The sequence below is a fragment of the Lingula anatina genome, chromosome 1 (assembly GCF_051362555.1).
Source record: "Lingula anatina isolate TDL-2025a chromosome 1, LinAna3.0, whole genome shotgun sequence".
Taxonomy (NCBI): domain Eukaryota; kingdom Metazoa; phylum Brachiopoda; class Lingulata; order Lingulida; family Lingulidae; genus Lingula; species Lingula anatina.
The window spans coordinates 21,994,809-22,280,123 of NC_141767.1; the positions used below are offsets into that span (position 1 = coordinate 21,994,809).

The window sequence follows — 285,315 nt, forward strand, 5'->3', positions numbered from 1 at the left end:
GTGCACAAATAAATATCTGGCATCTTTTAGTGAAAGTAAAATCAACATTCACAGGTCTAACGTTAAAAAAAAAGTTAAATAAAAAAAATTGAAAAAAAGAACTTGAATTAATTCTATGAGCGAAAGTAAAATTATTAACATTCATAGGTCTAACGTTTGGAAAATAAAAGGACGTTAAATAAAAAAAACTGACAAAAGCACTTGAATTAATTCGATGAGCTTTCTTTGAACTGCTACGGGGTTGAGCTCCCACGCCGAAAGTACGTTGAATACGGGAACCCAAGAGGACTGCCAGTACTGATAAAAACACAGCGGAGATCTTCAGCAAGGATGTGTTAGGTGCGACACATTGTTGTCAAGTATCATTGACGTCATTCCACAAACAACATGGCGGACGACGTGAGTGGTTTCTCTGGAATATCCAGAAATATTAACGTTGATAATCCATTTTTTAGCATTTGTTGTGATTAAGTAATCCGTTCAGTGGAAGTTTGAATGCCCATCTTTCAAATTATGTAATATGACATTATATCAAGACATTTGAATAATTATTGTGAGAGATAAAATTGACGGCTTCAAGAGCTGGGGTGAAATTGGTCAGAGAGCTTAAAAATTTACCGTAAAAACATTTAAAATTTAGTTGAGAAATTTCCAAACTAATTGTCTCAGATAGCAGAAGATTTTAATGAAAGTAGTTCTACAGTTTCACATTATATTTGTCAAAAGTATTTAAAATCTAAATGTCTTGATTTCATTTTGTATTATTAGTGAATTTAGGGTCAGTCTACATGTAAATACTCGGGTACAGGGGTAATCGTATAATGTTAAATTAAATGTACATGCATAGTGGAAATTTATTTATTTTAATCAGTGTAGCTTACCATAACTTTATTTTCAATTGATTGATTTTACTTTCCCACCAAATAGGTTTTTAAGACCTTCAAGAAAGAAAACTAGACAAAAGTCTTGTACCGAGTACATGTAGGCCTACGGATCAAGACAGCTAGGAGAATGCCGTACAAGGGAGAAATTGTCCCTCTGTTACCAGATACTGCTATGAAAGGAGGGGAGCATGGAAGTGCTGGCTTCACCACAACCATCAACATTCACAGTGATGATGAGATTTGGGAAGAAGAGGCAAACGAGGAAGATACTGTTCTCTTTGCTGATGGGAAACGGCGTGGAACATCTCTGATCTTGAATGATGCTGTGATAACATTGTTAGAATATGTGCAGATATTTGCCTTACTGCAGTCCTCAGCACTCAGGTGGGTGTGGCCAGAAACATGGCTGAAGTCAACATATTTTGTCTTCCTGTTCAATGGGGATATATGGGAGTTTATGAAGTTCCAAGGTAATGAAACCTACAAGAATGTGCAGGATTACTACACTCCTAGTGCCGACTTGACTATTGATTTCTGGAGCATCCTGCTAGGCTGGGGCTGTTTGATGTTTCTGCTCATTGTTACCTTCATTGTAATCTACATAGTACTGAACTGTAAGAAGCACCCTTATATGCTGGTCAGAGTGGCCAGGCTCCAGAGGGTCTATATCCTCATACTGCAAATACTAGCCATTCCAGTGGGGGTGACAATTGGCAAACTGTTCCACTACACTGACACATACAAAGTGGATGTGGACAACACACTGGATGCATTCAGTGGAATGCACTGGGCGTACATTGCCCCCGCAGCAGCATTTGCTCTAGTCTACTACCTGATCTTCCCTGCCTGGCTCATTCAGAAGACCAAGAGAGAGATTCTGACATCTAGTGCTGATCGCCATGAAGGTTATTTACAGTTGAAGGAGACAGAGTATGTTCAGGGCCTTGATGTGCTGTGGATGGTCAGTGGGTTTCACATCTTCTCATCCTTCAAGAGAGTTTCAGTATACTTCCGTCCTGCTCTCCATATCTGCAAGTTCATGTTGCTGGCTCTCTATGCTGGGCTGTACAGGTACCTGTTTTGGCAGGCTGTGGTTACTACATCAATTCTGTTTGGAATGCTGTTCTTCTTTGTGTTCTGGAGACCATACAGAGTGTCGGCATTTAATTTCATGCTTATCATGAGCTTCCTTTGCTTGATGTTTAACAGTCTGATAGGTGCCATGATTACATCCTTCACCCCAGCCACTCTCCAGTCGCCTTGGTTCACCCCCACCTATGTTCTTTACATGCTGATCATCATCAACGGACTGTGGCTACTTTGTGTTATCGGGTTCTTGTTGTACTTGGGACTGAAGCAGTGTGGCAAGTGCCCTTGCTGTGGACAGGAACCACTGTGGCCCACAATGACATCCCATGGGCTGGATAAACTAAGCCCACAAACTCGGAAATTCACCAGAGGAATCTTAACTGCTAGGCAGTTGATGGGTGAGTTCTGTAATACTGAATTTTATTGGAAAGGATGTTTTATATCATATTTCAGAAACTTTAAAAATGGCTGTTAAAGAATAAATTTAAGAAAATTTTGTTACATCGGATGAAGTTATTGCTATACTCTTTATAATGACTACAATGTATATGATAATTAAGATTTCTCCAAAGAAAAATAGTTGCAAATGTTAACTATTTTTAATATTTATTTTTCAGAAAAATGTTTGTCAATGCCTCCAATCTTTGCACCAGCCCATGAATTATCTCGTCAAATCCAGATCATCAATGCTTACTGCAGAGAGGCGGAGTACTTAAGAGACCCCATACATGCAACACTGTGGGACCTGCTGGATGAGTTGATAGAGGCACACTCCCAGGTGGCGCCTCATTCTGTGTTTGCTGGTATGTAAATGGAAGAACCTCATGATGAGAACTCAAAATATATTGACTGAGAAAAAATTTTGTGTAAAAAATTATTATTTTGTCTACTAGGTGATATCCAGTGAATTTAAATATAGGCCAGTTTTAAAGTTGTTAAAATACTTTTTTAAAATGTTCATTAATGATTGAAGATAATGTAACATTCTGAAAATGGTGCTTTCTTTTTTTGAATGTAGATAGTGTCAAGGGTTCCATTCGCCAGACAGCAGGAGAGCTGATGAAGATGATGCCAATGTTTGTACGGCGTTTGGCACAGAGAGAGTACGACTTCATCTTGTTGTCACCTCTGAAGAGGAGACTGCTGTTGAAGATGTATTGTCTTGGTAAGCTTAATGTTAAGAGATAAATTAAAATTATTTTAATCTCTTGTCTGATTAACTAAGTAGAATTAAGCTACAATTAGTATGCCTGTTTTTTAATGTCGAGCCCAATTAAAAGGATTTGAATTATAAAAGATTCCATGCAGTGTCGGGTTTAAATATAAAAATTAATGTGTTTTCTTTTCATTAGGATTATTTCTAAATGGCCGCCAAGAAAAGATACAGAAGGATAGGTTGACTAGTCATCAAGCAAAGAGAATTTGGACAGATGCATCTGAGAAGAAAGATGTGCAAGGTAGGGCTATATGTTGTGAAGCAAAAAGAGAAAAGATGACAACTTGTGGGGCTTGTGATCAACATACTTCTAATAACCATGAAAACAGAGAATTTCATGCATGATAAAAACACTTTTTCATCCAAATGTAGAGATATAAAATTCTGAGTTTGAAGTGACAAAGTTTGATAATGTTGATATATATTCTTCAATATGGTTTTATACAAGAAGGAAAAAAAATTAAAATGTAAAAAATGTTACAGAAATTTACTTATAATTTTTTCTTATTAAGTTGATGATGGTTACTACGAAGACATGTATCCAGAACGTCTCCTGGGCCCAGACAAAGAATATCGCCCTCAGACTGCCATATCCTTTGGTAACATGAGCCTAGCTGAGCAAAATGATGAGGACTACATGAATCAAGTAGATAGCTGGACCAAAGAACACCCACTGTCTCGGCAAGGAAATGTGAACAGGGGATTTGTAAGTATATAATTTGCTTATGGTTATAGAACTAACGGGCACATTTAATATGAGTATCTTTATTTTTGGCGAAAAAATTTAAGTAAAGGTACATGTACATAAGAAGTGAAACCACAGACAGCCTTGTTTTTATGTATATATATATATATCATATACATAACTTTCATAGAAAATAATATCACAAAATATTATATGATGATTGCATAAGAATATTAATTTATAGTAAATTTGACCTGTGGCTTTGTGTGTATATTTCAGCTGTCTGATAACTTGTCAGATATCCTTGGAGATGATGTTTCCTTGAATCTCTCTGAGATGTTAGATGGAGTCCCAAGCTTGTCCAGGTAGGTTTTGTCATATCAATCAGGCATGGAACTTGATATATTGAGAAATAGAGGTGTAAGTTAAATGTAAGTCATGCATTTGTAGATATAAGGCAAAATTTTAAAGACTTTAATATTACGGCATGTTCATTTTGTCTTCTATAATGTAAATGCATTGTGTATAATTTTTAATTTTTACAAGGCGATACATGTACAAAAAGAGGAAAGGCATAATCAAGTGAGATATGTTTGCTTAGTTTTTCTTTTTTATCAAAATATACATCTTGGTGTTTTGATTGTGTTCAGGGTTGCTCTTAAATCTGGCTGAATTAAGTTCATTTTATGGATGCAATTTTATACAGTGTATGCATTTCATACATGAAGTTAAAATTGCTTTGCTTGCACTTTATGTATTTGTTATTGTAGCAATACTTTTTTCTTTTCTGGCTTTACTTTTTTCTAAATATCACTTTCTTTATAAACCATTCAATGTTGATCAAAGACATTTTTACTATTAAAATTGCATTGTTTCACGAAAAAAGTTTTGGACAACACAAGAAAACAATACCATCTACAAGTGAGCATGTGCATTTGCAAAAGAGGTACCTCATATTTGATCATTTTTGTGCAGTGTATTTCACCCTGTCCTCAGTCATTTAAGTGGTTAGTAAACAAACTCTTCTTTATGACAGAGCAGGGACAGCTAACACCCAAAGTGGGTCTGGTAGTACAGGTTCCAGACCCGGTAGTGCAGTGTCCAGACCTGGCAGTGGAGGGTCCAGACCCAGTGCAGCATCCAGACCTGGCAGTGGAGGGTCCAGACCCAGTGCAGCATCCAGGCCTGGCAGTGGAGGGTCCAGACCCAGTGCAGCATCCAGACCTGGCAGTGCAGCGTCCAGGCCTGGCAGTGGAGGGTCCAGATCCAGCAGTGGGGTAACAGTAGGTGGGAGACCAGAGTTGGAAAGACAAGGCAGGCAAGGAGGCAGACCATCATCAGCCCAATCCAGACCAATGTCTCCCTTGGCCAGGCCAACATCAGCCCAATCAAGGCCGATATCTCCACTAGCAAGACCACCTTCAGACCAGTCTAAACCAGTATCTCCTTTAGCTGGGCCATCACCCCCACAGCCTGCTGAACATACGCAGCCAGTTCCCAGTGAGTCAACAAGTCCCACAGCAGAACAGCCAACTGACACCAGTGCAAAGTCTACGGAGAAAGACAGTCAAACTGCTCCTGACAGCAAATAAAGATTCTACAGTTACACCATCAAAGCAGCCAACCACAGAAAAATGGAAGCTGTATTCCAACATGTAGAAACATGAGATGATGTTTTGAACTATCATGCTTTTCTGTCTGCTAAACAAGCTGTGTAATTTGTACATGGAACATTTATTTGGAAAAGTGCTGTATTAAGATCATTGAAAAAGCTATCAGGTTTTTCTGTCAAGCTGTGTAATTTGTACATGGTACATTTATTTGGAAAAGTGCTGTATTCAGATTTTTGAAGATTTTTTAAACATTTTTTCTAATTAATTTCCTCCCTTTATATTATTATTATTACCTTTCTACGAATAGATTAAAATTTGTTTAAAAATATTCACATAATGATTGGATTAAGATGTACGTTGGTACTCTTTATTTTATTTGTCAGCTGGTCTGCAAATGAAGTAATCATATATTTTCACTCATATTAGTTTTTACAACTGTGTCTGAATGTCAAGCAGAGGTTATATCAGTAGTTTGAAATTGGATGCACATGGAAATACCATTGCCACAGAAACATTATTCCGTCCTTACATTTTTAACTAATATAGTTCATCTTGCTAAGATTAAAATGCAAATGACTATTTTAGATTTTGGTATATTTTTAATGTATGTTAATATTTACTATGTTAAATTGCTTTACATGGAATTCAACTTACCGAAAGAGGACTGTGATTTAAAAAATCTCTACTGTATAATATTGTCTAGCATATTAAAATATATCCAGCAAAATGACAACTTTGGATATCAAACAGCTGTTAAGTTCTCTAGTGTGCAGTTTTTATAACAGAATTCATTCTATTTACACACAGAGTCAAATATGCGTGTTATCTGTTACATTTTAATTAAAGTTTTATCAATTTATTCTTGTGATGTTAGAATTTTAAACCTCCGTCTGCTCATCACACATTTCATTCACTACATCAGCTAGACATCTTTAACGGAATCTAGACAAGTTTTACAACATTGTTATCTATAATAAAAACAAAATAATCAAGATTACAGTAATCCAGTGTTCTGTCAGTCCTTGCATGACAACCTAAAGTAAATGCATCATGATGGTTTGAACACATCTAAAATGGTGTATCTTTGGTGCAATTTTAGTAGTTTTTACAATTATTCCCTAGGCCAACAAATCTCTCATGATAGGACGAAGAATTGGAATGCTGATCTGGTAATAATAACAACACAGACATGGGTGCAATACCAGCATTTATTTCCAATTTTGGGCATTCACATATGCACATCATAATGAGCTATAATTTGGTTGCATGGAACTCAAACACAAATGATGGAATGGAGATTATCACAAGAAATTGGTGTGCCAGAAAGTAGCTAGCAACCAGCTTTTATCTCACATGCACTTGAATCCTTTTTATTATTTGATCAGCCTGGACTAGAATCCTACACATATCTCCAATTTTTGGTGATAATTCTCATTGCACATCTTGAACATTAAGTCGAAGTATACCATAAATTAACTGAATGCAATGTCCTATGCACTTTCCGATAAACAAGTACAAGTTGATCTATCTAGGATGCCATCACCTTAGTACATTCACACATTAAATGTTACGAAATATCTAGTAACTGTCTAACAAGTTTTTCTATTACCTATGAAGTATCTTTTTCATTAAAATCGACTTTGACTGTGCTTCATAAACGTACTGAGAGATGTTAATCTGAAGTTCAAGGGTGTACATTTCATAGTTCCCACTGGTCCTCTAGCAAAGGAAAAATTGTAAAACATAGCAAAAAAATCTAGCAAACAATACCATGCAATAAACTGGTTTAGTATGATGAACCATTAAACAATATCTGCACTTAAATATGGCAAAAATATCATGAAAAAGATACAAAATAAAAGACAGACTTACAAAAATTATAGCCGTTTTCCCCCATATTGTCTTGAACCCCCTTTGAGACATTTCCAATATACTTATTTAACAGTCAAGATTGACGTTTACAAATCCCCCCACCTTAGAGACAGCATTCTCTGTCCTGCTTCAGTGTCTAATAGGCCATAAAATAACACCATGGGGACTGGTTGGTGGGAGATAAGTGGTAAATGTGACTTTAAGGTTTGTAATTGTATTCTTTAAGTGGCAAGATGGAATGTGATTAGATTTCAGAAACTCAAGGAAGCGGTGAATCTTGAAGATCTTTCTAAATGCAATATTCATGTCTGGCTGTGTGGAAGATCAATAAGCTCACAAGCAATGCAAACGGATGTGGAGAATGCTGCAAGCTTAAGGAAATCAATACTCTCTTCACAGTATACTGGGATCTCCAGAAATCATACTTTGTAAAATTATCCTTGGCTATTTTTACAGAGAATTTATATATATCAGAAACCTTAATCAATATTTTTCTCCCATCAACATTATCATATAACAGGATTTCCATAACTCTCTTTAGTCTATAAATTAGTTAACTTATTAATAACACTGTTATCCGACACCTCCCTTTTTCTTCCAAAATGCAAAGCTTGGTCCAAAAACAGAAACCTCTGTCTTAAAAGTTTGTTTAAAGCTGTGGTGACATATTGACAAGATTATCTTCATCCTTTAAAAGAAAACTTCTACCTTAATTACATAAACTATAAACACTATTATTATTCTAACAGAATGCATTACACAAAATGTCATAAAACTTCTTAATATATAGTCAGCTGTTGAAATGCCGCTAACTGGTTAGTGAAATATCCAATTTCTTATTGTAAAACAACTGCAACTTGGGGATGCTCTAAAGGCATCTATTTATACCTACATGTAAAAATTGCACATATAAATCATTAAAGACTTTGCTTACTTATCCCTTCACATACATGTAAGTATTAAAGCACCACACTTCTGAATTAATTGAATCCTCTCCCCATTCATCTTTCCAAATTGTCATGCCCATGTATCATTTTGTGAATAGAACACAATGATCTAACAGGGAATATGACACAATGAACACAGCTGTATAATACAATTATTTCACCCCCACTTATACATTCTGTTAATGGTCATGTAGTTAAATGCAGCAAAATGTAGAAATGCAGCACAATTGAACAAAAGAGATACAATAAAGCCTCCTTACTTGACAGAAAAAAATCAATACTTCTGATTTAACAAATAATTTCATATCTCACCAAAGGGATACTCTAGCAGCTGTCTAAATGCAAACCCAACTAAGACAAATCAACTTTAAAAAACAACAATGCCTAAATTATATTTCACAACCATAACAGTAAGTTTAAAAGCTGTGTGGAATTCTTGGACCATTGTACCCCAAGGAATGACATATGCCAAGCATAGAAGAGTATGCCAAAAAGAGATTTATATAGATATAGATATAGTTATACTTAGATATATATATACAACAATGGGTGTACAAATAGTTTCAATATACTTGGTGGAATGTGCTTACTCTGGGGACAGGGATTTCTAACTCACGATACCTAGCATGGATTAATTTGCAAGTATGGTGTCCAATACATTTGAAAATAATAACACACACTACATTCTATAAAATTCTATCACCTGATATTCCACAAAACTAATGCTGATACAACATTTTAGGTACCAGAATAGCCAAGTAAATGAAGGGAGTTGTAATATGCCTCCGAATATTTGGGACAGGAATAAATTCACACGACCTGAAGACATAAGCACACTGGAATAATTGGTATTCATGTATTACGTTCATTTTCTTTTCTGAAAAAATTTACTGACAACACTATACTGGTTAACATGAAATGGTTCAAATTTTCCCTTTTGCGATTAAATGATAATGATTACAATTGTCAGAATTAAAGACATATATATTTTTACTTTGATTGCACTTAATTGTGGCTAGAGGTACATGTGAGGGCAAGTTAATTTTTCTCAAATATATACAACACTGATTCTCTACCCTTCCCCCCAACCCACCTCTTGTCAACTTGAACTGCATTATATATTCCCAATTTTCATGTTAGCCCAATGAGTGAATATAAATAGTTCTCTATCTGTACAACTGTCCGTCCCAGTATATGAGAATTCTATCAACATAATCCCCATGGAGGCCATTCCTCTCCCTCCCACTGTATCTGCCTCTGCCCTGACCATATAGTTATTCAGCACTGGCAATTGCTAGCCTGCTGGTTTGGTGTTTCTGTAAGTCTGGTGCCTCCTCTTTGGTTGCTGACAATTGTGGGGTCTGAATCCAGACTCTCAGACATTTTCTCGCAGATGATGTCTACTAGGCGCTCAAAGACTGCCTTCACATTTATGTTCTCCTTGGCAGATGTTTCAAAGAACTCCAGACCTAGAGGAAACAGAAGAAAAGTGTATCTTTATTGGAAATGATCATTCTTTCCAACCCAAAATGCTATGTAAAAACCAATGCTATGTAACAGCAAATCATGTTTATTCTCATAAAATTTAGGCTATCGGAACAATTTCTTTGATGGCACAAAGAATGATTTTACATCAAGAGCCTACATCGATATAGCTATAATGAATGTGAGATAGTTGTGTGAAATCGTTGAGACAGCAGTCCAACAAATTACATTAGTATTGACAAAGCAGACAAACATTCTCAAATGACAGCAGATGAGCATATTTGAAGGATTTAACATGGGCTGAGGTTCAATAAATTGTAGCAGCACAGCAGGAGTAGAAAAACCATTGTTACAACAAAGGGAAATATCACAAGAAAAATTGGAGTTTGATTGAACATTGCAGCTGTTAGGTAGTCATTTACATAATACCATTTAGATGGAACAGGCAGCCATTCTTTCCTAGGGATATGTATACAACATGCAAAAACATAAAGGAACAGTGTAGGGAATGAACAACACTGTGACTGTCAGTTAGGCAGCATCTCCAGTAACTGAAAATAAACTAGGTTATCATACACCACAACAGAATGGTTTGGGTTAGTAATAAAACAAGAAAGAACACTTACCATACAGTACATACAACCAGTTAGTCCAAGCAGGGGTTCATAACAGTCACTTAAGTACGTTCATACTTATGTGCAAACTAAGTCTAAAGCAGTGCGGTGCATACATGCTAAGCCAGGCTACAGAGAACTATGTAAAAGGAATACCATACACCTAAGTCCACTGGGATTATTACATTTCTAAGTAAAAAGGCAACATTTCTACACAGGCCCAGTGTAAGATATTTGTTTCCAAAGCACCCTAAAGTAGTGTAATAATGGAAACTTTAAATGTGGTTATCAAGGGAGATGTTGCCTTTCTTGTTGGTCATACACAACATAGTCCATTAAACTGTTACAATATATATCATCAGCACTGAACAGTCAAACCTGTCTGAATCGATTTAAATAACATCAACCTAAATGTCATGAGATTCTACCCAAAATAATTTGTTTACATAAATTGTGTGCTCTCAAAAAGGTTCAACAAGTGAAAAGTTACACCTCAAAAATTCAGACATTGTAACAGTTTAATGCATTGTCTGCATCCCATTGTTCCTGACCACTTTGGGATCCCAGTCACCTACCCAGCTGGTCAGCCAGCTGTTTGCCTCTCTCAGTGGACACTACCCTCTCATCCTCCAGGTCACATTTGTTGCCCACTAAGACCACCTGTGCATTATCCCAGGAATAGGTCTTGATTTGTGTCACCCTAGATTGAAGAGAGTTAAGATGTGAAACTAAAACAAAATCACACGCACGCCACACATGTGGGAGGAAAAGACCCTTGAAAATGCACCACACCAGCACACACTACATTGTCTGTATGCACTAACCACCTGTCTAGAGCCATACCTAGGCGGTGTGCGAGCTGCATTCCTCGCTCAGTTGTGACCACACGCTCCTCCTCTAGGTCGCTCTTATTGCCCACTAGGACAACTTGTGCGTTATCCCAAGAGTACATCTTTATTTGTGTGCACCTGGAATGAATAGTTGACAGCATATGCAGGAAGTTGGGTGCGTCATGACACTACGTCTATCAACCAAACCCAGAAGTGCAGGGGCAAGAGGAACAAAAATACATTTAGTTGCGCATAGGCAGCTATAGACTTAACTTGTTGACTTCCAATAATAAAAGGCAATAACATGAATTATATTTAAATCCACTTCCTGAATACACTTTGTGATATTCAATCTGTTTCCTTGCGAGAAAACCAATTTGGCTGTCAAGTAGTCTATGTGATTTATTGATGTGATTTTATTCCTCCCACTGCTGCTCACTGCTTCAAGTGCACTACTAACTCCACTACAGCATGCCGTGTGCTGCAGCTAGCAGGCTTGCAGAAGCCAGACTAACTATATGGGTAGAGTGGTGTGTTCATTCCTACCTAACTGGTCGGCAAGTTTTTGACCATGTTTTGTTGTGACATTGCGTTGGTCCTCAAGGTCACATTTGTTGCCAACCAAAATTACTGAAGTGTTAGGCCAGGCATGTGTTTTAATCTGTGTACACCTGTGTGTCCAACAAAGAAAGACATAATGAAACCAAGAACACAAAATCAAACTAACATAATGGGAATATTAAAGATGTAACACCTTGATAAAGTAAAGCTGTTAAAGTGTTTACTAACATAAATGATGTAAATGTACAAATTTCTCTTCAGAAAATGATGAAACAAGTAAAGCAATTGAAAAGCCACTGCAAAAGAAATAATTATATATAATACTGCAATACTAGTAAATTTGTAAAACTTTGGTGCCACACAATTAACTTCATTTAAATCACTCTTTTATTATCAAAAGTCAAATTTACTTAAATTTATTATTAAGAAGACTTCCTTTATCAAAATTCTGTTACGACATAATTCAAAAATTCATATCCACTTTGTCAACATTAGTATTACTAATATAATTAATTTTAAATACTGATAATTCATATCATAACTGCCATAGTCTATCTTACCAGTCTTGCACAGCATTAAAAGACTCCTCATTGGTGACATCATACATGAGGATGAAGCCCATAGCACCTCTGTAGTATGCTGTGGTGATTGTCCTGTATCTCTCCTGGCCTGCTGTGTCCTAAAATGATAGGGGAAGGGGTATGAATCAGGATAAAATTACAAGCACAAATTTGCATGCCTTTTCTTTAAACCTGATTCTCTCATGATCTGACACAAAAAATGGTTAGTATGAAATATCTTCATCATCATCATCATCACCATCATTCGCCTTTGGATGGAATGGCAGCAGCAACAAGTTCATAAAATGCAAAAATTAAAATAACTTAGTTGAAAAACAAACATAATTAAAGGGATAATAACTCTTCGTATGAGATCTATATTTCACAATAAAAACATTGTGAATAACTCAAAGAAATATAATATATTCTGTTTTACGACAAAAACAGCAGTTATAGCTATTATTCTGATATCTGAGCTTGTCTTCAGACAACGTGACCTCCATTGATGGCTATACTCTGTTATAATCTCTTAAGAGATTTTAACAAAAAAATCAAACTTTTTAGAAAAAAACCAGGGACTAACTTTGAATGTAAAAATGGCTTTTTTAACCATTGGTAAGTATGGGAAAATTGCTGTTAACTTCAGGAAAATTCATTTTTGGCCAAAACGAAGAGTTATTATCCCTTTAACATAATAAATCAAAGTTATTTTTTTGGGATTTCTTGGTGTGTCTCTTGGCCTGACAGAGTCTGAAATGCAGGGGTTATAAATATAGTTCTCACATATCTAGTCATTACACTTATGAACTATTTATAACATTGAGTTCACATGGGGAGTTCCTAAATAATGATCTCAAGTCATTACTTAATTCATGATCATCCTAGCAGTTTGACTACAAAAGTTTGAAGTAATTACAGAAGTTTAATGTAATAGGTTACAGCATGAGGTAATGCAGCCAACTTGCAATGTAACACAACACTCTACCCAAATGTAATGTTTTACAGCTCAGTTCCGAAAAAAAGTCAAAGGGTCACCAGTCTGAGAGTGGGGAAAAAACACCTACTTGTAGATAATAACTGGTGCTATTAAACGGGCACCATGTCAAACGTTTGTTTATCATTAGTGCAAAATAGTCCATCAAAGACAGCTTTGTTACTAAGAAACAGCTATGTCTTTTTATATCTTTCTGCTTCAATTTTCCTTTCAACCAAATATATGAGGATGTAATTATTTTCATAAAAAGTTTTCCTTTAATAGTTAGCATCAATGGTAACCGTACCGTTCATATAGCCCCTTCAATTTATGTCCTATTTTAATACAACTTCTTTTAATGTCAAATTATTTTAAATATGTCTGATCTGTATCTTTCTCAAACAAAAACTAGCAACTATTCCACTGTCAATTATATCTTCCAGATTTTTATCATGATTTGAAACACACTATAATGACAGCTAGGATAATTTAACACGTTTATCTTTAAATCAAGTCTGGATAACATCAGAAAGCCATATGACAACTCTATGATTGCTGGTTTTCATAGACTGTAACCTTAAAATGTGAAGACATTATCTAGACTGTGTGCATTAAGCGCCTCTTTAAATGAAGAAGCTTCATGATGCAACCATGGCAACTGTGTTAAATGTGATATTCAAATTCTTAATTGCACTTAAGACATCAATTTAGGATCTCCTTAAATAATTAAGAAACTCAATGTACATCACTTCTGAAGGAAATGCAGACTTGGAAGGAGAAAACCATGCTCCAGTAAAACAAGGACATATTTTAACTACAGAGAAAATCACTTGTTTCACAAAGGAAACTGATATGTATAGATGCATATTTAATACGCTTAAAAAATCAATATATAGGTAAAATAGAATTCTTGAAGAGATTACACCTTTTTGCATCATTATGAGAGAATACTTCATTTTTTTGTGGTGAAACAAGATAGACCCTACATTTTAAAGGACAGGAGGTGAAGCAGAACACTAATGGGTAGATCCAGATAACTTCAGCAAACCAGGGACACCAAATTAGGATGTCACTCACCCATTGTGTATTACAGGCTTTTTCTCCTATCTGATTAACCCAGGGGAAGATGAAGACTACAGACAAGATTTATTACACCCCTCAAAACCATGCTTCTATAATATAGTGGGTGATAAAAACCTCTGGGGCTACTTTCACAGCATCATTCATGTGACAACACAAAGATAGTCACATGGAGAAGAATACCATTGGACATACTTTAGTTACTACTTTTCATTTAAGAAAACCACCAAGAAAGAGGAATCTCAGCAACAGGAGTGAGTAAATACTGGATCAATTGAACTAAAATGATAAGGAATCTTAATATCTTGTGAGAGCTAAATTTAAATGTGGTTGTCCATGCTGCACAATATTCACATGGAAGAACTCACTGGAAAATGACTTGAGACTGAATGACCTTACCAGTTTCTGTTTCTCTATACTATGAAACCAAGCCACAAAAGTCACATGCTGTGACTTTTCAAGACAAAAATGCGCTTCCACTTGAAGAAAGTTGTGAGGTTTGTCAGCCTGATTATTCTTCTATTTGTGCTGACCCAGCTGCTAAGTTATCAGGAGGAGGTTCTGTCACAGATTAATCCAACGATAAATAAAAAAGAAAAAACACAATCCATTTCTGCAGAAAATCTAAACAATAATGACATTATCAATGCTAAGGAGAGATCACACTGCAAAGAACTTGAACCAATTAATCCTATGATAAGAGAGAGATTTATCTTCCAAAAGGTAAGCTCAAAACCAGACTACTTAGCTTTTTCTGCATTCTACAGTGATCAGCCAGGAGATGCATACTTTCTAAGGATCATTGGAATAGGACGATATTTAAACAACAGGTTGGACAAGTCTGTGCCTTACCCACAGTACTGTCAACTGTGGTTCCAGAAGAAAGATGGAAACACCGTGAAGGTCTACAATGAAGTGGTGCCCACTGTGGTACAAATTATGCCAGAACAGAAGTCAAAAAAGTAAGTAAATTTTCTATTTGAACATCTTAGTCCAAACTTTTATATCAATGTCAGTTTCCATTTTACACTTATAGCCAATGTAAAATGAACCAAATTTCAATGCGTGTGTTTCCAATTAAATTGTACTAAGACTCTCTACATCTATATTGGACTTTATAGTTACCTATAACATAATGAAATAACATGATTTCAGTGCATGCTTATTAGCTGAAAAAGACCAATTTACACATGATATGAGATACATAACTAAAATGCAGCACTACTAAATTATAATTAAAAATATTGCAACCCTTTATTATCATCCAGATACCCAAAAATGAGGTTTTTCCTGCATCTAATTATTTCATAATCCATCTATCTTTGTGCTGATTTAAAACAATAAAAATATAAAATATTGGCATTTATATTTGTCATTGCAATGTATAAGCATAGGCAACTAAAAGCTTTAAACTCAATTTAACATATGTCTATTTTGAGGTGAGATATCAATCGGTATGGGGCGTAACTTCCTCCCTGGACAAGATTTTATCACGAAAATTGGCAGAGTTGACCAGAAGTGTATAAGTTACAATCTCGTGCTGTTATTTTGGTTTAAATGTTTTTGTTAAGCCTCTAATTACAGATTTTCATCAAACAAAGGCTTTATTTTGCTTTATCAATGATAAAATGTGAACTAAGAATTTCAACAAAAATCAATGGCAGAGTTTAAGACTGCATTCCCACATATTTTAGATCAATCTATCTCCGTGGGAACTCACTACATTACTGTCAGCTTAGCCGGCTTAAATGTCTGTCTCCCCTACTAAAATCTGTAAGGGGGTAATTAACTTCCGTGTGCACTCAGCTGACATCAATTTAGCTTGAACCCCCAGGGAGTTAGGTTGATCCAGATGGATTGATCTAAATCTGTGGGAATGCAGTCTTAGAGTACTTAATGGTATCATTAAATTGGCGTTAAAACAGTGATCGTGCTGCATAGGTAAAAGAGAAATATGAGAAACCAATTTTTCAGTCTTTATCCCAAAATCAAAAATATGACATCACCCTTAAGTTGACATATGTGCGAATGTTAATTAATTTAGTCACTGAACACTGAAGATTTATTTATTGCCCAAAAGAATGTATGTAAGGTAGTAAATAAGGAGTTTTGGGTGAAGGATGACAGTATCCTTAATTAATTTAGTCACTGAACACTGAAGATATATCTTTTACCCTAAAGAATGTATGTAAGGCAGTAAATAAGAAGTTTTGGGCAAAGGGTGACAATATCCTTAAAAATCATTTTATGAAATGTTTTTTCTAATCATGTGGTAAGTATTATATATATAAAATATAGACCAGGCTTTGACCACAGCTAGTTCATCTGTTAAATTGCCTCCTCAGAATAATGCAATTTCCTTCCACTAACATTAATCAACTCTGTTGGCAGCAGTTTTTAGATGAGGAAATGTTAACATCACAAATATCTGGAGTGAAACAAAAAGGAAATATTAACATCACAAGTATTTGGAGTGAAACAAAAATTTAAACCTAAAACCTGTTCACAAATTATCTAATGAGTTACATGTAGTGTTCATTTTGTAGATTTTCCAAAAAATCCAACTGATGACAATACATCTGAAAATAATTTCTGTATATTTTTCAGGTACCATCCCGTTCTTTACTTATGCTATGGCCCAAAGAATTACAAACTGAAAACAGTTCCATATGCTGTGTCTCTTGTGGACAGTAAATGCAAGAAGCCACTCAATTTCCTTAAGGTTGTCAATACCAAAGAAGAAGCAAAAGGAAAAACACAACTAGATTTCGGGGTTTGTGTCACACCATTTAATTTCAACTACAATAAAACACTGAGTTTTGTAGAAAATCTTGAAATACAGAAAATGTTTGGAGCACAACATTTCACTTTCTACAATTTCAGTCTCAGTGATAAAATGAAGCCAGTGCTGAACTCTTATGCATCAGAAGGAAACATAAGTGTCATTCCTTGGCCTCTCCCTCCACACTTAAAGGTAGACATTTGGCCTCCCAATAAAAAACATGTACCTAATATATTCTATTTTGCCCAATTGGGAGCCCTAAATGACTGCCTTTACAGGAACATGTACAGATTCAAGTACTTGCTCTTCTTGGATTTAGATGAAATTGTTGTCCCTAGAAAAGATAAAACCTGGAAAGAGATGATTGAATCAGCTGCAAAAGTCAAAGGGTTTACTAAGAATGCAACTAGTTATATGTTCAGAAATACTTTTTTCCGATTAGACTGGGGACTGCTGAGTGATGACAGCCTTTCTGACAAGAGGATACAATTATATCACCCTTATTCCTTGCTGTCTGTCAACAGGGAGAAAAGAATATGGAATGCTGGCTCTAGATCAAAATACATGATAGTTGATGCCCAATGTGTCTCTGTGGTTGGTGTTCACCAAATATGGGGATATATAAGTGGAAAGCGTTGCTACAAACACAAATCAATGATAATGCCTATCAACATAGGACTACTTCATCACTACCGCAACTGGAAAAAGCCAGAGCAGAAAAAACATGATGCTATGATTAAAGACAACAATATCTTCAGGTTTAAAGATAGTATAATCAGTAGGATAGAAGACAGGTTCAAGAAAATAACATCACAAGGACAAATAGAATTTATCCAATGAATGTGAATAAAGAAACAATATTTTTATGTTATTGCCAAAACTGTAAAAAACATTCCCAGAAATTTAGATCAATCCATCTGGATCGACCTAACTCCCTGGGGGTTCACGCTAAATTGCTGTCAGCCGAGTGCACAGGACAGTTAATTACCCCCTTACAGCTTTTAGTAGGCGGGACAGACACTTAAGCTGGTTAAGCTGACACCAATCTAGTGAGACTCCCCAGGGGGATAGATCGATCTAAATATCAATGGGAATGGAACCTAAGTTTGAAGATAGTATGTCACACATTTTCAATGTATTGTGTTCACAGTTAAAAGTTCATGTCAATGGCGATGACAACAAAACAGGTGATGACTATATGTACAGACACAGCATGTATGTACATAAAAAAGTCTTTTTTTATTCAAATGCAATAAATGACATTGTATTAAATTCAAACACCATTTTCAACTCAAGTCTCAGAAATAAATTTATATTATCAAATTTGAAGAACCAGGAGTAAAATATTATTTCTTAAATTAACAAGAGCATCAGAGACGATACCGCCTCCGGATATTGTACCACCAGCTGGGGTAAGTGCATTCAGAAAATTTGAATGGTTCAGTTCATGGTGAAAAGTAGGTCTAAAGTCAATTTCAAGGTCACAGTGAGATTGCCAGTATATGACTTCCTATTCAAGTTCAATAGTAACAATGGGCATGTCTCTGCTAATTTTGGAGTAATTCACATTTTGTTTTCACCACTGAATATTGCGATGTTGTACTTTTTATATAGCGCAACGCCTAAACCATATCAAAAACAAAAAAACTGACAACACCTCCAGTATTGCACTTGACAAGTTCTACAAATTGCAAAAAACAAAAGGTCTCTAGCATCTACGGTTCCAGAATTAGAGATAGTTATCAGTTTTGGAATCTAATGGCTGCTTCTCCCATGCAAAAAGCATCGATTGACCCCAAGCTCCCAAAGATGGAAGGAGTCCCTGATTGTAACCCCTCACTATAATAATGAGAGCTTAGGTCTGTGTAGTTTCTGAAAATTGGTACAAACAAATATTTTTTTTGCAGAAAATTCCCATTTTTTGAAAATTGTGGCCCGTTTGACCTTGAAATAAAGGTCGAAAGTCAAATCCAAGGGCATATATGGAATCTCCACATATGACTTTCGGTCAGACTTCTGTAGTAATTTTCCCATAATACCTTCAGTTTAAGAGAAATAAAAATAGCATTGAATTTTCAAAAATTTTGACAAGGGTGCATTTCAACGAGTGTCACGCCCACGTCAATGCACCGGCTGAGACATAAATACCAGGGGGTTCAAGTTGAGATTATATGTGACCTAAATCCAAGAGATGGGGACACAGGTCCTTGCGGTCTAGGAGGAGAAGAAGGGGTAATGGTAAATTGTATCCGACGACACCCTGCGGAGCCAATGAAGCCGGCGGAGCTGTAGGAGACAGGTCGGGACTAAAACCATGAGTACTGCCAGTGTACACCCTGGTGGTACTAATAATACATTGTTAGCACCAATGGCTACAGCCTAGGTCAAATCCTTTTCATTGACCACAGTCACAGATCATTAAGCTCTCCTGATATTCATATATCAGGAGAGCTTAATGATCTCCTGATATTCATATATTCAGTAGATATAGGTCAGCATTCTATTTCACGTATAGCTACTTTTGTAATTTTCACTGCAAGTAAAACTGGGTTCCCATACCTAGATCGATCTAACAGGATCTACAGTTAGTATGATAGGGTCTGGGAACAGTCCCTTACACTCAGTAGCATTCTGTGTACTATAATAAGACAACGAGGCCACCTGTGAGAAAATATTTTAAATGAATTAAGATCCTCCTCCACAACCCATTAGGAAAAGTAAATACTGCTGTAGGAGGAAATATTAAAAACACATCAGTCATCTACTTAAAAGTTGTGGGTGCTTCAATGGGTTGTACCAATAATAAGTTGTAATTCTTGATAACAGAAGGATTCCACAGATATTGTGATGAGATAAATATGTTGACCTTCTACACTTTCTTGCAAGCAACTGGAAGAAACAAAGTCAATTTAAGTAATGGGTACAAAATTGCTCTGCTGTGTTTCACCCCATTTCCATAGATAAGATCGACCTACTTTAGATCGACCTAACTCCCTGGGGGTTCACGCTAAATAGCTGTCAGCCGGGTGGACACTAAAGTTAAATACCCTCTTAAAGCTTGTAGTAGGCGGGACGGACATTTAAGTCGGATTATCTGAAAGTAATCTAGTGAGACTCCCCGCGGGGATAGATCGATCTAAAATCTATGGGAATAGAGCCTTTGGGGTGGTTATGTCCATCTTCTTATGCTTAGCAATAAAAATTTCCATGATCACATTCAGAAGTTATATAACTTCCAATGTTTTTTTTAAAGTTGCCTAGATAACATTTTAGAAATTTTACAACATGCTTAGTAAAAGACTACTAATAATTCCTTGAAAAAAATCTTATTCCTTAGCAACCTCATGCTTTTGAAGCACTGTCAAGTATGAAAACACTGATAGTAGTGTTATTATCACAAAACTCTGACAACAGCAGCTTGTGCCCTGTTAGGATTCCCCATCATTAAATTATTGTTTCAGTACTCAGAGCCACAGCAGTTCCTGCTGAATATTCCCAGGCTATCCAATCTCCTGGATTTATACTAATCAAGAAATAAGGGTTATAAGGGATGGTGGTGGACTAATCAATCAATGGGATTCCTTTTCTCTTCCTGCCACAATTTAACTGCCTAAAGATCAATTGAACACACTGGGAGAGTTAAATTTTCAGAAATGCAATAGTGTTGTTGCCAGGAGACTGCTGTAGAAATACCCTGTATTGATATTCAACAACAACAGTATCAGCATAATATAACACAACTTTTGTAATCTCCCAAAATGGAGGAGAGAGACAATTAACTGGTACATAGACTGAAAATGTTCATTTAATAGCACATTATATCAAACAGTGTTTCTGGAATAGTTGTACTTACCCTATTGGCTACAGAAGCATAAATGAAATGAAAATTGTCATTTCAAACACAAAAACATAAGTGCATAAACTTAATGAGGGACCTTTTTTTGGTTGCCATGATTATTGGGATATAATGTTGGTGTCTCAAAATGTATGCATGTGCAACAATGGTCATAGTAATACTTACCCATATTTGTAATTTCACACGTTTGTCTTGACGAAATACTGTTTTAACTTTGAAATCTATTCCCACTGTGCTGACAAATGCTGATGTGAAGGAATCATCTGCGTATCTAAAGAGAAACGAGGTCTTGCCTACACTGCTATTGCCAATGATCAGAAGCTTGAACATATAGTCGAAATTCTGGTCTGCTGCATCTTTCTGCCATTTTGAATCATTTGCAGACGCCATCTAGAAGGACAAAAAGCATATCTTAAAATAAAACATTCACCTTTTTTTCCTCAATGAAAATAAATATTGTTGCAAGAATGGGAATCATCAAAGATAGCCCAATCTTAATTCTGCAGGATTTGGAGGAGAGTGGGGTCAGTGAAAAATGGAGTGAATGCCATGCAACAATGTGTGAAGGCAATAGAATTTATCTATGGATGTTTTTCTAGTTGGTTTTCCTTTAAGTTCTGGCAAAATTAGGCTTTTGCAGATCAGAATGTGTTCACCATGTATTAGCAAGTTACTTCTGTATTGCTTTCTGTTTTTAAGACAACATTCTCAGCATACATTTTCTTGTTTATTATGGTGTCACACAGTCCCAATAGCCCGTTTGTTTTATTATTATTATTTTACCATCTATTTATTTATTTTTTTGCTATTTTGGATGATTTCCATTACAATCAATCACAGGCACCAAGGTAATGTTAAATATGACTTTTTGTCTTCACTATAATGCTGACAGCCCTTCTTGTATTTTTGTCCTTCCATCTGATATACTCAGGTATATTTGTGTAGTAAGTTAAATGGCATCTTTCCTTCTTCTGCACTTCACTCAGCTGCTAAAAGCATGACCAAACCACAAAAACACAGTTTGAGTAAAATTCTTTGTTCATCTCTCCCATGGCATTAGTATCATAAGACCAAGAACTTTCCAAACTTTCCGAGTATTAGTGAACTTTTTACCATGATAACTGCTCCAGCCATGCCTCTGCCACCTGCTGTACTCCTACTATGCAATGGACGACTTCCAGTTTAAGCCATACCAATGGTATACTTGATATATATAAAATATCAAGAACTAGGGCACACAATTTCTATTCAATGATGATACTTAATGGGAGGGTTCACCAACCTATATTACCCTTAGGATGGTGTGTTGATGGACACATTACATTATTTATGATATCATGCAAACTGAAATATAAATTGGACATTTATATGTTTCTCCTGTATATTATTAATTGTTAAATAAATAGACTTAAAAGCATGAATTTACTATTTTGATAATAAAAGCAGTAAGTTGTTGTCCAAATATTAAATCATATATGAAAGAGAGTAGGGAATACCTTTTGCGTTCTGCGTGATTTTCCTTTTTTTTCGAGCATGATCGTTATTTGAGCCCAATATTCTGCTTGAAACGTGATTCAGGAAATCTTGGTGATTGACCTGAATATATCTTCGTGATTGGTGATTGAGCTTCATGATTGGTGATTAAGGGGGGGGGGGGGGATATTCACTACCCTCATGGTCTTGTTGTAAAATGTGAATATACTGGAGTATTACTTCAGTAATAGCACAGCTGTGTTTCATGCAGCTGGCTTCATGGCAAGATATTAATATAAGTTACAGACAAAATACCTTACATTTCTAGCCACCTAATATATCAAAGTGAAAAATACTTAAACCAGAACAATACATTGTCTTTTTTTAACCTAGATAAGACATATCTTAAATAGTTACAGCAAATTCATTTGCATTCAAGCGGTACTTGGGAATAGACATGGGATATATCTCAGCATTATTTCACATTCCATATAGAGAGTGCTTTACATATTGGTATGTATTCAATCTGAAACCAGTAGACCTCCATTGCTGATATAATACTATTAGAAAGACACACAAGAGGTTTTGCAAAATTAGCTTATTGCAAGTGGAAATATCCTGTTGTAAAATTATTAAATACAAATGTTATATAATTTATCATGTACTTGTGCATTTCATCTGCACTCATCACCATATGTTATCACAATGTACCCAAGAGGTGTATGATACATTTACTTTAACAAAAGAATCTACACACAGTTATATAGTATAAATTCATGCTAGAGATAGCAGGCATTGCCTTTCTGTGAGATCAGGTATGACTATATTTTTATATATAAAGCTGCATGACTGGTTTAATTTGATGAATCACTTTAATTTCATCATTCCACTTGTGCATTATGTTCAGCAAGTTCACTTTGTTTAATATCCCATGGGAAGAACTACATTGATTTCATGGTCTCTGTTTCCTCTCTCTTTGAAACTCCTTTAAGATACAACCATGATGACTTTGCACTCATCTCAGTCTTCACCTCCCTTCCCTCAAACCCATACCCACTAACCAAGTACGAAAATTATGTACATATTACAAACTTTCAGTGCTTCTACGGATATCAAGAAATATCAATACTACACGAATTATTATGAATGTGATATACAATTAAAATGTTACCTGTACTTAACATGGCAAAAAACATAACATTTTTCAAATATGTTTGACAAAATTAGTCTCAATCTATAAATCCCCAACACAATTTCTAATTGTGACCTGTATATGCAATGCATGTCAATTATTCATAGAGGGATATATAGCAACATCATGGTTAGCTAGAGCTACATTTTAAAGACCCTCCTTCATTGATTCAATATATATTTGTTCTTGGCAGCATTGATCTTCATATCCTCATGATAAGTGTACATTTAACACCACACATAGATTTTCTTTGTGCTGTCAGCAAGGGGAACACATTCGCTACACAACATACCATATGCCAGTTTTTGTGTATGAAATACTAATTATAAAATAATCCATACACCTTCTATCACACGGAACCATTGTAATCAATACAGCAGCTGTGCAATTACAAAGTCATATATTCCAGTAGTGGTCTACATGCAGTAAGAAACCTTAACAGCAAACCACAGGGGTAAAATTTCATGAAATTGACAAAGCAAGTCGTTTGATCCATATCAGTTACTTTCAAATGATCTTCTTATTCTAATGTAAAAGTAGAAAACGCTGAGAAAATAAAAAACTTTTGAAGTGCTGACATTCGTCTTTTAATCATGCTAATATATTCAAAAATACCTACCTTGCCAACCAAACTGCTATCTATACTTTGGGCTTTCCCAGATGACTTTAAAAAACCAAAAAATTAACTTGTAATGTGTAAATTATGTCCTTCTGTGTTAGGTTTCCTGAGAGCTTCAAATGTGACTGCCTCCTGTATGGTCAAGTACACATGCAAGTATTAAGCAGTGATCAATAAACTTACCATGAATGTAGAATTTTGAAGCCAGTGGGAAAGGGAATGACGTCAATACTGATCCAGAAAACAAATGGGATGCTCCTACACAAACGCATTCTAAAATTGCTATAGTAACCACACACATTCGATCCCATTTTTAGAACTTGGGTATTAAATGTTGCTGTACTCAGCATTAAATATAGTCTAAAATAAACAGTTCAACTTGGTAAAACTGATATTAAGTATGGTTTTGCCTAAAGTGCTTTGATTGCTGTTAACTTCCTGCTAAAAAGACCCCTTTCTTCTACTTCTTCTAATGGTAATGGACAAACTATTACTGTAGTGTGCAAACTTAAAATTTAAATTATATGCAGTATCTTTTTCATGCATTTTACTAACCTTATAAGTCATTCTTCTTTAGTACGAACTAAATGCACTTAAGTTTACAAGACTTCCAGTAATTGCTTTTTGGGTGGAAAATCAATAATATACATGTATAAGACTATCAAACAACCAACATCAGTTCTCATACCTTTCGATAAAAGTCCTTAGTTGCTTGTGTCTCCATTCTAGTCTTAAATAGCACACATACTATCAGGCCACCATGCATTTATTGCAAGCAATAAACACCAGCATCGTAGTAGTGTTCTGAAAAATCCTTCAATTAGTAACTGAGGAATCCAGTTCTCTGCAATGCTGTTTTGAAGAAACTAGAAGCTTAACTGAGCTCATAGTTTAACTTTCACCAACCTGATGCATGTCAGTTACTGCATTTCAAGTAGCTCAGTGGTTGGTGAATGTGTAAGAATCTAAAGACTACAACTTTCCAACCAACATGTATGATTCATAAATATCTACAAATCAATAGAAAAACAGGTCAACGTAATTTGCATAAATAATTCAGACCCTGTAAGTGACCACAAAAAAAGGGTCATAGCACATTCACAGCTTTATCAAATTAACGAGAAAATAAACCATAACATTTTACCAGACATATACTTTGTAACAACAAAAACATTCTGAATTCAAGTAATGTATGCTTTTTTTTAGAAATAGAGAGACGCTGGTTCAAGGAGAATCTATTACCAAAGGAGAGGCTTTTCTAATTTTTATTTAACCCTTTACAGTTGATCAAATTTGAGAAATGGAGAAAGGGTTTAGAATCAAGAGCAAATTTTGTTACAGTATAGACCTTTTCAGGCCCAAAAAAGCTGTTCTCTCCCCCCCCCCCCCCCCCCCCCCCCCCCCCCCCCCAAACACACATACACACACACACACACACAAGCCCGACTATTGATCTATACATTACGGGTTTAAAATCTTTCCATTAGTTAATTATGGTAATCAACTGCACCAAGAACATGTAACTTCACATAATGGGGTCAAATTAATCATAATTTGGAGGCTATTGCTAATTCTGGCTTTTGTTCAATGTTCTGTTTGGAATATCTGATGGAATTCTACTCCATCTTAATGATATAAGATCATCAAAAAATAATCTGCACTGTTATGTATGGGGACATTCAGAATGAGAAGATCTGAGTGCTAATTGGTCCACGGCCTTAATATGGCAGTCCTACATGAAAGGAAGACTGCTTAATCCTGTAATGGTCTCCCCACCCCTTTCACACCTCCCCACGCGTCGCCCCTGCAGGGGCACAGTAGACCATCACAGAGAGACCATTAGAGGATTAAGCGGTCTTCCTTTCATGTAAGTACACCATATTTAGGCCGTGGACCAATTAGCACTCGGATCTTCTCAATCTGAATGGCCCCTATATCTTACCAAACCAGATCAACAATACAGTATGAAAGCAATACTTAATCTACTTTTTTATATTTTGCAACATAACCTACTAGCAGAACAGCAAAAAGATTTTTTTCTCTTTCTGTCTCAAAACTTGTATGTCACTGATGTGTGTTTCAATATAGTACTTATATTTTAATCATAGGCTGGTTTGTCATGTGCCCTATGCTAATCACCACAAAATTATGGTCTACAGGAATGTATTGGCAAAATCTACAATGCGACAACACTGGTTTTATTGACATTCTTGCAGGCTGTGACATGCACTACTTATGAAAGCATAATAATAATATAATTATCCTTATATTTTCCCCCCCCCCCCAAAAAAAAAAATCTGATGGGAAAAATGATAAGGCTATCAATTTGATCATTTGATGTTAATTAGCATCTCCTAATATAAAAAGGCCCATATTTTTAATATAAGACTTAAAAGCAGACCAAACTGCTGCCTCAATACTGGTTGTGATGTTTGACAATTACACTACCTTTTAAATTTGCAGGTATTGACAAAGTATTTACATATTTAGCTCAAGGAAAATTTGGGATAAAAAGCCATTTAATAACAATAATAATGCACAACTGCTAACTTTGTGCACTGCAATCCCAAAAGGCTGAAGTTAAGGCTTCTGATACATGTAGGTTGATCTTTTACTTCAAGGTCACCACTAGGAGCTTATAGGACACATGTATATATTTAATTCCTTTACCTTTATGTAGTTACAACTTCTTACTTTTGAAATTGACATATTACAGTGAGTATGAGCATGAAAAGTTGTTCACTTTTATAATCCTATCTGGCGTTTGAAAATGTTCTGAAATTCATGATATATATTTAAAAAAACTCCAGTGACATGCACTTTATGATATTTTGGTCTTTTGGCTAAAGATGGCAGTCCTACAATCCCTCCATAAGAAACCACTAGCAACTACAAAAGGTTGACTGACCACTGAAGACCACTGAAACCACAGATACAAGCTAAGAGATGCACATGGAAAAGGTTATGTGAGATATGTATATAGCTAGTACATGTACATTGTACTGCACCAGTACATGTAATACTCAAGCATCTCCAACGTATTTCGTAGTTATTGTGTAGTTACATCAAATAAATTATAAATTATGAAAAATAATATATATGGAAAGTGGGATACCTGTACCATCCCGTCTTGCCTCATGCTAGTCGTGTGTACTGCTACCACCTGTTTAAGATGGAGTTGCCAAAAACAAACGGAAGCAAAAATGTGGAGCGGTGCGGTCTTATGATAATATAACAGTTGATGCACTCTCTTGTGTCTAAATATTCCACAAGTATTTCCGATCACAATATATTTTATAACTCGACTTCTACATGAAACTAGCGAGATGACGGTCACGGCGACTCCGTTGATTTGATTGCAAATTACAGTCGATGCCGAATCGGCGAATGTACAAATCGCCTTGATGGGAAAAGCACATCATTTAAATGATTTTGATATTTTCTTCATTGTTCCTACGACATCAAAGAATACAAAGGACATGATGTATGCACGCATAAAAGTGAGATATTGCAAATATCATTCTTACCTTCGTTAACCTGTGCGCTCTATATTGATTTCACAGCAGATGATCAATAATGCGAAAAAATACCCGTATGTATAGCGAATGTGCTGCCTGCAATGTGTTAGGTGTCCTAAGAACTGCGCTTACATACCGTCCCAAAGATTTTAGACCTTGTCCTCTTTGTCCACTTTTATCCAAGATAAATTAGTTTTAAGACAATTAAATGAATTATTCTGCCTGATTTATAACCAAGGCTTATGTTTTAGACCGAACTCGAAATGAAGTAAACCAAATTTAAGATAAAAAAGTCACAATTAAATTAAATGCCCTTTTTAAATACTAGATAAATTGTACATTTTATTATATGCCTCTTTGCCCTTTTTGCATTCATTAAATTACATTGTGAAGAGAATATTGACAGCATCAAAAATTATTACAGACGTTAAGTGAAATAATCTTTTAATTTAAGTTGACCATCAACTTAGCATGGACATGCATGTTTGCAAACATTTTTATTAGCTGTTGCAGGGTACTTTCTTAACAGGTCAGACACCCACATCTCCAATGTACTTATCACACATTTTTATGCATATCACTTTTGTCCTCACTCATTCATACAAATACCATACCTACCAACATTCTTAGGACTGAGGTGTACACATTATACAAATACATGTACATGTAGCTATAGGGCTTAATTACACAAAGCATTTTGAGCACAGTTACTGTATTTTGTGGTCAGTCGGATTTGGAATTGAAGAAAATGCATTTCCCTGTACAGACAAAATGACATACAAACTGGACTTAAGAATGTTACTCCTGTATATTGTTTATTCTTAATGCATTTTAAGGTACAATGTCTATTTACCTTTTTTGTATTAATTAGATTACATTGTGAGGAGGAGATTGACAGCATCAAAACTATTACAGATGTTGTAAATGAAATATTTTTTAATCACTTTAAATTGCAAGTTAACCTTCCACCTTGCATGGACATGCATCATTTGAAAACAATTTTATTTGTAAGGTGCTTTAACAGGTCAGAAACCCATATCACCAAATGACCTTTAATAAATTTTCTTGCATACCACTCTTGTCCTCACTCATACATATAAATACCATACCTGACAACATTCCTACAATCCAGGACCGAGAGGTACATGTTATATAAATGCAGAACCTCTGTTCACATTCCAAAAGTGTTGGATGTTATCAAGGACCAGTACAAAAGGATGTTATTTCTATTAGCTTATATTATTTACCATACCTATATATCTAGATTTCTCTCACATGGCATCTTTTTCAACATTACCCTAATAATCACTTTTCCTTTAACCTACTAGTATCAGCATGCAGCCACCACATCACAAAGCATCCATCAGAATAATTGCACACTTACGTATAACTAGACCTCTCATTATCACTACCCAGGGTTGCTGTATTGTATATAATCTTTATTTCTTTTTTACTGTTTGAACTGGTAAATGTTTCATGTTCTGTATTTTCACATGCTTTGCAAGCCATACATGGTGTTTATGAAAGCATTCTCTTCTTTTACTTTATTAGGCAATGAGAGCTTTTTAAAATTTCAAAAAGTTCAATTTTTTTTTAGTTATTAATTATCCTGTGGCAGGAAACATGTCCAGAATGTAATACATTCTTGGACAAATTGATAGTGGATTTAAAAAGTGCCACATCCCCTTCTTGATATTCTGGAATTACCAACTACTTATGTACCATGTGTTTTCTGTCAAATAGAATAGTGGAACCTTCAGGTTAGTTTTTCAGGACCACTGCCCTGAAAATGAAGACTAAAACTGTTCTCCTTCAAATATTAGATTACAGTAACTGATGTAAATGACAACTGTAGCATTTCTTTTTCTGGATTTTCATTTTTTAAAATGTTTGTTTCCAAAACCCTGAAGTATTTGCAGTGACACTGACAAGAGCAAATATGACAAACATGGGCTGATCATGCCATTCCAGTATACAACAATTTGTTCATGTCCCCATCTGCTGAAGTTTTCTCAAATCTGTCTTTTCTAGATGAACAAGTCTTGTGCAAAGTCAAGGAGGGATAACAGATATTATCATGAAATAACATTTTGTTTATAAATAGATGCAGAAAATTTACATAGCAAATGTACTGGGTATCATTCACATATGTAAGATTGAATGCTTCTTCTAAATAAGCTTCTTATTGAAATCAAAATATAGGAATGACATCAAATCATCCCTATCGTATATACATAGCTTATCTGGGAGTTGGTTATTAGCTGAGTAAAATGTGGCCAATAGAAACAAATTTGCATGACTTTAAATTTTCTTGATATTTTGGATAACTGAACTATAATGACAGTGCTAAATGTCAAGGATACGGTTTTAGATGTTCAGCAAAGTTCTTCATTTCTTCTTGCACTTGGTCCTAAAAACATTTTTGCAAAATTTGCATTTATTATATAGTAACGCACATTTAAACATACAAAGTCAATGTTTCTTATTTAAATTCACTTGAAATTTTTTTCTAATATCACATAAAACTAGAGGATCAGAGAGGCGATACCGCCTCCGAATATTGTACCACCAGCTGGAGTAAGCGCATTCGTATGGACCCCCCCCCCCAAAAAAAAGGGACACTATCACCAGTCTTGTGCTTGACAAGCTTTATAAAATGCAATCAACAAGAGTTCTCAAAATATGCAAAAAAATATAACTAAAAATGGTACAATCAAGCAGATTTTCGAATTGACCTGCATTTTCCTACCATTGATCACTCATGTGATTCTCTAGACAAAAAGCCTATTGGTTTTTCTTGAAATGTGTTGTCAGTGGTGCATATATGCTGACAAAAGAGAAAACCTAGGGGCAACACCAAGCACATCTCTCCTAGTTTTGAAGATATGAGGGGCAAGAAAATATACAAAGCTCAGTTCATGGTGAAAAAGTAGGTCAAAGGTAAATTTCAATATCATTGTATATAAATTTCTATTCAAGTTCAATAGTAACCATGGGCATTTCTTTGCCAATTTTGCAGATTTAAAAGCCAGAAAAAATGCAAAAAGCAGTTCATCATAAAAAGAAGGTCAAAGGTCAATTTCAAGGTCACAGTAAAATTACCAGTATAAAACTTCCTATTCAACTTCGATAGTAACTATGGACCTATCTCTGCCAGTTTTGAAGATAAAAGGGAACGGACATTTGCAAAGTTCAGTTAATGGTGAAAAGTAGGTCAAAGGTCAATTTTAAGGTCATAGTAAATTGCCTCTAATGACTTTCTATTCAAATTCAATAGTAACGATGGGCGTAGCTTTGCCAGTTTTGAAAGTATAAGCATTAAAAAAGTTGCAAAGTTCAGTTTATGGTGTAAAGTAGGTCAAAGGTCAATTTCAAGGTCACAGTAAGATTACCAGTATAAGACTTCCTATTCAACTTCAACAGTAACTATGGACCTATCTCTGCCAGTTTTGGAGATAAAAGGGAACCAAAATTTGAAAGTTCATTTCATGATGAAAAGTAGGTCAAAGGTCAATTTCAAGGTCACACTTAGATTGCCTGGATATGACTTCCTATTCAAGTTCAATAGTAAGTATGGACCTATCTCAGCCAGTTTTGGTGATAAAAGGGAACGGACATTTGCAAAGTTCAGTTAATGGTGAAAAGTAGGTCAAAGGTCAATTTTAAGGTCATAGTAAATTGCCTCTAAAGACTTTCTATTCAAATTCAATAGTAACTATGGACGTATCTTTGCCAGTTTTGAAAGTATAAGCATTAAAAAAGTTGCAAAGTTCAGTTTATGGTGTTAAAGTAGGTCAAAGGTCAATTTCAAGGATACAGTAAGATTACCAGTATATGACTTCCTATTCAACTTCAATAGTAACTATGGGACTATCTCTGCCAGGTTTGGCATTAAAAGGGAAAGAAATTAGCAAAGTTCAGTTCATGATAAAAAGTAGGTCAAAGGTCAATTTCAAGGTCACACTTAGATTCCCAGACAGCCTCAGTGATCTGGCGCACGTCTGGCCCAGATCTGGCAACGTCTGGCAATGTCTGGCAAAAGGTATGGCCCACGTATGGCTTGCCACATGTGGGCCAGATGTGGCAATGTTTGGGCCAGATCTGGCCCAGACATTGCCACATCTGGCCCAGTCCACATTTGCTCATATGGCCAGATGTCGGCCCAGATCTGGCAATATCTGGCAAATGTATGGCATGCCAGATGTGGGCCAGATGTGGGCCAGATCATATTCAAATGGGCCAGATTAGGGCCAGACATGGACCACATATGGCCCAGAATGTTTTTTTTTTCTTTTTTTTAAATTATTTTTAATTATTCAATAAGATTACTATAAAAAAGACATACAAGATTCAAGATTCAAGTATTTATTCTGTGCTAAAACCCTAAACAAAATTATTACACATTATATAACCTTGCTGGCAACTAACATGTAACAAATTAAGGGTCACTCCTTGTCTTTTTGTACAAAACAATGTATATTTGAAAAAAAAAACTACACTGCAAAAAGGTAAATATACAGACACTTATCTGGCAAGTGTCTGGCAAAATGTGGCATAAATGCCAGACTTTGCCAGACTTGGCCCAGATCTGGCAAGTGTCTGGCAAAATCTGGCCCAGATATTGCCAGACGTTGCCAGATCTGGGCCAGACGTGGGCCAGATTACTGAGGCTGTCTGGGTTGTCAGTATGACTTCCTATTCAAATTCAATAGTAACTATGGACCTATCTCTGCCAGTTTCACTTACATACATGTAAAGAAAACAGTTATAACAATTTTTTTTCAACACAAAGCTGCTCATCGAATCTGAATTAACACAAATTACAAAAATTGTAATTAATTATGCATGTACATGGGGGAGGGGTTTGAGGGGGAAATATTTTTGCACACATTGTCATTTTAAAACTAATTCAAACATATCATTAATAATAATAATCACTAATGAATATAGTTTTGTAATGAATAAATCTTGAATAATGAATAAAAAACATTGTTTTTTTAGAAGATGGTGAGTTATAACAAAATTATAAATAACCATGCAGTAACTGTAATTCAACTTGCATGCTGGCTACAGTACTGTACATACATGTAAATTCTGAAAAAAAAAATATGTATACTCCAGCACAGATATAGATGTACAATTAAAAGAGAATTACATGTGCACAAAAACAAACCCCAGTATCAATGCTTTTGAATTAAATCACATCATGAATCAAATCACTCAATGAATTGAACCAGTTTGCAATGTTTGCGCTTTTTTCAAATCCATAACACTAAGAAATGATACATCTGGCTCCTTGACAAGCTTATAATTATTAATGGAATCAACAATATGGAACAAGTAACTCTACCAAGTTAACAACAGTTCATTCAAATGTCAAGTCAAAACACAACATCCCTTCCTTTCTTGGACAGAAACGGTCCTTTCAAAACATGTTTATTGACAGTTCAGTCTTTAAAATGTCCTTTCAAACATTTGCAGAATAGCATATGAAATCCAACTTTTATTCCTTAAACCACACTGAAAATTCTCAAAACTTATCAACTCATATCAAATCCCATGTCCTTTCACTACTACTGGTCTCTTCCTTTACGTCACATTCAAATGTTCCCTTCACTTTTAAAGGTTTCTCAGACGTGCATGAATAATACTGTTTGTTTTCTGGTCCTCCACAAGAGCCACATTTATTTTTCTTGGATTTCAGCATTCTCCATGTATTTTCATCAATGATATTACAATATGCACCTGAATCTGGTAATACACTGAGATTAACAACTCCTCTATTTCCTCCATGTCTTCTGTGTATATTGCATTGGTTCCCACACCAAATGTATATATGCACTCCTGGATTATCATGTTCAAATCTGTCATTTACATGAATAATAGTTTCAGTTTTGCAGACTTTTGCAAAGTGATCCAACGTTCCATGTTTTCTCAGTCAGGGAGTTTCTACTTCGTTTTTCATGTCTAAACTCGTAATGTTTAGACTGGCTTGGCTTGTCAAATGACTTCGGTTTCATCATACTCACAGTTTCTGGTGTTCCAATTTCATTCAAAGCGTTAACTGTCTTATGTATATTCATGTTTCTAACCTGTGTTTGGGAGAGTCCTGAAAATATCTTGTACACCTGTCCCTGCTGAATACAACATAAGCGCGCGTCTCCTCTGTCATGTATTTTTAATTTTCTATCTTTGTTCATTATTCATGCCGTCCGTTGGTTTTGAAAAGATCAATCTTTTCCGTCAGCGAAGAGGTTAAAACTGTCTAGCCATCGCGTCGAGCGTGACCCTAATGTCTCCGGACTTCTGTACGGTTCGAATTCCGTAATTTCACATTTTTCCTCCATTTTTTTCAAAGAAAGTTGGCTCACAGTTTTGCACTAGTGTTAATCCTCGTCGCCAGTGTTGATGCCTTCGAAATAAATCGCATCACGAATCAAATCACTCAACGAATTGTATCAGTTTGATACGCTTGTGCTTTTTTCATATCCATAACTCTAAGAAACGCTACATCCGGGTCCTTGACCGGCTTAGCATAAAAAGCGGAATCTTACAACAGCGGAACGAGTAGTTCAAAAAGTTTTAGAACAGTGAATTCATTCAAATGTCAAGTCAAATAAAACAAATAACACACTTATGTTGCCAGATCTGGGCCAGACGTGGGCCAGATTACTGAGGCTGTCTGGGTTGTCAGTATGACTTCCTATTCAAATTCAATAGTAACTATGGACCTATCTCTGCCAGTTTTGGAGATAAAAGGGAACGAAATTTGCAAAGTTCAGTTAATGGTGAAAAGTAGGTCAAAGGTCAATTTAAAGGTCACAGTTAGGTTGCCAGTATATGACTTCCTATTCAAGTTCAATAGAAAGTATGGACCTATCTCAGCCAGTTTTGGTGATAAAAGGGAACAGAAATTTGCAAAGTTCAGTTCATAGTGAAAAGTAGGTCAAAGGTCAATTTCAAGGTCACAGTTAGATTGCCAGTATGTGACTTCCTATTCAACTTTAATAGTAACTATGGACCTATCTCTGCCAGTTTTGGAGATATAAGGGACTAAATGTTTCAGTTTTGGAGTTACAATAATGTGCCATAAATTTTCTACAGAAAAAATTAATTAAAATAAAGAAAAGGTCATTTTCGTTGAAATTCTTGAAATGGGAGGTGCTCAGAAGTTCCAGATGTTCAAATTTCATGAAATAATGTCATTTTTGACCAGAAGTTGTCTGCCTCGCCAAGCCTTATGTTTTATTTTCCCGAAGTTCAAAATTTGTTATCCATTACCGTATTGCACATTTTGCTTTCACCACCACAATGTACTTTTTGATACAGCATAACTCGAAAACCGTATGGAATACATAAAAACGGAGACCACCTCCAGTGTTGGGCTTTACATGCTCTACAAAATGCAAAAAAGAATGGGTCTCTAGCATTAACGGTTCCCGAATTAGAGACAGTTTTCAGTTTCGTTATATTATGGCCGTTACTCCTGGGAAAATGCAGCGGTTGACCCCAAATTCACAGAGATGAAAGATGACCCGAAGGGTAGCACCTTCCAATAATATTATAGGTTAGGTCTGTGTAGTTTCTGAATATCAGCGCAAATAATTTTTTTTTTTGAAAAAAATTTCGTTTTTTTGAAAATTTTGGCTCGTTTGACCTTGAAATAAAGGTCAAAGGTCAAATCCAAGGGCATATTTGAAATCTCCACATATGACTTTTGGATAGCCGTCTGTAGAAATTTTTCCCATAATTCCTTCCGTAGGGTAGATAATTAGCATTTAATTTTGCCATTTTTGGACAAGGGTGTATTGCAATGAGTGCCACACCTAGACCCCAGCACCGACAAAGCCCAAATTTTACGTGGAACGAGTTGAGATTATAGGTGACCTAAATCCAAGAGATGGGTATTGAGGCCCTTACCGTCTAGGAGGAGAAGCGGTAACGGTGAGATGGCGGCGGAGCCAGAGGAGCCGGCGGAGCCGCAGGAGCCGGCGGAGCCGCAGGAGCCGGCGGAACATGCGGGTCGGGACTAAAACCATGTGTACCGCCAGCGCCTACGCTGGTGGTACAATGAATACACAATACCAAAATTTTACTATAAAAATAGGAGCATGAAGTAATTAATACTTGCAAAACATCACTGAAAAAATATTATTTCCAATGATGGATAGATTTTATTTGAACTTACCTGCCCTGACACTGTAACCACTCCTAATTCTACTAGGTATGACTTTGACAGAGCTTCCACTTTATCTGTGTCACCAGGTTGGAGCAACTATTGACCAATAAAATAGTAAGAAAATAGCTGTATAAATATTTCAGTGCTAAAAACAAAATCACTATTATTCTCTCTCTCTCTCTCTCTCTCTCTCTCATAAAAGGAGCTATGGCTAGACTTCAACAGACCAAAAAAAAAAAACAAGCAGTACAGATTGATGACCATAACATCCCAAGCATCATTATTTCAATCAATATTATTTTTTCCAACGGATGTAAATCTTTTTGAAGCAGAACAATGTGAGTCTATTGGATTAATTTTAACAGGAAAAGCATTATGATGTCAAACAAATACCCTGTATATCTTTGAAACAGTTATTTTCATTCTTCCTTTCCTAAAAAAATGGCCGCTTACTACAAACTCATGATCCAACCTGAAGTTAAAAAAAATATCATAACTGGTAATTTTCTCTTACTTTGAAATATATAAGATAATATTGAATAAGTAAGTTCTCCTTAAGCAATAGACAAAATGACTACTTTAAAAAAACTTCTGATAACCTCTACATAAAGTATTTTTCACTTGCCTAAAGCCCATTTCAGTGAGGAACTGCACCAAATTATCTGAGGTACCAACATCAATGCTACTTCTCACAAGTGTATGTTTGCTTCTGTCCCCAAAATCGGGCTCACCAACATATCGCAAAAGCCTGAAAATAAAAAAGATTATATACGATATCAGCAAATGACTTTCAAAATGTTTTTAAAATTCTGACAATAGTTGGTAAATGCTATATATATACTACCTGAAATATTAAGCCTCCAAAATAAGCTCCATTTACAAACTCTAAAAACTAGAATGATTTTTTCTGGCAACACTGTGACACTAACAAATACATGCTTTCTAGTATGTATCCTAAACAATGCATGTGACTGGTAAATGTAAAATCATTATTAAGACTGTATGTAAAAGACAGGGTATTTACCATGGTGCTTCTGGGTCATCAAGTGCCCGTCTGGCTCTGAGTTGTAACACATTATTTGCATTGGTGCCTGCAAAAAATAACTCAAAGTACTTTAAAGACATTATCCAATACTGTACAAATATTCTTTTGAAATTCAATTGTACTTCTTTTGGTTTCAGCTGTGAGATTGGACAGCATGATTGAGGAATGTTAATTTCATTGAGGCAGAAAGAGTTTGAGATCATAAAATATACCAGACTTAGAAGTACCAGGGAATTGTTAGTGAAGGCATTTTTACAACCGTTTCAGTTACCTATTGTGTAAACCATTTCATGGTCTTGGAACTTTTCAATTCCTCCAATATTATCGCAAATGCCTCTCAATCTATGGAGAAGAATGTCTCTGGATGCATCTAATACACTGCCTTGAAGGAAATATTCTTGTAACGGGACAATCTTCTTGTTCATGGCTGCTAACATGCTTTCCATCTTGAATGGTCTTGCTTTCAAAAAATTGATAAAGGATTTGATGGGTGGATCCAAAGCAGGTGTCACACATATAAATAATTTTTAAACAGTAAAGCAAGTATTGTAAGTACTGGGTGTAGAATGAAGTCGGGAGATAATACACTCTTCTAAGGTCTCGGTTAACCTTGCTAGGAATCCTCGTTTTCTCCCTGGTACAGCAGAGTCACGCACATTTCAAACTAACGTGGGTGCATTTTAAGGCTTAAGTCACATAGACTAATAATGCTGTAGGCTTCTATCAACAAACACTGTTTTAAGACACTTCAGGGTTAGTAGGTTCTTCTACTGTTGTAATAATGTGTCCTACTTTCAAGCTCCTCTTGCCTAAAATGATATAAGAAAGCGCCGATTAAACATCTGGAGCAATTGTTAATTGTGATCACAGTTTTATCAAAAATAATTAATAAATAAATTTGTATGGTTATTTCTACATTTTTATAAATGAAATTCTAAATAACTCGATTGATTTCCAGCTATTTATATCAAAATTAAGCTTTAAGGCAAAGACTGTAATAATGGTTTGGTACAAGATTACTGCTCCCGAGTGAAAACATTGATGATCAAAAGAGGGCGCCACGTATGACGTCACGATTAGCCAATTAGAAATTAGTATTCCAGTCACATGATATGGGAGCCGTTTGAATGTAAAGAACATTAAAACATACATTGAGGTGAACTGGAGTTAGTTATTATTTTCTGATCACACTTGTGGCAGACTGCTATTTATAAAGGTAGGGACATTTCCAAGTATTTTATAATCTACTGAACACCTTACACCTTCATAACGTTGCTGTCTTGTGTTTATTTTATGCTTTTGCATCCTCCTGTCAGTGCTGACATTACACTGACACTGACACAATATAGACAGGGCATCTGCATAATTTCCCATCTCTGATCTTAGTTTAATGACAGTTTCACAAGAAGTACTCAGATAATCAGAAATCAGTTATAAAATGTGTCAGTATACTTAATCAAACTATTTGCATTGCTTTGCTAATATGTCACCAAATGCTGCCTATTTAGTATGATAATTATGAAATGACTAAGTATTAATAATGATCAGACAGTATCAATGGTTAGTGATTAATACTATCGCAGACTGTTCTGTGAACATAGTGCATATGTTTTAAGAAAGTTTAATACTTGTATGTATCACAATAAATATGCTTACTGTCAAATATGCAAAAGTTAGTATGATACTACTGGTAGTTGACTGTATTGTTTAGGACTAGGGAGCAAGAGAGCAATGGATTGATAAACATGACATGAGTGTCGTTGTTACACTGGAATGTAATTAATGGTGAAAGGAGTTCACAGATTTATTTTCATAATACCACAGACCTCAAATTTGACTTATAGAAAGCCAAATGCTTAAGTGTGAATATAAACTGTCTGAATTTTCAAGATATCTCATTAATTTAGATAAAAATTAGACCCTTGTTTGCCAATTTTTCAAGATATCATTTTCAAAAATGAGTCAAAAATTGCCCAACTTGATTTTTAGATCCTAAATGTTGTCAATTATAATGGTCATATAATAATTATAGGATCTGACCATGAACACACAGCTTTAAATTTGGTTCTAGGGTTTTCCCAAGCAGGGAAATACAGTACTAGTATGTATATAAAATGGGCAAAGTGAAGGGATTTTGGTCAACAGGAACATGTAATATGAGAAAATACAAATTGATACAATGTATCTTCTAAAACATGAGCATCAAAACTTTATATCCAACATAGGCTTAATGGGGAAAACAGGAAGGGGATGACAAACAGATTAAAAAAAACACACACACACACATTTGAGTTGAACTAACCACAGATGAGTTATGAAGAGTGTCAGCAAAGGAGGATCAGGTTAGCCAGTTTTCTGTCTCCAGCATTCCTATTTGTATTTTTCATGTATACATGTATAATAGTAAACATGCTACAGGCAGAGAGGAAGTCATTATAACAAGGTGAACACAACACATACTTGAAACTTTGTTGTTGATTATGGGAATTGATAAGTGCAAGGATTAAATTGGATGAATCAGTTACCACAGCAAGTATTATACTTATGATAGGGTGCTAGTACATTTGTTAGGGACCATTCCCACAGATATTTTGACCAACCTCCCTGGCTAGTCTTACTAAATTGCTATCAATGTAACCGACTTAAATGTCTGTCGCACCTAGTAAAGCTGTTAGGGGATAATTATCTTTACCCCGAGCTGATTCGGTAGGCCTGATAGACTTTTAAGCAGGTTAGTTGATAGCTATTTAGTGAGAATCCCCAGGGAGTTAGACCGATCCAGATGGATCGATCTAGGCATGGGATCCCAGTCTTAGATATTTTTGGTTATGATGGGGTGCTAGTGCATTTGTTAGATGTTTCTGAAAATTAAAGATTGATGTCACCTTTATTTTACCTATATTTAAAAGATGTAGGCACAACATTCTATGAAAAAAATTATATAGTAATAGGGGTATACATTTGTACTATTGGCTATTTTAATCTCTCTCTCTCTCTCTCTCTCTCTCTCTCTCTCTCTCTCTCTCTCTCTCTCTCTCTCTCTCTCTCTCTCTCTCTCTCTCTCTCTCTCTCTCTCTCGCTCGCTCGCTCGCTCACTCACTCACTCACTCACTCACACACACACACACACACACACACACACACACACACACACACACACACACACACACTGTCACACACACAGTTTGAACTGAAGTAAGTCTTGTGTAGCACAGGTGCAGGTATTTACTTTCTACTTCAAACTGATAACATCTCAAATATTGACACATTTCTGTGTTAATAAGGTATGGATAGTGTTTCAGATTTGATACATTACCATGAATGTTATGTATCTGTTGAGTAATTACTGTCTACATTTATTATCAAACCATTCATCTCCTTTCGCTGACCGAATGTATGCATAGGTTTCAAGAGCATATCTTTTAGTTTTATTCAATGATATACATTTGTAAATGTCAGTTCAAGCAAGTTGGAATGTTCCAAGATTGATGGGTTGTTGTAAGTTCCAGTGTTTTTGTGTAGCTGATGTGACTCTACCCCCTCTAGAATGGTGCAGGACTCCAGCATACAGTTAGCTGCTTTCTTCCCATCAATCACACACTGATACTGTCTACAAAGATAATGTCACAGCCAGGGGGTCAGCAAGGGTCATCATCATTATTAGTATGAAGTATGTCTTATGGCTGAGTAGTTATTTTTCTGTGCATATGGACAGACCTCTGCATTAATTATTTGTTACGCTGGGGAAAACTACAAACACAGGGTTCAACATTTCAGCTTAAAGCCCATTAAGTGGGGTTACTTAACAGATAAAAACAATGGCTCAGGGGTCAACTTTACATGGTGAGGAGTAGTTATTCAGTTACACGCAGAAACAATTGGATTAAAAGAATTATGACAACTGAATCATTTAATCAAAAATGGAATTGAAAAGGCATTAGTTGTTGCCATACTGTACATACAGTTGCAGTAGAGGTGTCAGTGATGAAGATGATCTAAGTGTTGGGTATGAATTCAATTATAGTTCACTGTATTGTCTGTCAGGTCTATAGACATGTATTTAGATCTTGTCTGCCTAGGTTTCTAGGTTTCCAGCCAGATTTCTAATACTTTGAAAAAAAGAAAGTTTCGAGCAGAAAACTTAATTCAGCAGCTTTTTACTATTGAAAAAAAACATGATATTTGAATGGGCAGTTAGTATGATGGTTGTTCATTGGAGTTGGGGCTGATCTGAGCGTTTCTATTTACAGGTCCAGTAGGCAGATGCTGCAGTTAAAATGGGGGATGACAGTGAGTGGATGAAATTACCCACAGAGGACAAGGTCACACACAAGGTAAACTGGTACATGTCTTGCCATCAGAGAATTCCAATGTCTTTATTATGTAAAACCAGTCAAGGGTGCACATGTTATATAAATCCATTACACAAATATTATAAATGCAATTTGTTCTGTCTTGTGTACTACCTGATGTCAGAACACATTTTATGACCAGCCTAAAATGATTCGTCTCGAGTTCACGTGTTGACCAAAGAAAACAAAGAAGCCCTTAAGAAAATAATATGTATTGGTTTTTTTTATTCAAAACGAAACCAATTTCTTGCTTAAGTATGGATATATTCTGATATTATTATTGAACAGGTCACATATAAATATGATATTTAGTTCAGAGCCAGTATGTAAAGCCATTTACACCAGTATGTTTGATGATATCAGATTCTTGTATATACAAAGATTATCTGGTGTACATCTTATGCTTGCATGTAACATTTATTGAACTACGGATGCACTTGACTTCCAGCCTGGCGGTGACTCATGCTGGTTTTATATAGCCATACTTGTCATAGCACCTGGTTGCATGTGGAATAAACTGCCATATGCTCTGCACACAGTGTGTACTACTACTACAGACTGCCAAGTTTAATAATTATACCTTCACTACTAACCATTAGCTTAGATTTATCTCCCTCCTCTTATTCCTTCAGATTTTAACTTTGGATGTTTTTTTTTTTTTTTTTTTACATTGCTAGATTCTGAATTCATGTTATATTGAGATGAATTATAGCACTAATTTAGTGAAGAAACCATTTCTAGGACATTATCTTGATCCATACATGTCTGAATGGTAGCTACTGACCCAAACACAATGAATAGAAAGCTTCCTAGGGAATATAATCAATATAAGATTTACGGCCATTACAGTTGCTGCTCTCTTTGGTTTCCTATGTTTGCTTCCTCTGGACACAAAAATGGCACAGAAGCTAAATGTGTTCTGTTAGAGCTAGCTATAGTGTGTAATCATTTGTTACTTCTGCAAAGGATGACTCAGTTCTTGGGTGATTATTCTGATTACTGAAATCAGTTTCATACTAGACATAGGAAGTCAATCAGAATTGAGCTCTGTTTGATTAATATGTTTGAACTTTGTTTCAATTTTATCCCAAGATCTTGATAAACTAAACACTTTGCTGCTGAAAAGCAAAAAGACAAATGATGTTGAATCTGATGTGTATATGTGCAGACATTTCTGTCTTCCTTTGGTTAGTAATTTTGTGATATCAGCTCAGCTGCTGTCATGTTTTAACAGAATTTTTCTGAAAAGTTCTAGGTATGTGACCAATGGGCAGAGTAAAAATAAAATGTATGATCAGAAATACATGCCAAAAATATAAAGAATAACAATTTGTAGAAAATTACCTATAGTATTTCTTAAATATCCTTGTAATTGTTGGGAGTACAGGCATGTTATTGTATAGGTAATTATACTGGTACATAAATCTCTCTTTGAAAGGTATGGAAGGCCCGACTTGCAGGATATGAAGAAGCTGCTAAACAATTTCCAACTCTGGACGAGAAGAGTCCAGAATTTTCAAAGTACCTTGGACTCCTGAAGAAGTTTGTTATAGATAACAATGCCATAGCACAGGAGAAAGGCCTGGATGCTGTCCTAGCATTTGTAGAGAATGCAGCAGTTGCTGGAAAGTAAGGGCATTACAATTACAAATATTTATGTTTATAGATTTTTTGAAAATATCTACAGTTGATTCAGAAATCGAGAAAGTTTAAGCAAGATTTATTTTACACAACAAAAATTTCCTATTAACTTGATTGTGTTTATTTGGTTTAGTAAAAAAAACTGTAAAAGAATGAGACAATAGACGTTCAGGTGTCAGTAATCTTTATGGGTATTTATAATTTTTTTCAATATTCTTAATTTTCTATATATTCATGGAAGAAACTTGTAATGGTGCATTTTTTCTTATCAAACACCGTAAAAAGAATCATTGTTAACTTTATTTTTCACATTAAAATTTTAGAACTACTGGGGAGATTGTAAATGGCTTAGTCACAAAATGTTTCAATGCCAGTAGAGCCAAAACAAAGGAAAGGGCCTTTGAAATTGTCATGATGTACATAGAAATAGAGAAACAAGAAATAGTCATGGTAAGACGTTGATTGGTCATCATAATCAGTTGTCACTATTATTTATGTTTCGCTGTGACATTCAGTTTGTAGTTTGAAACTTAACTCTGGGGCCACCTTCGCATCTTTGTTATTATAATCATTCTATTGCCTGATGTGTAGAATATTTTGTTTTAACATTAAAACATGTTGGATATTTGATTTTTGCCAATGTAGCATTGTTTTTGTGAAAAAAGTACTTATTTGCCTTCAATGACAAACAGACTAAACAATGCTTAGCATCTACCTGTCTCTTACATACAAAGGAAAGAAATCCAGACAATTGAATTATGAGCTGTTTCTTTGATGCGTTCTCTTAACCTTGTTTTAGGAAGAGTTGATGAAGGGACTTGAGAACAAGCAGCCTAAGATAGTTGCAGCATCAGTACAGGCCATTAGAGATGCTGTCAGGTAAAACATACATATGAAGATTAAAAAGTTTATTACAAAAAAAGAGATTTGCAGAATAAGATGAAGAATTTCCACATGTTGACTATCAACCAGTAGATAAACTATTGCCTACATCACCTGAGATATGTTTGGTTTTAAGTATGCTTAAAAGTTTTTTTAATTTTATTTTATTAGAACAAGATTTGAGTTGACCCTTAGATTGACTGTACCATAATAACACACTTTCATCAAAAATTTCAGAGATTTTGGTGCTAAATGTTTCACACTGAAGCCAGTAGTAAAGATGATTCCCAAGCTGTTAGAGGACAGAGATAAGAATGTAAGAGAGATGACCAAGTCTTTGACAGTAGAGCTGTACCGCTGGATCGGTGCTGCACTCAAACCACAGCTGGCAAATCTTAAACCTGTACAGGTAAGAGGAGAATTGAGGTAGATAATTGATAATTGCTGTTTTGATATATATATATATATATATATATATATTAAAGGCAGAAAAATATTCGATATTTTTTAGATTGAGCAGATGAGATAAATTAGAGTGTGCAGATTATTATTATTATTATTAATTTAACAATATTTCAGGAACAAATTGTTTTGATAAATATCAGTTCATCAATATAAAGGCTGATCTGTAAAGAGAAAATACATTACTACTTGATAGTTTTGCTTCTGTTTGTTGTCGTTATAGATCACAGAATTGGAAACAGAGTTTGAAAATCTTGCTGGTGAGAAGCCAGTCCAGACCCGCTTCCTGCGTTCCCAAGCAGATCTTAAGGCTAAAATGGAGGCAAAAGCAGCTAGGGGAGGGGGAGAAGAAGAGGGGGAAGATGAGGATGGTATGTGCAAAAATGGTTGTCCACTAAACAAATATATATATTATGGAAATTGTGAGCTTACATACATGTAGCATCATGAAACCACACTCAAAAAAGCAAACTATTCAGTCTGGAATGAAGAATAAATGTTCAGTATATTGTTTTGTATGTCAAGAAGCATTTGATCATACCTATAGTGTCTTGATGTTTGTATTTTGTTTGTTTATAATCTAACATTTCAGATGAGGAGGCTGCAGAAGAAATTGATCCATATGAGCTGATGACAGCAGTAGACATATTGTCCAAGTTGCCAAAGGATTTTTATGAGAAGATTGTAAGTACATTTATTTAGATCATATCTATATCTTTTTCAAGTAGGCTGCTGTTTGCAGCACTTCAGGACTAAAAATCTGATTTCTTTCTGGTAGATAAAATTAATACCATATTCAAAAGATGTAAATTGCAATTTTTTTACACGTTTTCCCAACTAGGGATTATTGTGTCAACTTTTTTTCCCAGTATTCTTTTTCCACTGGTCTTTCTCATGACAGAAAGTAACCATTGCATTTCTTTTCACAGGAGGCCAAGAAATGGCAAGAGAGAAGAGAGGCCCTAGATGCTGTCCATAAGCTGCTAGAGAGCCCCAAGCTGGAGAATGGGGATTATAGGGACCTTGTGAGGGCACTGAGGAAGGTCGGCAGAGCACACTAACTTTTTGATAAAGCTGAATTCTTTTATGATTTTAAAGAAAGTAAGCCAAAAAGTGTTTTCAAAACAACTGAGAGGGCTGTCCACAGAAATGGAAAAGTTCTGATTAAAATTTATATTAAGATATATAGGCCTGTTGAATTGAAATAGAAGCAGTTGTTAAGCCTTGTATTTTTTTTCTTTTCTTGTTTTAGGTTGTGGCCAAGGACACTAATGTGCTTCTAGTAACAATAGCTGCACAGTGTTTGGCAAATTTGGGAAAAGGTCTGAGGAAAAAGTTCCAGCCGTTTGCACATGAGGTATACCATCTTGGTTTCTAGCTTTTGATGTGGAATTTTATTGAAGTATTTAAAAAATTCCATAAAAAAATAACACCTGATTTAAAATTGAAATTGTTAAAAGGTTATTAAGGTGTTTTATGTTTTAACTGTGATTTCAGGTCATTCAAACTGCCCTAGAGAAGTTCAAGGAGAAGAAAGTGACTGCAGTAGCTGCCTTGAGAGAAATGGTGGATGCAGCATCTGATGCAGTAAGTCCCTGTTGAATTCATTGTTGGTTTGTGATGTATCATGGCATCTGCTAAATATTAGATTAGTATCATCAATTCACATTACCTAAATGAAAGAAATTTATAAGACATGCATTTCATACATTTCATTCTCAGGCATACAGGTCATAACAAGCTGTTTCTTTCCAGACTACCCTTGAAGTGGTCAGCGAAGATTGTTTGACAGCCTTGGAAAACAAAAATCCCCAGATTAAGGCAGAGACAGCCCGGTTCATTGCCAGATGGTTTACAAAGTGCACTCCAACTACCCTGCCAAAGAAGATGTTAAAACTTTATTGTGCTACACTTTGTAAGGTAAGTTACTGCAGCTTCCATTAAAAGAGATCTCAAGGACTCCCCTTTAGGTCCAAGTATCAGTCTTATCAATAAAACATCAAAAGATGATCTTTACGTGTAGAAAAGAATGGCAGAAAGTAAATATCATTTGTATCTATATATCGCCAATTAGATGGGTTTGAAGTATTCTGGATTCACATTGCTCTCAATTCTTGATGTCAACTCTTACAAGCACAAGAAGACATGTATTACTGTCAGATCACTTCTATTTCTTCTATATTTGTAGACCATCAATGACACCACCCCAGATGTAAGAGAAGCGTCATTTGAAGCCCTGGGGACAGCCATGAGAGTGGTTGGAGAGAAGCCACTCACACCTTTCTTAGCAGATGTGGATCACATCAAGTTAGATAAGGTCTGGATTAGTTGCTTGTCCAAATAGAATGTGGGACATATTTTTGGCTCTTCTGTTCATATTAGTATATTTAACCCAGTCCTAATGCACTAATTTTCTATAGCCAATAACAATTGGAGCACAAAATTTAGTCAAGTTTCATTGTTTATGTTCTTCAGATCAAGGAGTGCTGCGAGAAGGCAGTGCTTGTGAACATGAAGGGTGGTGGTGCTAAACCTCCCAGCAAGGCTGTGCCACCAGCAGCAGCACCAGCCAGCAAGGCTTCTGCACCACCAGCAAAGGCAGCCAGCACCAGTAAACCTGCAGAAAAGGTTAGGGATTAAACTTGGCTTAAACATTTAAAAGCCACATTTTGTTTCTGTCTGATGAATATAGATATGTGTATCTGTGTGCGTCTATATTCTCTTCTGCATAGGAAAATCAGATATGAAGATAAAAAATTTTTATAAAAATTATTTTTTGTTTCAGGCTGCAAGCAAACCTACCAAAAAAGCTGCTGGAGGGGTAAGTAATGTTCATGTTGTAAGGTCTATGTAAAAGTGTTGTGAATAAGGATGGCATAATGATAGAAATGTATAATTCATAATGGAGATTACTAAGAAGAATAAAAATTTTGAGCAAATAGACTCTGTATGAACAACAGTTCTGTTTTGGAAAAACATTTGAAGATGCATGCTTTCTTATGCACTGTTTACTGTCAATTTATGTAGAGTAAATATTTATTTACCTGGCATTCTTTTAGCCTCCAAAAAGTGCCGCTGGTAAAAAGGGAGCAGCAAAGAAAGCAACTGGTGGAAAAGAAGGACCCACAGAACAAATGCTCTCTGTAAGCTTTAAATTACATAGGAAAAAAGCAAACATTACACTTTGTACAGCTAATTATGTTCTTTGCTGATTACTATGGCAATTGTGTACATAGATTTGATTCTATTTTAGTCTAATATTGATGTTAAGTTTCTAATATATGTATTAGTTTGACTCCCTACATAAAATATTTGAAATGACAAAACGCCTGTCACCATTTATGACTAGCAAGTTTATATTTAGGATGAAGCTGTGGAGGAGAAAGGCTCTGCACTGTTAACAGCAGAGTTACTCACCAACCTGGCCAGTTCTAATTGGAAGGAGAGGCTGGCTGCTACAGAGAAGATGAGAGATGTCATCACAGGCTTGACCAGAGATGATATCCCTACCCAGGTCTGTGTCAGGGTGCTGAGTAAAAAACCAGGACTCAAAGATACCAACTTTCAGGTGAGTCTTATTATGGACATAATGATACATTAATAACCTTATTCTTTAGTTTTTGAGAATAAAAAAGTGGAAAGTATTTTGACAATATAGAATCACACAGTGAGATATTTACATTAATGAGGAATAAAATAATGTTTGAAGATAAATTCAAATGTTTCAAGTCCAAGGTGTTGATATCACATCTGTTCACTTGTCCTCCAGGTCTTAGGAGTGAAACTGAATCTGGTCAGCCACCTGGCAATGAACTCCAAGTTCAGCCAGACCTCTGCCCAGTGTATCCTGGGAGACATGGTGGACAAGGTGGGGGATGTGAAGAATGGGGGCACCTGTCAGGAGGCTCTCAGCTGTATAGCAGAGGCCACATCACTGGAGTTTGTGGCACAGGAGGTGAGAGGATGTGACCACAGTATAAGTTGGCACTAAAGTAAATATCCACATAATGCAAAGCTATCACTGATCAGTGTCATTCTTTACCGCAAAATGTATTGAAACGTTAACGTCAGTCTGATAATTTTGTCAGAGCTTGAGAACCCACTTTTACATTCACTTAGTTCTCTTTTTAGGTAATGAAACTTTGCCTTTGCGTCTTTTTAGGTAATGAAACTAGCCTTTGCTCAAAAGAATCCCAAGAACCAATCTGAGGCACTGAACTGGCTTGCCAAGGCAGTCAAGGAGTTTGGATTTAAGTGAGGGCATTTGACTTTAGTTTCCATATGAATAATAAAATAATGTAATATATCTATTGCACTCTTCACAGCTATAATGTTATTGTAAATAGTGTGTATTGGTCTTTCAAAGCCAGTGTGTTGAGTATTTTCTTTATTTTTTTTAGAATCAATGTTAAACCTGTGATAGAAGTACTCAAGAAGGCCTTTGCAGCTACAAACCCAGTACGTACATTTTATACATAAAGTTTAGATTTAATTTTTTAGAGAAGTATATAACACTTTTGATACAAAAAAATGTAATGACTGGACAAATGAAGAGATGAAGGATAAACAATAACTGAAATTATATATGCTTTGGTGGTAGGGTGTTGGAGGTACCATGCTTTCTGCATTGCTAATAATGATTTTATTTTATAGTGACATTAATCTGGTATATGAGATATCTAGTGCTATAACTATGTGTCTTATTACTTAAAAACCACATCATGCTCTCCCTCAGGCTGTGAGAACCTCTGCTATCACCTTTGTGGCTGTGGCACACATGTATATGGGACCTACACTCAGGACTTTGTTTGAGGATGAGAAACCTGCTCTCTTACAACAGATTGATGACGAGATTGCCAAGGTGATAAGTCAACATCAGCTCAAAAATGTGAAAAATTACGGCTTCTAGAAGCCTTGGCAGGATAGATATGATATAAATGCATTTAAAATGTTGCTTTGGCTAAGATCTTAAATAATACACAAGTCTTTTCCGACTTTTCTCAGAATTCAGACTTTTTCAGGTTCATTTGGGTCATTCTTGTGAATCGTGTAAATCTGGTGAATCGTGTAAATCCTACTTTTTCAGTGAAGACAAGTCTCATGCCTGATAATAGTATTCTAGACATGAAATGTATCAGAGCTGAATTATGTTTCATATATTTGCAATGTGATATTTACTATTCCACCTTTGGTGTCTAGGTTCAAGGGGAGAAGCCTCCAGCACCTACCAGAGGCACCACTCCCAAAGACAAGGGTGGTGATGATGAGGAAGAGGATGAGGAAGAAGGAGAGGAGCAGGCTGATGTGGCAGATTTGGTCCCTAGGAATGACATCAGGTAAGAACGGGATACAGTGCAGATATTGACAGACTGTGAATATTTGTGATATGTGAGGAAGAATATGGCAGTGATAATTTGTGTAGTCTAGCTGGTCTCACAGTTTTAAATTTTGATTGTTCTGAAAAAGTTAAATGTGATTGCAAGGGAGGGAGATTAAATGTACGATGACTAAAAAGAATGGAATAGTTAATAATGATTGCAGAATTTACAAAATAATGTAGTCACCAAAATATGAATTCACTTTGTTTTTTTCCCCACAGTGATAAAATCACAGAGGAAATTGTGACAGAGATGGCAGACAAAAACTGGAAGATCAGAAATGAGGCTCTTCAGAAGGTTGCTGCCATACTCAACGAGGCCAAGTTCATTACTCCAAATTTGGGCAGTCTCCCAGAGGCCTTGAAGGCAAGGCTAGGAGATTCCAACAAGATCTTGGTGAGTGCACATGGCTATGTGTTGTTTCGGAGAGCTCACACAGGTTCAGAGGACTGGCAGAAATATGAAATTTCATTTTTAAAAGAGACAAAAAAAAAAAAAAGAAGCATTTTTGCTCATGTAGCAAGTGTTAAGTGCATCTTTTTAAAGAAATCGGGTTAATCAGTCGAATAGATAAAAGAGCATATCATTATGATAAACCTGTTTTATCCACTTGTCAGGTTTCCACTTGCCTTACTATCTGTCAAACTCTGGCCACTGCTATTGGTCCCAAAATCAAACAGCATGTGCGCATTATTGGGCCAGGGATGGTAGGATGCTTTGGAGATTCCAAGGTAAGAAAAGTAAAATGGAAAAATAAATGTTTATACAGACCTTTGGTCTGGCATTCAAATCCTGTTTCTCTGACACCTGGGTATACAGATGTAAAGAAATTGTAAATTTTTGTTGATGTGTGTTAGATTCTGTCACCAAGTAATATGCCAGAACTGTTCACTGGGAGTGATAGTGAGAAGTGTTCAAGGCATATCACGAAAGGGAAACGGTGTATTATTTGACATATGTACTGATAGAAAGTACTCACATTTCACTAAAAAACACCCCTAAAACCAAATAAAGTTTTATTGCCGTGGTCACATAACATCTCTATGTATATTTATTCCATCAATCGACTTGACGCTATATAGAACATTTTGATCCATATGTGTAGCCCCAGCTTAGAGCAGCCACAGGGACTGCCCTTGATGCCTGGGTGGAGCAATGCACATTGCTTCCTTTCTTGGAGGGAGAGATCTTCAGTGAGCATCTGAAGAAAGGAAATCCAAATCTCAAGACAGAGGTGAGTTTAGTGTTGTATTGTTTGGTAATGTTGTGAGTGATGTCCATGGAACTTTTTTCTGCTTTTTGTTTGTTATATACATGGAGAAGTATAAGTATCAGGAATTTTTTTCATATACTACTAAAATCTGTTTTGTCTATTTTTGTGCCTCTAACAATAATCATACTAATGTAACTTTTTACAAAACGGTGAAGGATTGCTGGAGCATATAATTGTTATTTATGAAAGTTCATGTGCCTTTGAACAGTTATTTTTGCATTGAGATATACTCTTATGAGTCTTCATGTTTCAAATATATATACTTTCTCATTGCACCGACTCCAGCTGCTTGGATGGCTGGCCACAAAGTTGCCCAGCTGCAAGAAGGTGCCCAAAGACAACAAGGAGGAGCTCCTGGCTTGCATCTCCTCCATTCTCACCTGTCTGGAGGACAGGAATGCTGGGGTGCGCACCAAGGCTCAGGAGGCCCTGGTCCCTTTCATGATCCACACAGGCTACGATGCCTTCCTCAAGGCCTGCAATTCATTGCCTGTAAGTTAAGTCCCCAGACTGATATTGTAGCATTACATTTGATTGCACAAAATTTGTGTAATTCTTAACGTAAATATCCTTGGTAGCTGATAACTTAATATTGCAAAGCTTTTTTGTGTGTGATGCAAAAGCTCTTGTCAACTGAAACCTTTCAGAATTTTAGAAAAGTGTAGTAGTTCTTCACAGTTTCAATTCAAGAAAAATAACTTATTTTCTATAACTTCTAAGGCATCTTCCAAAGAACCAGTAAAGGCTCAGTTAGATAAGGCTAGAGAAAACCTTCCTGCAAAACCGCCACCTAAAAGCAAGAGCACAACATCTGCAGCCCCTACACCAGTAGCAACGCCACCTGAGGATGATGAGCCGGAGCCTGCACCATCAGCACCCAAGGCAGCAGCCAAGTCTCCACCTAAAGCTGAAGGCAAGCCAAAGGCTGGAGGCAAGATTGTAGTCAGAGGAATGAAGGTGAATTTCATTGATTTCCCCATAAGCTGATACACTTTAGCCAATAACTGTGGTGCTTGTCACCCCTTTAAATTGCATCAGTGTAATGTATAAGAGTTTCTCTTGTTTTAGAATGAAATCTGTAATAAATTTGAGTAGTTGAAAAAAGATTTTGCAGAACAATCTATATATGTTTTCTAGACATTTGTCTTTTTGTGATTTTAGAAAGGACCAGCTGCTGGAAAGAGCAGTAAAAAAGACGTGGAAGTTGACCTGAGTCCACCCCTTACCATTGGCTCCTCCAAAGAGAAGAGAATGAAGGATGAGAAAAACTTGAAGGTATTGTTTTACTAAAATAATGCAAGATTTTTAATAATGAATGGGAAAGAAGTTGGTTTCAAACTTTATCACCTTGCACAGTTCTTAGATATCATATGTCAGGATTTGATTCTAAAATTACCATCAGTTTTTGAATTGTTATATAACATAATATTCTTATTAAGCCTAAGTTTCAGCACTGTTTCAGTATTAATGGAAATGCATGCTCACAGTGCAACTTGTGTTTTCAGACATTGAAATGGAACTTTACCTCTCCACTGCCTGAATTTGTTGAGCAGCTGAAGAAGGATATGGAACAAAACGTGAACAAGACATTGATGGATCAGATGTTTAACAAAGACTTTAAACAACATATCAAAGCTTTGGACACCTTAATAAAAGTATGGTTCCATTGGTTTTGTTGTCAGATACATTTACATGTTTTGTCCACATTTTCACTATCTCACTGAGATTATTACTCTTAAAGGCTTAACTGAACAAAGATCCCTGAGATATAAAGTCCATATAATTTGACTGCCATAAACAATAAAAAAATCCAATAAAAAATACAGGCACATGCTTTTCATAAAGATGAGCTCCTCCGTAATTTATATTTATGATTCAAAACAATGAAATGTTGATAGTTCACTTTAATCAATTTATTTTCAGGCAGTTGAAGAACATCGTGATGCCACTGTGGCCAACCTTGACCTAATCCTCCGCTGGATGACCTTGAGGTTCTTTGAGACTAATCCCACTGTCCACATCAAGGCCCTGGAGTACCTGGCCTCTGTGTTCAGTCTACTGGCAGAAGAGGACTACCACCTTCTGGAGTTTGAAGCCTATGCCTTTGTGCCATACTTGATTCTTAAGGTGAAATATTCTACTGCTTTCTCATTTGATATTTTTAAAATAATAATAATAATAATAATACGGTAATAATGAATTTTTAGTTGCTAATTGCTTCCCATTATACAAAGCAAATGTTGGCATTTACAGATAACTGTTCGGATGCATGCAAACAAATTTTACTGAATATAAATTAATTATTTACATTTTAAGTAATAAAGGAAGATGGAATCAAAGATTGTTAACAGATAAACATGTCTGTTTTTCTAGGTTGGAGATAAAAATGAAAACATAAGGCGAGGTGTGAGGAATATATTCAAGCTTATTTGTAAAATATACCCAGCCAGCAAAATGTTTAGTTTTATCCTGGATGGGTTAAAAAGCAAGAATTCTAAACAGAGAACAGGTACGTCAATTTCTTTCAAACATAAGCATTTAAAGTTGAATCTTTGAATCTATAAAATTGTTATATGCCGTCTTACTGTCCTTGACCCAGCTGAGAACTCCAGCTAATAACCTCTACAACCAATTGTGTTCCAGAGTGTCTAGAAGAACTGGGCAGTCTGATAGAAGTGTATGGCATCAATGTGTGTCAGCCGTCCCCAGCACAAGCCCTGAAGCTGATAGCAGGCCAGATCAGTGACAGGGACAACAGTGTCAGGTCTGCAGCCCTCAACACGGCAGTAGAGGCATATGTCATCCTGGGGGAAAGTGTGTTCAAGTATATTGGGAATGTAAGTTGACACCATGTTGCTATCAGAGAGGGTGATACTCAGATTTTTTTCATGTGTGTCAAAGTCAGTTCAGTTCAAAAGAGGCTAGCTTTGACAGCAAATTGGTGTGATTAGACTCATATCAAGACTGTATGGCATTTATGACACAAGATAAGATGCTTTTAGGTTCTAAAGTCTGGCCTTGAATATGGGATGGGCACTTGCTATTATGTAACTTCTGAAAGTAATATAGAATATGGTTTCCAGAGATGGACCATTGTATTCTATTTCATCACAGTACCGTTCTATTTCAGTTACCCGACAAAGAGCAGGCAATGCTGGAGGAGAGGATCAAAAGGTCCAACAAGAACAGACCTGCTACAGCACAGCAGCCACAGCCAGTGAAGACCTCTCCAGACAGGGAGAGACCCCAGACTGCACCTGCTGCTGCTGCCTCCAAGGCCAAGTAGGTCACACAGTTCAGCAGTATGATGTTGGGGGAGGGGGGGGTAGAATGTGTATAGTTCTCTTTTTATCTGTGCAAATGATAAAATATATCCTGGGTTGTTTGTTTGTATTTATATTTCTGATGGCTGCTCTGAAGTAAATTAAATAAAAAAAAATTGCATTGCACATTTATTTTCTTAATCTGGCTTTTATTGCTCTTTTGTATGTGCAGTTTTTCTAATGCAGAACTAAATAAAGGTGCAGTTTATAGCTTATCAGAGAATTTGAAATAACTTTTCAGAACGCAGGGAATTCCAGGCCCACGTGTTGCTACTCCTGTACGCCGCTCTGCCTCTGGTAATGTGAAGAGAGAGTTTGCCTTGGAGCTTGATGACCAAGATGAGCCAAACAAATATGAAATGCCAAAACTAGTGGATGTTGATGTAGATGAAATTTTGAATGATACAGTGCAGATTCCCAAGACCAGGTATAGGGTGATTTTGGCACATGTCCTCAGCATCAAATTGTACTGATGTACATTGCATGTGTATTATCCCTTGAATTATGCTAATGAATGTTAAATTGAAAAAATTATAAATAATAAGCGAAAGACAATTTTTTTAAAGTATGGAAAATTCTTTTTCTTGTCTAATTTATTTAACCAATTTGACACATTATTTCTTTTTTTCTCCAGAGCTCGGCCTCCTAGTCCATTATCTAAACTACTTCACCGTTCAGCTGATGCTAACACAGCTATAGACCTGGTTATATCTCAGATCACAAGTGGGGACATCAGTGTCTGCATACAGTCACTGGCACAGGTCAGAGCAACAATACACTGGTTTTGGTATTAATTTTTATGTAAGATCATGGGTTTGAAACATTGAGTGTAGCTATGGTTTAAATTACAGTGGATTGAAATATGTACAAAAAAACTGTAACCTACATTTAAGATATCATATTTTGAAAGTGTAAACTTGAAGAAAGGACAATGGTCTTGTAGCAAATTTGTAAGAAGGCAAATATACATAATGCCCCTGTATGCTGTATGATTTTGTTTAATCTCTCAATTCTGTTAAGTATTAAGTTAAAGTAAAAGAGGATGTTGCCAAACAACTAGCATTATTTATAGTCTTTAAATGTTCACTGTTAGATTGATGGCATGTTGAAGAAGGAGGACCGTGCAGAGCTGCTGACCAATCATGTAGACCAGCTCCTGGTGGCCATTACTGTCCAGTTGAAGATGGCCCACACCAAACACATGGGGGACCCCAACACTGACAGTGAAGATGTTATCACACTGTGTCGAGCACTGTTGGGGACACTGCTAGAGGTATCATATCCCATACTAGCATTTGCTTGAAATTATAATTATTCTGTTGTTATGTATAAGGCTCAAAAAATAAATCCAGTCAGGTAAATTTTTTTCATGCATCATAGAGCTAGGTTGAAATAAAGGAAAGTATACCATTCTTATTTTATAATGAATCTTTTATACATAAACGAACTTTAGCCCTAATGGAACATTTTTGCCCTAATACAACTGCAGAACGTGCTTTTGTGTAGCACATAAACATCACTTCATGTGTTATAAAAAGCATCATCACAAATAACATGTCTTGCTTAAATAAAGAAATATCTTGCCATTTATCAGCTGTTCCAGTCAAAAGTATTATCCAAAGTTGCCAGCCGCGATGTGTTGAAAGAGCTGATCTCCATGATGGTCACTATTCTGCTTGACCGTCGTCTGGAGGACTTCAGTGAGGGTCCACAGCTGATGCGGTCAGTCAATGTGATGGTGGTCAAGATTGTGGAAAAATCCAACAGCACAAATGTCATGAGGTAACAAAATGTTTTCAATTTTGGATATTATTCATATATTTTTGAGTTAAGTCTGATATAAAATTCAAATATTTTCTCTTGTTTTATTTTAGTCTTGTCAATATTTTACATTCCTTTGTCTTTTCAGTGCACTAATAAAACTATTCCATGAATGCATGGCCAGTGAAACGTGTTCTTACAAATTTATAGAACTTGTCATGAAGGTAAATACTTGTTCTTTCTTTTGGTAAAAAGGAAAACAAAAAGAAAAAGATATGTAAAGAACAGCAAGTAAAGAACAGCAAACTATAATAAGTAATGGTGATTTAAAAAGACTTGACTTTGTAAACTCACCAGTATCAGGGGCGGATCCAGAGTTATTTTCTGACAGTCTTCCAAATTATCTTTGTTGATCCATCCTCCATTTTCTGACTGTCTTCTGACAGAAAAAATTAGATACCTGTCCATGTAAACTTGAAAATCTGACCGTCTTCCGGAAGACCCAGAAGATGCCCTAAATCCGCCCCTGAGTATCTCCTTGAAAGAGGCTTCTAAATATACCTTTGCTCTTGAAAATTGTAGCAGTATGTGGTAGCACTAAGGCAATGTCAAGGTTACCTTTTATCATCTTTTTTTTCCAGTGTTTGTGGAAGATGATGCGGATGCTCCCAGACATTATCAATGATATTGATGTAGAGGTGATTCTCTATGACCTACATGCCTTCCTCAAACAATTCCCCACATACACATGGAAAGACAGAGCTGAGGGAGACACACCTCTGAGGACAGTCAAAACTATTATGCATTCTTTGGCAAAGATGAAAGGAAATAAAGTGAGTTTAGGACATATATTCTTCAGGTGGAATGAATGTGTTTGTGTGTGCACTAGTATATTTAAATCAAAAGAAATACAAATGTCTGTTAGAGTAAAATGATTATGTCTTATATTGGAATTTTATGTATATCCCTCTACTCAGAGTTATGAAGTATGTTACCTATGAATTACACTATTCATTTACCACCAGATCCTCAGTGATATAGGCAGAATAGAGAACCCGGCAGAGTCTGAGGTGGTCCAGTATTTGAACAAGGTGCTCAAGCATGGAGTGGGTGGGGGCACAGCTGTTGCTGTCTCAAATACCAAGAATGAGCAGAATGGCTCCTCTGAGGATTCTAAAACACCCAGGAGAGAGGTAATTATGGTCATTGATTAATTAAGATAAACATTTAACAAATTACCGCTTGCTCAATACTTAATTTCTAGTTCAGCATAGTTCTTATTTAGTATATGCATAAAGTATTGAATTGTTGTTTTTACATGGCAAAATAAGCTTTCTTATTCAGAGATGTTTTTTTCTGGAAAATTCAGTGCATTTGAAATTTGATGTCAGAGAATTTGGTAATCTGTGAAGAAATAAACTAGTGTTTAATGACAGGAGATTCAAATTTTACAGAGCACTGGCAAGTCTTCCAAAAGACTGAGTAAAAGTACACATGACACTCTGGCAGAGATATTCAAGAAGATTGGCTCCAAAGAAAATACAAGAGAGGTGGGAGATAACTATAAATATTGTGATAATTGATGTCATTTTCAAGTTTAAATATGTGACAAAAAGTGTTTCAAGGACATGATAACAAATTAAAGTTTTGTATTTGTCTGGTATGGTGGTTCCACATGTGGAACAGTACACAGTTACGGGAAGACCAGATATTTTATTTGACTTCTTGCTTTCAGGGTCTCAATGACCTGTATGACTTCAAGCAAAAGAACCCAGAAGCAGACCTTGAACCATTCCTCCGCAAGTCTTCCCAGTTCTTCCAGAATTACATAGAAAGGGGACTGAAGAACATTGAGCTTGAGAGACAGGCAGGAGAGAAGTTGCCCACTCCGTCATTTGGTTGTAAGTCGGCATTCTTTTACATATTAAAGAAATATAAGTGGAAGATTCCTACATATCTTAACATTGTTTCAGCATCCTTGTATATAAAGGTCAATTATCATTGAATTACTCTGTGCAGTTAACATTTTTATGTGACATTTGAGAAGAAAAAGAGCATTCCATGTATGTCTCTAACATATCTTCTTCTTCCCAGCCATGTCAAGCCAGCCAGAAGGTGTTCAACTAGGGGCGTCCCTGGACACAGCCAAAGGTGATGTGAACCCTGCCATGTACATGGAGAGACTGAAGATCCTGCGGGCCAGGTGTGGCTTAGATAATAACAGTCAGCAGGTGAGTGCATACACAGCTACTGGTTGTCGTTGTTGTTGTGTGTAGATAGGTATTCTATTGGATTGTGGACTGATGATTATAGTAATATCTAGCACTTTGTTGTTATCATTTGAAATTTTTTTAAAATTTATTTTATTATTATTATTTTTTATTTATTTATTTATTTTATTTATTTATTTTATTATTATTATTATTATTTTTTGTTGTTGTTGTTGTTGTTGAAAAGTCCTTTTTTGCAATGATTTTCATACCTTAACATTTTGTTGGAGAATATAATAAGGCTATGAATCCAAGAGACCAACAGCTTTTTTTTTATCCAAAGTGAGTGGGAAAGGGAGTAGTGCTAGATATTACCATTAGCTTACTTCTGTGTGTTGCACTGCAGTATTTCTTTCATAATTTCAATGGTAAAACTTTTTTTCTGTGAATAATATTAATTGTTTTTACGTGTAATACAATGGCCCTCAGTATTCTGTTGCATGCAAGCAATATGTTATTGTATATCTATGTATTGTGTTCAAAATTTTTTCTCAAGTGCTTTTGAGGTAAATTTCAATATCTTCAATATATTGTGTAAAGCTGGTCTTATGTCATTGTTATTGCTTTGGTTGTAGTCTACAGAAACTGTACAGAAACCTGTTAAAAGCAGTAGTGAGGAGACTTTAGCCAGTAATCTTGTGAGTACAATCACAGTGAAACAACCCATTGTATTTGTCCTTTTTCTACATGTCTTTAAAGCTTTTGTGCATGATTGATGTTGTAGCTTAAATAGTACACTTATTGTGTTTTTATAGATTAGACAGATAGATGTGTTGCTGTGCTAGTTTTCTTTCTTATAAGATAATTCATGATGAGTATTGAAAGGTATAATTGACACATGGTAGAATTGAAACAGAACCAAAGATTTGCTGGAAGAATTTTAAGGTATTGACATTGCCTGTATGGGAATCTATATTTCTAATTCCAGCCTACACTTTCAAGTAGTGGCACCAGTACTGCACAACCACAAGAGAGTGGAGATGATAATAGTGAAAATAAGCCTGCTGCCGCTCAAGTCAATGTGGCAGACTTGAAGAAAAGACTGGACCGAATCAAGAGACAAGCACAGATGGACAGTTAACATAACTTATCTTATGATATAAATGTGAAAGGCACATTTGAATAATGTCTAAAAATGTGTTAAACAAGTTGTTACTGAGGACAATAAGCTACTTTGGGGATTTTTATAAGCCTAGTATGCAGACAACAATAATATCTCTCTTTGAAGAGTACAGTAAAGAAACAAGGAATGCATATATTAAGGCAACCATGTTTGGAAGAGGAAGATTTAGAAAAAAAGGTCAGAAAAACTTTGAGTAAAAGTTTTTCAATCAAAAGATTAATATTAGTCAACCAGACTGCATTATGGAGAAGACATCTTCAGTATTGCCAAAATTTTACAATAAATGCCAGCATTGCTTGCATATGATCACAAAAATATTTGAGAATGCTTTGATAATTAATGTAAAGCCATTAGGTTTATGTACACCAGTATCATGTAATCTTTTCATTTAATTTATGGAATTCCTTATACATATTCAGCTGTCATTAATTGATGTAGTTTGCATATGTATACTTTGTAATTGCCAAAATGCAGGGGTTACTTGCAGAACTGTATTGAAATACAGATGATTTGTATGAGATGTGCACGAGTGAGAGTGAAGACACATGTGTTGCCATTATTATTGTTATTATTATTATTATATGTATTATAATAACAATTTTTTGTTGATAGATGAATAGTGTGTATATGTATATAAACCAATATTTAACAGATCAGAGTAATCATAAGAGCATGTTTTGATTGTATAGCTGCTCTATGCAAGGTACCTGGCACCAAGGTGGATCTGACCAAATTGTAATAAAGTCTCAAAAGAGTCATTTTTAATTTTGGTTTTCTGGTCAACCCTTCACTTAAAGGAACTACACTGCAAATCTTGCAAATATACAGGCTCCAAATGGCAAAAGAACATTGCAAGAATGTTTACAAACAAGGCAGTAAAGCTGATAAATAGGTGTGTTAGTATAAATGCCCAAACTGGTGAAAGCAGTGACCATAAAAAATGTAAATCTGAAAAAAATTTACCAAAAAAAAAAAAAAAAAAGGATTACAAAATAAAATCCTATGGGGCTGGTTTGACCAGTATTTTAGTCCTATAAATCATTTATACAAGTTTGAGAATAATTAGTAAAACTTCCTTTTATTGTGTTTGCTAACAAAAACTTGGAAAGGGCATGGAAACAACAGACAATGTCTGTCCAAAAATGAAATGCATTGTACAATCCTTATACCATTGTTACAGGAAATTTAGATAGGCACCTTCCCCTGAGGTCAACTCTTTACAAAAATGGCTACATTTTATTTTAGATTTCAGTTTAGGCTGTGTTTCTCTTATGCTGTAACAAGACTGCACTGATGCTACAGTTACAGTCTTCGGGACCATGGAAGTTCCAAGGCACTCAATTCAATAATTTCAAGTAAAACAAAAGTGTAGTTTGGCATTTATAGGGACTGAAGTGTGGGACAGTGATGGCATGGACAGACACTGATCATAATATATACAGACACATAGTGTCTTGATAAAAAAAAAACGTAAATGGTGCACTTCAGTTTTCATTAAAATTTCAATAAAAATTTATTCCACAAATTCAAAAATAAAGTTAGCATCCTCTGACTAAAACCTCTGGTTTATGTAATTTTTTAAAAATATCAAAATAGCTGAATGTTCAATTGAAAGTGGAGAATGCATGTCCATGTCAGTAATTTTGAATTTAAAAACAACTGAATCTCTGTCCAAGTTTCAACCAGTTTCATTGGTTACAGGGGTGACAATTGATATATACATAAAATTTTACAGTATATACAATTAACCATGGGACTATTTATAAAATATTCTGATGCCCTTGCCATAGTCCACAATGGTTTGGTATAAATAGTTCTATACAGTGTAATCTGTTTTCATAAACTGCTGTTAAAAAACTTGTTTCCCAGTGAAAGTTCCCAGCTTACAACCAGCTGAAAACAATCTTGTGTCCTTGGTAAATATTTCACCATTTTATGATTCGCTGGTTATAGGATGTACAAAGGGTTGCCACTTAAAGCATGCGAGATTCTTGAAGACTAAATCTGTTCAATCGTCACTACTCTTCTTAGCAGATTTTAGTGCCTCATGCCTGCATCACTGCTCCGTCAATTTTACCCTTCAGTTTTATTCCTGAACCTGCAAATCCTGTGGCTCCCTAGAATGGGATGTTAACATGAAACATGAATTTCGGACCTAAAAGTTTACTTTTGCCATAAATGGTCTGACAAAATGGTGTTTCATAATCAATATTTTGTCACCAATTAAAATAAACTTTACAAATAAACTTTTATTTAAAAAAAAACCTAACAGCCCCAATATTTGTCTTATGAAAAAATATTTCATACCAAATATAGTTAATCTTAAAGAACATTAACCCCTATGTCATCTGTGAATTTTGCCACATCCACATTGAACATATTTCACAGTGGTACATGATAAGCCTACCCTTTGGAACTGAATGATGTCCTTTTCTTTGAGAGGTTTTCCATTGGTTGGATCAATCATGTCTTTTTTAATTATCTTCTCCACACACTCCATTGTCACAACATTACCTCTGAAACAGAATATAGACAATAAGAATATGGAACAAAAAATAACTCCAATAAAAACTGACCCAAATAGATGACCTTGAACATTTGTGTGTTGCTATTCAGACATGTGGAAAGAGCAAAACGTCATTATCAACATTTCTGGATGGCTATAATTACACTCTTTAACATGGAATTCAAAACAGACCAAATTTTTCTTGGGCTTTTTTTCTCCTGAAATGCACTATTTTAATGTATAAATTCTTCCTTTTATAAATTTTGTAAAACTGAACCCAACTCAATATTCAAACATATAAAATAAACTACTTACGAAGTTCTCAGCAAAGCACATGGCACGGAATTCCCCAGTGCATCATTGGTGACAGCACACACATAACGGGCATCTCTCTTTACTATCAGTGATCTCTTGTCATCATCATCTTTCATCAACGTGAACTTGACAGGAATCAAATCTTTGAGTTTGAGAGGCCTGCCACTCATTGGACACCTAACTTTCTCATCCTGAAAATGAATGAAGATAATGGGTAAAAGCAATTTTGTTAACTTGGAGTTATGAATTTAAAACCATATAAGTAGTGCTTTACAGTACAGCAATTATATTTCTCAAAATACTTTTTAAACAATTAAATTTATATTATTTTATTACATACATTTAATAATATCATGATTATTTTATTCCCCTTAATCAAGAAAAAGATTATTAAAAGAATAATGGAATTACCGGTTTCTTCAGCTCAGTTTTTGTAGCCTGTGGGGTGAGAGAGGGAATCCAAAAACTGGGCAGTTCCTTCCCTTTATCTGCTGTCATGTTAGATACACTACTGGTGCTGGGCTGGGTAGAATCTGGAAAGAAACATATCTACCAGATATGGGTGTTGACAAAAAATTACCTTATTTTAAATTTTGTAAATAAACAAGCTAGAATAAAATATTCTTAATTTAATACGTCTTAATTCTACACTTGTTTAAGGAAACATGAATAAAAATGCTACAGAATGCGTATCACCACATGATTACTACACCACAAATGAACAAGTCTGGTTTAAATTGCAAACCTTCTTTCATGCCAGTAGCTCTGGTACTGTCATCAAACTTCTGGACCTTATCAGAGTGTTCCTTCAGATTTGTTTCTTTTACTTCATCCTAAAAAATCCATGTAACAGTGCTTGTAAACAGGCAAGTTAAACAAACAATGAAAGAATAGATAAATTAAATGTAAAAATTACACATGCAAAATATTTGAACAGATCATGCTTTTTTGCCCTGTTCTTCTTTGGCACAATAGTTGGATTTATTATTACCTCCTTTCCTTTCTTCTGTTTTTCAAATTGTTTCAATTTTCTTGCTATTTCTCGTTTTTGATGCAGTATGTATTCCAAAATTGCTTCCATCTGGAGATGCCCATCTGGACTGAGAATGAAAAAGAATATTTTAATTATATAAAATTAGCCAAAGTGCTAGTATCCAAATTCTGCTGAAAATATGCTGTGGATTGAAACATTAGCACAACATTACTTGAAACTCAATACATTTTAAATCTTTTAAAAAATGCCATGACTATAAAATGCTTTCTGCATGGAACCATAGGCTATTTTTAAGAATAAAAGTAATTAGAGCTAAACTTGTACAAGAATTTCTGCAAAACATAGTTGTAATATTACACATCATGTATTACTTGGAGAATAAAGTAAAACACCTTGTTGGAAAAAAGTTTTTGCCAAAGAGCAGTTTAATTGATAGATACCACTGGACTTGACTTACGTGATCACTGGATCTTTACAAGGTTGTAGAGTTAAGCTGCAACAATCAAAGTCCTGAAGGCAAAATAACAAGAAATGCTGACTTAAATTTGATTTCAACTCTTTACAGGGCTTAAAACATTTATAACTAGAAAAGCACTCCGAGAGCGCAGACCTCCGCCAAGGCAGCAAAGTCTCTACCCAATGCCATTTCACCTCTAAATTTCATTCTATAATGATTTAGTTTTTTTTTTTATTTCTGACTATTGATTGATTATTGATCTGGATCAACACCAAAAACTAATCGTGTTCCTTGGCCCACTTCTGACAGTTCCTGAAAATTTTATCAAAATCGGTCCATAACTTTTTGAGTTATGTTGATGACAGACAGATACATGTAGACAAACAAACAAACAAGGGTGAAAACATAACCTCCTTGGTGGAGGTAATTACTATGATCATATTATAAAATGTTAATTTTAAAATATAGATAAGGTCAATGATATGCAAAAATAATCTTTCAGAATAACTGAAAAAAATTCTTGAAACACATTGCAGTAAAATTTGTTTTTAAATATTTCTTTATTGACTTTAGAATACTGTCAGCCTGGATTTAGTCCATGAAACTGGTATTCTGTGTTCTTACTTTCAGGGAATCTTTTCCAAATCGAACTTCATTACTTCCATATCCAGAGGCTGCTGTGTCTCTTTTCTTCTCGTGATAAGTATACACAGATCCTGCAGTACAATTCTTTGAATGGCGAGTCATCTTACCAGCTCTGTAATACTAAAACATACATGAAGAATAAGCAAAAACATCACTAAATTACATAAAGCTTCAAAAATATTTTCTCCATTTACTTTATTTTTGACGCGAACCTTTTGACTCTTTGAGTTTTTTTCTGGTCAAAGTTATTTACTAGTACGCCGATTTTAAATAAAATTTGTATCAAGCCCACTTACCGGTATATATAGTAGCATCATAAAATTTATAGAACTTTTTATCTTACATTCCAAGATGCAAAGGAATATTTTACAGGTAGAAATTAATAAACTTATACACAATACTAATGTTACTGTAAGTCATCCAGTCGTTCTGGTAATTTTAGCATTTTATAAGTAAACTATTTATATACATTATTTTAAACTAATACACACTTTTAAAAGCCTTTTTACAATCTGATGCATTAGCCACCAGTCAAGGGATGACTAGTCAAAATTCAAAGAGGCTACGAAAATTTAAGACGATTATGAAAAACAATAAAAGGCCTTCCAATAATCTCACCTGTACTTGCTTGCTTTCTTGATTAGGATTCAATAGTAACAACACCGGTTTGCCAAGATAAGTCTCTGTGACACAATTTTAGTTTAGAAGCATATTTCCAACTAAAAAGAATTGTAATAAATCAAATAATGTATAAAAACAATTTCTAATATGTCAATTTAATAAGTAACCAGCATATATTTGTAATTCGTTTATTGTTGCTTTTAACTTTGGCTTATCTTGGCTACAGGTGCTCGCAGTTCTATGTTATTGCTGAACACCGAATGTTTACGGTAGTCCAGGGGAAATGGCAGCCGAATAAGGTTTCGGCTTAAGTACAAGCATGTAGCTAGTAGGGTAAGAATACAACTTATATTGCTTACTTTTATGAAAAACTATACACAGTGGCGTTTAATTGTGTTTGCAGTGCTCTTTTACTAAATTTTTAGACTTTTTTCATCGTTCTATCAAGGAGTTATAACATCTGTTATAACTCCTTGGTTCTATCAACTCGTTGTAAATATGAGTTTTCAAAATTATAATGCCAGGGACTTAAAATTTGGACACAGGTAGCCACATATGTTATTATTAATAAACTGCGTGCATTTTATGTTATCTCATATCCATATTCATATTTTAGTAAAACCATGTTTGCCAATTTTTCAGGAGATCATTTTTCAAATTACTAGTAAAATAAGCAAAAGTTGCCCAATTATACTGGGAATAGATGCACAGCATGTAATCCATGTGTTAGCACTCCTTTTAACAGTTTTTGTTGTGCTAACACAACGCACAATTTAAATTTTGGTTGTAGGATTTTCCAGCAGAGAAATATGTACCAATATGTGAAAGCAGCGTGAAGGATTTTTTGTCACATACTAGTATGTATGTGCAATATGAGGGAAAAATTCATTTTCATGCAATATCTTTCTTTTAAAGTCATTGTGTATGCTAGTTAAAAGCCTATAAGTCCTTGTTCATATCATCTATTATATACTCTTATATATATATATATATATATATTTTTGTTTATTGCCCTACCACCCTTTCCCAACTTAAAAAGGCATAATAAAGAACCATGTCATTTAAAAAATATTGACATTGACCTAAATCATTTAATGAAAAATTGTGCAAACCATCAAATTCACATGTGGGGCAGGTCAAGCAATGTTTTTTGAGTCAAAGAAAATTGTTTTATTTTCCTCAACAAAAATTGAATTTGGCTAAAAAATCGTGTATAGAATACCCTTAAACATATCTGTCATGGCATGAGTTTTAAATTGATGAAATTAGTCGTAATAAAAAAAATGATAGGGCAAGTAATTTTTGATGAGATCAAGTAAACTCCAGCCAATGCTGCCTTCAAGCAACAAAATTAGTTAGGTTTATGCTGTTTATAGTTTTTGAGTCCGATAGATGAAAAAATTCATATCACATAACAGTAACATTCAAGTTTTTCTTTCTTATGTATCTATTTAATATTATTAAAGGTGCTGTAGAAGGAAAATATCTGATATACTGCAGTACATGTGCTGCACTGTATTGTACTCTATGAAGATTTTATTCTCTCCAGTTAATCAGTAAAAAAAACTGTCAAGATGTCTCTGAAGACTCGCATCCATGGGTTCACAGCCTGGGTGAATCTAAGGCTGAAACCATATGATATCCTAATGAACAATGTTATCATGGACTTGCTGACTGGAACAAATCTCAAACTGCTGGTTGAAAGCATGACTGGAAGAGAGATGAAAAATGTCAAAAGTTTTGATGGGTAAGTTAAAGCTACATTTAATTGTACTTTGCAAATGTATTTTCTCTCTCTCTTTACTAAGTGGTATAAGTAATATACAGTAGATGATATTGATAAACAATTCTCTTTTTTCAGGTTGACTCAGCAACAGAAAATAACACGAGCTGAATGGGTTGTCAAGGAATTAAAAGCATGGTAAGTTAAACTTGATCAATATATTGGTAAAGAGTATTGTTATCTTAGTAATCAAAAGCAGTTTTATCCATTTTGACATTATTATTATAATATTAAGCAGTACGGGATTATATGCAGAATATGAACATGGACAACAAGAACCTCCAGCTTAGAGGCAGTTAAAGACTTGCATCTTTCTTGTAACAATAGATAGATGAATTTTAAAGCAAAATACACTTTGCATCCGTTTAAAGTTTGTTCTGTTATTACAGTAAACTAGTTCCTGAAGATGTCTATGTAGATGCCAGACTTTTTGCCATGAGAGGTGCTGATCAGGTGAGGGGATAATGGCAACATTAAATGTGTTTGATGAACAAAAAGCTTTTTTTACTACTCTAGACCATGTTTTACACTCTATGCACAAGTTTTGTCTAAGCAAGTGGTTTTAAACTTTGATAAACTTTGTGGAAGTTTCATATGTGTGACATATGTTTTTACTGTTGAATTTCTCTGAAATGTTAATTTAAGGACCAAAAAATTAATTTTTTTTATCTTCAGAGATATTTTAAAAGGTGTATCACTATGTAACATTGTATTCTAGGTTTTTGACTTACTCTGGCGCCTGGTCAGTCATGACATTTGGTTTGTTTGGGAGAGAGCAGAGTACCTGCAGCATGCAGAAGACCAGGTGTTGGTAGCTGTCCCTTTTAAGGTAAAAATGGATATGCTGTCAAAATTTTGTCATTTAACATTTACTTATAGCCTATTTACAGTGATTGCGAAAGAGATTGAAAACTTACCAGACATGTGGGCTGGAGCAAATTAAATTTTGGTCAGCCCACACCTTTTTTTACCGGCCCACAATAAAATAATCAAGCTGTATATTTTCACATCATTTTTGATTAATATTATTGTCTGGCATTTTAAATTGCTGCTATTTAATTTTTAGGCCAGATGTAATAGGATATTTAAAGGTTTAAGTTTAAACATCTTTCATTTTGGTTGCTTTCTGGCATTTAAGTTTTATCTTTTTTACATCTGGGTTGCTTATCTTAATTTTTAATTTTTTAACACAAGATCATGTATCCTTTGTGAATTTTATTCCAATTTTTGACTAAAATTAAAATATAAGTCATAGTGAAGTGGAGCTTCCAACTTTTCTAACTTTTTTTAGATTTCCCCTCTTGGAAAAATGCTTGTCTGTTAGGGGTTATCCTGGGTCAAAATCTGGTCAGGCCATTTTAGCCCACTTGGTCAAAAAAGTGGGCCATTTTTTTTTAAATGTATGCCGTGAATTATTTAAAGAAAATTCATTATATTTCAATATTTTTTATATCATTAAAAAAACAATGAAAAAGGCTTGATGCTACTACTCTGAAGTTGTAGTGTGTGGAAAAATCTTCCAAAGTAAATATACTGTCCGAAAAATTGTACTTAATGGAAAAATCTTCAGAATTAATAATTGCACTATGCCAAATAATTGCACTACATGGAAAAGGTAGACAATTCCCATTTTTATTGTAAAATAAAGCCATTGCTCTCATAGCAGGCCCGTAGCAAGCCATTTTAAAAGGGGGGGGTCTTTTTCCATAAAAACGTCATGTACCTAGATCAAATTTCACCAAGAGTGGACCTTTTTGTCAGCATTAGAGGCGGTTCTTTCGAACCCCCCGAACCATCCCTGGCTACGGCCCAGAGTCTGAAAAGAATTTTTATTCAATATCTAAGCTAGTTCGTTTAAATGAATATAATGGACAGTTTTGCATCCTGACTGTGCCATTGCGGATTTTCTGCATTGAAAATGATGTTGTCCCTCATTTTGACATATAGCGCCGCTAAAGATGCAATATTACTTAAAATATCCGTTAAAATTAGTTAAGAGCACCCCTCTAAAAAGCAAATGAATATTTCCCCTTTTCACTTATCGATTATTCAACATGCGGTCCGACGGGAGCCATACGTACTTGTTTACCCAGCACGTGTAGTTAGGTGTTCTCAGAGGTCCGCGCGTGGCCAGTCGTAAGCAGTTTGAGCGGCCTGTTGACAGAGTCTTGAGCAGTACGTTTTTTATTGACATGTAGTTGTTTCAGTTTCGATACATTTTTTGTGAAACGGGTCACATGTCAGCCCTCACACCATCGCTATGTGCACTTCGAGTGACATCATAATGTACGTAGACTTTTATTACAAAAATAGTGTTTGCTATTTGAACGCGGCAGTATGGCGTATAAGTTTTACTTGCGCCTAGTGCGTACTTGGAGCTTTACGATAAATTCAAATATGAGGCGAGGTGTCTGTTAAAAAAACCGACTTTAGTACGTCGGACATGTGGGCCGATGAGTTTGAAGGGTTTTCCAGCCCACAGAATTTTTGCCGGCATATGGCCGTGGTCCGACGGCTTTCGCAATCACTGTATTTATTACTCAACTGATGTGAAGTAACAAGCAACATATGTGATTCAAGTGCAAGGCATACATGCAAGTATACGTGATTAGTTGTTGCTGTAAACAGTCAACTGATAAAAATCGATTGACAAGTAAAATATGATGCTTAATTTTATTTGCAGTGGACACCTGAGCCTCCTCCTAAGAAAAGGAAGAAGACCAAAGTAAAGCAGTCATTATTGTCAGGATTTGGTGCAGCATCCTTGGTTCAGGAAGACCTCAATGATGATGTAAGAGATTTTTTTAAAGAAAGAAGTAGATGCAGTTCTAGAGTTACTGAATAATGCTTCTTATTTACAAAATTAAGTCAAATTTCAATTTGTTTAAGATTTTAGTTGTAATTTTCTACAAAAAGTAATTCAGTAGAAAAGACCTTGTTTTGCCAAGAATATTCATAATCTATTGTATCTAGGCACAACAAAGAAAGCAAGTAAGTGATTATTTCCAGTAATGTTGATATTTATTTTTCATACAGGCTCCTGATCCAAATGAATACTATGACCCCTTTCCTGGCTCAGACATCATGAAACAACTTAAACCTAAGAAGATTGATCCCAAAAACTACCCAGCACCTGATGACTGCATACTTGAAATGGTCAATGCACATCTCAATGTGAGTGTCAAGCTTTTGATTCAAATTGCTCCCAGAAAATTATTATTTTTGATACATTGTTCCAGCCTCAATGGTTTTTCAGTTTAGAATTTTTTTATATAGTAACCTATTCAGAATTGATACAAGTTGCAGTCTATATGTTTAACAGCTTTTGCTGGCTTGATAATTTAGCATTAAAATCTTATGTCTTTTCATCTTTTCCAGATGAGTAAGGATGGGAAGAAACTGAAGTGCATAGTGAGTTGATAAATTATATTTGAATAGATGATGTCTCTGATTTTAATAGTATTGATAAAAATGGTAATCTGTCTTTGTTTGAACCTTTTTCAACTACTTCTCAGTAATACCACAGGTATGAAAATAGTTTCATTGGATCTTAGTTTTGATAGTCAGAAAGGTTTCATTTATGCTAGATCCTGAAATTTGATTTACCTGTTGACTGTTTCGTCTGTTCACTCTGACAGACTTGGTCACAACTGAATTACCTGTTCAGGTGAAGGTGAAGCAATGTAATTACCCAATATGGACAATAAAGAAGGTGAAACATCAAATGGAAATGAAAAGATCAGGAAGTAAGATATCCAAAAATAAGAAAGACCAAAAAGTGGAAAAATCCAAAGGACAGGTTACAATCCCATACGTGAAAGGAATATCAGAGAAAATCATGAATGCAATGAGGAAGGAAAACATCGGAGTATCATTCAAACCACACGCAAAACTCAGAAACTTTCTTGTACATCCAAAAGATAAGATAGAAGACAACAAGAAGTGTGGAGTAGTATATCAAATCGGGTGTGGGAGCTGTGACAGAGTCTATGTTGGAGAGATGGGAAGAAAATTAGAAACAAGACTAGAGGAACACAAGAAAGATGTTAAGGAAAATGTAGGTGAGGGAGTTAACACCAGATCCAAATGCTCTATGTCGACAGGAGTTCTACACAAATCTGCCATCACAGATCATATGTCAGATAACAACCATGTGCCAAAATGGGACAATGTAAAGGTGCTAACCGGTGAAAATGACTACAGCAAACGCAAAGTTTTGGAATCGATCTGGATAAGAAGGAAGAAACACACCATGAACAGAGATGAAGGAGCACACAAGCTGTCCCATGTGTATGACGACATTCTCAAACCCACCCTGGGGGGAGGGGGCGAGAGGGGCTAACAAGTCATCATCAAGACTGAGATAATTACCTGTTCACCTTCACCTGAACAGGTAATTCAGTTGTGACCAAGTCTGTCAGAGTGAACAGACGAAACAGTCAACAGGTAAATCAAATTTCAGGATCTAGCATAAATGAAACCTTTCTGACTATACCACAGGTAATCAGAACCTTTTGCAACCCCACAAAATTTGCTTATGAATCACTGATTATCAGAAATTTTGGTCACACTTTAGTATTCTTATTAATTATTTGATAACCTTTAGGTGGAAGGTCAGTCAGTTACAAATAAAATTACTAAGTCTCATTTGACCTTTGGCTAAATATCAATCAACCAACATTTTGAGTTTTTCATTGATCTTGTACATGCCATCATACTACATGGGATGGATGATATAAAAATTACAAAAGTTCAGATATTTCTGGGCTGACAATCAAGTAAATATTTTAATAACAAATAAAAGAACTTCCACATGTCTTCAACTACTTCTCCCTTTTTATTCATTCACTCTCTTTATGTAAGTATAACTAAAAGCTATATGATGTATATCTTCAGAGTGTGGATGACCTCATGGACAGCCGTGTTCTTTGTGCACTGGTCAACTCTTTTGTACAGGATACATTTACACCAGAAGTTTTGCTCAATGACAGGTAAATTAATATTAATCTTTAGTTGATGTATATTTTCACATTACAGAAAAAATTGTAGCTATTATTATCTTGCTTTCAAAGAAGTGTTTTGTTAGATAAGTTTATTTCAGTTACTCACTCCAACATTTTATATATCATTTACGTTTATTTTATTTGTAAAGGTGGACTATGAACTTGTGCTTACGGACAGCAGAAAAGATGTTTTATACTGAAACTCCCTTTGATTCTGAAGACTTAGCTGAGGTGGGTATTTTCTAACAAATTTTCTTCAGGGTATTATTACAAAGAAAGCACTATTTCATTTTTTTACTGAAATGATAATAGGTGAAAATGAAGCAGTAGATGCACGTAAAATATTTGTAACGTGACAGGAAACTTAAAATGATTTTAGAAAGTAGTTTACATCCTTCCACTAACAGTTTTCATGTTTTTTAGGGAGATCCTATGGCTGTGTGTGCCTATTTTGCATTCTTCTTCATGGTTGGCTACAAATTCAGGCAGGCCAAGGCAGTTGTCAACAGAATAGTAAGGACACTTTTTTCTCTCTGTTATAACACTGTACTACAGTTTATATACACTTATATCTAGCCATTTGAAATCAGTTACTAAAGAGTATTTATACATGTAAATATATCTTATATAAAAACTGGACCATATTTAGATTTTATATAGATTAATTCAAAGTTTAAGATGCCCTGAGAAATCCATATTCAGTGTCCCATTTGTTAGAGAATCACTTTTCTCACTTTTAGAGTTTACAAATGGTCTTTTCAGAGACTTTTTTTTGTTACTATATCATAGATTAATTGTAATTGTGTCAACTCAATTTACAGGAGTGGCTGCATCGACTTATTCGTGAAAACAATCATGAAATGGATGAACTGGCCACTGTGGCTACCAACATACAGGAACTGAGGAGGAAGAAAGATCTGAAACAGAAATTACAGATGTACAATGATGGTAAGATTTTATTTTTGAATCAATTGTCAAACCTTCAAATTAATTTCTTTTAATAAAGATATTTTATTACTTGTAAGGGAGGTGTTTACTTCTGTGTTCTCTCTATGTATCTGAAATGGCTCTCTTGAATATGTTATTGTGTGACCCAGTAGCAATGTCTTAGTAACTGTCAATGCTCAGTGCTTGGTACACGTATAGAAATATGTTATGGTAGATTTACATTTCTATTGACTGGGCTTGTACATGTCCATTGCACATCTCCCAGTATATAATGCATACATTTTTCTGCAGAAATTGGAAGGATTCAAGACATGTTTGATCTAGAGTACTGCAGAAAATGGCTTGATCATGCCATAAAGGTTCAGAAAGAGGTACGTATTTTCATTCATTTATTATTTGCCATCATCATTAACTATGTCATATATGAACAATGATAAACTATTTTCTATAGCAAAACATAAATTAAAAAAAGTATTTACAAACAAGGAAGAAGACATATATTAACAAAAGCAAAAAAAAAGTTGAAAGTGATTTACCTGCATAAATACAGTGCAAAATACTTTTAATTTCAGACTCACAAGCTGATCTGGACCAAAATGAAGGAAAAATTTGAAACTTTGCCAGTTCCAAGAAACATTTCTATCAATGACCTTTGCTTGTCATTGTCTATCAATTTGGTAAGATTATCAAATTGATTGTGCTGTTTTGAAAACCCTAAATTTGTTATTATTTCTCAATTTCTCAATTTTGTACAATGTTTGAGCACAGTGTTTATGCTAATTGGATAGATATGCAAATCTTTAACATGAAAACAATAGAGCAACATGGTAACATAGGGCTATGTATAGTGTAAGCCTTTAAGTGTATCGATTAGATTGTTATTAATTTTGATAATTTCAGAGCCTGACTTTTGGCAGTGCATTTTATCTCAGTAACAACAAAGAACAAGTAAATGAGCTGAGAAAGATGATTTTAAGGAACAAAGAGACAGGAGAATACATTGAAGATTTCACTGCCAAGAATAAAGGTCAGTTTGAATTATATTTTATTGAAATTCTGAAATAAAGATATTTTGTTGTATGATTATTTTCATTATTGTTTTAAATATTGTGTAATTATTGTATTTTGGGGTGGTGTTTAAAATTGGATTTTCCTTTTTTCAGAGCCAATTCGAAAGATACTCAGACTTCATGCATATGAAACAGTAGAAGTGAATCCAGAAAAATATCCACAATATGATGTAAGTGATTTTTTAATAGTTTGAACAAAGCTTACAAAAATTCAATGGTCACCAGTTCAAGCAGTACTAAGACAGGTATCATGACAATTTTTCCATACTGAAAATACTGAAAATATTAAACATCCTGAAAATGACAATGAGATGTTACTTTTACAGTAGAAGTGACTTGGGAAGCAGAATATATACTACCTGTACATCACATATCAGCACATGTATTGATGATTTTTCAGATTTTCTTTGAAAGTCCATCAAGGAACAAAAGACTGGAGGCAGGCACTGAGTTTTTGTATCAGATTTTCCCAGGGACATTTGAACAGTGGCACAAACAAATGTTTAGGGCCATCAAGGAAAATGAAGTGGATTCTGTGAAAAAGATGGTGTTATTCTTCAGGAATACTCCTTCATTTATCAATGCAAGAGAGAAAACTACAGGCAACACTGCACTTCATATAGCTGCCAGATTTGGGCAATATGTGAGTTGTGTATTAAACAGGGACAATCTGTTATATATTCATTTACATTATGCAAGGTGGGCTTTAGAGGGACAGGGGAAGTGGTCGCCTTACTGTAGTCTCAAATACAAGATATACCTTTTAAAAAATAAATGCTCTTTGGGTCAATGTTGTTTCAACTTATGCAATATAGAATTTGAAATCATAAATATGCCTAAATGTGTATAGTGATCACTTGTTTGGTTTTTGAGAATTTTAATCATTACTAAAATTCTGAAAACCAAATAAGTGATCACTATATATTCAGGCATGTGAAAGTTAGAAAACTGTTAAAAAATCAATATTTGAATAGATCTTTACTTCATACAGATTTTATTATAATCTACAGTTATTTGGATTGCCTTGAAGGACATAAATTAAACAATTGTGTTACATTACTTTGCTAAAGAAATTGACATTTGGATGATTTATATGTCATATAAATCTTTCTTCGTTCTAGGAAATAGTGCAGTTTTTGCTGGAAAGCAATGCTAATATAGATGCCAGAAATGCTTACAAGTACACACCATTGTTCTCTGCTTTGGAGGGTGTACACAGGAGGGTGGGGCACGTAAGTATTGCTAGATGTTTTCAGTTGCATTGCTTAAAAAATGTAATAAAAATCAATAAACTTATTAATCAGGACCTTTGAAGTAAATGTTAAACTAAGATGTATTTATATGGCTTTTGCTGTTTAACATCATTTCACAGCTATTCTTTAAATTCTTGATAAATTCATGCAAAATTTGTGTGCACTTAATACATTGGCACATTTGTCATTCTAGCTACTTGTTGAATGTGGCTGTGATGTTAACAAGAGGAGCATTAAAGGTCTGACTGCCTTTGAAACTGTGAAAAATGACGAGTTGAAAGATTATCTCATAGGTAAGAACTTTTTTGTTTGTGGTGTACTTGACTCTCCAGATGTTTTATTTGTCAAGATATACTTTTGTCACAGGTGAAATTCTGATTTTCACAGAGCATAAGGCACCAATTCACAAACAGAATGTACTGAAGTAAAAAAAATATCCATTCCAGAGGCATATGAGCACTACTCTGATGTAGTTCCTAAGATAATGGCAGGTGACCTGGAGGTTCTGGAGGAAGTTGTCAAAGATCACATCACTGGAGTCAGGCAACTGAACAGTCTACGCAGCAGGTGAGATACAGGGTGTCCACATGGCACAGGTCATATGCCCCATATGCAGTTTTATAATGCATTCTCTTTTTTCCTAAATCTGAAATCCAGGAAACAATTGTTGAATTCACCAATTAATTTACAGCTGCATCAGGCAGCTGTTTGTAATGGTACTCAGTACAGTACCTGTAGTGAAGACTGCAGACCCTTTTATTATTATTATTAATATTATTTTTTAACTCTATTTACAGGTGTGTCAATGGTAGCACCCTGATTCACACAGCAGCTTACTTTGGTGCAGTATCTATAGTAAAGACCTTGCTCACCTTGAGAATGGATGTGGACCTTAGAGACTACAAAGGAGCCACACCACTTCACAGGTCACAGAATGTAGAGACAATGGAGGTCAGTTTCCTCTGAACAGTTTTAGGTCAAACTGTGGAAACCCCAAAATTATACATTTAGATAACTTGTATCAAAAAGAGTTAATAAAGATATGCTGGGATTGCCAATGGTTTGGAAAAAAAGTTCAACTGGGCATTTGCAAAATTTTAATATTGAAATTTTAAATGTTTAATTTTAGAATTGAAATTTTAGTTTTGATGGAAACTTGAAAAGAGCATAAGGTAGGTGCAATAATATTACTGTAAAATCTCTGTGTATTTCCAGGTTCTGCTAGAGGCAGGAGCTTCAGTGAATGCAGAGGATCTGGAAGGTAACACACCTCTTCATGTGAAATGCTATGGAGAGACTGGCAAGGAGACACAGCTTGGGTGTATAGAGCTGCTATGTCAGAGTGGGAGTAAACTGGTGTCTAGAAACAATAGGGTAGGGATCCCATTTATAACTCTGCAAAGGTTTGAAAGTGATGGTTGTTTTTAAATGTGGTTTCAACATTGTCAGTGAAGATTTTATAAAATAATTTTATCTGATATTAGAAAATTCTCCTACAAACCAAATATGGATTAAGTTTCAATTTAGAATTGTTCAAATTGCCTTGACTTTAATTTCATTTTAGAAAAATAATTTTAACATATATCAAAAGATTATTTGTAAAATCTGCATGAAAGTGATAAACATATCTGAAATTCTGCAGGGTTTGATGCCAATCCACTGCTGTGCCATGCAGGGAAGAATTGATGCCATTCAGTTGCTGCTGGCAGCAGACAAGAAAGAAGAAATCAAGAAAGATCTCTCCAAAGAGGACCCAAAACTTCCACCCAGCTTGCCACACCTAGCAGTGGCCAATGACTGCATGGAGTGTGCTGAATGGTAAAGTGTTACTATGATTTAACTCCAAAGTTTTCATTAATTTTTATCACAATATAAAAAATGCACATAATTCATGAAAATGGATTAGAATTCAAAAAAGATACTTATCTTTGTCTGAGATCAGTGGTAAAAAAATCAACGATCTATTTTACAGGTTGATTGAAAATGGATTTGAATTTAAAGAAGGAGAGCCAGACTTGCTAGTACAAAGAATTCTGGCTGAACAAGTGAAAGTGTGAGTAGAATTAGGAATTTTAAAATCCGATTACATTTTGATGTCATTCACTTTGTAGGATAAAGTATGTACTTAACAAGTCATCAATGTATTACGAGAAAGTGTAATATTTACTGACAGATTTTGATCATTATATTAAAACTTAATTGGAAATGAAATTTATTGTAAATATATAAGCATTGATATCCTTTGTTTTAATTTTTTTCCAGTATTCAACAAGGAGAAGCTATTAAGTTTTTATTAGATCATGGAGCCTCAGCCAATCCAGTCTATCCTGGGGGAAACACGTAAGTTAAATGTTGATACTTTCCACATTTTGTGACAAATACAACTTAATATCTCTACTGAAATCAGTGTGCACCCCTTCAGAGAGGTTGTTATATGTGAATATCAAATTTGAAGTTGTTCATTTGACTAAGAGAATGCTGGCCTTGGTTTGATATTTGAATATCTTTTTCCGTTCAATTTCAGTGCCCTGCACTATGCTGCCAGTATGAGTCACTCCACAGAGATCCTGGAGTTGCTAATGGGTTATGGTGCCGAGGTGGATGCCCCTAACGAGGACCAAGCCACGCCTTTGTTCTTCTCCACTCAGTGCAACAACCAGAGTGCAGCCAGTGTGCTCATTGAAAATGGAGCTAACTACCGGTGGAAAAATGCTCAAGGTACAGTGTTCAGTTATCACTTGAGAAAAAAGTGCAATTCTTATGGTTTGCCTTAATAGATTGTCTTTAACTGCAAAAAGGAATTAATACCTTGGCTGCAAAACGGTTATCATATTAAATCTGAAATATATGTCACTTTTATTATACATTTTTGCAGGACTGACAGCTTTTGATTGCATCCTGGACTTTGATGATTGGGTTGAGTGTGGCTACTTCAATGATGAGATAAGAGCTAGACTCAAAGGTAAATGATTAAAGTTAAACATTTAAATGCTATCAGTTTCCAATACCCCACACACAACATAATTCATATGCTTAGCTTGTTAACCTTGTCCAAGTCTATCAGCATGAAATCAGCCAATTGAATTTTTTTTACATGTGTAATTATACCGTTTTTTAATCCAGATAAAATATTTCCATCACATTTTAGTCAGTGCAATTTTGAAAAAATGATTTTACCAAAAGGAAAAAAAGATAAATTAATCTAACCATAATATGGATTTCTTTTCTACTTGTAGCTTACAGTTTAAAACACACCAGAGATCTCATCCGTGCAATCAGCAAAAAGGTAAAGCATTCCGGTCCTATACGCCAACCACCACGCACTCCTGACCTCACGCGGCAGGCTTCCAACCTGAGTGGGCAAACACTGCTCCCTATCAGCAGAGGTTCCAATGCCCTTTGGTCAGCCAAGACCAGTGCATCTGCCACTACCCCGGCTGCCTCCCCGCGCCAGATTACCTCCCAGCTCTCTCTGAGAAGCCAGTCCTCACCAGGTCTGCTGCCTCCTCTGAAGTCTGCAGGTTCAGCTGCTGTGAAGTCTGCAGGGTCCTGATGATATTCTGCGTGTGTTTTAGATAGAAGACTATAAGCAGCAAACAGTCCTACAAAATGCTGATGGGATCAAAGCAGAAAAGAAGTTGATTGCCTCATTTCTGTCTTGAAAAAAATTTGGACCTCTGTGAAATTGTTGCTCAGAGATCAGTACGAATTGAAAAGATCAATGTCATTATGAATGGATATTACAGTACAGGGGCTGTACATGTATTTTATACCAAGACTATCAAGATTAACTATTTATAAGTATTTATATTTTTCAGTAGTTTTGCTGCTTGAAGTTGGCATTGCATGCACAATTTTATTTACAACATATTGAATATTTTGACCATTTACTTATTCTGTGCCTTTTACAGTGAATGCCGATTGTGATATGCAACTTTTATGTCAAATTCATTGAACTGTTTTAGAATCATTTATTGTAAACATTACCCAGTAATGGCTCTGCGATATTGCAGGTTTTGTATACTATACCTTTCTTATAATATCTATTGTATATCTGCATTTTGCTTATTTGTAAATAAAATTTTTAATTTGGAGATGGATACATATTGTGAATTTTTAAAAAAGTGTAGTAAATATATTCCTATTGCATTATCTAAAAAAATTTTTTTTAATGGAGAAAGGGCTCATTCAAAGTTTGAACATTATTTTTGGATGTCAAATTTTCTTGTTTTATTAAGGAGAAAATATGAAATAGCTAACTGCCAACAGTGCTAAGAAAAACTTTCCAAAATGAAATTTATTTCTAAAAAATTGAAAACTGCCTGTAATACTTGTATTCTTAGCATGCAAAATCCATGTTTTACTTTAAATCACCAATTACTATTATTCAATGTTTATTACACAATTTATTTGGAGAAAGTATGTTAAAGTACTGAAAATGACTGATATTCTTTAAAAATGTTTATTTACATAATGCAAGGGTTGAAATTCTAGTTACTTTTACAAGAAGACTTGTTCCTGGAATGCAAGTATAATTCTACACAAACTGCCCATAAGACAATTAATTTTAAAATTTAATCATCAAGATTATGTTATTTAAAACTACGATCAAGAATAAAAACTATGACTAAAGGAAAACATCTTGTATAAAGCATATCAGTGGCTGAAATGCTTCCAAATGTGCATTTAATTTTACAGACATATGAGGTGAATGATAAGGTGTCATATCAAATTACACACCATTATCATTCAACTTAATCGTACAATATTTTAAAAGATCAACCAATAAGCAGGCATGACACATCATTACCTCTAGAGTTAAAAGGTAACCTGAAACCTACTTAAATGTGCAATGGTTGCATGGATAAATTTAGATGTTGGGTCATCCAAAAAGTTTTGAAAATGCATCGTGAATAAGAAATGCTCAGACCATTGTACAAATGCCTCCCCGTTTGGTCTTTTTTTAGCAGATGACCTGCATTTGATTGATACTGATGGCTTGTCCTTTTCTGGTGTCATTTCCTTCAATACCTCCCCCTCCAGTTTCTGTTCCTTCCTCCTCTCCCTCTGAAGCCACCCCTTCCACGACCTGAAAAGGAAAAATAAAGCTAAAATCATGCTTGGCTTCGATTAAAAAACTTTCTCATAAGTGAATGCTCAACTTGGTTCTTCAATCACAAGGGACAGCTTTATACATGCTATAACCAAATATTCAATGTCAGATGTGACAAGTCTTTGGTTCAACATTTCGTACCTCTGTTTTGTGTAAAGGTTCCTGCCTTCTCACTGAATTTCCCACCGGGTGGGTGATACAGCACCCTGTCTGTGTGGCTGTGAGACTTCTTGGCTGCAACATCACCATCACCCTGTGCTCCTCTCTTCTGGCTGAAAACAACAATGACATCATTTAGTTTAAAAAGAAATACAAGACTACTAATACACTGCATCAATGTCTTAGTTGTAATTATATAAAATCAACATTTTATTGACATTTAAAAAATACAACCCTGCCTTAAAATTATATGCTTGGACTAAGAAGTTAATTTTATATAATTAACAATATTCATAACCATCTATAAAAAAAAAAAACTTTCCACCTGGTACCAGTCATCAACTTACCCTGCTGGGGATGTAGGTATAGCAGTAGGAGCTTTTTGCTGCAACACAGAAGAAATATACCAAGGTTAAAAGGTTCCACTGAAAATTTACAATCAGTTTTTTTTTAAATCTGATCAGCCTTTAATAACTTGTTAAAGAGAAATGTGGACTGACTCACCACTGGCTTCCACGAGAGGGATATGACTGCCTTGTATGAGGGTGGATTGTGGAACAGGTCTTTGATCAGGACATTAATATTGTTGGTTATCTTGAGAGCAGTCACTTTTAGTTTGCTCTGAAAAATCACATAAAAAAACTTTAAAATACAATGATTTGAAAAAAATGAAAAAAGGATAATTAGAGGCTATTTTGAACAGTAATATTCTATGATTTCCATGCCATACAATAGCTATATTTTATGACAATTAAAACACACATTTGGAAGGCTTCCAATAGTATTGATATTTTACCTCCTCTGTCTTTAAAGCTTCTCCAGTTTTGCCTTGTAATGCCATTCTAAGCTGTTTTATATACACCTGGATACCCCTGGCAAAATACTGTAACCTGAAAATTGCATTCAACAGTGATGAAAACCAAAGCACACAATATAAGGTATTATCTTAAAACGTATTCAACCTCAGGAAATCTTAACCTAAACACCTCATCTCAAGAGACTTACTGAGAGCTAATTTCAAAAACATACTAATTTCTGTTCTGTTCGCTTGTGAAGATGTCATAGTAACTGTTTAAATATTTTTATCAACCTGAGTCTGAAATCTTTGAGTCTCTCTGCATTTTCTTCTCCAGTAAGAAACTGTGGCTCCTTTCTGGCTATCTGATGGAAGGCAAACATCAATGACTCCACATACGAGAACTCTAGCTTTGGTTGCTCACTTTCTGGTGTGTTCTCTCCATCTTCAGTCAAAGGGGGAAGAGGCATATATTCCTAGAATGAAATAAAAATCCAACATATAATTTGAGATTTAAATGGTAAACTAAATATCATAGTAAATTTCACAAAAATGTCATTTATAAATACAGATTTCTATACTGCTTGTTGTCTCCTTCCAATATCACCCTTCAGTATAAATAAATACTACAAAAGAAGTCCATTGCAATTAACAATAAGAATACCCTTTTTAACAATAACAATATTATTAACTCACCAAAAGACAGTCATATAACTTTTCCAATCGCTCTGATAAATTTTCCATGTCTCCACAAGTGGTTGACATTTCAGCAAACACTTTGACAAGCTCCAGGCGGTAGTCAGTGTCATCATCATCAGGGCTTGCTGTCTCAGATAACTTGGGGAGCACTTTATCACAGAAATAAGCAACAAATTTGGTGGAGTGAACATTTTTCTGCAAATAAACAAAAAACATATTTCAAACTTATATTCAACAAAATTTACTGAAAAGACTGAACTACTCAACTTGTTATTGGCAAGTGTTCTCTCTACTACAAATTGCCAATATTCCCAAATAATATAGTGAAACATGCATGTTTTTCTTATTGCACTATTCAACTTGATGAAGCACCTATCAGGACTTTTTTCATTTCAATTTTTCATTAATTTTGTTTCTTCTATGTAAATAAACTCTGATACCAATTGTTTGGTTTAAGTTACAATGTTTGGAATCTGAACTTCCATGTGCATAAATGGACCAACACAGCATCAATTATATCAGTAGTCAATAAGATTCCTTAACATGGGACCTGATGATGCCAAGTGGTCAATTGCCCATCTAAGTTAGTCCAGCATGTTCTTGGTCAAATTGTTTTAGAACAGTGGATACTCACAGAAAAGAATGGCAACCCTTGCTTTGTACACTGCAACAGTTTGTCCACACAGTCTACATCTGTGCTCTAAAATACAAGAATAATGAATAAACATGAATTACAATCTTAAAATATTTGAGTTTGTCAAAAATATCTTAATTCGAATTAATTTAACAATCAATTAACCAAGAAACAAATGTTTGTTTTTCACACTTACACTAAACTCTCCATCTACTGACTCCATATCTGCCTGTTCCGTAATCAATTCCACTAACTGCTGTCTCCCCAGCACTGTCTGGCAACATTTCAAGACGGACAACATTTGCATAAAAGCAAGAAACTCATCCCCAGTTACATCCACTAAAACCTACAAAATAATGATGTGAAAAGATGTAAAATCTGAAATCAACTCACCAACAACATAAAAATTAAATACTGAGATCTCTTTATAAGGAAAAAAGAAGCAAAAATTTACCTTTTTGCTTTCTTCTAAAACAAATTCTTCAACTTCTTTTGTCATGATTTCTTCGGGTATCTGCTTCACTTTATTCTGTAAAAACTTGATGGCTTTTTCCCGCAGCGTGTCTTCACCATTCAAGATCTGGGAGAATATGCCTTGGAAAGTACCTGGTAAATAAAATAAGGTATAATTATAGGTCGAGTTAAGAATTTGTTTGGACATTTTCCTTATTAAGAATTTAACCAGGTTTATGTAATATAAATCTTCTATAAACTGCTCCAGTTAATATCCAAATCTTCATAATGCACAATGACATGAATGGAATCAAAGACACAATTAAAGACTGGGCATAAAAATCCAAACACTTTAAAAACACCCAGTAAAAAATACAAGATCAATTCAATTACCTTTTGCATCAAAGCTGAAGAGATTCAATAGTGAAGAAGTCACTAGACTGAGTTCATTGGAATCTTCACTCTGTAGCAGCTGTGTGAGGACATCAGATATCCTGGGGACATGCTCTGGGTTACTCTTACACAGGGTAACCAGGTCCTTGATGGCTTGTTTTCTAATCTGAAATACAGAAAAAAACTAACACTTGCAGTTTGGTAACAGTCACTTTACAGATGGTATTATACTGAAGACATAAGTAAAATTTACAAAATAAAAAGCATTGTTGTAATTAATCAGAGATTGTCAATATATATTGGCCTCACAAATGCTTCACATAAATCAAATACAAAGGTTTAACATGGTACAAAGTTATTAAGATAAGCAAAATGTTCATACAGCTACATCCTCATCTTCACATAGATCCAGCTGTGCATCTATGGCCCTCTCAGACAGTTGTGGGAAGTACTTAAAGAATCTTGCCATGAACTGTGAAGCCAGACGCTTCTCACTGGAACCTCCATTCACCCCATTCAAGATAGAGAGATAGGCCTCTTCATGCTGAAAATGAAACATCAAATATCAATATTTTGTTTTTCGATTTCATCGAAATTTTCATAAATTCAACCAAAGTTACCAATTACTTTAATTTACTACGAGTAACCTGTATATTGCAAAATCGTAGTGTGAAGAATATAAATAGAACCAAAGATAGAACCAAAGCATGGTCATATATACATAATCATAAAATGCATTTCCATTCGCCCCTTTTCAATTTGTAAGTGAACATCAAATTCAGGGAAAGACAAGATCATTAAATTTAAACATGACAGTGACTTGGATTCGGAATCATTTTCAAGACAGATCTAAGGATCAGCATACAAATTAACTATTTCCAAACAAAGTTTTATATGACCCTACAAAATCGTTTAAAGGGCATTGTCAATAATACTGATGTTTTTATATAGTACTTGTCCTGATCAGAGAGACTAGATAATTTAATTCTCATGATACATGTGATTTACTTGTAAATGAAGATACCATGAAAGAAAGCGTGAAAGATGTGCGTTAGACGTATTAGGAACTTCAGAAATCCAATATTACCTCTCCCGCTTTATCTTTTGCATCTGCAAGCACTCCAAAGTCCTTGTAAAGTTGTTCTATCGAGGTCATGTTTTTCAGATTTTGTACCTGATTTTTCACCACGCCGGTCACAAAGCAAAAAGCCGGCTACTTGTGTGTACACACATGAAAGCAATATGGCGGCTCGGGTACAGGGAAAACAAGGATTTTAACTCTCTCCCGTTGGTTAGGTTAGGGTAGGGTAGGGGGTAGGTGACAGGGTAGATGGATCAAGGTGTTGTTTGGAGTTTTGATAAATAACATTTCCATAATTTGCAAAAAGAAAATAAAATAATAAGTTGGTTATAAAACATTTGCACATTAGCTTAACAGCAGTAACGTGTAGGCCCCATAGTTAACTAGGTTGCATGGAGAAAAATAAAATATTAGATTTTTACGTACACTGTAGTAACAGTAGATTTAAATGTACTAATTTGCTGTTATATTTTCGTTTCTAACATGAGGAGTTCGTGAAGAAGTCTCATTTTTTACAGCGCCGTCAAAAGGATAATTACTTATTCAATTCGACGTTATTCGTAAGGCCCTATGCTGACAGCCTTTTTTTTATTTTTCAAAGTGTTAAAAAGTACAGATACAAGTAGGCCTATTTTTCTATTATCTACAAAATATTTAGAAAATAAATATGTTTGTCTTTTTCTGTGTTTGTGTAACCTCGATGTTACTAAATACAGGCCTAATTTCCCAGTCCCAAATTTGAAATCTGAATAAGAAATTCTGTTAAGGGCATAAATAGCCTAAATAAACGCCCGCAAAAATTATTTGAAGTAACGATTCGTTCTGTTCATTAAAAGGTAATAAAAACAGCTTCATTCATGAGCATAAACACTTTTTGAAAGAAGTAAGAGCAAAAACAATTTTCCAGGTTAACGTTTATTTTCATTTGTTTCGCCTATTATCATTAGCATTGAATATATTGAGCGTTCCACACTGAATTTTAGGACAACGTCCCATCACGAAATCGATAGTAAATTCAATCACCTGAAAACTTTTTTTATCAAGAATTATTCATGAAAATAATTTAGTTGTGATTTTTAATTTAACCATAGTAGCATATAATGCAACCCACATCGTTGGTGTGGTGGACTGTTAATTGGTCTGATTAATCAGTAAAAATTCGTGGTGAGACGATCTGATTCCCTGAATATGACGGAAAAATATACAAACTCTGAAGCATCCTACAACATAAATCTACTAATAATGCGAGGTTAGTAGACCTACGTCCTAAAATCAGCGTGGCATTAGATAACCCTTATCATCCGATAACGTTTTTGCTGATCGCTACCCGGAGTCGCATCAAAATTTCACGTAGGCCCTATATCGGAGATAATACATGCATTGATTTATTCAACACCGGCCGGCACGAAATGCTTACGTGACGTCGACGTTCATCGAACGATCCAATACTATTTATCTGGGATCATTTTGTACTTTAAAAACGTGGCACGTTTTGCATGGATCCTTTAAAATTTCACTAAAATTTCAGCTAGAAATCTGATTAGATTTTGCGTATGAAGCATTTAACGGTCGTTTCCCCTCTCGTTCCACAAATAAATGTAGTGAGCGAAGAAAAAAATTCCATTCAAGCCGGGCTTACCTTTTAACAATGTTACTAGGGAAAACTTTCAATAAGATGTTGAATAAACTACAGAGCATGTAATAAGTTGCATTAATTTAGACAGGGTCGTCAAAACGAAGGTTTAACCAAACTGCCAGGGTATTTATGGCACATGAAACAATCATTTTTAAAAAGTTAATTGCAACAATTCTATTCTTGAATATATTCATTCTTTTCCTAAGCATTTATTACAAAAGGAAACAACCATATGTTTTTATATTTTATTTGAAAATGCATATTATATATTTGGTTACTTTTAGCAGAACAAGTTTGTAAAAAAACAACCAATATCACAAGTAACACATCCACACCTAACTCCACAATTTAAGTCAGGTGCTTCATAAACACTTTGATAATGGTACTTTTCTATACTTCTTCATGCCAAATCAACCAATTGATGAGCAATAAATATAGAGATGTAGAATGCCTTTAGCCTTGTTTGTTACTGCAATGTATTCAGTTAAATGTGAACTGTATTTTTTTTTTTTTTGCTGTACACATTCAATACAGGACATTTTTTATTCCGACTGCATCTTATCAATAATGTAAAACCTACTGCCTGCAGCACCGTGTCTGAAGAAAGAACGTTGAAAATACATTTATGCAACTTTTTCCTCCACTTCCAAAGCACTGTCCAAATAGTTATTTGCCAAGCATTTTAATTAGAATATAAAAAACTAGACAATTCTGGGATCCAATTATTCACCCATAATGTAGTCATTATCAGTATATCAGGAAAAGATTTCTACATCATGCATGGCTAGTCATGCTAAACTGACCTTACTAAGATAACCTGCTGATAGTAAAAATAACAGGATATGCACTATGAGCAGTAATTTGTAATTTGTAATTCTGGACCTTAAAAATTTTTCTTAAAAATAGAAAATTCAAAATGACTATGAAGCTCTGATTAGATTGAACCACTCCTTAAAAATAGGTATTGTAAAAGTCTCTTTTGTATTTGCACAGCTTTTTTTTTTTTTAATCTTTCTATAACTCCTCTTTAGGCAATTTATATGGGCCTTCTAAAAACTCTTCAGGAACATCTTCATCCTTGTCAGATTTTTTATAGAAGCCCAAGTCTATTAAAAGCTGATTGCACTCTTCCCTATTGTATTTGCTGAGGTCAATTCGCTGAAAAAAAAAAAGAAAAAGAAATTTCAATGGATGCATCGATTTGTGAACGACAAAAAAAAAAAAAACTATTTCTAATGAATATCTGATCTCTCATTGTCAACTAGAATAAAATTAGCTTTCTTTTCAGGTCAAAATTTTAACATCAATATAAAAATGCAAATTTATGCTGGTGCTGTGGTACATTAACATGCCTAAGGGTTCACATATTTACGTGGCAAGGAAGAACTACTAAAAATTGTGCTGGCAGACCAATTTCACAGAAAGATTTAGCGTTTCCCATTGAAATAAATTGTTATAATGCCTGTCCCAACTCCACTGTCAATGGTTTCAAATTCAAATCTTACCCTATACAGTAGTTAAATACCTACAAAAACTGATTTATTACTCAACCCAGCCTATTGTCACCCCTCACCTTGATGACTTCTCCTGCCTTGTTCAACAACAGTAGATCAGGTGGAGCACCTCCAACCTTCTTAAACTCTACATTATGGCTGCATGTTGTTAAGGAAAGCAGGGAAATTTCTTATTTTGAGGAAAAAATACTATCCAACCATTTATAAATTATATAATAAAAAAGAGCATTTTTAAAAATAACAGCATAGACATGCTGTTGTTTAAATTTGTCTGTAAGGATACAACAGAGGAATATCTTCAAAAATGAATTTCTTGACCTCTGGCAGTCTGTTCAATCGTCATCCAGCGCAGCTCTGAAACAAAACAAAAGCTTAGAACCAGCAGAAATAAATAAATAAACACATGACAGCAGGCAATTTTGATATAAACATATGTGCAGAACTAGATTTTTGTAAACAATTCAGACTAGAGGACTGTTACTCTGCATTAAATGGTAAGAGGGTTGTCGGTACGCATGACGACCTTCTGGGGAGGGGGGGAGAAGAGACATGGTAATGCGAACGTGTAACCTCCTATAAAGGCTTAGTGCACAAACATGTCATACAGAGAAAGCAGTTTTAAATTAGCAAAAGCTACCTCAACACGTGCACTGGCAACTTCTTTGTCCTCTACATCTTCGTCTTTTTCAGTTTCAGCAAATATTGCGACAACCAAGATAAACAAGAGACAAACTTCCCTCCGCATCTTCCTCTGCCACGTTCAGTCTCGCAAAATCTCGAACCACATGCTCCTTATTCTATTCAGGTCTAACAAATGTTTTGCAAAATTCACCCGCTAGAAGAAAGACTTGGTTTTTGAACAGTGATATTAATTGGAATAATCATCGAATTTGGACATACACCGAAAATAAATAGTTTGTGTTGGTCACGTGACATTCATGCTGCATTTCCAAAATGGCGCTAGTGTGTGCAAGTAAGTTATTTTCCGTTATTTTCTTGTTTTCATCAAATCAAGCTGATAATTGGTCATTTTAGTACGTTTTAAACAAATTGCATACTCTTACTTAGGCCAACAGCACGTGTTTAGTAATTTTGTTCATTAACATGCATTACTTTCCAGTACAGAAGTCTTTGTTGTGTGACCGGTTAAAGTCGCATGTGTTTCCATTACTCATTCGATGTAGCATTGTCAATGACAATGTCAGTACTACAGCTACAAATACTGTACGTGTGTCTGCCACTGAAAAAAAATTATCAACTTATCAAATTTGAGAGATAATGTTGACCCTGCTACTTTCATGATATCATTTTTGTGTTAAAAAATTGAACTTGAAATTTGCGTATCTCTTTATTCTCAACAGTCATACAAAATGTGCATCTAGTTGTGTTGTATTGTGTTTTATTGCGCATTTTATTATGATCCCATCTTCTTTACGAACAGTAACAACCCAAACATTGAAAAGCAATAAAGTACTTTTATCATGTCATCATATTTGTCTGGTAGTTTCAACAAATATTTTTCCTTGTCCTAAATCCTTTTTCGACCTTTCTGTTTCTGTTACTATGAATGGTCTAATAGAGTGTAATATGAAGATCTCTCTTCTGTTTCTTGTTGTTTTATTTTCTGCTTTCATTGGCTGTGTTTTACGGGCCTATTCCTTTTCATCTGATGTGTTAGCAGTGCTGATCATCTTGCTCCTTGTTTCTGGGCTTTTTAAAGCACTGTTTATATATAAAGCATTGCATTGGTAAATATATATTTAAATTTAGGACTTTCATTATACCTTCCCAAATGTTACCATTTCTTATATATTTTCAGTTAGTAATGAGGTTCCAGAACACCCAGTTGTGTCTCCAGTCTCTGGATGTATCTATGAGAGGAGGCTGATAGAAAAATACATTCATGAAAATGGTGTGGACCCAATGACTGAACAGAAGCTTACTGTGGACATGCTGATTGACATGAAAAGTGAGTATGCTCTGCCATGACAATTTACAGCACAGATGCACATAAATAAAATGGTGGACAATAAATTGCATTTGGCAAATTATTAAGATGGTTCAGTTTATAAGGTTTGTGTGTGCAAAATTCTAATTTGGGCAGTTGAAGATACAAAATACAAAATTTAATATCTATTTTAGTCATATCATTTTTTTTTTTTTTCAAATTATTTTCAGCATCTCCTTTGGTCAAACCAAGACCACCTTCAGCAACAAGTATCCCTGCTATCCTTAAAGCACTTCAGGATGAATGGGTATGGCTGTTATCTAATGAGAATGCACAACTAGTTTATCATTTTAATACAAATTTGTCCATTTTGTATGGGTATATTTGGGATAAGTGTCTATTAGAGACAATTGCCTTTGAAATATCTGGCCTTCTTTTTTGAATTATACATTTAGTGTCCTTTTCTCAAGTCAGAATTTTTTTCATTCTCTACAAGTCCAATTTCTGACTGGTTAACACCCTTCAGATTTTCACTAGAATGTATTCTGAATTCATTAAATGTACACAAACATTATATAGTAATGTACTCACTGTGCTGCCCAAGTTACATTTTACACTTTTTCCAGGATGCTACAATGCTGCACAGTTTTACATTGCGCCAACAACTACAAACAGCCAGACAAGGTAGGTTCTGATGTCGGGTCACTGATTGTACCAACAGTTGGGGGATAGTCAAAAAGGTTTCATTTATGCTAGATCCTGAAATTTGATTTACCTTTTGACTGTTTCGTCTGTTCACTCTGAGAGACTTGGTCACGTGACCAAGTCTGTCAGAGTGAACAGACGAAACAGTCAACAGGTAAATCAAATTTCAGGATTTAGCATAAATGAAACCTTTTTGACTATCAAAACTAAGATCCAATGAAACTATTTTCACAGTTGGGGGATGTTCTGCATTTGCAAAAAAAAAAGGGGGGGGTTCCTTGCACAAATTTAAAGCACACATATTGAGCTACTTTTAAGCATGTACACTGTGTAACACACGTAAACATACTTATTCTGGATGTGACCAATGTCATTTTGAACATATAGTTTAATGTGATATGAAATTGGGTATTTAACTTTTTTGCTTGATTTTATTTTAACCCTAGGTACATTTTGATTTTCAGAAAATTCAGTAAAAAATTTTTGAAGTTTGAAATGGTTTGATGGTATTGTTTTAAATTATCTGATTATTTCAGAGTTGTCTCACGCTTTGTATCAGCACGATGCAGCTTGCCGTGTCATAGCAAGGTTAACTAAGGAAGTGACAGCAGCCAGAGAGGGTGAGTTTCAACTGCAATCCTGGTTGTTGAATATATAATAACATCTGTTAAAGCATATGTTGTAATTACTTTCATAGAAGACGTTGTAAAAGTTTTAGTTGTGGTAGTTGAGATTCTGATAACAACATAGATCTGATTGACGGTGTAAATATTCAGACTTTGCTTTGATATAATATTTTTTTGTTGTTGTATGGGCGATTAGAAGTATGAAGCACCTGTATTGGGACTAAGTGTTTTTCTATTGCTGATGTATGTATCTTAATATTTTCATAGCTTTGGCCACACTGAAGCCCCAAGCTGGTATTGCTGCCCCAGGTTATTTGCCTCATCCTGTAAGTATGCAGTTTAGTACTATTAGTGCTGCAGTGATAATATACTATCTGCTAATATTTATTGCTTCAGGTGTTTTCAAGGGTTGCTGTTGTGAATACTATGTCAGAATGTCTTGTTACACTGGCCACATTTATGCATCAATTCCTGAGACACATGTATATCAGGTTAACTTGTTTGCGCTAATGTTTATTTCAAGCTTTTTAGTCCAAATTGAAGTGGGAAATGAAACTTAAAGGGTAACCTAACTGGTGTGCCTCATTCTTGTAGCTTTCATTACAGTCCCTAGTGTTTAAGCATAGTCTTAGATACAAGTAACTGACACAACCCTGACTACAAGTTGCTGACACAGTCCTTGCTGTTAGAAGGGCACATTTGTTTATGTTTACAAAAAATGTTTCCTGATATTTCAAAGCTTTTAAATTTTTTTTCTCAATCCCAGACATATGGAGCAGAGGCTGGTCCAGAAAGGGCTGAGGCACCCATGGAGGAGGCAGGCATGACTGAAGAAGTCTTACAGAAGGTAGGCATCTCACCCCATGTAACCTGTCTAATAATAAAGTTTCAGCATTGCTTTTAACATTTTGTTTGTAAACAAAATATCAGCACTAATATTAATGCATACAAACTGGAGTTAAAAGATGGGTTATGAATGTTTTAACTGATGCCAAATACCAATAGTTTGTAGTTTTTGTGAGATTTTTACAGCCCAAAATTGTAGACCTTGAAATATGCTCAAAAGTAATTATTTTAAAATGTTGTATTGTTTCAGCTGCAAGACAAAGCAACACTGTTGACTGCAGAGCGTAAGAAGGTAAGTTGTAGAGTTGGCAAAAAAGTATTCTTGTTGGTAACATTTCTAATAACCAGCTGTAACCCATAAAACAATGGTAAATTAAAACAATAGATCTGAAAAGCAGGATCTGGGAGGATATATGCTTTAATCTTCAGTAATTTTCCTCATTTAAAACTTTGTTACTGACAATTCCAGCGAGGAAAGACCGTTCCAGAGGGCTTGGCAACCGTCGATGATATCAGGAACTACAGGCAGCAGGCTTCCCATGTGGTAAGTGATTGGTACAATAAGGAAAATGCTAAGCACAAAGGAGTCAATATTCAAAGTATATAGATTTGATTTGGCAGTTGATAATTGTTACAGCTCCTCGCCATTTTAAGTTTTAAAGAAACCTAAAACATGGCCCCCCGATACTTTGGATATTTATGTAACCTGTGATCACCATTTCAATTTCTGTAGGGTCTGCATAGTGCCAGTATTCCAGGCATCCTGGCAATGGATATCTGTCTGAGGGATACATCTAGAGTGGTGACAGGTAAGACATTAAATGAAAAGTTGCTTACTGACTGTTATGAACTAATTAGGAAAAAGAGGTACAGAAACATGTATTTGGATAAGGAACATGCGATGTGTTCACGTGTTTGTGTATGTCTGTCTCTAGGTGGTAATGACAAGAATGCTGTAGTTTTCAACAAGGACACTGAGCAGGTGATGGCTATATTGAAGGGACATACCAAGAAAGTGACCAGTGTCATCTACCATCCCACAGAGGTATGTCCAGTATATTGTTAAAATGTTCATATTCCACTCTATCCAGTTAATGTTAGCCAGAAGGTCCAAAGAGGCTTAAGATCTGAAGCAACACATTTTAAATAGTATGGCCAGAGATAGTGATACACTATTTACTCTAAGTCTTTGGTCATGAATATGGACAAGGACAGTATCTTTAATGTCTCATTTCAGTATTGCAACAGTCCCATTAAACTGCTCTTGGAACTGAAAGTTATATCTGGCCTAGCTTATGTCTTTAACTTAGCCATATTTATGTTACTTTAGGAGCTGGTATTCAGTGCCTCTCCTGACCATAGTATTCGTGTGTGGGGAATCCAGACAGCACAGTGTGCACAGCTTGTGCGTGCTCATGAGGGCCCAGTGAGCGGTATCAGCTTGCATGCTACAGGAGACTACCTGCTCAGCTGTTCCACTGACACCGTGAGTTGACAGTTGTACAGTAGATTGTATAGTAAACCCTTAAGCTTAAAATCCAGAAAAACTTGATTAACATTGATTATTTGAAAATCATGAAGTTTGATTTAACTTTGTTTTAGTTGCACATCATTTTCATAATTAACATATTAAATAGCTTGTACATAATATTATACAATTTAAGAAGTGTTATTGATCTGTTTCAGAACTGGGCGTTTTCAGATGTTCGTACTGGAAGAGTGTTGACTAAAGTATCAGATGGTGCTGGAGGAGGTACTTACTTAAAACCTTTTTTTCAGAAGTTTTCAAGCAGTAATATAGCACAAATATAAATTGAAGATAAATTACAAATTACTGTTAATGAATTACAACCAGGAGAAAATATCTCAACCTAAAACATCTCTCCAAAGAGAATGGAAATTCATATTTATCAATTTAATTATTTGCTTACATGAGGCATTTGGGTATTCACTTTATTATGAATACAAACTTTCCCTGTTTCAGCTTTGACCTGTGCCCAGTTTCATCCTGATGGTCTCATCTTTGGCACCGGAACAGAGGACTCCATGATTAAAATTTGGGACTTGAAAGAGAGGGCCAATGTGGCCAATTTCCCAGGGCATTCTGGGCCCATCACTAGTATTTCTTTCTCAGAAAACGGTGAGTACAGAGAAAACTGTTATTGCAATTTATATGGTTTTGTTTTTAATAACTGTGGAAAATTGTGGAATGTGTTTGACCAAATTTTGTTTTATAATGGAATGACATTTGTCAACATGCTTGTAATGTTACATGATTTCAACATGCTATATTAACCAGTTCACAAAGACTAGCTTTAAATTGCTGAAATTGCAGCCAGCTGCATAAGTATGATCAAATTCTTGCTCTGGTGTTTTGACACAAATGTCATAATGAATTGTTTATTTCAGGTTACTACTTGGCTACTTCAGCAGATGATTCTGTTGTGAAACTTTGGGATTTGCGTAAACTGAAGAATTTCAAGACCTTAACTCTGGATGACAACTATGAGGTAATGTATTGGTCTGCTGTTGAAACACTTCTGTCATGTGTACACCGTTTTAGAAATTATAAACGTTATTTGTTAAATTTTACATCACTTTTAATACATTAAATGGAACTTCCCCTAGAAAGTCCATTTTAAATAAATTTATGGTAAAAGTAGCATGTTATATTTTGATTTTATTTATTTAACCATTATATTTGCTGATAACTTCAGGTGAAGAGTTTGTGCTTTGACCAGAGTGGAACCTACCTGACTGTTGCTGGAACAGATGTCAGGTAAGAATATACATCATGGTATTGTAGTTGGCTCTGAATTATAGTTTGTTTCAACCCATGATTATTGCTAATTTCAGAAAAACCCATTTAGTGACACACAAGAAGTTGCTTTTTAAAGACACAACATGATACACTGGTTTACCTTAAAATTCTAATAAGCTTTTGCTTTATTATTATTATTATTTGATAACAATTAACATCAGTGCAACTTTCTTTCAGGGTTTACCTGTGCAAGCAGTGGCAGGAGCTGAAAGTGTTCAATGACCACACGGCTCTGGCCACCAGTGTCCGCTTTGGACACAATGCTTCATTTGTGGTGTCTGCCAGCATGGATAGGTCACTCAAGTTCTTCAGCATGTAACCTCCACTGTGTCTGTACAGGGGAATATGGCTTGGGTTTAAAGGCAGGAGAAACCTTGAGACATTATAAATTTATGACGATGTTGAAAATTGTTTTAACTGTGACTCTTTCACTTTGTTTTAAAATTTAGTTATGCTATTCTATTTAAAAAATTCATTGAAAGGAACATCATGTATATATAACTACATATTGAATCGTGTTTATAAGAAAAATGTTTGTTGATATATCCTGACTGAAGATAGCAATCTCAGAAGGCCTACAAGAAGAGAGTACATTTGTTGAAATTATGAACTGTCATTGTAACTAAATCCATTGTAGCCCAAAAATATAATTTTTACTTTTTCTGTTGTCCTTAATGAGTAGTTTTTTTTTCTTTTTTTAATATTATTTCTTTCTATATAATGAATAAGTTTTCAGACATTTAGTAAGCACAGTGCTTCACGGAATATATTATGAAATCTTAACTGTACTACTACCTTAAAAGTACATCAGCCTAATATTTGACATAATAAATTGATTGCCAGTTGGGTAGGCGTACATCAGATTTGGAATTTTCCGGACAGAAAAACAGATAAAGGCTGAAGAAGTCACTTTGTTTTACAGTTGATAGAAATAAATATTTTTCATTTTATTATATTCAAGTGTTTTGACTTGTTATTAATTCACTGTACCACTCTGTAAGCACTTGGGTGACAGTTGACTTAATAGACTTCATTTTAAAATGGAAATGTTTAGTTTAAAATGTGAAATATCCAGCAGAAACAAGTAAGTGCAGATAAGTTTGAAGTCTATTCTCAGACTTCAATATTTTTGGGTCAACTTGCTTTGTATTTGCATGGCAAACCTAAAGTGGTTATTTTAAATGTTATCATCTAAATGCTAAAACTCCACACACCTTGCCAGATACTTTTCTGTAGAAAAGGTGATGTGTTTCATCAACTAAAACTGAAACTTCAAATATCAATTAAGCCTTGGGAGGTTTGGAAATTTTTGTTTAAAATTCATGGACTCTTCTAAGATGTTCTGCGCTTAAAGGTAAATTTAGTAATAAATATACAGCTAGTAAGGCTATACAGTTGAAAAATGGCCATTACATATTAAAGTCATCAGAATGCACAATCAATTATGTAACACAGAATTACGCACATTCATTCTCAACAAAAACGTTTCAACCTATCAGCCACTAATATAGCATCCTGGCCATTATCATTGTCCTGATATTTCTATGGTTTCATAATTTCATTTATGAAGTTGTGAGCTGCCTTGTGAAGTGGGGGTGGAATCAAAATTGTAAATCACATGTTAAACACAAAATGCTGCTGCTACAAATTCAGCAGGATTGTTATGAAATTAAATCTGAGCAAGATGATAAAATGTTCATAGAAACTAAAAGGCAAATACAGACAGCAGAGATAATATTTATTTATAATCAAAAAAAAATTTCAATAGTCATTATAAGTAATGTAAACTGCTTGCTAGATTTATCATGTGTATAAGAGCGAGTCTCCACGATAAGCAACATCATTTGCAAACCCTCACAAATATTAAAATTTTCACAAAATCATGAGCTTAGCTTGGACTATTGAAATTGAAAATCAACTCTACAAGAGCATGTGACCCTTAATAAATAGTTGAAATACATATTTCTGTCACCACTGAGAGTAAAAATCCATGTCAAAACAATCGTAATTTACTCTAAGGTTCCTTACTTAAATTTCAGTACAATTGTGAAACAGGCCCCACACATAATCCCAACTTTTACAGATCCAAATCTCTATCCTCATTTTATCTTAATGTTTTAAAAGTATGACATAACGGAAATGCCTACAATTGTGTACACATATTTCAGTACTTTAATAGGTGTTTGGGTGCCAAAGGAAACAGTTAACAACTTATGTGTTTACAATAAAGAAAATATTCAACTAACATAATAAAATAAAACAAAAAAAAATCAAAATCATTTGTTATGAGCTAGCAGCATTGAGTGCATTATTTCTGTTGCTGCCTTGATAAATATTCAAACTTTGGCATCATTGGTATGCAGGACTTCACACAGAAGAGTTGGAAAGAAAAACATTTCTCAGACAAAAAAAAAGCAAACTTGCTAGGTTTGTGCACTGTCACATTCGTCAACTTACAGTAGAAAGTACATTGCAACAAATAAATAATGTGTATTATTGTTTACATGATTGTTCAGCAACTAACTTTCTTCAAATGAAATACAAGAGATGTGATTTTTTATGTTTTTATAAGAACCAAAATAAAGTATACATATAAATATACATAATTATAATACATATATTCTGCCACTTAGGTTCATTGTCAAATTATTCTGATGTCTACTTAATTGGAACTCCCTTTAGTGACTTGCACTTCACAGGCCCTAGTTCTGTCATTAGTAAACTGCTTTGCCACTCCCCTATACACTCCTGATTGACCCTCATGTCCGCCTGGAAAACCACAAAATTGTAAAGTTTTTAAAGTTAAAACTATAGTAAAGCCTTTTCAGAAAGAGAGGGAGAAAGAAAGGCATCATACAGAAATCGATCATACTTTCATGTTTAGCATCGATCATTTATATATGAGGAAAAGTACACCTTGAGGAGAAAGTGCATATTTATCAATTTTATAGCAAAAAAAATTGAATGTCAATTAAAGACAAAGAAAGAGGGTGGATTACAAGAAATACAGTAATTTCAATAACCTGTAGCTTCTCCCAGATTTTCTTCTTGGGTTTAAGTTCCTCGTCAGGTTTACCAGATTTGTGCTCCTCAAAGAACACCCTGTTTCCTGGCACATCATTGCTTGAAGGATCTAAAGGCTCAACTACCTTGCTGTCTCCACTGCAAGAAAATACATTTATATATACACTATCAACATGACAATTCTCAAAAAGATGACACAGTTTCATGTATTGTAGAAGCAAATAAAAAACATAAAGATGAGTAGAATATAGACAAATGATAACCTGCTCACAATGTAAGGACATCACAAGCAGAAGGCCAAAGCATTATTACAAAGTTCAGGATGTTGGAGAAATCGGAAACTTTTTCATCATATGCTTCATTACTTTTGACCTTAACAGTAATGCCTGGCTAGTTTAAACCATAAAATTGACCAATGTTACATTCCTAGATAAGAAAAAACTACCAGTGAAAAGTCCATGTTTAACAGATGTTTGCAGATACCTTGACATAAGTACTCTAGAGCTTTATCTGGATGTTTTTTTTCTCTTTTTCTTTTTTTTTTTAAATTCTAGAGCACTACCCAATCAGCACTTACACTGTTTTTGATGCACACATCAGCATGGCCTGAGACTCCACACCTCTCATCTTCACTGGCTTGAGGTTACACAAGAACACCCCTAGCCTGCCTTGTAGTTCTTCCATTGGTACTAAACCAGCCAGCCCACTCACTACAGTCCTGGGCTTGTCTTCACCCACATCAACAGTCTGCACATACAGGGACTCTGCATCAGGGTGCTGAAAATAGTAAGAGGGCGTGCCATTAATACAAGTCCTTAGTATTTTTTATTAAAATTTAATAAAAGACATGTAACCACTCTCCTTACTGATATTAATTGATGTCATACAGAAAAGAGCAGATATTTCAACTGACCATCATCTGTGAGTGTATTTAAGGATGACTGACTAAAAAGGTCCATTTACATCAACAATCACTTTATATAAGAATACCAGTGTGTGACATGTTTCAGACAGTTGGAAAAGTAATGGTCTGCTGAGAATTTTTTTTTTTTTCATTTTTCAATAAAACCATTTTCCAGAGAACTAATTTGGAACATTGTAAGTGAAGCATTACTATAATTTTATTTTGCCAAATTAATTATTTCAACAATTTGTTTCAATATTTTAAAAAGCATATTGAGTATGGAAGCACATAGTAGAAAATTAATTCTAACAGACAAACTCTAAACCAATCCCAACAAAAAAGAAACAAAAAAGGATAATACTTGAAACCTGACTAAACTTCTGTAAAAGATCAAAACTTTTTTCAACTAAGAGCTCTAGTTTGACTCAACTGACAATCTGCCCTTAATAAGTCAACATTTTTTTTATTCAGAATACAAGCACAGCTTTTTCACTTAACATCTGTTTTTGCATCCCAAAAGTAACAAATCACTTGACCTGAAATAAGTTGCAAATTTCAGGCTAATCTGCCTCTGCAATCATCAGACAGCAACTGCCAAACCCATTTTAGTATTTAGGTTTCAAGTGGTTAGGATGGCTGCTGTCACTTCAGGTACTGCTTGGGTTGACTTAAGGAGCTAAACATCCTTCGTGGGGGTTACTACACTAATTGGAGCATTAATTAGACCAGCAAAGGAATTCACACAAGTTGCATATTCTGTGTAGTTGTAAAAGGAAACCAGTTGTCCTCAAGAGGCACTTGTCTGAAATGCATGCATCCACACGACTCGTGCGTGGGTATGCATGTCTCTAAGCATGTGTGTGAACTGCTGGTCTGTACTTTCCCTATTAAGTGATGTTTACAGAGGAAGGGGATGTGAGAGCCAAAATATCACCACAGATGGATGACAGGGAAAGGTGTTTTATTGCTCACGGGCATAAGATCTTGTCAACAGCAGATGCAAGAAATAAGAGTTTTTTATGATAGAACCTAGTGCTGAAAATTAATTATCACTGGCGCCTTCACCGATCCATTTGCTACGGTGATAAGTCATCCACAGCACATTAAAAAAAGCTATTCCTCATAAATTCTGAAAAAATATACTTATAACATTTCCCAATATCAGAAAAACTACTTCTGATAATGTAAAAAAAAACAAAAAAAACTTTGAATGAGGATGGGGAAAATAAGTGTTTTGTTCAATAATAATTATAATAATAATGAACCACATTATTGCACGTTCATTAAAATGTAAATGTATTATAATTTGTTATAGTCATCCAGATCTCTTTTCAAGTGATCTCACTGTAAAGATAAGATCAAATGGCATTATTTTCTTCATTTCAGAGGGAAAAAAATTAGCAAGTTGGATCATTAGGCGTAGCCTGAAAGCATATATATTGGTATAATTAATTATGAAACTCTTTTTAAGAAATATCAATAGTGAGTTAAATTATTTACTAAACTGACAAATTTTCAATTACCAATGTCTTTGTTTCTTTGCAGCTTATATGGCCCCATCTTTTCATACTACTTTAATTTTGTTCAGCTTCTAAGACAATTATCAAGACTTGTAACGAAAATTTGATCTCAATTTTTTTTCAAAAGAACTTCAGTGTTTTTCTTTAAAACACAGGCCAAATATTCAAACCTTATAGATTAAGTCTGATGAATGAAAAGAAAAAAGTGTAAAATTGTATTCACGCTAAGATGCAACGTATATTAACTCTGAAACTTCAGTAAAATTATTTCATATCAAAACTAATTACTACTTTCAATACCTATTTAATCAAGAAAAAATGCCACAAAAATGCCCCCCAGTGCACAGGAAAAACCTTTCCAATTAAACAGTGCACTTTCACTGCTGGTACGAATCTGTCCAACAAAGAGGGAGTTAATGCAATTAAAGATGAAAAAAATCTTGCACAAGTATTTAACTCTAAATTCAACTCCAGTTATGTTTAGCTATAAAATTAGCTATAAAATCTAAGATTAGCAAAACAAACAAAAAAAAGACACATGAATGGCCCTCGTCCATGCCTTTCACATCACCAATACCCTCAGGAAAGGACAGAAGTTCACGCTGAAAGAAACTATACTACCTGTGCCAACACTGTTAAGTTTGGCAGCAAGTGTCACAAACAAGTCCAGCCCTAACATACACCACTATTGGGTATCAAACTGCCATTCACTGACAATTCAACAATTCACTTTAAGATGGGTAAATATTGGGACCAGGCAGTGGCAGAGTTTGACAGTTTCAAGCCATCAAGTTTATTTTTTTTATATAAATCAGAATCAAATTTCTTGATATAAGTAATCATTCAAATTCAGTGAGAATTTACCATACCCTATATTTTAGCCATTGCACAATGTGACATCTATTTGTTTTTGGTAAATATGCACTGAAATTCAAATCTCAAGGCATTAGGTTCACAAAAGAATTTCTACTTGTGACTTGAATAAGAACAACCAAAGTTGTCCCCAGCAGCTGTTGTTGTTGAATATGCTGCCAAATGACACAGCTTGTAATCATAGACAACTCATACAAAGTCCCAGGCAGACATGGAACTGATCAGACTCTGCCTTGGGGCTCAACACAGTTCTAAACATGTTTAGACCCTTGCTGACTCCAAATGCTACAGTTGATACGGTCTGATTTAATGTCGAACATGGGTTTCCTGGGGTTAAACCTAATTGCTCAATTTACCAAATGACTTTTCCTAATAATGCTACACCCAAGGCTGATAAAAACAAACTAATAAGAAAATTTCCATCAAATGTATTGGTCTAGGATTGTTTTTTGTATGAAATAAATGATTGGTGGCATAAAAAACCTTAATATGTGGCTTTGATAGCAGTGTCTGCCTTACAACAAACTAAAAATACAGCAGGAGACTTGTTAAATGGACGGCATGGAGAGTAAATTGTGAACAGGAATGTGCTAACATAGCATCTTTACTATAACTGCTATAATTGTTATATGAAAACTGTTGGAAATTCTCTGTGATCTCCTATGCCATACGGTTTCTGTTAGCAGAGTCATTGAGGAGATGCCGAGGTTTGACAACTGTCTTATTAATTTCTGAGGGTGTTGAATGGTTCAGTTACCAAACAGAGGCATTTGCTTCCTCTCACATGATAAGGACACATCTCATTTGTCATTAAATTCACCTAAGCCCATTTCACAACTTTTTTTTTTTTTTTTTTTTTTTTTTTTTGCATGCCAAATTCACCACTGGCAACTGAGTTAATTTTCTGGGCCCTTGTAAACTGCAAATTTCACCATCATTGCAAAAAAATACTTTTCTTTTTGGTATAAGTAAAACTATTTCGTATATCATATGAGGAGACAATTTGTATTCTGCCAGAAAAGATATGTTTTATTTGAAGAGGCTGGCAGGTCTGATTTTAATGGTGTGGAATAACAAGATTGCTCTCCCAGTACAAGATGTCACGGCCTCTAGTCAAAGTGCTCTCATACATCGAATAAAGTTACCTTGATCCTACAACAGAGTATTTGAGTGCAAATGTGTATCTATTTCAAAATACTTGAACAGAATTCTACTACTTGAATTCACGATTAAATGCAGCAGATTAGTGTGTGTGTGTGTGTGTGTGTGTTGTGTTTAAGCTTAAAAAGTTGCATAAAAATATTTTTCATTTTCTGTAGCACAAGCTATACATTTTAGCAAGATCTTCATAGACCAATGTGAAATACCACCTGAAATACCAATATCAAGATAAAGAGTATTTTAACAACAATATTTGGTGACCATTGTAAAAAAAAAAAATCCAATCCCAAGAATCTCATTGACTTCAACAGACATACACATGTATAAATCATATAGCATTGCTTAAGTTCAATTATATGTAATCATACTATAGAAGGCAACTGTGGATTACAAGTTTTTAATCTTTTGCACAGCTACTGCAGAACATTAGCACTCACAGCCATATATTTGAAATTAATATGCTGGCCACAAATAAAGACCTTCAAAGTAAATTGTTCAAATAGTGTGTATATTCTGTATATTCTATGGCCTTTCCTGGTGGTAAAACAAAGCTTTTAATGGCTGTTCTCCACTGTCCTTGCTGAGAGGCCTTGGTAATTAAGTAAAAGAACATGCTCTGCCACCACTTTAACTGATACTGAAATGTGACTCTAACCAGCTAGGAGGCAAACAGTTAAAAAAAAAAACTCAACATGAATTAATTTAAGCATTTGATAATTCATATTGTCATCTATACCATTAAGAAAATTTAAGTAAATGTTTGTCTTTCAACTACCTATAGCTTAAAAGTATACACCATTACACAAACAACATAGGTTATATTCAATCCAATAACGTAGGCTAGAATCTGGAAACCTATAATATTATGCAAATCCAAACTGCCAATCAAAATGCAGAGGATGTATAAAAAGATTCTAAAGAGAATGACTGAACATTCTCCATGTTTAAGTCCTGTACAAGACATTAAGAAGAAAAATAGTTTCAATTTAAATTCTTAATTGCTCTTAGAAAACATTTTCAAAGAGAGAAGCAGTTCCAAAGATTTCAGAATATTTACATGGATTTTAGACCTGTCTGAAAGACCTTCATGAAAACTGGTGTGCCTTGTTGGGAAAGCTGGACAAAATTCAAAAGCTTCCACTGGAGAGAGGTATAGTGCCACTATTTGTAATTTAAATTCAAACAATGTTTTTCTCCCTTGTTTTTGTTTAGCTGTTCAGTTTGGTTTTAAATTTCTTCATTTGTCATTCCTTTCCACATGCGATATTCTCTGCTTTCATAACATTGTTATACCTGCATCAAACTGTTCAATCATGAAATGTCCTATTTTTCTTTTTACTTGAAGTGACCATTCAAAACTTTTCAAAAAGTAAAAAGAAAACATTCAAAGATAAAAACATGGGTTACTTAATCTTATCAACCTGTAGTACTTTTATAAATTTGAAGTCTCAAATAGAAATCTTTTTCGACACAAATTAATATCCAGTTAAGATGAAATGATAAAAGGAAAAAATTCAAGACTGCCAAATATAAATATATAAAAAAAATTTTGGTTACACCAAAGTGGATAAAATTCAGTATAAGTAAAAATTCCTTGATCACCAGTGCAGAGACAGATGAAAGAAGCAGTTCAGTGAGATGGCTGAATGGGTCACCATGCTTAGCCACTTTCAAAGAGATTGAGCTGAAGATAAACAGGAAAAACTGATTGCTGGAGCCCATATTTATAAAGCCTGAAAGGCATAGAGAATTTAATGCTCTATTCAGGCAGAGGAACTTTTATAGACATAGATATCAATGTCAAATGTAAGACGCCAGCTTACTCCATTCAATTCAATTTATTTCAAAAGTTTCTGCTCTCATCTTATACTTGATTCAACTATTAATGGGGTCAGCCCGGAAGAGGTTAATTCTTAAAGGATAATGTTTTTTTTTTCATTTCCTTATTCATTTTATTTCATTTTTTATTTTTGTGAATACTAAAGCCATTCAGACTGGCTGATGAAGGACATTATATAAGTCAAGCCGCTACCCCCTAAATATCTCAACAGCAAGACTGTATATGTGAGCACTTGTACTCTTTTTTAATGAACCAGCATTACAAAAGAGCACAGATCAATGTTCAAATCAATACAATTTTTCTAACACAAAGTTTTTAAAGTTGTTGCTTGCAAACCAATGCTTTAACCAATTAGTATTATACCAAATGCCACAATTTGACAAAGAAAAAGTTAATAATGACGAGGGCTGTTCTAAATTATTTTCTCAAAAAAAAAAAAAACAAAAAAAAAACTTGAATTCAGTACCAAAACTGGCTTACATAATTCAAAATAACTAGAGGTGTTATGGCCCCAGGCTGATGATTCTACTGCCAAGCCAGGGGCTCTTGAGATCTACAGGCTCAGATGGCTACTGAAAAAGTGTTTCTAATGTTATGCTGACACTAAAAAGCAAGGGATCTTTTAGTTTGTTTCTCTGATTAGATAGACCTTCACAAGAAAAGCCAAGATTTGGCACAAACAAAATTACAGATACTTTCAATGTAAATTGCAATGTGAGAGGAAAAAACTATTTCCCATGTCCTTTGATATTTTGGCTAAACACCAGACATTGGTATTGCCATCTTTACATAATAAACCATCAAGGACGACAATTTCAGATGTGCTGGCAAAAGTCAAACATTAAATGTCAAACAGGTTATATGGAATTCACATTCAATTTGTCAAGCTGTAAAAAAAAACTTTGCAAAAACTTCAACAAACCATTTCCTTGCACTTTTTTGGCCTTTTTCCAGCTGCTTAAGTGCCTGATTGAACCAGTAGCAGGATGTTCTCACTAGTGAGGAAACTAGCACAGATCACACTCCTGGTGCAACTACTGCAATGTGCACTGTTCACAATTGCCTTGGGACAACAAGGCATTCCCTACCCTAACACTATCCCACGAGGAGGCAATGAGGGGACATGTAACTGCCTCCAGGGTCCTTCTGGCCCACAGGGACAACCAGGCATACATGGACCACCCGGGATTCCAGGGAATCCAGGCATTCCAGGAAACCATGGAATGACAGGACAAAAAGGAGAAGCTGGGGACTGTGAGAAAATAGCTGGTCTCCCAGGAGAGAAGGGTGATAGAGGAGACCCAGGACCAAGGGGGTTTGAAGGACCCAGGGGACCAGAGGGGTTCCTTGGTAAGAAAGGCAACATGGGAGAGAAAGGAGAGCGTGGAGGATGGGGTAGACAAGGACAAAAAGGAGAGCAGGGACCAATAGGTAGATATTCCTAAAAAAGAGGGCATTTTGTAATGAATGAATAAGATTTTAGAAAATGTATTGGTCATCACTTTCTGCAGTCTTCTACAGTGAGAGTCTTAGTATATGACATATAATATGAAATATGCAAGACCAAAATACTGTTCTTAAAACATGTAACTCATCTTACAGAGAACTTCCTGTCTGACAATGAAGATCATTATTTGATATCATGTATCCTACAATAACTTTGTTTGTTTCATTGTGATTCATTCTAGGACTTCCAGGAATAAAGGGAGAGCCTGGAAACTCCAGGCCAATACAAAATGCACTACAGGTAGCCTTCTGTGCCAAGCTGGTCAACTCCATCCCTGGCCCAGGGAGTGGTCAGCCCTCTAACCCCGTCATTGTCCCCTTTGACCAAGTCTTGACCAACCTTGGGAAGGGTTATAACTCTCGCACAGGGATCTTCAGTGCACCAGTTAGTGGGACATATTTCTTTACCTTCTCTGGGTTAACCTACACAGGACAGACAATGTTTTTGTCTTTAATGAAGAACAAGGAGACAATGCTGACTGCATTTGGCACTGGATCCTGTGGGACATGCCAGCATGGAATGGGGACAAACTCTGGGATACTGCACTTGGTGAAGGGGGAAAAAGTCTGGATTGAACTGAATGGAGGACTGAGGAATGACATCAATGAGCATTACACATCATTCTCTGGATATCTGCTGTACCAAGATTTAGAGGGCACTGGCTACGACTACTTAGTCATTAATAATTAAGTGTGGCCGAAATAAGAAAATAAGCATAGAAGAACACTTCATTACAACTATTACATAATATGTACTACGTTACTGTTGAAATATTTCAACAACAGTATCAATTTTATATAAAATATTCAATTTGACAATATGGTGTTTTATAGTTGCTTCATAATTTGCTCAATCTGTTATTACATCCACTGTATTCATGCCTTTAAAACAAATAAATCTGAAACTGTTGTTTTTATATAGCACACACTGGCTGTTCTTATATATGAATGCAAGCTCTTCAGACAAATAAGCCATAGCAAGAGCACTGTACTCTTTATTTCATATAACATTAATACATTTGTCTCATTTCCTTTTTCCCAAACATACCAGCAATTTAAACCCCATAGGATAAAAAAAAAAAATTTATTATCTTAATCCAAAAAAACTGTTACCTTATCTACGGATAAGATCTTCCCTACTCTCATGTCCAGTCTGGAAGGAACTACCTCATCATCCCCTGAGGGTCCATTAGCTGCTGCTGCCCCCTTTTTGCCAGGTGCTGGGATGAACAATAAATCCATGTTAAATTTTTTTATCTAACAGAGACAGAAATCTGGGAAAAGAAGGGAGTATGATGGGAAAAAGAAGATAAAATATTTTGTCAAACACTGTTCCAAATAGTATGTTTTATAAAGACTGGTTTCAATCAAAGTGGGATAATAAGTGTCCAAATTGTTGTGAAATATTACTAGAAAAATGAATGCACTATGTTAAAATCTTACTGTTTTTCCCTGTTGGGTAAGCTTTGCTGACAAGTGCTTTCATTTCTGGACTTTCAAATTCCTTCCTGATTGGATCCATTAATTTGTTTAAGTACTTTTCTACAGCAAGTTTGAGATCACCAGGATGAAGTTCCTAAAAGAAAATTTTTATCTAATTTCTAAAAAACAATTGATTTGTGAACAGTTACCACTTCTGCAACTACAACCATCATGCATTACTCATAATATGCATGCATTCCCTCTCTGATATTATATGGCAGTGATAGGCATTGGCAAGTTTGGGATGACTTATGATGTGAAGTTTCAATTATTGAAAACTTATTAAGGCTACAGTTGACAATGGAATGCAGACAGGACTAGGAAAATTGAAACAATGATCTGGAAATGCATTCATTAGTGTTTTGAATGAATAAATTAAGGTGAAGTTGACATGATAATTTAATATAATGTAAATGTGACAAAACATGATCAAAACATTTTCAAAGATTATTTTGCACTAATCATAGTCCCCCTACACCTTTAAACATTTACTTTCATACTCTATCTGACACTGTATCTATATAAGTTAAGCTGACATCTTACCTCACTGGCAAATGCAGCTTCAATATCTTCATAATTTGTGAAGGTAACATTTCCACCAAACTCTGGCTTTCTTTCTATTGTGAATTCTAAATGAATAAAACAGTCATTAAAGTATAGCTATTTCTACTGTGAGTGTACCAGCTACTGAAGCTGAAGCCAATTTATCCATTTTCAAAGCTTAATTCTTTTACAACTTATTACAAATAGAACAACAAATTCAACTCTCTATGATGCCCTTTCTTACAGCAAAAAAAAAGAAAAAAAAAGCCTACCATTTGAGTGTGACAGTGGTAAAAGCACATGCTTGACAAAGGCCAACACTCCATTGTCTGTGACATTTCCTGGTTCACAAAAAGCCTTCTTCAGTTTCTTCTTCACCTGAGCTGCACTGTCCAGCAGGTCAATCTTAGAATCCTCCTCAGAGGAACTCATTTTACCTCCTGTTAATCCTGGCACTATATTTAGAGAAAACAATGTTAAAATGGATATTTGACTAAAACACCCTATCACAGGCAACCCATTTGATCATTTTGTAACTTACAGATTTACCTTTTTTTTTTTTTTTGGGGGGGGGGGGGGGGGGAACAACAAGTATTGAAGTAAGGTACCACGGAATTCCAGTACTTAACTAAACAGAGACAATTGAAAAATAGTGAAAACCATACCAGCTTGCAATGGTTCTTATATTTGGCAGAATCACTTATCATTATTCATCAAATTATTAGTATCAAATATAGAAATAAATGGAATACTTACCCATGGGGTTCATTAAATGTGTTCTTTTTTTATATCCCAGTTGAGGGAGGTACTGAAAGTAAAATGGAGAATAAGCACCAATAAAAACAGTGAAATATAGTTTTTAGGCAGACTGACCCAAGGCTAACATCATGTCAAATGTTCACTCAAATCTCTTGAAAATATGAAGTGAAATATGGCAACATTATCCCTCAGAAAAACAATGAAACAAAGCAAAACGAAAAATAGAACAGCAGTGTTAAATAACACCTGTAGACATTTGTAAAATTATACCTTTTCAGTAAATGTAAAAATCTTTCTTTGGTCTACGCCTCCAAACTGTGCATCTACTCCCAAATACTCTTCATCCAAGCCCTGTAATAAAGAAAAAGGGAATTTTTTAAAAGGAACACAGATATCAAAACATACATCTGACAGCCAAAAAACACTTGAAGCAGGTAAATAAAATTGCCATAATGATATAAAATTGTCCCCGTCTACATTTACCTATTTTCTGCTTATAAATATAGTTTGCACATTTGCCCACAGGCATCTTATACCTTGAAATTGCCCTTACTCCACCCTGGTCAAATCCTGTAACTAAACAAATTTTACTATTAAACCTACATTCAATTTTATTGGAATTTGGCATGAGGAAAGTGCTAAAAGTTTTTCTTTTTTTTTTTTTTTGCTGTAAGTTCCTTATTTATATTTCATTGTTTAAATCACTATTTCACGAACATTATGTAAATTGGCCATTACTCATGTCAGTAATTTTTTCAAAAGATCATTGGGTCACTTAAAATAAAAGTTTCAACACCTATTAACAAATGGCAATTTCAGTTTTGTGTGCAAGATTTACCTCAGTTTAATGGCAAATGATCTTGTACGCAAAATAAAAATAACTGCACTATCATTGCATGTTAAACAAAAATAACTGCATTATCATTGCAAGGCAATATCAATTACTGACATCTTTAATTTATTTATTTGCATGATATATCTAGTATAAAAGATAGCAAAACAAATCATAAATTTCATCAAACTAAACTGGAGTCAACAGGGCTCTAGATCTGTTCCTTCTCTGGCATCATCTTAATTCAGAAAAAAAAATAGGCCAAACACCTTCGAACCGCCCCCCCCCCCCCCCCCCCACCAAAAAAAAAAAAAAAAAAAAAAAAAAAAATTACATCAAATCCACAATAATCTCCAGAATGAAAATCCTCAACCAAAAAAAAAAAAAAAAAAAAAAATCTCTTCTGAACTAAAAAATGTAGCATTTTGGCGCTTTTATCGTTTAGAATAGAGCTTTTTAGGTAGGTTAATTTTCAACTGTGTTGCTAACACTCAGTAAGAATGTTCTCATTTGAAGAATTTCTTACTTAAAAATACAGGATCAGCAAAATTCACAATTTTCCCCGGTAGAAATGATTGAGCCATTACCGTAAATATGTTCCAAATTAATGATATGGAATTTCCAATTTGTATGTATGTATTATTATTATTCATTTGTATCAATAATGCTATTAATGTACGTGCAACAATAAGTAAAATCAAGTTAACTCAGGCACTATTTTGTTTTACTCGGATATTTTTGTTTAGGCCGATTAAAATAAATGTTAGATGGGGTCTAAAGACCATATTTTCATTGAGATAGAGCTTAGAGCAAGGACCTGTGCATGCTATAGTCCACAAGCACATATCATGACAAATGTGAACATTTTTTGTAGGCCATGATATTGAGTGTACTAACTATGAGAACATGACTGTCTTCTTTTGAAGTTGATGTTTTAAAAACTTTTTCAAGTCCTGGACAATACATTCCCCAAAACAACTGCTTACTCCAATATACATTCTGATTTAGTAAGAAAGCTAAAGCATTAAATCAAATAAAAAAAACATTAATTGTCAAAGAGGGAATAAATACTTCACTTTTTTTGCAAGTCAAACATTATTTTGCAAGCCAGCATGAAGCCAGTGTCCAGGTGTTAAGTGACCTACCTGTAGTCCTGGGTAGAGTAGGCCACTGAGGAGAGGGTGCTCAACCTGCTTCACCACCTCAGCTCCAGCTTTCTTGGCATCATGCTCTGTGACCAGAGAGGTCAATTTGTAAACGTCAAGTGTGTATTCCCTATTGAAGGCAAATTATAACACAATCACTGTTATGATCACACGACCAGATCTCACCTTAACACCAATATTGGGACTACTGTATACAGTGTTAAAGCCACGTATGAATGGCACAAATCACCATCAGCAAAAGTCTTTTTATAAATATTAAGTACAGATAATGAATCAATTCTTTATATCCAAAAGATCCAAAACCTTGTCACATTCCCGATTGGATTCAGAATAACTTACTTGCTTAACTGATACTCTGTCCCCTTGACAAACTTGAGGTTGTCCAATGGCACTCCTATGGACTTTAGCATTGCTTTGATGGCAGCCTCATAATATTTAGTCCTAAGTTGTAGTAAATCCCAGGGGGCCTTCATGTTGTCCAAGTATGCATGGAGGTCAGCAAATAGTATTGTTACCTTGAGAAATATAAAGGAATAGACATTTGTCATTTTTTGAAGATACTGCCTGAATCAATATTCTAATGGAAATAGATATCAAATAGTATCTACTGATGAAAAACCTGTTCACACAAAGTTACCTTCATTGCTGACAAAAAAAGTTGAAATTAAAACATAAATTCATTTAACATCCCCCTCCAAATGTATTATGAAGTGACCAGTGGCTTAATACCCACCTCACATCCAGCCTTGAGGAAATCAGCAATCTTAGACATAGGTACAAAGTAGGCAATATGGGGCTTTCCTGTTGTAGCTGTGCCCCAGTAAACTTTTAAGTTTCTTTCCTTCAGTACATCCCGCATTCGATCTTCTCCAAGGATTTCCTGTATTTCAAACATTAGACTTGGTTAAAATACCATCTTTATACTAGGAAATTTTTTTTTTTTCAGAAAACCAAAAGGGAAAAAAAAACAGAAAGACCGATTTTGATTTTTTTACAATTGTATTCAACATTTGGTTAATTTAAAGTACTTAGATACATGATTAATTTCAAAAGGAAGAGTTTCAAATCATTTTCACTTTGGATATGACACCTTAATAATATTCATGCATTATTTATTTACTTGTAAATTCCTTGAAATGAGTTCCACTTTGTCCTCCAAGGACAATGTCCCATTTTCCATGGTGGAATGATTTGTATAGCTACAAAGAAAAATCAAAACTATTCACAAAATTCATATTCAATATATAGCAAATTTTAGAAGTACAGATACATTACATTCATAATGGCACTTCCCCGTGAAGGGAGAAGATTTAAGTATACTTTTATTATGATAAATGCTCATATGCTTGACTGTCTAGACTTAATGACAAACCACACCTCAAAGAGATTGCCTTAATGAGGAGTGGACTTGAAATGCCCACTAAAGAATAACATAAAGGTCAAATAAACCTCTTCTCAGTTTATAAGGAAGTTCCATCTTGGCTGGCATTAATTAAATATATTGATCCCAAATCTATGAAGTTCCCATAGCCCAATTGTTTTTCACTGATTTAAGTTGGGGCAGCACAAGGTGTGTGTCATGCTGTGCTCAAGACTTGTTCCAAGAGTTTTTGTTTGTGGGTACTAGTACTGACGAAGAGTTGCTCTTCTGTATAGGCATCAGGTAATTATTGCAAAACCCCCTATTAAGGGAAGGAAGTGAGTTTGATGACAAAGCTGATTCTTAACAGAACTGAAACTTTATAAATACAATTAAGTTATGGAATATGGATATTTGTGGATGTTCATCACATCATTTATAAAACTACTTTATCCTTCTCAGAGATTGTTGCTCAACCCATCCCTATGATTCAATGGTTTAGTCTATTTTTAATCTGGTGATTTAGTTTAAAATGACTGCCCTTTCATTTAAAATGCAATTTCCTCCTAAAAAATTACCCTTCAAGCTACCCTTATGCCTGACTTATCTCTTGACTGGAACTTTTCACGCCCACAGTGATACATTAATTCTATATTAACACGCCCAACTGTATTTCAGAATAATATACACAACAGATACACTCTTTTCTAAGGAGATTCTTTAGCCTGATAGTGAACACCTTAAATCATAGGCATCAACAGTTGTTTAACATGTAACGGTATACTAATATGTCCACGGATGAAGATTTTCCATGGACATGAAATTTCAGGGACATTTTAATTTTAAAAATATCCCATTTGTATTCTATGTTGTAGTACCTAGTATATTCCACATTTAAAGTCTAGGTCGAAGGCATGGGCCAATAACTTCCAATTTCACAGTATCACAATGTCCAAATTAAGTTGTTCTTTGGTGCATTACATTTTATTCTTCATTCACATGCAGTCATGGACATAACACAGTGATAACGACTTGGTAAGTCCTATACTACAATGATTATCCCTGCTACATCTTAAGCTCATGATTATGTGCCACATGCAAAGGGTCAGTTAGTACATGTTTACTACAAAGAATATTTTTATATGAGCCTTCAAATGATATATTTAAAATAAAAAGTGCATGTACTACAACATAAAAAATGGGCTAAGGGGATCATTGTATGAAGTTTGACTAGTGCTTTCCAATTTGCTTCCTGGATAGTGCCATTAACCTCAAAAATGAAGTTATTATATTAGATATGAGATGCTTATCTATCATTCTCGACTGAATACGATTATGTGGATGATTTTTAACATGCTTATGAATATTCTAAATGCCATATATCAGAATGCTTCAGACAATTGAATAAGTCAGGTATTTAGAAGTTAGTCACCTTGCTGAAGGTGGACTAAAAATGTACCCAGGATTCTGAACATAAAACATTCCCAACTTTTTGCGAAATAAGATATATTAAAAGACTTTATTTCTAATTTACAAGAGAGAAACTAAAAGGTCAGAATTTCGAAAATGATACACAATTGTTGCAGTGTGTAGTATCTCACATATATATTATGGCAATGACCATGATACTAATAATATCAAAAGGTAATATAAAGTCCACCAGGCTTTAATTCAACAATCAATGGTAATTTATATTTGTTACAGCTGTTAAAGAGCATGAATACAGACAAACTGATATACTGTAGGTTGCTGTGTAAGGGATTTTGAATTTTTACCAACAGAGCTATGCACAGACTTCTGTCTGACTACCTTTGAAAAGCTGCTATATCTCTGGTAATTGTGGTCCACCTTAACCCTAATACTGTACATGCAATGATTTGACAACTGTTCATTCTTTGTTTCTTTAATCATCTTTATTGGTTGATAACTCTAAAAAAAACTAAAATTTTTAAACGTCAAACTGACTTCAAGTATCAATTCCTTCAAATATCTGAAAAAAAGTACAGCATCTCACTCTAGAGTCTTATCATAATTTTACCACTAATTTAATTCCATTTTTGATTTTCATAGGCCTTACTTCAGTTTCATATTCTGACCTTCCAAACAAACTACTCAAATGTATATATGTCAACAGATTTTTTGTATATAAATGGTTGTTTGGGGTGATATAATAAGCTCTGTTTTACGCGGATATTAGAATCATCAACCAATCAAGGTGACAGCCTAGAGCTCTCGTGTGTCAACAGTCAATAAATCAACTGTATGGGATCACAAATTACCGGGTAGTTTCCATTCGTGTTCAATTCTACATCTTAGTGAAAATGAAAATCGCAATTTTTGTAAGCATTCCCAGTTAACGTAATTAGTCTACAGATGTAGATCAGATCAGTTACAATCATCTATAAGGCCAAACGTGACATGTCATAAACAAAGAATGTAGCGGCATGACGGACAAGTTCACAACACTCCCGATTTGTTAAACGATAACTAAGTGGATCGTAAAGACATAATAGCAATACGACACAAGTATTCCTCTATATTAGACATGTGATACACATTCCTAAACACTCACCTGATATGGGTCTAGTTTTTCGTAACTTGTTCCCGTTTTTGAAAGAAAATCTGCTTAGGGACAGCCTTGCAATGTGATTACAGCAGACTACTTCATATCGAGACCGGAAATTGGAACGAGCCCCCAAACTGCTACCAACGGGTACTTGTTGTCGCACTAATGCTTGTGTTTCCTGCAGCTACAGATTCATTCAACAGCTACAACGCCCTGGTATATTACCGGTTTTATATGCTTGTTCTTTTGGTATTAAGCTACAAACCTCAAATAAGCAGTGTGAGTCTATTCTTTGATTTCTTCACATTCTGCTAAACGCAAACTTGCAATGGATGAAAAATTATCCGATGACTGCAGTGGTCACAGATTGGTCATTCTTTGGTCAACTTTAAGCCTAATAATCTGTATAAATTTTAATTTTTATGGATTAAAAGACGATTTTTTCACATTAAGGCGTAGTACCAAAACATTATGATGTTAAGTTTACATTCATCTGTTAGAAAATCATTTCTATAAATGATGATTGATTTTTAAGGACTTCCAAGTTCAAGGCATAAAATCAAGATGGGGATTTTTGCTTCCATAAAGACATGGTTTGTGCTACATCTCTTGATGGGATATATCTTCATTTTGTCTGGATTGATTGTGAACTGTATTATGTTTTGCACCCTCATCATCTGGCCATTTAGTAAAACGATATACCGAAAAGTTAACTGTTACCTAGCATACTGGATATGGTCACGTGAGTATGATCAATAAAATATATTGTAATAGTTTTTGTAATTATTTATTGAGTAAAACTAAAAAGATGCATAAATCATTTCAGTTAGGTGCATCTTTTCCAAATAAGCAGTTGCTTAGACGATCACATTTTTACCAAATAACAGGAAAAAAACGAGTTTGTCTGTTCATTTGCCTGAAGATTTTATTGATTATTCCATTCCATTAAACATTGGTCTATTAATGTGATTCACATTGTGAAAATCGGTTATCATACACATGCAAAAAGCAATTTTAGTATGTTTGAAGTGACCTTCTTCAAAACATATATTTTTTCCTTTTCAGAATACACATTTCTGGGTCAGTGGTGGTCTGGGTCTGATATTGTCCTGAAGACAAATCCAGAGGATGTGAAATACTATGGGAAAGAGCATGCAATCATTATTTTGAACCACAAATATGATATAGACTGGTTGTTGGGATATTTTTTAGCTGAGAGACTGGGAATACTGGGTGTAAGAGTACTTTAACAGTTTTTAAGATAAACCAGCAAAAATAAGAATACTAAAATGTTCTCAAAGATAAAACAGCAAAAAACTTTTTTTTACACTCATACATGTTAGGAGACAAAGGGTTCCAATGATTATGTTCCTTAAATTAATTTGATTTAATTTTTTTTAAATTCCCAGGGTTCTAAAGTATATGGCAAAGAAATGCTGAAGTTTGTCCCCATCCAGGGCTGGTCTTGGTATTTCACAGAGTCTGTCTTCCTTAAAAGAAACTGGGAACAAGACAGGAAGATCATCATTAGGGATATTAAAAACCTGGCAGAATTTCCAGTCAACTACTGGGTGACAGTGAGCAATCTGTTTACAATCATTATGTACTGTGCCTGCAAATTACTCTCAATATTGACCTTAAAGATGGAATTTAATGAGTGTCAACTGAAACTTTTTTCCTGATATATTTTTCTTTAAATTTCCAACCCACATATATTTTCCTTTTAACATGTCACCACTTAAGTTTTTTATGTTTGATTTCTGTGAAACTTTCAACATTCATAATTGATTCCATCATTTCATATATTTTGTTTGTTAATCTTAAGTTTATTAATTTTATCCCAGTGATTCTGTTTTTTGTTATTGCATGCACTGTAGATAAATGGTTATGTACATGTATGTGCCATGTTAGTAGCTTTTATTTGCAAACAGCATTTGAAAATGAGATTCAAAATCATCTCACTTTTGACACAACACCACAGACAATCCACCAATTGTGACAATTTGTTAAAGCAATGCTTGTGGATTTTGATTTTGAATATCTGTCAAATATATTAGGCTTTTTGAATTTCCTTTTTAATTGCTGCAATGACTTCAAATTTGATTTTAAATGTATGTTTACCGTTTTATAATTTTTAGACATAGTTCCATGCATTACAATGACAGTAGTGCATGGGCACTTTTAAAGACTGGATGCCAATGCTAGCATCATTTTGCTGTAGCACTGTTTTTGAGCTGATACATGATCATACCATGGATCTCATGCTTAGTACTGCAACAATGTGATATGTGGGCATGCAGAATGGGTATAGCAGTAAAGGACTGGCTGCTACTAAAACAGTGCTGACAGTGTTTGCATCTGGATTCAGGAAAACTGTAGTTTTATCGATTTAGACTGGCTTTAAAGACCTTAATTATGAATCAGTCATTTTAAAAAAACATCATTTTTCTGTAGGAGTAAACAAAATCATAAATTTTTATTAAATATGGAAATCAAAATGCAGACAATTTATTTAATAATCTTTTAAATTAATTTAATTCTTTACAGTTGAAAACATGTAACTTTGATATTTAAAATTTGCTGTGTCTTGCATCAGTATTATGTATGCTTCTCAGGTGTAATAATTTTGACCTAGTTTTGTTAATTTATTTGTTTAATTGATGCTTAGCTTTAACTGTATGCTTCTTAAATCTAATGACTTTGAGATTGTATTTATTTATCTGTAAATCAACATTTTAGTTGGAAATGTGCTTCAAATTACAAGTTTTATCATTCTGTATAACTTTTGATGTACCTTTTCTTTAGATCCTGATGTTCTGTGAAGGGACCAGGTTCACAGAGGCCAAGCACAAAGCAAGCATGAAGGTGGCCAAAGAGAAGGGTCTGCCTGAGCTGAAACACCACCTCCTGCCCAGGACCAAGGGGTTTGTACTCACTATGCAGGGACTCAAAGGAAAAAGTAAGATGGTGCTCATCTTTTATCCCCATCTCTCAATATGTATTTCGTTTGAGTTTCAAATGTCTTTTCAGTTTTCCTAAACTACTAACATCTCATTCTCTTGAATGCTAAGAAGGCAATTTTTTGACATGTAATGCTCACTCAGTGGATTTTTCCATATTTTCCCCTAATGCTCAATGTCAACTGTACTTTTTTCATTAGACATCCCCCTGTTAAAATGTGTCCAAATGTGGAAGTGAATTGTCTGTGTGGATTGTCTGCTTTTGTTACATATTTTATGCCTCGTTATAGTTCCAGCTATTTATGATTGCACAGTGGGAATCACAAAAAGTGAAAATGAGCCAACATTCATGAATGTTGTCAATGGAAAAACATTTAAAGCTGAACTCAAAGTGAGGTAAATATCGGAAAACAGCTGAAAATATTTTAAGGTGTTTATGTCCAACATGTATATTAGGCATTAGAAAGAAAAAAGAAATTGTATCATGTTATCATGTCAAAGAATTCAAAGATAAACTTAATTGGTTTGTTTATGACATTATATCTAGGGAAGGAATTAGAAATACTAGATTGTGAATTATTTAACAAATAGTGCACAGTCCTGAGGGGACTACGAAGAACTGTTTCCAGTAAGAGAAAATAAAACTCTGGCGTAAAGTCAATTGTCCACCACAGTATGAAGAAAGACAACTTAAAGTTTTTAAATAAGTACATGTCTACCGGTATCTCCCTGAAGTCATTTCCTATTTACCTTTGATGCCCTTCCCCATTGTTAACTTATCAATGTTGCAACCAACAATGCATGTGTAACAACTTAACATTGATGCAAAGTTGCATCATCCTGCAATATCTTTATTCAAACAACTGAGAAATCAGAGGGATAGAATTCTTTAACCTAGGTCAACTAATAGTCCGCAGTAATATATCACAGTCATGTCACTTACAGAACCATTGTACTTAACACAAGAATATTATTCAGAATATTTTGTGGTAACTGGCCAATCAAAGGCCTAAAATTCTACAAGAGGTATAACAATTTTTATTATTACAGGAGAATAACTCTTGAGGAAATCCCAACTGACACAGATGAAGAATGCTCAGCGTGGCTTCATAAGTTGTATCAGGAAAAGGTACAAAAATATTTTGTGAATTCAGAACTTCATATTGACAACAAGGTCATAAGTCATGGTTATGTTTTTGCATGCATGCCTTTCATAGGTATCCCTGTCCAAAATATCTTTCATCTCCTAGCATTTAACATTTCAGCAGATTCATTTGTTTGTTGCAGGATGAGTTCTATGATGGTTTCCTGAAAAAGGGCCACTTTGATGGTGCTTTGATAGAGATCCCCAAAAGACCCTGGGACCTGTTAGTGTGGTTGTTCTGGGCAGTAACATTGGGTGTTCCTCTAATCTACTACCTGATCCAAGTGCTGTGGTCAGGGTCCATCTATGTGTCAGGTTGTGTGGTGCTGGTGATTGTCTTTGGTATGTGTGTGTATGCAAACCGAGTCACTTGCCGTTAATCATTGCCATTCTTTAATCACTTTCACTATAACAGTTAGAAATTATTAATTTTAGGTTCCATAAATTATAAAAATAATTCATTCAGAACATTGGCAATAAGATGGATATTTTCACCCTAAATTTTTATTATAATATTTTTGTTTATTTTAATTTTCATTTACTTGTTTATTTTAAATTTTATTTTTTAAATTATATAAGTGAATTGTGCTCTATATCAGTCTTACATGCATACTTGAAGTGTATCTGTTTTTCATATACAAATATCTGTTCTGTATCTTCCTGTAGGCTCTGTGATGGTGAGGTGGATGATTGCAGTGACTGAAACTGAGAGGGGATCAAAATATGGGCACAGGCATGAAGAGAAGAAAGAGCAATGATGAATTACAGCTGTTTCTGTACTATAACATGATGCCGAATGCTCAGATATTTTTGTCATGTTTGAAGAGCTACTGTTCTTTTCATATACTCTTTGGGTATGTGACCCATTACCCAAATATACATGAACTAAAAAAAGAAAATATTTGATGTCAGTATAGTTTATGTAGAATAAAAAGGTTCTGGCATATCTTTTCGCCTACAGCAAATACTTCAGAGATAATTTTGCCATTTTTAAATATCAATTTGTATTGCCATAATTATTAAATATATTGTGTAGCCATTTATGGTAGGTTTTCTATGATTCCTTTATTTTTTTAAAAATAACAATGGCATCTTTAAAATACCCCAATGACATCCCTGCAGTTTTTTTTCCATTTGAGTAATGAACTTTTTAATGGACTTTTGGTGCCATTGGTAAGTTTTATGCTTAAGAAGTATATTTAGATGACCAATAGATCATGTAATTGATTTTTCTTTTTTAGCATAGAAAGATACAACCCTCAGTTTCAGATTCTTGTTGATGGTCTTTGCAACTGGCAGGCAAGTAGTCTGCTTTTTACATTTAGTCTTTTTAAAATATTGTTTTATTAGGTTAACTATGCCAAATAATGAATTATTACTCTATAATCTGGACACCAGGTTTCTACACAAAGTAATAGGCCAAGCACCTGTGCAATAAGAATAACCTAAACCTCTGCCAAAGACTTTCTGTAGTTAGTTTGAATAAGGAATTAGATATCAACTTCCTTAGTCTGAAAAAAGTTTTCATTATCAAATGTTTGGCTATTATTTCGTTATAAGATCTGTTATCTTATGCCTAACATAGGGTGAAAAAAATACAAATTATTATTACCTGGGTCATGTATATACCTTGATTTTATTTAGAGGTGGCACTTATTACAATAATAGATTCTTTTATTTCATCAAATACAACCAAGAGGAACTATTATGCATTGTCTTTGGGTATGCAGGCCAGTTAAAAGAAAACAGTGGGATTGTCTTTTTTTTTATAAAGTGGATAAATGGACATCATTAGGTTGGTTAAAGGTCATTGTATAAGTGAGTTAAGTGGTGACATTAAAAGACTACCAAAGTGACCACAGTGTACTCTGGAGCTTGGGCTAATGAATCCAGATATACACATGTAACTGATTATTGCTTTTTATGCCTGCTGGTTTGATTAACATATTTAGTGCTAAAATTTATTTATTTAGAATGAAATTGCATGTTGCATGGAGTTAAGAAAATAATACTTGTGAGAATATATACATGTATTTATCTGGGCAGAATGGATATGTTTGGCATCTACACTGTTATCAGTAAGGGCTATCACTGTTTGGTGCTATACTTGAATGTTTACTAGCTATGCCAGATAAGTTGATATCGCCTTTGATAAATAGAAATAGAAAAATAATTTGATGGCAAAGGTAAGATGGCAATCCTACAAATTGGCACACAGAAATATATCCAGCTGCACTGTATCACATTAAATGGATCTCATCTGCTGCATTCCATGGCAATCAGATTGGACTGATATCAAATCCAATGCAAAGAAAACAAACCCCACCAATCAAACAGAGAGGGTTTTCCCTCTCCCTAAATAGAGGTCTCTTGTTTTTCAAAAGTTGGTGAACCCTTAATCACCTCTGAATCCTATCCTGTGTTTTGAATACTAAGTGAATGTTTCTCTATTTTAAATGAAGAGGATATGATTATCTATGTTTAATGTGATCTCTAGGTTACTTCCAATGGCTTGCTTTGCATTGTACAGAGTTAACTAGACTGTAAGGCTGTCATAAATGCATAAAGAGTAAAAGCATATGTAATTGTAAACAGTTGCATACCTCATAGATACTAATGTTTATTATGTTGTCTGGTAGCAGGTGAAGCACAGCTGTGATATATGCACACTTCACAGTGGTAGCAGAGCTCAATATGTAAGCTTCCTGCATTTGGTGGTCTTAGTTTTATATTTTATAAAAGTTTTGAACTAAACTTTGGTATATTTTAAAAATGTTTTTTTAGTAGAAAAGCCAGTTGGTATTTTATCAGTGCATTAACTTCCAGTGCATTTTTAACTTGACAAACATTACAGTTATGTCATTTGATTCAAAGAATTTACTGTTGTAATTGGTCTGTTCTTTCAAAAGACAGGGTAACCAGAATGTTAGTTGAATAGTTTAAGTTTACATGCCAAAACATCCGAGTTTGCAGGACCAGAATAAGAGAACATGCTAGTTATAATCAAAGGAATAATCAAGGAAACTAATGTTGATGACACCAAACATGTCAACAAAATTGATTGACAACCTGTTTTTTGTTTTTTTTTTTTTTTTTTGTTTTGTTTTTTTTTAGGTGGAAAGCATCCTGATCATGTGATGTTCAATTAAACCAATTCTTATGTAGGAATAAAAAAAGAGCACCCAAAGTTACTGAACACTGAAAACTCACCTCTCTACCATCGGCCTCTGCTGTTCCCAGTAAGCTGATAGTAGAGACTTGAGTCCACAGTGTCTTCTGAAACTCTTGGAGGAAAAGAGAGAGACAGTTCTCATTGTGATTAAAAAATAATTTACAAGTGAGTGTGTTGCATGATCTGTATATCTGTTTTTCTCCTTAAATATGATAATGGATAGCATTTCTCAATAAAGAATTTATATTTTAACATTATTAACAATATTTACAGTTACCAGTGAAGTAAGGATATCAGTTGCCTCATTTAGTACCTTGTGTCTTGCATGCCACATACATGTATGTCCACTAATAATACCTGAAATGTTACATTTAGAGCTTAACATCAAAGTTAAATAAAATGCTCAAGCTATACACAACATTCCTTTTAAAGTATATTAACTTGTGGCTATATTAGATGCCCGAATTATGATATGAGTGTGCACATTGGTTACTTTGTACTGGTATATGCACTTCCTTTTAGTTCATGAGTGTGCGCTGATTATCATATTTGTTGTTTTAGTATTGTTTTAAATATGATAATGATAGACTAGACCAGTTTCGCAACTGCCGTTATATTTTCTTTATTGCCAAAGAGAAATGCCCAATTTATGGAATCTATTTACATTTTCTTTAGAAAAGTTTCAAGGTGAAGATGATTGTTGTTTTTCATGTCAGGGAGAGGATTATCATGTATTGAGAATTTCTTTCCAAGATGCTTTAAGTTCTAATTGGTGATTCCAGTAAAGTGAAGAAAGTGTAGTGTCATTTATATATATATATATATATATATATATATATATATATATATATATATATATATATATATATATCCACTGTAGGCAAAGTTTCACAACAATCTGAGTGAATAATTTATGTCAGTCTAGTAGGGGCAGCACATAAGCTCATTATGTGCTGTGTACTGTAGCAGATTTAACAAAAAATGGAAGACACTTGCAAAAAGATATTTCATATGCTAAACATGTTATAGAAGTGGTGCTTCCAATTCCTAATTGTTTATGAGTGCTTCGATTTATGTACAGCGTTATAGTGGAATAAACACGAAAAGGAAAAATCAAATCTTCTGCTCCAATTTTAGTTTACATTACTAATAAAACCAGAGCAAAAGTGTGAATATTTTGCATATGCGCTCAAAAAGGCATGGTGTGGGTTGTGCACGTTTAATGCTGAACGGATGAGAAATATTCTTTGCTGATCTTGTGTATTGTAGAGAATCAACTGCAGTGGTACTGAATATTTGATTTATTAGACAGGATTACCTCCCCATAACCGAGATTTAATACGGTAATAACATTCCTATCTCTATGAGTATCTTGCTTAACGAGTAAATTCACGAACAAACAATATATATATATATTATTCATCGCCCTTCAATCCTCTCTTATTCTCCGCTGTTATTAATTTTTTTTTTTTTTGATAAAATATAGTCTTTTCAATTGCCCAGTAACGTATAGCAGTCATTACATCCGACGCTAGCAAAATCGATTATCGTTTTACGTCTCACATTTCTCAACTGTGAAGTAAGTTTGTTAGATAATTCTTTACATAGAGTACAGCCATTCATTTGGCAGAAATGGAAATACGATTAACAAAACGTGAAATCCTGATTTGATAATTTACATACTACACTTTCTGATTTTTTAATGTACATGTAATTAGTACAAACTGTCACATTAATCGACAGGCATGATATTACATCATGAAAACATTTCAAATTATGCATTTATCGTCTTAGTTTAGGATAAATTATCAGGAATCTGCTAAATAACAGCAGGGACGGTAATAGTTATTTACAGTGAAAAGCTATCTACACGAAAATTCATGTATCACACATATACCATTAAAATGTTCTTTATTTTATTTCTTATTTTTACTATAGTAGCAATTCCATGAATTCTTTACAACTTAAACATAGTCATCCGCATCTGTTATGCCGTCAATATCAATTTTCACAGCTTTATCTTTTGATCTCCAAGCAGGTTTTCGCGTCTTGATAGGAGGAGGCTCTGGGGTAGGCTTTTTGGCTGGCTTTCCTCCGACTGAAGGCGCTCTGCGAGCTTGGGATGAATCGATTTCTGGGCTTATTCGTGTAGTAGCCATTCGAGAGCCTGGGACACTTCTGGAATCCCCTTTCATTCGTTTCAGCTCTGATTCCCTGCGTCTGTTTGGCTTGGCTTCCAGTGCACCACGGGCGACAGCTAGACTTGCTGTGCCCATTACCTTCGCCTTTGGAGCAGAAGATGGTTGCGATGATGTGGACTTGTTTATTTTGGAAGTACCAGAAGTACTGCTTGCTACTCGACTGATCAGCCCACTTTCATCGAGTGTCTTTGTTTGGGCAGAACTCTTACTTATCTCAGGCTCATCTTCCTCAGATTGTTTTATTTTCTGATCTGGCGTTCGTTTAGATTTTTGTAGATCTTCTGAAGGCACAGTATCCGACGCTATTTTAGTGGATTCTCTGAAAGTCATTTGGGTGGTAGGTTTACTTTCAATTTCGTCGTCAAATGCCATATTCAGCGTGATTTCGTCTATCAGCTCATGATCAAAATCATCGAGCTCGAACGGATTCTCGTCTGAAAATTTGTCTGTAAATCGGACGCGATCGCCGTACATTTCCACTGCTATGTTTTTAGTTTTTGTAGACTTCCACTTTGGAACAAAGCCTGCCTTGAATTCATAGTTAATAATTGGCGTGGATACTCTCTCAGGTCTCTTGCCGGCTGGTATCGGAGATACGGGCGGAGATGCAGGAGGGGAGTCCATTTTGTATCGCTTTTGTTGTGTTCGAGACTGTCTAGACTTATTTTCACTGTCTTCATCCCACGTGTTGCCAAAGATCTCGGCTATCTCATCGTCCAGAGTCAATTCAACACTTGTAACATTTCGCGTAACATCTTTATTGATTATTTCTTCGTCGTTATCATTTTCATCAAACACAGGATTGACAATTCCTTGTTTCCCCTTTTCGGTTTTCCACCGAGGACCATTCTCCTTCTTGGCAGGCGGAGGGGCTTTGGACTTGGTCCCCGTCACTTTTGACAGCAGTGCTTTTTTGTATTTCTCCGATTTCCACTTTGGGAGCTTCCCTTCCATTGCAACAGCCTTTCTCAACTCGTCTAAGCTCAAAACCACGATACCCCTTTTACGACGTTTGGATTTTTTGAAGTTTGGTGGTGGTTTTTTCAAGCAGTACGTTTCAATAAAGGAGCCTACAAGGTATACAACAGCGGCCCCGCCGTATATAAACAGAGTCAAAGGGACCATCAGGTAAATGGCTAAGTTGTCGTCTGTGTTGTAAAAATCAACAATCATGTTCCAGAATTCAATAAAACCCATTGCAGCCGCTCCTTCTGAAGAAGACGATGCCATGCTTGAATTTGACGAATTGTCAAAAGTTTGATTTAAAGATATAACAACAGTTAAGTCTGTACTGGACAAGGGTGCGGTGGAGGTTGTTGTCGTTGGAGTGGTCGTAGTTGGCGTTGTCGTAGTCGTTACTGTGGTTGTCGTAGTTGTGGGTGGTGTTGTTGTAATCACCTGTGTCGTTGTTTCGTTCCCGTCAGTCATGTTATAGTTTCCTACCGTTGTGGTCGTATTCCAATCTGTATTATTGTTAAAAGCTGTGGTCGTATTGTCCGGCATGGCTGTTGTTGAATTGTCCAGCATACCCGTTGTTGAATTGTCTGGCATAGCTGTTGTGGCATTGTCTGGCATTGGTGTGGTGCCGTCGAACATCGTTGTTGAAGGGTCGTCCGTCGTGGTTTGACAGTCAACTCCTGAGAAAAGTGCAAAAAAGTTAGGATTTAGTATTTCTTGCATTATTCTTTCCCCTTTCTTCTTTGGTAAGGCTCACATGAAAATGCCTTTCTCTATCAGATCCCAATAGATGATACAGACTCTAGATAACGACTACGGGATACAAGCTATGTAAAGACCGATTTAATGTACATTGGTTCAGTTAATTTCCATTTGTGCCACATCCTTATAACCCCACTCGTGCGTCACATAGGCCTACATATACATTGGACAGAGCTAAATCTGTAGATGGATAATCTTCAGGTGTATGAGACTCACAAGTCTGATGGATGCCATAACGTTATTTTCAGGACCAAAAACAAAGTTGTATGTAAGACGATTTTAATCATAATTCAAATAAGCTTCTAAAAAGTAATCGAATGTTCCCATTTCTGTAACCGAGTTCATGAAATCGGTATCTGCCTCAACATATAAAAGTGTTTTATACACTTACTAGTATAATAACATTGGATTGAAATAGATTGTAAAAATTGTACTGCTTTTTCTTTTTGAAAATCCTATCCAACGTATATCAAGTAATGACATAAGAACTATCGATTAATGAAAAGGATAGCACTTACCTTTTTTGCATATCAAAATGAGAATCGACACCGTGAAAACTGTAAAAGATTTTACAGAGCACCAAGTTTTACGTTTAGTGGCAGTTCGGTTCTCTTTTCCCATTTTTCTAACAGAACTTATCCAACTGTTATTTGCAAAGCGTTAAAACTTAAGGTAGAATGGCTGTATATGCCAAATTATCTCCGTTTTTGGAAGTCTTTCCATGGTGTAAATGTCAAGCAAATTGCTGACAAGGTCCCAAAGGATACTGAAATGTCAGCAACGATTCGGTCCTTTTCTCTCTGTAAGGCCTTCTTGCCCTTCCTTTTCACGCTTAACGCTAATACATCAACAGATCGATTGGCTCAGTTTTTAAGGGTGGGTGATGTTTTCGTTGTCGTTTCTCTCCAAAATATTAACCTTCTCCCAAATCCCTATTTACATCTAGTTTCTTTCTCATCGTAGGTAAATAGGACTGGTTTGGAAAAGTTGTAGCAAAATATTCTCCTACTTTTCTATGAACTGCAACTACGTTCGGGACGCCAATATATTGCGATTTCCCTATTTGTTTAAAAGTTTGAAATTCAATGACTCTATCGGAAAAGAGCGTTATGACGTATATGAACCCATTGATTCAGACAATTGGTATCAAAGGTGAATTTTTGAGCATGGTTGTCGATTTATAGGCGTCCATTGAACTTAAGTCGTTGACAGGTTTGCCTTACTTCAGATATTGATCCTGTGCAGTCAGTAACTGAATCATAAATGGACATCGTTTTAAAATTTACATTGATTAATTTAAATTACCAAAAGTGAAAATTAAAAAAAAAGTAGACATTTTGGTCGGATAGGGCGGGGGGTGTAATTTGTGAAAAATCAATAAATATATCTCTATTCAATAACTACTTCATCATCATTCATATGTCCTAACGAAAAAAATTGATCGATCATGTGCTAAAAATCATAATAGCTAGTGTGGTTGCTGAACCATTTTGGCAAAAAAGAGACGCTTCGTGGAGCTCAATCTTTACAATTATAATTCAGGCATCTTGTATCAGGTGTACTCATAATAGCTTTTGTCATGTATATATTGAGTACGAATCGGTTGGCTTTCCTTCCCGGCACTGTGAACTCTTCACTGTTTTTGACAACATTATTGATCGTCGTCATAATACAGACATGGCAAGACGACACTGTTTAATTGCAAGGATACTAAATCATTTATGCCCTGGAATCGATATACTGTTTGCGAAGTCAATAGGAAGGCCAATTAAGTGAAGTCACCAAGCCTGCTTGGATAATTTCGAAGTTCAGCGTTTACCACTCCAGAAAACTATAAAGTGTTGATAATGATTTATTCACAAAAATAAGTGTTTACATATATGATTTTGACAATAAGTCCATTTATTTCACTTTCATATGTATAATTCGCACTTACTCGTCAAGGATAAAGAAACAGTGAAAAATTGACACAAATTTCACTTAAATTTTATCGCATAATGTTAATTCGCATAAATACCACCTCGTGAGCAAATGACTCATTTAAACTGAAAAAGATACTTTTTTGCCTTTTAACAGAACTACGTTTTAAAAAATACCAAGGAATATTTGAATATGCCCCAAGGTAAAATACTCCGCGATACAACTAAAAAAAGTAAGTCCAGAAATTTTGTCAATATTTCCATTTTACGGGAAAGGCTTAATCAAACATATTCGATATCACACCATCTGTTTCACTAACATGGACTACTGAATATTCATACATTCTTTTTTTCTTTTTTAATCAAGTTTGTATATTTGATAAATGTCGTATATTAATTGTTACCACAGGAAGGCAAATACATCACAGCACCAATTAAGTTACATCACAAGTACGTTTCTTCACATGGAAAGTGAGCATTGATATCGACAAAGTGTCTAATTTTTAGGGCCTGAAAAAAATGATAAAACATGCTTACAAGATATCATTGTCTATGAAAATAACTAACAAAAATTTTTCTATGTTAGATTTAAAAGATACATTCAATATAACCATTAGTTAAGACAAAGTATTCCATATACAAAATAGACTATTAACATGTCAACATGGATGAATGTCAACCGCATTTTCTCCGGTTACAGATTCTCCAATATTTTCAGATAAGAGGCTTGATTTCTCTCGTCAGACAAATGCTATTTTCTAAAACTCATTAAATGTACATAACGAAATTTGCTAAAATTGATATTTGGTCGATGTGCGCCCTTAAGAAGAAAAAAATTAAGATGCCACTTTTATCAGTTCAGAAAGCGTGGACGGAATATTCTTTAAGGCCTATAATTTAGATGTAATAAAATATTAAGCCATGTTTTGATCCCAAAGCAAGCATCAAGGCACCGGATTGCACATGGGCTAAAATCATCATTAGGCAGAGTCGTGAACCGAGTTCGCATCTTAATAAATTTACTACCTCCCCATTTTATTTAAGCTTCGCTCTCAGAACCTCTGCTTTTGGGTTTTTTGATATCGTCGAACCTCAGATCAAACCTATTGAGCATTTGCCACTGCTTCTTAGGTTTACTCTCGGGTTCTTCTTGCTGCATCTCTTTCTTGTCCTTTTCTTGCACGCGGATGGTCCGTGCGTTGCTCCCATTTGAAAGTCCCGATGCTCTTCCCCCAGCGGCGCTCTTTGCACGTGAACGCTTAGCTTCCATCCGCGTGAGCTGTGCTAGAGTCCACAGATCCATCTCCATCAGGGACTGCTTGGTATCCTTCGAACCCTTGTTAAATTCCTCCTCTGAAGGAGTTGGAGAGGTCATAGATAAAAAGGTTCTGGCGTAGGCCTTTGCGATGGAATTGGACCAACCCGGAGCGATCTTAGTTTGTTCTTCCTTGATCATATCTGGCGAGGGCGGGCTGGCGGTGTCCCCTCTCGCTATCCCCATCAGCCTCTCCCTTTCTATGGTCGCAGCGTGGTATTTTCGTAGGTATGCTTTCCGTTCCTCAGCAGTCATCATTTTCGGCTTTGCATCCTCTATCTTCTGTCGTTCTTCTACCTTTTTCTTTATCTCCTCCTCCTTCTTCGCTTTTTTAACCTGTCGTTCTACCTCTTTCTTCTGGACTATTTCTTCTTGTTTTTTGACCACTCGCTGAAATATATCCGGCTTTTTCTTCACTTTCCTCTTGGGTGGCGGAAGCCCGAGTTTCTTTGCTCGTCTGACTTTTATCTTAAAACCAGTAAGCTCAATAATTTGTCCAATAGCGTACAAAATCACAGCCCCGCCATAAACAAAAAGCATCATCGGCGCAACGAACCAGTACGCAAAATTTTGCCAAATGGCGTAAAATTCCACAACGGGACGAAACCACTCGAACCAATCCGGGAGGAATATTCGTCCGTCGCCTGCGGCCGTGTCATTGGTGGCCAGTGTCGCCAATGTGGTGGTCCAGCCCGTAAGGTTCAACATGACAGTCACGTCTTCCGTGGTGGCCATTTTGATTTTTTACAGTAACAGTCTGGACGAAGTTTTGAGAGGCGACAGATACTGCGACGAAGACAAAGAATCCCAAAAATAATCAACCGTCTGGAATGTAAATAGTTTTTACGTTAGAGAATGTGAATAGCGATTAAAGGTGAACTGTTGTACATTCAGGGTACTCAATATTAATTTAGATCAAATCAAATGTTAAGTACATTCCGACATTTGTTAAGTTCTTTTCTTCTAATTCTTCTCAATATCAATCTGAATAACCTACCTATATTTCTTTAGGTAATTAGACCGCACAAAACCATTATTAGGAACGTATTCTATGTCTCACCATAATACATGTAGTACTCTCATTGTTAGGATTTACTATACTGTCTTTTTCCCATGGTGTTGAAATCGCACCACCATATTTGACAATAATCTTCTAGTCTTACAAATTACTTTTACCTTTCTAAATTTGATCACACAATCGATGGCTGGGTCAGCGCCTTTGAAAGGTCCGATTTAGCTTCAATGTCAAACGATTGATTTCCAAATCTATGGCAATAATCGAACGAGAAGAAAGCCGCTGTTTTGTGCGGTTCAGGTGCGTTACCGTCTCAACCCCTCGCAGAATGGCTCAGTATCGTGCGCAGAGGACCGCTCACGACAGCAGGTATCGATTTTCTGCTTCCCGTGTTTCATGATCGATGGCAACACAAAGACTGTGCCGTGGGGAATTGAATAAACATAGTCCGGTCATCAATTTCCTTCGCATGAACCATTTACATACATTTATTTGTTGGATATGACTGTTTGTATATAGTGTGAGTTTGTTTCAGAGAATTCGTGGCAAGGAATTGATCGTAGTGTACGATCATTTTATTCGTAGAACCAAAGCTTCCATTCTGCAAACCCATTTGAAAAAAAAAAGAGCGTACCATGTTTCAAAGTATCAATGATACATAGTCTACTGTATATGCAAAAAATTCTAAAACCGTCGGGCAAAAACGATTATTTTGAAATTGGTTGTCTGGTGCTTGCGATCTTCTAAATGGTTTCAGCTGCATTTGGGTTCGGGTTCCCTGACAAATTATATCATTGAGTGGTTTTGCTTACTCTGTTTAATTTTACGATTGTGAATTATTTGCTAAGCATTATCCCCCTCTTCGCATTTTATCCTGCAGACAATATTGCCGGTTGAATTAACCGCGAAAACAGCCGTTGACAAACTTGGAAAATGTAATTCATACTAAGGATAATCGTATTATTATATCTGCTACTCAAGTGATAAAAATGACACGGGACAACTCACGAAGTTTCATAATTTATTAACTTTTTTCTCGTTGTTTATGAATATTCATCAGGCATTCATCAACCAGCATTTCAGAGTGGTTCTTTCTGGAGAAAACGTGGACCTTTTTACCCGCTTAATTGGCCCAACTTGAGAAACGGCATGGAACATAATAAACCAATCTTTGATTTAGAGCGGATCTTTCCCAACCAAAAAATCGGTTCTTTCAATCACCCCTGCCTTTACTCAACCGTATATGGGCCTGCTCAACAGCAAGTTTCATCGAATTTTTATGGTATGTATAAATGTGCGTCGACTGCACTTGCCTGACATGTGGTGAACGATATTCTTCTCCAATAATACTGCCTGCTATATATTATTTAGCGATACAAAAATAACAAAAATTACGTATTCTTATTGATACCTGCATACATTCAATTCAATCAGCCATTTACACAAAAATATAGTCTGTGAATAAGATGATCTGATTAATATACTTTTTGGACTAGATAAACAATTGTCAGAAATTTTCATCATATTTTTGAGTATTACAACTTCTTTTCCGCCTTCTTTACAAATTACGTATTGCTTGACATCAAAGACAATAAAAGCACGCGTGTAAACAATTCAAGAACTAAAAAGGATTCATCGGCAAAATCACTAATCACTGAAAACCACTATTATTTCCTTTTCTATAATGTCACTGGAAATTATGTACTATACAAATGACTCCTGAGGATTGTCGTCTGCTACATCAACAGCTATGTTTACCTCCCCTCCCTCTTCTTCTTTCACGGCAGCCTGTGGTACTAATTCTGCACCATCGGCTTGTTTTGGCTTTTTCTTTTTAACTTTTTTGACAACCTTTACAACCTTTTTCACCTTCTTTATTTTAGAGATTGCAGCGTCTGTAGATTCTGAGGCCGGGGCGTTTCCGCTGCTGTCACTGTTTTTAGAAATCAGAGGGGCTTTCTCATTTTCTTCATCCACTACTACAAAACTCGGAACTGCAAGCTCTTTAGATTCTTTTCCATTTTTGTCTGCTGAGCTCTGTTTCTCTTTTTCCGATAACTTGCTATTGTTGTCCGTTTTATTTTCAGCCGCACTAGTGACATTTAATGGCTTTTTATGTTGGGTCTGTTCTCGCTTTTTTATGACTGTGGGTTGGTCGTAGCATTGATCTGGCACTTGAATAGGCGATAACGCACTCCTTTCTCCCTCCTCCGGACACAACTCGCTTTCTTCACCAGCAATATCAGGTGCTCCAGATTTACTCTCAGCCTCAGCCTCAGCCTCAGCCTTTAGTTTATCACTTTCAATCCTTGCCTGCTCTGCGGCCTCTTTTTCTTTTTGCAAACGGAGCTCTACGGCTGCTAACTTTTCTGCGGGAATTTCGATCAATGTTCGTTTCATAAATTTCTTCTCTGACAAAGTACGTTGATGACGCGATGTTTCCATGCACCTTTCGGATATCTGTAGAGGGCTCTCGTTTTTGCTTGTATCGACGGCGCGGCTTGTACGTCGATCTTTGCCGGCGTCTGCAAACTCCTCTTTCTTGCGATTTTGATCTTTGTAATGTAGTTTGATGATCCACCTGTATCGGTTGTCCTTGGCTTTCCTCTGGCGACGGGACATCTTGTAGCACTTTTCCGGAACTATCAGAGAGCGCGCGTTGGCGGGTACGAAGTCATCCTCGGCCTTGGTTTCCTTGTTTCGGATTTGCTGAACAGCATTCTGTACGAGTGCAAAATAGTTAAACTGAAGTTGCCAGCGTTTCTCCAGATTATCCTCTTGTTGTTTTTGAATGTTCTTTGCCTCTTCTTCTTGTGCATTTTTCATCATTTCTTCCATGGCCTGTTTTTTCTCTTGTTCGTTACCAAGCATACGGATGCGACGCCACTTATCATTTGGATTTTCTTTTTTCCTCTGCTTCTCTTTATTTTTATTCACGTTGACCAGTGTGGCAAATGATGTAATTTTGTAGGATACAACAGGTTTGTCAGAAGACTCGTTGCCTGATGACGTGGTATTTGCTCTAGACATAAGTCCTCTCAGCCTGCTTCGCAATTCCCTCTGTTCTTCCGTGCCCTCTGGTTCTTTGCCATCTGCGGCATTTTTCGCGTCTTCTTCACCCTTTTGCGCGTGTTTAAATATTAAGGATTTAAATCTCCCACCTAATGCTGGCTTCTTTGAGGTAGAGAGATCTGTCTTCTCGGCGCCTGGGTCTACTTCAACTCCTTCTGCCACCTTGCTTTTTAACATCATGTTTTTCATGTTCTTCTTTTCTTTGTTTTCCGCTTTTTGTTTTTCGTTCTCCATCTTTTTGATTTCCTCGTCCACAATTTGTACATCTGCCAGACTTATTTTTCTGCTGACGTCGGTGTTGGTTGGTGAGGCGCCAGGCTCCGTATTGGCCAGGTCTTCAGGAACGGGGGAATGGAGGGCGTGGTAGGAGGTTGTATCAACGGGAGCATCACCTTTTTTGGGCTCTTTGTCGAGTTCCTCAAACTGTCTTATCAAAGCTTTCCTCTGTATGTCCAAGATCTGCTCTTCTGTTGGAGTTATGAAACCGACGTGGTACCGGCTGAGATAAGCTATGCGCTCATCCATGGTCATGCGGTAAGCTCGGTTGCCGTAAAGACGCTTCCATTCTGCCTTTTTCTCCTTTATCTTATTTTGTTTTCTTTCTTCTTTTTTCTGAATGTCCTTTTTAACTTTCAATTCCTTTGCTTTCTCGAAGATATTTTTGGACCTTTTCCACTTCATGGGTAAACCCATCTTCTTTCTTTTCCTATGAAAACAAAATGTGCAATATTAATAAAGATTGGAATCTTTTTCATTTCTATGTCTGAATTGAAATGAAAAATGTTCTTAGAAATTGTAAAACACTTCTTTGTAACTCCACATATTTTTTAAACTTCATATCGCACTAGGAATTACTGAATGTATTGGGAAAATAAAGAATATTTTCGACGACACGAATATTGCATACACAGCTTACCTATATATTTTACAGGTCCGAATGCAGTTCCCTATTCCGTAGATTAGCGGTGCCACTACGCATATCAGAATGAAGAAGGGTATTACTATGTAGTAATATATGTTCATTATGTTTTCAAACCAGAGTTTTAAAGGTCTGAAAAATTCCGCCACTGGGTCAACCGTTGGCGACGGGGTGGTCATTTCCGTGGTCAGGTTGTAGTCCAACGTAGAGTTGGTGACGTTGTATATAGCCGTGGTTGTCATGGTGAAGCGTCAAAAATGACTGGAAATGAAAGATATAAAATGAAAATACTTTTTTATATTCAAGTCACACGTGAATATATTTCCATGATATATGTGACAAAAGTGACTCCATTATTATGTTCAAAGATGGCTGCCTTTGCATGTGCATCGTTACCTTCAACAAGTAGGTAAAACTCCCGTTTTCCTTTGCTTATCGATTCATTGAAAAAGGGCACATCAGAACAAGATAAAACCAACCTTTTGCTATCTCTCAGGTATCCAAAGAATGGCTTTTGTCCCCTCTTATGCTATAATTTGCAAGTTGCTGAAAACTATCTGCATCATTTTATTTCAGTGTCAACACAGTTACCAACAAATCTGCTATTAATTCAGCCGGGTAGAAATTGATTTACGATATTGAACTTCTATATTTGCTGTGGACACTGAAGAAATCTGCATAATTTCTTTGTTTTGAATCCATAAGTAGAACAAGTGCTGAAAAGAATACTCGACTGTGTGATCAATAGTACGAACATGGTTGCAAAGTTTGGTCCCACAGTAACTTAGTCATCTGTGTACCATTTGAACAACATATCGACAGCTTAACTCCCGCCAGGAGGGGGGGGGGGGGGGGGGGGGGGGGGGGGGGGGGCGGGAGACCCCTGTTGTGCCGGAGTCAAGACGAATTGAACGAAAAACTTGTCACTCTTATAATCATTATATTGATGAAATGAAATGACTCTGTGCCCTATTGTTACTGTTAAAACAGCGGCACAATTGTCACCCAAAGAGAAATACAATATCTTTTTTAATATGAAATATATTTTTAGCTTATATTTGATTTCTTATCAATAAACACTCATTTTGCACACACTCCCCATTTATGCAACCAGAGTCAAAGGATTAACCGATTTGCCATAATTAAATGAAAAAGTAAAAAAACATGAACACGTCTGTCAAAATACTTTTATACAGTTCAATTTGATTCAATCACACTCATTCGCACATAACATTTAACAATTTGAAAATTCAGGGGGGGGGGCGGGAGACCCCTGTTGTGCCGGAGTCAAGACGAATTGAACGAAAAACTTGTCACTCTTATAATCATTATATTGATGAAATGAAATGACTCTGTGCCCTATTGTTACTGTTAAAACAGCGGCACAATTGTCACCCAAAGAGAAATACAATATCTTTTTTAATATGAAATATATTTTTAGCTTATATTTGATTTCTTATCAATAAACACTCATTTTGCACACACTCCCCATTTATGCAACCAGAGTCAAAGGATTAACCGATTTGCCATAATTAAATGAAAAAGTAAAAAAACATGAACACGTCTGTCAAAATACTTTTATACAGTTCAATTTGATTCAATCACACTCATTCGCACATAACATTTAACAATTTGAAAATTCAGAATACTGAAAAAATATTTATGCTACATTTATTATGTGTAGCTCCAAATATACTGTTAAGTCATTTTTACAGCAAATAAATTCAGCAATTCTTGCACCATAATGATGTTGTGAACTTCTTTTGTATCAGGGTGAATAATCCATTCTGTTATATTTTCTAGTTCACTTAATTGTTTAAATGACATTCAAGTCCATACTTGTCAGACACTGTTTTATATCAAAGGTGCAATACTGAAATATAATGCAAAATAATTGATGTATATAAAAAGTGAATTTTACAACTGATAAGACATGCATTAGCTTGGGTTTTAATCAAGCAAGATATTAGTTTCATGCATGTTACCCATATTAACTAGGGCAACTTGATATCAGTTACTGTAGTGAATAAAGGCAATGCATCATTAATAAATACAATATCAGCTTGAGAAACTTGGTATACTGCAGTGTCAGTCATTGTTTCTATGGTAATGTATTCTTCTGGTGGGCTGCCCATATAGTTGATGTTGCAGTGTCAGTCACTGTCTCTATGGTAATGTATTCTTCTGGTGGGCTGCCCATATAGGTAATACTGCAGAGTCAGTCACTCTCTCTATGGTAATGTATTTTTCTGGTGGGCTGCCCATATAGTTGATGCTGCAGTGTCAGTCACTATCTCTATGGTAATGTATTTTTCTGGTGGGCTGCCCATATAGGTGCTGCTGCAGTGTCACTCACTCTCTCTATGGTAATGTGCTCATCACTGTTTTCCGAAGCTCTATAGTGAGCTAGCAATTCCTGGATGGCCTGTTCTTCCATCTAAAAAAAACCCAAAATCAACTGCCTTGTATTCCTTTTAGTTTGTGTCTTGAGTATAAAAAGACAGGCACATAGTATGATGTAAATGTCTAACAGTAATTTTTGTACATAACACATTAAATGCACATTTTTTCGTAAGTTCCTGCCAGACTAATCAATCACAGAAGTAAGCAAAACCATATTTGCACATGGAAAATTTGAAACCAATAACCAACTCACCTGAATGAGAGCCAGAGGTTTCTTTGTATTTTTATGCAAGGTCTCTCGCTGCTGTATTTCATCTTTCAAGATCTGACTAAAGCTGACAGTCTTGTGAAGTGGCCTGTCCTCCTCCTGGACACTGGGTTCTCCTGGCTGTTTCTTCTGCCAGGGGCTACTACTGGGGGAGGTGGGACTGGTGGGGCTCTGGGAGGGGTGCTTGTTGGAGGTACCTCTAGAGGTAGAACTCCCAGTCAGGCCCCAGCTGTGAGATAAAATGTATAGGGATTTATCAAAGTGCTGAGAAGTATGCTATGACCAGTAATGAAGGGTGTGGTATACAGACAATAAGTACTTATGCAGAGCTCTATACCAAATATTGTATCTCATAACACCCAAAGAACATAAGTGTCTAACAAAAAATAACTACTTTATTTTCAACATTGACTATTAACACTGATAAACATTAAGGAAAGAAGTGAATATAAAATCTTCTGAATATACCTGAAAGATATATCTCCTCCGCCTCTGTCAGTTAGCACCTTGGGTTTAGCACCTTTCCCAACATTTGCATCAACACCTGAACCGGTAGATTTGGATGGGGTTCCCCGAACGTCAGCTTGCATCAGATCTCTGAAGGATGGAACAGCTGTGCTCACAGAATTCCTGTAAGATTTGCAAATGGGATCAACAAATTAGACATAGCATATACAAATATGCAATATCTGCCAATTTATACAATTTACCTTACATTATACTTCAGATTATATTAAGGTCACCTATTTCTTATAAAACAAGCCATACATAGACATTTTGTTTACTCTTTCAGATCTGCTGCATCTCTGTACTAATATTAATGATGCGATGACTGTCAAAACTTTTATAAATTCTCATAGTTATTGACGTAGACCTCACCATGGGTTGGTCGGCTGTGATTTTTCTTTAGTAACTGATGAAGACAAATTATCCTGACCCTCAGATTCTGATGACTTCTGATGTTGCATCTGTCGCTTGCGTTCTTTCTGAGACAATTTTTTGGGAGTCTGTTTGGTTTGTCTTAAAAAAACAGTCGAAAAAAATGTTAAGCATTTAAATATGATCACAGAAAGAAGCAAACTTCAAATCAAGTTCTAAAATGGCTAAAACAATACATCTACTTTTTCTCAATGAATCCACCTGCTAAAAAAATAAATAAATAAAATAAATAAATAAAAAATCTTCAATGGTTTAACATTTAAAAAGGAAAATTAAAATATTTCTCACCCAACAGCTTTAACCACACCCATCGGCTGCACTTGTTGACTTTGCAACTCCATTGCAAGGATCTGTCTCATGTTGAAGACCTCTACCTGTGAAGTGGCGCCACCTGGTGAAATGAACTGTGGTGGAGAACTTGCAGCATCAGGATGCATTTCTTGGGACTCTGCATACAGATTAATAGAATCTGATATTATACAGACAGCTTGTTAAATTCAAATATACTTCTGTACTTTGCCCTAAATATAAATTTCATGTTTTCGCATATTACACTTTATTTAAATAAGATAAAACTTGCATATCTAAAGGTATAAGGGAAACTCTTTTTATTCCTGTTTGACTATATTTCTTATACCGTGTCATTAAACTGTACCTTTGCGAGGTGGGGACTGAAACACAGCCACATTTTCTACAGATCCTTTAGACCCCCATGCAGGCGATGACTGAGGACCCCAAACTGCACGGGGAGCCCTTTGGAATGGAATATCCATGGGCTGACTGCTCACAGCCTGCAGATGAAATCACAACACTATACATTTCCATCAAAATGTACTTTTACAGTTCCTTCAATGTTCTACTGGTTGTGTTCCTCTAGTATTATATCATCTATTACAAGCCATGTCCAAGCCAAATGATTTTTCTCTCAAGGGTAAAAAATATTGTAATACACTATGAAGGAAAACATTTAAAAATATTATTACCTTGGGTTTGGTTATCGTCTCCTCTTTTGAGGGTTCCTCCTGGATAAAACTGTCATCCAAGCTGGCATCTGAACAGATAGACAACCTGGTCTCCCTTCTGTCATTCTTCTGGGACTCTTCACCTAATTAAAAACAAAGATTTCTTTGTTCTACAACCAAATTGGTCAACTTAATGTTTCACCAAATTTTATTTATGTACGAAAACACTTAAATGGACTCCTTCCTGGAGCTCAAAATAGACTTTTCTTTGATCAATTTTAATAAGTTATAAATATCACCTACCAGAACTTTTAGTCCTCGTCCTTTTCCTTTTTGTTTTATTTTTCTTTGCTGAATTCTCTTCCTTCTGAAGTTGTAAGCCATCAAGCGACCCTTCCTCCTCCAGTGCCTCCAGCTCCTCAGAGCTTGGGCCAGTAGTATACGGTGTGATCACACGGTAACACATGCTGGGAACCTAAAATATGACATCAATATTATGTCCATTTAATACACCCCTTTTTAGATACTTTATTAAGAACATGCATGGCTGTCATTTAAAACCCACATGTAGAGCATTAACATAAAGTAAAGGGACAAGGATGGAGAAAATGCTGTTTATGTTGTGGTGATGTCATTTGGTTAGAACTGCAATGACAAGAAATGTCTATTAGAAAATGTATAGATCCATGCCCTTTAATGATTATAAAGGTTACTTTAATAATAAAAATATATATATATATTTTAGTAAAGAGTACAAGTAATGATGTCATGTTTTATATCCTGACTCAAAATACATGCATTCCTGTGAAGTCATACTCACTGTTCTTCTGTAATATTTTGTGAGTTCCTCCATTGTACTTTCACTGACTACATCAAGAGATCTATAGAAAGGAATGCATTACATATTAATGGTAAATGTTCTAATCAGTGACATGTATTTCAATAGAACAGAGCATAGCATTTTCAACTAGACTTGTTCATCAGATTAATTTCCAAGATTTTTTTTTTGCAGTAATGTTTATTAGCTTGGTAGTTGGATCATAAATGACAATTATCAAACACAAGCCAAAAAATTTTAATTGCCAACCTGCACATAGGCCTTCATCATATTGATGTGAGATGTTGACAGTCACTGACCACTAGGTGGTTTATTGTTGTTTATTAAAACCTATTTTGTGGAGAAAATGTTGGCGGTCACATACCTGGCTTCCAAGATGGCAGCAATATTTAGTGTGATGAATTGTTGGCATGTTAATTTTAACTGGCTGGCATTGTACACACTAGCAAACTCCAACAATTCAGCAGCATTCTTGAGTGAGACTGAAAAGAAACACAAGGTAAAAATATTATGTTTCTCTCCACTCCCCCCTTTCCTCTAAAATGATAACAAAATTTGACATTTGAATATCAGTAAAATACTTACTGGCTTTATATAGCATGTGTTTAATAAGAAAGAGGTGTTGATTTCTAATATTATATTTGTGCAATTTGAAAGGAGAGAAACCTTACTTAATTGTGCCAGTGCAACTTCACACATCTGCCTTAATCTGGTGATCAACAGTTGGTCAGCCACCACCAAGATGTTACATAGCAGCTCTGCGTTGTCTGTGTCTGAAATAACACGTAAAAATCATTAAATGCAGGGATAAGACTGCTCTTTATCGAAAAATCTGAAAATATGACTGGGGTCCAGGGGCCCTTCTGTATTGATCTCAAAAATGATATATTTGGCTTCCAAAAAGTTAGGAAAATCTCATTACTGTAAAATGGAATTTTTCTTTTCTGAAATGAAAAACTTTTACATCTTAAACTTGCAATGCAACTTAATCCTAATATAAAGCATTGCATTCTCTTAAGTTAATAATAATGGTCATCATCATGAGGTTTTTGAAACAAGAATAGCACCTTTACTTTTAATCTGCGTAACTGATTTATGTACAATGACAATTCAACTATATTATAAGAAGTCATTCACCTCACATGGCATTTAATAACGAAGTTTCTACATGAAATTCAATTGCTCACCAGAAATAATGGCAGACTCATCCGTGTAGAGGTAATCAATAATAACGCTGAGAATATCTCCCGGGACTGGCAAGGTCAGGGCTTCTGTATTGGAGGTCTGGAAATACCACATTAAATAAATCTTAAGAAAAAAATACTGGCTACTAAAATAATCAGAGGCCATTCAAGGAATAACGATAGGAGCACACTAAATATCTTTTACATGTAACATTGTGTTTATGAAATTACTCTATGGTAATTCAGGCACTGAAAACCTGAACATGGTCTTTGCTAGATAGAAAATCAGGCAGGCAGAGAGATAGAAACAGGTACACATATACTGTAAAAGTACCATGATTCACCCACCTCCACCCATCCACTAGCCAGCATGCTATGGAAATACTCCAGTCTGGCCACCAGGATACACTTGTGTGCCTGCACAGTGTGGCTGTCGTCTGCTTTGATACACACATCGCGCAGTATGGGACTGAAAATGTTGAGTGAATTTTTAAAAATTAACATTTAATTAATGGATTCTGATTCAATATGGCACTCTGGACAGAATCTTAAACCTATGGGGTGGGCAACCAGTACAGATGACAAAATATTTATCAATACATCACAATGTTTCAAAATTTGAGGTTTTGTATACTAAGATACCAATTTCTATTTAAAATCTGTATATAAAAATGCACTTACTATTTCTTCCTGTCAAACTTGGGTCTAGGTGGTGAAAGATACTTTCCACTGGACATAATTTTTCCTCCAACATACTTCACAGCATCTAGCCTGAATAATAATTATAGAAAATGATATTTCACCCTCAATACATACTATGACAATTGCCAATTATTTGACAGTTTTTACATGGGCAGTAAGTAAAAATTTGAATATTTTAAACTCGTGTAATTTCTGAGATAATCAGGTAACTCAAAATGATAAGAGTAGAGGCATACTAACTTTTTCATTAATGTATGGACTCCAAATCTTTTTGCCAACTCATGGAGCTGCTTCACTGGGTTATTACCACTTCCATCTACTGGGTGGTCTTTTTTGCCCTTTTCTTTATCTTTCCCCTTCCTCTTTTCTCTCATTTCATAAGCAGATATTTTCTTTTTAGAATTTGGCACTTGTATAAACCCTGAGTTAAAGTTTGTGTCTTCAACTGCAACATTTTCTTGATCATGCGCAGTTTGCAATTGAAAACTGTTCCCAATCTTCAACAGATCACAGTCATCAGTATAAATAAACTTTAATAAATGCATAAACAATTCAAAATCAACATCTTCAATGTGAACAGTTGGTGGAACATCATTCTCTTGTTCTGAGAGAAAAATCTTTCGGAAATAATCACTTCGGCTGGCTAATATAAATTTGTGAACTGGGACTTCATTGCTACCAATCTAGAAAATAAAATAATACTATGTAACATATTGATAAATATACAAATATCAAACTCATATGATTGTTATGCTAACAAGGAGACAACTTAAATTTATTTATGCAGACATTTTTTCCTTTTGTTTGAAAGTTATTAAAATTTTCAGTTTACCTTAGACACACTTTCTATACAAGGTATATCATAACACTTTAAATGAGAGCATTACTCAAAGAGTTACTGACTCGTAGAACAGCATCATGGATAAGATCACCAAGGTCTGCCTCATCTAGTAATGTCTGCAAGTGCTGGCCTATATCAGAGATATCAGAGTCTGGAAGCTCTGTTAAACTGAAAAAAAAAAATCAATGTAAATCTGGTTTACTGATACACATTTGAAAACAACATAACAACAAAGTTTGACAATGCATTTAAAAAAATTGGTTACATTATTTTAAAATGTTTGCTGGACATTTTTTCTTTTTTCCTAAATCTGCTTAAAATATTTAAGAAACTGAAAAGCCAATACTAACACAGAAATTATTCAAACATCCAACATACTTAGCATTTGGTAAGTTTTGAAGCACTGAAAAGTTTCTTCCTTTTTTGTCAGCAGTAATCTGTGTGGCCCTGTGGATGTTTGGCAGTCTTTTTAATGTGACATCTTCAGTGTCGTCTTTGTCTATCAAGTCCGACAGTGATAGCATTGAAAAATCATCTAAAAGTGGGACACTGGACTGCATGTCTAAAATGAGAAGTAAAAGAAACTGTTTATCTTCTGTGACTATTAAAACAATTATCAACAAATATCTGAGCCCTTATAAGTAATATTATCATTTATTGTGATCCAAATTCAATTTTAGCTACCTTTTGATATCTCTCGCTTTGAATCTTTTGCAGGCATCGCCTTCTTAGCACGTTGAGAAAAAGTCCCCAGAAAAGCCTCCCCATCACTGGTAACAATGGCAATATTGGAGGTTGTCAAGGTAACATCCACAACAGCCAATTGTCTTCCAGGAGACCAGATGCAGCGTTTCATAGTGGGACTGGAGGAACGCCACACAAACACCTGATGTAATACATAACATTTCAAAAAATCAAACACTTTTTTACATGAAAATAAATTATTTGAACAAATGTATTTTTTACACCCCGAGAGGTCACTGGTAACTCTCCTTTACTATCAGATGTTCTAGGCTGCTGGAAACAGCAAAGCAAGCTGATATAGGATAGTTTCTAGGTCTCTGAAATTCAGGCCCTTATCTTGAATGACCAAGTACTTAACAAATGTCAAATATCATGCTGGATCAGACTATAACATAAATAGGGGTAACAAAAAGCAATGCTGAAGTGACATTTAACCTGACAAAAATATCTGAAATATGTATAAAAGTCTCCTGTAATACACACCTTTTCTGAAGTAGTCCTAACCATGACAACTAGTTCATTTCCCCCTTTCTCTCTCAACATCTCTTGGGCAGTGCTGTAGTCAAGCTGACCTCCACTGACTACCACCTGGACTATGTCCAACCACCTGAAAGAGCATTCATTGAAAACAATTATATACTGATGAATCTTTAAAAAGTAATCCGCTTACCAGGAAGGATCGTCCCATCATACCAGATGTTGTACAGGTCCATCTTCATTCCCCGATTACTGTAGTATGGCAGATGATGGGACTGAAAGTTTTCACTTCCTCTGAATAGGATATTAGTCAGTTTTACCAGTATGTACTTATGTTGAGAACCAACTACCAAGAGGTGGTGTATCTCACATAAGTGACACATAAAACATGACATGTTACACCATGCCTACACCATAAATGTCAGCAATATATAAGTCAAAAACATCACTTCTCAGGAAAATGTATGTAATATCCACTCATGCTTTGCACTCATGTATATCACACACACTTCACCCACTTGTGGTGGATCGATTACACGATTTCCAAACCTCTGTGCCAGGAATTCTGCATGTTATCATAAATAAATACATGCACTAAGATCTTTGTTACAGTCACAAATATAAAATTGTACATCTCTATATTCTCTCATATTTCTAAAATCTAACATTTCATCCTTAAAGGGAATTTCAAAGAGGAATTTACTTTGAAGCTATTTTCCTGCATTGGTATTCATGTAGGGCATATATGTCTCCCTTTTTGGTGGCACATACTGTGGCTGCATCAGAACAGGCAACGTGGCTGATTACAAAGTCTTTGTGGTTCAATGGAGACACCTGGCGTGGCTGAGAACAAATTCTATCACCTTTACTGTGACCTGGAATTTTAACAATTTTGACTTAGAATCATGAAGAGCTGTGAAAAATGAATAACATATGCCTCTTTAGATATCTGGAATCATTTCTGACAGATCTTATTATATTATTTCTACTACCATTACGTGTGTATCTGATTGTATTTGTTTGTTAATTTTTAACTTCAGAAGGACAATTTTTACAAAACCACTCAGATTCATTTTCAATAAGATATACCTAGCTGTCCAGCATTGAGACCAAATGTAAAGACAGCATCCCTGGTATAAATCACAGTGTGAAAGCGACCTGTACAGATACCCTCTATCACTTTTCCTTTCAGCAGTTTATGGTTCATCTAGGGATTGACAATATATGTACTTTACTAATCAATTTATTGAAAAATCAACACAGTCTAAATTATAAAGTACTGACTTTTGCCATGTTTACAAGATATAGTCAATACCACTTAAATCATTCCAGGGTATAAAAGAATAAAAATGGAAATATTTTTAAACAGGCCATACTATCTTACTTTAAACTATATGTGGTTAGACCAACTATTTTTACCTGCTTTGGAAGAAGACTTTTATCTGGTGCTGGGTACTGTCCTAACTGATGGCTGTCATTCAGGCCACATGAATAAATAATGCCACTGAAACATAAACAAGATGGACATTACAACATATTCATATAATAATTTGAAAGTTTGAATGTCATAAGTTTAAGTTCTTCAATCCACAACAAGCCCGCAAAGACTGGCAAATTTACAGACCAGTATCAGTATCAAGAATGATGGTAAAAATACAGAGACACAGAGGGATGTTCTTTAAAATAAAACAGCCCGGAACAATTTTTGACTTACACTGCACTCAAAGTGACCCCAGACATATTTAGAGAACAGATTTTTTGTGTAAGATAGTACACAAGGGATGCAATACCCAGGTAAATATTTGCTAATATTCATATAAAGCAGCAGAATTTACCTGGTTTTAAACACATATTTCAGTCCTGTTTTAAGTAAAGCGGTGTCTGACTTATGTTATTGCAGTAGTACAAAGAAATAATACTGTACCAAAGCAGACAGACAGACACAAAATATATAACATGTATCTAATGTGTCATGCTTACCTTTCTGTCAACATGAGAGTGTGATCTCTGGCAGCTGCCACCAAGGTGACCACCTCAGTCTTCAGTGCCTCCACTAAGGTGGGCTGTAGACAAGTTTGTTCATGTCCCTGCCCCAGTCTGCCTCCTCTACCATGTCCACAAGTGTACACTTGGCCCCCATCAGACAGAAACACTGTGTGGTACTTACACATCACAACCTACAGACAAAGGAAATATTTTCAACACCCCTTGCGCTAAACTAGCAATGATGTATAATCCTAATAAGAGTTTACATTTATTCTTTACTGCTGAGTTTACTTATCATATCAAACAAAAGCATTTTAACTAATCTTTTCAACAAAAGGAATTTCTGTTCCATTATTACTGCACGTGCTATAGGCCCACTGCCCATGTCTAGGGTACCTGTTTGATGCTAATATTCCCTTTGTGGAATAGTTCTAGTAGCTCAGGGTTTCTTCTCTGCTCATTTCCATGACCAAGATTGAAGTTAGCATTATCTCCCCAACTGTACACATCACTGGGTTCTAATAAAACAAGAAATGTTTAGAAGTCTTCTGCAAAAACAGGACTGATCACTATTCCTTAAAATAAAAGTGACTGCTGCAATAAAATACCCCCCTGTGGTTTCCTTAAAATATATACATATATATTTTAAAACTTATAGCTTATCATATAGGAGTAAGACTCATATTACATATCTGTTGATTTTGAAGAAAATCAATATATATTATTGTACTTAACCGTTTCATTTAATGAACCGGAATAATAAAATCAGTAATGTAAAATTTACATAATAAAGGTCAACATGCAAGTTCCATAGGAAAATCACTGTGGGCATTCTCATCGAACAAAACCATCTGTTATTTCCCACCACATGTTCCTGACACTGACCTTTTGATGAGAACTGCACATGTGGCAGTCTGTCTTTCATGGCAAGGTCTAGAGCTGTTAGACTCTCATTATCACGGGACTGCATGGGAGAGTGGTGCTGAAAAGTTATCATACCACTATTACCAAATTTATAAAATACTTTTCACAAGTATTACCAATAAAATTAAACAAGGTGTTTTTTTGTAAAAAAGTTTTCATAAATTATTTACTGTCGCTTGCATGTCATTTCCAACTCATAAAACTATGCCAAACCCTCTAATATATCTATAGGAAAACAGTAATGGTTCAGACTATACTAGTAGTTATCTGTATAGGTAAATCAAGTTATTTTACCATGATAAGTATCCTTGCTGCTGCCAGCTGACCATAGAAAATAGCTCTGTGCAGGGCAGTCCATCCAGATTCTGTGTCTTTTATAGCTTTATCTGCAGTGGTTTCTTGTAGCAACCACTCAACAACCTCCCACTTCCCACAAGAAGCTGCCATGTGCAGTACTGTTCTTCCCCATATATCTCTTGCAGTGTGGAAGTTATAACACTGATGGCAGTATGCTTTAATTTGTTGTGTGTTCCCTCTAATAACTGCTGCCAACAGTTCCAATGCATGATTATAGGAAGAGCACTTTGGTCCACATGCTAATTCAATAGGCATTGTAAAAGTTACTTTTGTACATTTAATTATTTAAATCCAATTACAAAAAAAGGGATGACACTTGATCCCTGGGATAAAACAGAATTGATAATACTTGTGCTCTCTAATACTAGTAAGTGTCCTCTCACAAAACCAAAGCACCTTTAGGCCATCCTACAAGGGAGGCCAAAAAGTGGCCATTTTTGTATGGGTTTAGGCTTCCATAATTGTCAAAATTAACCTGAATAGAGAAAAAATACTTAGTATGAGTGTCAATGAATACAAATGATTTAAATTAATTTTCAAATTAATATGCTACCATTAGAAATACTGGGGTAGCGCTAGCAAAATTTTTGGCTTATCCAAATTACCACTTTTTGTCAATTTGTTATCAAAATGGTTATAATTTGACTAAAACAAGGTAAATCAGGCCCTTTTTCTTTAGCCAATTTAAGTCAGTTTCAGCATTTGGCTAAATTGGCGAGTGTTAGCGCTACCCCAGAAACAGAAACTACTCTCCCACCCACCCCACTCATGCAACCCATAAAAGAAAAATGAAAGCTATCCCGCTTCCTGTTGGGTATATTGACCATCGTGTGCAATATTACAATATTACATATTAATAACCCTCCAGCCCCGCTGGCGGGTTTTATGAGATAAGACTAATATTACTTAACGTTATCCATATCTTTCTAATCCATCTTTCTAATTCTATTGTACATAAGCAAGATATGAGTATTAAGGGATAAGTTATTAACACTGCAGGCGCCTTGAAGACAAAAAAGGCGTGCACATGATATGACTTTGTGCAACATTAACAGCAGCGGCAATATTAAGAATTCCTGCAGTGCCCAGCTGGTGCCTTCGGAACGAGTAGAGTCGTAAATTGTCAACACAAGCCGTGAGAGGTTACATATCTTGACATCTGAAAATTATATAATGATATGAAACCGACTTCACTTACCTATCTTACTTAACAATATACTCCAAGACAAGAGATGCAGACAGAAAAGGGATAGAAATGGGCGAGACTGCAAATATTTTGACTTCCATGGAGGCGGCCATATTTGATGCGTGTCGTATAGTCTTCAACCGCTACGATTAATACAAATAGATTAGTTAGCGAAATTCTTATAGGTGCGTGATACTAAAAAATAATATTTAACACTTGGGAAAAGGAATAATTCTTAAATACTTCAACGAATGATAATAAAAAGTATAAATTAATGTCTTCAGATGGTTTGAAGACTATAAATCAAAATAGCCAATCAAATTGCAAAATTGATTTTGAAGGAAAATGGCGACCTCTTTCATGCAGGTGGGTGCCTTTGTCGTGTGGAAGCAATTAGGTCTTGCGATGGTTTTCAGTTGTTGCAACCAAATTTTACGAGAGGTTTTAAAAATGTCTATGTATTGAGTTGCTTGGACGAAGTGATAAACGCATTTATCGGTTTTTACCTGTTGATCTGTCGTGTTGCTAATGTCAACTAACTCTCAGGCAGGTTATTATTATTAATGTCTTTCCGTATCATACCATTTGAGACTAACACTGTAACAGCTGCGCTAGAGGAGCTTTCTTTATTTGGAATTTACAGCAATATATATTAAGGATAGACAGGTAGATATTGTTTCAATTTTTTTCAAAATATGAATGTAACTGAAGAATTTTAGTGTCGCGCAGTAGACGTTTTCAATTTATTTCCTTTATCTGGTCAAGATTAAAGACAATGAAGTCATTTGAAATAGGAAGTAGGAAGTGCAGAGATTGAGAGTACTATTTTCTATTGCTAAAGTCATAGTCATAGTAATTACATGACTCAAAGTGTATGATGTTATAAGAAAAGTTCATTTCAGTATCTTAGCTGTGTTTGTTTAGATTCATGTACTGCAGTATGGATACGGTTGCTTCTGTATATTTATTGAGCATAAATGTATGCGTCAGTCATATCACAAGTGCCCTATTGAACTTTTGCACATAACTTCCCTCAACTGCCTCAGATACAACTACCTATAAATATCCTTGGTTATTAAAAAGAATCTAACTGTATGGGATACATGGAGTTTAATTTCAGCCCCTTTTCTGACAATATATCAACAAATAAATCTCCAAAAGGTGACAGAAATAATCATTTAAGTATACTTGGGTGTATTTCATTTCAGCACTCACACAAACCCTCAATGGAACTTGAAAATGTAAAAATAAGGGCTTTAAACATAGTCTGCTGGCTTTTCTTCCAGAATACATGATTCATGAATTTGTTGCAGGGTGTCTGACATATTCTCACTTCATTTCTTTAAAAAGAAAAACAAATAAAACAGTGTGCCCCAGCTCCAGGCTAGTTGGAATACATAGTGACACTTAATGTTGATATATATTCAGAGCTGTTGAGTAAATCTACACTCGAGTGGTCTGACCTTCCATGCAGTATAATTAACAGCTTTCTCTACAAACCACTCTTTCAATTATTAATCATTTTCTTTACTGTCCCTCAGAGCAGAAAACAATCAACTATTTGTACTTCATGCCTTCAACGGATTGAGTCCTGCAATATGATTGCATAAGTGCAAGTAAAATCAATTTACATCCTTGATTACATAGAGACTACTGTGAGGGCTGTGCTATAACTCAGATGTCATTTTGATCCTATAGCAGATTAGAAAGAAATGAAATTTGGTATTATTATGAAGAAAATTACAATTGTAATATCCATCATGAAACGTATAGGCTATGTGTGCCTGCATTTGTACTTTGTTCATTATATTTTTATTATTGTTTCGTAGAAAAAATGAAAGGAGCATGATTTTGTCTTTTTTGTAAGAGAAGGTATTTTTACATTAGTGTGAATATTTGTATTGTTGTGAACCTGAATTGAATAGTTATGTATCAAGTGAATTATTGAATAATACAGTGAGAAAATGAACAAATAGCATAGGATAAATCAATGATATTAATTGCTTTTATCATTCCTGCCACTCTCTGAAATTGTATAGAATAACCTTTTATATTTATATGAGGGCTATTTATATTTAATCTATTTCTGTGAAAAGTTCATCTCAAATAATCTTACACAGAAAAGAAGTGACACTGGAAACATGTGAGATCAGTTGATAAGCTGAGAATTTGAGGCTTGGCTATAAAAAAAACTATATAAGCACATGCTCTGTTTCACTTGGTTGCAATAAAGTCTTGCCAGTCTTTTGACTTTTACTGGGGCAGGTGTCATTGAGTGATCACCTGTGTTAATGGTGTTTACCTAACACCTAAAAGGTATTGTAATTTCAATGTAATATGCTAACTGCAACATGGCACCTTGCTGCAACACACAAGGGTAATTACAGATTGATATTCCGCAAAGTAATACATCTTAAGATTATGTCTTCATAAAGGATATAAATGACCAATTAGGGGTGCTATTTTTAGTCTGATGGATGAGTAATGATAAATTATAATTTCCTTCTATTAACCTCTCCACGCCATGTGGAATATATCAGAGAATACACATATTCTGCAAAAAGTGATCCTATTCTTACTATTACATTTAGAAATAGTGATTTCTGAACACCATTTGATTTTGCTCCTCATCTGGTAAGTCTGACTTGGAAATGGAAAATAGATGTGTTGCAATATTGAGTAAGTTTTATATAGATGCCATGATAAACAAAGGTTTTGTTAAGAGAAGACATTGATCAGTGGACATTTTAAAAAATGAAAAGGTCAATCATGGCTTATGGTTGGAAGAAGAAAAAGTTATCCATTTCTAAGACAAAAGTATATATATATATATATATATATCTGAAATATTTTCTGTTGGCTGCCACTTGTATAACTTTACAGCCGTTCATCACCATCATCATCTCTCTCTCTGTGTGTGTGTGTGTGTGTGTGTGTGTGTGTGTGTGTGTGTGTGTGTGTGTGTGTGTGTGTGTGTGTGTGTAGAGAGAGAGAGAGAGAGAGAGCAAATATGTTGGGCAAGGATACATGTAACCACTTTTTCATGGTGGAGTTAATTTAATCGTTGTATTGGCAGTTTCTTATCAATCTCTCTGCTCTACATGGACAGGCATGGGATCAATACCAAACACTGGTCCCCTCACAGAGCCTGCTTTCTTTCCAAACAAATTTATCAATTAGCATGCTTGATAGTGCTTGTCAGGAGCCCAATATTTTGATTAGGGCACATAATAGGAAGTAAATAATACTGATGAATTCAGTAACTAATAAAGGTATTTCCATTTATTATAGTCTTTGATGCATTTAATGTTGAAATTATCGAAGAACCTCTTATGCTTTTCATTGTTGTTGCTTTTGTTCATTATGCGTATTAAATAGGTTAGCTGTACAGGTTATGGTGAAACTGATCGAATGTGGACCATGTTAACACCTTCAAGTATGTTAAAGGTATTCCTTACAGTTAATAAATATATGATGATTTTATACCCCAACTCAATTTTCTTAAATACTCTCAGCCTCTCTATGTCTAACTTTTTATTGATTATTATTTTATTATTATCTTTTCAGATTTAAAAAAGAGTAACAGTCCTGACTATCAGTAGAGGTAAGACTGTAAGTGTATGGTTATATTAGTATAGGTATAAAACAGTTACTATTCAGATACCATTTGGACAAATATGATGACCTTATATTTTTAATTCTCTTTGTTATTTTTATTATTTAATTATATTTAATTAATTTTTGTAAAGATGGATTTGGACAATCAGTAAAACTAATTCAGCTATCTATTGTTTTACTCTTTTTGCCAAGACTACTTACCTATAGAGGTAGCGCATATGCCATAGATTTGAAATTGTAAAAACTCATTATTTTTGCTCAACAGATGGATAGACACTGCTGTAATTGCCAGTAATTTGTGGGTTTTCTGGATTGATTAGCATGAAGATAATGTTTCAGGGAACTTGGTCTTTGTATTTTCCCTGGAAAATTGAGATAAATGTATTGCAGAATTGACTTTTTTATGATGGAAAGGTGTGCTATTCATTGTGTAGGCTAAACCTTTCATGTCAAGTTGCATTTAGATGAAAATGTGTTGTTGTCATTGAATTACTCCTGATCTAGGGAGAGTTTGACTTTATTATGTCAGTTGTATCAAAAGTTTCTATTGCATAAGCTTCCCTGCAGCAAGCAATTATTATTAAATTTGGCATGCATGAAATCAGTTAAAAAACATGGAACCATGAAAATCATGTTTCAGGAAATGAACAGTTAGGAAATGAACTGAAAAATTTCAGTAATCTTTCGGATCTAAGAATATAAATCTAGTAATTACTGGTTGATAAAATCAGCTGTGCTTCCCACCAGCTTTAGGAACTGAATTAATTCACTGCCCAAAGATTAAAAAAATTATGTACAGATTAAAATTTAAAGCTGGGAAGTTCTTGGGAGGGGAGAAAGAAAAAAGTAAGATATGGAGATAAAACTGCTCAGACTGGGCCATTTTAATACAAGGGCTATTAATTGTGCGTCATGTGTAAACAGAACTTGACTATTGCACATTGCCATGGTAACACAGGCCAGACAGCACACTACATGTGTAGAGGATTCTCATTGGTTTCCATGCGGAAGGTCCATGATGCCAGAGAAGAGCAGTTATATTTGACCTGCAGTGCACCCAGTAGTACTGGGATATGTAGGAGGAATTATTATCAATTAGACAGGGGGCATGCAGACCACTGGGTGTAGCAAATGCTGTTACCATGCACTTAAAATGCAGACATGCAGTTCAGCAGCAGTGTGGGAGGAATAGTTACATGGGACTGAACATGCTTCTTTCTGCAGATGTGTTATCAATCTCTTGTACTCATATTGATTTTCTGTTCATGATTATGCTGCATTACTGACTCTCTTTCCCCATTTTTTTTTCTGATATCTTCTGTAACTGAGTTTCTGTGGTAATATTCAATGTATGGCAGGTTCTTGCTAGTTGGTTCTTCACCATGAACTGTGGTTTGATCAATGTCACACTTTAATCGTGTTAGCACCAGATGGTTTGGCCCAACCACTATGTTTTGGTCTCTTTATTTAACATTACTTGATTAATATCTAAAAGCAGGGTTAGTATCATATTGTTAGTATACATATGCAAATGATAGTCTGTGTTATGACGTGGATGTGATAATAAATGATATAGACAATTAAATTTTTCCATCCAAGTTTTTATAACTAAGTTTTGATACAGCATTGCATGTTGATATAAGTGCTGCTTCTCTAGGGCACCAACTAGACAGATAACGACTTTTTAAGCCTTAAAAAGGGATGAGATGTTTGTGAACTTAAGCCCCAGATTTGTGAATACGAATGCCCAAATTAACAACTTAAACCACAAATTAAGAACCCAAACATAAAATAAGTAGCCACAAGCACAGCGCTAGGAACTATGAGCCGTGAATCCACTGAACTACCCATTTGGTATGTTCTGTATAAGCCAGAAATAGTCGAGAGCACATTGCTGCCATATTAATATGCGGTACTGATAGTAGATTATATGAATTAGTTTGGTTTGTTTTGAGACTTTTTTTTGTATTTTTTTTTCTAAGATAAAAGGAATACATGAAAACAGATATTTGTGAGTTTGTGGAAACTATCATTAAATCAATTTTGCTTCTGTCCTTTTTGCCAAGTTCTAGCCACTTTTTGGGGCTTTGGTGTAGAAGTCCAAAGACTCCTTTTATTTTCATCAAAGAAGTTAAAAGAGGAAAAAATGTCACTCTTTTTCGACAAGGAATCTTTGAGAGCTCTGACGTGCTGTTTCATGTATCTTCCACCATATTGAAAATAGACCTGGGTTGAGGTAAAGAATCCATACGTGCACAGCCAGAGAACCTGATGAAAGCTGGTCAAATCAACTGTGTGCTCTGAAGCTGTGCTTGTGGCTACTTATTTTACGTTCCAGCACTTAAAACATGGCTCAAGTGGGTAATTTAGACATTCTTGCTCCCAAATCTAAGGTTCATAATAGCAAATGGCAATTATTGTTCATGAGGCCTGTTTTTGTAAGGTCAGTAGACTGGCAAAATCACTTTAATCACTGCAGAAAGGATTTATTTTAGTCAAGAGCATGGCTTTTTCAGTAGAGTCCTCCAGCTGTCATTTGGACAGCCTGTTCCTTCAGAAGACAACCATTATCTGTGAGAATTGTACAAAATTTTGAGGATATGATGGCTTGATTTGATGGGATGGGTGGATTGCCTAGAAATTCTTATAAGGTATTTTGATGTACCTAGATTGTTAAGTAAAAAAAAAAAAGATGTTTTACCAAGCCAGAGATGAGATATGTGTACTGTCCAAATAAACAGTAAAATCCACATTGGTCACAGAGCCCACATAACCACTTGCTATAAGGTAACCAGTTGAAACATCCCTTCTGGTTTCTACCGTAAACTTGATGCCACCAGTAGCTCAGATACCCAGGTAGGACTAGCTCTTTGGTACAGTCCTGGGTAAATTCTTGCCCAAGAGTCATTATCTACATGATCAATCATTAAAGAATATATCAAACTAAAGCTGATTGATGATTGGTGGCAAGGAACAAATTCCCATGCAATTAGAAATACAGTCTTTTAACAGACACAAATCAGAATGCATTTTCCATAGAGTGCTGACCAGTACAGTGCTCTAGGCTTTCTTCATGCATCCTCCTGTCCAGAGAGACCCATAATCAAGTGAATGCCTTTCAGAATTACTTTCTTTCAATATGAGAGAGAATTTTAAAAGAAATACATTAATGCCTCCATGTATCAGATGTGAGATCTATGTATATCAGATTGTTGGTAAAACCTTGTAGGTTTTCCCCAGCACTGAAGATGAATTCTGAAGGGAGTCTGTCCTGATGTATACATCATAATTGTTACCCATCAGGCAGTCTAGGGGATAAGAGGAGAAATGATAATTGATGGATGGGCCACATTTTTACAAGGGAAAATGTTTGTGTATATAAAGATTATTGCATGGCCATAATCTGCTTTATCATGATAAGATTAAAACCCGAGTCGCTTCCTACAGCTGCCGCTGTCCATAATGTTATGTAATACTTAACATACTTGCGCAACCATCCAATCGCGACGCGAAACTTAATCACGTGAGCAGAATTTCCAGAGATGACAACAACAACACATGCAGAAGGCATTCGTTAGATTGCAGCCGAGCAACTCGCACGAACCTCCAAATACGCCATCGCAGAATTTGCTTTCATAGCTATTGTTAGAAGTCAAGGGTAAGTTACTACCTGTTTACTTGCTTTTTTACAACCGCTTTCTACGGCCGCTATAGGGCACTAACTAGCGATTAGCGTAAGACTAAGAGTAATGAGATAGATAAAATATACCGAATTACTATGAGGCAGATTCTGTATGTACTAAGTGTACAGAGCGGTAGTACGGCAAAATATTTTGGTTCGAGGTTAGAAGATGACTCGATAGGTACACTCAGGCTAACTTTATATAGTGCACGCAATAATCTTAAGTTCTAAGCACTCGTATCTGAGCGGCATAACTTTCTCAACACGAGTAAGATTCAAGATGGCGGCTTCAAAAATAAGCGACGTAATATCCTCCACTTACAAACAAAGCGTAAGTTTAGTTAAGTTCAGATAAGGCATCAATGATTTTAACGTCATATGCATTGAGAGCGCTACTATTTATTGAAGCACTCGTATACAGCTGAGCGACATAACTTTCTCAACACGAGAAAAGATCCAAGATGGCGGCTCCAAAATATAAGCGTCGTAATATCTTCCACTCGAAAAGCGTAAGTTTAGTTAAGTTCCGATAAGGCAACAATGATTTTAATGTCATACGCATTGAGAAGCTACTATCTATCGATGACGGGAGAAGTAGTCAGCTTATTACATCGTACACCATCTACAGAATCCCCCCCGCTTGAACAAGACACAGGACCTTCAGGCTACACGGCGCCACTGGTCTCACTTAAATAATCGCTAATTATTTCCATATGTCTTAGGCTCATGCTGCATCTTTGATGACTTCACACTATCGGAAGCTGTTTATTATTCCACACTATAGATTTAGGGTACTTAAGTCAATGTCAACATGCGGGAGCGGTACGTTTTCCAATTAACTTATCCCCCCCCCCCTTCCCCCACACTCGTTTCTATATTATATTAAGCCATACCACATTTTACAGCTGATACAATGTTGGCTCTACCCTAGTGTATCATATTTCAGAGTCTTATATTGCCCCTACTTTTACCACCATGAAAATACTGATAGCTGGCCATAGTCTCATTAAGAGATTAGAGCATGAGTCCCCCAGCAACCTCAACCTAGATCCAGGCACCTTCCAGATTGAATTCTACGGCAAAGGCGGGGCCCAGCTGGACCACTTTCTGACCAAAGATGATTTCCTGGAGAGAACTCAGAATAAGGATCTCATCTTTTTCCAAGTGGGGGGCAACGACGTCAGAGGCTCTCCTTATGACATCAGCAGAATTGTGGACAAGGTTTCAATGCTGACCTTAAGGATACTAGAAGTCAACCCCAAGGCAGTTATCATATGGGGACAGCTCCTCTTCAGAGCCACTCCAAGCTGTGGCTACCTGCCAACCAAGACGGATGAGGACAGATACAATACATACATTATAAGAACCAACGAGGCCCTTAAAAAATTATCTAAGGAAGAGGGCAACATGTACTTCCTGCGTCATGTGGGGGCAACCAGAAACTGGAGAAGTATACTGAAGGGTGACGGAGTTCACATGAACGAGTCCGGTAATATTATGCTGTGGAGATCCATCAGAGGCGCTATTCTCACCACAAATAAGAGTAAGTAGGTAAAATCGAACCACCGCAAGGGGCTACTTACACATGCAGAGGCAACTAACTTTACTTTGGCTCTAGAGCAGGGTCGCAGTCAGCCAGACAGTAGTTTAGCATAGGGCCATAGCTTTGAGGCCGCTTTGAATTAGGAACACCACTTACATTGACTAGGGAGCATTTAGTATAACATAAGATATAAGCATTACGTAGCAACGGGTCTCACGATAAGCTACCTCCCTAACACGCTAATAACAAGGACTTGGGCTCCAGTTAATAGCCGCTTTCAGAAGGCCTTCATCACAGTAGTATTAGCTGCTAGGGCCAATTATTATTATTAATCATGGGCCACAAGCGTGAGCCGCTTTCTTAACCATGCATGTTGCAATGACTTGGGCTGCAGCGCGTAGCCGCATTCAAATAGGTCACTATCACATTAATATTTACAGTAGACACTAAAGCCAAGAATGATAGGCAAAAGGCCACGAGCGTGAGCCGCTGTATTAAACATGCCATTCTCAATGACTTGGGCTGCAGCATGTAGCCGCTTTCAAAACAGTCACTACCGCATTAGTATTATAGCAGCTATTGGGATTTCAATATTATAGGCAAAGGGCCACAAGAGTGTGCCGCAGTCTTATCCATGCAAAATTGCGACGAATTTTGGCTACAGCATGTTGCCGCTTTCAGTTTATGACTACAGCATAAATATCAGCCACTAGGGCCAACAGAATTATTGGCAAGAACCCTAGTTGAGTGATGCTATATGCACACATGCTAATTAAAATTTCTTAGGCTAAAGCTGATAGCCGCTCTCAGTCATTAAAAATTTATATTTAAAAAAAAAAAAAAAAAAAAAAAAAAAAAAAAAAAAAAAAAAATTAAGAATATTATAGCATGAATCTTAGAATTTCCTTCTTCTTCCTTTTGAGCTGGCAGGGCTCTTCTATTACTCTTATCTCTGCCATACGGAGTCTAGACTTTCTTTCCTTTATTTTAGAACTTGAGAATGGAACAACCTCCAGGCCTTCCGACTCTAGGGGAGGCAGTATACTGGGCCATGACACCAGGACCCAGCACCCCATACAACACTTGCCCACCTCAAACAGCACATGTAGGACCCAGCAGCACGAGGAGCGCACCCCCCAGCCTCTACACCATCAGTGCAACCCCACTTCAGACGGCAGGGCCCAGCACCACATCAGAGCTAAGCAGCACGGCGAATTTGACACCCAACCTCACCAGCGTGCTGTCCACAAGACCAACAGCCATGACGGCAGCTCCAACAACGCCAGGCAGTACAATCCAAAGCTCAACCGGGACACACGCAAGCCAGCAACTGCCTCGCCCTCCCCAACCCCTCTCCTCTCCATTAAATTCTCTGGGCCACCACTACTTTCATCAAACAGGAAGTACCCCAGCCCCCTATGCCCAAGCCCAGCAAACCACCCCATATGGAGCAAACCCACCTCACTATTATCCCTGCCATATCCCCCAAACAAATCCGCCTCCTCCCACTCAGCTGGTCCCGAACAATGGAAACCCCCATCCCTCCTCTCCCTTTCCATATCCAGGCCCACCTCCTTCCCAACATTTACTCAATCCAGAGCGGCCACACCAAAGCCTGCCCGCAAACTGCCCCATGTTACAGAACAACACCCCCCATCTCTCCTCACACTCCCATGCCCCCCAAAGTTTGCCCCACCAAAACATGCCCCTCCCAAACCAGACTTGTAGCCATTCATGGCCACAAGACGCCGGACAAGGAAATCATGCCCCAGGTAAGAAAATACCAAAATCCAGTATTGACCACCATGTGAGCACAAAATTAAGAAACAAAATTTGGGAAGATGAATTTGTAAATTTACGCGAACTCCTCCCCCCTGATACAAATTTATCAAACAACAGTTCAGAAACCTTCCTCCCCCAGGCCGAAAGAAACGACGAAGGTCATATAACCATGACCTTTTCCCCTTCTCCTAAAATTAGTGACCTGTCCCCATTGCAATGGTGCCGTGCTTGGCAGATTTTCACTGCAATATACCTACAAAGATTCCCCTCCCAAGCCATCCCCCTTTCCGTATATGCCCATAGGGTTATCACCCTTTTCACCAGCAAGGTAGCTAGCTGGAAATCGTATGATGAGAAATTTAGACTAAAACGGGCCAGTGAGTCCATAAAATGGGAGGAGGAAGACCCAGTTGTTTATGGGCACTCTTTGGGCACTCCAAAATTAGAAAATTTTCGTCCCCAACAGGAAACCTGCAACAACTACAACAGAGGAAAATGCTACCTCGCAAGGTGCAGATACCTGCACAAATGCCTCCTCTGTGGGAAGGACCACCCATTATCATCTTGCTGGTCAGCCCCCCGAAGTTCACCTCCATACCAAAGGAAACCCAACCACTTCCCCCCTAGCAAAGCAAAAATTTTCAGACCCAAATTCAACAAAAAATTCGCATAACCCCCTTCAGGCCATCATAAAAATCAACAAACCCTCCTGCCACGTTCCCCATGACATAGTAACCCCAGTCAACCACCTTGTTTTAAAAAAATTTGTTGACGGGGTATGACTCACATATTTCCAAATTTTTAGTTGAAGGATTTAAAGGAGGATTTATCATCCCCTTTCAAGGCGAATTACCCCATTCAACCACTCCCAAATTAAATAAACCTGAAAATTTCGAAAAATTATTGGAGAAAATAGATGCGGAAATTAAAGCAGGACGCATAGCAGGCCCTTTTTCAATACCTCCTTTCCCCTTCTTTGTCACGTCCCCCGTATATGTTGTTCCCAAAAAGACCCCAGGAAAATTCCGCTTCATCCACAACCTTTCTTCCCCAAAGCACTCCTCAGTTAATGATGGAATTGATGACACATTTGCAGCCGTTTCCTATGCTAATGTCTCAGACGCCATACAATTAGCAAAATCCATAGGGAAGAATGCATACCTGGCAAAAACAGATATTGAAAATGCTTTCAGAATTCTCCCAATCCACAAAGATTACCGTTTTCTATTGGGGTTCTCCCTTCAATCGAAATATTATTATGATAAAAATCTACCCATGGGACTCCGTTCAAGTTGTCAAAAATTTGAGACTTTCAGTACCGCCATAGAATGGATTGCAAAAAACAAATTTCACATCCCACATATCCTTCACTTACTGGATGATTTCCTCATTTTGGCCCCTACCAAAGAGGAATGCCAAAACCGATTGGACCGTTTCATTGGTCTTTGTCAATCCCTAGGGGTTCCCCTAGCCCCGGAAAAAACCACCAGACCAGCCACAATTATTTCATTTGCTGGCATAGAATTGGACACATCAATGCAAGAAGCCCGCTTACCGCCTGAAAAGATTCAGAATGCTTTAGATCTGGTCCGAGCCCACATATCCAAAAAGAAAATAACCCTTCATGACCTTCAGTCGATCATAGGCCTCCTAAATTTCTGCTGCTCCATTATCCCTGTCGGGAGGGCCTTTTTACGCCGCCTCATTAATTTAACAATCGGCACCACTCAACCCCACTTTAAAATACGCCTTAATAACGAAGCCCGGGCCGACCTCTCCATGTGGAAATTGTTTTTACAATCCTTCAATGGGCGAGGTTTTTTCTATGATGATGACTGGCCTAGGTCCCCAACAGACTGTGTCTTCACAGACTCATCTGGAACACATGGATTCGGAGCAATTTTGGACAAAAAATGGTTTTCTGGACTTTGGCCACACCAGCTTAAAGACCTCAACATTGCTATTTTAGAACTTTACCCTATAGTCCTGGCCTTCTTCATATGGGTAGAACAATTGAAAAACAAGAACATTACAATTTTTTCGGACAATGAAGCTCTAGTTTTTGTCCTTAACAAATGCACTTCCAAGGATAGGTGCATCATGATCTTACTCAGGAAACTCATTTTACATTGCTTAGAGAACAATATCAACTTCCGCGCCGCACATATACCAGGCGTGGAAAATTGCGCTGCTGATGCCCTATCTCGTTCTAATCCCCAGGAATTCAGAAGATTGTGCCCCCAAGCAGACCTTCACCCTGCCCACATACCTGCAACTTGGGGGCTAGAAAACTGGCTGAAGATTTAGATAGTACCTTGGAAGCTGCTCTCACCAAAAGCACCAGGAGGACTTACAGCAAAATCAATACCCTTTTGGATGAATTCACTCAAAAAACTGGACTCAAAGCCTTTCCCGCTGACCAAACCGTCACAGCATTGTTTACCCAATTCCTCAGTGAACGTTACAAGCCCTCATCCATCAGGACTCATCTCTCTGCTTTAAGCTATAAATACAAGATGGAAAACATAACGGATCCAACCTCGACCTTTCTAGTGAAACAAACAATCCAGGGCTTAGAGAGGAAAAACCCCTCCGGTGACACGAGGTCCCCAATAACATTATCCACTCTAAGCTCTTTAATCGCAAGTTTACAAGGATGTGCAGAATTCGAAAAATTCCTCATTGCAGCTATGTTCACACTTTCATTCTTTGGGCTATTGCGCATTAGCGAGATCGCGGCAAGCGACGCAAATCACGCTCTCCAACTTCACAATGTTAATATTAATCAGACTGAAGGCATTATAAATATAAGATTACCTTCTTTCAAACACTCGAGCCATAACTCTAATCACTGCGTTACAATTCGGAGACAAGCTGGAGATATATGCCCAGTAAAGTGGATTTCAAACTATGCCGCTGTGCGCCCAAAGACAGCAATCACACAGTTCTTTGTAAATCCGAATGGGTCGGCAGTCCGCTGCACGGACTTTAATAAATACTTAGAACGTTGCATCAGAGCGGCAAATCTCTCACATCTCCGCATCACTAGCCATAGCTTCAGAATAGGGGGAGCAACCCTCGCTGCCAGCATCGGCATGTCCGAAACTCAAATTAGACTATTAGGGAGATGGAAATCGGATGCCTACAAAAAATATCTAAGATTTTGAACTCTACTTGCATTTTATGACATTAGCGTATGGATATCTCAGAATATGAACTCTGCTTACATGCTATAGCACTATCATAATTTGACGGTCATGTTCCTCGAACCTCGGTCCAGGGGTCTGGGTTCAAGGAACCTTATGTTCAATGCAACTAACATGGGTTAAGTTTAAGTTGTTTGGATATAGTTAGGACACATCTGCTCATTCCTCCATGACCTTCGGTCCAGGGGTCTTAGGCTATGGGGGATCCTTCGTGTTTTAGAATTTCATCATACTACTTTAAAAATATGATATGTTTAGTTCTTTATTATCACTTGTGAGAGACTATGTTAACACACAAGAACATTATTAAAAGTACTTTGTTTTATAAAAAATTATTGACTCTTATTATTATATCGCTTATTAAATTTTTTGGGTGGGGCAGAAAACCTTTAAGTTTTCTTTGGCGGAAAATAAGCCCCACCTTTTATGATCTACAGAATTCAGATATATACTTAATTCAATTTAGCATAAGAGAAAATAATTGGCAGCTTAAAACCGCGATATGATGCGTAGGAAGTGACTCCGTTATCCCATCACACCATTAATCTTTAACTTTAAGATCATAAAATAGAACAAAAAATTTATTATAATACTAAGTAATCTTAGCTATCGATAAATAAAGATTATTGCATGGCCATAATCTGCTTTATCATGATAAGATTAAAACCCGAGTCGCTTCCTACAGCTGCCGCTGTCCATAATGTTATGTAATACTTAACATACTTGCGCAACCATCCAATCGCGACGCGAAACTTAATCACGTGAGCAGAATTTCCAGAGATGACAACAACAACACATGCAGAAGGCATTCGTTAGATTGCAGCCGAGCAACTCGCACGAACCTCCAAATACGCCATCGCAGAATTTGCTTTCATAGCTATTGTTAGAAGTCAAGGGTAAGTTACTACCTGTTTACTTGCTTTCCCGCCCATCCCTTTCCCATCATATTAACTTGGCTATAGAACACCTTATCTCAAGTTATATTCTCATGTACAAGATATAATATTAATCCTACAGTATGTGGCGGAAAATAAGCCCCACCTTTTATGATCTACAGAATTCAGATATATACTTAATTCAATTTAGCATAAGAGAAAATAATTGGCAGCTTAAAACCGCGATATGATGCGTAGGAAGTGACTCCGTTATCCCATCACACCATTAATCTTTAACTTTAAGATCATAAAATAGAACAAAAAATTTATTATAATACTAAGTAATCTTAGCTATCGATAAAATAGGTCATATTTTATCACCAATTTACTTACCAGTTTTGCAGCCTTGCAATGACTAAGATTTGTTTTTTGAAAATCTTTTGTAATAAAACTGACTTTCTCCTGAGTGAGTGCCAGCAGGGGTTATCTAGAAATTGATCATTCCTAAAAGAGATAAGGAGAAAAGTCAACCCAGAAATCATTACAGTGGACCTTTGCATTATGTGCTATGGCCAAATCAATTCTCTGAATAGATCCAAATTTCAGTTTTTGGGTGCATCTTATGGTGCTTAATGGGTCAATAAATCATTGTTAAAACTTTCCAAATTCTGTGCATTATGTTTTGGCTATATCATGCCAATCAATGTGAGAAAGATTTCTTTTCAATTTTTTTTATGTGAGATAAATTTCTTCAAAGAAACACAAGATCTCATGATTGATATGACTCAGAATTGACAAAGGTTGTCAGATATCTTATAGCTGATAATGTTGTAAGCATATATGTCCAATTAAGTTAATCAGGTTAAAGAAAAGAGAACACATTTTCTTGCACACAATTCCTTTATTAATCAGCATTAAAGTTATTCAATATCCATGTAAGCAGCAATGATCTTCTTCCATCTTTCATTTCCCCTTGTTGTTACAAGTGTCACTTTCCCAACTGTAATTTCCATTTACGCCTGCTGCTGCAATCTCTCTGGCAGCATCATTCTCCATTTCCGGACACACAGATAGAATTGATAGTGCCTCGTGCGTCATCTATTTTCATAAGGCAGCCTCCAGGAATTAATGACAAGATTCATTGATGAATTTGACAAGATATCACTTGATTAGCTTATGAACCCAGTATTGTTTTAAGGGATCTGGAAGTAAGGGGAAGGGGGGGGGGCTGTATCCATATCTGTGCAAAACTATTGATTTCTGTGAGGACCCTCTTCCCATAGATTTGTGTAGAATTCTCAGTAACATTCTAAAGGGAGACCATGTGGCTGTTGCCAGTGTTTACTTATATAGCCGGAAGCACACTGTTCATGTACCAGGAGCAATATACAGGCAAGATAAGATTTTTAGTTACTGTGAAGATGTGATATAATTTTGACAAACCTTTAGATCATTATTTATCTAGGTGTAAATGAATGAGACATGACAATGAAAGGAATATACACTTGGAGCTCTGGTTGGTTGGTTGCTTGTTTGTTTGGCATTACTGTAAGTTGGATTTCTACGTTTCAGTTGTGTTTCATTTGAAATATCCAGCTGAGAATACAGCAGTATTTTCATTTTACACTCTAATGGTTAAATTTCTGTCAGAAGACCTGTGCACTTTATTCAGTTTTGACCTGGCAGTGGATTAATGTGTATGCAGGTTTGTGGGGACATGCAGTATGATACAGAACGCTCCAATAAAAACCTCCTTACTGTTGAAAGGTGTCTATATTCCCGATACAGATAATTAACATGATATTGCAGTCAGTTCAGGTAGGAATTGCAAAAGGCACAGCATTAAATGTCGCCAAACTGGTTTTTCCGTTTAGAGCCCTCCTACGCAAATTAGTTTGCTTCTTATTTAATTTTTTTTTTCATTTTTTTAAAGTTATAACGTGGTAAGTTTAGTATGTGTAACAGTATATTTGTGTGTTTGTGTTGTGTGTGCATGAGTGTGTGCGATTTATCTTTTAGTTGTCTGAGCATTTCTTTATATGCTAGGTCTAAGCAGTGGTGATGTTTTTCATGCTGTTAAGCATCCCTGTGATATAATATACCATTAACATGTCTGACATAAGTGTGGCGGGGTCCCTTGGGAGTAATTAAGAAACTCTGAGGAGTTTATGTATGGTTTCACAAATGATATTTACAAGGTTAAAATATAGTGAGATCATTTCAACCATTCTTATAGATTTTGTTATTACTTCCATTCTTCTTTGTAAAACTTCACCCTCAGGAACCTTGCCTAAAATGATATAAATCTCGTAATTTTGATGGGCATTAATAAAAAAATTGTCTGAAAGCAGGCACATCACAAAGGCAAATCTTATATGCCAGGAAACAACTTAAGAGTTTTTTTTTATAAGAAGACATTGATAATATATATTTATGAAATATTGAACCAGTCATCGATCAATATTACTTGTTCTTAGTTGAAAGGAAAGTGACGTGGTAAGCTGTCATGTGTATTAAGTGAAAATGACAAGGTTAAAAGTTGCTGTAGGGAAGGTTTGTGGCAGCCTATAGCTAAGTGCTCTATATGTTTGTGCAGCATGAGTGTTCTATATAACACTATTCATATTAATGTTTTTCAGAATCATTTTATAAGAAATTAGAGAGCAACCCTATGGATATTATTATTATTCAACTATAAGCATACATATTTTTTTCTTACTTGAATTTATGTTCATTTTAGTTAGTACCACCAGCTTGAGCACTGGCGATACTCATGTTTTAGTCCTGACTCGTCTCATCTGCTGTTGGCTTAGTTTTATATTCTTTTTACATATTTTATGGAAGATAACGCTGGCTAATTTTTTTATGAATGTGCACACACATTCACACACACACACACACACACACACACACTCACACACACACAGAGAAAGAGAGAGAGAGAGAGAGAGAGAGAGAGAGAGAGAGATGTGTGGCAGAGCTTACAAATGTGACTGATGTATGCAGAAAAGATTACAGTCTTTATTGGTTGTACAGACACAGAATGGTGAGTGGTATATTGAAAAGTCTGCTTATCTCAAGTACTTCCCTGCCTCAATAACTATTGCCTGAGTATAGATTGAAAATTTACCATTGCAGTTGACCCTTTGAATCCATATCGTACCCTAGTAGTCATATTTCTTTTGTGCACTGTTTTAAAATTTTGGGGCACATTTTTAAAGTGTATATGGAATATTCTTTCTTTATGTGGACATAATTTTTGAATCTTACCAAAAATGGCTGTAAAATACCATTTTCCTACTAGTGTAAAAACAAGCAGGCTAGTCAAAGATTGATTTACAGTAGTGCCGTTCACTCCCATTTCCCTTTTTGTAGATAGGAATATGCAAATCATCAAAAAGCTGAAAACATGCTTGAAAATTAAGTAAGCTTTTCTGCCCGGTTTCCTTGAAAAAAGCCTACAAATGATATGATGAGAATGAAATTGATGCTTTTAGATCAGTAGCTCAGATAAGCCTACAGAACAATGATAATGTTTTCCAGGTTTTTGCAGGAAATTGAAGGTATTGGGTCATAAATAATTGCAAATGGAGATTGTATTAAGGGAGTATTGAGATTTTACCATCTGAGTGGGGACATGTGGCTATTTTACTGGCATGATTGACAAAACCAGTGGATATATAGATATACTACCAGCATTTAAGATGCTTTTTATACTGCTTGTTATATTTAATTGTGCACTTAGTTCCTGTAATGTAGAGCATTCTGGATGTTAACTTGACCTGGTCTGGTGAAGCAGCTAGGATGGGAGATCTGTTTTAAACACATGTATTGCTGTGTCTTTAAAGAAGGAAATTACGTGATCATTGTACAGTGGATAGAGAAAAGCTTATAAAGCTTTCTTGAAAGTATCACTGCTTCTCAACTTGAAAACTCCAGAGGTTCATAGATCAGACTGTTCCATAGTAAGAAAAATATATTTATAGAGAAATTGTTTGTTCTTATGGTCAGTAGCATTTTCTACTAGTGAAGAGGAACAGTTTCCACCTGATTAGAAACAGAGTGTCAAAACAGAGTGCCTCTTTCAGTAACTTTTGAACCACTGAACCCTTAGACTTACGTGGGTGATTTTTCCACATATTTGGATCAAGGACTCTTCTGTCCCTATGTGAACTGAAAACAAAGGACCATCCAACCAAGCTGTCAAGAATTGAGCTTTGTTTTTCTTTGAGGCAGTTGGATGATGTGAAGAAAAAGTTCAATGTATCATAATGAGAAATTATCCTATTTTAGAACACAAAGTCAGAGAGATGTTTTTGATGGACAAGAAATACTAATATCTCCTACCTTTGTTGTGGACTTTATGAAAATGAACAAAATACCTGGAAAAAAGATGGGGGAAATGTACCTTTTTTTCTCTTTACAGTTTTTGATTTGCTTTTGCTTTAAAATTTTCATTTCTTAACCTGTGAGCTGTGTCAGCAACCTAAGCAATAGTCTGTATATGTTTTCCAGTTCCAGTCCAGTCCATGATGTGATGCCCCTAGAGATGAAAGCATGGGGAACAAGCTGTGTGCCCCGCTCTGGAAGAAACATCCAAGGGATGGAGACTCACCGTTTAACACTAAGAAGGATGCTCATTTGCTAAGGTGAGATGTCCACCCATGTCTTGATGTATTATCTAATACTGAAAAAGATATAGGTAAATTTAGTTAATTTTGCTTTTGGTAAAAACAAATTGTTTTAGGTAGATATGGGTATAATAGGTAGGAAAAGTGGATGTGTCAAATATCATAATAGCATATTTCTTTTATATTCTCTCTCTGTCTCCTTCTCTCTTTATTATCTTATTTTTTAACACCTTTTTCACATAATCTCTAGCTTTTCACTTAATATGCAGTTAAGGGTTTGTTTTAAGGCTGTAATATATATTCCTCACATCAAATTTTTTTTTCATTATTACTTATGTATGTTTAAATTGTTTTGATGTAATCAGATACTCACTGAATATTAAATACTAATAAAGAATTTATTTCTTGAACTTCATTACTAGTTTTTAATTAAAATTTATATATGTATATTTATATATATATGAATTCTTTTACTTTTTAAGTTGCCCAAAATTAAATACACCAGGTATCTGTATTTGGTCCACCAAAATTCTCATTAGATTACAGTTGTTCTGTGCACTGTGCCTTACAGCCATACTGGTGTCTTATACTCATCTGACCTTGGGCAACCTGTGTCTAAGCAGGTCTGGCAACATTTGCTGGAGTGAATCTTGAAATTATATTTGTAGTTGAGTTAGTCAATTATCTTGAGAGCAGGAGAAAAGCACACAGACATGGAGATTGATCCATGCCACAGGCCCCCTATGGATGCGTTCACAACTAGGCTAAGTCAAACTTGATATAGTTTGACCGACACCACCAGACCAATGAACAACCATGAGTACATGTCACTCAAAAGTCGAAGACTGGGTTCCTATCCTTGGATTGATCTAACAGGATCGGTCCATCTCCATGGGGTTTCTCGCTTAATTGCTTTCAGCGCAAGTGGCTTAGATGTCCGGGCTGCCTACTAAACAATAGTTAATTACCCCCTATCAGCTTCAGTAGGCCTAACAGACATCTAAGCCGCTTAAGTTAATTGCAATTAAGCGATTATCCCCTTGGAGATAGTTCGATCCAGAGTTACTGCTAAGGTGCAGTGTGGTGCCAATGCATAATCTGAAGCATTAGGTAGTTTGCATTACTTCTTCTGTTTTAAATGCTAGGTAAATTTAGTTAATAACACTGTTAAGACAATGGTGAGCTTACAGTGGTTGAGTGGAATAGGCCCACAGTTGTCTTGTGATGTTATTTATCCTATTTCCAGTCTAAATTAGTTTAGTTGTGAACCCAGCCTATGAGGCTAAGTGGCTGGTCCTATGGCTGTTCTTTTGTCCCTTATTAAAGTCCCTTCTTAAAGTTATTTGCGTTATATTTGTGTTACAGTATACATTGAGGACATTAACAGCGAGTCTACAGTTTGTAGCTAAGGAGTCAACTTTTCTTTATTGCCTTCCATGATAAGATTCTCTAAAGACATGCCAATAGATATTGCAATTCAAATTGTGGTAAACAAATTGGATAGTCTTGTTGCTATGGAAAGAAAAATTTATTAATTAGCAGAAGGGCATTTGGTTTGATGAAAATTAGGGTCTGCAAAATTGAAATTGAACTGACCGTTCGGGCTACTACACTCTTTTATATCTATAATGTATTATTATAACCAGTATTTTTCTGTTTAAATTGTGACCATTGTGAATGACCCCAAAGCGAAACACTTGAAGATAGACCCGTAGGCTGTATGTAGCATTCACTGCCATGTGTCCTGTCCCTGGATACCCAGGATTCTTGTGCATACAGTCTTATCAATCAAATGGAAAATTAACTCCCAGTTAGGGAAATTGAATCTGAATCTCTGGTTAAAAAGGTTACAGAAAAAAAAAAGATGCATGGAAATGGAAAGTGTATTTGCCTAGATGGTAGGCATTCCTGCCATGAAATATATCTGTTGGTAGATTGAAGCAGATGAAACAAACACAGGCATCAATGCATATCCTGGTGTATAGAAGTGAAATTTTTGATTCATCCAGTTGTTTTAAACCAAGATAATGTTGGAAATGGTTGTAACTTTTATATTGGATCTTAAAGAGGTGGCAACGTTTTGACCTTATCACATAGCCTTCTTGGGGATAACTCATGTTTAGTTGTCAATGGTGTCACATGGGGACAGTCTGTAATGGTTGTCCCTGAGGGCTCAGACCCACAGTTGTGTTAGTATTACATTATACTGCTTGCAATATTAAAATATCCATAAAAATTCCATGTGTGTGTGTGTGTGTGTGTGTGTGTGTGTGTGTGTGTGTGTGTGTGTGTGTGTGTGTGTGTGTGTGTGTGTGTGTGTGTGTGTGTGTGTGTGTGTGAGAGAGAGAGAGAGAGAGAGATTTCAGTTAAAGTAAGTTGTGTCTTTGCAGACATGCTGAAAACTTTTGTAATGAAAAATTTGCCGGACCAAATAGATTTTTGTCGGACTGAAAATCACTATTCGTTTAAGACAGATACTACCAGTACGATTAGCGTAGCTTACTTTGTTTGTGAATGTGATAGTTTTGATATGGAAGAGAAAAAACGCTTTAGGTTTTATATAATTTTATTAGTGTGGTATGTGGAAAGATGACTGTAAATTCAGAATTGTGGTTCTTAAAACTCTTGTTGGTCCTTTGGACCGACCAAGTCCAATTTTCTACCGGTCCAGACAAATTTTCACGTTCATGACCAATCGGACTGACAGTTTCAGCATGTCTGCTTTGCATCTAACATAAGTTGCAATTTCAAAGAAAAGGGTTCTTTTTCTGGAAAAAGTGAACCAAATCACCATAATGGCACAGGACCTAGATCAAATATTGATTTAGTATGGGCCTTTTTATGGTCAAAATAGTTACTCCCCCCTCACTTACAGGCCTAAAGATGTGCAAATAGTTCTCTTACTACACTTGTTATGATGATGAATTTTTCATGTCCACTGTACACACAACTGGGTCTTATCAGTTAGAGTGAAATAGTGGAAGATGTGTCTAGAATGGCGATTTTACACTTGTAGATATCATCATAATGATTTGCTGTGCTGTGTACACAGTGAGCAACCTCTTCTTCTATTGATCATTTAACAGTGGTAAAGGGATTATACAGATTTAGGCAGGACTATTGATCACATGGTGGCTCATAAGATGTTGGTCAATTAATGCAGCTTCATTGGGGAAACCCCAGGATCTTTTTGAGAGGTTGAGAGATCAGACTGGTAGAATCTGCAGCCAGAGGATTCTCCCATTTTATTAGAATACTCTCTTTCATTTCTTTCATTCTCTCTCTCTGTGTGTGTGTGTGTGTGTGTGTGTGTGTGTGTGTGTGTGTGTGTGTGTGTGTGTGTGTGTGTGTGTGTGTGTGTGTGTGTGTGTGTGTGTGTGCGTGCATGCGTGCACATGCGCATAATGAGTAGGTTGGCAAGAAAGTTTTTAGAGAGAGGAAAAAACACTTCAATATACATATAAAAGGAGCATTGGATTACCAGTAAGGCATATAAACCACTTCTACTACACTGTAGTTTCTGATATGACTAAAATTAAGTTGATATGCCAAGTTAATCTCTCATTCAGACAAAAAATGGCTTTAAACCTGCACGTTTTTCATATTTTTGGTCATAAAAAGGCCTATTTATCAGTCCCTCATATATATACACGTAAATATGTATAAATATATATTAATAGGTGTAATGTTTTACCATGTTTAACTATTTGTAATTGTTATTTCTCACAGATTATGGGCAGAGATATATGAAGTTGCTGTGGATGATGAGGGGCCCAGATGGCAGAAGATTGTGGAGGACACTGTCCCAATCAATGTGATCATTCTGAAGGATGGGCCAGAGACTGTGTTCCAAGTGACAGCATACAACAGACATGTAGAGAGGGTGTTTGATGTCAAGATTAAGCAACCAGGTGGGTGATACAGACTCACATGTATTGTGTGATTTTACACTCTTGCCTTGGTTCAAAGAAAAGACAGAAAGATTTATGACTGAGATCATATGAAATCTGGCATCAAAGCTGGCAATATCAATATCTAAAACATTTCTTTTTTTTCTTTTTTTTTTGTCTTCAACTTTTAAACTCTACTTTAAGGAACTTAATGTCTTGGCTAATAATCTTTCAGATGTGCCACTATACAGTAACTGTTACATTTCTACATATATGATATACAGTGTTTTATGACTGTGGCATATCCTCTTTGAAGTTTAAATGATTCTATTAACACCACATCCTTAAACAAGCTCTAGATTATAATTGTGCCACTTATTATACACTCGTTACCAAGTTCAGCTCAATATTTTACCAAGGTTGTGTATCCTGTTTTACAATGTTTTGGTGAATGGTTTCTGATTATCTTTCCATCACTGCTTGGTAATGGCACTTGGGAACTATTGAGACTCCGATTTGGGGAATATTACAAGTGGAAATTGTTGATTGATCTTTACTTTATTACTAGGCATCAAACTCAACAGGGTTTCCTTAGTGCAACACTCTCTTAGTGCAGCATTCTCTTGGCCTTAAAACATAGTGAATACCCATACTAAAGAATCAATTTTGTGTATTTTCTAAACAGCGAATGACTGGATTGATGATAAACACGTAATTTTTATGAATGAGATTCCAATTATGTTGAAATATGGTACAAAACTAGAGGGCAGCTCTTGGTTCATACTCATCTTTTGATTATTGGTAGAGGTTGGTTCCAGGGCTGTTGATTATGGAGACAGAGCCTTTGATCTGCTGTCTGGGACATAACATCAATTTATAATACTGTCATGAATTGTGGCATGAGGCAGTCTGTCTAGACCTGTAATTGCCATTAATTTTTTGTATGTTGTTGAAGATTTTTACTGGAGGTTGATTTTTTTGTGAAAGTTTTTAAAATGAAACAAAAAATTTTACAAGTGTTTTGAAAAGCAGTTTGCTTTTACGTTTATTTCTTTGTAAGCAGAATTTTAATATGATAATGTTTTATTCTTTTTCTTCTGTCTTTAGTTACTTAGCACAGACTCGACTAACACTAGAAACACTTATTACTTCCCCATTCTAAAAAGCTAAGAACATTCTCTAATTGGATATTTACATTGATTAGTATGTTCAGTCCTAGTAAAACACACATCTCTACACTGCACTTGCTACTGAACCCCTTGCAAAATTGAATTAAACAGAAACACAATCCTCATGATATGGTTAGAATGACAAATGGAAAAGCTGCTGACAAGATTATTTGAAGAATTGATTTTTCCTTGAGGACCTGGCTTGCCATGGCTGTCATCAAATTAAGCACAGAATGGGGCACTTGTTTATCTGTATAACTTGCAATATGATAAAACAATATATAAAACAATGCAGTAGTTTTAGTGATCTGCCGAAATGTGAATGATGGACCATAAATGTAATGGGATGAGAGAGAGAGACCAATTTGTGAGACAGCAGAGAGAAACAGAGAGAGATTCTCACAAATTGGTCTCTCTCTCTCTCTCTCTCTCTCTCTCTCTCTCTCTGCATGCATACATGCACACACACATGCAAGTGTAAGCATTACCAAATGTTACGTAACTCTTTTAAATAACAATATTTCTGTACATTTCTTATTCCAGGGACTGTATTCAGCCAGTCCTCAGATTGCTTCCTCCACTGGAAGGATGGGCCATGTGAGTGGGGACTTAACTTTGCATCGGCTGGAGATGCCAAAAAATACAGGGACTGTTGCTCAGTAAGTCAATAAATGGTAGAGAAAGGTAAAATGTGACCCCTGATTACAGAAAAGGCTATATAGCTAGGTTTTTTAGTGCACAGGTTTTGAGATATAAGCCAGGTAAAGGCTAATTGCCCTGCAAGAAATGTCTTGTTTATAGTTCAGGTATTTTTAGTCTGAGGCATTTTTGGATGGAGTCAAGTGATGGGAACTGTACAAAATACATTAACTTAAAGTAAATAGCAGTTGGTTTAATTGTGATAAAAATGATCACCGTTAAGGGTAATATGATCAACAACTAGCAAATGTGTAGGCAAAAACCATTTTCCAGTTGTTTCGATGACTGTATAGTTTTTACTGAAGGTATTTTAAAATCTGCACAGTCTAGTCTTATTTGTTCTTTGCTCTTAGAGAATCTGTAGCAATTTCTTTTTTTATTCAGTCAGCAGAATTTTGCTTAATTGAGAAAATTGAGAAATTAAAGTGTGATGGCTTGGAAAGATATATACCAAGTGACATCACTTTCTGTGATATTTAAGGTTAATATTCAGTAAATCTTATTTCCTGGAATTCCTGCAAATTTTCATGTAATTTACTGGAAAAAAGATTTGGCAGTGGTTCATTGAGCATAAGACTGAAAATCCCAGTAGCTTATAAACCAATAACTTTCCTAAAATTTATCACACTACTGGGACTTTGATAGCTTAGCATGCAAACCAGTGAGCTCCATGGCCTGTTTCATGTTTTCTAGATAAAAAGTTCATTATGGAGCATAATCAGCTCAGTTAGATATCTTGAATGAAATGACATTTCATTAACAGATAGCACTAATGCTGAATCATCTTTTAAAGAACTCTAGTTTATCACAAATATCAACGGAAAGCAAGTGCCAGGGATATAGCTTCTTTTAATATTCAGCTCAAAGCTGAAACCCTAGATGTCTGTTTTCCATCCTGCAGAAGAGGCATTGTCCTTTCTTCTCTGAGGATGGAACTCATCACATTTACAGAGAGATCAAGAGAAGCAATATAGACCTTCATTACATAGATCACAGGATTGATATTGCTGAACTCCATACACTTGAGTATGATGCAGTGGAAAGTTTTATCACAGCACTATTTTTGGATAGGGTGTGACGTATTGGTCATTGATGTAAATTGACAATGTTTTTTTTTATCTTTGCCTCTATAAATTCCTTTTGTAAGTCCCCTTAGACTAGTTAAAAACATCTCTATATAAAATATTAGTAGGAGGGCTTTGGGGAGGTGATCGATCAGAGGTAACAGATTTGTGTTAATCTTAATGTAGGAAACAAAGTATGTTCTAGCTAGCTGTAGGTTTTTATATAATTTGCAAAATGCTTTGATTATATAATACCGTGTTTTTATCTGTGATGTTAAATAATATAGCTTTTTATATGTAATGATTTAAAGAAATTTTATTTTGAGAGTTTTCCACAGTACACATTTTTTATGTTGCTTGCTTGTGAGTGCAGCATGCTGTCAGGCACCCGGTACTAGACTGAATATTTACTTTTTTTAAAGTATTTTTATCTGTACCAACAAACTTCATGTAATTGCATGGTTGTCTGAACCTAGATCAAACTACCTCATTGGGTTCACTCTGTTTCCTGAAAAATAAATACTCATGCACATGTGTATGTGAGTGTGTGGGTGTGTGCCTGTGTGAATGTGTGAAGTTGAGGCAGAGGTTGGTGTTGTGGTGAAGTTCTCCTTCCAAAACACATATATCTTAATTCAGGCTGGTACTTGTTGGTTTCTGTATAACTGCACTGATGAAATTTTATGGAAAATGAATTTTGACACTATAAGGAAATATCAGCATGAAGGTGGTGTTTTCAGTAAACAGAGTGGACATTGTAATGGTTCAGTGTATCTTGCACCAGAATTATGGCATGTGTGATGTGAGAGTTTGAACTGTGGTCCTCTTTCTTACAGCACCCTATCCAGCAATGGTTCCGCAGGAAATCACCTTCTTCTAGTTCACTCAAACTCAGTCCTCCAAAGGTGAGCATGGTTTATGGTCTGGGGCCCACATTGCAAAGAATCCTTAGCCTTGGCCAAGTCATCTAAGAATTTTAACAAATTAAGTTGTATGTCTCCAAAGAATCTTGACGGTCATTTACTAAGGCTGAAAGTGTAAACCTTGGTCCAAAGTGTGCAATATGTGTCACCAAGAACTCCAGTGCTTCCAACTTCAAATTGTTAAAAATTGACTTCCCATAGCCTGTTAAATAGCTGGTTCAGCAGGCTATGCTGGGTTCACTAACTTGATATTTAATCTTGTGATGTGGGCCCCCTGTCCTTTTACTTAACTGCATTATTATTGTTATATGTTTTTCTACATCGTTCTGTATGTGTTCTGATGGAAGTTGATCTGTGTAGTGCTGTTGTTCATATTGAAAAAAAATTAAAAATGTCTTGTTGTAATTATTGTGAAATGAATATTGATTGAGACTTATGTTACTTTGAATCTAATGAAGGTGTATGTGTAACCATTTCATGTAATTGAGAATTTTTTTTTGTGATTTTGGCTCAGAATTTTGTGTTTGGCATATATTTACAGTTGCATCCACCCACAGGGTATTTTTATTTTAATAATTTCCTGGACAGAAAATACTTTTTTCTTTGGCATGTTTTTTGTCCCTTTTTGAGAACTATCTTCTTCAATAGCACAGTTTATTTCTTGCTCACAGTGAATTTTAAATCAAAATGAAGGCATTTTCTTTGGACATTTGCAATTATGATGAATCCAATGTCATAAAATGATGTAGCAATCATAAGATATAATGTATCAATAAATGAATGTTGTTATCACTACCTGGGTAGAATTTTTGTTGTTGTTCTATTTTAGCGTTGGCGCAGTAAACGAGGGAAGTCGGCACCAGGATCTCCAGTGTCCAAGCCAAAAAGATCGGTTTCTTCTCCTGAAGAGATAACACATGGGGGTTTTGAAGGTAGGCGAGAACATGCTGCTAGAACTCCACTTTCTTTAGTCCAAGATCATAGTCCATTTTGTCTGCCTAATTGTCCAATGATTAAAGCTACAAATTATGAATTGTGAAAAACTGCTGAATGGTAAGCTAATATGTATTGGTTTTACTTGCTATATGATTTATGTACTGAACTTTTATTTCAGATCTTGACCCAGATTTTGAAGAATATGGTGCCCCAGTTAGAGCAAAGAGTCGCAGTCTAGCACAGAGTGTGGCCACTATGCCTCGTGTGCGCCAGCGTAATGTGGCCGACTCACGGGACCTGTTTCCAGACAGTGACATGTACAGTGGTCCCTCCTCAGATCTCTCTATGTATGACAGTTACCACTCCTCACCAAAGAAAGGGGCCTATGACCCCAATAAAGGTGGCTCTTTGAGAGAGAGACAGGAAAGGAGGAGGCCACATGGAATACCTTTCCCTTCTAAAGTTAGCACATTAAATGAGGAGGACCTCAAGTCAATATTATATGAAGGAGGAGGGGGAGGGGGAGGGGGACTACACAGTGTGAGCAGTCATCAAGGAAGCACCAGTGGGGCAAGTGCCATGGCAGGTAGTGAACTGTCCTCACCAAACAGCGACAAGGGTATCCCGCCTCCTCTGCCACCAAAGCTGGAACCACTGAATTTGTCCCGTAACAGTCGAGAACAATCTGTGCCAAAATCTTCCTCCTCTGAGGACTGGCCCGCACCCCCTGACCCCATAGCCCCCATGACCCCCCAGACCCCTATCATGAATGCAGACTTTGACCCAGACTCTATAAAACGCATGCTGCAGGACTTCCCAGAAAACTCAAATAGTGACTTAAGCTACAATGAGCAACAACAACAACAGCAGCAGCAACAGCAGCAGCAGCAGCGAGGTACACATTATTCACGTACTGTAAGTCATGAGCCCACATCATCATCATCAATGTCTCAGCACAGGAATCATAATAATTCCCATCATGTAAATAGAGTTCAGAGCCTCACCATGTATGATCGTAATTATAATAATGGAGGGCATCAATCATCACACACTGCACAACTCCCCAAGTCTCCAACATCTCCAAGCATGAAGGAGGATGGTTCTTTCTTCTCTGACCGGGACTCGCAGAGGTCGGGGAAGGACAGGATGCTGATGGAGTATGAGCTGGCCCTCAGGAACGCCTGCGCCAAGGACAGTTATCCAGACAGTGGGATAGGGGGCACTGCATCAGAGGCTGCCGGGTCTGTGAGGTCAGGTGGTAGCTCAAAATCTGGATCCAAATCTTCATCCACTCTCACACCAGGTAAGAACTATATCCTAAGTAGCTGAGTCAGAGTGTCTGTTTTTAAGAATATTTTTTGCTTTTGAATAGTACTACCAAAGGTGCAATTTATTAGAAGGACAAGTTCACAATTTTATTTTGTTATGGCTTTCATCAGACATTAATTAACACAAATTAGGGAAAATTAATTCAGTTGCCTCATTTTTTTAATCTGTCCAAATACAAAAACAGAAAATATTAGGAAAGGAATAGGTAAAAGTAAAGTTCTAAGATTGGTAAACCTTTTAATGATGTGCTGTTGAGGTGACTTCAAGGGCAGTGACATGTATCAGTTACTGTATTAAATGGTCGACTGTATTCCCAGTCTTAACTGCTGGTTACAGTTCCGATTAGTGCTAATGATGGCAGTTCTCTATCGATCCTCCTGGTCCCCTGGCTCCAGTCTATGTGCTAAAGCCTTTCTGACTTGATTAACGTAAAAGAATGTAACCAACAGCTTACATTGAACATTATCATTTCTCCTTGAACTGTGATTGATTATGCATGGTGATGAGAGGTCTTTTAGTAATGGGATCTATCACTTGTGGGTCCACAAGGCTTTACCATAAAGGGGGGGGGGGGGGGGAGTAGGCACCAGAGTAGAAAAGGACATTCTTGTTTGCAAAGTTTTGGATTAACTAGATGGAAAAGTCATGATTATAATTGCAGTTCAGTATTGTAAAGCTGTAATAAACTTGTTACTTTGAAACATGATTAACAACTATTTTTTGACCATTTTATATGACATTGAAAGATTGGATTTTGGATGATTAAAAAAAAACTGTTTGCATGGTTCTTAGGTGCCAGTGTGAGCAGCAGCAGGACCAAGTCTAAGTCCAAGTCCAGTAGCAGTGGTGGCAGTGGAAAGGGGAGTCACTTCACACGTCAGGAGAGCACTGAAGTCACTCAGTTTGTGGCCTCTTCAGAGGTACAGGATTCTTAACACATCATAACTATTTTATACACCTCTTAATGACAATATGACATTCTTTACTAATGCAGCTCTTATTCCAGTTAAATTTTGATCTGTGATTGAGTGAATTAAAGGTCAATTCACTTTTGAACTCATTCATGAAGTAGAAGATATCTTTCTTCTTCTTCTTCTTCTGATTATTGCTATCAATATTATTATAATTATTATAAGTGCACTCAGCTGTGGCTAAGTAACTGTTGCAATGCTTGCCAACTTTTTTCATGGCTCATTTGATGAGAGTTATAGCATATGTTGCTCCCACTGGTATATTTAATGCCAGGGCCAGATAAGGCATGTGTTACTGCTGTAACTTGGATGTAAATTATTTCAGGGTTCTGATGATGAGGCAGAGGACAGTGATAGTGACAGCAGTATTCATACCATGCCTTCAGAGTCACAGGCTTCATTTGCTAGGCAGACAGGGGCAACCAGGAAAGCTGGGTATGTAATGAAACATCATCCAACCATATAAAACCTTGGTTTTCCAAGTTAAATTAATGTTTATTGCAATGACAATGTTTTAGAATTTTGATGTGATTTTTTTAATGTAAAGATAAACTGTTAACCAGCTGGGTGATATCAATTTTCTCAAAGTTTTATTAATTCAATCAAATTAGTACATGACTCAGAATAATAAACAAGAAACTAATAATCCTTTTGGAAAAGACTGTTAGACTTTCCTGTCAATCCTGCATTTCTTTTGTATGGCACAGGTGGCTTACTGTGAAGAACTGGCTGATCCACAAGAAAAGGAAGGTGGAGCTAGCTCCCAAGAGGAACTGGAAGAAGTACTGGGTGTGTCTGAAGGGGACCACGCTGCTCTTCTTTACCTGTGATGACCAGAACTCTATGAATGTGGCTGAGAATGCATTGCCAAGACATATGCTGGGTAGGGACAGTGTGTGAGATATTGGCAAATGGTACAAACTGTGAGAGCCAATCTGAAGTGCTGTTTTGATGGAAGTCTGAAGAATGTGTGAAGGTGTTTTATTCAACTGTCTTTTCTAATGTATATCTTATAGAGATGGTACGGAAAGCAGATTGCAGACATCGTGTTTCTTGTTTGTGTGGATGTATGTCTGTGTGAGTGCCCTATTTTGATTAGAATAGAGATGAAAATTTTCCAGTTGTCCGAATATTTGGGTGTTGTATTTATGACCTCATACCTGAGCATTACCTCCCCTCATAGAGCTGTGTGCCTTCGGTACTTGTATTTTCAGGATTACTTTAAAATGTTCACTTTCACCGCAGTTAGAATATATGATTAATTGAACAATGTTTTGAGATCTTTTTATGGTTTCGTTTAAAACCTCTGGAATTTCCCACATTATTGACCATAGACATGAGGGATATATCATTATCTATTTCTTCTCATAATTTTAAAAACAGTAGATATGGTAGGATGGCATTTTTTTTATCAAATCAAAGTACCAATCTTGTTATCAGCTAGTGTTAATGAAAAGTAAAGTAATGGAAAAATTCTGCTGCCTTATCAGAAGGACCTTGATATATATACAGAGTGACTAACAGAATTGGATTTGGTTCCCACCCCCCGTTATATGCTAACATTTTTATTCAGCATGAGAGAGTATAATAAAATATGAAGTAGAAATGAAATTTGATTAATTGATTAATCAAAAACAAAAAATTATCAAAAACAGTAGTTTTAAAAAATGAGGCAGTGAAAAAAGATAAAGACTGGAAGGTTAACATCATTTAAAAATACACTATTAGTTTGATTTGTATTCATTGGTAAAAAGTTTCATATCATAAGACAGCACCAATGTTTTAACTCCCTTATGGTTTAGAGGTTATCTTCCATTTAGTGCTCTAATTGAACGTCCCCAGTGACACATTAACCTTGTAATGCATTGATCTCTTTGTACTTTTTTTTGTTGTGAGATGATACTTGTCAGGCTCCAATGTAGCATTCCAATAAGGTACTAACATGTGTGCATAAATAGGAATGTAGTTTATAGTCACATTCAGACAAAAGCCATTTTAAATGGGAACTCTGCCAGAGTTGTGTCATAGGAAAATCAAATTACACAGAATTTGATTGTCTGGCAGTGTAGTTTAGACCAATTTTCAGTGTACAGTGTAATCCTGTCAGATAAGTATTTATTCCTCATTCAGATTTGAACAGTTTTTGAACCCCAACAGAAAATGCCTGGAGACCTGGGCTTCATATGTTGCCTGTGTGTCCCTGGTGAAAACTTAGTTTAGTTATTACTTGGCACTTTTGATGGGAAGCTGCCTGCTGAGCAGTGGCCCGTGTGTATGTATGTATGTGTGTGTGTGTGGGTATTGATTTGTATGTGGACATAAGGCATGAGGTTATATTACTGGGTCTATGGTCTTCTGAGAGTACTCTGGCTCAGACTTAATCAGCAGTATCTGGCCATGGGCACACAAAATAGTTTGCTGGCAGCTTTGGCACTTCTTGTTCAGAATGAAAGACCAGAATAAGTCCAGAAAAATGTGTGAATATGATAAAATTCTATCTCCTGTGTAGTCTTAAGTGCTCCATGCCTGCTTTTATTTGAAAATGGAATTCATAAACAGACTGTGATAAGAAATATTGTCTACTTAGACATAAATTTCATTATGAAAAGTGCAGATACAAATCCCTATGTGCCTAAGCTTCCTTTTCTTTTATCTGAAAATGACAAGTTGGATTATAGCAGACAAGTAAGTATATTCTCTGGTTATTATTTCAGTGATAGAAGGCGGAGTATCACAAGCTGTGCCAGAACATCCGAAGAGGGAAAACATCTTTGCACTCAGCACAGCCTTTGGGGATGCCTACTTGTTTGAGGTAATCTAGTTAAGGCTAAGAGCACCAGGGGGTCAGCCAAGCTGAGTAACCAACAAGGAAGCTGGCGTTACATTTGCATGGGTGAAAGTTTTCAGGATTATGCCTGATTACAGGATTTTCTGTCTTTATTTTGATCGTGTTTTTCATATTGTCTAAATGTGATGAGAAATTGAAAGCTACATTTTCAAAATTTGCAGTTTTTACAACTTTCACCCATGCATATGTGAATGTTGAATAATGTACTAATAGAATAAGGAAGAGAGCTGTCACATCCTCCCAAAGCAGTCATCCCTTGGCTTTAACATAAATGTGGTTCAAGTATGTTCCAATTAGTGCAGCAAAAACTTATCTATGATCTTAAGGGGTTGAAGGTAAATTATATTTAAAGGTATAATAACTCTTCGTTTTGGCCAAAAAATGAATTTTCCTGGAGTAAACAACAATTTTCCCATACTTACCAATGGTTAATGAATCCATTTTTACATTCAAAGTTAGTCCCTGGTTTTTTTCTAAAAAGTTTGTTTTTTTGTTAAAATCTCTTAAGAGATTATAACAGATTACAGCCATCAATGGAGGTCACGTGATCTGAAGACAAGTTCAGATATCAGAATAATAGCTATAATTGCCGTTTTTGTGGTAAAACAGAATTTATCATATTTCTATGAGTTGTTCACAATGTTTTTATTGTGAAATATAGATATCGTACGAAGAGTTATTATCCCTTTAATCATTTCTTCAAAAGTAGTATAAAAGTATTTACCTCTTTCGATATGTATTATAGCTGTCTTTTTGTTTTTAGGCTCCCTCACAGATAGAACAAGAGAATTGGATCTCTGGTATCCATTCAGCTTGTGCTTCATTATTTGCAAGGCAGCATGGAAAAGACAATACATTAAAACTTCTGAGAAGTGAAATACATAAACTAGACAACAGTATTGACATTGTGAGTTGTATAAATGATACTTCCTAATATATATTTTCATGTGTGCATGCCGGTGTGTGTGAATATGTGTGAAAAATAGGATTCATATTGGAAACTGAGCACAATAGAATGTATTGTTCAAATTTCATAATTTGTGATACGGACTGAGCTTTTTTCATCATTTATTATATCATTATCATTATAAATTTTAATGGGAGTGCTTGAGGATGAATTATGGTCTTTAGAGATTGACATTCAGTTACTGATGGTAGTAAGCCAAATTTTCTTTATTTTTTCTAGGATATCAAGATGAAGAAGATGGCTGATCTTCAGCTCACTGTGGTGTCTGACACCAAAAGTAAACATGCAATAAGTAAACAGATTGCTCAATGGGAGGAGAATTTGGAGAAACTGTACATAGAACAATACAGACTCAGGTGCTACATGGCCTCACTGCAAGGATCTGAATTACCAAATCCAAAGGTAAGAAACCTGTGTTAATAGTATGAAAGTTGTTCTTGTGTGATTTATTTGATGTGCTACAAGTTTTGATATTAGTTCATATTGAATAAGGGGATTTTTTTTTAACTCATACCTTATTTAAAAAAATATTTATCATTATTAATTACTTTTTATATCAAGTGAGTGCTTTGATGTTAAACTGCAATACCGGTAAAGCGTTCTCTGCCACTTTGTAGTATTTGACCCGCGCTTACCTAGTGTCCAATTTTCAGTTGTTCAGATATTACTGTTAATTTTATTGTAAAAATTTCCCAACACTTTTGTACATTTCAGACATTACTGACAAATGTGTCAAAGTCCACAAAGACGACCCTGGCCAGGCTAGGTGTGTTCACCGTCACCTCATTCCACGCTCTGGTGTGTGCACGGACACCCCTTACCATGGCAACGTTATATAACAAAGCCAGCAAGAAGAAAGGAAAGTTGTCCACTTTTATGGCAGAGGGGGGAAACAAGCTGAGATCAAAGACACCAACTGGGGCACTTAGTCCATCCAATGTGTAAGTATAGACATTATGCTGGTCACAGGGCATTTTGTTATATTTGGCATGTTTGTTGTTTAAGCTTGTTATTCTATAGATATGATAATGCATATACAACTAAAGCAACATATTATATTATTCTAAAGTGAAAGTGAAAGTATGACACATTTCCAAATTTTTTCTGAAATTTGTATCATCTGAAAGTCAAAATAGATTTTAAAAAGCATGGTACTAAAAGATAACAGTTAGGAAAGATGAGTAGCACCTTACAGTGGTGATATATGTATGTGGTTCATTCCAGGAAATCATTCAAAGAGATAGACATTAATGAGGAGGAGGAGAGCAGCTCTGAGTACATGTATGGTGGTGACACAGAGGAATCGTCCAGGCTGGGGACACTTACTGACACACTCAACTTTGGGGACAACCTTCACAAAGTCTTATTACCAAACAATCAGGTAAAGAATTCAGTGTAATGCAAGGGGGGTTATGTAGGTTTTGATCATTTGTTTTCATCAGAGTTGTTTGTTTGTTTGTTTGTTTGTTTGTTTGTTTGTTTGTTTGAAAGGATTTATAGATATACATTGTGCATTAGTTCTTAATGTAACAAAAATGAGAAACTTAGAACTCAAAAACATGTTTATAGATCATAGTTTTCTTTCATGTGGTATATTATTTACCATGGTGATTAAGGGGGGGGATGTTGAGATTGTCAGGAAAATTATGAAATTTGGTGCATAGAAGTCTGCTCTTCATTGTATGACTTTATGCACAGTCCATTTGGCAGGTCTTTGCAGTTGTTTATACATTTGACCTTTAACATATTGATTTGCTATGGCATCTGTGTACTAGCATTTCTAAGTCTTCACTGGTCATCTATATCTATGGCTCTTGTTTAACCACAGAACCTGGTGATAGCAGTTCAGGGCAGGATGACAGTACAGGAGGTCTTGGAGACCGTGTGCAATAAACGTCAGCTGAACCCAAATGACCACTTTGTGCGACTTAAACTGCCTGGACAGGAGGTGTACACCGTGCCTGACAAGATGTCCTTCATGGAGAGAGAGGTGATAGAAATTTGTTTTATATATTAGATATAGTGTTTGTCATGTAAGTGTATGCCACACCCTCCCACGCCTATCTTTGTTTGCTTAGTCATGTGTTTAAGTTTGAGGATGTGAATATGACAACCTATTATGAGCTTTCTACATGACTGTGATTTTGTACCCACAATGTCTACGTAAGTGAACTGAACTAGGAAGATCTTTCAAAAATAAAAGGTAAAAATTGATAAAAATGCCTTGAATTTTGACTAGTCTAAAAAAGGAGGAATATTTATATCAAAGATATCTAAATGAACTGATGTGCTCTCATTCCAGACCTATGAGAAGATAGAAGTATGTGCCAAGATCATCTTCCAGCTAGAACTGCGGCGGACACAGTATGATGCTGACTTTGGATTCAGTGTAGAGGCAGAGCTGGCTGAGGACTCAGAGAGAGATGACGAACTCTGTATCTTCATCAGTGAAGTCAGGAAAGGAGGACTGGCATACAGAAAGGGTTAGTGCTGTTTAATTATAATACCTGCTTTTTTTATCCTTCAGTGATTTACAGGTGTATTATGTTTACACCATGAATCATCACACTGTAATATAAAGCATGGATTTGTATGTAAAAAATATAGATCAGAATTGAAAGCACAAATGCACATTGCCTTATGTCAGGGCAGTTTAACCTGGCTCACAAACTCATAGACAATAGCAACAAGATGTGCCCTTCCTCACTGTCATCTTAATACTGATGTATTGTTTCCCCAGGACTGTATGTTGGAGATGAGTTACTGGTTATCAACAGTAAGGTGGTCTCAGACCTGGACATGGTGTTTGTAGAAACTCTCATTCAGGGCGCCAAGCTGCTTTGTCTCACCATTCGCTCATGTCGCACTGAGCGCCCACCGTCATCGCGGCAGATGGAGCACGTGGACATCCACATAGACAACATGGTGTGTCCTCCCCCGCCCTCGCAGTCCAGGATCAGTGACAAAGTGATAGATGAACTCATAGTGCCAGCACCTAACTGGGGTGAGTGTCTGCTTTATGTGGCCTTTCAAAGAAGTCTTGCAAAAAAAAAAAAGGCCTATTAAGTCTATTACCCCCTAAAGACACTTGGGTCCAAGAATTTATTGCTCAAAGCAGGACCAGTGAAAATTTACTTAACAGATTTAGAACATTTTACTGGCTTTGCTTTAGTTTTGCTGACATTTGGCATGGGGCCAGTAATTTGGATGAAAGGATATCTGTAGGCCAAATTCATCTATTTGTTTTGGATCTTTTATATTGTCCAGGTCTTTTATAACTGATCAGAAGTAGCAATATGTTATACCAATATTGATGGTTGGATCCTTATGGTTAACTGAAACATTTATACTCAACATGTGAAAGCCATCCAATCTTTTCTCAAAAGATGGAGCAAATGTTAAAGACTTGTCTTTAGTCTATCCAATGAGTACAGCATATTAAGTAATATGGACACTGTCATTTCAGTTCAAGAAGACCCTAACACAGGTGATGTTGTGATCCGACCCATGACCCCTCCCCGTATGATGCCAGGATATTCCACAGAGCAGATCCATCTTTTGCTACAGGTATATATGTATATGAATCTTGACACATCTAGCACTGTTCCATATAAAAAGAATAAACAACAGTTGAATATTAAAAAGCAAATTAAAATATCCTTAAATCATTTTGTTGTAATAACTATGCAAATTTGGAAATCTTTATGTGAATTTGTTTCTGTGTGAATGTTTTAGAAATCTGAGCAAGTCACCCAGCTTGTGCGTCAGTCATATGAGCGTGACTTTGTGGAGGGTCCTTCTGTCCCCCTGTCCTTGCCATCTAAGGAGTCCGAGTCCTCCTCTAAACCCATGTCACATGTACAGAAACTGAGGAAAGTGACCATGGAGCTCATAGACACTGAGAGGGCTTACGTCAAGGTAATGATTAGTTTGTGGAGCTATATTTTCAATATTATTTTGTCTTTGATGATTTGAAAACTGTTGTGTAAGTGATGAAATTCATTTTACCTATTTTATGCAATAATCTCCCTTAATTTTATTGGGTTAATTATGTTATTATTGCTTCAAACCTGATAAATAATAAAATATGTTTTATGGTTAATAAGGGTAAAACAATTTTCCAGTGAAATATTTAACATAATTCAAGAATATACTTATTATACTGTAGGATTTAAACTGCCTGATAGAACGTTACCTTGAGCCCCTGAAGGAGGAGACATTCCTGACCAGTGACGAGATTGAGGCATTGTTTGGCAACATCCAGGAAATTGTGCAGTTCCAGAAGCTGTTCTTACAGAGTCTAGAGGAGGCAGTGGACATGGAGCCAGATTTTCTCACTTTCTCTGACCCAAAACAGTTCAGGGTAATTGTCTTTGTTATTTATATGTTATCTCTGTATTATGTTTTTATCAAATTTAAAGAAAAAGGGCAGATTCATTTTCTACAGGATGTTCAAATAACATAAATATTATTGCAAAAGTATTCTTGTAAAATTTTTTCTTTAAAATGTATCTTTTTGACCATTCCAGAGGATATTGTTTTCTCTTGGAGGCTCATTTCTCTACTATGCCAATCACTTCAAGTTGTACAGTTCCTTCTGTGCTAGTCACTCCAAGGCACAGAAAGTCCTTCAGCCAGGTAACTAATGCTATAGTTTACTTTTAAGCCAGTCCAATTTATGACCATTTTATTTCAACAACTGATGTAGGACTGACTCTTTTAATGATTTTGTGTGAAACTGAACTTATTTTGAAGCAACTTACCCCCCCTCTTTTTCACTCACACACACACTCTCTTTCTCTCTCTTCTCTATCTCTCTCTCGTGGTCTTCAAAGCAAAAAGATTTAATAAAAAACATGTTACCTTCATAACTGCAGTAGTTATAGGATGCTTGGTATTAACATCAATTTTACAAGGTTTGATAATCATAAATCATTTTATTTGTATTAACTTTCCAGAGACCAATTCTCCACTGAGAGAGTTCTTGCGTGCCAGGAATCCCAAACAACAGCACTCAGCCACCCTGGAGTCCTTCCTTATCAAACCCATCCAGAGGATCCTCAAGTACCCCCTGTTACTGAACCAGCTGAGGAGCCTCACTGTGCCAGACACTGATGAGCATTATCACTTGTCTGGTGAGAGAGCTTACCACTGGCACTTATTTATACTGTTGTGATATTGTAAAAGTAGTACTTGAAGGTACCCTGAGTTTCAGAGGTCATTGGAAACTATTATACTTTCAGCAGGTCTGGATACTGTATGGTAGAGGTGAGTTTCTAGTGACCTCAGAAACTCAGGGATTTTTAAGATACTTCATATTTATTGATGATACACATTGTGAAGCTTTGTATTAATAAAAGAACCCCAGAGTCACATATTCCATGTAATATTTAGTATATGTAGGTACCACTTACTGTTTTATTATGTACTCCAGAGGCTCTGAAAGGCATGGAAGCAGTGGCAGAACATATCAACGAGATGCAGAAGATTTATGAAGAATATGGCAGCGTGTTTGATGACCTTGTTAGATGTTACAAAGAGGCGCACTCATTGGAGAAGGTAGCACAATACTTAACAGCCTCTCTCTTAACACTTTCTTGCATTGCGTGAATCCATAAGTCTGATACTGGAACTTACATTTAGCAACTGACCGACGTTGAGTTATTCATATTTCTCACTTTCCAGCATTATTAAATGATTAAGCGAAATCATACTGGATAACCTAGTATATAAAAATGATATTGCAGATTCTTTCTACATAACAGGTCTAAAGAAAATCTGGTTTCAGATGAAAAGTGTATAATGTATTTTAGCCTTTACTGAGTACTCTTTTAATGACTTATTAGATTGAATACATTTTCCTTTTTTTATTTTTCATGAAAATTTTTACTTTTATTATTTACTAATGAAAACATATTTACCAAGTGACACAGTGCAACTGTCAGTGATCTAAGAAAACAATTTTGATTTCAGGAAACAATAGAGCTGAATGTAGGTGACTTACACATGTATGGCGCTGTGGAATGGCTGAATGCCTCTGATAAGGTTGGCCGTCTGAAGAAGGGTAATGAGCTGGTCACCATCCTCTTTGTCTTCAAGTCTGGGGTGGTGCTGTTATGTAAAGAGAGACCAAAGGCAAAGAAGAGAAATAGGGTAAGTCTCATCAAGCAGCTTTCTTCGTGACATTTCTTCAGTTGTTAACTTGTCTGAATTTGCCAAATTATTGCTTGTTTTGAAAGGCATTATCTGCTTCTAGTCATTTGTTGTAAAATATTAGGTCTGGAATAACTTTTGACTCATCTCTGAACCACTTCCAAATAAATAGTTTGATCTTGGATATTTTGCTGGTTTCACATTGCAGAAATTGATAGGTTTAAACTGATGATATATTGAAACAACAGCAATGACATTCTTCTCCCTTCTCCCTTTCAGCCAGCCTCTGTGCGTGGTTCAATTGTGGACCAGGAGATAACACGCTACCAGACAGTGATCCCAGTGAATGCAGTGCAGGTCCGCAGCCACTCGAATAACGATGCTCACACACAACTCTACTGGGAGCTGCTGCACATGAAGTCTGAGAAGGAAGGGAGACCAGAAAAGGTCTATCAGATGGCCAACAGGTAAGCAGACTCCACAGTTGGAGTGAGAAGTATGTGGGTGTAAGATCAATAATTCATTACAAGAAATGTCAACTAAATAGGCCTCCAGAGACCAATTATCATCGACTTCTTCAGATTTCATACTGAGATTAATCATAAGGTATTATGTTGATTTCAGCACGTTAGAAGCCAAGAATGACTTTATGCGCACCATACGCCAGATCATACGTGACAGTGTGCGACAGATGAGGCTGCCATTAAGTAGTACTCCAGGCAGAGGCAAGGGATACATTCCTTATGGAGGAAAGAGAATGGCAGCACTGACTGGAAGTAATCAGCGTAGCCTCAGCAAAAAACGTGGTCAGCGTGTACGCTCTGCTATAGAGCGCCACTCCATGGAATTTGATAATGATTTCAATGTTCTTGACCAAGATGATCTCAGGGCAAGGAGCATGACTTTCAGTGACCTGAACAACACAGATGCTGACAGCACCAGTGAGGGTGGGTACCCCACGTCTGCTCACTCCCAGGCCAGCATAGACAGCAGGAGTAGCACAGGATCAGCCAAACTGGTTCATTCCAGTCACAATCCATTGAATTATTCCCCTGCCTCATCATCTATGGGGATAACAGTGGAACTGGGGTCACCTATATGGAAGCCAAGAGACACCCTGGAAGAGGAGTTAAAGACCCCAGTTCCATTTGAGGATGAGGATGACTCAGCAACTTTGATACTGACTTCCCCATACAGTGATTATTCTAGTACAGTTTATGTAGAGGATAACAAGGCATTGTTGATTGCCCCACCCTCCGCTTATGTTGAACAGGGTGACACAGAGTGCTAGCATTTCATGACACTAGGTTGTGTACTGTTTGTTGTATTGACCCTTAGATCTAACTGAATGAAGTTTGCTTAATTTTCATGGAGAAGACCTCTATGAATTTTATTGTACTGTTTTATTCTATTTTCTCTTTTGATATTTTTTATATTTAAAAAGAAAATACTCAGCAAACAGGTTAGAATTGATACATTTATTTGGCAGGGTTGATATATATATACATGTACCTTGTCTGTAGGATGGAACAGGGTGAAGATTTTAAGACAGGTTTTTTTAGGAATTGTCTGAGTATGGGATTCCTTTGGAGTGCTTTTAATTTTCAACTCCAAGATTTAATGTGTAGTTATGAGCATTATTCAAAGATTTCTTTGTACAAATGAAGTATATCACCAGGTTGTATTAGGTATTGTCTTTGCACACAGCTATATAAAGCAGCTGTTTAGTCATGCACACATGGACACATGATGTGGATACCTCATGGTTGTGGTTAATGCTGGTGGAATACATTTTACACTGACACATTCCGTTATAGGCTAGGGGCAGTCTGGCTTTTCAGGCTTCTTATATTTTATTTAGTATTTTATGTTTATTACACAACTAGAACAAACTAGGTGATAAAAAGGCAAATTGGTGTGAATTCTATAATTGTTTTGTGAAGTATTTTATTTTTATACTATTACCCTTCATTACATATAGAGTTAAAACATTCCTAGTCGTAGAGTCAATTGCTAAATGTTTGGACCAGGACAATCTAAATGTTTGAAATGACATCTTGTTTTAATGCTTCTGCTGCTTCTTAAATGGTTTCTTTAATCCTTTTCCTTTTATATATCCAAATAATTTACATTGTTTGCTGTATGAAGTTTATCTGTAACACATTTCTCAAGCAATTTTTCAAATTGCATTTAATGGAGAATTTTATCTATGAATTAATATGATATGTATATATGTATTTACCACTTTTTGGTGGTGCAGAAGTTTTCTTGCATCAGATTAATAATTTCATTGTATATTAATATACATATAGTTATTGTCCTTAATTCCTTAGTGTTAATATATTATTATTAAGCGCAGAACTTATATTATTCCTGCAGGCACAGGTTAAAACTTTCCACAGGAGTTTGGTGAAACAAATATACAGTATTCTAGATATATATACAGTAATACGTGTGCAGTTTCTCAGTTGTTGCCTTCAGGAAAAAAGTCCCAAGAAATAAGTGATCCCTTGCTTTATGCCTTCAAACGAAAATTTAAATTTAGACATAACTTAAAACTCTGGAATGTGCCTGTGAAATTTTTGACATGAAAGATGCTTGCCTGATATGTATCCAGTTAAGCTTAGTTGACCTTGACCTCAATTGCTGTGTCATGGAGTGGGTTGGCATATGGTAATTAGACTTGCCAAGATAGGTGGCACTGAGATGGATCAACCCATCTTTACTAGAAACACGAAATTAGACAAAGGTATTGGCAAGGGGTACTGCTGTCGCAATGGTATTGATACTCTTTGATACATAGTCTGTAGCTTTTTACTACTCTTATTGGCACACACTTTAATCAAGCATGTCCATGTTAAAGCAATATCAAGCATTTGATATACAGCCATATATACATACAGTCACTTTGGCGGTGTTTCACATAGGTTCAGTTTATATTATACCATTTTTAATGCATCCTTGAGATTAGGTTATTTTGAAAAGGTTTCCAAAGGTATAGGGGGATTTTTTTAAATCAGGCATCATAATTTGTAACCATGATATGTCTTAAATATGTCATTTAAATATTTTATTATTAAAAAGTGTAAAATAGAGGTTTATCATTGCCGTAGGTGGTAATGCATTACTGATAAGACCAAATTTAGGGAGAAAAATTGGAAATGCTGATGGCTGCAGTGTTTCCAGGTGAAATTGACATTGTAAAGAAAAACGAGTATTTAAATTATGATGGATATTTTGCCCCAGCAGTTCATCCATATGCCTTTGAGGTCTTTTTCAAACAGCTTACAATATAATTATTAAAGTCAGAGGTGGAAGATATTCTCTTTAAGATAATTAAGGAATTGCTAAATTCTATGTAAAGTTGAACTGAAATATTGAGTTTTTTTTTATGCTCCTGTCCATGATTAATCCGTTGATGGGAATGAGCAGGTTATATCATACAATGATAAGTTATCCTAATCATTTAATTCTTCACCTGGCTTGAAGTGGTGTAATAGGTTACATTATCAGGAATGTAGTTCAGTGTAGATGTAGGTAAATTATGTTCCAGCAACTTTTGGAAATAATCAACATTTACTGATTAGTTCTTTGCTGAAATATTATAAGTTATAGTTTTCTGGAAAAGTACTATTGTGACGTTAAGTATAGATCTGTGGTTGTCTTTAGTCTCTCTTCAATTTGACTGTGATCTTTATAGGATTGGATTATTTTATCAGAATTTACAGAAATTCTTTCCTTTTTGAAAATTGTACAAAGCTTAGGAAAATAGATCAAATGAAATTCCATCTGTCTTGTTGTTTGAAAATTTGAGCTTAATAACAATGATCCAAGCCCGTGTATGAAAGGGAAAAGTGTTTTTAATCTTTCTGGAAATTGAAAATATCCTTACTGCTTAATTGTACAGGTTTCACAATATAAAGATCTAAATTCTAAAAGCTAATTACCTCTGCTGATTATCAAAAAGAGATAATAATTGTTTTTATGGCTTAATTTCATGTTAATATGTTAGAATATAACACAACTCCAAAACTTGCATACTACAGCAAAGACAAATGAAAAATCCACTGAAAATAATATGCTTTTCACTATCTTGTGAAGTATCGGTCATTTTTAAATTTTTGAACAGTAATCCCAAAAAAATTGATTGATTTCAAAATTGTACAATTACAATCTGGCATAGAAGTAAAGGGGTTGGTCCAAACCTTCACTCAGGGTATAATAACCATTTCCACTGGGACTCCAGCAGATAGCTTCTCCCTGCGGTTCGCGGGTGTACGGCAACGACTGGGGCGTTTGCCTCATCGTGTTCTCGTAGGTGTCGCCATCTTGCTTGCGCCAGTAATACACGGCCTCTCTGGTTTTCACCAAAATCTCACTCCCGTCTGGTGAGATATCCCCGCCCAAAGGCCCATTCTTGACAGAGGTGATTGGAAGCGTGACGCCGTTGGACAAACGGACAGGGTTCGGGCTTCCCCAGCCGATCTTTGGGACGTTGTAAACTTTGGGGCGCTGTCCGGCGTCTACTTTAGTGACAAGGTACATTTCTCCCTGAGGATCTGTCAACAGTGACTCGGACTCGTCTTCGTTCCATCTGTATAAAGATATCAAAATCTATATACTCCGAGTTTTATTTATATGGGTTTTGCATGTAAAGGAAAACAATTTCCTCCTTTTCATTCATTCACAAGTTTTGTCACATTCAGTCACAAATACAAAATAAATAAATAAATAAACAAATAAATAATAATAATAATAATATAAAAATAAATAAAATAAAATAAAATAATACGAAAGCGATTAGCCTAAAAAATAATGAGAGAGATTGTGCAGGGTCTGCGTATTCTATTTACTGTATTCAATGACAGACAAGTACTTGTTTTGCTTGGGTCTGAAAACTGAAATCTGAACTTACGAATATTTCAAAGAAGCGTCAACGTTGAGTGTTTCTGTCCTGATCACATCGGGTTCCTTAATGCGGTAAATTGTGTTGGTTCCTTGGTCTCCAATGTCGCCAATAAGAAGACACCATCCGTTGTCAGGGCAGGGAACCATGGCCAAATCCTCCCAGTCCTCATTCTGTACTCCCCGGATTGTCCAAGTGGCCAGACGTTTCCCGGTAGTGGCATTGAGGACGATTACGTCTGGTTTCCCGCCATGGTCATTGTGTGTGTACAAGACGTTAGGGTGTCGTCTGCTGGCCGCAAGACCAGACGCCTCGTCGACTTGACTGCTGGTAACTATCCCTACCTCTCGTCTGGGTGCGAACAGTGAGTCTGCTGTTACAACTGGTGTAGAAAAACAGAAACTTGAAGGTTTTTTTTTTCAGTGAAAAAGTCGGTTTACTGAGATGCGATGTCCTTCGTTGCAATAAGTTGGATGGAAATGGCAACTGATAAAATTTTGTCTTTTACAACGGGGTTGGACGAAGTATCCTGACGTATTATATTTTTTACATATGTAAAGACAAGAAGAACTGTCAAAGTAAAATGCGTAGCTACGTTGTACATATCTGGCACGTCTTGTCTTTTCATAAGAAAAAAAAATGTCAGTTTCACCTACCACTCAGGGTACTTCGTTCACCAGACGTTTCCCTTGTTTCAGGTTTGTATCCACACACGTACACTTAAGTTTAATCAAGAGGGTCTTTCGAAATCATAACAACAGAAATGCAAATCCACCCATGTGTACCTTTTCCAGCTGCTGCTGCTGAAATGCATACAGCAGATAGACAGACAAACAAACCCCACTGCACCATCATCACGACCTCAACCGAAAGCATTCCCGACAATAATGACCAATTACAACCAGGCAGGTGGTTTAATAATCTTGGGACTGAGGCTCACAGAAGGGTTCTCCTGAAGTTCCAGATGTTTTTAAAAAACATGGTAACTGTTAACATAAATTTTGTCTGCCTTGATATCACAACGAGATAGAAAAATGAAGAATGAAACAAAAGACACAGGCGCATGCTCCGCTAGTATTTCTTGACATAAAAACTCACTCTTTTTCCAGATGGAGAACAAAAGAATATTCTACAATTCATGAACTCAGGCGATATATTGATTTTCCAACAAGATTTGACAGATATACGTTGTGACCTGGTGAAAGGCTGCGTTAAGTTCACATTGTATTGTACTCCCGTCTTAAAAGACGGACATATCAACCTCTTGAAATGTTACTTTTTCCCTTGAGGTGTCTATATTGCATAATGATGAATTAAATGGATTTTATTAATTGCACCTTCTATCCCTAGGCCACGTTGCTAAACCTGCTTTTAACTCTGTCCTCGGGAAATGGTGGGTGGGCCCACACCTGTCAGACATGGTCAGAAGCCCCTTTCTTCACCTGGAACACGTCTAGCTTAAAACATGCCCCACGTTATGAACCAGAAGAATATTGACCTTTGGAAGAAAAAAATGAACCCACTGTCTTGTGCTTTTTGCCTATGAACAAATCGGATCCTAAAGTACCCTGCCTGAAAGCGATTTGAACTTCGATATTCAAATCGAACTATAATTTAGTCTTACGCGTGTGCATGTACCTAAATATTTGATTCAGTTAAGAATAACATCAGTATTTTGTCCGAAATCTCCCTGTGTTCAGTTTTTAAAATTAAAAAAATATGTTGATCCAGTGTGTCCCGAAGAAATGGTCTGAAAAAAATATCCCCGCCCTTTTTTAAAATAAAATATTTACTGTATGAGAAACCAACAGTAATTCAGGACTTCAGTAACTTGACCAGACAAGTTTAAAAATGCACTTTTAGTCTAAAAAAGTGATTTGTTTGTAAATGGAATGTTGTCTGTAAGCAATGGAAAGTAATTGCTAGGAAACAATATGTACGTAAGTGCATGGAAACAATTTGATTTCTTTCTCAAATTTTACAAAAATTTGGCCATAAACTCCTTTAAGATATACTTTTTGACATGAATCACAAGTGTATGCACGTGAAAGATGCATGGATATTCAAGTTTTCTCGCCACGGAGATGAACTTTATCTATTTGAGGACACGCGTCTTTTAAGAAGTTTTATCGCCGCAGGTGTGCTGCGTCCCTGTACGATTTAACGCTTCCTTCTTTTCGAAGCAATTATCATGTAATGTTTTTAAAAACTCGCCGTCTCTGTTTTTTTTTCTGTTATAACACGCTAAGATTTGCTGGTCAGTGGGAAACTGTTTGCACTTACTGGGAAGCAACTCTTATGAAGGTCGAACAGGAATAAATGCTTTAGGGATTTGATTTCCTTCTCAACTTCCACGGCCTTTTCAGCATATTAGAAATCCTGCAACTGTACAGCAGAATTCAGGTGGAAATCACAAATATATATATATATATATATATATATATATATATATATATATATATATATATATATATATATATATGTTTGTGATGCATCTTTTAACATCACCTCTCATAATAAGAACCCTACTATTTTATATTTTATATAAATTGCGATTCCGAAATTCTTTGAATTAGAGTTAACATTGTCCCGTTATTGTATCTCCGATTGAAATTTTCTCTACACTGTTGGACAAAATAGACAAAATGTGTGTCGATTTCGTTATAAATGTTTTTTTCTTAGTGCACAGCTGTATCATTGCAGATACGAAATATTCAGCACTAGACATGCAAAAAGAAACAACAAATACAGTATTGCACACTTTTTGTCAAATTTAAAGGACATTACAATGTGGCCCCTGCAAATTAGTAAATTTGAATACAATTCTAATAAACAAACAGAAAAGTTACAATTCTACATGAAAGGTTACAATCAATCTCAAATTTCACACGCATTCGTCCAATATCAAGATTGATATATTGGTTGGTCTGGAGATTGCCCCCCCCCCCCCCCCCCCCCCCCCCCCCACACACACACACACACACACTTACACACACGTGCAGGTCTGCTGTCTAAGGCCACCAATCTTTGCTGGGTGGTTCTGTTCCACTCTTAGGTCAAAGCTTGCTTAAAAAGGGCTAAATGTGGGTTTTTCTCCTACACTTACTTCTCCCCCAAATTCGTCCGAGATGTTCAGTAGGGTCCATACATATCACACCGGTATCAGGGCTTTTGGCGTATTGCTCCTTTTGCAGAATGGTGTTTTGATAAAAGAAACTCACTATGCAGGCAGTATGAGGGGTAACATTCATAAGCATTGTAATGATTCAGACAAAAGTTTGCACGTGCAAATGGGATCAAATGATCTTGTAAGATGTCCCTGTGGGCCACGGTGTTGGCGTTTTCATCCAGAAAAAAACAACTGGCAAACACCAATGAAACAGAAAACATCCCATGATGTGAACAGAGCACCCCCAGGCCTGGATTCCTTGAATGCATGTATTTTGTAATACAACAACTGTTCTCCATTAAGATGACGCACTTTCAGGTGGCCATATAGTATCTCGGTCGTTGTCAACATGTGAAGCTACATATGTATGTTGTCGGCCGTGTTTTTCCGACTAATTCAGAAATTTTCTAAAGTATTTTCCGGTTACTGTCCGATTAAAGAAGTTCTGAGCAGGACCGTGGGAGTAGTGATCGAGACTAGCTTTGATACTAAATTTACGTTACTGAGCAGCTAGTTCTAATCAAGTTCTAATTACTTCTGGTGGATGTTGTGCATGATTTTGCTTAATAATATTAAGTGTTTCTTCTAGTTCGTGATTATTTGAAGATTATTTGAGTGAAATTTATATTTCACAATAAATACATTGTAAACAACTCATAGCATATAATGAATCCTATTTCACCACCAAAACGGCAGTTATTGCAATTATTCTGAATATGTGCTTGTCACTGGACCGCGTGACCTCCATAGATAGCTACCCTTAGTAGTAATCCCTTGAGAGATTATTACGAAAATAAATAAATAAATAAATAAAAATACAAACTTTTTAGAAAAAAAAACATGAACTTAATTACTTTGAATGTCGGAACAGATTCATTAACCATTGGTAAGTATGGGAAATTTGTCATTTACCCCATGAAAATCCATTTTTGGACAAAATGGCCAATTATCCTCCCTTTTCCTTCTTCCAGTCACAGACACGTTACAACAATTTCTTTAAATCTACCGGGGTAAATATGGTCAATCCATTCACACAATGGGTACATATTAGCAAAATAATATGTTCTATCCCCTTGGCCTCCTCTTGCGTCAGGCCAAATGACAAGCCGCCCTGAAGCCAGCGGACGTGAGTAGAGCCGTTGGCCCGACGTTGGCGTGCCTACTGTTAGCTACCCGTTACATGTAGCTCCCCGGATTCGTTTATTTTTAAAGTTAAAGTCCTGCCTGGAAGTCTTACGGGTTGTTGACAGAAGCAAAGGTATGTATTTTGCTTTATAATATTAACAGAAAAATGTGAATCAAATTTTCTGATAAAATGTGCATTGTTCATGACTAAACCAATTCGGTATTGTATTGGATACGCACACGATGACCGTGGGTAGGGCCTTTGCCAAGCAAAGCGCGTGTGCTTGTTTTGTCGTAGGTAGGTACGTGTTTTAACGACAAGGCTCCCCCTTCAGATGCCCTGGATATGTGTCTTTTTTCACATCATTTTATGATTATAAAATGTTTTGATACCTTGAAATTATTAATAGCGACAAATATTGTAGAAGAGTAAGGAAGAACAACGACTTGGATGGTTCACGACACACTTATTTCATGGTACTTCCGGTTATCACCAAACATCCGGTTTGTATCGGGATCAGCTGCGATATGTGATGTCGCAGTTCTCCAGGGATTTCCATTTGTTCTACCCCAGTGTACAGCTGTAGTCTCATGTAGTCAAAGACCTGGAATCTCAGACATATACTGAGTGGGGGAAATAACCAGGAAAAGCCAGCCTTCGTAGAAAAATGGACAGACCCACATTGTACAACAATCTCGTTAAGAGATTATATCAACGAGAGACACAGGTGAGAATAAATAATGTTCGACATCCGTCTCCGTTAAGTGAACACTATAAGTAAAGTTTGCTCTTAGCTGTTGGAAATTTAGGGAAGCATAAATAAAGATTGGCATCGAAATGGGACTAAACGTTTTTCAATTAATCTTATGATTCCACGATTCAACCTTGCTCGTACGTGTCGCTCATAGAAATACCAAGCACACAGAATTGCCAGACATGGGTTTATAGTTGTACATTTGGTATCTGCATGATCTTGGTATCTCCACCTCAACTCCCTCCTGACAGCATACAGTCAATCCTTTTATATACATAGGTCAATGGACTTTTGTCGTACAAATTAGATTTTAATTGGCAGCACCAACAAAGTTGTTCATTGCTGTAAATTAAATCATTAATTACTTTTTATTAGAGTTACAGGGATAACATCTAAATGTGCACATCACAATAAAATTCAACTGTTCATTTTATATATTCAAGTAGGTTAGCATTATATGATATTTATGTAACACAATCATTATGTATATTCAGCCATGTAGTACAGACTTTATATAATACACAGGGGCGGATTTAGGCCGTCTTCTGGGTCTTCCGGAAGATGGTCAGATTTTCAAGTTTACATTGACGGGTATCTATTTTTTTCTGTCGGAAGACGGTCAAAAATACAGGATGGATCAACAAAGATAATTTAGAAGACTGTCAGAAAATATCTTTGGATCCGCCCCTGATACATATTCTGATGATTCATGATTTGAACCCTGTATCTTTACTTAAGTGTTGCTTACAGACATGCCCAAACACAAAGAATATTCTTGGTATCAGCATGCTGTCAAATCTTTCCACCTCTTTACTACCCCACCTGTTGTCAGTCAGCCTACCTATATACACATGTTATTGGACTATTGTTATAAAATTTTAATATTGGGCAGGATATAAAAAGTTGTAAATGACTTTAAGTGAAATCATTAATTACTTTTAATTAGAGTTACACGCATTGGCAGCAAGGTCTCTAACACGGAAATTCATGTATTAGCACTTGTATTTCCAATTTCTGATATGCACTGTTGTGCTAAGTCATGAAAGCAAATGGCTTAAAAACCTGTAATATGACGACTAGCTAGCTAGCTTGCACATCCAGTGTGATGCGGGAGCTCTCAGATCTTTAAATCCTGTAAAGCCAACCAGTTTTCTTATTGACATAGCCATGAGTAAGGATTGTTTAAATAATAAAAAAGCAATAGAAATTTAATTTAAATAAAGCAATAGAAATTTAATTTAAATAAAATTTAAATTGTCTTTTTTTCATCAATGGAGGTTAGTCTTATAAAGTATTTAGCATATATCCTTGGTAGAAAAAAAATGAAGAAAAACAGTGAAGGAAGTCTGCTTTTTTTCAAAGGTTAAAAGAAATGTTATGTTTACAAATGGGTGAATTCAGAGTGTTATTCATCAGCACAAGTTTATATATATATCAGCTCTTGGACACAGTTTAAGCTGGCACCTAACACAGATCAGTCTTGATAATAAAACTTAAGTACTGTGTCCATTTGTCAATTAGCTGAATGATTTACTACTACCACAACTGACTGAGACAAATACTTCCAACCATTTTTTAGATGTTTCAGTTATTGTCACATTGTATAAAAATGTTGATAACCATTTTAATGTTATCTGTTGTGAATATTGATTTAACAACTCTATTTCCACCTCCACCCACTATTTAATTTATTAAATATATCCTGCTGGAATTTTAACCATCCTTCCTATTTTTGGTTTTCAGGACCGCTGCTGTGTAGGTTTCCAGAGGGCTCAGTACGTCACACCTGATCTTGTATCTAGGATAGGATTAGAGACAGAATTAGAGGTGAGAAGTAATTTTATGAAGCACATGAAAATAGTCCTTCTTATATTTAGTTCCTGTGTATGTTTTTATGTGTCATGTTAAGATTTAGCTCTGACACACTCAAGCACAAAGTGAAAGAAGGTAAAAAAAGAAAAGAAAAAGCATAAAATATGTGGAAATTATTTGAATTAAAAAAAAAACTTCATCTTCAAAATAACTTGGAAGTGTTGAATGTGTAAACATTGGGTAAATATTTTTAATGCAAAGGGCCAATTTCACATAATGTATTTAACCTGATTTCTCCATAAACCTGCTTTTCATTAGATTACTTGTAAAACCCCGTTAATTCCCAATGCTGACCATATGTTACATATGGGAGTTGATAACCAGGTAAAAAGACTAAAAGTGTAGATTTGAAATCAATCAAAACTGCTTGATTTAAAAAATGGCAGAAGGTCAAGTTAGATAAATTGATTGATGAAAACCAGTAATTTTGGTGCCTAATCCTGTTTGCTAAACAAAATGCAATGATAATCGTGGACTGCAGATCCACAAAACTGTAGCTGTCAGCTTGAAATGGAAAATGTACTTAGATATAAGCTGTGCTAATCTACAGTTTAATCACAAATCAATATATTTGTTGTAGTTGTTTTTGAAATGGGATTTAAATCAAGACATGATTATAGTGGTAGTGATATGTATTGTTAAGAGGTGTCTTTGAGCTGTACAGAATTCAGTGCCACTTGAGATTGTACTGGAGACCTTTACATTGATTTGACTGCATTATATATACTAGTAAACTATATTCCTTTCATTTGAGTGTCCTGATGATATCTAGAAAGCATACATGTTTTATCTTGTTGATATGACATGTTTTAAAGGCTTACATATGATTTAAAATGACATTTCCATACTCAAGAATTTGAAAAAACAAAAGGAAATATATAATGCTATTTTTCTAAAAATGAATATGATAAAAAACAGAAATTACACATAATAAGTTAAATGACACCAATATACATTCACAATGAAAGAAAATATTGTTTATTGTTACACAAGCTGATAAGTCTGCTATTTAACTGGAGGAAAATCATTTTGTTTGTAAGTTGATCATATGTAAATCTGTCTAAGACTGCTGTGAACATGATATAAGTTAATTATTTGTTTTCTTCTTATTCAGGGCCATGCTGGCTGTGTCAACTGTTTAGAGTGGAACCATAATGGAAGGTGGGTTAATCCTGTCTCAATAAGTACACTAGCATAATTGATAATTAGTTATTTTATTATTATATTATCTTGAAGAAGCAATTATAAGTGGTATTTTAAGTGTAACTGTATGTTTCATTTTGTTCAGTTTTTTAGCCTTAGGCTTTTACCTTAATTTATGATCATGGTTATATGATTCGGAATAAAGAGCAGAAAGGGTTAGCTTTCATTGGGTACAAATACAAGGAAAGAAAAGGCAATGGCATGACTTGTGTTCCATATATGTTTGCAGTATATTAGCCAGTGGTTCTGATGACTGTCAAGTAATACTGTGGGATCCTTTGAGACACAGAAAGTTAACAACCATTCAAACAAGACACCAGGGAAATATCTTCACTGTGAAGGTAATTGTGTTTCTGAAAGACTTTTTAAATGAAAAAATATGTATAACAATATTGCTATAAGCAAAATAATATGAAGGAAGGCAATCTCTGTAATTGATCTCCATTATTGCTATATTACAACTGACACCACAGATTGAACCTGTAAAGGAAAACCAGCAACTGATATAGCATATTGCATTCTTCTTATTTTCTTGAATCCCAACCCAACTTTTAACACAGATGTAATTGATTTTGAAAGAAAGAATACGTCATATTTGGAAAGTTAGTCTTTCAAATCACTTACCAGAGCAGAAATGACTAGTGTTGGCTAGTCAGCAAGTGCTTTATGTACAAAATCAAACAGATCTTAGGAATGAGAAAGGATGCAAGACAACTCACCCCTCTCCTCCCTCTAAATAAAAATGCAGTGCAGGACCATCTCAACACAAAAAATTGTCTACAAAAACCAGATTATATTACTAGAATTTTATTTTTCTTCTTTTTGACTTGATTGTCCTTTAATTCATTTCAGTTTTTACCAAGTTCCAATGATGGCACCATAGTGACTGGTGCTGCAGACTGTAAGATCCGTGTCCATGATGTAGCCAGTAAGGAGATCACACACGTATTCAGTTGCCATGCTGGGAGAGTGAAGCGTGTGGCAGTGGCACCTAATGTACCCTTTATGTTCTGGAGTGCGGCTGAAGATGGGACTATCATGTAGGCCATAAACAGATTTTCATTATAATGAGGTCATTAGTTGTAGAACTGATTTTCAGAGAGAGAATTTATTTTTTGGCACTAAATTTATTTTTTAAATGGACATGAGCACAGCTTTTACAGTTTCTTTTGTGTAGCTAGAATGTTACAATTTAGATTTGGAAAGAATGTAAACAACAGATATATAATGTGTTTTGGCTTATTAATTTAAAATGATTTGTACAGCCTACTCACTCCTTGTGTATTTCACTTGACTTGCAGGCAGTTTGACTTAAGAGAACCAGAGAGTGCATATGGTCCTAGTCCACATAATGTCCTCATCAACCTGAATGCTCACATGGGTCCTAATGCAGAGGCCAAATGTATCTCGATCAATCCATACCGACCTGAACTGTTGGCTGTGGGTGCTAATGACCCCTATGCTAGACTGTATGACAGACGAATGCTGTCATGTAAAAGTATACGGTTCCCCAATGAAAATACCCCTAGGTGAGAAAGATATGGGATGAAAAATGATGTAACATATGTAGTGAAGACAATGGGAGAAAGATATTGAATTATAAAACTTAGACACCAAATTGTCAAATTTATTTTTGTGCTGGGTTATTTTTTGTGATGAATCTGCTTTTTTCATCCTCTTGTGATAAAAAGTTTGTTACCTTTCCAAAGGGCTTTACCCCTCTTTTGTATCATAAAATGTGTTTTTATTAAGTTTATACCAAAAAAGAGAGAGTTTATGGTTTTTGTTAATTTTGAAACATTTAAGTTTAGCTGTCAATTAGTATGCCTTCTCACTTAAAATTTCAGATCTCCTTGGGATCGCCAGAATCTTATCTACACACTTTCATCTGAAGAAGAGTTTGACATGCCTAGAAAAAGTGCTACATATTTTGTTGGAGGTATAACTTGAATTTGAAATCTTATTGCTTTGAATGCATTGTTTAATTGTACTTTTTGGCTATAACTGGAAGTAAGATCAACCTTTAAGTAGCTTTAATACCCTCAGCTGACATTGAAGTTAGCGAATTTAGCATGTGGCTGACTTGTACATGTATATCACAAGTATTATCTTTATTAATATGTAGTAAAAAATGTTTTTGTGAATCATTATTGGACCTCATGAAAAATGAATATTTGTTTACAAGCTCAGATTATATCTGAATAAATAAGGTCCTTTCAAAACATGCTAATGATGATTTATTACAGGTCACTTACCTCAGAAATTAAAGGATTTCAAGAAGAGGTATCGTACCTTGGCCTCCACGTATGTCACATTTGGTCCTGATGGCACGGAGCTGCTGGTGAACCTGGGAGGAGAACAGATCTACTTGTTTGATATCAATAAACCAAGGAAGCCACAAAGGCTGGAGTTGCCCTTCCAGGATCTCCTGGGCAGTAATGGTGTAGTGAAAGGTTAGTGGGTGTTAGGGTAACAGTAAGAGACATTTATTTCTTTGGATTCATTTTGTTTTGGCTGTTTTACCATGTACAGTGGTTTCTTTAATGTACAATATTGTTATTTTTTGGAAAAGAAAAACATTCTTTGGTTTTGTACAGATCATGATATTTTTTAGCCATTTAGTTCAGTATGTTCATTCCAGTACATTCCCCTTTCCTTTTAATAAAAGTAAATTACCCAACTTGAAATTGCAATGAAAAATAAAGTGTATCATAACATTTTAAGTACATCATCATAATTATAGAAGCAGCCAGTTGTTCGTCCAGCTCTCCCGCCACCACCTCTACCAATGGCTACAGCCTCAATGGTACAACCAATGGAGTGAAAACCAATGGAATGAGCAAACACATAGCTTCCAAGCCACAAACTGGGGAATATAAGAGCATCAGGAAGTATGCATTTTTATGTGTGATTGTTTTCATTTTCATTCAGTTTTTTCCATTATTTATTAAGTAAAAAGCATATATTCTAGACCACTCTGCCAGCATGTATTTTTAAATTGATGCCATTTCATTGTTTTGAATTAGAATTGAATAAGATATCTTAATATCTCGTCAAGGTCTTAATTTTATGGTTGAAATTTTTATCCTTATAGTTGTAACAGAGGAGCTGCCTTCTGAATAACCCAAATGCATAATTGAAATGAGTAAATGACCAACTGAAAACTTGTCAGACATATACACTGAACAGCCTGTTCTCAAAGATTAACACTGACACTTATTTCCAGACACAAGTATGAGGGTAAGCCCCTCTCACCCTCAGTGGATCTCATCCGACAGAAAGCCAATATTGCCTTTGAGAAGCAGGAGTACACAGAGGCGGTGAGGTTATATAACAGAGCTCTGATCATAGCTCCAGAGGCAGCTGTACTGTATGGTAACCGAGCGGCAGCATTTATGAAGAGGGGATGGTAAGCTGTGCATCGAGATAAACCTAATAAGTTTTAGCATATTGTTATGTTATGATTTTTTTATATTAAGATAATATGTTTATTCAAAGTCTAAAATCCATTTAAAATGTTTGGTAGACTTAAAAGTACTTAAAAACAATTTTTTTTCAAGAATAAAATTTTTTTAGATATTTGACAGACCATGATTCTAGATAAAAAAACAGTCAAATTCTGTCATAAAGCCAATTATTAATAGGACAATCGTCTATGTTGTTATGTGAAAAACGGTGTACAAGACATGGAAATGTAGTCCTTTAATGATTAAGAGGAATGTTGGACAATTATTCTTTATAATTGCATTCTGTGTAGTCATAAAGACTGTGTTGTTTCAGGGATGGTGACCTCTATGCAGCATTACGTGACTGCCACACTGCCATACACCTGGATACCAATCATCTGAAGGCCCACTTCAGGCTGGCCAGGTGTCTGTATGAGCTCACCTGGACCAAGGAGGCCTTTGACTGTCTTACCTACTTCAAAAGTCGGTTCCCTGACCATGCCAGCAGTCATGCCTGTGAAGCTCTAGACAGAGATATCAAAGCTGCAATATTTTCTAAAACAGAGGGTAATGGGCTTAAAAATATAATTACTAATAAGAGGTCATTGTAAAGATTTAACTTTGAAATCTTAAGATATCGATGTAAATGACTCTCTGTGAATATCAAGTTTAATAAAGATAAATGAATTTTTATGTGATTTTTGTAATAATTGAAATGACACCTTTTAAGGAGATTTCTAAAGCATTGTATCAGCTTTTTATCATCTTCTTCTCTTGCACAGAAGATGGTGCCAGTGCAAGTAATAAGCCAGAGTCCTCCCCATCAAGGCGCAGAAGATCTACAGATCTTAGTGAACTGGAAAAATATTGGAGGGAGGAGGCTTATGACTACACACAGAGATTCTGTGGGCACTGTAATACTACCACAGACATAAAGGAAGCTAATTATTTTGGGTGGTATGTAATAATTGAGCAAATGGATATATATATATATATATATATATATATATATATATATATATATATATATATATATATATATATATATATATATATATATATATATATATATATATATATATATATATAATTTATGCCATGGAAAAGTTCCTTTGCACCTTTTTGTTGGGATCAGTGTAACATTATCATTATAGTTTTATGGACTGCATTATATGGTAAGATTAAATTCTCTTTAATAAAATATGCACAGGTTCTTTGATATTTAAAGGTAAATTTCAGTAGAAATCATAAAACAAAATCCACTGTCATAAGTTACCTTTTCCATTTCTGCACCAACTCTTTTCAGCAATGGCCAGTACATTGTGGCAGGGTCTGATGATGGTTCTTTCTTTGTGTGGGACAAAATAACCACAAACATGGTACGAGTACTGAGAGGAGATGACTCCATTGTGAACTGCCTTCAGCCCCACCCCAGTTTTTGTATGCTAGCCACCAGTGGAATAGATCCTGTTGTTAGGCTATGGAGTCCAAGGCCAGAGGTAGGGAAGCTGTTTATAACATTTGTTATCATTCACTGTAGAATCTTTAACTAGCTAGCCACCAGTGGAATAGATCCTGTTGTTAGGCTATGGAGTCCAAGGCCAGAGGTAGGGAAACTGTTGATAAGATTTGTTATCATTTGTTGTAGAATCTTTTAACTTTATGAAAAAAATTGACATGAGCCTGATAAAATGGTAAATGTTGTTTTTCTTTTTTTTTTCCATAGGATAGAGGCAAGGATGACAGAGAGGTGGTAAATTCTGAGGAAGCGGCCAGTGCCAATCAGCGCAGAATGAACACAGACCCACTGGAGGTGATGTTGATGAACATGGGTTACAGGATCACCAATGTGCTGGATGAAGAAGAAGAGGGGAGCAGGGAAGGTGCAGCTGTCCAGTGCAGGCCAAGCTGAAGCCTGTTCAAAGCTAGATACCAGTGTGTGTGTGTTGATAACCATCGTGCTAGCTATCTGGAGTGGCTGAGGCAGCTTGAAAAGAGAGGGGCAACCTTTACCGCAATTACTACCACAAAATTCCCAGACAGAAAATGCCCAGAACATCAGTTGTTTGTTTGCAGAGTGAGGTCAATACTGCACGCACCTTCACCAGTCAGGCTCTTATTTATGAGTCCCCTTAATGATGTTTTTAGAATTGTCAGCATGTCCATTTTCTCTCTCTCTTTTTTTTTTTTTTTTTTTTTTTAATTATTTCAAAAGATTAATCGTGCTTTGGTTTCTTACATTTTCTGCCTGTCTGATATTGATTGCAAACCATCTGGGATGTTATTCTCTTAACCTTATTTTTTTTATACTTTTTGCATTTCATGCAAATTCAAAGACCCAAAATAAAAAAAATTGATTAACAGGATTTGCATGTAAAACCATTGGTTTTGTATTCTAAAGTGGATTTCTGTTGTATATGAAGAATTTTAATTGCCATATGAAATTGAATGTCATATTTTTTCTCCTCATTTGTGATAGTGGAGTAAGCTGTGACCTGCATATTCTAATGTGTGCTATGATTATGATGATAGCTTGCTTAGGCATACTGTAAAGTCTTATATTGAGAAAGGCAGAACATTTTACCATATCAGCCTCAGCACATACAAATATAGTGTTGTTGTATAATTATATTTATATACCAAATGTGGAATTTCAATATATGGTTATGCCTTTTATGATTTACTGTTTACTGATATTATGCAGAAAGAAACAGTGAATTGCTTAAACATAACACTTGCCAAAATAATAATAAAAAGATTATTGGCATAAGTTGTTTTTTTCTGAATCATTCATTTCAGAATAATTCTTATAAGAAACTGGTAAGGCTTGCTGCTTAGTGTCTTCATCAGTATTTTGTAGGATGGACAGGTTGATAATTTATTTATACAAAAATGTCCAGACACAATTTTCATTCTTTCGACAAATTGAATAATATCACCATGAATATTTTTGACACTAAAGGAGATTTATTTAGCTTGCACTTACAACAAAGAAAGAAAGTGCTGTAGCCACGGGAGGGTTTGAATGAGACCCCCCCCCCCCCCCCCCCCCTTTTTTTTTGCTGGGAAAAGGTCTGGGTAAATTTTGATCTAGGTACACAAAGATTTCATAGTGAAAGGTTCCACTTTTTCAAGAAAAGAACCCCCTTTAAAATTGCTGCCTGTGGACCTGTAATTTATTTTCATTTTCCTAAAAACAGTATTTGAAGTTTGGTTCCTGACTATTTATATTAACTCTCAGTTTATGAGAGTATAAGACGCCTGTCTTTGAAACAAGTAACAACACCTTTGTAGTGATGTGTTGTAGCTTTATGTAAGACAAATGGTTTTCTGGGACATGAAGTTGGGCTGTTACTGCATTGCAGGGCTGGGGTTGGGGTTGGGGGGGGGGGGGGAGAATCTACCAATATTTACATGTACCGGGTTATTTGACTGGACGTTAAAGTGTCTCATAAATGGGAGAATCCTGTGACATGATTCACCTCATTCCAGATGTAACGTGTACGTAGAGTACCAGTAGCATGCAGATTTTACTTGGTATATGTTTGTACAACGCGGTTCCAACATCTGTCACCTTGTCACACGGTTTGCCAAGGGGTGTATTTATATCCTCCCACGATTCTGATAGTAAAATTATTGGCATAAAATTGTAAATTAAAAAGAAATTCATGTGATGTGAAATCGAATCAACAACCTTTTGATTGACATTTGTAGCTTGGGTGTATTCGTACCATCGCAGCCAGGTTGACAGCTAGTTGACCGAAAATTATCTCTGTTTCAAGGAATGAGAAAGAATAAGAAAACGGGCAAAGTTTCATCAGATTGATCAGTTCCAGTGCATGCATTGCGTATGAGATCTATATTTCACAATAAAAAGGCCTATATTGTAAACAACTCATAGAAACAACTTTTTAGAAAAAAAACTAACTTTGAATGTAGAAATGGATACATTAACCATTACCAAAGGATAACAACTGTTTATTTTGGCCAAAAAAAAAATAATTTTCTTGGGGTAAATGGCAATTTTCCCATGAAAATCTCATTGTCATATTTAGTAATGTTAAGTTTTTCTCTTCAAATGTCTTAATTCTGCGATAAAAATATCGATTATTGACATTTTTCACAATTCGTGCGGCGGCGCTCATTTGGGTGGGAAAATTACCAATTACTGCCCAAAGTTCCCAATTTTATTTTCAGTATTAATTGTTAAATTTATTTATTTATTAGTTTTTGCGTGCTGTTTCTTTTATGTTTTAAAGTTTTTAACATCTCAGATCATTCATGATTTTGTAAAGAATCAAATTAGAATTATTATATAGCTATGAACTTAAATTGGAACAGGTCGCTAAAGATGATTCTTTGTAGATAAGAAATATGGAAAAGTTAAGGTTAAGAAAATTAAATTAAATAGATTGATGTAGTAAGGAAGATGTTTTGAATCTAGGTGTTTTCTCTTTAAACCCCCTTTTTTACGGTGCCGTTTCTCGTTCATCGCTATTCAATATATTCTTATTAGGAATTCTATCACCGAAAAAACAAAACACGTTTTTAATTCAATTCACTTCATTTAATGAAATTAAATTGAAAATCATGCACAGAGAAACAAAAAAACCTAATCGAGGATTAAAGATAAAGTCGATATTTGTGCCAGTCCCATGTCATACATCTATGGTCGATGGGAGAAGCTCACAGTGTGAAGAGTCAAAAATTTCAGCGATTCGGCGAGCGCAATCAGTTAACACATTCCTTTATTAATACTTTCTCTCTTCAACCAATTCTTGGATCTTCTTCATGAGGTCTTCTTTGTCTTCCGATTCTGCGCTTCGGGCCGAGCGACCACCTTCACGTTCTTCCAGAAGTGATTCCAACAGCTTTTCCAGTTCTGCTGTGTCCATGGCGCCTACGTCGCGACAGTCCCTAGTATTTGTCTTGGCGCAGCTGACTGCTCCCTGTGGACACTTCCTGCATCCATCCGCGGTCTCCTCGCAGCATTGCTCCGGAACACACTTGCACTAGTCATAAAAGTTAAAAGATGAAAGTGAAGTGAACTATATGTTGTGCGTCTCTAAGTTTTTGCTGTCGGGATCACATTAAAACGAAATTAGATCCAGAGCATTGTAATGTAAAATAGTAAAAATAATAATGAAAAAATTAGGATTTATCTAAATAGGGTAAACGCTCATGTGAACCTTTAGGTATGATTCTTGGATATTTTGATATATTAGGGTGTACATTTCAAATTTTAAAAGATAAGCATATCTACTGACATGTGCCACTTAAATATAACTTTTAGCGAATCATTTAATTGGTTAATATTTTGTAAACATGATTGTAGCGTTTATACAGACGAACTATCACAATTGCAGGTCCGCTAATTGGAAACCTTCAACAGAAACGGGATCAACGAAATTATTATTATATTTAAAAATTGAAAAATAGATTATTTCAATTGAGTGCACTTACATGACAATCGTAACCTACCTCTTGCTTTGCAAGCCCTTCCAACACGCAGAACACCGCAAACACCAAGAAAGTGCTGGCAACGAATATCTTCATGGTTAATCTGAATAGATAGAAAACAAAGGCATTCAAAACGCTATTAGAAAATGGTAACGGTCCTTCAGTTCACGGTAAATTATTTTAACAGCTCAAAATCCTGATTCACAGTATAAAAACTCATAAGTAGAATTTACCTGATAGTTTTAGTCTACAAATCCGCCAACGATTATCGCCGTCTGTCAAACTTCAGGTATTTTGAAATATGACTACGTTTACCTAGCAGTGTGCAATTATATACAAGGACCAGCATAATGGTAATTACACCTTTGACCTTTCATCTAACATATCGGGATTTTGAATGAAAGTGAAGTGAAATGACAGTGGAATAAGATAATGTAAACGATCTCGTGAAATGCTTGTATTTTCACGAGGAAAGCATTTATTTTAAAAAATACAGACTCTCCTACAACGCTTTCATCTTCAGTGCTAAGATTTTTCTGGAACATCTTATCCCGACTCGCTTAATTTTACAACTTCACACTTTCTTTCCGCCTACGAATGTACGTAAATAAAATGCAATGTTAACTTTACATCTGCCCACTTTTCACCTTGACTTTAAGGTCAGAGGTTGCAAAAACCTTCTCCCCTCACACAGTACTGGGTTCTTCTGTTTTGAGCAAATGATCACCCTTAAAATATGATCTGATTTCATTGTGTCCAGAATGAGTAACCTACAGCCGGGGCTAGGCAATAAAAGGAGGGGGGGTGGGGATAGTCTACGCTCTACCGTGGCCACAAAGAGAATTTTGTTCATTAAATTAAAAAAATATAAATGTACAATGTATTTTATGCCTTTTCACTATCTGTGTACATATATTTTCTGGGAGAATTTTTGCACATCATCACTCAACTGACCTCTGGTGGAGACTAGGGGTCTGTAGGTAACGGGGTGGGCAGGGAATATTACTATGCTATGCATCATTCTGTTTCGAGCTGGTTATTTGTCTCAGTCGCAATATGGTTTGCCCTAATGAAAAAAAATCAGTTTAGTAAATTTTGAATTATATATAACATCCACCGGTGGATCCTAGGATCCAAGATATGCTCTGTCTTACAGTAGGTGGGTCCTAGCAAGGGTCATTTTCTCTTTTCGGTAGAGGAAGGGGTGGATGGCGCACCGTTTTCATTCTGAAAATGAAGGCTACCCCTGCACTCTGTCCTGAAATCCATGAAATCCATGACAGCTTATCCTGTTGTACCCAACACACTTATTCTAAAGAACTCTAAAAAAGCATATTGTGAGTAACGTTGACATTTACCAATGGGCGTCTTTAATGATTCTTTATTCCCCCCCCTCCTCCATTACACTGTGTCACATTCTAAGAAAATATTTGTAGCAGTGTTAATTCTTCATACGTGTTGTTAGTTTTGCGTTGTAGCAGTCTTCCAGCATAATTCATAAACCGTTGCTGCATGCATAATTTCCTCGCGGCTTATTTGCAAGAATGGTGATACATTTCGGCATGCTTCCAAATGAATGTTTAAAAAATAATATTCTTGCTGTTTAACAACTCCCGCTGCACTTTTGGTATTTTGTCGTCTACAAAATTTGGATTTTCAGTCACATCATAAATGGTTTAAACCGTTGTGAGCCCTGCAATGTTGGACATGTACCAGAAGGAAGGTCAGCGCTGATGGTTTAATCAAACAGTCAAAGGCTGCCATGGTCTTTATGTCAAAACAACAAGAATTGCGACAGTTGTCTGTGTCGGTTCAACTCGTTGAGCTCTAACAAAATGCCAGAATTAGTCAGCTGCAACTGGTGAGAATTCACTGAAATATTGATTGAATTTTACAACCCTTTTCAAAGTTTTACCACTGTATTCGCAAGGCACGAAATGATTCACTATGTTACTCTCAAGGACAATATTTAATTGTCAATTTAATAACAGCTTATTTAATGAAACGAGAGAAAAAAATTGGAATGATTTTATTACACAATGCTCGCCTTTATGCACATGGTCAATCAAGTTTGATCGTTTTTAAACAAATAAGATTCAGTAAAACTGCTAAAACCGGGTTCACGACAAGGGGTCTTTAATTTGCAGAAATAAAACAAAAAATGCGTTGTGTTGTATGGACAGGATCTAAAGCAAAATTGGCCTTTGGGGTGAACTGTAAATAAAAAAAATATATTGCCAATCGTAATGATCCTTACGAAAAGTAAATCAGTGATCCTAGGGCTACTACCAATATAAAAAATAATTTCAAATGGAAACTTCTAAAACTGTGGCCTCTAGCTCAGGACCAAAATTTGAACAAAAACACAAACGGGCAGACAAATGTAGTAGCAAAACATTTTCGTAAGTTAAAATACTACAAATACGAGTTCTTATTATTTACCTCTCCTACCCAAAATAAAGAAGACCTCAAAGGCAGTTGCCCATACGTTTCTAGTCTCCAGTTTACAAAATGAATACCACTTATGGCGCAGATTTTGTGATAAATTGAAATTTAAAAAGAAAGACACTGCGCTTTTTTGTTTACCTGATTGATCTTCAAAACTTGTCATTTGATAATCACTTTCTCAACTGATTTTTGTAATGCCCCTATTCCACACCGACAACGAATTCCACAAACCGCAAGAAACTGACAAATTTTAAAAATCGCGAGCAATCGTTGGATTTTGCACATTTTTGGTAGAAATTTTGTCCCTGTAGGATCCAGTTAAATTTGTTAAGGTAGACTTAAGAACATTCGTGGGATTTTGCCTGAACAGCACCAATGTTGTCAAAAAATAGTTACGATTTGCAAGAGTGACTTCAGAATACTTCTCAAATATTTGGATTCTGTTAAGAGAAAGCTAAGTATCTGCCAAATGCACCTACGTACGATTCAGGTACGATCATATAAATGTAATCTTGATTATTTTCTTGAAATTTCAAGGAATGTTTCCTCAAGATAGGCATAACCCCCCCCCTCACCCCTGCTTTACAGGTAGTCAAAATCGTGGTCAGACGAATGCTTCACAATTCCCATATTAAGGTATACGTAAAAATACAAAGGAATGGGTAAGAATGTACTAGGAATCAGTTACGATATCGAAAACTGTTCCACGGATTTGATAAGAATTAACCAAGATATTTTTCATTTGGGAGTTCGGGACCAACATTTTGAAAAGCTCAACATTTTTGACACGATTTTACGATCTCTCAAGAATTGCAAGAACTGACTGAGAATAAATAAGAACCAGTTAAGAACTCAAATAGTTTATCACGATTAAAATAAGAACCCTGGGGTTTATCAATTCCTGGAAGTTCGTGGAATTCGTGGTCGGCGTGAAATAGGCACATAAGGTATACCCACAGCTACCTTCCAATGTGCCAGGCCTTCCTGCCAACCTTATTACATCTCATTATTAATATTTTTCATTAGAATTCTTTCTCCATAATTATTATTTATCTTGTAGTTAGTTCTATATTTTTTCTAAAGGTGAGCATACTATAATAGTAGCATGTAATAATGATTACCACCTTAATATGTATATATCATTAATTTTTTTTGAAATAATAAAAATATTTTTTTTGTTGTATAACCGTCTAAATCTGTAAGAGCCACTTTAATAGAATGATTTTGTCCAACAATAAGCCCTTTCTGCCTTTAAATCTCCTTACCATTCTTTGACCAATGCTCAGTTAAAAACAAAACACAGCAATCATTATAGTTTAATCTTTAATTTACATTTATTTTCCCTTTAACAAAGCTGAAAAGACACAGTTAACATGAGATATTAAAAAGTAAATTAATCATCTCGTTACCAAAATTTATTCTCTTAAAATTGGGAGACGTAAAGAAGTACCCCACCCTTGACTAAACAATTTTTTCAACAGATCAAAGATGTGCTATTTTCTTGGACGGAGCTGGTAAATTGCTCAAAGTGATATCATGTTTACCTATACACATTTTAATGCTGTGGAAATTTTCTTAGTTCGAGCATCTAAGAAAAGTAGCTACCATTACATATGGTGAGCAACAGTAGTCAGATGCTGACCTGATATGGGGAGGATCCTGGGAAACTTGTTTTCATGAGGAAAAATACAAAATATAACAGATAACAGGGCTACAAAACACATAAACAGAACTGCAGTCTAACATCTGCAAGCACCAAGAGTAAACTATTGCTAATTGTTTCTAATATATATAGCGATGGCACCAGTTAAAGATAAATTTCAATAAAAAAATGTATTCCTTGCTGTAACACTAGCAAATCCTTAAGCATTAAAGACTGTTATCCAATCACCCTTGATGCCTAATTGATATTTTGCAAAGATCTCAGATCTTTTCAGTGGCCAGTACAATAATCTGAAGAATAAAACTATTAGCTTTATGCTATTAAATTGGCCTTTTAATGATTAAAATTTAAATTTTATGTCTGAAAAATTCCTAATTGGACACTTGGTATGTACATAAAAACAATATAACACAATATTTTACAATTTAAATATGGATTGCAATCTGATAACACTGTAACAGTATTTCCCATGAAAACATAATTATCAAGGGGACAATCACAAAGACTAAAACGGGATAAACTAGATATTCAGTTCATATCATAACCACCATAAAAGACAAATACAAACAAGCTAGATGTGTTCCTATGACACATCTTTGACTAATGTGCTGGAAGAAAGATATAAATATATTCATAACTTGACTAGATTTTGTCACACATAGTAACTACATGCAGAGACCAAGTTGAGACGTTGTTTGGTACCTGCCATTTCTTTGACCAAATACATTGGGAACATTGCACGGAAAAATTGTGACATTTTTTTTCATTTAAAATATCATCATAGAGCCTTTGATTGTTAAAAACTTGATTTACGTGGAGAGGTTCATTAATTATTCCCTTTCTGGAGGGAATTAAATAATAACCTAACAATGAGAGTCTTTATAAATACTAAATGTTGCCTGGTAATCTTGTCTTCATCACATGAATACAAAAAGTATCTTAAACTGAATGTCACATTCTTTTAATAGATCAGCTGAGAGCTAATACACAGCTAGTTGGCAAAAAGCAGTCTTGAAAAATATTTGCTAAAACTAATAATCAAATTTTCACAGGGTCCAGCCCTTGAAAAGTACACTAAAATTAGAATAACTTGCAGCAGTTCACTTATACATTTGAACATGTATACTCCTGTTATTAAAAAACAATGTGTTCTGTTAAATAATGCTTCTAAAATACCCAAAGAAATGGGTAAATGCCAAAGTATTTGATTTTACTCGCAATTTCCAAGTTTCTCCCACATAAATTATTTTGCTTTTCACAAATATTCCACTCACATTAAGCATAAGCAGGAAAAGAAAAACACCTATTTAAACTTTAACTTCACAAAAACAACACATCTTAATGGCACAGATGCTAATTTTGATTATGAACAGCAGTCGTGATGACTATGCAACTGCTTCTATTATTCTATTCTCCTGTACATAACTTAGAGATATTCTTCTCATCACAGATTATTGTCTGCTACCTCCTGTTGCCTGCTCGCTTGCTGGGATTGCCCTTTGTTTGCATGAGATTACGCAGTTTACGTAAATTAGTTCGAGTCAGTTCATCGTCTGGCTTGAGCTCTAGAGCCTGCAGATAACTGTTCTCTGCATCTCCTAGTTTGCCGTTGAAATGCAACATGGCACCAAGATTCATGTGCGCAGATGCACTCTGAAATGAAAATAAAAACAAGATATATGTAACATTTCAGATATATCAAGAAAACACACCAAGACTAACAAATGTCAATATTAACAAGGACTTGACAATTTTTGAAAGAGTTCTTTTCAATTAAGCAATTAATTGTTTTTAAAACTAAATGAAGCATATAGCATACCTTAGGTCGGAGGTGAGCAGCTTTTCTATAATATTGCTCTGCCTCTGTGTTTCTTTGTGCTTGTCTAAAATAGAAAATAAAGCATTACTTGTCGACTCATAAACAATTCTACCACATCATATTAGCTACATATACAAATTATAAATGTAATCTTGCAAGGATGTATAGAAGATGTTGGTCCATAAGGCACTTACCCGCCCCTTTCCCTTCACCCCCTCTTAATCTTTTTTTATTTATGCTCACAGAATCAGGGAAATCCTGAATTTTCTAGTAGTAAAGTGAACACTACTAACCTGAGTGCATTGGCTGCATTGAATACCAATTCAAAATCGTCTGGGGTCAATTCTGTTGCTTTCTTGTACATATCTGCAGCCTCACCATGGCGGCCAATGTCAGAAAGAAACTGACCTAAAAAAACAGCACAGACTTAAAATTTAACACAGTTTTGATACTAGTTTAAAAGTAATCTGCAAGAAACACTTTCAGCTCTAGGAGTCTTCCATGGATGAAAAAATTTACAAACAAGGAACTTTCAAGGCATCTTCAACAGTTTTTTAGTGCTTTCTGACCTTTACTCTTTAGAGTTCCAAATATTAAACACCCATACATATATGTTTGAATACAGTATTTTTTCCACTTGGATCAAGATGAATGCACAGTAACATGCAATCACTACATTCTCCCTGGGATGGAAAATGCAATTATTGTGCAAAAATATTAATCCATTATTTCAAGAGGATGTAACATGCACTTGGAATAAAAGCACAAGTGTTCCACAAAAGGGACAGGATGATTTAATAAAAACAGGTCTCCCGCGATTCTTCTATTTGTAGATGTTTTTAAAAACTGTAGGATTTCCTCAACATTGTAGAGATATGTTTTATAGTACTGACAAAAGTTTAAGAGGGGAATATTTACGAACATATGACACAAGACTAGCATGTAAGATCATTTCTCTTATCAGATCAAAGAAAATTAACTTGACTCACTGTAATGCTGATAAATTGATACGTCTTTGTGATCCAAAGCAAATGCTTTCTGAAACCATTTCTCTGCCTCTGATACTTGGTTCTGCAATTATTTAAAACAGTGTTCAATCTATTATCAAAAATTAAGTTACATACAAGATGTAGCATACACATTGCACACACACATATTCATCCAATTAAATACCAGTGAAAATAAATACTCTGAAACAATATACTGATCTTAACGACTTACAGGTTTAAACATCACAAAAACAGTTATATTTGTTCAGTCGAGTTATTGAGAACATAACAGCTTCAAAGATCAAACCAAGGAGTTACCCTCTTATGCCACAGTCTGGCCATGGTCAGGTGAGCAGGAATATGGTCAGGTTTGGATGCGAGTGCCTCCTGATACCAGTGTTCAGCCTGGGAGAAACTGCCCTGTTTCAGATAAGCCTCGCCTACAACAGAAAATAAAAACATGATAAATTAAAGAACGTGTTAAAAACACACACAGATGTGCTATGTGTGTGCCAGACCTCGTTATAAAGAAAAACATGTAACTCTGATTAGGTCAGAACTTGACTGCACCAGAAACAGACTGGTAACAATGAATGCAACTTATTACCACTAACCATACATGCTTCCCAATAGTGGATAGCTGAGGAGATAAAAGACACATTTTGCTTCCTCATATTCTCTTTTAAAGTTTTCTTCCCTCTTCCACCAATATATAGATACTTCATTACGAATTTAGTGAATCTATCATATATCAAATTATCTAATGAAATATCTGAATAATGGTATAAATAAAAGTGACCAAGTGAGATTATAAAATATAGTGACAAAGATTCATTTGCTAAATCATTTCACATTCACAGCAAATCCACTATCTCACCTAACATGTTGAAGAGACTCTGTGGTGCATAGTGACTAGGTCTCCTCCTAATGGCCTCCAGGTACACATCAATGGCCTCCTGGTACTTCTCCTGCTCTGCATACAGTCTGCCCAGGTTGTATAATGCTGAAATTTTTGTGCCTTCGTGGAGCTTGGGGTCTTTCAGGCCTGTGATGTCAAGCTCGGCACAGTGCCTGTAAACCTGAACATGACAAGACAATTTTGTTACCTCAGGTAAACTTTCATACAACATCTGCAAACCCTGAAGTGAGTTAACAGATATTTTTAATGAATACATAAGTGCTGTGTTTGAAACCAGTATTTTTGACACATCTTATTATCATGTATACAAACTTTACAGATGTTTATTCTCTTATAACCACTGATGCCCCAACCACATAAATATTAATGTCAGACTACAATGTAGCTTCTGAGCAATCTGTTGAATTCAAATCTTCCTGTTGTAGACACGATTTTGGATTGTAAGAAAAAAGTAAGAAGGAATGCCTTTGGAGCCTTATAACCATAGGGGCACTTCATTTGATCAGAAAACCACCAAGAAAAAAAAAACAGATTTCCATTTAAATCAAAGAAGAAAAAAAATCATATCTGATAAAAGTAGATCACATAAGTTTGCATGATGTTGGACCATAAACTCCTTACTGTTCCTCACAAAGAACTTCGGTATATTATCAATGTTCATGTGCTGTGCAAGTTTTCACTGACACTCCCGTAAATCTTTTTCTGAGGCTCATTACAACTCTCACATCATCAAAGGTAGTCTGTTGAGACAGTGACCAAATACTTGTTGGATGGTACCACCCACCTAAAGCACATAACTAAAATACTGACTAGCAGATGTTGCATGACTCACTTACTGTCATCCCAATGTTAAAGCTCAGACAAACTGTCCCCATTAATGTTGTTTCTTGTTTGAAAGAATGATTATCTTTATCTAATTCCATGGCATGTCAAGGCAGTTTTGCTGGTAAACAACTTTAACTTATTTCTGGACAATTTTTTTTGAAGATTAAATGCCCATGGATGTCATTTCTCTTCTAACTGATACCATGGAGTAATTCTCTTTGTATGAAGTTGTGTGACTAACATGAATCAAATTTATGCAGGCCTTTTTTCTGACTTTTTCTTTCTTTTTTTTCTAACATGCTTTTCTTTGCATTCAAGAATACCAAAATGAAAATTTCTCGTTGTAAACAACAGGACCTTTAACCTCTAAATGACGATTCTTATACAATGATAAAAATCTCACCTTAGCAGCATCATCATTTCTTCCAAGGATACCATATACAATTCCCAAGTTCAAATGAGCCACTAGAAAAAGAAAAATATAAAATAAACAATACATACAATTTCTTTTACTCTCTCTCTCTCTTACACCCTATCACCCACATACATCACATCTTGATAAAAAGAGAACACATTAAAAATATTAAGTGAAAGTATTTTCCATTTTTACAAAATGTGGATAACTGATGGTTTAGGGGTGTAAGTGGTAATTGATAGTATAACAGTATGAACCTTAATCAGAACTTTCATGTTACATTGGTGTTTATCAAATAATATTCATACCTAAATAAATTAAGAATAAACAAAATTCTAAAATCCTTCAACTATTTCAATCTTCTTTAATAAATTTTCTTCATCCCCCCTGCCTTTCTCTAACATTAAAGGTCAAATGCCAACCCAAGCATAGAGCTTTTCTTGCAATTTCAATTTGAAATACAAGGGCTCACTTGACCCCTATGTTTTGCCTACCCTCACAAATCTCTGGACATTTCTATTGACACAGTCTAAGTCATGGGGCTGGTATTGTCACATGTGTAAACTGGGGGTTTGACCAGCCTTTGTTCGGACAATGACATGTTAGATGAGGTCATTCCAGATGTCCATTTTCTATGACTGGGTCTACCATAAATAAATGGATGACAAAGAACTGCCAGAATTGGAGACGGCATTGATTTGTGTTTTTACCTTTGGGTTGGCTGTATTCAGTAACCGATTTGAGCTGCACAAACACTTGATATAATTTAAAGGGCAGGTGGGAGGGGTTCTGTATTTGTGTTACATACCAAATATTTTACAAAAGGAAACGTACTACTGCAAAGACATCCCAATGGTGAGGGCATATGCTCACTATCAAATACTAAATCTTCTGCACAAAAACGCAACATCCCAATATCACCCATTGAATAAAAACTAGGATTAACTTGACAGACAATCTGTTCAAATTTTTTCTCAAGAAAAAAATATTCATTATTTTCAACGAATAACAAAAACTGGCTTAACCCCCCTTCCCGACATGTACGCACGCGTAGGCTGCATAATCAAGCCGCCCAGCCTCAAAGGTATCAAGTGGTTCATCTGCAATTCAATCATCTTCCTTCTCAATCATTCATGGCAGTCATTAGCTAACTGTTGCATACATTCATACCATCAACATCACATACAGACGTATCACCTACTTGTCCTTTCAAAAAACATAGACAACAAGTACGCTATGTATATCATTGACTGAGAGACAAGGACACCCATAGAATTATTGATCATTTAAAGAGGGATTCCTTAAAATAAAAAAAAAAATGGTAAACATTGCAATATTCTTTTTTGAAATATATTTTTCTGTAAGTAATGTCCTGATTTATTCCAATCCTTAATTGCTGCATATACTTGAAATGCACACTTACATGAGAGCCTTGGGCGGAACTTTATTGCATTCTGATAACTTATGATGGCATCTTTGTAGCGCTTTTGCTCTTGTAACAAAATACCTCTGAAAATATCACAGAAAGAAGCAAAAAATAAGTTAATATGATGATATAGATAAATCAGCATATTTTGAATAAAACATGATATCCATGATAAGAGTTTCCAGAATCTGGCTTCACAGTGAAAGCTGAGAGGGGATCTAGCAAGTGTGATAACACCATTACAACAGGAAAGGTCCTGTTAAACTGTAAATTTGCATTTGCCCTAGCCTCTCTGATGCATGCATGGATTTTCCAGTCTACTGAGATGGCAGTGGAAATCAAATACCATGAGAACAAGAAGAGCAGGGACAAAAGTGTGACTTGCAATATTTTTTCTCATTAAGCAGACTGGATACAAAAGAAATGAGGACAGGATCAATGCAATATGATCAGTCAATTACACTAGTAGGGATAATGCGGATTGGATCTGAGCCCAGTTTCACAAAATGAAAGCTGAAATTTGGTCTTTACTTAAGAACTGAAAATTTGGGGTATGTTTCAACACAGGACAAATTTTAAGTAGTCCAATAATGTAGAGTAAACATTGGTCTATATCATAAAGTTTCTCACTTTTGTAGAATAGGTGTGATATATTCTCATTTTAGTATCAGCTAGACAACAACTACAAACTGAGTCAACCTGTATCAAAGTAGACTGAAATTTTACTTTTTTAAGCAAAAACCAAATTTTGACTTATGTTTTGCTATGAAATTAGACTCTTATTCTCAGGTCTCACAGAGCTTGACATTGGGAGCCATTTCAACATTTTTTCAACCATCAGAAAGAACTTTTTGCAAGATATATCTATTTCAGTTAATTTATTCATTTCATGCAATTTGCCAAGTCATACAATCCATTTTCCCCCCCGTTTCTTTGCTGCAGATTAGCACCAGAGTTATGACAATGACACATATGACCTACAAATCCAACCTTTTCAGAAATCAATATTACATGGAAAAAGATATAAAATACATGATCTATAAAACCCATTTAGTATTTATAAGCAAAAGCACATCTTATATGCAAATGCCAAGCATCATATATGTGCAAATGCAACATAGAGTTCATGGTAGAAAATTTAAAAGTGGCTGTATTTAAATGTATAACAGGCAGTTTTTCTTCTAACAGTGACGAAGTTCTTAACAGTCCAGGTGCTCCTTAATGGGCACAAATCAACCACAGCTTGTCCACCCTGGTCCGTAGTTACAACAACTTTAATCAAGTTACCATGGGAATGCCCCATGGAAAAGTCATAAAAAAAGTCAAACTTGTAAGGTAGCATATACAGGGCACATATATGTAAAGTTGGTGCCAGGAAAAGTTGTCTTAAGATAATCAAATTAAGTCAAGAGGAAATTTATCCACCCTTTGGGCGAAGTGATCAGAAGGGCATTCTATTCCCAATTTTCACTGGACCTAAACTGTAGGAGCAAAGGTGTGATGTAAATAATTGGTTAGTTGAGATGAGAACAGCAAAAACAAGCCTCCTTGCATAATTTAGTCTTTAAAAAATGCTGTTCACAGTAATCATGCTTTTAAGGAAAAAATAATTTGATGGCATGCTTGTTTTAAAGAATTCAATTGTCTTTCAACATTTAATATCCTACAGAAAGAGAACACACTTGTTTTTCAGGTTTTAATGTCATCATCAATATTCTAAACAAGGTTTTGAGCTATCACAGTAAGCGTTTATAAAAAGGTTTAACACCAATCAACAACAAAATAAACTATACATAAAAATCAGGAATGATCTGTGCATATCCCCGATTTTGAAATCAAACAACAATTGGCAAGCCTTTCTCATTTTTTACAACACAAAACTTAAATACTAAATTAAAAAATCAAGTTATTTGTTAATTCCTTTTCCTGCTATTTTAATGTAAATGTACTAAAAATTTGTTTTCCTAACTTACAGGTTATAGTGGACATCTGCCATATTGCCCCTATGTTGTAATGCTGCAGAATAAGCTTGTTCTGCTTCTTCCACTCTGTTTTGACTGTTGTAAATATTGGCCAAGTTACCCCATGCTGAAAAAAAAAAAATTAAACTACAAATGTTTTAATTCTTAAAAGATATAATTAAATGACAGCTTCTATTAGTTCACCAATAATTTTTGTTTTTAATCTCTATAAGTGAAAAGAAATTGAAAAAAAAAACAAAACATTAAAAAATTTTAAAAGACCATGCCAGCTAAATACTAAACATATTCATTTATATGCACATGATGAAAATTCATAAGCAGATACAAGACAAAAATAATATAAAGTTAACAGGTACCCAATTTTAACATAATTTGAAACAAACAAGGAGATTTTTGAATTTCTTCTCATTCTGAGAAAAGAAAAACACTTAAATGAGTTGTCCTTATATATGTAAAAACCTGCCGACATTCTTTAAAACCTTTCAGACCTTGGACCTTCTAAATCATTCTAATTACTAGTATTTGCGACCAATTTCAATACTGCAACTGCTGCATATACAATTATCATCAACGTGGTTAGTAGAAAACAAGGTTCTAAATCAACATTGGGCCTTGCTTGTCTGGTACTAAATTATCAATGAGGGTAATTTTCCAAGAAAAAAATACAGAAAGGCAATCAATTGAGTTAATTCATGGCTTGTTTTTTTTAGTTTTATTTCCATCTGTTTCTGTGAAATTGATTGCCATGTGAATTTTCCCTCAGGGAAAAAAAAACTTAATCTTGCATTCTCCATACCAATTTTATCCATGGGATTCCTCTGGGGACACTCATTTGCACAAATGAGATCAATGGAATCAGTCTGTTCCAACAAGCTTAGCAGAAATGTAACAAAACTTAACAACTGGTCATAATTCCACCTATATACAGGTCTTATTTTTTATCGAAACAAAAAACAAGTAACTTAACATACAAGTCATGCTATGTACTTACCTTTGGCAGGGTTCACGGAGATTCCAGACTTATATAGCCTCTCTTCCGTCTTCCAATCCTCATTGCGTAAAACAGTTCTTGCGCTAAATGCTAGCAACAAAACCACCAGTAATAAATGCATTGCCCTTCTTTGTCCTTTGTTTTTAATTTTTTTATGTAATAAATAAGCACCTTCTGCCACAAGCATACAAAACCCCATACTGGGAAGATAGAGAACCCTTTCTGCTATCACAAAACCAACATAGAAAAATATGTTTGTTGCTGGGATGAATGGGAAGATCATGGTTGCCATGGATATGATAAGAACATTTAACGTCCTATTTGTAGTAGTGGTTTTAATATTCTGATTATCGTCACTGCTATCTGTGGAGCTGGAGGAGTTTCTTCTGGCGAGTCTATGGCGTTTGTATGCCACTGTTTGTTTAGAATGACTTGTATAATGACTAGATGAACCCCAATGATGAGAAAACCCATTACCATTTGCAGCTGAGGGTTTAGCATCTTGCTTGCCTTGCTGATTTAAATTTTTGACAATTTGACTAGTTGTTACTGCAAGTGCTGCATAAAAGCCAGCAGTCAGTATATTACGGTGGTCTGCCAATGACTCAACCAACGGTATAGACTCCATTGACCAATCAAAACTCAGGATGCTTGGACAAATCAACAACCAGAGATTCACTACTGGCAGATAGAAAAATGTCAGTGTTCGCGTCAGAAAACTGTCTGAGTCTGACGCAGGGTTGTCTGCTGGAGCAAATTCAGGTGGTTTACTGCCCATAAGGTAGATACGAAAGCTAACCAAGCACCCTCCTATTGCTGTCAGTAATGCAAGGCCTTCAAGGAGACTCCTGTACTTTTTCTGCAAAATACAATAATAGATGTTTAGAATGATAAAAAATAATTTAATGCTAACATTTTGGTGTATGTGCATAAATCTTACATCAACATATAACAATATGCAAATTATGGGTAATTGTAAAATTAATTTAATGGCCACATTGCAATACAAAAAAAAAAAAATTTTAAATTAAAATCGATAACAAGAAATGAGCTTGAAAATAACTGGAGAAAATAACACTTTTCATTGGTCATCTTCACATACAGGTGTTGGTGTGGTCAGAAAAATATATAGAGCTATAATATTAAACAGTAAACTGGGCAGATGTTTATGGTTTTAGTGCTCTAAGGAGTTGCTAAATGATTCAAATTAAAGACACCTCAACAGAAAAAGAGTTAAACCAGGCATAAAGCTGCCATTTATTGTCAGAGATTTGTGTTCATCCGCCACAAATTCGGTTAGTGCTCCTATGCCTCTGGGTATAAACACAAAACAAAACTATCCCGGACTTAAACCATGTACATAATCAGCAGACGATTCTCTCCACTTGGTATGACAATTGGATAATGTAGACATCTCCCCACCAGAGAGTAAAATAAATGGTTTATTGAAGGTGCTGGGAAGTCGTGGCCAAACACATTATTGATATTCAACTAACCAAACTGAAATTGCATAACATCTTATTTTCATTCCTCTTGCCATATAGATCGCATTAATTCTCCGTTAGTTATTGCTGGAGAAGAGGCCCAACAAAGAGTGACCCATGAACAATAGGGGGTTAAACGTTTCCTTGCTCCTTGATTCTTACCTTCATGGACAATTTGACTCATTATCCAGAGTTCAGAAGCTGACAGTTAATTTGTAGCTTCTAAATAGTGGCAACATGACATGAATTAAAGTCACATATGTATGTATTAAAAGGTGTACACATTACCACATCAAACAAATACCGCCACTTAAACAGTACTTAGGACTAAGAATTTTATGCAACTGACTGTATAATGATCTATAATTCCCAAGTTGTGGTGAGTTTCTATGAATACTATTGCCTTTGTGATGAATTGTGACATGCTCACTGATCTAGAGAAGTATTCTAACATGATTCATGTGTTACTTTCATGAAACTGAATAATACATTAACAGTACTTAAAGGCACTTGAAAATCAGTCTTAACATAAAGCGTGTTGCATAATACATTTTGGCTGCATCTTGAGAAACACATAAATTAGCTGTGGAAACATCATCTTTGTTATGTTTTTGGAGAGTTACTAAGTTTGAAAGTTCCCAGTTTTATATTATACAGGTGGAGTTGCCTTTTCATCTTTAATATGATAAATGAATATTTTAAACATACATTTCAGATTTTGCCACTAATCTTCAGGATAAATCCGCCTTTTTTGGCATTCAGCAAGGGAACTTCATGAAATTTAGACCTTTCAACTTACAAACTGACATGTAGTGGCAGAACAATTGTTGGAAAATTTTTACATGGCTGTTAACCGCTCACATCAAAGACTAATGTGCTTTCTTTATTTCCTTCATAAAAAGATCCTTGCCTACTCACTCCCAATTGTCATTATATAAGTAACAATGGAAGCCGTGTGAGATAAGACTAAATGACAGATTCTCAACCTGAGCATGTGTGTTTATGTGTAACACTGCTCCTGTGCAAAGTAATGAAGAGGATGAACTGTGCAACAACAAAAAAATATTATTTAAAAAAAATTTCAGGAAAAAATTAAACTGTGCAACCATTATTCAGAAGTCTTACCATGAAAAATGACATATTACATAAAAGGTATTTCTTAAGAGCAAAATCCTTTTTTAAATTTGAGGTAGGGGGCCAGTGCAGAAAAGTCATGCATTTGAAAATTGAGCCGAAGTGATAGAACATGTAGGTTTATCCCCTTTGTAGACTTAGAATGACAGGGATATCACTAACATGCTTCAGGTGAATGATAAATGAGCAAGGGAATTAGAAAAAATTAATAAAAAAGTTTGCAATGGTTTATGTTGGCAACAAATCACTCTCAAACTTGTCAATGACGTGTTTACAAGGGCTGGGGATTACATGAAACACATCTCCACATTGATCTACTTAAACTTCAAGCAAACACCATAATTCTTGAATTATTTATATATAGCTTCACTCAGGAGGGATATGAGAATTGTATTGCATATAATTTATAACCATTTGTTGACAGCAGATCATATACTAATGCTTTATCTAAAACTCGGTGAAAACTTCCCCCTGTCTTCATCACAGACCTGTTTTCATGCTTCTCTTCCATCTGTTCACTTCAAAAATGGACAATCATGGTGGTGAAACAGCTTCTCAGAGTTGTGTCAATAAAAATCGCTTATAATTTATGAAGTTATTTGGAATGAACATAAAAGATTTTTTGACAACTGCACAGGTGTCGCGTAATTCTGACAACAGGTAAGACAAAACAATGGAGCAGGTTTCAGCCACAGGCCATAGAGCTATACATGCAACAAACCTTCCACAGAATAGAGCTGACGCATTTGCCCATCATCTCGTGATTAGTGTCAGGTTTGATGACAAATCACAACCATGGCACCATGCTCCTTCTTAGTGACCTCTCATAAAAACTTGTTTTTTCCTTTTTTAACACTACACTATAATGATGTGCCTTAAAATTCAGCAAAGTGTGAGATAAAGTAATGGGTAATGCAGAAAACCTTTCTTTAAACCAGAGACAAGTTTTCTACAGCAATTCATAAGACTCATTTAGATTAGGGTATTTCTCAAAAATTGATATCTTCAGATGAAAAAATTCACAAGTTCGTTTTATAGTTCAAAGTTCAAAAAGGGAAATGAAAAGAGACCCAACGTCTCAATCAATTTAGAAAAGTGCCATAGACCGCAGTTTCCAGGTGCCATGAAAAAAAAAAAACAAAGAAAAATTCTGGGCTGCAACTGGACAACATGCTGAGAAATCAATGGGGAAACAATGGGAACTAAATTTAATGCACAAGTCTCTATCATTGTTGTCTCATACACAGTCTTTTATACAATAAACTGACTTTTTAAAATCTCACTGTCAACTGGATATCATGGTATTGTATTCCCTATGAAATGGTTAGAACTTGTAAGGTGTTAAGTTATATAATTCACATAGTATCGTATGGTTATCAATAAATATACTGTCAAGTTTATACAGATTATCAATCAGGCAACACTTGAAAAAAATAAATAAAAGCAGAATATCTATCCATTTTTCATTTAGCAGAGGAGGGAGTTTTGACGTGAAGGAGAAATGCCTTTGTAGGCTAAGTACTTTGAACTCTCAAGAATTTGTTTTGTGATAATCTTCAAACAATTAAGCAACATGTACCTCACAGCCTCATCTTTATTGAATGATTTCAAGAGGCCACACTTACCACAGATAGGACTAGAGATAGATCACACACTCGCATACGATGCTGTATGAACATGTCATAAACTGCACAGACGGCCAGTACAGTGACTCCCTGCTCTTTAGTCAGCATACTGGAAGCAGTAAATATGGCCACTAGGAACATGGACAGCCATTTCCGTGACTGTGCGTCATCCTCAGGGTTGCAAAACTGCCATGACTTGTCCCTGTACTTGCAAAATCTTTGATAGCAAAGAAATGCCAGCAGGAAAAACAAACTGGCTCCCACATCTGCACGTCCCACAACACCAGCCACTGCCTCTGTGTGGATGGGGTGGGTTGCAAATAAAAGTCCTGCTAGAATTGTGGGAAACGTCCTTCGTAAGAAGCATTTTGCAAAGTATGTGTACAGTCCTGTAACAGCTACATGTAATAATACATTGCCTATGTGGTAACCCCTTGGATTCAGGCCGTCCAGGTAATAGTTAAGCCTGAAGGACAGGACACACAGGGGACGGTACGACTTGTGTGAACCACTGTGTGTGAGAGGAGTTCCCCAGAAGTCATCCAAGAACAGGTTCCACACAGGGGTCTGTGGTAACAGGTCCTGGTTCTTCTGGATGGCACGACTGCAATACAGAGAAAATGTTCAATAAAACATTATAGTTATAAATAGTTATATTTTCAAACATATCAATTAAAATTTTCTTATTTCGTGACATAATTATGTGGTGAACAAATCATGAATGAAAAATGCTGAAATTCAACTGAACTCATTATAAGCACAATGAATTCTATTAATCAGAAATCAAAATGAACTCGTATCAATAATAATGTAGTTAAGTCTTGGTTAAAATGAAAATACTTATTCTACAGGTTTTTAAAAGTAAATACTATATATAAAAAGACTAATTCCAATTTAATTGTTTTTCTTTGAATGATTGATTACAAAATATATTGAATTGTCAACTCATGGACTATGTGATAAAGTGGATCGGATTTCTTTAAATGCACTTTTAATTTAATTCTAAGACAACTTAACAATTGTAGGGTACACTTTTTGTAATGTTTGGCAGTTGAGAATGTTTTTTAAACACTTTTTTCTCACTTTCCAGATTCTTTTAATATTCCAGCAGAGTGCATGTTCTTACTTATCAAAAGTTAAACTTAATAAAAACTTAGAGGAAAAGTCAACATGTTATTAGTAGGCGAGAAGATCAGAGATATCTCTTAGTTTACCAGGTGAAAAAGGTTAGACTCATGGGGGTCCTGTGGTCTTTCTCAGACAGGATTAACTTCAATTCACCTAACAGTTGATCAAATATTTGTTACACTTATATTCCTCTTGCTGGAATGGAACTTTTAACTTTCTCTCTATTTTGATGTCTCTGTCATGATAATTCAGGTAAACAGTGGGCTGCCTGAGGCTTTGTGCTAGAATAAACCGACATAGGATGCTGCGTCTTAATTACATTTAGACAGCTCTCTACTTTCAACTTTTCCATTTGCTTAGGTTGCTAAGTCCTGTAAAGAGACCTTTTCTTTGTTGACATCCAGCCCTATACTCAGTCTCTCTACTTTATGCTAATGTTGGTTAAATATGTATTTGGGATCCATTTGCTCATGTAAGCTAACATATTTTCAGGTTTTTGTTTACTGGCATAATTACCACAAACCCGTCTTTATGGCCAAAACAAACAATGCAAAAAAGTTAAATGGTCCTGGGAGAAAGCTGTCAATTTAAGAACAGGAAGCTTGCTTGAAACACATAGTGAAACTGACGCAGCTTTTCTCAAACAATTGTTTCTAATGCACTTTGTTTCACAATATTCTATTTCTACTCTACTAACAACAAAATGTCAAAATCTATCTGTTAAAAACATAGCACAGCAGTACAGTAATCCCATAATCAAGTAAAATATATTTCTAGGATTTAGAAAAAGTTTTCTAGCAGAATCAACAGCATACATTTTATTTCATCTAACAAAAATAGGAAAAATATCAGCATGTGTTCCTTAAACTGGGTTGGTCAAGATTATACCTTTCTCTTATTAAACACGAGGATTAATAATCTGTACTTCTATCTTTCTTATCCCCCCATGCGACATCAATTCCATCGTCTTTGTTATGAAATAGCTGTTAAACCCTAACAGAGGATCCCGCATAGCGTAAAGTGAGGCTATAGACAGGTGAAGCACTAATCTCTACTGAGATAAACCCTGGGTTTGCAAACATTGTCCTAAGAGCTTTTGATATGGTATACGGAATTCAACAATAAAAATTTGATTGAAATGAATAAATTTTGAAAGTTATCAAAAGTAGTAGCAGTGGAGTTCAGGGATACAAAACGGCTGATGGGAAATAACACAAATCCGATTTATACTTTCTGGACTATTAGCAATTTTTGACAATCATACAATCTTAAATAGTCAAAATGGTTGCACAATAAGTAAGAAATAACGGTCACTCAATGCCTTCTTTAAAGCATTTCAAATTTAGGAACACAAGTTTGTAATCAACAACATATATTTAAAAGTAAAAATATATAAATGTACTAGTACCGGTATATACAGTGTAAAAAAATCATAAAAAAAGAAAACATAGTAGATTAGAAAAAGTGCCATTCTTTATTTTTGTGCTCTCACACTGTTATATCCAGATAGTGTGTAGTATTTGACAGACGCTGGTGTGATTCAAACTGATATACTCTGGGTATACGTACATGTACTTATGGTGAATAAAATGAATACTACTGAGCTAGCACTGAAATAATTCAAAAAGATGCAAAGAAGTGAAAAATACCAGACTTCCAATGATTAAAGAATAACAAGGAGAGCAGTAACATAATACAGAATAAGAACAAGACGAGTAAATCTATATTCTGTGTCTCTGCTGGAGATATTTCCAGCAGGATGGTCTCATGGAGCACCCAAGGTCTGGAAATGTGGGAACCAAGGATTTTTACCTGTCTATCCATAAGGACCCAACTTAATCTGTTGTATGATAGTCAAAAAAATATATAGAGAAGATCCCTCAACTGGGATTATATTTCTAATTGTATCATAGTTAGGTATGAAAAAAAAAAAGGAGAAAAAAGCGGCACTGTACGAGTGCCAGTTTCTTTGCAACAGTGCACATTAAAAGAAAGATGGCAATTTCAACTGACTATAGCCGTCAAATCAAGTTAGCATAATTATGTCAACGAATAATTGCTGATCGGGTCTTATTCCTGAATGTGCTGTCAAAATAACTCATCCATTTTTTACTCATTTTCCAAAATTAATGAGGCATTTTCCTTTCGTTCTGAGCCATCTGCTCAACAATAACTTCACCTCATTATTGGGGCATCAAGGCAATGGAGCAGACATATGGGATGTCTCTACACACTCAGCATCTAGACTGCCAGACTCGTACTTGTCAGAAGACAATCAAGCAATGGTGAAGAACATGCTTAAAAAGACGTGAAACAACTTTACTTCTGGATGAAAATGCGCGGTAATGGTCTGCAATACAGATTATTCATGCAGAATACCTGCCACTAACAACCAACATTATGTCTGTTCGTCCACTACTAAAAAGAGATTAACAAATGGTTGGTTTTCAAACTCAACTTTATAGCGTAAATCAGATGGTGGGTTGACAAACACGGGAATTGGTAATTTCAGCCAAAATTTTCAGCCAAGACTGCACATCCAAAACCCAATATTCAATGCTGCTGGGCAAACTTTGCTCTCAGTGTGTTGGATCACTGGACAATGGAAGGTGTTGGTATGGGAAATTGAAAATGAGGAGCAAATATTGAATCATAACTTGTTTATTCTGTGAGAAAGCCCCTATACATGAACCCATTGATCACAGCTGGCAAGAAAGGTGGGGGCCGTCAACCGTCCAAAAGGCAAACAGCAGTAAGAAGTGTTAGAAAATTGCATTTTTCTGCATCAAAAAAGTCAATCCCTTCACCTAGGTGGACCTTTGACCACTCAATGGCGCCACTTTAAGCTCAAACCAAACACAGCTCTTCAATTGAAAGTGCTTATTTTTCAATAGAGATATTGACTCAGGTACGAACCGAGTCTTCTCTTCACCTGTGCAAAAAAATAAGCCATCATTTGAACACCCCTTGAGGCATAGGTATTTATAGAGAAATTTCCCTTTGTTCAGCAGAATAACCCTGTGGTGTTGTTATGGCAGGGGAGGCATGTCTTGGAAGGAAAATTTTCTCCGCAAATTATCCTTTTTTGGCCTCTGGTGCTGTATCACTGTGTATTGTTCCTTGTCACGTTAAAAATACAAAGCTGCCCTTTTCACCCATCTACCGTGTCTCCAGTAGCTTTCTGGGCATACATATAGTTGGGAACTGGTAGACAGTCTTGATACGCACACCTGCCTGGAATGTGCGGCACCCTGAAGAAAAGTCAAAAGTGCTCTTGTGCACTTCAGCATGAGTCAATTTAGTATGAAAACAAGGTTTTGGATGTGATAATACAACTTTTAACCTTAGTGATGTATTGAGACTGGCTCAAAAACAAACTCTTCGCCACTAAACCTCTTTGCCTCCAAAATCATGTCTAAGTTGGTTTTGGAAAATAATCATACTTTTCACTGACTGTTAAGTGCATTAAGAATAAATTTCTGTGACCCAACAATTCTAAGATGGTTTTACACAAGTACACATATGTAAAAACTTTATCACAAATGCAGAATAATGTCACTGATAAATGTGTCAGGAAATAAATTAAGAACAAAAGAAAAATTTTATGCATGCAAAAAGATTTATATTGACCTACTGTGTCCTGAAACACAAAGTCAACTGTTGTCATTTCCTTTTTCAATCTTTTAAAAATCATCTTTTACCTCTTTGAAATGATTTAAATCATTTTGAAAAAAAAAAAAAACTACCAATGTTGTTATAAAAAGAGGTGATCCCTCACAGTCTCTAAAATTGTGAAACTGCAGCACAATGACATTGTCAGTATAACTCCCCACCACAAGAAAACAGGGCAATTTATCCCTCAAACTGCCACATTCAATTTCCACTTGGTGCAATACTGGACATACTGCTCACTGGTCAGACACGTTAATAGCACTCTGATGAGGGGGTAATGAATACTTAATAGCAGAGTAATCTCTACCTGGAAGGAAGCCTTTCAAATTCTGCTGGGCTCACTGGGAAAGGTGGTAAGATTGCCTGTCATGTGACATAACAAGTCTGTCTGAAGGCCACAAATAATTTCCCATGAGGATCGATTCCCTGTCCTTCAAATTATTCGACACTGTTTGATGTGTTAATCAATGAAAATCTGATATGCCCACCATTCACTCATGTTATGACATATTGGAGGTGTCTATCAACACCAATCTAAAACTACATATGGCCATTCTTGACTTAAACAGAAGTCATACATGGTTAGCTTTGTTTATTTTCATGGACATATTGCCTAGGAGACATTGAATGAAACACCACATTGGCTTTAAAACAAAAAACCTCAAGACCTACATCCAAAAAAGAATGGCATCAGTCATTGAGAGGGGGAGATAAAGTAAATCGGTCTACCAAGCTGGGCTGACAACACCCAAACAAAGCAGTCAAAGTTTCAATTTAAGTTTTCAACAGTGGATCAGTTACAAGTGACAATCACACAGGGGGGCTTCCAGCAGTACAGGGATCCCAAAAAGACAAGGCCATTGGCCATTGGGGAGGGGTTCAAATATCTTTGTAATAATGGCCAGCACAATGCCCCACCTCTATTGACTTCTCAGGTAATTTTTATACTTGCTTTCTCTGCTTGTGGAAGGACAAATACTGACTATACACACACCACAATCTGGGATTTCCACACCAGTGCCCAATCTGAGATGGGTCAAAAATGCTGTCTAACATCCCAGAATGTAGGCTGTGAACTCTGCCCCAGAGGTTACAGGGTTCTGACCCGTACCTACAGACACTATTAGACAAATTACTCAAGTATACTAAAGGACTCCTCAAGTCAAACCATTAAATATTGAGTTTTTACAAAAGGACTGGGGAACCAACATCCACAGCTGCCTTTTAAATAAATCTCATTTTAATTTGCTCATAAAACAAACTACCAGAAGAACATGCTACTGGAAACTAGAGTTAACACCTATTAATGTCAAATTAGCAGGAGTTATTTCTCAAAATGTGTGTTGCTACACAAGGCAACAACTTTCACAAAAAATCAAATCCTGGCAGATGCACTTGTGGACAAATTTTGAGAGAGAGAGAGAGAGAGAGAGAGAGAGAGGGCAGAATAAGCAGACTCCCACTACAAGTGTTATTAATTCAGAGAGTTTGATTTTTTTAAGCTAGAAAGTGACTCGGAATGTCATGCTGGTGTTGTTTGGTTTCACATGGCAAAAGCATTCAATTCAGAAGTTGACTTTTTTTTTAAATTCCACACACTCCTGTACTAAAACTCCCATTCCTGATTATACATAGGCACAAGGCAAGGACAGAGGAACTCTGCATGGTTCTTCCTCTACAGGACAACAGAGATGTCACTCCCTCTGGCACCACTTAAATTAATGACATTTTTAACCTCACAAATGACATTTTCAAACTGATCAAAATTCCATGAAAGAGCTAATTACAAAGTTAAAAATACATTTTATTCAGAACCAAAATATTTCTGTTCATTATGTTTATGTAAAAAAAATCCAATCTTTACAAAAAAAATCAGCCTACATTTATTCACTACAGAAGAAATTCCATTTTCAAATTTTTAATAAAAATGTTTTAAACAAGGATCAGTGCAGATTTAGTCAAGAATATACTTAGCAATAATATTGCTGGTATATCTGACTTTACTTAATAACTTAAAAGGAAACTTATTTTTGAGATAACTATATGCCAACTGGTGATGTAAAAAAATATGAAGAGGGCAATTTGTCTATTTCTTATTATATCTGGCAGAGTAAAAAAAAAAAAAAAAAAAAAAAAAAAAAAAAAAAAAAAATCAACATGTAAGTCCTGTACAGCAGCCTGTTTCGACCATCCAAAGCTTTTAGTAAGAGATGAGAATCCTCCCACGTTTTCTGACTCCAAGCCCCATACAACTCAATTTACAAATAAAACAAAAGTCTGTAGTCATGTGCAGTAACCTCTAGCAGGTTGAAAGTTTCAGTTCAAAATTGTATTATAGAGAGCCCACTCTGATTACTGACATCTGATGAAATAAACTCCACACAAAAAACAGATGGTGAGGTCTATGGACCACTAAAATCCATGATTAGAAACCTGAAAAGAGAAATCCCTAGATCCAAAATGAACCTACCCCAGGCAAAGAACTGTGACGTGGATTTCAAATAATCTTATCCAATAAAAGATGATTTCAAAAGAACAAAAATTTACAGGATCCACTGACATGAAATTTGAGAAAATAGTTATGATATTCTATCTGATAAAGACTTGCTCATAGGTCAGGCACTGCATCATCAAATGCCCTTTGATGAGGGTTGAAGTTCTCACTGCATACTAATGCAATACAAATCAATCACACCAGTGCAAGTCTGACTCTGCTTCAGAAATTTCAGGTTCATCTTATATATACAAGCAGACACCTTATTTGGATCTTTGGAATTTTACATTTTGTACAGCTAACAGCCTTGAACATGACAGCCAGCACGTTCAAAACGTATTCTCTTGTGAAAATAGTCTGTCTTTTAATATTGCATTTTGATTTATATATGAGCTTCTGCAAATGTCCCCAGCACATTTCTCTATGCAAACGAACTCTTTCTCATTAAATTTAACACACAGCAAAAGTTGAAAATAAATTTTGTTTTACATTTATTTTAAGATTTCAAAGGAAGAGGTATAATTTTTTTTTTTGCCAAAACAAAGCATTTTTGTGGCTGATTATCTTAAAATGGTTTTAGTATTTGTTATGCTTACAATATCGTATTTTCATGCATTGATAAAGGAAGATCCTGTTTGGAGACTTAAAAATGCCTAAGAGATTGCAGTGAATTCCATTCAGGACCGACAGAATTTTTGAACTAATACCTATTTAAAAATCTGGGTATTGTTTAATACAGTTGTTGGAGTATTTCTCAACACATCTTTGTCGGACACCTAGTGCTCCTAAAAAGTGATTCATGCAAACCTTTTTTTGCAGCTGCATAAACTTTAAAAAACAAAGATCATGATGAAATGATGGTATTTATTAGAGAGAATTGAATTGATCAAAGTTTTTGCTTAACCTCTGCCACTAAATGACGTGAATTTATAAAGTACACCACAAAAACAACACAGGATTATTATGCTAAAAAATGGTATATCTTTCTAATTGCTTGCCTTTCATTATGAGGAAATCTGGTTTGCAGCTGTGTTGTCTCTAATAGATTTTACGTGAGGAGAAGAACTGGTGCCTTCACAAAAAAGAACTTGAAAAAATAATTTTCTTAAGGGAAAACGTCCTTCGTGCAAATCCTCATGAACTTCTTCCTTTACTTCAGACATGTTTAGATATCTTTTTCTACTGAGATAACAACACAGTCAAAGAAAAATACATTTTGCACTCAAGGGAAAACTACCATATCCTGACGTGGTCCAGATGTCCCAGGCTTTCTGCCCTTTACATTTAGGTGCATGTGGAAACCCACGTCAGCAGTGCCAGAGAATCATTCACTTACACACGTAACACCCTTCATAACACTCTGTCAAACTGCACAACACTTGTACAGACCATGGTGTATATGTGAATTTGTTCTTGCAGCCTCATGAAAGTCAGATTAATTAATTCATTGATTTCTTTCTTCTAATGCTGTTATGATAAATTAGGTTATATCTGTGATGGTATAACACCACAGTATTAACTCCTGGTATTAACTTTAAAACCTTCCACAATGGTAAGATTCTTAAAGAGTTTTAACCAATATGTGATTCCCAACCTATCAATGTTTTGAACTGGCTATTGATAAAACACTAAATCTTTTATATCCCAAATATCTATAATGTATTTTAAATTTTATGACCAGGTCTAGATTCAATCTGAAATCTCACAGCATTATTAGATCTTATTACAATCGCAAATTTCTTTCTGATCTGACATATGAACCAACAGACTGGAGGGCAGAGATTTCAGTAATCTCCTAACAACCACCCTTGGAAGAACAATTGATCTGGGATATTGATTCTGTTGGCTGAAGTAATGGCCGAACAACTGATCTTAAAATCTAGTGTCTGTCCAGTAATGGCAGGTAGTGAAGGCCAGACTGGACTAGACTTACAACCTACACACTCAGTTCCATTCAGAGTTGATGTAATGGCACAAGTGGGTACTAATGTCTTCACACTTGAATGCTATGATAGCTACATTAGTTATCATAAACTCAGGTCTACTTCTTACAGGGATTATGGCACCAAATGAGACCAATACCTGGAGGGACTATTTTTTCCTATAAGGAAAGGTGTAGGGATCATCTTAGACAGTCTCTGGTGCCATACTGTACCAGATGACAAATTGCAGTCATTTTTGCTAATAGCCTCCTCTGTCTGATCTAGTAAGTTAAACGGCAATTATTCATCTAAAAAAATCACGCCCGTCTTCATTGCCACAATATATTAAAATATATGAAAAAGTCTACAAGTTATTCATCACTTCAATACAATACAATACTAATGAAATTTTAGAACCTATAAAACAAGTTAGTTTATGAAAAAAAAAAAGTGCTATTTGTGTCTCAAAATTGGTTTTGTATATGTGGGGGGAAATGCATACTATAAATTTAAGACAGAGGTATTTTTTATCCAACCAATGATAAACTGACAAAAAAAAAATTAATGAAATGTTGCAAATTGCTAAAAGCCAAAGTAAATTATCTTGAGCATTTGGTAAACACATTATATGATAAAAAAGAAGTCACATGCATTCAATCTATTTTCCTATAAAGAGAAGAAAGAAATCAGATGCAAAATTTATAAATCCTGCTGTTTATGTTGTGATTTTGAATACATTGCACATTGGCATCCATTATTCTGGCTTTCTGTTCATGATGTTGCATTTAAATAACTGCAATTTTCTGCTTTATTCTGCAATTTAATATACTGCATGAGAAATGCTAATTTAAAAATACATTGTATTCAAATGCAATTTTATAAGATACACAATGCTGACGTCTTTCCATTAGACACTGACACAGAAAAATACACAAAACCACTGTGTCTGTTTGTAAAAAAGTTAACATGCCAAACCAGGGTTTGAATGCAAGGAAATTTCCAACCTTGGTGTTCATCTTCTTTACTTATTTCAGTGGCCTCCTACCTGTAGTATTTATTATTTCAAGACTCAACTCACTTAAGATTTCCATTTCCTAAATGAGCTATCTAGTAATGATAGTAGCCAAGACCAGGGCTACCTAAGAGTTCACTTTACCTCCTGTGTTGGGTTAATCTCTGCCTTCTAGCCTGGCATCCATACAAACCTTGATAGGAAATATTTGCCACAGGATTAACTCCTTTTATTTCCTATCACCTCTGTTCACAGTATTGTTTCTGGATGACTGACATGTTTGGATAAACACAGGTTTCATGGACTCCCTATCATTTACTTCACTGGACAAAAAATAAACAAACCATAGACTGAAAGTTCATCTGCAATTATGTAATGCACTTTTTGTTCAAATAATTTTGTTCAAAAATATCAATTTTGGCTCCTTTTTATCACATTATCACAAACTAGGTCTCTCTTAGATAGAGAAAAAATTTAAATCCAACATCTTCTATTGTTCTATCAATGAAATTTCTCAAAGCTGTATTAATGGCAACGGCTAGGATTCTACATAATTTTTAATGCAGTGACATAATTTCACCTAAAATATCAAAGATTCTCCAACTTTACACTACATTCCAGCTCAGTAGCTTACAATGATTATTTTATATCAAGACAGGCAAACATCCCAGTAACAGGTTGTCACTGCTATCCGGACGGAGAAAGACAACACAACATGGTGGGGACTCAGCAAACCATCAAATTAAACTATTTATGATATGCATCTAGTATATTATTAGTTCTGCTAGGGTAAAGTAGAAGCACCTCCATGCAGTGGTTAAGATGGTGTGATAAAACCTAACAGAAGACTGTTGCATGGTAGAACTGATTACAGCTGTGACATAGCACACCTGTATCTTTTAAAGCATGATTTAACTACAGTTAAATGTTTAAAATAATTTTTGATTGTTCTCTGCAAAACAGACATCAAAAACAAAAAATGTGTGGTGAAAATATAAACCAGTACTAACTATATTATGTAACAATACCAGTACTTTTCTCCATTTGTTTTCCAGAAAAAGTGCTTCAAGGTATTTATAAAATAGATATATTTTAACCTATTAAAATCATTACAATATTCAGTTTTAGGAATTAATATATGGGAATGTCTTTTCAGCCGGAAAATTGAAATTGTCTTAACAAAAATTAATAACTTTGTCCTATATTGGTCCCTGGGGAGTAAAAGAGTACGAAATTCAATATGCTTCCAAATACATATCTCAGGCATAGTGGAAAGAGATTTTCAATGTATGCATATCTGCAATAGCAACACTTAAAATTAGAAATGTGATTCATTTCTTCATAAAAGGTTAAAGTATGTAGCCACTTTCTGGGTTCAATTTTTCAATTTGCTTCACTTAGAGGTGGCATGGCCTGACACATGGCAGGCAAAAGAGACTAAAGCCCTACCAGTAAAGGGTCAGTTGTTTTACAAATTAAAAAATTTGAGATAACACATGCATATCATTTTAACCAATCCAGGAAGGTCACCTTTTGATGACCTCTGCTTCAGCTGACCACTTCATGATACCAATGTATTAATTTTATTTTATTGGTGGCTCTTTAAAAAATAAAAAAAGGAAAAGGCTGAGTTAAAAAAACAAAAACATCATTCAACAAAATATTTTTGTTCCCTAAAAATAATAACAACCTTCAACATGGTTAAAAAGCTGCAATTTCAAATAGTTTCTGTTTTCTCCAACAATTACGCAGACAGTACTTAAATATACAATGACATACATGGAAATAACAAAGACAAATGGACTGAGCATGCCACTAAATCTGATGTAAAACAAAGAGGACCCATAATCTATTACAGGGTACCTTACAAAGCGAGCCCAGAGTTTCACCTCTCAGCTCTTTACCTCAGCATGACAGGTAAAAAATTTAATAGGGATATTGCATGTTAGGAAGAAATGAAGAGCAGAGAACAGGTCTGATGGATCCGCCGCCAGTCTTGGCAATGGTTATGTAGAACATGGCGGACTATACTCAATTATGTTTTACTGATAAAGGTCAAGCAGCTAGTGGCCTGGCATTAATGCTGTGATGGAATAAATTTTTAACCCAAGGCTCAAAGGTTGAAGAAAAAGGGTGGAAAGTGTGTGGTGTGTTGACAAATAACCTAAATATAAAAGTAATTTATCATCCAAAAACTAAATTAAAACTAAGGTAAAAGCAATGCATACAGGGAATGAATAATTTCATTTAAAATGTACACTTTCATCCATAAAAACATATTCCATAATTTCTAAAATTTCACTAAGTTAGTATGTGACTGTCAGCTAAATATATCCTCAAAGGAAGTGCAAATAGGTAGCTTTTTGTTAGATTTTTTTCTTCCAATATTTTTCTTTCAGGCTCCCATGATGTGAACTTTTCTATTTAGCAGGTGAAAGGGTCAGACTGAGACAGTCAACAGTCCACAGTCGCAGCCCAGCTCACGTCATCAGCCATGACACTAATCGACTCTTCTACACGTCAAAATGTTAAAATATATTGCTTCAATTTAATCTGGGGATGGTTGTTACTGATAAAATCGGGTACCCTTAACACCAATATTGATAAGGGTTTTGGGGAATGAAATGCAGGGAGGTCTAGTGAGCAAACAGCACTATTGTAATCTGGTCATTAGCATTATGTGTTATCGTGTAATTCAACCATATTGAAAATAACGTGAATCTAAATGAATAAAATGTTATATCAACAAGGATTTGCCACAGCATGGCGGATTATACTGCCTTACAGCATATTATCAAGACTGTTCATCAAAAGTATGATAAATCTCCAGAAAATCAGCCACAGACGCTGGTAGACTTATGCTTTGATAGTTTTAGCGCCTTGACAAAAGCATTTTACACAGCGTTTACTCAAGCAGAAGCCTGAACACAAACACACCAACAACAAATTATTCTAAACCATTTGGCACTGAAAGGAACACAAGGGACCCTTAAAAGTTGGTCACAATAAAGGTCTCCACAAATGTGGCTTCCTGTATAACCAGCCTGCCTCTGCAGTCACCAGTCACCAAACAGTTAATGCAATGTTTGTGAAGAAATATTTGACAAATTTTCAAACAAGTATTCCATTTACCTAAGACAAGGGAGACCTGGTTGGAGAAAAGACAACCAATCAAATTGTAACCCTGTTCAAACTCTGTCTGTATTTTTAATATTTCACCGTAATCCTGTGATGGTTTTCCACTGTAAGAAGAGAAGCCTCAGCAAACAGCCTTATGTGTGACATGTTTGCTTATTCCCTGGGGTGAAGATTTGGGCAGGGAAAAAGTATTGGTTACCTGTTCTTCTTTACATCTTCAGTTTGTTGGATATATTGAGGGATCTTGTGCACATTTAGGAGACAAATAAAATTGTTTATATCTTAAAGGTTAAAAACACATATCTGTGATAAAAATATTATAAAAAAATTATTTCGTGAATTGAAAGTGCCTTATAAAAATATCTTGTGGGTAAAACGGACTTGATTTTCCTTTCACATGTTTAATTAAAACTCTGATTTTGTACATTTATATTTTTCTTTTGTATTTTATATTCAACTTGTGACTGCCATTAATAGCACCTTAAGTGGTAACATGTTGCTATTCCGAATTAAACAAAATACATATGTAAAATGAAAACAAAGTAACCAGATTTTTTAATGCACTGAAAAATCTATAAAATTTTCCTTTGCTGTACTTTCAGTCGGATTAGAAATCCTCATCTTTTTACCCTCATTCAATGGGGAAGATCTTATCATTTCACTGTGGGGAAATCCCAAGCGCGAGTGCCGCTCAGTGTTTACAAGCGAGATAAATATTTCACCTAAACTCGATTAGCGCCAGGTAAACTTGGTCAAAGAGGCCAGGAATCAAACATGCATTATCAAGTAATACGATTTCGATCGCTGCGATATAGTTACCAACAGTAGTGGTAGTGACAGTTTCTTTTAACCTTTAAACTACATTAACACTGCGACAAAATGGGTCAAAACTCGCACTGCTTTTCTAGTACATTTCATGACTGACAATCTGAGAGAACGATCAAACAACTCCAACATACCTGTCATCATACGCAAAATCTGCGTCGAATGTGTTCAGGTACAGCAGCAAAGCCACTGCACATGGTAAAGCCAATTTCTTCTCCATCCTACCATTCTCGGCACTTTTCCAGTCAGTCCATCCTCTCCAACGTGCCTGCTCAATGAATGACCTACTACGCAGCCTCATACATGTTTTCATATGTAAATCCGGGCACTTGCAATCAATTACGCGTGCGCTGTCTCGGCGTGGATTTGTTTACATTCGGCTTTTGTCATGCTGAAGAAAATAAACTCCTCGCGCTAATAGCCTTGAAATTAGCTCTGTTGTAACTGTCGATATTTGACTACCACTGGCTTTATGAAGACGTTTGTGCAATATTTATTGACCACTCCACCATACAAGGTTTCCCGTCAGTCGATTTTTGTGAGTTTGTTAGTTGAGTTAACAGACGCACCTTAGTCGGTCACCGCTCTCTTGGAAATGACCCAAAATATGCGCCTTATCGTCAACTGGCCTACAGTGGAAGTAAAACAGTTTATACAAATTATTTCATTAATTAAGCGATAAATAAAATATTTTATCAACAAACAAATAAAAATATAATAAAACAATTTGCGAGGTTCACTGATCCATTAGCTTTCATTTTTCAATTATGAAAAAAAAAGCATGGGTGTTATAACGAAATAAAGGGAAAAACAATTTAAAGTAGTCTCCATGGATCAAGTGAAACATACATTTAAATAATTTAAAAAATCTACGAACGAACATGCTTATCTGACTGATTTTTAAACTCATGAGACTTATAAAAAATCAAAGTAGCTATAAAGCCGATGAAAAAGGACACCTTGTTGATGTTAAAATGCCGTAAGCAAGGGTCCTGTTATTGTCAGTTTCTTTGACTCTTGACTGCATTTGTCCTCCAGTTTCTTCGAGGTAAAATTGAACATAAAAGAAACTAGCTGGTGGCCGTTGGTACAGTGCTATTTGCCGCGCTTGACTGTTTCACTTGTGCCTCAAGAAGTGGAGTAATTCATTTATAAATGCCCATCCCCGCAGGTAAAGGTTTAAGTTCCCCGGCAAGCGTTTATTGTGGGACTTACGACGGTTATTTTTTGGCACATTCGTTCCGCTCCGCCTCCCTCATACTCAAGGTGTCAACAGACTGTGGACTGATTGGTGAAAATAGAGACGGGCTATTATTGCCATTATCTTCACAGCCACAAGCTATGCCCACCAATCATTTTTATTGTTCAAATACAAAGCTCGGTGAGATATGACTCGTCAACAGAAGGACGTGATTACATTTATTTCTGGGGGGAAATAGTTTTAATGAAACTTAAGAAACCATCCTCTCCGCATTTGTTATATCAAGTCGGCGACGACGCAAAAATCTTACCTTTGCGTTCGCTGAATATTTCACGAATAAAATGTATCTCAAACTACCGCTTGATACCATCATTTATCTTTTTTTCATATTCAGCCCTATGTGATGCACCTCAATAACTCGCCGTATGCGGTATATGCAGTTTTATGTCGCATATTTTTTCTTTCGTGATGCCAAAGTTTCTAAACGAATCGCTCTTCGTTTGTTTCATTTATTACTCGCAACAGCGTAATAATCGCGAAACAGGCGAAAGAAAAATAACACAAACTGCGTGAGAAAAGATCAGAAGTCGCCGTCATTGCCAATTTTTGAAGCTTCAACAAGACCCTAAATTGTTTGGAGATGATTAACAGGCCATCAGGCAGAAGTTAACGATTTATTTCCAAAAGAAACATGGTAGATGCATCCAGCTGAAAAGCATGTTAATCCATATGCAAAACAAAATCAGTAAGGGTAAACAGAAGTAGTGACCAAGAAGCTTCAAGCACCTAATTTGTGCACGCAAACAGAACTCTTGTAGATAACGTCTGGGAAAGAGTTAGTCGCTACTACAGGCTTCGAAGAATTTCTACTAGACACCGCTCATTTCCGACCAAATTCTTGAAAATTGTCTACGGATGTCCTCTTCTGAGAATGAAATTAATTTTAGATAGATCGAAACAAAGAGAATACGAGCAATTCAACAAATGTGTCCCAATGTTATTGTCATTTCTAAATTGTATTAGGTACATATTTTCTTTGCCTTAGGTTTGACAAAGCGAGATAACGGGAAATGGTTTCGATCTCATTGTCAAATTGCGCGCAAAGACTTATATCAAAGACTTTTAATTTCGAAAACTCCACAAAATTTCCATCTCCCGTGATCTGCCTCGTCACCGAATGCCGCCTCCCACAAAGTATCTAGAAATAAAAGAACCTTTTGTAAACAAATGATAAAATGAAATTTCACATAAAAAGCACATTCTGTAAATAAGCCTGAAGAAACACAAAATAACGTAAACGGTTAACAAAAGGTATATCCCTAATTTCGCTGAAGAAGAAAAGGGGCGGCTGAGACGATATCACGATAGATCCTGTCTAAAGAATGCACATTATCCTAAACGCAACCCCAAAATGATCTCCGTTGCTCTACGTAGTACATTTCCATTCTCTTTAATAGACAGAGAGCATCATATTAAAACTATCACTTTCCCCATCCCATTAAAACATAGGGAAGGAAACTTAAATTGCCATTATCTTAACAAAGGCATCTCTTTATATCCGACTAAAAGTGACAAAAGATAAAAAGTGGCAGATACTTTAACGGTATTTCGATTTGTGTTTTAACACAAGACTGCCGAAGCGAACTCGGCTGGAAACTCCGGGAGTCCAAATGCATGTCAAATTAAAAAAGTAAAACGCAGGTAAATCATCAGTCTGGCGCCCAAAGAAGACTTTAAAGTCCGTAGTATTGTAAAGAACTAATAACGTTTATTACTTATCCCAGTCTACGGTCTTCGATTTTTTAAACTACTTGGCAGCCTATTACCCCCGTCGGGAAAATATTTTTTTCTATTATGAAATCTTAACGTTTTTGATCTTTTTGAAGACCCGACTTTAAAGAATTATATTTCTAAATAAAAGCACTGCATCAGCCACAAACCCTGTCTCTTCAAAGAACTCCGCTCAAATATAAAAAATGTGCCTCATAATTATTTCCTCATAAAATGGATAATTCACGTAAAATAGATTTTTTGCGAACAATACCTAGTATGGATTATTTGAAACCCAAACGATATTCAGGTAAACTCCATCTTAAATACATAAATAAAACAGTAAAAATCTTTCCCCAAAATGATCAAATTGCCAGGAAAACGCCAATTAGATTTTATTTCATTTTGACTTTAATCTTTTAACAGTAGAACATACGCTTGCATTGCTGCAGTTACAGGACATTCTTCCCTATTTTACTTGGCCTAAAAATAGGGGAATTAAAGATTTTTTGCACAGGAGAGTAAATTTCGCTCTCTGGTTAGATGGAATAATAACATAATGACATTAATAAGCTTTTTAACTCGTCAAAATCCCGAAGGACAGCTGGCAAGAATGGATTTTTTACACTGATAAAAATCCACAAATTATCCAAACAGTCAGAAAATGATCGATTTTACCGCTGAGAGATGGGTGCAAAACTCCCAAATATTGGCGATGAAGCAAGAAAAATTAACTAAACAAATTTTATTTTTAAAATTGTAAGGTTAAAATTTAAAGAGCTAGCATAATGCTTCATAAATATATTGCATATATATTATAATTGGCAATATTCTGCACTGTGAGTGTCTGAACCAATTTAAATACCTGCTTTTTGAAAAAGTTCTACCGATAAGGCTGTGTCTAGACACATCAATTTGGCAGCATGGTAAATACTGTCCAGGAAAACTGGCTTTTAACATGTCAAATATCAAAATAAATTAGTAATTGGTAGCAAATAAGTATATATCACAGGCCTGGCAGGTTCCAGTTTTGAGCACATGGGAAAATATAGGTGAAAAGTTATTTATTCATATTTCCATTATGATCTAAATTTGGCTTCAAGTCAAGGATTTAATAAAATTGCACAGCTGAATAATTGAAGGTGGTGTCAGTATTCCTCCACAGCTGCTTCAGTCAAAGTAATCTTCAATGTCAATATCTGGGCTTAACAGATCCTCTCCATATTGACTGAGATCCATCTGGTTGAGAATGAGGTTTTCAAAAGTTTCTTCCAAATCTGTCTCCCCTATCAATATGGCACCTTGCATCCTTCCGTCCTTCATAACTGTCTTTACATACTCATGCCCTAGAAAAATAATTGAATACAGTTAGATCAATGAGAACTGAAAGAAACATAAAAATCGTGTAGTTTTTTTTTAATTGACATGTTTCATAAAAGGGCATGGAATATTTACAAATAAAATTGTCATTACAGTGTTAGGACTAACAACTATCATACATCAGAAATACATAAATTTATTTGTAAAGGAAATAAATATTTTAAAATGTTCAAACTGGAATAACAGAGAAATTGACAGAAGAAACTTTTATGCAGGGATATCTTCCAATATTTACAAATGGCTTATGGATTATTTGAACAGACAGCAACACGCTATGCAGTGTTCCATAATCTTGATGGTGTTTTACAACAGCAAGCAGACGTTAGTCAATTTGGCAAACATGATTAGGCATTGGTAGCGTGTCTAATATCTACTTGAGTTATCATTTTAATCATTCCTTGGCATGCCACTGAACCGATAACTTGAGGTTAAATCCAACCAAAGTAGTTTTGCTCCAAACAATCGTGATCTCCAATCTCGGGTTTGGCCAGGGGTAACCAAAGCAAAACAGGACACAATTCCCCTTCAGACAATATTTCTTTCAAATATTAAGCGTGCTTGTGCATTACAGGATCTTGTTGTAAAACCTACTCATATTTGCATTTTACAAAGTTTTACTAGTTTCAGACAAATTATAAGTTATTCAAAATGTGATTTATTTTGTAACAAATCAAGGTTACTTGCCCAAAGTGTGAACACTAGGAAGCCATAATGGTTACTTTCTTAATTTCATATAAAGCATTTATCATTATCAATTCATTACCTATTATCATTATCATCAATTCATAAGAAATAAAAGTTTCTATTTCATATCAAAACCACAAGAATATAATATAATGCATGATTATGCATTAGATCTAAATTATATTATTAAGTACCCTTATTGATTTTTTCACTATGCATCAGATGCTATGTACAGTAACCAAAATACAGTCAATACAATTCACAAACTAACATTTGTAAGTATCTGTTTTTATTAGATATCAGACGCTATCGTCAAGTACAATGTTTGTGCTCCAGCCAAAAAATCTGAAAATAAAGTGTCAGTGGAAGGGGAAGTTGATGGGGTGTGTGAATATCCCAAGACAGGAGTATATCAAAACAACTGAAGATAAAACATAAAAAAGACAACAATAGAGATGATTGATGATTTAAAAAAGTGTCAGCTTATATCACTAAGACATAAAAGGCAAAACTCTGATGTAAGCAAGTCAATCAAAAGATGCCAAGACAATAATTTTTTTTGGTTAAGGAATGGTTTTCGAAATCAATGTAAGCCCGTCTGCACAGATAATTATTAATACACACTAAAAATATAAAATAAACAAAATCCAAGTATACCTCCTCTCCCATATTCTTTTCCTTATCTTACAATATATATTTGAGAATATTAACTGATGGAAAAAAGAAATGTCCTTATCATCACCATCGTCACTATTGAATTGATTATAAAAAGCCATTCAGTGAGAGGCCAATAATAAAAGTTAGGATAAAGGGAAAAGTTTGTAATGACACCTTCTTTCAAATGAAAGAGCCACTAAATGGCGACACAACAGAGTGGTTACAAAGAGCTTGCATTGATTCCATGTGGGTAGAAAGAAGTACAGTCAAGCTCATATCTTTAATATTTTGAAACAGTTTTAATTTGGAGAAGCCTGAATTAATGTTATCAATTAAATGGAAAGAAAGAGGTCTTGAAATAGTGCATACAAGGACTGGATGTATTTGCACTGTGTAAAGATACAGTCATGCATTGCACAATGGCCATGGTAAAACTTGGTAAATATGTATTTATCCTGCAAAATGTTTGTCCATTTTCCATACCTCAGATTGCACCACATTTGGCTGTCACCTTGATTGATGTACAAATCCATTATCATATAACATAAATTTTGCCACTCAAGATTTCCATATTAAGTAGTACATAGCTGTTTTTATGAAACTGATTCACATACACTTTATCAATTTTTATCATTCAGTTTTGCACTGTGGTAGCCAAGTGTGGCATAACACAGATGACATATCAAAGTCAAATACTTGTTATCAATCCCAAGAGATAAACTGTCAAGTAAAAAAAAACCTGCCCCTATAATTTCACATGTACCCAAGTCTGCATATTTTAAATGTCAGGTCATCTTTAGGAAAAATAAAAATTATCCTTGACATCCAAACTTCTATTGTCACCACTGGCCTGTCAGTGCTGCCACAGTGTCAAAATGAGGAACTATTTATTAAGCTTCCTGCATCTCAAAACTGCCAGGGCCACAATGAAAAGATCAGATGATGGAAAAAAAATACTTTTAATTCCTTGACAAAAGCAATTTGAATGCAGTGTCACTGAAATTTGTGAAATTATATAAAGTGTCCCTTTTTTATAGATTTAAAAACCAAAATAAAAGCTACCTTTGTAGAAACGCAGTATTTTTTAAATGTATACAAGAGTACTTCATCAAAATAATTACGATTCAATATCATAATAACATTAGTAGCAGTGTAATGAAATGAAGCAGAACTTGTATCTCATGGAAAAAAAATTGATTTACTCTATTCAAAAATGGAAAAGCAATATTATTACATTATGTAGTATATAAAACAACAAGGTCCTATTCATAAACTTCAAAAGTTTAATTTGGAAAGAATTCTGGAAATATTTAATTTTTTTCTCATGAGCAACATTTTAAACTATTGTTATCAAAGGGGTGGCCCTGCTCTTTGAACTTGGATGCTTCTTGATTTCAAGGATGTTTATAAACTTTTCCAGATCTTTCAGTACTAGAAGGTGCTAATGATCTTCTTGAAAATGATAGGTTTTTAAGCTAAACCTAATTGTTGTTAATTTCTTCTTAGAACAAAGAGTACACGAGAAGGCCCCAGAGAAAACAAACCACTCTCACATATTCGGACTCTCTTGTTAAATCTTGGAAGTCACACCAATCACATTTCTTCCTTTAATGATTCAAAACAAAGGTGTATCTTATTTTTTATCATTTTTTAAAATTGTCTCCTTTCACGAACCTTAAAACTGTCACCAGTGATAGAATTTGCATTATATAAAAACATCTATGTCTCCCCCGTAAAACAGGTATTTACTAGTCTCTAGGGCTCACCTCTCAGTCTTAGTTATCAAAATTTGTATGAAATCTACATATTAGTCACTAAGTGTTCATTTCAGATTAAAAATATTCCCTAAAAATCAATTTCAATCTTTTAATGCCAAGTATGAAATAAAATGAAAATAAAAAGGGATTTTAGGTGGATTTAATCTATATTTCTAGCCCTGTTTATATCTATAGTTAAATCATGTTGCACTTAATAAAATACCAGCTATAATATGTTCCAGTTGGAATTTCATAAATAATTTACAAGTTCACCCACCTTTTGTTACTCTGAGCAGTAACTCATAATCATCTCCCAGACCTTGGGCATTGAACCTTCCCAGCAAAATTACCTGTAACAGAACATGTGCTCATTACATAGGAATGTGTCAAGAACCATTCTTACACAGATGGTGTACACCCCAGAACACAATGATGAATTGGTGTCATAATTTGTTGAATATTGCTTACTTGAAAAGAGAATTGAAAGCTTTATACCTTACACATGTGAATATGAATTTTTAAGGTTTAAAATTGGAATAATCTTGATATAACCTTAAAATTGGTGAGGTGACTTTGCCCTGGGTAAGACATATCTATGTTGAGCATATTTTGATAAGTCTGTTTTTTTCCCCAAAACAAATTCTAAAAACATCCATGAGAAGGCCAAAAGCACTCTAACTAATTTCAGATCTTGCTTTGGTATTTGATATAAAAACAGGCAGTTGGTCCATTTAAAGAAAAGAGCAAAAACACATTTGGTGTCAGCTGAATCCAGTCCATGCAGGGCTATAAACAAACTGTAAATTAAATTTCAAACAAGAACTGGTCTGCCAGGTCAAGGGTGGGGCTTGTGTTGAAAGAAGGCTGTTGACTGTATTCTGGTGATTTCTTTTCATTCCATGCATTATACATATGACATGTTATAGTAATTTTCATATGTACTGCTTTAAATTTTCTGGAGCAACAAAACTTTCTCAAAGATTGAAAAAACATATAACCAAAAACATTTATGTTAACAGTAACATTACATCCATTGCTCTGTATCATGGTTTCTCTCACATAACTAGATACATAATGATAAGGAGAACAAGCCCGGTAAAGCTGAAATATGGACAGATAACATTTGATAGCGTTATTCTTAAGAGTGACAAAATAATACCTCAAACTTGTATAGTAAATGCTGGGTTAAAATGATTGAAAGCATTGTTGGCTGTATCTCGGTCCAATGGATCGTCCACGCAAATTTAAGAATTATAAGTAACACAGTTTTTCTTTTAAAGTGTTTATGATGAAATTGCACAAAATAGAATTTTATGTAATATAACATAATGCCAAACAGTGCAATCAATATCATTTCTAATTATGTACTACTGTTACTGTGGGCATTCAGAAAATGTATCTAGTACAGGGCTTTAGACTCATGCAAGTTAAAAGTCACACCTAAAAAATGCCAATGTGTAAAAAGAGAAAAATTCACAGAAACCTTAACTTCAGGAAAATTAATCTAATCTGGTTCAAAAATGAGCCGTATTTTACTGCTAAGAATCATTTTTGTAAGTTTGAGAAGATGAAGTAACATGAATTTCTTATTATAGTGCTTACAAGGGAAAGTGTGCAGCAATGGCACTGCTTATTGGTGATGACAAATGCTATAAAAATGTCCATAAAATAATTTTAGATGTTCTTCTCGCTGCAAATGAAAATGCATGGAATGAAACTTTTTGGAAACAGTCAACATATCCACACCATGAACACAATGATACATTTATTTAATCAACTGATGTGATCTCACAATATTCAAATTTATTTGCATTTTTAAATTTTGCAAGATTGCTGCTTATGTTTTCAACTATTTTCTCTTTATTTTTTTTCCACCATAGGTACTTTTTACTGCAATTGGCCCATTGAAAAAAATGACTGTTGCATGTGCCCAGCCGCAACACACTAAGACAAACATAGGCCAAACATAATAAAAATAACAGCAAGGATACAACAAACCTTTTTATAAGTAAACATAGAATTGGTTTATTTCATTCTCACTTCTATCTACAAACAATTTATTCAGTGGATCTTACCTTGTAGTTAAAAAACTTCGTTACATGGGTAAATAATTCAAAGCAGAAGTCCATGTGTATCTCTTCTTCCTTTGCATGTGCTTCCATACACTTGGCTGCATAGGCGCCCATCTGGCGTGCCTGAGACCACAATCTCATCTGAAACATGACAATGCTTTTGCAACTTTTTATATAATGCACTGATTTTGCTTGTCTCACTGGGCCCAGAACCATCATGACGACAAATGGTGTCATTGAAGTTTATCTGATGCAGATTCAATTATAAAAACAGATTTGCATTATGAAGAATGAAATGGCCATGACCGCAAAAAAAATAAAAAAAAATTGCTTATATCTGAATTTCAAGTAAAAAATTTTCATGATTCTAATTTAGACATCTGAAAAAGTCCACACCAGAAATGTTTTTGTTGAGTGTCAAGTTATTCCTTTTCAAATGAAAATTGAAATTGAACAGGCACAGGCTAGTCGGCTATTTTTGACAAAAATGTTCTATTTTCACATAGACTTTTTTGTAGGTATCCTTTATAAAACGGAACTGAAACTCAGAAATAAAGTATATTGTTGTTAGAAAATAATAAATTACTACAAAACTATGCAAGTTATTATCAAACCATTTTGTTTTATACTAAATCATTCTGGACTGACACTTTTTGATAAAATGAAAATTTCAGGCAAAGTAATCAAAAAAATTATATCATAAGGGAAAAAATATTAGCAGCAAATAATCCGTGAAACTGATTGCCACATCAACATAACCTGATACATTCATTCAAGATTTCACAATATTTTTGTCCAAATTAGTTGTTCTGAGTAAAGTTCATTGCCATTTCTTGAAGATCTAACTGCATATTGTTTTTCACAACTATGTTTATGTCACACAAAGGCCAACAGCCATAAATTATGTTTTAGTGAAAATATGAAAAAGGAAAATAATTACTAAAATCTACATGTTGTGAGTAACCTACCACGCCAGCCTATGAAATTGCCTCTCAAAAGAAAATGAAAGAAATTAATTTTCAAAAGAAAACAAATATTAAAATGTACATGTTGGGAGTAGCCTATGGCGTTGTCCTCTGAAACTGCTTCTCTAAACCAGCCAGTTATCTCACCTGTAGCCAATGAGGTGCAGGTTCCCATGATGCACTGCACACATCGCCTGCCGCATACACATCCTGCACACTGGTCATCATATGGTCATTGACTGAGAGACCACCATCGGAGGCAATAACAAACTGAAATACAAATGAAACCATCTGGGAAAATGGCAAACCTACAGCATAAATACAGTTGATTAAAAAAAATGGACAGACTGCAAATAAATGCTATTCATATTGACAATGACAAATGACAAATGCTCTGCATCAAGAAAACTAAAACAAATGCAAATGATTTCATACATGATTTTCAAAATCTAACACAAGGAAACTTGTTCAGATACATAGAGTTACATTGTAGTAAACAAACCTGTTTGTTTTTGTTGAAGGGGTATACATTTGGTATTACGCCAGTTGCACTGACCACAAAATCACAGCCGTAAATCTGACCATTTGTTAGTTCCACATATATGGGCCACGAAGCTGGTAAAAAAATGTTTATTACAAGTATTTAAAACTGAAAAATGTACATTACCAAAAACAATGAATAATTATGATATACAGTAATCAACATTTTCCTATTATTAGAAAAGACAGTCTTTTAACTCACTTGGAAAGTCTCCTTTGAAGTTCAAAGAAAAGAAAAGAACAAACAAAACAGAAAGCAAGACTGGTACATTTTACATAATACTTCCCTACACTTACCTTCACCACTTAAACCAGTCTCATCATTTTTGGGGAATTTTTTGGCTTGCTTTCCACTTGACTTCATCTCTTCTTGACTTAACAGCCTAGACACTTCAACTTTATATTCTACATGTATGCTGCGGCCCTCCTGGCATACATAGATTTACATTTTATAATAATATATTCTTTGGTGAAAAACAATTACTCTAACAATCAAGCATCAACAAACAATATTAACCATTAAAGATTCATTTCTTAGTAGGCGCATATACAGAAAAGTCAACAATAGAAACACAGTTGTTTGGATAAAAAACTTTTTTTAATTTAGCCATTATTAATTCAACAAAAAGGCTAGTGTTTTAAGCACATTTATCAATCCCTTAAAAGATAACAATAACAGCTAACTTAAGCTTAATTTTCTGATGTTTTTTAATCACATATCAATCCCTCACAAGAAAACAATAACATTTATTAGTGTTTTTAAGCATAACACCACACCTAAAACATGCAGTGCTAACTCACCCCATACTGACCCTGCATTTCCCTGCCTTCAGTCCAGTCTGGACCCAAGGCACCTCCTAACAGGTCTGGGGTCAGTCGAGAGATCATGGGCTCTTAAAATAGATTGATAACTCTTATAAAAAACGCAATATTTTTTCTACTATTTCTGAAAAATCAGTAATACAGCTGAGATAAGAATGTATTAATTCTACTGATTCACAAATGCTTATCAAATCATTTCTTTTTTATGAAAATTACTTACTTTCCAATGTGTACTTCATTCTTTTGGAAACACCTTCATCTTTCATTTCTGCTGGAGAGGATAAACTAGAGAGAAAGAACTCAGCAGCTCCTGCATCTACAAAGGTCTTGGTAATAGAAGCATCCTTGATGGCCCATACCACCTCACAATTTTTAATGTGGTATCTGGAAACAAATATATGGATTCATTCTACTGTAAAGTAAATGGAAAAGGGATGATGGCCAACTACCACAGACTACTTGAATTCGTGTTTTGACAAAAGTCTTCATGATCTTAACTAATCTATCATTTCAGAACTTTAAGACATTAAATTAAACTTAAGTGAGCAATGCCAACTAGACAGAAAGACTGGTGCATATACAGATATTAAACAAAAAAGTCACAAATAGAAACAGTTATTTGGAAGAGAACATTTTTTAATTTATGTAGCCAATTATTAATTCAACATTAAGGTAAAATCCATCTGTAAATTTTGGCACATGTCTCATAAGGTAAAAATACAGAACTACAGTTTGGCATTGAGAGTGTATCATGTTCAGACACATATGCAATGTATAAGTTAAATGAAAGCATGGAAACCTTGGTAAAAATAATCTTATTATGCCAATTTTCCAACTGACTTCGATTTTGTATCATGCAAAATTTAAAAATGTAATTTGGCATTTGCATCAACTGCAGCAACAGATGCAGATGATAAGAATGTTTGTAGAAACTGTAAACAACATCACTCCGAGATTTGTATAGGAACAAATATATTTTATGTGTCTTACATCTAAATATTTCAGCAGTGCTCATACATTTGACTTACACAAGTTCTGTAGCAATTCCACCATTTCCAACAATAACAACCCTTCTTGCACTAGAAAGTCTTTCCTGAAACTCCTTTAACAAAGAATTCAACATTTTGAATATGCTATTAATTCAACAATTTTTCAACATTTGCCATTAAAATTGGATTTTCACTAGATTTCAACAAAGCACCATAACCTTAATTTTTGAGCATTTTTTTATGCTTAGATGTGATCAACATGTGATTACATTTGTGATAAAGGTATCTGACCTGTACACTTTCTGTATCTCTGATTCCAAGTACATGTTTGTCCCCTTCCATCAATACCTGAAAATAAAGCACAGCAGATTCAAAATCTGGGACATTTATGTATTGAACAGTAATGAATTGTGGTAGTTGTGACTGCATGATGTTATCAGTGATTGCATTTTCTGGCAGTGGAAACTTTGTAATTTAGTTCGCTTAACATCTATATAAAATCATTTACATTATACAGCTATTAAGGAATGCTTTCTTTTAGTAAAATACAAGTTTATTTTTAAAGTAAAATGTAAAGCAAAAGATATATTATCAATTAACATAAAAATCCTGATTTCTGCAATATACATTACTACATAGTGTACCTTTGGTTTTCCTCCAGTACATATGCAGAGTTTCCCATATCTATACCATTTTTCATCCACTATAAGCAATTTCTGTAATAAAATTAATAGTAACATATACTTAAAGATTATATACTGCATAATTCAAAGCAATATTTCTATTACTTAAAACAAATGGTAAAAAGTAAATGAAATATAAAAGAAGTCCACTATTATTTTAATGAAGTACAAACCCTACTATCAATGTAAAAAGTTATCACTAACATGTTCTTCATGGTCCATTTCTTTAACAGCAGTGTTTAGAACATGGATGTTTGGACAATCCAACTGTAACACAGACAATGGTTTTTCCACCACATCAAACTGCTGCAGTGTCCTGCCATACTGTAGAACAATGGGAAGAAAATTTTTCATAGTCAAAGAGTGTTGATGATTAGGTCTTATAAAAATCCTTTAAAACTTATACATGTATGTTAGAAAGTGTCCATTTATCGCTAAGCAAAACTTTTCTGTCACATTAAAAAAGATGTAAAGGGTGCATATCACAATCTACAAAATGCTGGGAAGCAAAAAATTATCTAAAAGAGCACACTTTTTATATCAAAACAAATTCTATATAGCACACTTTAAAAAAAAAAAAGATCACATACCTGTCTTAGATTTGACACTGCTTTAATGAGAGGGGAGGCACTTATAAGCAGGATTTTCTCTTCTGGACAAAGCAGTGAAAGCTAGAATGAAAACCATAATAATTGAAATATGGGTGCATGTGATTTATGTTTTTGAAAGAAGCTATATAATATTATACAGATTTTATAACATTATCTTCATATAAATCCCACTCGCAGTCACTGTAAAGATGCTTTAACATGTTTAGGGAAACTTAAAAAGTCTCCTTTAGAAATGTGTATATGAAACTGAAATTAATACAAGTTCTTTTTTTTTTCATCTTAACTTCAATTTATTTGTTGCCAGAACAGTGAAATATTGCAGAAGTAGGATGCCAATTGTTTAATTTTGTAGTGAAAGAGTGTGATGACGGAGTATGAGCAAAAAGCAAATATGAAAATCTAAATCCTGTGCAAGAAGACATGGGTTTATTGAGATTTATAGTTTCAAACGTATAAATATTGCTTTCTGTGACAATCAATTGTTTTAAAACGTACCGTTTCTGCACATGTTACACCTGCAATACCACCACCCACAACTATGAATGGATAATATTCACACTGAAGCTGTTCACCAGACATTCTCTTCCTGGCTTATGTTGTCAGATACTCATGTTCACTCTGATATCTTGATGTTGGTGGTGACAGTCAATACAGTTGATACTCTCAATGTCGCAGTGTGTAAGTTCTGGTTATTTGAAAAAACATTACACTGGTTTTTCAAATGAATACAGCAGGATAATCATACTATACTTGCCTCAGTTGCCTAACGTGTAGTATGTAAGGCTGAAAACTGAGGTAATCACACTACATGCATTGTGAAATTACAATATATCCAAATAAGAGTCTGAATTGTTACTGTCGTCATTGAGCATAATGTTTTCAGTGGGTAGGTACCCACTGAGGCTTAGGGAATTTATATTGTAAGTATAAAGGATATAACAGTTACACCAACAGATAACATAATTTTAAAATAATCAAACCAAAACACTTATCAGCATATCTATTATCACTTTCCTGGGGTGGTGCTAATGCTTGCCAATCTTGAAAATTCTAAAACAGATTTAAATTGCCTGGCTGAAAGAAAATAGGGTTGATGTGGGGAGATCCAGAGATATTTTCCTACAGTCTTTCAAACTATCTTTGTTGAACCATTTCTATTTTGACCATCTTCTGACAGAAAAAATTAGAGGCCAGTCAATGCAAACACAAAAAAATCTGTCTTTCGAAAGGCCCAGAAGATGACTTCCATCTGCCCCTGGTTGATTTGACTTCTTTTAGTCATAAGGGAGAAAAAGGGAATGTAAAAGTAGTGATTTGGCTAAGGGCCCCTTTACACTGGACGGCGTCCTTTCTGCGTCCCTTCTGCGTTCAAAAATGTGGTCAGGACGCTCAACCGTCTCCAAAGCAATTAAATCGTGTCTCAGTGTAAAGGCATCTGCGTCCCTTGTGCGTCCTTTGAACGACCGAATCTTGATTTTACCTGTAAAACCTGCCTGCCTCCACTGTACGTCCCCTGTGCAACCCAAGGCGTCCATTGCGATGTTTGAGCGACCATTGAGCATTATTGCTACATTCTCTGTACCTTCATTGGCGATCAGTGGCGTCTATTCTACGATCATTCTGCATCCTGCTTGACCGATGAGCGTTGTTTGGGCGTCCTTCTCTATATATTCTAACAGTAACTCATATTTTTTCATCAGTTCTAACCAGGTCATCCAATAAAGAACATTATCAGTACACAAAACAAATAAATGGGAATAAAGGTTTTAAACTATAGTGATGCAAGGTCTGCATGTACTGGTAATCAGCCAGATGCTCATTGTTATCCTTATAAGAAGGATGGACAGGCGCCAAAAACGAGTATGACTGACACAACATAGAATAGAATGTTTGAATCCGTTTTCAAATGACGCATTCTGCAAAAAGTTCTGACAATTAATGCATCTTGTAAAATAGGCAAAATATTCGTTTTATAATAACCTGGATAGTTTCATAATTTTTAGGGGAAAAAACAATCAGAGGCTAATATGAGATCACTGTTGCCCTTAGAATTCCTGTCTGGTGAAAAATACCTCAGCACGGCCCCGTTTAAGAGTGAAAGAAAATAATGTTCTACGTGCCGAACACTGGACGATCTTTGAGTTTTCATTCTGCAACCAAAGCGATGCTTGTGCCTCCTTTCTACGACCGCGGCGATGCTTTTGCGTCCTCTCTGCGACCACAGCGATGCTTGTGCGTTCTTTCTGCGTCCATTGAGCAACCATTCTCCATCGCGTTCTCTCTGCGATTGTTTTGAACATGCTCAAAACTTCGCGGCGTCCTCGGCGATGCTTGAATGTTCTTTGTGCGACCTTGGTGATCACTGTGCGTTCTTTGAGTGTCTGACGGCGTCCTGGCCAGTTTCATGGTCGCACAAAGGACACAGAAAGGACGCCGTCCAGTGTAAAGGGGGTTTAAGCAAACCCAACTTTCCACCACTATCCTTCAAGAGTTTCACAATCACAGGTAATTATCCTAGTCTAGAAAAGGCAAGAAGGCACCCCTGCTAAGAGCTCAAAAACCTGTACACAAGCCATTCGAGAACCACTTTAAAACAAACATAGCACTAAACAACCTTTATCAACTCCCTTAGGTTTAGTGGGCACATAACCACTGAAGATAGCCTGCTGAGGACAGAAGGATACTGAAATTTGTCAATCAAACATTGTGCCTGGCCAAGTTTAATTATCATGTTTTTACTAGTTACCAGTGTTTACCCGTGCGAAGTAAAATTTTCATTTTTTCACAATGGTACTACATTTCCTATGAGATTTTACTACATTCCCCGTGAGGTGGTGAATTTAGAATAAACCGCAACTCACATTTAACTAGGCGACTGCTGCATGTTCCATGTTTACAATGTTATCACAGGGGCCAATAAATACTGTATAAGTATTTGAGAATATGCCTTCCATCTGATCTTAATGTAGAATAAAAATAAAATAAAAATGTATTTTAGTCTCATAATGGTAAAAATGCGTCCAACAAATCATATTTCTAGGTAATTTTAAAGATTTAGATACTGCTCCCTGTGTTCCGCCTCGCTCTCGTAGTATTGCTTCTTGCGCCCCAGTTCGTCTCTGTGTCACTATCATCATGGAATTATTTGATTGTTCTTAAACGAGGCTCTTCTTGGGAGAATGCGCAGCCGCATCTTTACCCCAACATCGTCAAAGATAGGGATAGATTGTTTGAAATCACGCCATGTAACACGCCATATAACATTACATATTTAAGCTGTAAGTGGTGCACCATATTCAGGTAAGTTACGAGTTCTACTGGTAATGGAATGGAGTCGACTATTTTTGATTAACAGAAAATAATGGCAATTTTAGTGACAAAGATTGTCATCACGCATCAGCCGGTTGCTCAGCCTTCGTCCGAGTTGCCAAGTTTTTATGCTCTGGCATGCGTATGGATGTCTACTGTTACTGAATGCAAGATACACATAGGCTTACTATGAAAAGCAAGCCACTACTTAAGTTTACCAAAATATAAAAAATTACTACGTTCTACCATATAAAATACGTGTAACGCTTCGGAGATGTAGCGATTTAGGATTGGGAGGGGGGGGGGGGGGGGTTGCCTCATTTCCAGTCTTACATGCTACGCAGGTAAGGGCCTGCAACACCCTGTGTTACAAATTCTAGAGGCTATAAATACTAGTATGCAAACCCTGGGATAACTGTTTGTGTCCTTCATCACACCTGCGGCATGTGATTCATAAATATATAGTCATTTTGTATGGGTTCATGAACCAGTTTGATAAAGTTTTACTCATGTTATTCCACCTATAGAGTAGTGTTAACACTCGTGCCTGCCTATTAAAAGTTTATTGTCACAAGAGCATGTAACAGAGGGTGTTATGAATCCTTACTTGTGTAGCATGTAAGGCTGAAAGCTGGGGCTAGGAGGGTGTTAATGATGTGGAAATGACCCTTTGGGGTTTTATTAATCGGTCCAATAATTCTGGAGAAATTCAAGTTGAAGCAGGTGCTTTTACTGCCGCCACTTAGTCAAGCCCATAGTCACATATAATGAGGACAGATTTTGAAACACAAATATATAGAGAATCTTAATAGATGGATGGTTTTGAAGTACTGGCATTGTACACCCAGGAAGTTATTGTATTCTTTCAGAAGCTTCAGACTATTTTGTCTGGCTGTTGAGAATTTGTCTGGCTGTTTCAGCCTCTTGACATTTGCTATCGCATCATAAATATCTAGTGTGCCAACTGCAGACAATGACTCTCTCATTTGGTTTCCAGACTCTCATGTATGTGGTTTGGTGCAGTGAACAGAAAAATTGCTCATAGACTGAAAATAACTGATACCCCGTTCACACTACGCTCAGTTATCCGGATAAGTTGCGAATTAGGTCACAATTCGAATAAATGCAGTAGTGTGAACGCAAGAGGATTTTGAAAATGCGCATTTTCAAAATCCTGCAAGCGAGGTGGATTTCTAAGCGCGATCCGGATAACTTACCGGAATCGACACCTGTACAGATCTTACTGCGCATGTGTGCAGATAAGTGCGGGTATCTATGAACGCTGGTTTAATACTTTAGCGATTGCACCAAACGTATTTGGAGGTCACCACTCACTACAACATGAGGAAACAAACTTATTTTGCCACTACTTCTCAAGAATGCTGGAATGTCTTTTGAGTTGCATTTGTCGTCACAAATTTTTGTTGATATTTTAAGATTTCCTGTGCGGCGCATGCGCGAGTGTTCAAAACAGGAAGTTAAACCTGAAATTTTCAACGTAGGATTCGGATTCGCTTAGCGAGTGTGAACGCAATACCGAATCGGATTCCTTATGAAAAATCCGAATTATAGAAATGCGCATTTTGGCAACTGTAGTGTGAACGGGGTATGAACCTCATTGTTGATGAAACTTACTTGAAGAGTGGTGTGGCTTGTCTAAATGGGAAACTGTACTGATTGAGATTGTTTTTTTTTTTATAATGCCAAAAATGTCCACCAAAATATCTTCCATATACTACCTTGCATCTTTCAAGAAGCAAAGTAAATTACTTATACCTAAATGACTAAGACCCCATTCCCATGGATATTTAGATCGATCTATCCCCCTGGGGAGTCTCACTAGATTGGTGTCAGCTTAACGGGCTTAAATGTCTGTCTCGCCTACTAAAAGCTGTAAGGGGGTAATTAAATGTCGTGCTTGCTTGGCTGACAGCAATTTAGCGTGAATCCCCAGGGAGTTAGGTCGATCCAGATGGATCAATCTAAATCTCTGGGAATGCACTCTAAGACAAATACTATAATAATTTGTTTTACAAATATATTTGTATGGGCATTATCTTTGATAATGTGAAAAAAATGTCTGTCCTGTATTATAGAGGTCACTGCTAGTTAGTGTTAGCAGTCTGCTCTATAAAATTTGGACCTGATATATTAGTAAGCACTAAGGGACACCTTATAAGTCCATATTTCAGTGAAAATAAAGGCCTAACACTTGCAGAAAACATTGGGGCTTCCTTGTTGCTATGGGTGGAGGACATTTAATAAGCTGTAGTCGGGTTCTGTAAGTTGGCCCAGGTATGTTATATCCCTCGTAAGACGCCTGTACAGATATGATAACTTGGACCATCTATGTTGTTGCACAGTGCTATCAGAGATTTAGTTTATAAAAACTACCTGACTGGTATTGTGCACTTAAATTGGTATTAGTCATTTTTTAAAATAAAAGTGATAGATTGCTTAAGGTGAAATTCTGTGGCTTTTATCTTATCACCATAGCAATGTCAAAGAAATATGTACAGTGCTAAGTTTAAAATACACAAGAGGGGGTCAATAATTCAGATCAAATACCAGTAGGTCAGGAACATTATTGGTTATCAGGCACTAGACTTCAGACTGACACTTAATCCTTGATATAACACCTGCACTGGTACTTGTGTACTTCTAAAAAATGTAGTAAATGCTTTAAACAGGAGAAGAGATGCAGGTTGGACAGTTAATGTCCGTTCTCCTACCTAGGAAAATGATTTGTTGCCTTTTTTGAAAACAATGTAAATTTATGAATACATATATATGTCTTGTTTTACATTAAAGTTAACAGTTTTAAGAAAATTAGAAAGTTAACTTGCTGTGAACATTGAAATTTATTTTGAAAAAACATATGAATTGTGACTGGATATGCTATATTTTCAGGGTGCTCTGTGAGGTCTGATGATGTGGGAGTCATTAAGTGACTATTTCAAGTCGACCAGGCAGTTCGTGTCCCGTGTGCTGTCCCTGGGGAGATCACCCACTGAGACAGTGGCAGAGAACATCCATGATGCTCTTGACTTACTACACAGAGATCTGCACAGGTGAGCTACTACGTCACACATGGCATTTTAATTATGTCTCAAATCTTTTACTGTACTTAAATGCTTTTTTTTCTGTTTGGAAAAAAGATGAGTTGTAAGTGAATTATTTTTGTTTGAAAAGCTTATGTAAATTTTACCAGTTTCTTAGATGATGCAAAGACTATAGCAAAAGTATTAATCTAGATTTATAAAACATTCATGAAAAGTAGTAAGTTAAGGATATCTCTGTTTCAGATACCATATTTTGACAGATGAGACAGTGAAGAGTGTCATAGGTCTAGTTGAAGACTGTCCGGTCAGACAGAACATTTTGGACATCACAGACAGCGAGGGTTATAACATCTTCCAGCTGGCAGTGGTCGCCAATAGTGCCAACCTTGTGGACTACTTGCTAAGTCGAGGTTATGACCCAGATGCTGGCCGCTGCAGCCTCCCCCTCCACCTGGCCTGCCACCTTGGCCATACAGAGGTCACCAAGTTACTGCTCACCCATGGGGCTAAGGCAGGGCTGGAAGTTGGGATGTGTTACCCAAGGGTGCACAAGTGTGGCCAGTGGTCAGGATCCAAGTTCTTCTTCCTCAGTAAGTCAGCCCAGGAATGTTACATCCCTCCCAAGATGCCTGTACTGTATGCTGTGGAGAAGGATTATAAAGACGTGGTGAAGCTGATGTATACAAGCAGGAATGGTGAGGCAGCATGCTACAAGAAACTGAACTTGTTACACCATGCCTGTAGATATGGTGCCCTAGAGTGTGCCAAGTATTTCTCAGAGGAACTGCCTGATCAGCTGGATGTGGTGGAAGACTCTGGGGAGACCCCTGCCTCCCTGATTGTTCCCTGGGGTTATAAGCATACTAGCTTTATGGTGAAATCTGGTGCTGATATCACAAAGAGAACTGCATCTGGTCAGTCTTTACTCCATGCACTGTTCTTGCACTCAAAGAAACCATTTGAGATGTATGACACAACAAAATTATTGTTAGGGAGTGGACTGGAGCAGCTAGTCAATGTAACGGATAGTGCTGGTAATACTGCCTTGCACTATCTGGTGGAACATATCAACAGAGGTGTTGGGCGTGTCATCCCAGGCACAGGTGGCCTCCCCAAGTCAGACATTGTGGTACTTCAGAACCAGTACCAGGTAGAGGTACTGAGATGCTTGGATCTCATGTTCAGTCATAACTGTGATGCTGGTATTGTCAACAGCATGGGTATGTCTGCTGCTGATAAACTGATACTCACTTTCAGTGTTGTTACAAATAATAACCTTCTTTTGGAAGGGACGGTTCCAGAGCCTGATTTTGATATCTTATATGAAGCTTTAAGATACTTCACTCAGCATGCCATAACTAGTCAAGATTTTGTCTCTGTGGCTCTAGCAAGGATCATCCACTGTATAACCTGTACTGACATCAGCAGCATGCCCAGATATGCTGAGGGTTTCATGAAGTGCCTTGGCCTGTTGTGCCAGCATGGTGCCAACCCTAATATAATCCTCCCTGATGCCAGCCCAGTGATGGCGATGCTGGGAGACATTGCCAGGAAATGTGTGTCAGTTCAAGATTCAGGTGACAGGGAAGGTGTTGTGATTCTGAAACAAACAACTGCTATATTCATCAGTGATTTGTTGGCTCTACTGCTTGCCCACCAGCTCAACCCAAACTATACAACCCATCGCAGGGACAGCCATGAGGAAAGCAGCATCAATGGCCTGTCTCAGTTCATCAAACTAGTGCCTTATATTAATGACCCAGAGGATCTTAAACTGCTGCACAGGTGGCTGCTCACCTTAATCCAGTATGGAGCTAACCCTGATATTGAGCCGTATCCCTCAGAGCCCATCATTTGCCACTCCCAGAGCTCCATCTACCTAAAGCATAACCACACTCAGGCTGTCAACCAGTATGTCCACCATATCCAAGATTTCAGCATCTTTTTCCAGGGCAGCCATGCAGAGGAGCTGCTGATGTTATTCTACAATACCATGGACCACAGTGCCTTGTATCAGTGCCTGAGCACAGCCCGCCTGATGTCGCGATTCGATCCAGATCACCTTCCCAGCCAGGACTTTATTCATATGCTTAACACACTCACCTCTAACCCCAGGACCTTGCAGCAGATGGCCAAAGTGGTTATTTACAAAGCTATTGACCGTAAGCTGGCCACCAAAGTGGACAAACTGCCCCTACCACCGAGACTTAAACGTTCCTTGATGAATGTGAATTGAATGTTATTTATGCAGACTACTGTATATCTGTAGTTTATATATAACACATTTCATGTGTTGTTTGTGAAGTACCTGCAAAGTGGGTTGCTTTCAGTAAAATCTATTTGTTACCTTTTATTTTTTTTTTTACTCTAATTGTTTTTTTTTTCACCAAATTTCAGAGTGCTTATTACAATTGTAGCTTGAAAACTATGGCTTTTTAATCCTGTGCAATAATGTGTGAGCTTAGTCAAGCTTTCTTTAGTTTGCATTGTTACATCGTTGTATTAAGTGTACAGATTCTATTTTAACTCTTTATTTGGAGATATATTATTTCATCAGATTTTGAGAGAAAAGTGTTTCCAAACCTCTGATCATAGGTACCAGGGGTTGCATAAGCTTCACTCTTATACAGCTGTTTTAGTGTGTGTATTTCCCTTGGCACCAAGAGCAGTCATGTCTGAAGCTAACACAGTGTAGAGTACATTCTCAGCTTTCAGTGATTAAGATACTGAAGATGCATTGGCATGGCTGTAAAGAGATATGCAATTTTAAAGTCTATGTCCTAGCTTCTGCACCTTCAGTTTTTTTAGTCAAGCATAGGACATTTTGCACGACTCCAGTGTAAACTCCTGTAAAACGAACAAATGTAAGATCTGTATTTTGGTAGTGCTTTTGATGGAAGAACTAATTTTTGAGATAGCAGTGTCATCATTGTCATTATTGTGTTCTTTTCTGGCACTCGGCTTGGATTTCAGTTTTAAAAGGAACACCAGGTTGTTGAAACAGTTTATTTGTACTTCAGGTTTTTACATTAAAACTTGAATAATATTTGAAATATTTTAAAAACAATGTTTAAATTTAGATTTAATTAAACTATGTGCAATGTCATTCAATAAAATTTCTAAGACTGTTAACAATATTTTCAATAAACATTTAATAAGGCTTTTACCTTGACGCTTGGAATGAATAAATTATTTGAATACTTTGCTTCGTGTTCTCCACTACACGCAGGAAGAGTTAATACTGTCACAAAATATGCCCGTAGATAGCAGGATATTTAAATTATTTGAATCTTTCATTTCTATAAGAATGTAAACAGTTTGCTTATAAACAAAACCTTAAATATTATGTGAATATAGATGATGTACGTCATGAAATATCAAATTCAAAATTCTTGCCCAATAACCTGATGAAAATCACTCAAAATCACCCAAAAACGACCAGTCACCAATTTTTCCGAAATGTGATGAAAATCAATCTACCACACCTGTCATTCATAAAAAATGTGGAAACATGCCCGGATCACTTCATTAAAGCCCCCAATTCCAGCTTTAAAGATAGCCAAAAACACAGCTGCAAACAGGAACTGGAGGGGGGGGGGGGTGGCCAGAGTTTTTGCACTTTTTCTTCCTTAATATTGACACAACCACTCTTCCAGTACTTTATACTTACTACAAATGACTCAACACACCTACCGGTCACTATAATAAAGAAAAAAAATTTCTTCCCTTTTTGGCCAAAATTGAAGAAAACTGCTGTACGCGGACCTGATGAAAATCACTCAAAATCACCCAAAAACGGCCCATCACCAATTTTTCCGAAATGTGATGAAAATCAATCTACAACACCTGTCATTCATAAAAAATGTGGAAACACGCCAGGATCACTTCATTAAAGCCCCCAATTCCAGCTTTAAAGATAGCCAAAAACACAGCTGAAAACAGGATCTGGAGGGGGGGGGGGGTGGCCAGAGTTTTTGCTCTTTTTCTTCCTTAATATTGACACAACCACTCTTCCAGTACTTTATACTTACTACAAATGACCCAACACACCTACCGGTCACTAAAATGAAGAAAAAAAAATTTCTTCCCTTTTTGGCCAAAATTGAAGAAATCTGCTGTACGCGGACCTGATGAAAATCACTCAAAATCACCCAAAAACGACCCGTCACCAATTTTTCCGAAATGTGATGAAAATCAATCTACCACACCTGTCATTCATAAAAAATGTGGAAACACGCCCGGATCACTTCATTAAAGCCCCCAATTCCAGCTTTAAAGATAGCCAAAAACACAGCTGAAAACAGGATCTGGAGGGGGGGGGGGTGGCCAGAGTTTTTGCTCTTTTTCTTCCTTAATATTGACACAACCACTCTTCCAGTACTTTATACTTACTACAAATGACCCAACACACCTACCGGTCACTAAAATGAAGAAAAAAAATTTCTTCCCTTTTTGGCCAAAATTGAAGAAATCTGCTGTACGCGGACCTGATGAAAATCACTCAAAATCACCCAAAAACGACCCGTCACCAATTTTTCCGAAATGTGATGAAAATCAATCTACCACACCTGTCATTCATAAAAAATGTGGAAACACGCCCGGATCACTTCATTAAAGCCCCCAATTCCAGCTTTAAAGATAGCCAAAAACACAGCTGAAAACAGGATCTGGAGGGGGGGGGGGGGGTGGCCAGAGTTTTTGCTCTTTTTCTTCCTTAATATTGACACAACCACTCTTCCAGTACTTTATACTTACTACAAATGACCCAACACACCTACCGGTCACTAAAATGAAGAAAAAAAAATTTCTTCCCTTTTTGGCCAAAATTGAAGAAATCTGCTGTACGCGGACCTGATGAAAATCACTCAAAATCACCCAAAAACGACCTGTAACCAATTTTTCGGAAATGTGATGAAAATCAATCTACCACACCTGTCATTCATAAAAAATGTGGAAACACGCCCGGATCACTTCATTAAAGCCCCCAATTCCAGCTTTAAAGATAGCCAAAAACACAGCTGAAAACAGGATCTGGAGGGGGGGGGTGGGGGTGGCCAGAGTTTTTGCTCTTTTTCTTCCTTAATATTGACACAACCACTCTTCCAGTACTTAATACTTACTACAAATGACCCAACACACCTACCGGTCACTAAAATGAAGAAAAAAAAAATTCTTCCCTTTTTGGCCAAAATTGAAGAAATCTGCTGTACGCGGACCTGATGAAAATCACTCAAAATCACCCAAAAACGACCCGTCACCAATTTTTCCGAAATGTGATGAAAATCAATCTACCACACCTGTCATTCATAAAAAATGTGGAAACACGCCCGGATCACTTCATTAAAGCCCCCAATTCCAGCTTTAAAGATAGCCAAAAACACAGCTGAAAACAGGATCTGGAGGGGGGGGGTGGCCAGAGTTTTTGCTCTTTTTCTTCCTTAATATTGACACAACCACTCTTCCAGTACTTTATACTTACTACAAATGACCCAACACACCTACCGGTCACTAAAATGAAGAAAAAAAATTTCTTCCCTTTTTGGCCAAAATTGAAGAAATCTGCTGTACGCGGACCTGATGAAAATCACTCAAAATCACCCAAAAACGACCCGTCACCAATTTTTGCGAAATGTGATGAAAATCAATCTACCACACCTGTCATTCATAAAAAATGTGGAAACACGCCCGGATCACTTCATTAAAGCCCCCAATTCCAGCTTTAAAGATAGCCAAAAACACAGCTGAAAACAGGATCTGGAGGGGGGGGGGGGGGGGGGTGGCCAGAGTTTTTGCTCTTTTTCTTCCTTAATATTGACACAACCACTCTTCCAGTACTTTATACTTACTACAAATGACCCAACACACCTACCGGTCACTAAAATGTAGAAAAAAAAATTTCTTCCCTTTTTGGCCAAAATTGAAGAAATCTGCTGTACGCGGACCTGATGAAAATCACTCAAAATCACCCAAAAACGACCCGTCACCAATTTTTCCGAAATGTGATGAAAATCAATCTACCACACCTGTCATTCATAAAAAATGTGGAAACACGCCCGGATCACTTCATTAAAGCCCCCAATTCCAGCTTTAAAGATAGCCAAAAACACAGCTGAAAACAGGATCTGGAGGGGGGGGGGGGGGGTGGCCAGAGTTTTTGCTCTTTTTCTTCCTTAATATTGACACAACCACTCTTCCAGTACTTTATACTTACTACAAATGACCCAACACACCTACCGGTCACTAAAATGAAGAAAAAAAAATTTCTTCCCTTTTTGGCCAAAATTGAAGAAATCTGCTGTACGCGGACCTGATGAAAATCACTCAAAATCACCCAAAAACGACCCGTCACCAATTTTTCCGAAATGTGATGAAAATCAATCTACCACACCTGTCATTCATAAAAAATGTGGAAACACGCCCGGATCACTTCATTAAAGCCCCCAATTCCAGCTTTAAAGATAGCCAAAAACACAGCTGAAAACAGGATCTGGAGGGGGGGGGGGTGGCCAGAGTTTTTGCTCTTTTTCTTCCTTAATATTGACACAACCACTCTTCCAGTACTTTATACTTACTACAAATGACCCAACACACCTACCGGTCACTAAAATGAAGAAAAAAAATTTCTTCCCTTTTTGGCCAAAATTGAAGAAATCTGCTGTACGCGGACCTGATGAAAATCACTCAAAATCACCCAAAAACGACCCGTCACCAATTTTTCCGAAATGTGATGAAAATCAATCTACCACACCTGTCATTCATAAAAAATGTGGAAACACGCCCGGATCACTTCATTAAAGCCCCCAATTCCAGCTTTAAAGATAGCCAAAAACACAGCTGAAAACAGGATCTGGAGGGGGGGGGGGGGGTGGCCAGAGTTTTTGCTCTTTTTCTACCTTAATATTGACACAACCACTCTTTCAGTACTTTATACTTACTACAAATGACCCAACACACCTACCGGTCACTAAAATGAAGAAAAAAAAATTTCTTCCCTTTTTGGCCAAAATTGAAGAAATCTGCTGTACGCGGACCTGATGAAAATCACTCAAAATCACCCAAAAACGACCCGTCACCAATTTTTCCGAAATGTGATGAAAATCAATCTACCACACCTGTCATTCATAAAAAATGTGGAAACACGCCCGGATCACTTCATTAAAGCCCCCAATTCCAGCTTTAAAGATAGCCAAAAACACAGCTGAAAACAGGATCTGGAGGGGGGGGGGGGGTGGCCAGAGTTTTTGCTCTTTTTCTTCCTTAATATTGACACAACCACTCTTCCAGTACTTTATACTTACTACAAATGACCCAACACACCTACCGGTCACTAAAATGAAGAAAAAAAAATTTCTTCCCTTTTTGGCCAAAATTGAAGAAATCTGCTGTACGCGGACCTGATGAAAATCACTCAAAATCACCCAAAAACGACCCGTCACCAATTTTTCCGAAATGTGATGAAAATCAATCTACCACACCTGTCATTCATAAAAAATGTGGAAACACGCCAGGATCACTTCATTAAAGCCCCCAATTCCAGCTTTAAAGATAGCCAAAAACACAGCTGAAAACAGGATCTGGAGGGGGGGGGGGTGGCCAGAGTTTTTGCTCTTTTTCTTCCTTAATATTGACACAACCACTCTTCCAGTACTTTATACTTACTACAAATGACCCAACACACCTACCGGTCACTAAAATGAAGAAAAAAAAATTTCTTCCCTTTTTGGCCAAAATTGAAGAAATCTGCTGTACGCGGACCTGATGAAAATCACTCAAAATCACCCAAAAACGACCCGTCACCAATTTTTCCGAAATGTGATGAAAATCAATCTACCACACCTGTCATTCATAAAAAATGTGGAAACACGCCCGGATCACTTCATTAAAGCCCCCAATTCCAGCTTTAAAGATAGCCAAAAACACAGCTGAAAACAGGATCTGGAGGGGGGGGGGTGGCCAGAGTTTTTGCTCTTTTTCTTCCTTAATATTGACACAACCACTCTTCCAGTACTTTATACTTACTACAAATGACCCAACACACCTACCGGTCACTAAAATGAAGAAAAAAAAATTTCTTCCCTTTTTGGCCAAAATTGAAGAAAACTGCTGTACGCGGACCTGATGAAAATCACTCAAAATCACCCAAAAACGACCCGTCACCAATTTTTCCGAAATGTGATGAAAATCAATCTACCACACCTGTCATTCATAAAAAATGTGGAAACACGCCCGGATCACTTCATTAAAGCCCCCAATTCCAGCTTTAAAGATAGCCAAAAACACAGCTGAAAACAGGATCTGGAGGGGGGGGGGGGTGGCCAGAGTTTTTGCTCTTTTTCTTCCTTAATATTGACACAACCACTCTTCCAGTACTTTATACTTACTACAAATGACCCAACACACCTACCGGTCACTAAAATGAAGAAAAAAAAATTTCTTCCCTTTTTGGCCAAAATTGAAGAAATCTGCTGTACGCGGACCTGATGAAAATCACTCAAAATCACCCAAAAACGACCCGTCACCAATTTTTCCGAAATGTGATGAAAATCAATCTACCACACCTGTCATTCATAAAAAATGTGGAAACACGCCCGGATCACTTCATTAAAGCCCCCAATTCCAGCTTTAAAGATAGCCAAAAACACAGCTGAAAACAGGATCTGGAGGGGGGGGGGGGGGGGTGGCCAGAGTTTTTGCTCTTTTTCTTCCTTAATATTGACACAACCACTCTTCCAGTACTTTATACTTACTACAAATGACCCAACACACCTACCGGTCACTAAAATGAAGAAAAAAAAATTTCTTCCCTTTTTGGCCAAAATTGAAGAAATCTGCTGTACGCGGACCTGATGAAAATCACTCAAAATCACCCAAAAACGACCCGTCACCAATTTTTCCGAAATGTGATGAAAATCAATCTACCACACCTGTCATTCATAAAAAATGTGGAAACACGCCCGGATCACTTCATTAAAGCCCCCAATTCCAGCTTTAAAGATAGCCAAAAACACAGCTGAAAACAGGATCTGGAGGGGGGGGGGGTGGCCAGAGTTTTTGCTCTTTTTCTTCCTTTATATTGACACAACCACTCTTCCAGTACTTTATACTTACTACAAATGACCCAACACACCTACCGGTCACTAAAATGAAGAAAAAAAAATTTCTTCCCTTTTTGGCCAAAATTGAAGAAATCTGCTGTACGCGGACCTGATGAAAATCACTCAAAATCACCCAAAAACGACCCGTCACCAATTTTTCCGAAATGTGATGAAAATCAATCTACCACACCTGTCATTCATAAAAAATGTGGAAACACGCCCGGATCACTTCATTAAAGCCCCCAATTCCAGCTTTAAAGATAGCCAAAAACACAGCTGAAAACAGGATCTGGAGGGGGGGGGGTGGCCAGAGTTTTTGCTCTTTTTCTTCCTTAATATTGACACAACCACTCTTCCAGTACTTTATACTTACTACAAATGACCCAACACACCTACCGGTCACTAAAATGAAGAAAAAAAAATTTCTTCCCTTTTTGGCCAAAATTGAAGAAATCTGCTGTACGCGGACCTGATGAAAATCACTCAAAATCACCCAAAAACGACCCGTCACCAATTTTTCCGAAATGTGATGAAAATCAATCTACCACACCTGTCATTCATAAAAAATGTGGAAACACGCCCAGATCACTTCATTAAAGCCCCCAATTCCAGCTTTAAAGATAGCCAAAAACACAGCTGAAAACAGGATCTGGAGGGGGTGGGGTGGCCAGAGTTTTTGTTCTTTTTCTTCCTTAATATTGACACAACCACTCTTCCAGTACTTTATACTTACTACAAATGACCCAACACACCTACCGGTCACTAAAATGAAGAAAAAAAAATTTCTTCCCTTTTTGGCCAAAATTGAAGAAATCTGCTGTACGCGGACCTGATGAAAATCACTCAAAATCACCCAAAAACGTCACCAATTTTTCCGAAATGTGATGAAAATCAATCTACCACACCTGTCATTCATAAAAAATGTGGAAACACGCCCGGATCACTTCATTAAAGCCCCCAATTCCAGCTTTAAAGATAGCCAAAAACACAGCTGAAAACAGGATCTGGAGGGGGGGGGGGGGTGGCCAGAGTTTTTGCTCTTTTTCTTCCTTAATATTGACACAACCACTCTTCCAGTACTTTATACTTACTACAAATGACCCAACACACCTACCGGTCACTAAAATGAAGAAAAAAAAATTTCTTCCCTTTTTGGCCAAAATTGAAGAAATCTGCTGTACGCGGACCTGATGAAAATCACTCAAAATCACCCAAAAACGACCCGTCACCAATTTTTCCGAAATGTGATGAAAATCAATCTACCACACCTGTCATTCATAAAAAATGTGGAAACACGCCAGGATCACTTCATTAAAGCCCCCAATTCCAGCTTTAAAGATAGCCAAAAACACAGCTGAAAACAGGATCTGGAGGGGGGGGGGGGGGTGGCCAGAGTTTTTGCTCTTTTTCTTCCTTAATATTGACACAACCACTCTTCCAGTACTTTATACTTACTACAAATGACCCAACACACCTACCGGTCACTAAAATGAAGAAAAAAAAATTTCTTCCCTTTTTGGCCAAAATTGAAGAAATCTGCTGTACGCGGACCTGATGAAAATCACTCAAAATCACCCAAAAACGACCCGTCACCAATTTTTCCGAAATGTGATGAAAATCAATCTACCACACCTGTCATTCATAAAAAATGTGGAAACACGCCCGGATCACTTCATTAAAGCCCCCAATTCCAGCTTTAAAGATAGCCAAAAACACAGCTGAAAACAGGATCTGGAGGGGGGGGGGGTGGCCAGAGTTTTTGCTCTTTTTCTTCCTTAATATTGACACAACCACTCTTCCAGTACTTTATACTTACTACAAATGACCCAACACACCTACCGGTCACTAAAATGAAGAAAAAAAAATTTCTTCCCTTTTTGGCCAAAATTGAAGAAAACTGCTGTACGCGGACCTGATGAAAATCACTCAAAATCACCCAAAAACGACCCGTCACCAATTTTTCCGAAATGTGATGAAAATCAATCTACCACACCTGTCATTCATAAAAAATGTGGAAACACTCGGATCACTTCATTAAAGCCCCCAATTCCAGCTTTAAAGATAGCCAAAAACACAGCTGAAAACAGGATCTGGAGGGGGGGGGGGGGTGGCCAGAGTTTTTGCTCTTTTTCTTCCTTAATATTGACACAACCACTCTTCCAGTACTTTATACTTACTACAAATGACCCAACACACCTACCGGTGACTAAAATGAAGAAAAAAAAATTTCTTCCCTTTTTGGCCAAAATTGAAGAAATCTGCTGTACGCGGACCTGATGAAAATCACTCAAAATCACCCAAAAACGACCCGTCACCAATTTTTCCGAAATGTGATGAAAATCAATCTACCACACCTGTCATTCATAAAAAATGTGGAAACACGCCCGGATCACTTCATTAAAGCCCCCAATTCCAGCTTTAAAGATAGCCAAAAACACAGCTGAAAACAGGATCTGGAGGGGGGGGGGGTGGCCAGAGTTTTTGCTCTTTTTCTTCCTTAATATTGACACAACCACTCTTCCAGTACTTTATACTTACTACAAATGACCCAACACACCTACCGGTCACTAAAATGAAGAAAAAAAAATTTCTTCCCTTTTTGGCCAAAATTGAAGAAATCTGCTGTACGCGGACCTGATGAAAATCACTCAAAATCACCCAAAAACGACCCGTCACCAATTTTTCCGAAATGTGATGAAAATCAATCTACCACACCTGTCATTCATAAAAAATGTGGAAACACGCCCGGATCACTTCATTAAAGCCCCCAATTCCAGCTTTAAAGATAGCCAAAAACACAGCTGAAAACAGGATCTGGAGGGGGGGGGGTGGCCAGAGTTTTTGCTCTTTTTCTTCCTTAATATTGACACAACCACTCTTCCAGTACTTTATACTTACTACAAATGACCCAACACACCTACCGGTCACTAAAATGAAGAAAAAAAAATTTCTTCCCTTTTTGGCCAAAATTGAAGAAATCTGCTGTACGCGGACCTGATGAAAATCACTCAAAATCACCCAAAAACGACCCGTCACCAATTTTTCCGAAATGTGATGAAAATCAATCTACCACACCTGTCATTCATAAAAAATGTGGAAACACGCCCGGATCACTTCATTAAAGCCCCCAATTCCAGCTTTAAAGATAGCCAAAAACACAGCTGAAAACAGGATCTGGAGGGGGGGGGGGGTGGCCAGAGTTTTTGCTCTTTTTCTTCCTTAATATTGACACAACCACTCTTCCAGTACTTTATACTTACTACAAATGACCCTACACACCTACCGGTCACTAAAATGAAGAAAAAAAAATTTCTTCCCTTTTTGGCCAAAATTGAAGAAATCTGCTGTACACGGACCTGATGAAAATCACTCAAAATCACCCAAAAACGACCCGTCACCAATTTTTCCGAAATGTGATGAAAATCAATCTACCACACCTGTCATTCATAAAAAATGTGGAAACACGCCCGGATCACTTCATTAAAGCCCCCAATTCCAGCTTTAAAGATAGCCAAAAACACAGCTGAAAACAGGATCTGGAGGGGGGGGGGGGGTGGCCAGAGTTTTTGCTCTTTTTCTTCCTTAATATTGACACAACCACTCTTCCAGTACTTTATACTTACTACAAATGACCCAACACACCTACCGGTCACTAAAATGAAGAAAAAAAAATTTCTTCCCTTTTTGGCCAAAATTGAAGAAATCTGCTGTACGCGGACCTGATGAAAATCACTCAAAATCACCCAAAAACGACCCGTCACCAATTTTTCCGAAATGTGATGAAAATCAATCTACCACACCTGTCATTCATAAAAAATGTGGAAACACGCCCGGATCACTTCATTAAAGCCCCCAATTCCAGCTTTAAAGATAGCCAAAAACACAGCTGAAAACAGGATCTGGAGGGGGGGGGGGGTGGCCAGAGTTTTTGCTCTTTTTCTTCCTTAATATTGACACAACCACTCTTCCAGTACTTTATACTTACTACAAATGACCCAACACACCTACCGGTCACTAAAATGAAGAAAAAAAATTTCTTCCCTTTTTGGCCAAAATTGAAGAAATCTGCTGTACGCGGACCTGATGAAAATCACTCAAAATCACCCAAAAACGACCCGTCACCAATTTTTCCGAAATGTGATGAAAATCAATCTACCACACCTGTCATTCATAAAAAATGTGGAAACACGCCCGGATCACTTCATTAAAGCCCCCAATTCCAGCTTTAAAGATAGCCAAAAACACAGCTGAAAACAGGATCTGGAGGGGGGGGGGGTGGCCAGAGTTTTTGCTCTTTTTCTTCCTTAATATTGACACAACCACTCTTCCAGTACTTTATACTTACTACAAATGACCCAACACACCTACCGGTCACTAAAATGAAGAAAAAAAATTTCTTCCCTTTTTGGCCAAAATTGAAGAAATCTGCTGTACGCGGACCTGATGAAAATCACTCAAAATCACCCAAAAACGACCCGTCACCAATTTTTCCGAAATGTGATGAAAATCAATCTACCACACCTGTCATTCATAAAAAATGTGGAAACACGCCCAGATCACTTCATTAAAGCCCCCAATTCCAGCTTTAAAGATAGCCAAAAACACAGCTGAAAACAGGATCTGGAGGGGGGGGGGGGTGGCCAGAGTTTTTGCTCTTTTTCTTCCTTAATATTGACACAACCACTCTTCCAGTACTTTATACTTACTACAAATGACCCAACACACCTACCGGTCACTAAAATGAAGAAAAAAAAAATTTCTTCCCTTTTTGGCCAAAATTGAAGAAATCTGCTGTACGCGAACCTGATGAAAATCACTCAAAATCACCCAAAAACGACCCGTCACCAATTTTTCCGAAATGTGATGAAAATCAATCTACCACACCTGTCATTCATAAAAAATGTGGAAACATGCCCGGATCACTTCATTAAAGCCCCCAATTCCAGCTTTAAAGATAGCCAAAAACACAGCTGAAAACAGGATCTGGAGGGGGGGGGGTGGCCAGAGTTTTTGCTCTTTTTCTTCCTTAATATTGACACAACCACTCTTCCAGTACTTTATAGTTACTACAAATGACCCAACACACCTACCGGTCACTAAAATGAAGAAAAAAAATTTCTTCCCTTTTTGGCCAAAATTGAAGAAATCTGCTGTACGCGGACCTGATGAAAATCACTCAAAATCACCCAAAAACGACCCGTCACCAATTTTTCCGAAATGTGATGAAAATCAATCTACCACACCTGTCATTCATAAAAAATGTGGAAACACGCCCGGATCACTTCATTAAAGCCCCCAATTCCAGCTTTAAAGATAGCCAAAAACACAGCTGAAAACAGGATCTGGAGGGGGGGGGGGTGGCCAGAGTTTTTGCTCTTTTTCTTCCTTAATATTGACACAACCACTCTTCCAGTACTTTATACTTACTACAAATGACCCAACACACCTACCGGTCACTAAAATGAAGAAAAAAAAATTTCTACCCTTTTTGGCCAAAATTGAAGAAATCTGCTGTACGCGGACCTGATGAAAATCACTCAAAATCACCCAAAAACGACCCGTCACCAATTTTTCCGAAATGTGATGAAAATCAATCTACCACACCTGTCATTCATAAAAAATGTGGAAACACGCCCGGATCACTTCATTAAAGCCCCCAATTCCAGCTTTAAAGATAGCCAAAAACACAGCTGAAAACAGGATCTGGAGGGGGGGGGTGGCCAGAGTTTTTGCTCTTTTTCTTCCTTAATATTGACACAACCACTCTTCCAGTACTTTATACTTACTACAAATGACCCAACACACCTACCGGTCACTAAAATGAAGAAAAAAAAATTTCTTCCCTTTTTGGCCAAAATTGAAGAAATCTGCTGTACGCGGACCTGATGAAAATCACTCAAAATCACCCAAAAAACGTCACCAATTTTTCCGAAATGTGATGAAAATCAATCTACCACACCTGTCATTCATAAAAAATGTGGAAACACGCCCGGATCACTTCATTAAAGCCCCCAATTCCAGCTTTAAAGATAGCCAAAAACAGAGCTGAAAACAGGATCTGGAGGGGGGGGGGGTGGCCAGAGTTTTTGCTCTTTTTCTTCCTTAATATTGACACAACCACTCTTCCAGTACTTTATACTTACTACAAATGACCCAACACACCTACCGGTCACTAAAATGAAGAAAAAAAAATTTCTTCCCTTTTTGGCCAAAATTGAAGAAATCTGCTGTACGCGGACCTGATGAAAATCACTCAAAATCACCCAAAAACGACCCGTCACCAATTTTTCCGAAATGTGATGAAAATCAATCTACCACACCTGTCATTCATAAAAAATGTGGAAACACGCCCGGATCACTTCATTAAAGCCCCCAATTCCAGCTTTAAAGATAGCCAAAAACACAGCTGAAAACAGGATCTGGAGGGGGGGGGGGGGCCAGAGTTTTTGCTCTTTTTCTTCCTTAATATTGACACAACCACTCTTCCAGTACTTTATACTTACTACAAATGACCCAACACACCTACCGGTCACTAAAATGAAGAAAAAAAAATTTCTTCCCTTTTTGGCCAAAATTGAAGAAATCTGCTGTACGCGGACCTGATGAAAATCACTCAAAATCACCCAAAAACGACCAGTCACCAATTTTTCCGAAATGTGATGAAAATCAATCTACCACACCTGTCATTCATAAAAAATGTGGAAACACGCCCGGATCACTTCATTAAAGCCCCCAATTCCAGCTTTAAAGATAGCCAAAAACACAGCTGAAAACAGGATCTGGAGGGGGGGGGGGTGGCCAGAGTTTTTGCTCTTTTTCTTCCTTAATATTGACACAACCACTCTTCCAGTACTTTATACTTACTACAAATGACCCAACACACCTACCGGTCACTAAAATGAAGAAAAAAAAATTTCTTCCCTTTTTGGCCAAAATTGAAGAAATCTGCTGTACGCGGACCTGATGAAAATCACTCAAAATCACCCAAAAACGACCCGTCACCAATTTTTCCGAAATGTGATGAAAATCAATCTACCACACCTGTCATTCATAAAAAATGTGGAAACACTCGGATCACTTCATTAAAGCCCCCAATTCCAGCTTTAAAGATAGCCAAAAACACAGCTGAAAACAGGATCTGGAGGGGGGGGGGGGTGGCCAGAGTTTTTGCTCTTTTTCTTCCTTAATATTGACACAACCACTCTTCCAGTACTTTATACTTACTACAAATGACCCAACACACCTACCGGTGACTAAAATGAAGAAAAAAAAATTTCTTCCCTTTTTGGCCAAAATTGAAGAAATCTGCTGTACGCGGACCTGATGAAAATCACTCAAAATCACCCAAAAACGACCCGTCACCAATTTTTCCGAAATGTGATGAAAATCAATCTACCACACCTGTCATTCATAAAAAATGTGGAAACACGCCCGGATCACTTCATTAAAGCCCCCAATTCCAGCTTTAAAGATAGCCAAAAACACAGCTGAAAACAGGATCTGGAGGGGGGGGGGTGGCCAGAGTTTTTGCTCTTTTTCTTCCTTAATATTGACACAACCACTCTTCCAGTACTTTATACTTACTACAAATGACCCAACACACCTACCGGTCACTAAAATGAAGAAAAAAAAATTTCTTCCCTTTTTGGCCAAAATTGAAGAAATCTGCTGTACGCGGACCTGATGAAAATCACTCAAAATCACCCAAAAACGACCCGTCACCAATTTTTCCGAAATGTGATGAAAATCAATCTACCACACCTGTCATTCATAAAAAATGTGGAAACACGCCCGGATCACTTCATTAAAGCCCCCAATTCCAGCTTTAAAGATAGCCAAAAACACAGCTGAAAACAGGATCTGGAGGGGGGGGGGTGGCCAGAGTTTTTGCTCTTTTTCTTCCTTAATATTGACACAACCACTCTTCCAGTACTTTATACTTACTACAAATGACCCAACACACCTACCGGTCACTAAAATGAAGAAAAAAAAATTTCTTCCCTTTTTGGCCAAAATTGAAGAAATCTGCTGTACGCGGACCTGATGAAAATCACTCAAAATCACCCAAAAACGACCCGTCACCAATTTTTCCGAAATGTGATGAAAATCAATCTACCACACCTGTCATTCATAAAAAATGTGGAAACACGCCCGGATCACTTCATTAAAGCCCCCAATTCCAGCTTTAAAGATAGCCAAAAACACAGCTGAAAACAGGATCTGGAGGGGGGGGGGGTGGCCAGAGTTTTTGCTCTTTTTCTTCCTTAATATTGACACAACCACTCTTCCAGTACTTTATACTTACTACAAATGACCCAACACACCTACCGGTCACTAAAATGAAGAAAAAAAAATTTCTTCCCTTTTTGGCCAAAATTGAAGAAATCTGCTGTACGCAGACCTTATGAAAATCACTCAAAATCACCCAAAAACGACCCGTCACCAATTTTTCCGAAATGTGATGAAAATCAATCTACCACACCTGTCATTCATAAAAAATGTGGAAACACGCCCGGATCACTTCATTAAAGCCCCCAATTCCAGCTTTAAAGATAGCCAAAAACACAGCTGAAAACAGGATCTGGAGGGGGGTGGGGGTGGCCAGAGTTTTTGCTCTTTTTCTTCCTTAATATTGACACAACCACTCTTCCAGTACTTTATACTTACTACAAATGACCCAACACACCTACCGGTCACTAAAATGAAGAAAAAAAAATTTCTTCCCTTTTTGGCCAAAATTGAAGAAATCTGCTGTACGCGGACCTGATGAAAATCACTCAAAATCACCCAAAAACGACCCGTCACCAATTTTTCCGAAATGTGATGAAAATCAATATACCACACCTGTCATTCATAAAAAATGTGGAAACACGCCCGGATCACTTCATTAAAGCCCCCAATTCCAGCTTTAAAGATAGCCAAAAACACAGCTGAAAACAGGATCTGGAGGGGGGGGGGGGGCAGAGTTTTTGCTCTTTTTCTTCCTTAATATTGACACAACCACTCTTCCAGTACTTTATACTTACTACAAATGACCCAACACACCTACCGGTCACTAAAATGAAGAAAAAAAAATTTCTTCCCTTTTTGGCCAAAATTGAAGAAATCTGCTGTACGCGGACCTGATGAAAATCACTCAAAATCACCCAAAAACGACCAGTCACCAATTTTTCCGAAATGTGATGAAAATCAATCTACCACACCTGTCATTCATAAAAAATGTGGAAACACGCCCGGATCACTTCATTAAAGCCCCCAATTCCAGCTTTAAAGATAGCCAAAAACACAGCTGAAAACAGGATCTGGAGGGGGGGGGTGGCCAGAGTTTTTGCTCTTTTTCTTCCTTAATATTGACACAACCACTCTTCCAGTACTTTATACTTACTACAAATGACCCAACACACCTACCGGTCACTAAAATGAAGAAAAAAAAATTTCTTCCCTTTTTGGCCAAAATTGAAGAAATCTGCTGTACGCGGACCTGATGAAAATCACTCAAAATCACCCAAAAACGACCCGTCACCAATTTTTCCGAAATGTGATGAAAATCAATCTACCACACCTGTCATTCATAAAAAATGTGGAAACACTCGGATCACTTCATTAAAGCCCCCAATTCCAGCTTTAAAGATAGCCAAAAACACAGCTGAAAACAGGATCTGGAGGGGGGGGGGGGTGGCCAGAGTTTTTGCTCTTTTTCTTCCTTAATATTGACACAACCACTCTTCCAGTACTTTATACTTACTACAAATGACCCAACACACCTACCGGTGACTAAAATGAAGAAAAAAAATTTTCTTCCCTTTTTGGCCAAAATTGAAGAAATCTGCTGTACGCGGACCTGATGAAAATCACTCAAAATCACCCAAAAACGACCCGTCACCAATTTTTCCGAAATGTGATGAAAATCAATCTACCACACCTGTCATTCATAAAAAATGTGGAAACACGCCCGGATCACTTCATTAAAGCCCCCAATTCCAGCTTTAAAGATAGCCAAAAACACAGCTGAAAACAGGATCTGGAGGGGGGGGGGTGGCCAGAGTTTTTGCTCTTTTTCTTCCTTAATATTGACACAACCACATGACCCAACACACCTACCGGTCACTAAAATGAAGAAAAAAAATTTCTTCCCTTTTTGGCCAAAATTGAAGAAATCTGCTGTACGCGGACCTGATGAAAATCACTCAAAATCACCCAAAAACGACCCGTCACCAATTTTTCCGAAATGTGATGAAAATCAATCTACCACACCTGTCATTCATAAAAAATGTGGAAACACGCCCGGATCACTTCATTAAAGCCCCCAATTCCAGCTTTAAAGATAGCCAAAAACACAGCTGAAAACAGGATCTGGAGGGGGGGGGGGGGTGGCCAGAGTTTTTGCTCTTTTTCTTCCTTAATATTGACACAACCACTCTTCCAGTACTTTATACTTACTACAAATGACCCAACACACCTACCGGTCACTAAAATGAAGAAAAAAAATTTTCTTCCCTTTTTGGCCAAAATTGAAGAAATCTGCTGTACGCGGACCTGATGAAAATCACTCAAAATCACCCAAAAACGACCCGTCACCAATTTTTCCGAAATGTGATGAAAATCAATCTACCACACCTGTCATTCATAAAAAATGTGGAAACACGCCCGGATCACTTCATTAAAGCCCCCAATTCCAGCTTTAAAGATAGCCAAAAACACAGCTGAAAACAGGATCTGGAGGGGGGGGGTGGCCAGAGTTTTTGCTCTTTTTCTTCCTTAATATTGACACAACCACTCTTCCAGTACTTTATACTTACTACAAATGACCCAACACACCTACCGGTCACTAAAATGAAGAAAAAAAAATTTCTTCCCTTTTTGGCCAAAATGGACCTGATGAAAACCTGATGAAAATCACTCAAAATCACCCAAAAACGACCCGTCACCAATTTTTCCGAAATGTGATGAAAATCAATCTACCACACCTGTCATTCATAAAAAATGTGGAAACACGCCTGGATCACTTCATTAAAGCCCCCAATTCCAGCTTTAAAGATAGCCAAAAACACAGCTGAAAACAGGATCTGGAGGGGGGGGGGGGTGGCCAGAGTTTTTGCTCTTTTTCTTCCTTAATATTGACACAACCACTCTTCCAGTACTTTATACTTACTACAAATGACCCAACACACCTACCGGTCACTAAAATGAAGAAAAAAAATTTCTTCCCTTTTTGGCCAAAATTGAAGAAATCTGCTGTACGCGGACCTGATGAAAATCACTCAAAATCACCCAAAAACGACCCGTCACCAATTTTTCCGAAATGTGATGAAAATCAATCTACCACACCTGTCATTCATAAAAAATGTGGAAACACGCCCGGATCACTTCATTAAAGCCCCCAATTCCAGCTTTAAAGATAGCCAAAATCACAGCTGAAAACAGGATCTGGAGGGGGGGGGGGTGGCCAGAGTTTTTGCTCTTTTTCTTCCTTAATATTGACACAACCACTCTTCCAGTACTTTATACTTACTACAAATGACCCAACACACCTACCGGTCACTAAAATGAAGAAAAAAAAATTTCTTCCCTTTTTGGCCAAAATTGAAGAAATCTGCTGTACGCGGACCTGATGAAAATCACTCAAAATCACCCAAAAACGACCCGTCACCAATTTTTCCGAAATGTGATGAAAATCAATCTACCACACCTGTCATTCATAAAAAATGTGGAAACACGCCCGGATCACTTCATTAAAGCCCCCAATTCCAGCTTTAAAGATAGCCAAAAACACAGCTGAAAACAGGATCTGGAGGGGGGGGGCGGTGGCCAGAGTTTTTGCTCTTTTTCTTCCTTAATATTGACACAACCACTCTTCCAGTACTTTATACTTACTACAAATGACCCAACACACCAACCGGTCACTAAAATGAAGAAAAAAAAATTTCTTCCCTTTTTGGCCAAAATTGAAGAAATCTGCTGTACGCGGACCTGATGAAAATCACTCAAAATCACCCAAAAACGACCCGTCACCAATTTTTCCGAAATGTGATGAAAATCAATCTACCACACCTGTCATTCATAAAAAATGTGGAAACACGCCCGGATCACTTCATTAAAGCCCCCAATTCCAGCTTTAAAGATAGCCAAAAACACAGCTGAAAACAGGATCTGGAGGGGGGGGGGGGTGGCCAGAGTTTTTGCTCTTTTTCTTCCTTAATATTGACACAACCACTCTTCCAGTACTTTATACTTACTACAAATGACCCAACACACCTACCGGTCACTAAAATGAAGAAAAAAAAATTTCTTCCCTTTTTGGCCAAAATTGAAGAAATCTGCTGTACGCGGACCTGATGAAAATCACTCAAAATCACCCAAAAACGACCCGTCACCAATTTTTCCGAAATGTGATGAAAATCAATCTACCACACCTGTCATTCATAAAAAATGTGGAAACACGCCCGGATCACTTCATTAAAGCCCCCAATTCCAGCTTTAAAGATAGCCAAAAACACAGCTGAAAACAGGATCTGGAGGGGGGGGGGGTGGCCAGAGTTTTTGCTCTTTTTCTTCCTTAATATTGACACAACCACTCTTCCAGTACTTTATACTTACTACAAATGACCCAACACACCTACCGGTCACTAAAATGAAGAAAAAAAAATTTCTTCCCTTTTTGGCCAAAATTGAAGAAATCTGCTGTACGCGCACCTGATGAAAATCACTCAAAATCACCCAAAAACGACCCGTCACCAATTTTTCCGAAATGTGATGAAAATCAATCTACCACACCTGTCATTCATAAAAAATGTGGAAACATGCCCGGATCACTTCATTAAAGCCCCCAATTCCAGCTTTAAAGATAGCCAAAAACACAGCTGAAAACAGGATCTGGAGGGGGGGGGGGGGTGGCCAGAGTTTTTGCTCTTTTTCTTCCTTAATATTGACACAACCACTCTTCCAGTACTTTATACTTACTACAAATGACCCAACACACCTACCGGTCACTAAAATGAAGAAAAAAAAATTTCTTCCCTTTTTGGCCAAAATTGAAGAAATCTGCTGTACGCGGACCTGATGAAAATCACTCAAAATCACCCAAAAACGATCCGTCACCAATTTTTCCGAAATGTGATGAAAATCAATCTACCACACCTGTCATTCATAAAAAATGTGGAAACACGCCCGGATCACTTCATTAAAGCCCCCAATTCCAGCTTTAAAGATAGCCAAAAACACAGCTGAAAACAGGATCTGGAGGGGGGGGGGGGGGGTGGCCAGAGTTTTTGCTCTTTTTCTTCCTTAATATTGACACAACCACTCTTCCAGTACTTTATACTTACTACAAATGACCCAACACACCTACCGGTCACTAAAATGAAGAAAAAAAAATTTCTTCCCTTTTTGGCGAAAATTGAAGAAATCTGCTGTACGCGGACCTGATGAAAATCACTCAAAATCACCCAAAAACGACCCGTCACCAATTTTTCCGAAATGTGATGAAAATCAATCTACCACACCTGTCATTCATAAAAAATGTGGAAACACGCCCGGATCACTTCATTAAAGCCCCCAATTCCAGCTTTAAAGATAGCCAAAAACACAGCTGAAAACAGGATCTGGAGGGGGGGGGGGGTGGCCAGAGTTTTTGCTCTTTTTCTTCCTTAATATTGACACAACCACTCTTCCAGTACTTTATACTTACTACAAATGACCCAACACACCTACCGGTCACTAAAATGAAGAAAAAAAAATTTCTTCCCTTTTTGGCCAAAATTGAAGAAATCTGCTGTACGCGGACCTGATGAAAATCACTCAAAATCACCCAAAAACGACCCGTCACCAATTTTTCCGAAAGTGATGAAAATCAATCTACCACACCTGTCATTCATAAAAAATGTGGAAACACGCCCGGATCACTTCATTAAAGCCCCCAATTCCAGCTTTAAAGATAGCCAAAAACACAGCTGAAAACAGGATCTGGAGGGGGGGGGGGGGGGTGGCCAGAGTTTTTGCTCTTTTTCTTCCTTAATATTGACACAACCACTCTTTCAGTACTTTATACTTACTACAAATGACCCAACACACCTATCGGTCACTAAAATGAAGAAAAAAAAATTTCTTCCCTTTTTGGCCAAAATTGAAGAAATCTGCTGTACGCGGACCTGATGAAAATCACTCAAAATCACCCAAAAACGACCCGTCACCAATTTTTCCGAAATGTGATGAAAATCAATCTACCACACCTGTCATTCATAAAAAA

General features: G+C 36.0%; 25 protein-coding genes across 46 annotated transcripts; 11 read left to right on the top strand and 14 right to left on the bottom strand.

Moving 5' to 3' along the window:
• The first annotated feature begins 372 nt into the window (after positions 1-372).
• On the top strand, positions 373-6,346 carry LOC106152545 (uncharacterized). Of its 3 annotated transcripts, XM_087002512.1 has the most exons (9): positions 373-399; positions 928-2,371; positions 2,591-2,776; positions 2,992-3,138; positions 3,326-3,430; positions 3,702-3,895; positions 4,154-4,239; positions 4,911-4,995; positions 5,092-6,346. In XM_087002512.1, exons 2-9 carry the CDS (start codon positions 1,012-1,014, stop codon positions 5,464-5,466), a joined length of 2,538 nt encoding a protein of 845 aa, XP_086858638.1. In that variant the 5' UTR covers positions 373-399; positions 928-1,011; the 3' UTR covers positions 5,467-6,346. The 3 variants fall into 3 exon arrangements, with proteins under 3 accessions (XP_086858638.1, XP_013417085.2, XP_086858639.1); XM_013561631.2 differs by having other exon boundaries at positions 4,911-6,346; XM_087002513.1 differs by lacking the exons at positions 4,911-4,995; positions 5,092-6,346 and adding an exon at positions 4,421-4,525.
• A 331-nt stretch (positions 6,347-6,677) lies between these two features.
• On the bottom strand, positions 6,678-28,009 carry LOC106152563 (ras-related protein Rab-3). Of its 6 annotated transcripts, none has more exons than XM_087002517.1 (5): positions 27,859-28,009; positions 21,213-21,437; positions 12,357-12,475; positions 10,981-11,105; positions 6,678-9,775 (listed from the first exon to the last, which is right to left on the bottom strand). In XM_087002517.1, exons 2-5 carry the CDS (start codon positions 21,435-21,437, stop codon positions 9,585-9,587), a joined length of 660 nt encoding a protein of 219 aa, XP_086858643.1. In that variant the 5' UTR covers positions 27,859-28,009; the 3' UTR covers positions 6,678-9,584. The 6 variants fall into 6 exon arrangements, with proteins under 6 accessions (XP_086858643.1, XP_086858645.1, XP_086858642.1 ...); XM_087002519.1 differs by lacking the exon at positions 27,859-28,009 and adding an exon at positions 27,447-27,696; XM_087002516.1 differs by lacking the exons at positions 10,981-11,105; positions 27,859-28,009 and adding exons at positions 11,782-11,906; positions 25,020-25,320.
• On the top strand, positions 14,069-18,523 carry LOC106152562 (uncharacterized). Its single transcript, XM_013526177.3, has 2 exons — positions 14,069-15,371; positions 17,017-18,523. The coding sequence occupies exons 1-2, from the start codon at positions 14,878-14,880 to the stop codon at positions 18,029-18,031; spliced, it is 1,509 nt and encodes a 502-aa protein (XP_013381631.2). The 5' UTR covers positions 14,069-14,877; the 3' UTR covers positions 18,032-18,523.
• Positions 28,010-28,651: 642 nt separating the features above from the next.
• LOC106152546 (mediator of RNA polymerase II transcription subunit 18-like) lies at positions 28,652-37,882 on the bottom strand. Its single transcript, XM_013526161.3, has 7 exons — positions 37,345-37,882; positions 37,053-37,119; positions 36,654-36,776; positions 36,422-36,500; positions 36,038-36,124; positions 30,213-30,259; positions 28,652-29,890 (listed from the first exon to the last, which is right to left on the bottom strand). The coding sequence occupies exons 1-7, from the start codon at positions 37,517-37,519 to the stop codon at positions 29,836-29,838; spliced, it is 633 nt and encodes a 210-aa protein (XP_013381615.1). The 5' UTR covers positions 37,520-37,882; the 3' UTR covers positions 28,652-29,835.
• Positions 37,883-38,145: 263 nt separating this feature from the next.
• LOC106152567 (cytoskeleton-associated protein 5) lies at positions 38,146-60,294 on the top strand. 2 transcript variants are annotated; one of them, XM_087002510.1, is made up of 45 exons: positions 38,146-38,289; positions 41,324-41,407; positions 42,864-43,054; positions 43,390-43,516; positions 43,866-43,945; positions 44,186-44,357; positions 44,634-44,781; positions 45,003-45,094; positions 45,340-45,453; positions 45,663-45,767; positions 45,908-45,997; positions 46,166-46,330; positions 46,599-46,727; positions 46,886-47,038; positions 47,196-47,231; positions 47,470-47,553; positions 47,775-47,978; positions 48,180-48,365; positions 48,573-48,664; positions 48,811-48,868; positions 49,146-49,271; positions 49,610-49,746; positions 50,010-50,184; positions 50,406-50,519; positions 50,894-51,022; positions 51,347-51,553; positions 51,782-52,018; positions 52,223-52,336; positions 52,567-52,716; positions 52,985-53,188; positions 53,435-53,570; positions 53,705-53,898; positions 54,192-54,343; positions 54,626-54,811; positions 55,019-55,145; positions 55,478-55,657; positions 55,979-56,166; positions 56,294-56,369; positions 56,787-56,978; positions 57,171-57,338; positions 57,600-57,695; positions 57,881-58,046; positions 58,240-58,376; positions 58,991-59,053; positions 59,344-60,294. In XM_087002510.1, the coding sequence occupies exons 2-45, from the start codon at positions 41,351-41,353 to the stop codon at positions 59,494-59,496; spliced, it is 6,090 nt and encodes a 2,029-aa protein (XP_086858636.1). In that variant the 5' UTR covers positions 38,146-38,289; positions 41,324-41,350; the 3' UTR covers positions 59,497-60,294. The 2 variants fall into 2 exon arrangements, with proteins under 2 accessions (XP_086858636.1, XP_086858637.1); XM_087002511.1 differs by lacking the exon at positions 58,991-59,053.
• Positions 60,295-61,084: 790 nt separating this feature from the next.
• LOC106164508 (nitric oxide synthase-interacting protein-like) lies at positions 61,085-65,130 on the bottom strand. Of its 2 annotated transcripts, none has more exons than XM_087002520.1 (9): positions 65,074-65,130; positions 64,435-64,567; positions 63,811-63,863; positions 63,351-63,459; positions 63,105-63,192; positions 62,771-62,892; positions 62,360-62,550; positions 61,946-62,054; positions 61,085-61,655 (listed from the first exon to the last, which is right to left on the bottom strand). In XM_087002520.1, exons 2-9 carry the CDS (start codon positions 64,555-64,557, stop codon positions 61,584-61,586), a joined length of 867 nt encoding a protein of 288 aa, XP_086858646.1. In that variant the 5' UTR covers positions 64,558-64,567; positions 65,074-65,130; the 3' UTR covers positions 61,085-61,583. The 2 variants fall into 2 exon arrangements, with proteins under 2 accessions (XP_086858646.1, XP_086858647.1); XM_087002521.1 differs by having other exon boundaries at positions 64,435-64,575; positions 65,074-65,104.
• Positions 65,131-65,320: 190 nt separating this feature from the next.
• Positions 65,321-79,227, top strand: LOC106152547 (uncharacterized). The gene is made up of 28 exons (XM_013526162.2): positions 65,321-65,409; positions 66,626-66,823; positions 66,938-66,997; positions 67,249-67,312; positions 67,578-67,688; positions 69,543-69,650; positions 69,896-70,033; positions 70,238-70,270; positions 71,756-71,850; positions 72,012-72,093; positions 72,286-72,375; positions 72,684-72,810; positions 73,102-73,181; positions 73,383-73,487; positions 73,711-73,837; positions 73,974-74,050; positions 74,281-74,523; positions 75,002-75,112; positions 75,327-75,426; positions 75,580-75,700; positions 75,931-76,084; positions 76,349-76,507; positions 76,776-76,951; positions 77,106-77,186; positions 77,396-77,473; positions 77,658-77,851; positions 78,009-78,095; positions 78,370-79,227. The coding sequence occupies exons 2-28, from the start codon at positions 66,651-66,653 to the stop codon at positions 78,684-78,686; spliced, it is 3,291 nt and encodes a 1,096-aa protein (XP_013381616.2). The 5' UTR covers positions 65,321-65,409; positions 66,626-66,650; the 3' UTR covers positions 78,687-79,227.
• Positions 79,228-79,581: 354 nt separating this feature from the next.
• LOC106152564 (apoptosis inhibitor 5-like) lies at positions 79,582-84,657 on the bottom strand. Its single transcript, XM_013526186.3, has 13 exons — positions 84,468-84,657; positions 83,763-83,924; positions 83,381-83,546; positions 82,989-83,140; positions 82,731-82,880; positions 82,535-82,600; positions 81,898-82,095; positions 81,496-81,677; positions 81,202-81,295; positions 80,910-81,026; positions 80,753-80,790; positions 80,388-80,518; positions 79,582-80,222 (listed from the first exon to the last, which is right to left on the bottom strand). Exons 1-13 carry the CDS (start codon positions 84,534-84,536, stop codon positions 80,158-80,160), a joined length of 1,590 nt encoding a protein of 529 aa, XP_013381640.2. The 5' UTR covers positions 84,537-84,657; the 3' UTR covers positions 79,582-80,157.
• A 1,671-nt stretch (positions 84,658-86,328) lies between these two features.
• On the bottom strand, positions 86,329-88,436 carry LOC106152566 (selenoprotein M-like). Its single transcript, XM_013526188.3, has 4 exons — positions 88,249-88,436; positions 87,895-87,965; positions 87,671-87,749; positions 86,329-87,255 (listed from the first exon to the last, which is right to left on the bottom strand). The coding sequence occupies exons 1-4, from the start codon at positions 88,354-88,356 to the stop codon at positions 87,112-87,114; spliced, it is 402 nt and encodes a 133-aa protein (XP_013381642.2). The 5' UTR covers positions 88,357-88,436; the 3' UTR covers positions 86,329-87,111.
• Positions 88,423-95,512, top strand: LOC106152565 (pre-mRNA-processing factor 19). The gene is made up of 17 exons (XM_013526187.2): positions 88,423-88,584; positions 89,431-89,580; positions 89,790-89,866; positions 90,186-90,243; positions 90,801-90,884; positions 91,158-91,216; positions 91,657-91,737; positions 91,987-92,028; positions 92,206-92,280; positions 92,470-92,545; positions 92,672-92,781; positions 93,067-93,222; positions 93,423-93,489; positions 93,721-93,876; positions 94,146-94,246; positions 94,454-94,515; positions 94,735-95,512. The coding sequence occupies exons 1-17, from the start codon at positions 88,566-88,568 to the stop codon at positions 94,874-94,876; spliced, it is 1,515 nt and encodes a 504-aa protein (XP_013381641.1). The 5' UTR covers positions 88,423-88,565; the 3' UTR covers positions 94,877-95,512.
• A 764-nt stretch (positions 95,513-96,276) lies between these two features.
• Positions 96,277-114,238, bottom strand: LOC106152557 (tyrosine--tRNA ligase, cytoplasmic-like). Its single transcript, XM_087002912.1, has 14 exons — positions 114,100-114,238; positions 111,288-111,366; positions 110,901-111,047; positions 110,507-110,682; positions 110,147-110,276; positions 108,440-108,520; positions 108,167-108,218; positions 107,683-107,865; positions 107,411-107,496; positions 106,829-106,961; positions 106,499-106,605; positions 98,159-98,358; positions 97,581-97,719; positions 96,277-97,326 (listed from the first exon to the last, which is right to left on the bottom strand). Exons 2-14 carry the CDS (start codon positions 111,345-111,347, stop codon positions 97,216-97,218), a joined length of 1,605 nt encoding a protein of 534 aa, XP_086859038.1. The 5' UTR covers positions 111,348-111,366; positions 114,100-114,238; the 3' UTR covers positions 96,277-97,215.
• LOC106152560 (uncharacterized) lies at positions 102,954-106,311 on the top strand. The gene is made up of 3 exons (XM_013526176.3): positions 102,954-103,189; positions 104,834-105,310; positions 105,568-106,311. The coding sequence occupies exons 2-3, from the start codon at positions 104,866-104,868 to the stop codon at positions 106,074-106,076; spliced, it is 954 nt and encodes a 317-aa protein (XP_013381630.1). The 5' UTR covers positions 102,954-103,189; positions 104,834-104,865; the 3' UTR covers positions 106,077-106,311.
• Positions 114,164-122,487, top strand: LOC106152559 (1-acyl-sn-glycerol-3-phosphate acyltransferase delta). 4 transcript variants are annotated; one of them, XR_015332246.1, is made up of 10 exons: positions 114,224-114,372; positions 114,629-114,835; positions 115,159-115,328; positions 115,503-115,670; positions 116,899-117,052; positions 117,344-117,449; positions 118,104-118,182; positions 118,341-118,539; positions 118,864-119,051; positions 119,439-122,487. XR_015332246.1 is itself a non-coding variant. In XM_013526174.2 (9 exons), the coding sequence occupies exons 2-9, from the start codon at positions 114,658-114,660 to the stop codon at positions 118,953-118,955; spliced, it is 1,146 nt and encodes a 381-aa protein (XP_013381628.1). In that variant the 5' UTR covers positions 114,164-114,309; positions 114,629-114,657; the 3' UTR covers positions 118,956-122,487. The 4 variants fall into 4 exon arrangements, 3 of the variants coding, with proteins under 3 accessions (XP_013381628.1, XP_013381627.1, XP_013381629.1); XM_013526174.2 differs by having other exon boundaries at positions 114,164-114,309; positions 118,864-122,487; XM_013526173.2 differs by having other exon boundaries at positions 118,864-122,487.
• Positions 122,488-123,268: 781 nt separating this feature from the next.
• On the bottom strand, positions 123,269-126,349 carry LOC106152555 (uncharacterized). The gene is made up of 2 exons (XM_013526170.2): positions 125,808-126,349; positions 123,269-125,207 (listed from the first exon to the last, which is right to left on the bottom strand). Exons 1-2 carry the CDS (start codon positions 125,908-125,910, stop codon positions 123,334-123,336), a joined length of 1,977 nt encoding a protein of 658 aa, XP_013381624.2. The 5' UTR covers positions 125,911-126,349; the 3' UTR covers positions 123,269-123,333.
• Positions 126,350-127,125: 776 nt separating this feature from the next.
• LOC106152554 (uncharacterized) lies at positions 127,126-129,886 on the bottom strand. 2 transcript variants are annotated; one of them, XM_013526167.2, is made up of 2 exons: positions 129,700-129,886; positions 127,126-129,348 (listed from the first exon to the last, which is right to left on the bottom strand). In XM_013526167.2, exon 2 carries the CDS (start codon positions 129,256-129,258, stop codon positions 128,248-128,250), a length of 1,011 nt encoding a protein of 336 aa, XP_013381621.1. In that variant the 5' UTR covers positions 129,259-129,348; positions 129,700-129,886; the 3' UTR covers positions 127,126-128,247. The 2 variants fall into 2 exon arrangements, with proteins under 2 accessions (XP_013381621.1, XP_013381623.1); XM_013526169.2 differs by lacking the exon at positions 129,700-129,886 and adding an exon at positions 129,521-129,672.
• A 660-nt stretch (positions 129,887-130,546) lies between these two features.
• On the bottom strand, positions 130,547-134,354 carry LOC106152556 (uncharacterized). Its single transcript, XM_013526171.2, has 3 exons — positions 134,009-134,354; positions 133,527-133,790; positions 130,547-133,316 (listed from the first exon to the last, which is right to left on the bottom strand). The coding sequence occupies exons 2-3, from the start codon at positions 133,769-133,771 to the stop codon at positions 131,243-131,245; spliced, it is 2,319 nt and encodes a 772-aa protein (XP_013381625.2). The 5' UTR covers positions 133,772-133,790; positions 134,009-134,354; the 3' UTR covers positions 130,547-131,242.
• A 738-nt stretch (positions 134,355-135,092) lies between these two features.
• LOC106152552 (inhibitor of Bruton tyrosine kinase-like) lies at positions 135,093-147,523 on the bottom strand. The gene is made up of 27 exons (XM_013526166.2): positions 147,353-147,523; positions 146,092-146,629; positions 145,759-145,855; positions 145,270-145,391; positions 144,868-145,064; positions 144,307-144,391; positions 143,977-144,094; positions 143,591-143,762; positions 142,894-143,017; positions 142,351-142,552; positions 142,045-142,228; positions 141,729-141,834; positions 141,066-141,508; positions 140,805-140,894; positions 140,472-140,592; positions 140,127-140,223; positions 139,611-139,712; positions 139,304-139,421; positions 138,922-138,982; positions 138,405-138,576; positions 138,123-138,244; positions 137,795-137,930; positions 137,428-137,587; positions 137,080-137,220; positions 136,669-136,830; positions 136,186-136,429; positions 135,093-135,966 (listed from the first exon to the last, which is right to left on the bottom strand). The coding sequence occupies exons 2-27, from the start codon at positions 146,407-146,409 to the stop codon at positions 135,826-135,828; spliced, it is 4,035 nt and encodes a 1,344-aa protein (XP_013381620.2). The 5' UTR covers positions 146,410-146,629; positions 147,353-147,523; the 3' UTR covers positions 135,093-135,825.
• A 76-nt stretch (positions 147,524-147,599) lies between these two features.
• On the top strand, positions 147,600-191,414 carry LOC106178751 (protein still life, isoform SIF type 1). 3 transcript variants are annotated; one of them, XM_087002977.1, is made up of 28 exons: positions 147,600-147,706; positions 150,908-150,944; positions 166,562-166,695; positions 170,407-170,588; positions 172,280-172,395; positions 174,336-174,404; positions 175,252-175,354; positions 175,537-176,661; positions 177,480-177,607; positions 177,984-178,093; positions 178,366-178,541; positions 180,373-180,470; positions 181,270-181,413; positions 181,693-181,875; positions 182,188-182,414; positions 182,698-182,854; positions 183,302-183,463; positions 183,776-183,956; positions 184,214-184,477; positions 184,940-185,040; positions 185,209-185,391; positions 185,642-185,836; positions 186,003-186,111; positions 186,432-186,608; positions 186,908-187,032; positions 187,447-187,626; positions 187,906-188,093; positions 188,251-191,414. In XM_087002977.1, the coding sequence occupies exons 3-28, from the start codon at positions 166,604-166,606 to the stop codon at positions 188,915-188,917; spliced, it is 5,442 nt and encodes a 1,813-aa protein (XP_086859103.1). In that variant the 5' UTR covers positions 147,600-147,706; positions 150,908-150,944; positions 166,562-166,603; the 3' UTR covers positions 188,918-191,414. The 3 variants fall into 3 exon arrangements, with proteins under 3 accessions (XP_086859103.1, XP_086859104.1, XP_086859105.1); XM_087002978.1 differs by lacking the exon at positions 147,600-147,706 and adding an exon at positions 147,831-148,006; XM_087002979.1 differs by lacking the exon at positions 147,600-147,706 and having other exon boundaries at positions 150,908-150,952.
• LOC106170559 (uncharacterized) lies at positions 154,361-158,643 on the top strand. Of its 3 annotated transcripts, XM_087002980.1 has the most exons (3): positions 154,361-154,616; positions 155,587-156,183; positions 157,175-158,066. In XM_087002980.1, the coding sequence occupies exons 2-3, from the start codon at positions 155,616-155,618 to the stop codon at positions 157,909-157,911; spliced, it is 1,305 nt and encodes a 434-aa protein (XP_086859106.1). In that variant the 5' UTR covers positions 154,361-154,616; positions 155,587-155,615; the 3' UTR covers positions 157,912-158,066. The 3 variants fall into 3 exon arrangements, with proteins under 3 accessions (XP_086859106.1, XP_013405904.2, XP_013405905.2); XM_013550450.2 differs by lacking the exon at positions 155,587-156,183 and having other exon boundaries at positions 157,175-158,643; XM_013550451.2 differs by having other exon boundaries at positions 154,361-156,183.
• Positions 191,302-193,419, bottom strand: LOC106178750 (uncharacterized). Its single transcript, XM_013562055.2, has 3 exons — positions 193,318-193,419; positions 192,542-192,914; positions 191,302-192,220 (listed from the first exon to the last, which is right to left on the bottom strand). The coding sequence occupies exons 1-3, from the start codon at positions 193,406-193,408 to the stop codon at positions 191,794-191,796; spliced, it is 891 nt and encodes a 296-aa protein (XP_013417509.2). The 5' UTR covers positions 193,409-193,419; the 3' UTR covers positions 191,302-191,793.
• Positions 193,420-197,297: 3,878 nt separating this feature from the next.
• LOC106178771 (WD and tetratricopeptide repeats protein 1) lies at positions 197,298-206,870 on the top strand. 3 transcript variants are annotated; one of them, XR_015331905.1, is made up of 14 exons: positions 197,298-197,554; positions 199,325-199,408; positions 200,568-200,614; positions 200,886-200,997; positions 201,509-201,696; positions 201,958-202,185; positions 202,504-202,595; positions 202,903-203,109; positions 203,400-203,547; positions 203,883-204,065; positions 204,437-204,669; positions 204,885-205,059; positions 205,409-205,709; positions 205,829-206,000. XR_015331905.1 is itself a non-coding variant. In XM_013562099.3 (14 exons), exons 1-14 carry the CDS (start codon positions 197,495-197,497, stop codon positions 206,012-206,014), a joined length of 2,133 nt encoding a protein of 710 aa, XP_013417553.1. In that variant the 5' UTR covers positions 197,298-197,494; the 3' UTR covers positions 206,015-206,870. The 3 variants fall into 3 exon arrangements, 2 of the variants coding, with proteins under 2 accessions (XP_013417553.1, XP_013417552.1); XM_013562099.3 differs by having other exon boundaries at positions 204,888-205,059; positions 205,409-205,601; positions 205,829-206,870; XM_013562098.3 differs by having other exon boundaries at positions 197,299-197,554; positions 205,409-205,601; positions 205,829-206,870.
• Positions 206,871-208,642: 1,772 nt separating this feature from the next.
• On the bottom strand, positions 208,643-209,870 carry LOC106178758 (uncharacterized). Its single transcript, XM_013562073.3, has 3 exons — positions 209,796-209,870; positions 209,584-209,665; positions 208,643-209,114 (listed from the first exon to the last, which is right to left on the bottom strand). The coding sequence occupies exons 2-3, from the start codon at positions 209,656-209,658 to the stop codon at positions 208,854-208,856; spliced, it is 336 nt and encodes a 111-aa protein (XP_013417527.2). The 5' UTR covers positions 209,659-209,665; positions 209,796-209,870; the 3' UTR covers positions 208,643-208,853.
• A 3,438-nt stretch (positions 209,871-213,308) lies between these two features.
• On the bottom strand, positions 213,309-242,644 carry LOC106178796 (protein O-mannosyl-transferase TMTC2). The gene is made up of 13 exons (XM_013562146.3): positions 242,433-242,644; positions 241,608-242,102; positions 227,283-227,886; positions 223,040-223,898; positions 222,040-222,154; positions 220,064-220,149; positions 218,629-218,690; positions 217,359-217,560; positions 216,800-216,921; positions 216,482-216,563; positions 215,786-215,900; positions 215,493-215,556; positions 213,309-215,326 (listed from the first exon to the last, which is right to left on the bottom strand). Exons 2-13 carry the CDS (start codon positions 241,784-241,786, stop codon positions 215,135-215,137), a joined length of 2,682 nt encoding a protein of 893 aa, XP_013417600.2. The 5' UTR covers positions 241,787-242,102; positions 242,433-242,644; the 3' UTR covers positions 213,309-215,134.
• A 2,530-nt stretch (positions 242,645-245,174) lies between these two features.
• On the bottom strand, positions 245,175-258,718 carry LOC106178800 (tRNA ligase complex-associated NAD(P)H dehydrogenase PYROXD1). Of its 3 annotated transcripts, none has more exons than XM_024077922.2 (15): positions 258,466-258,718; positions 256,100-256,289; positions 255,584-255,664; positions 255,198-255,317; positions 254,955-255,026; positions 254,602-254,658; positions 254,350-254,423; positions 253,542-253,705; positions 253,301-253,392; positions 252,797-252,926; positions 252,462-252,574; positions 252,107-252,229; positions 250,998-251,135; positions 249,200-249,272; positions 245,175-245,790 (listed from the first exon to the last, which is right to left on the bottom strand). In XM_024077922.2, exons 2-15 carry the CDS (start codon positions 256,181-256,183, stop codon positions 245,615-245,617), a joined length of 1,497 nt encoding a protein of 498 aa, XP_023933690.2. In that variant the 5' UTR covers positions 256,184-256,289; positions 258,466-258,718; the 3' UTR covers positions 245,175-245,614. The 3 variants fall into 3 exon arrangements, with proteins under 3 accessions (XP_023933690.2, XP_086855398.1, XP_086855399.1); XM_086999272.1 differs by lacking the exon at positions 258,466-258,718 and adding an exon at positions 258,351-258,454; XM_086999273.1 differs by lacking the exon at positions 258,466-258,718 and adding an exon at positions 258,361-258,409.
• A 36-nt stretch (positions 258,719-258,754) lies between these two features.
• On the top strand, positions 258,755-265,178 carry LOC106178799 (uncharacterized). The gene is made up of 3 exons (XM_013562149.3): positions 258,755-258,904; positions 261,824-261,984; positions 262,219-265,178. The coding sequence occupies exons 2-3, from the start codon at positions 261,842-261,844 to the stop codon at positions 264,209-264,211; spliced, it is 2,136 nt and encodes a 711-aa protein (XP_013417603.2). The 5' UTR covers positions 258,755-258,904; positions 261,824-261,841; the 3' UTR covers positions 264,212-265,178.
• Positions 265,179-285,315: the final 20,137 nt, after the last annotated feature.

What these genes read in the sequence shown, in the direction of transcription:
- LOC106178751 (XM_087002977.1), top strand. Translation starts at nt 166,604, where the DNA reads ATGGGGAACAAGCTGTGTGCCCCGCTCTGGAAGAAACATCCAAGGGAT. An exon ending in GCACTTAGTCCATCCAATGT is followed by an intron (nt 182,415 to 182,697) that starts GTAAGTATAGAC and finishes GGTTCATTCCAG; the next exon opens with GAAATCATTCAAAGAGATAG. An exon ending in AGTGCCAGCACCTAACTGGG is followed by an intron (nt 184,478 to 184,939) that starts GTGAGTGTCTGC and finishes CTGTCATTTCAG; the next exon opens with TTCAAGAAGACCCTAACACA.
- LOC106152559 (XM_013526174.2), top strand. Translation starts at nt 114,658, where the DNA reads ATGGGGATTTTTGCTTCCATAAAGACATGGTTTGTGCTACATCTCTTG. An exon ending in AGAGACTGGGAATACTGGGT is followed by an intron (nt 115,329 to 115,502) that starts GTAAGAGTACTT and finishes TTAAATTCCCAG; the next exon opens with GGTTCTAAAGTATATGGCAA. An exon ending in CAGTCAACTACTGGGTGACA is followed by an intron (nt 115,671 to 116,898) that starts GTGAGCAATCTG and finishes CCTTTTCTTTAG; the next exon opens with ATCCTGATGTTCTGTGAAGG.
- LOC106178800 (XM_024077922.2), bottom strand. Translation starts at nt 256,183, where the DNA reads ATGTCTGGTGAACAGCTTCAGTGTGAATATTATCCATTCATAGTTGTG. An exon ending in GTACTGGAGGAAAACCAAAG is followed by an intron (nt 254,659 to 254,954) that starts GTACACTATGTA and finishes CTTTATTTTCAG; the next exon opens with GTATTGATGGAAGGGGACAA. An exon ending in ACTGCTCAGAGTAACAAAAG is followed by an intron (nt 245,791 to 249,199) that starts GTGGGTGAACTT and finishes TTATTTTTCTAG; the next exon opens with GGCATGAGTATGTAAAGACA.
- LOC106152563 (XM_087002516.1), bottom strand. Translation starts at nt 25,097, where the DNA reads ATGCATGGTGGCCTGATAGTATGTGTGCTATTTAAGACTAGAATGGAG. An exon ending in TTTAATGCTGTGCAAGACTG is followed by an intron (nt 11,907 to 12,356) that starts GTAAGATAGACT and finishes TTGGACACACAG; the next exon opens with GTGTACACAGATTAAAACAC. An exon ending in AAAACTTGCCGACCAGTTAG is followed by an intron (nt 9,776 to 11,781) that starts GTAGGAATGAAC and finishes TGTTTCCTCTAG; the next exon opens with GTCTGGAGTTCTTTGAAACA.
- LOC106164508 (XM_087002520.1), bottom strand. Translation starts at nt 64,557, where the DNA reads ATGACTCGCCATTCAAAGAATTGTACTGCAGGATCTGTGTATACTTAT. An exon ending in AACAGAAGAAAGGAAAGGAG is followed by an intron (nt 63,193 to 63,350) that starts GTAATAATAAAT and finishes TGGATTTTTTAG; the next exon opens with GATGAAGTAAAAGAAACAAA. An exon ending in ACATCATTCAGTTCCAAAGG is followed by an intron (nt 61,656 to 61,945) that starts GTAGGCTTATCA and finishes ATCCCATTCTAG; the next exon opens with GGAGCCACAGGATTTGCAGG.
- LOC106152567 (XM_087002510.1), top strand. Translation starts at nt 41,351, where the DNA reads ATGGGGGATGACAGTGAGTGGATGAAATTACCCACAGAGGACAAGGTC. An exon ending in GTCAAGGAGTTTGGATTTAA is followed by an intron (nt 48,665 to 48,810) that starts GTGAGGGCATTT and finishes TATTTTTTTTAG; the next exon opens with AATCAATGTTAAACCTGTGA. An exon ending in CCTTTGCAGCTACAAACCCA is followed by an intron (nt 48,869 to 49,145) that starts GTACGTACATTT and finishes GCTCTCCCTCAG; the next exon opens with GCTGTGAGAACCTCTGCTAT.
- LOC106170559 (XM_013550450.2), top strand. Translation starts at nt 157,184, where the DNA reads ATGGAACAACCTCCAGGCCTTCCGACTCTAGGGGAGGCAGTATACTGG.
- LOC106152546 (XM_013526161.3), bottom strand. Translation starts at nt 37,519, where the DNA reads ATGGAAAGCATGTTAGCAGCCATGAACAAGAAGATTGTCCCGTTACAA. An exon ending in CTGTTTCAAAGATATACAGG is followed by an intron (nt 36,125 to 36,421) that starts GTATTTGTTTGA and finishes ATTGGTCAATAG; the next exon opens with TTGCTCCAACCTGGTGACAC. An exon ending in TTTGCTGAACATCTAAAACC is followed by an intron (nt 29,891 to 30,212) that starts GTATCCTTGACA and finishes ACTTTGCACAAG; the next exon opens with ACTTGTTCATCTAGAAAAGA.
- LOC106152547 (XM_013526162.2), top strand. Translation starts at nt 66,651, where the DNA reads ATGTCTCTGAAGACTCGCATCCATGGGTTCACAGCCTGGGTGAATCTA. An exon ending in TGGTCAATGCACATCTCAAT is followed by an intron (nt 70,034 to 70,237) that starts GTGAGTGTCAAG and finishes CATCTTTTCCAG; the next exon opens with ATGAGTAAGGATGGGAAGAA. An exon ending in TGCATGGAGTGTGCTGAATG is followed by an intron (nt 76,952 to 77,105) that starts GTAAAGTGTTAC and finishes TCTATTTTACAG; the next exon opens with GTTGATTGAAAATGGATTTG.
- LOC106152552 (XM_013526166.2), bottom strand. Translation starts at nt 146,409, where the DNA reads ATGCCTATTGAATTAGCATGTGGACCAAAGTGCTCTTCCTATAATCAT. An exon ending in TGTGCAGTTCTCATCAAAAG is followed by an intron (nt 145,392 to 145,758) that starts GTCAGTGTCAGG and finishes TTGTTTTATTAG; the next exon opens with AACCCAGTGATGTGTACAGT. An exon ending in AAAGTCTTCTTCCAAAGCAG is followed by an intron (nt 144,095 to 144,306) that starts GTAAAAATAGTT and finishes GTCAATCCCTAG; the next exon opens with ATGAACCATAAACTGCTGAA.
- LOC106178771 (XM_013562098.3), top strand. Translation starts at nt 197,495, where the DNA reads ATGGACAGACCCACATTGTACAACAATCTCGTTAAGAGATTATATCAA. An exon ending in GCATTTATGAAGAGGGGATG is followed by an intron (nt 204,066 to 204,436) that starts GTAAGCTGTGCA and finishes GTGTTGTTTCAG; the next exon opens with GGATGGTGACCTCTATGCAG. An exon ending in GAAGCTAATTATTTTGGGTG is followed by an intron (nt 205,060 to 205,408) that starts GTATGTAATAAT and finishes AACTCTTTTCAG; the next exon opens with CAATGGCCAGTACATTGTGG.
- LOC106178796 (XM_013562146.3), bottom strand. Translation starts at nt 241,786, where the DNA reads ATGAAAACATGTATGAGGCTGCGTAGTAGGTCATTCATTGAGCAGGCA. An exon ending in TATCTCTAGTCCTATCTGTG is followed by an intron (nt 223,899 to 227,282) that starts GTAAGTGTGGCC and finishes TGTATTTTGCAG; the next exon opens with AAAAAGTACAGGAGTCTCCT. An exon ending in GTTCCGCCCAAGGCTCTCAT is followed by an intron (nt 218,691 to 220,063) that starts GTAAGTGTGCAT and finishes TTCTTTTTCTAG; the next exon opens with TGGCTCATTTGAACTTGGGA.
- LOC106152565 (XM_013526187.2), top strand. An exon ending in CAGGTTATTTGCCTCATCCT is followed by an intron (nt 91,217 to 91,656) that starts GTAAGTATGCAG and finishes TCTCAATCCCAG; the next exon opens with ACATATGGAGCAGAGGCTGG. An exon ending in GTTGCTGGAACAGATGTCAG is followed by an intron (nt 94,516 to 94,734) that starts GTAAGAATATAC and finishes ACTTTCTTTCAG; the next exon opens with GGTTTACCTGTGCAAGCAGT.
- LOC106152545 (XM_013561631.2), top strand. Translation starts at nt 1,012, where the DNA reads ATGCCGTACAAGGGAGAAATTGTCCCTCTGTTACCAGATACTGCTATG. An exon ending in TGAGAAGAAAGATGTGCAAG is followed by an intron (nt 3,431 to 3,701) that starts GTAGGGCTATAT and finishes TTTCTTATTAAG; the next exon opens with TTGATGATGGTTACTACGAA. An exon ending in GGAGTCCCAAGCTTGTCCAG is followed by an intron (nt 4,240 to 4,910) that starts GTAGGTTTTGTC and finishes TCTTTATGACAG; the next exon opens with AGCAGGGACAGCTAACACCC.
- LOC106152557 (XM_087002912.1), bottom strand. Translation starts at nt 111,347, where the DNA reads ATGGAAAATGGGACATTGTCCTTGGAGGACAAAGTGGAACTCATTTCA. An exon ending in TTTTTACATTTACTGAAAAG is followed by an intron (nt 108,219 to 108,439) that starts GTATAATTTTAC and finishes TTTTACTTTCAG; the next exon opens with TACCTCCCTCAACTGGGATA. An exon ending in ACATTTAATGAACCCCATGG is followed by an intron (nt 107,866 to 108,166) that starts GTAAGTATTCCA and finishes CTCTAAATATAG; the next exon opens with TGCCAGGATTAACAGGAGGT.
- LOC106152560 (XM_013526176.3), top strand. Translation starts at nt 104,866, where the DNA reads ATGTTCTCACTAGTGAGGAAACTAGCACAGATCACACTCCTGGTGCAA. An exon ending in AGGAGAGCAGGGACCAATAG is followed by an intron (nt 105,311 to 105,567) that starts GTAGATATTCCT and finishes GATTCATTCTAG; the next exon opens with GACTTCCAGGAATAAAGGGA.
- LOC106152556 (XM_013526171.2), bottom strand. Translation starts at nt 133,771, where the DNA reads ATGACAACCACGGCTATATACAACGTCACCAACTCTACGTTGGACTAC. An exon ending in CGGACCTGTAAAATATATAG is followed by an intron (nt 133,317 to 133,526) that starts GTAAGCTGTGTA and finishes TTGTTTTCATAG; the next exon opens with GAAAAGAAAGAAGATGGGTT.
- LOC106152554 (XM_013526167.2), bottom strand. Translation starts at nt 129,258, where the DNA reads ATGGCCACCACGGAAGACGTGACTGTCATGTTGAACCTTACGGGCTGG.
- LOC106178750 (XM_013562055.2), bottom strand. Translation starts at nt 193,408, where the DNA reads ATGCTTTCGGTTGAGGTCGTGATGATGGTGCAGTGGGGTTTGTTTGTC. An exon ending in AGCAGCAGCAGCTGGAAAAG is followed by an intron (nt 192,915 to 193,317) that starts GTACACATGGGT and finishes TTTCTACACCAG; the next exon opens with TTGTAACAGCAGACTCACTG. An exon ending in GACGCTTCTTTGAAATATTC is followed by an intron (nt 192,221 to 192,541) that starts GTAAGTTCAGAT and finishes ATCTTTATACAG; the next exon opens with ATGGAACGAAGACGAGTCCG.
- LOC106152555 (XM_013526170.2), bottom strand. Translation starts at nt 125,910, where the DNA reads ATGGGAAAAGAGAACCGAACTGCCACTAAACGTAAAACTTGGTGCTCT. An exon ending in CATTTTGATATGCAAAAAAG is followed by an intron (nt 125,208 to 125,807) that starts GTAAGTGCTATC and finishes CACTTTTCTCAG; the next exon opens with GAGTTGACTGTCAAACCACG.
- LOC106152564 (XM_013526186.3), bottom strand. Translation starts at nt 84,536, where the DNA reads ATGACCTCGATAGAACAACTTTACAAGGACTTTGGAGTGCTTGCAGAT. An exon ending in GTGAAGATGAGGATGTAGCT is followed by an intron (nt 83,547 to 83,762) that starts GTATGAACATTT and finishes TCTGTATTTCAG; the next exon opens with ATTAGAAAACAAGCCATCAA. An exon ending in CTCAAAGATTTCAGACTCAG is followed by an intron (nt 81,296 to 81,495) that starts GTTGATAAAAAT and finishes TGCAATTTTCAG; the next exon opens with GTTACAGTATTTTGCCAGGG.
- LOC106178799 (XM_013562149.3), top strand. Translation starts at nt 261,842, where the DNA reads ATGATGTGGGAGTCATTAAGTGACTATTTCAAGTCGACCAGGCAGTTC. An exon ending in CTACACAGAGATCTGCACAG is followed by an intron (nt 261,985 to 262,218) that starts GTGAGCTACTAC and finishes TCTCTGTTTCAG; the next exon opens with ATACCATATTTTGACAGATG.
- LOC106178758 (XM_013562073.3), bottom strand. Translation starts at nt 209,658, where the DNA reads ATGAAGATATTCGTTGCCAGCACTTTCTTGGTGTTTGCGGTGTTCTGC. An exon ending in AAGGGCTTGCAAAGCAAGAG is followed by an intron (nt 209,115 to 209,583) that starts GTAGGTTACGAT and finishes TTTTATGACTAG; the next exon opens with TGCAAGTGTGTTCCGGAGCA.
- LOC106152562 (XM_013526177.3), top strand. Translation starts at nt 14,878, where the DNA reads ATGCGCTTCCACTTGAAGAAAGTTGTGAGGTTTGTCAGCCTGATTATT. An exon ending in CCAGAACAGAAGTCAAAAAA is followed by an intron (nt 15,372 to 17,016) that starts GTAAGTAAATTT and finishes TATATTTTTCAG; the next exon opens with GTACCATCCCGTTCTTTACT.